Consider the following 288,358-nt stretch of genomic DNA (forward strand, 5'->3'; position numbering starts at 1 on the left):
TTTTCTCATACGTCCTAGAGGATGCTGGGGATGCTTCAAGAACCATGGGGTTTATACCAAAGCTCTAGAACGGGCGGGAGAGTGCGGATGACTCTGCAGCACCGATTGACCAAACAAGAGGTCCCCCTCAGCCAGGATATCAAATTTGTAAAACTTTGCAAAGGTGTTTGATCCCGGCCAAGTAGCAGCTCAGCAAAGTTGTAACGCTGAGACCTCTTGGGCAGCCGCCAAGGATGAGCCCACCTTTCTGGTAGAATGGGCTTTCACCGATTTCGGTAATGGCAATCCTGCCGTAGAATGAGCCTGCTGAATCGTATTACAAATTCAGTGTGCAATAGTCTGCTTAGAAGCAGGAGCCCCAATCTTGTTGGGAGCCCACAGGACAAATAGAGCCACTGCTATCCTAATCTGAGCCGTTCTGGCGACATAGATCTTCAAAGCTCTGACCACATCGAGAGACTTTCCGCCAAGGTGTCAGTAACCACTGGCACCACAATAGGCTAGTTTACGTGAAATGATGAAACCACTTTTGGCAGAAATTGCTGACGAGTTCTCAACTCCGCTCTATCAGCATGGAAAATTAAATAGGGGCTTTTGTGAGACAAAGCCGCCAACTCAGACACCCGCCTTGCGGACGCCAAGGCTAAAAACATCACTACTTTCCAAATAGGGAATTTTAACTCAACCTTGTGCAAAGGTTCAAACCAATGTGATTGCAGGAACTGCAACACCACATTAAGATCCCACGGTGCCACGGGAGGCACAAATGGAGGTTGGATGTGTAGCACGCCTTTCACGAAGGTCTGAACTTCCGGAAGGGAGGCCAATTCTTTCTGAAAAAAGATAGACCAGGCCGAAATCTGTACTTTAATGGAGTCTAACTTTAGGCCCGCATCCACAGCTGCTTGCAAAAAATGGAGCAAACGCCCTAGGTGAAATTCTTCCGTAGGAGCCTTCTTGGATTCACACCAAGACACATATTTTCTCCAAATACAGTGGTAATGCTTTGCCGTTACTTCTTTTCTAGCCTGCAGAAGTGTGGGAATGACTTCACTGAGAATACCCTTTCGGGCTAGGATTTGGCGTTCAACCGCCACGCCGTCAAATGCAGCCGCGGTAAGTCTTGATACACGCATGGCCCCTGTTGTAACAGGTCCTCCCGAAGAGGAAGAGGTCAGGGATCTTCTATGAGCAACTCCTGAATCTGGATACCAGGCCCTTCTTGGCCAATCCGGAACAATGAGTATCGCCTGAACCCTTGTTCTTCTTACAATTTTTATCACCTTTGGAATGAGTGGAAGTGGAGGGAACACATATACCGACGGAAACACCCACTGTGTCACTAGGGCGTCCACCGCTATCGCTTGAGGGTACCTTGACCTGGAACAATATCTCTGAAGTTTCTTGTTGAGGCGGGACGCCATCATGTCTACTTGAGGAATTCCCCAACGACTTGTCACTTCTGTAAAGACCTCTTGATGAAGATCGTGTCTGCTGAGGAAGTCTGCTTCCCAGTTGTCCACTCCTGGTATGAAGACTGCTGACAGAGCGCTGGCATGTCTTTCCGCCCAGCGAAGAATCTTCGTGGCCTCGGCCATCGCCGCTCTGCTCCTTGTTCCGCCCTGGCGGTTTATGTACGCCACTGCTGTCACGATGTCTGACTGAATCAAGACAGGCAGACCTCGAAGAAGATGTTCTGCTTGCAGAATGCCGTTGTAAATGGCCCTTAATTCCAGAATGTTTATGTGTAGACAAGCTTCCTGGCTTGACCACTTTCCCTGAAAATATCTTCCCTGTGTGACTGCTCCCCAGCCTCGGAGGCTTGCATCTGTGGTCACCAGGATCCAATCCTGAATCCCGAACCTGCGTCCCTCCAGAAGGTGAGAACTGTGCAGCCACAGGGAGATAGAATTATTTTCCGGTGCATGTCCAGGTGAGACCTGGACCACGTGTCCAACAGGTCCCACTGAAACACCCTGGCATGGAACCTGCCATACAGAATGGCCTCGTAGGCCGCCCCCATCTTCCCCAGCAACCGAGTGCATTGAAGAACTGACACCTTTGCTGGTTTCAGAATTTGTTTGACCATGTTCTGTATTGGAAGAAAAACTCTGCAATTCTGTATCCAGAATCATACCCAGGAGCGACAGCTGTGTCGTCGGATTCTACTGTAATTTTGGCAAATTTAGGAGCCAACCATGTTGTTGCAGAATCGTGAGTGAAAGGGCAACATTTTTCAGCAATTGCTCCTTGGATCTCACCTTTATGAGGAGATCGTCCAAGTTCGGGATAATTGTGATTCCCTGCTTGCGCAGGAGCACCATCATTTCCGCCATTACCTTGGTAAAAATCCTCGGAGCCATGAACAGACCAAACGGCAACGTCTGAAATTGGTAATGACAATTCTGAACAGCAAACCTCAGGTAAGCCTGATGTGGAGGATATATGGGGATGTGTAAGTAGGCATCCTTTATGTCGACCGACACCATGAAATCCCCCTCCTCCAGACTGGAGATCACTGCTCGGAGAGATTCCATCTTGAATTTGAATTTTTTTAGAAAGAAATTAAGGGATTTTAGGTTCAGAATCGGTCTGACTGAGCCATCCGGCTTCGGGACCACGAACAGGTTCGAATAAAAGCCTTTCCCCTGTTGTGACGGGGCGTACCGTGACAATTACTTGATTTTGACACAACTTTAGTATCGCAGCGCATACTTCCTCCCTTTCTATAAGAGAAGCTGGCAAGGCCGATTTGAAAAATCGGTGAGGGGGCACATCTTGAAACTCTAATCGGTATCCTTGGGTTACTATTTCTACTATCCAAGGATCCAGGTCCGAGTGCACCCAGACCTGACTGAAAAGTCTGAGACGTGCCCCCACCGGTGCGGACTCCCGCAGCGGAGCCCCAGCGTCATGCGGTGGATTTGGTAGAAGCCGGAGAGGACTTCTGCTCTTGGGAACTTGCCACAGCCTGTGACCTTTTTCCTCTTCCTCTCGCAGCAAGGAAGGAGGACCCTCGTCCTTTTTTGAATTTATTTGTCCGAAAGGACTGCATCTGATAGTGAGGCGATTTCTTCTGCTGTGCAGGAACATAAGGTAAAAATGACGACTTACCCGCGGTAGCCGTAGACACCAGGTCAGTGAGGCAGTCACCAAACAGGACACTACCGTTAAACGGTAACGCCTCCATCGCCTTCTTAGAGTCAGCGCCAGCATTCCATTGATGAATCCACAATGCTCTCCTTGCTGAGACTGCCATGGCATTGGCCCTTGATCCCAAAAGGCCAATATCCCTTACAGCTTCTTTTAAATATGCTGCAGCGTCCCTGATATGACCTAGAGTCAAAAGCACGCTATCCCTGTCTAGGGTATCTACCTCAGATGACAAGTTATCTGCCCACTTTTCAATAGCGCTACTCACCCATGCCGAAGCAACGGCAGGCCTGAGTAGCGACCCCGTAGTGACATAAATGTATTTTAGTGTATTTTCCTGCTTACGATCTGCAGGATCTTTCAGGGCTGCCGTGTCAGGAGACGGAAGCGCCACCTTTTTGGATAGACGTGACAAAGCTTTGTCTACCGTGGGGGTTGACTCCCACTTTTCCCTGTCCCCAAATGGAAACGGATATGCCACTGGAATTCTTTTGGGAACCTGTATCTTCTTGTCAGGATTTTCCCAAGCCTTTTCAAAAAGCGCATTCAGTTCATGAGAGGGTGGAAACGTTACCTCAGGTTTCTTTCCTTTATACATACAGACCCTTGTATCAGGAACAGCAGGGTCCTCTGTTATATGCAACACTTCTTTTATTGTCACAATCATGTACTGAATGCTCTTAACCAGTTTTGGATTTAATCTGGCATCACTATAGTCGACACTGGAATCAGAGTCCGTGTCAGTATCTGTATCAGCTATCTGGGTAAATGCACGTTTCTGTGACCCGAAGGGGTCTGAGCTTGTGACGAAGCATCCTCCATGTCTGGTTCTTAGACTCAGATCTATCAAATCTCTTAGTCAACCGAGTCACATTTGCATTTAAAACAACATATTTACCCAATCATCCGTCGGCGGTGCCGACACGGTCACTCTCACAGTATTTTATGTCCCCACTCCAGCCTCCTCCTGGGAAGAGCACTCAGACATGTCGACACACACGTACCGACACCCACAACCACACTGGGGCTATAGGAGACAGACCCACAACAAAGCCTGTAAGAGAGACACAGAGGGAGTTCTGCCAGCTCACAACCCAGCGCCTATCCCGGTACTGAAGCGAGTAAAAAGACTGCCCAGACCCCCCCCCGCGCTGCGCCCTGCAGTGCTGTACATTTGTGGGAGCATAGCGCGCAGCGCTACCGCCGCGCGATACCTCAAACGCCGTCTTCTGCAGTCACTGAAGTCTTCTGATCTTCCTATACTCACCCGGCTTCTGTCTTCTGGCTCTGTGAGGGGGGTGACGGCACGGCTCCGGGAACAAGCAGCTAGGCGCACCAAGTAATCGAACCCTCTGGAGCTAATGGTGTCCAGTAGCCTAAGAAGCAGAGCCTTTGAACTCGGAGAAGTAGGTCTGCTTCTCTCCCCTCAGTCCCACGATGCAGGGAGCCTGTTGCCAGCAGGTCTCCCTGAAAATAATAAACCTAACGAAGTCTTTTTTCTGAGAAACTCTGGAGAGCGCCTCAGATTCTGTGCCCAGTGAAACTGGATGCACACTAACTGGAGTCTGGAGGAGGGGCATAGAGGGAGTAGCCAGTTCACACCCATTCAAAGTCTTATAGTGTGCCCATGTCTCCTGTGGATCCCGTCTATACCCCATGGTTCTTGAAGTATCCCCAGCATCCTCTAGGACGTATGAGAAATGGCGCTGAACGCTGCTGGGTCCGCTCTGAGGAGAAGCTCCACCTCCTTTCATGGCGCTGTCTTCCCACTCTTCTGAAGATTACACTGGCCTGAGGAATTGTGCTGGCAGTGATCCTGGGACCCTGACAGGCTTACTGGACAGTGTAAGGTGTAGGCGCTGGCTCAGGGCCGCTCCATGTACCGCTGAGCCCTGGAGCGTATTTAATACTACGCTCCCTACCCTGTTGCCGCCATCTTTACACCGGCTCCCCGCTTGCCAGGGGGGCCGGTGACTAACTAGCCACTGATCTTCGGTCTCTGTAAGGGGGTGTGTCTCTGTAAGGGGGTAGCGGCATGCTGCTGGGGCGAGCGATCCCCTGTGGCGGCGAATATTCGATCCCCTCAGGAGTTCAGTGTCCTGTCAGCGGAGATAGTGGCTCAGACCCAGCAGGGCGGACACTACTATCTTCGGTCTCTGTAAGGGGGTGTGTCTCTGTAAGGGGGTAGCAGCATGCTGCTGGGGCGAGCGATCCCCTGTGGCGGCGAATATTCGATCCCCTCAGGAGTTCAGTGTCCTGTCAGCGGAGATAGTGGCTCAGACCCAGCAGGGCGGACACTACTTTCCCCCTTAGTCCCTCGAAGCAGGCTCCCTGTAAGATAGATAATAAACTCTCAAAAAAAAAAAAAAAAAAAAAAAACTTTTACTAGAGAAACGCTGGAGAGCTCCCCTAGCTGTGACCGGCTCCTCCGGGCACATTTTCTAAACTGAGTCTAGTAGGAGGGGCATAGAGGGAGGAGCCAGACCACACTCTCAAACTCTTAAAGTGCCAGTGGCTCCTAGTGGACCCGTCTATATCCCATGGTACTAATGTGGACCCCAGCATCCTCTAGGACGTAAGAGAAATTGGGAAAGGAGGTGACAGATAATTATTACTTAAGATATGAGATGAAGAATTGCAATATAGGCATTGTACAGTTGATATAAAGTCATCTGGGACACCAAACCGACTCATGGCATCAAACAAATAATCCCAGGAGACAAGATTGAAAGCCTTTTCAGCGTCTAGGGAGAGAATTGGTGGTCTGATGACCCAGACGACTCCAACCACTGCATAGTGGAGAGTACTTTACGGACATTGACAACCGAATGACGACTGGTTATAAATCCGGACTGGTCTTCGTGAACAATATGTGGTACAGGTTGAGTATCCCATATCCAAATATTCCGAAATACGGATTTTTTTTGAGTGAGATTGAGATAGTGAAACCTTTGTTTTCTGATGGCTCAATGTACACAAACTTTGTTTAATACACAAAGTTATTAAAAATATTGTATTAAATGACCTTCAGGCTGTGTGTATAAGGTGTAAATGAAACAAATGCATTCTGTGCTTGGATTTAGGTCCCATCACCATGATATCTCATTATGGTATGCAATTATTCCAAAATATGGAAAAATCCCATATCCAAAATACCTCTGGTCCCAAGCATTTTGGATAAGGGAGACTCAACCTGTAAAATAAATTTAAGTCTATCTGCTAATATTTTTGCAAATAACTTATAATCAGTATTTAGGAGGGATATTGGCCTATAAGAGCTGGGGAGTTCTGGGTCCCTACCTGGTTTGTGTAAAACTTTCAATAAAGCCGTATTAAAATAGAGGGGAGGGGTGGCACCAGAGAGTAATGAGTTAAAGACCAGCAGCAATAAGTCTTCTAGTTTTGGGACCTAATATTTTATAAAAATCATTGGAAAGACCATCAGGGCCAGGGGCCTTTACCCTCTTAAGCTGTTTGATGGCCTGTCGGAGGGCGCTGTCCTCGCAATAAACTGAATAATAATTTACTCGATCTATTACCGTAACGGTGATACTTAAAACCCACATCAAAGGAATATTTAGATTCACATTGTGAGAGCATAGCATCAAACGCTGTTTTACATGAGAGATATTTATCTTTAGTGGAGGGAGTAGGAGTTGTGAGAAATAGAAAAAATTCCTCCAACATAGAACCGCCGACAGGGCAGGTATAGGTATAAGACAGAAAAATATTCATGAAAAATAACACAATTATCTAGACCTGAGGCGGTCCTCAAAACATACATTGACGGATTGAAACGTTATCATAAGGAAGGGAGGATAGAGACATCGTTCTAAGCTGAAGTCTGACTTAGGAAAAACTTATCACCAATACTAATAGGTGGTGGAAACATTAGAGACCATGTACTGGGGAGAGCACAGCAGAGGAGGCGCAGGTATCATCTCCAGGGGACTCCGTTAGGTATCCTTCCGCGTCAGCCACAGTAGAAAAGTCCTTAAAGGAAGAACCTTCAAAAAGGCGTAGGCGTGCTGGGAATAGTAGTGCAAATTTCTTGTTTGCTTTGGCAAGCTGGAAACAGAGCGGGGAGAATTCTCTCCGAGCCCTGGACACTTCAGATGAATAGTCCTGAATTATGGAAGTACGGGAACCGTCCCATTGTAAGTCCCTATGACGGCGGGATGCAGTCCATATAAGTTCCATATGCACAAAGCTTAAACACTTGAAGATTACCACACGTGGGTGACTGTTAGGTGCGGGGAGGACCCAGTCTGTATGCCCGCTCAATTACAATTCCACTGCAGGAATCAGCGATTTGCAGCAGATCCAGCAATGATGTTTGCAAAAAGGTCAACAATGTAGGACCTTTTAATTCCTCTGAGAGACCCAGTATACGTAAATTACATCTCCTTGAATGGTTTTCAAGGTCATCAACCTTAGTAAGCAACTAAGCAGGGACGCATAATCAGACTTTAAAACAGATACATCGTGAAAAGCTTCTCCAAGGCGCTGTTCAGTAACCCCCACCGACCTAGAGAATTGCGTCATCTGGGATTTAACATCTAATAATGCCTGTTGCCATTTAGCAGTGTGCACGTCCATTATTTGCCCCATTGCTTCCTGTACTGTGCGGACAACATCCACATAGGTTACTGGGGACCCAAGTAACTGACCATGATCATTTGCAGGACCGGGTGACACCGAGGGTGCTGGTGCGATGCTGCTGGGAGAGGCTCCAGACGCTGGCTGGGGAGGTGCGATGGCCATCTTGGGATCAGGGACCGCTTTTCAGCCTTATTGCGCTGCACTTTAGGTGGCATAAAGGCAGACAAAGATTTGTCCATGCAGCCCCAGAGATGTTCCCCCGCTGTAAGGGGCCGAACGCGCCGCTGAGAACGCTGTGCTGGCGGCTTTAGGAGGTCCGGTAGCCGGGAGTGCAGGAGAGCCTTTGAAAGTAGCGTCTCCTCACATAGACGCCGGAACCGGAAGTCGTTCCATAATTATTTATAAAATGCCAACATATCATGCAGCACTGTACATGCTACATACAATTTACATATAATGATGTGAAATACAAAGAGTAAAGATGACCCTGGCCAAACAAGCGTAAAGTCAGAAAAGTGTTGGGACCATTGGGGACCTGGGGGGTAGCTGTACTATAGCGGCACATATCATATAGCTCTTCCGGCTCGTTTGCTGGAGAGATCTTGGCTAGAGAGCGCAGTGCATCAGCTTCGTGCTGATGTGTCGTCTCTCCCCCCAGCCGGCTCCCGGGGAGCATGCGCGGGATCTCGCCACTCTCGTGAGACCCACTGAGCAGCCCAGAGCTGTCAGCTGCCACAGCCAGGAACAGTGCGGTCTGCTGTGGAGATAGGACAAGACACCTGCAGGTGTCGGAACAGTCAGTACAACATTGCATTTCAGATTGGCGTGCTGCCTTTTAGATAGCAGCGCTGATATACTGTAGACAGGGGCACATAGCCCTGTAATACATGAAGCAGTATCAGTGCACATAACCCCTCAAGGCACTCCGCTCATCCGCCAGACATTCAGACACACGGGCGGAGACGCGTGAGACCACTTCCCTGTGCACTGCTTCTGTTCTTCCAGGACCCCTGTACAGCCCCAGTCCATCCCTGCCCACATCTATTCTCATGACATTTCACAGGCTCTAGGATTGCACAGTGCACTACAGCCCATGGGTAACAGAACCCATACTGCTAATCCATAGGCATAAGGGTTCCTTCTGATACTGACGCTATTCTGCAGAGGTTACTTTCAGTAAAGTGTTTACAACACTCAGCTATACTAAGTGTCATAGTCAATGCTGTCCCTATATGGACACTATCCATCGCTTCAACCAGACAGCAGAGTCATCAGAGACAGCATGCTGATGCACAAACAACAGCTGGAAAGTCACAGGCTGCCTAACTCTGAACTTGTTCATTTGAAGCATTTACACTGCTATGTGACAGGCAGAAAGGAAGGACTGAATGCTACCCGTCATATCCAAAGCAGAGGGATTCCCATGTGATTTTTTTTTTAAATAAACCATGAAGCTTGGTGCAGCCAATGCACCTCAGCTGCATTGTATAAGATGTTACAGAGAATTCCTTTACTGTACACTGGAAAATTAACCAGGCTCCAGAACTTACATGTAGACACGTAGGGAAAAAAAATAAAAATCAAAGCTTGGAGCGAAATAAAGTGCCAATCAGCTCCTAACTGCCATGTTACAGGCTGTTTGAAAAAATGACAGTTATGAGCTGATTGGTTAGTACTTTCTCTCTCCAAACTTTGGTAAATCTGTCCCATAGATTGCAATGCTAAATATTCTGTAAAACCATTGACCAATGGTTTGTCTAGATATGCGAATTTCACAAAAAAATTGGGTTGGTTACATTAATCTTGTTTCCTCCTGTATCTGGTGCTACTACAGCAGTGTACATGCAGGCCTGTTTCCAGACCATTTGTCTCCCAGTGCAAACAAATCCAAACATTTGCATACACATGCAACAACAAAAAACCAAAAAGTGTGGCCTCAATACAAGGGGTGTGGTCTTGCAGGAAAAGACCACCTTAAACCCCAGTATTGCACCCCCAGACACTGGCCACCACAGGGGGGGGGGACCTGATTCATGCACCTTACATTATTTGTCATTTGTCCTCCTTATCGGAATGCCCCTTACACATTATGCACCATCGTAATGCTCCTTGCACCATATTATGACCCTTACAGTAATGCCCCCCCACCACACATCATAAGCCATACACACTAATGCCCTAACACTGTATTGTACTGCCTAGGACACCTTATTATGCCCACAGTATGGGTACCTTTTAAACTTCTTGCTCGCTGTCCAGGGGTTTCATTCCACGTACGCGTTTGATGCCCACGGTCACTTGGGTCAATGCAGCATCTCCTCGGCGGCTCCCAGCACTTACAGGTACCGCTGTTCTCTACTTTTCCCTCACAGATGCAAGAGGTCCAGTAAGACCTGTCTCCTCTAAGGCGGAAGCCATTTTTAGTGGGACATTTTCAGCAGTATTCCATGCGCTCGGCTAGACTGCATGAAATATTGCTGCAGACACTGGTCGTGGCACTCCTCGCCCAGCCCTGTGCACGTGCTAGTAGATTACCTAAATATGTCAGTAAGCGTGGGCATAAAAAGTCTGCCACGTGGCTTTATTGCTCCAAACGAAAATAAATAAATAAATCTGTTCTTAAAACAAAAATAAAGCTCGTTAGACTTGTGGTACAGTACAGAATTGTGTGGACACACGTGTGTATTTATCATGGGTGCAGTGTGTGCTATGCACACGGGCCACTGAGTCCAGAGGGGGGCACCACCGCACCCGCTGCACCTATTTTTTATTTTAATACTCATTCTCCAGAGTCCCGCACCAATGGCAGTAGCGGTGTTAAATCACTGTGAAGATGGGTCACCTGCCATTTTCTTGGTGTTTTGCACATGAAAAAAAAAAGGAAGAAAAAAGAAAAAAAAAAGGAAGGAAAAAAAAAAAAGGAAGGAAAAAAAAAAAAGGAAGGAAAAAAAAAAGAAAGGAAAAAAAAAGGAAAAAAAAAAAGGAAGAAAAAAAGGGAGGGAAAAAAGAAATGCTATATATGTCTGTTTTGCACATGCGCAGTAAAGAATTCACTGGGAAAATGGCCACCGGAGATCTGAGCCCTCTAGTTTTTCACATGGGGTGATGGGGATACTTTACCTGTATAGTCCTAGCAGGAGTTTATATAGGTGCTATGAACAGTTAAAGTGCTTGAACAATGTGTCACAGTGTTGAGACTGAAACGTTACTTGACATCTCCCACCGACGTCTGATTTGGAACCAATGTAATATTTGCAATCGCAATTGAAAAGATTTCTCCCACTGCCTTTGCATTCTCCTGCTAGTTTACGGAGAGGAAAGTCTTTGCTCTGTAAACTGCAGTGGTTGCCATGTGGCTGAGAGCTGCAAGGAGATATTGTTAGGAGGGAATTGGCAGGCAAGGACTTAAATTGTAGCCTATTTTTACAATTTTAAAGGTGGTCTTTAAACATACAACCAACATACAGCAGAAGCATCAAAGGCTTTCACATTCCTCCTCCTCCCTTGATACCATTGGCCTCTCTAGCACTGCCCTTGCCTGGTTCCCGCACAAACTGCTCCTCCAGCTCCACCTCACCTCCTTCCACTCTCCCTGTTGGTGTTGCCCAACGTTAAGCCCTTAGCCCACTCTTCTTCTTGTACACCTCTTTCCTGGGTGTGCTCAAACACCTTCGGTCTACAATACGACCTCTATGCAGATGATACATAACTATAGTTCTCTTCTCATTAAGCAGGTTTTGAATGAACCCTATCTTTCTAAGCACACACAAGCTAGCAAACTGAAATCGATATATTCATAACAATATCAGCCTAATGGTGCGTACACACTGGCCAATATAGCGTGGGTCCGTCAGCCAGTGTGTGCGAATGAACGACTTTGATCACAGACATATCGCGTCGGGACTGCAGCACAGCCGATGGCCAATATATCTAATGATATATTAGCGCATCATGCTGTGTGTACGGGCGCATGTAACCGCCCGCCCAGTTCGTGATGTCAGTCCCGACGGATCGGGCAGTGTGTATGCACAACACACTGCCCGGTCTGTCCATAGATATATCAATTGATCTGCAGACATATCTACTAGTGTGTACCCAGCATAAGTGAACACAAAGCTACTAGTCCAGATAAACTTATTGGTGAATACAAAGAACATGTACAACACAATCTGACACCTATATTATTAGAAATATACCAGAAAACACTTTGATACAAACAGAATACACAAAAAAAAGTGTAATAAGGTAGGCAGAAAAAAAACTTTACACCTTTAAAGGTAGAATCAAAACAGAATGGGATACATACAAATAATATAGCAGCATCATGTCAGCTGGACAGAAAAGTCCTATGAATTTATGTTACATTAAGGAACAACTATCTATGCAAGGAATTACATTCTCTTGAAAATGATGAACTGCTGTCAAAATATTATCACAATAAGTGAAGAATGTTTAACAGGGCTGGAAGTATTCATTAGGTAAAATATGATCCTCCTCTCTCCAGGAATGATAACAGAGCCCCGACGGTCAGGTTACATGATGTTTACTTACTGTACCAGTGCTCTGTGTGCCCCCGATAGGAAATGCTTTATCTCTCGAATGTACAACTATTTTTCCCCATTTGTCTAATGTAAATATGAATAGGTATAATGCTCGTTAGCTTTTACCTAGTCACTATGAAGGCACCGGTAAGTCTGCTTTTGCAGAGCTCTACATTTAGTAAAACTTCATTATTTTTTGCGCTTTTGCTTTCTCCTCCTTTACCTTCTCCCAGTGCACTCCTGTTGGTTCCAGGTGTGCTCAGCCTCTCACAATACAGTAGGTTGTGGGTATATGCTACTGGCAAGCAGTAGGCTGACATCATTGGAGAAAGGACTGACACTATCAGGGTGAAGTCTGGTAACAGACTCCTGGGGTAACAGATTGTAAACTTGAGCTATCGCTAAGGGGCCCAATTTCCAGCCGCAACACACACAGATGCGGCACGTGAACTACTCACAAGTCACCCTGCTATGGGTATGAGCACACAAGCCATGAAATGGTAAAGAAATAATTGTTACATGCGTTGCCAAAGAAAAAAAAATCACAATGACCTAGCCATCCCTACAGTGGGGTGGACTCTGATGCATGTCATGGGTTTGATTCCCATCAAGGCCCTAACTGTAAGGAGTTTGTATATTCTCCCCATAATTGCATGGGTTTCCTCCCACAATCTAAAAATAAACTGGTAGGTTAATTGGCTGCATGAATGTGTACATGTGATAAGGATTATAGATTGTAAACTCCACTGGGGCAGGGACTGATGTGAATGGCCAAATATTCTCTATAAAGCTGTGGAATGTGTGTGCAATATAAATAACTGGTAATAAATAAATGTGTTCTACTTGTCTGTCTGTTGCCGGAATAATACAGTGCAGATGCAGGGTTCTGCATGTTATAGAATGTAGCAGGGTTTATGCTGTTAGACGCTTGAGGCACTGTTACAGTAAGTACTGCCATGTGACAATGCTAGTGTAAACACTGCTGAATATATCATTCATGGTGTACGTCTCTATCTCACAGGCTGCCAGTGTAAATAACTATGCTAGCTACAGACTTTCAGAGCCAGACTGGAGACATGCCCCATAATTAGCTGAGACATCATAATACAGGGCAGACAGTGGTATGGGCAGCATTTGACCTGCAGGACCTGTTGTCTATCCAGTGGCAATAATTAGCTGGCCTTAGCTCACCCAGAGATCTGGATTAAGCCTCTTATCACATAACCGGTATATGAGACAACAGATTGCTGGCTCTGCCACTAATCAATGCATTACTTATTCTAAATACTACTCAATCAGGATGGGGACACCCCCTAGTCAGAATGGCATCCTCCTGCACCCCTACACAAGCTAAAGTTGGCTTTGCAACAAACAAACATTTTACAGATAAAATCAGTGGAGCTATGTGATACACAAGTGACATTAGGGGGGAAATTTAGTTCTTCTGTTTCCCAGACTGTTGCAAGTGATACAGGCTTACAATCTGCTCATTCCCTGGCGGGGGTTCCGGTCTCTAGGTCGACATAACAAAAGGTCAACATGAGTTTTTTATTTTCTGAATTTTTCATACTTTACGATCCACATGGACTACAATTGGGAATGGTAACCTGCCCGAAGCACGGCGAGCGAATCGAGGGGACACAGCGCACTAATTGGGGTTTCCGGTCACTCTACGACGAAAACGACACCAAAAACATTTTTTTAAAAAAAAAAAAACCACGTCGACCTAGACACTGTTGACCCAAGTCTAGTGTGCCCAGTACGGGTTTAGCTACTCTACATATCTAAACCAGGTGCATTTGGCAGCAACATGCACCTGGGACACTCACACCCATTTCTTACAAGCACCCAAAACCAATTGAACCTATGAACACAAATCCTTAGCTTCTGAATAATCAAATAAAAAGTGAGTGGTTTCATTTACAGCCAGTGGTAAAGCACCTAAACCAAAGCTTCTAGATTTTAGGCAAATGCAAAATTTATAAGACACTCATGACCGGCACATGACATCCTGGCGCTCAAAATACCAACGCCGGTATCCCAATGTGTATGAAGCAGTCAGGAGTAAGGTGTGTTCTCCCCTCCCCGCAGCCTAACCCTACCCCACCCGGCTTAGCTGCCTTGCAGCGCAGTCTCTCCTCGTTCTAGATTCCGGCACCAGGATGGTGTACCCTTTCTGGATGCCGGTGTCTGCATTCAGAGTAGGGTCGGTATTCTGACTGCTTCCCCTGTTTGGGATCCTGTAAATTGCTGGATGTGAGATATTCCACAATTCTACTTTTAAATAGGGTTTCCATCAATTGTTAGAAGTGCTAAGAAAACAGCTTAAGACAGTGGTTCTCAAACTGTGTGCCGTGGCACCACGGGGTGCCTTGGATTTGTGGTCCAGGACCAATTCAAATCATTTATGGTCAGTATAATAGGCTAAACCAGTGCAATCAAACTATGTAGACAAACAGCTTCAATTGTGTGGTGAGGGACAGGATTCGCTTCTAAAGGGGGGTACACACGGAGCGATAATCTAAGCAATCTGACTAGATTGCTTAGATTTTCAGCAACATCGCTCCGTGTGTAGCCCCCTCAGCTATAGCGATGCGCGGCCCCGCACATCACTACCGCTGCTGCTAGATTGGCCTGCATGCAGGCCAATCTAGCGGGTCGCTCACTTCACCCGCTGGGTGAAGCGAGCGGCCCCCCCTTCCCCCGCACGCTCAGCACAGATCGCGCTGTGCTGAGCACCGGGAGAGATCTGTGCTGAGCGAACCGCTCAGCACACATCTCTCCCAAATCGGGCTGTGAGTACTGGCCTTAAGGGTGACAACTAAACACATTTTACTTCATTTAATATTGCTGTCTTAATGCCTCAATAAGAAACTTTTGTCCTGGGAGTGCTGTGAAAATAAATCAGATACTCTAGGGCGCTTGGATTCAGAACAGTTTGGGAACTACTGGCTTAAGACATAAATTCATATAAAAGAAAACCCTGAGAAAAAAAAATCAATAAAATGTGCTAATGCTCAAACAGACAAAAATATTACACAGCCAGTAATAACCAACAGGGTAGCAGTGTTATAAGAAAATTAAAATGGGTCACTTATACTATAGGCAAAATACACCAACTGTATAGTGTAAATAATTTAAAGATGAAAAGGAGATTTACAGCACTTTAGTAGCAGAGCAGCCATCTTTCTTCTGCAAATTGCTGCCACATACATCTGTGAGTAATCCCCCCCAAGCAAAGGAGAAAATAGAACTTTAACAATTCTTTTGTATATAAACTAAATCTGCATCAAACAAGGCTGTCTCAGGATATTTTCATTCATAGTTCTATTCCAATGTGTGCTTGATAAAAAGGTGGGAGACATTGTAAGCATTGGTTTCTGCAGCCAGGACAGTGCAAGAACAGAATTTGGCAGAAGGCGCGCTCTGCATTTACTGAATAGTGTAACCGTATAAAAGGCAGTGGCAGGCAGCAGAGGGTCAGTGTCTCCTGAACATGAATTTGGGCCGTCTGGGAAGAAGTGCTATATTTAGCAGCCACATAGTACTGCTGTGTTCAGTTCAAAATACTCTCCTTTGAACATAAACCATTTTAACTACTTCAGCCTATTCCTACCCGCTGCTAATCCGACCACCCATGTAGCAACAATTTGCCTTTCAAACCCGCTGGGAATATTTGTGTCATTGGTGACAACTTTGTCACTTCAGCTCCTGCCTGGTGCCACTGAGGCAAATTCCAGGATAGAATATCAGCACAGAATAGAACAGTGGTCACACGGAGCAAAGTAACGTGGGGAATGATGCTCAAACACCATTAACAAACTACATTTACTCACATCTATTGTGCTGTACACATCAACGGAAGAACAGAAATTAAGTCCAAAACACATGAAGGGCTTACAAAAAGACACCACTTTATTACCGTTCTATTACAGCAGTCTAGGCTACCATGATTTACAGATGTCGCTTGAGCTTTTTGCATTATAGAGTGTAAACAGGGCTCATAAGCATATAATTAACAATGATTTCATAATGATGGGAAACTGGGCATAGCACGTGAGCGTTCAACAAATATCTTACAAGATATGGTGAAGGTGTTCATTATGTGGCAAACATCCTGGTGTCCATTCTAAACACGGTCTTCAATTCCACAAATTGCAGCATCCCCGATAATATCCAGACTCATTTCACACCTTGAGAGTAAATCGTGTGTGCACAGTACTCAGCCACAGAAACTTGATGTTCTTCAGTTGAAATCCATACTGGAGGAAAAGTGGGTGTGGTATAATAGAGCTACATTGCCTAGGCAGGTAGTCAGTAGGTCGACACCCATTGTGGGGTTTTGGATTTTTTGGGCTTAATCTTGTATATTCCATGTTCTGTAACCACAATCCATACAAAAGGGTATCCTCATGGACTAGCCACACTTCCGGCAAGGTGGTTCGCTTTACCCAACACAGGTTACTATTGCCAACAGAAGTCCACGTGGTTAGTAAATCAAGCAAATGTCGGGAAAATATGAAAAACCCCAAAAGAGAGATGTTGACCTTTTGAACGTGTCAACCTAATGCATGCAGAACACTACACTGCCGACCCATCATCCGGATACCAGGAAAGTAGAGTGCAGCATGGAGTATTCACCTTAGCGTGTTATATCAGGTCATTATTACTCATTTCTCTAAACATGGGATCTCCAAGAAGTGCAAATCCCTATAGGGCTGTACAAGTCGTTTAAAAACATGTGGGATTGGGAACATCTCAAATCACATGCTGCTAGGTGACTATCGCCATCCAGCATGCTTATAAGAAAACAATTATACACGGTGTAAGTGAATATAAACAAAACATCAATGCGGAGCTATTTCAGAAGTTCCATAATCCCGGTGCTGGGAGTGTCTTCAAGTCTGTAGTGTAGCCTGCCGCCCATCCCACGGCAAGTACTGTGATAGGGCCAGTATAGTATAAAAACATTGGTCCAAATGACTTACTCATCCATGGAACATAACCTAGATCCAGTTACATGTGTCCCGATGGCTTCATTTTTCAGATGAAACACTGAATAGTTTTAGCACAATGAATGGAACACATACTGGGCTTTAATTTGTCTTTCCTCAGCAGGGAAACACAACAAAACCCTATGAAGGCCAGAATATATCTTGACAGCTTTTGAAAGTTTATTAAAGCCCTTAAAACCAGCCTGTACACTGCAAACTGGTGCTTGGCACTCACTGAGGTTAGTAAATGTCTATACAGTCACATCCTGTACAATAATTGGGGGAAGATTAAATAAAGTATTTCAGGATGAAAAGCTTTGGTAAAGTGCATTATCGCTACCTAATAGAATAGCAGCAGTTTTTTTTTCCTCTAGACAGTATAAACAAAGAACCAAAACAAAAACAAAAAACCCAACATAATAAAAAACCCTTTCATAGTCAATTTAGAAAGAAAGATACAGTCAATACACCAAAGCAACTGGTGCTAGGATAACTCATTGGACCATATGAAAGGATGCATAAAACACACACAAGACAGTGTAAAAGAATTTATAAAGCCTGCCAGATATAAAACGAATGGGTGGGCAGGCAGCGTAACAGATTGGAGTCCTTCACACAGATGGGCTGGCACGTTTAAACAGTGTTCTGTGTTTTATGTACATATATTAAACACAAGTCTTGGAGATAAACAGTGACCAGGATCAGAGTTTGAAGACTGTTTAAGGTTTTCTCCGCCTGAGGGGGGAAAAACAAAAATAAAGTATTACCACAGAGATTCTATGCGTGATGATGAAAACATAGGCTGCTGCCACAAGGATAACAAGTCAGTCATTTGCACTGTGGGGTAAAATAAGATTTTACTCACCGGTAAATCTATTTCTCGTAGTCCGTAGTGGATGCTGGGAACTCCGAAAGGACCATGGGGAATAGCGGCTCCGCAGGAGACTGGGCACAACTAAAGAAAGCTTTTAGGTCACCTGGTGTGCACTGGCTCCTCCCACTATAACCCTCCTCCAAGCCTCAGTTAGGACACTGTGCCCGGACGAGCTGACATAATAAGGAAGGATTTTGAATCCCGGGTAAGACTCCTACCAGCCACACCGTATAACTCGTGATACTATACCCAGTTTAACAGTATGAAAACAACTGAGCCTCTCAACAGATGGCTCAACAATAACCCTTTAGTTAACAATAACTATGTACAAGTATTGCAGACAATCCGCACTTGGGATGGGCGCCCAGCATCCACTACGGACTACGAGAAATAGATTTACCGGTGAGTAAAATCTTATTTTCTCTGACGTCCTAGTGGATGCTGGGAACTCCGAAAGGACCATGGGGACTATACCAAAGCTCCCAAACGGGCGGGAGAGTGCGGATGACTCTGCAGCACCGAATGAGAGAACTCAAGGTCCTCCTCAGCCAGGGTATCAAATTTGTAGAATTTTGCAAACGTGTTTGCCCCTGACCAAGTAGCAGCTCGGCAAAGTTGTAAAGCAGAGACCCCTCGGGCAGCCGCCCAAGATGAGCCCACCTTCCTTGTGGAATGGGCTTTTACTGATTTAGGATGCGGCAGTCCAGCCGCAGAATGCGCCAGCTGAATTGTGCTACAAATCCAGCGAGCAATAGTCTGCTTAGAAGCAGGAGCACCCAGTTTGTTGGGTGCATACAGGATAAATAGCGAGTCAGTTTTCCTGACTCCAGCCGTCCTGGAAACATACATTTTCAAGGCCCTGACTACGTCCAGTAACTTGGAATCCTCCAAGTCCCTAGTAGCCGCAGGCACCACAATAGGTTGGTTCAAGTGAAAGCTTCACCTTAGGGAGAAACTGGGGACGAGTCCTCAATTCCGCCCTATCCATATGGAAAATCAGATAAGGGCTTTTACATGACAAAGCTGCCAATTCTGACACACGCCTGGCTGAAGCCAAGGCCAATAACATGACCACTTTCCACGTGAGATATTTTAGATCCACGGTTTTAAGTGGCTCAAACCAATGTGATTTTAAGAAACTCAACACCACGTTGAGATCCCAAGGTGCCACTGGAGGCACAAATGGGGGCTGAATATGCAGAACTCCTTTCACAAACGTCTGAACTTCAGGTAGTGAAGCTAGTTCTTTCTGGAAGAAAAATCGACAGAGCCGAGATCTGTACCTTAATGGAGCCTAATTTCAGGCCCATAGTCACTCCTGCTTGTAGGAAATGCAGAAATCGACCTAGTTGAAATTCCTCTGTTGGGGCCTTTTTGGCCTCACACCAAGCAACATATTTCCGCCATATGCGGTGATAATGCTTTGCAGTTACATATTTCCTGGCTTTAATCAGCGTAGGAATGACTTCCTCCGGAAATCCCTTTTCTCGTCTTGGCCAATCCGGAACCACGAGTATTGTTCTTAATCCTCGTTTTCTTATTATTCTCAGTACCCTTGGTATGAGAGGCAGAGGAGGGAACACAAACTGACTGGTACACCTACGGCGTCACTAGAGCGTCCACAGCTATCGCCTGAGGGTCCCTTGACCTGGCGCAATATCTCTCTAGTTTTTTGTTTAGGCGGGACGCCATCATGTCCACCTGTGGCCGTTCCCATCGATTTACAATCAGCGTGAAGACTTCTGGATGAAGTCCCCACTCTCCCGGGTGGAGGTCGTGCCTGCTGAGAAAGTCTGCTTCCCAGTTGTCCACTCCCGGAATGAACACTGCTGACAGTTATAGTACGTGATTTTCCGCCCATCGGAGAATCCTTGTGGCTTCTGCCATTGCCATCCTGCTTCTTGTGCCGCCCTGTCGATTTCCATGGGCGACTGCCGTGATGTTGTCTGACTGGATCAGTACCGGCTGGTGTAGAAGCAGGGATTTTGCCTGACTTAGGGCATTGTAAATGGCCCTTAGTTCCAGAATATTTATGTGTAGGGAAGTCTCCTGACTCGACCATAGTCCTTGGAAGTTTCTTCCCTGTGCGACTGCCCCCCCAGCCTCGAAGGCTGGCATCCGTGGTCACCAGGACCCAGTCCTGTATGCCGAATCTGCGGCCCTCTAGAAGATGAGCACTCTGCAGCTACCACAGCAGAGACACCCTGGTTCTTGGAGACAGGGTTATTAGGCGATGCATCTGAAGATGCGATCCGGACCATTGGTCCAACAGGTCCCACTGAAAGATTCTGGCATGGAACCTGCCGAAAGGAATTGCTTCGTAAGAAGCCACCATCTTTCCCAGGACCCGCGTGCAGTGATGCACCGATACCTGTTTTGGTTTCAGGAGGTCTCTGACTAGAGATGACAGCTCCTTGGCTTTCTCCTCCGGGAGAAACACTTTTTTCTGGACTGTATCCAGAATCATACCCAGGAACAGTAGACGTGTCGTCGGAACCAGCTGTGATTTTGGAATATTCAGAATCCAACCGTGCTGGTGTAGCACCTCCTGAGATAGTGCTACTCCCACCAACAACTGCTCCTTGGACCTCGCCTTTATTAGGAGATCTTCCAAGTACGGGATAATTAAAACTCCCTTTCTTCGAAGGAGTATCATTTCCGCCATTACCTTGGTAAACACCCTCGGTGCCGTGGAGAGTCCAAACGGCAGCGTCTGGAATTGGTAATGGCAATCCTGTACCACAAATCTGAGGTACTCCTGGTGAGGAAGGTAAATGGGGACATGCAGGTAAGCATCCTTGATGTCCAGGGATACCATGTAATCCCCCTCGTCCAGGCTTGCAATAACCGCCCTGAGCGATTCCATCTTGAACTTGAATTTTTTTATGTATGTGTTCAAGGATTTCAAATTTAAAATTGGTCTCACCGAACCGTCCGGTTTCGGTACCACAAACAGTGTGGAATAGTAACCCCGTCCTTGTTGAAGTAGGGGCACCTTGACTATCACCTGCTGGGAATACAGCTTGTGAATTGCCGCTAGCACAGCCTCCCTGTCTGAAGGAGTAATCGGCAAGGCAGATTTTAGGAACCGGTGGGGTGGAGACGCCTCGAATTCCAGTTTGTACCCTTGAGATACTATTTGCAGGATCCAGGGATCCACCTGTAAGCGAGCCCACTGATCGCTGAAATTTTTGAGGCGGCCCCCCACCGTACCTGGCTCCGCCTGTGGAGCCCCACCGTCATGCGGCGGACTTGGAAGAAGCGGGAGAGGACTTTTGCTCCTGGGAACCTGCTGTTTGTTGCAGCCTTTTTCCCCTACCTCTGCCTCTGGACAGAAAGGACCCGCCTTTTCCACGCCTGTTTTTCCGAGTCCGAAAGGACTGTACCTGATAAAACGGCGCCTTTTTAGGCTGTGAGGGAACATGGGGTAAAAATGCTGACTTCCCAGCAGTTGCTGTGGAAACTAGGTCCGAGAGACCATCCCCAAATAACTCCTCACCCTTATAAGGCAAAACTTCCATGTGCCTTTTTGAATCTGCATCCCCTGTCCACTGGCGAGTCCATAAGCCTCTCCTAGCAGAAATGGACAATGCACTTATTTTAGATGCCAGCCGGCAGATCTCCCTCTGTGCATCTCTCATGTATAAGACTGAGTCTTTTATATGCTCTATGGTTAGCAGAATAGTGTCCCTGTCTAGGGTGTCAATATTTTCTGACAGGGAATCTGACCACGCAGCGGCAGCACTGCACATCCATGCTGACGCAATAGCTGGTCTAAGTATAATGCCTGAGTGTGTATATACAGACTTCAGGATCGCCTCCTGCTTTCTATCAGCAGGTTCCTTGAGGGCGGCCGTATCCGGAGACGGTAGTGCCACCTTTTTAGACAAACGTGTGAGCGCTTTATCCACCCTAGGGGGTGTCTCCCAACGTGACCTATCCTCTGGCGGGAAAGGGAACGCCATTAGTAACTTCTTAGAGATTACCAATCTTTTATCAGGGAAAGCCCACGCTTCTTCACACACTTCATTTAATTCTTCTGATGGGGGAAAAAATAAGAATTTACTTACCGATAATTCTATTTCTCGGAGTCCGTAGTGGATGCTGGGGTTCCTGAAAGGACCATGGGGAATAGCGGCTCCGCAGGAGACAGGGCACAAAAAGTAAAGCTTTAGGATCAGGTGGTGTGCACTGGCTCCTCCCCCTATGACCCTCCTCCAAGCCTCAGTTAGGATACTGTGCCCGGACGAGCGTACACAATAAGGAAGGATTTATGAATCCCGGGTAAGACTCATACCAGCCACACCAATCACACTGTACAACCTGTGATCTGAACCCAGTTAACAGTATGATAACAGCGGAGCCTCTGAAAGATGGCTCACAACAATAATAACCCGATTTTTGTAACTATGTACAAGTATTGCAGATAATCCGCACTTGGGATGGGCGCCCAGCATCCACTACGGACTCCGAGAAATAGAATTATCGGTAAGTAAATTCTTATTTTCTCTATCGTCCTAGTGGATGCTGGGGTTCCTGAAAGGACCATGGGGATTATACCAAAGCTCCCAAACGGGCGGGAGAGTGCGGATGACTCTGCAGCACTGAATGAGAGAACTCCAGGTCCTCCTTAGCCAGGTTATCAAATTTGTAGGATTTTACAAACGTGTTTGCCCCTGACTAAATAGCCGCTCGGCAAAGTTGTAAAGCAGAGACCCCTCGGGCAGCCGCCCAAGATGAGCCCACCTTCCTTGTGGAATGGGCATTTACATATTTTGGCTGTGGCAGGCCTGCCACAGAATGTGCAAGCTGAATTGTATTACACATCCAACTAGCAAAAGACTGCTTAGAAGCAAGAGCACCCAGTTTGTTGGGTGCATACAGGATAACAGCAAGTCAGTTTTCCTGACTCCAGCCGTCCTGGAACCTATATTTTCAGGGCCCTGACCACATCTAGCAACTTGGAGTCCTCCAAGTCCCTAGTAGGCGCAAGACACCACAATAAGCTGGTTCAGGTGAAACACTGACACCACCTTAGGGAGAGAACTGGGGACGAGTCCGCAGCTCTGCCCTGTCCGAATGGACAAACAGATATGGGCTTTTTTGAGAAAAAAACCACCAATTTGACACTCGCCTGGTCCAGGCCAGGTCCAAGAGCATGTTCACTTTTCATGTGAGATGCTTCAAATCCACAGATTTGACTGGTTTTAAACCAATGTGTTTTGAGGAATCCCAGAACTACGTTGAGATCCCACAGTGCCACTGGAGGCACAAAAGGGGGTTGTATATGCAATACTCCCTTGACAAACTTCTGGACTTCAGGAACTGAAGCCAATTCTTTCTGGAAGAAAAATCGACAGGGCCGAAATTTGAACCTTAATGGACCCCAATTTGAGGCCCATAGACACTCCTGTTTGCAGGAAATGCAGGAATCGACCGAGTTGAAATTTCTTCGTGGGGCCTTCCTGGCCTCACACCACGCAACATATTTTCGCCACATGTGGTGATAATGTTGTGCGGTCACCTCCTTTCTGGCTTTGACCAGGGTAGGAATGACCTCTTCCTGAATGCCTTTTCCCTTAGGATCCGGCGTTCCACCGCCATGCCGTCAAACGCAGTTGCGGTAAGTCTTGGAACAGACATGGTACTTGCTGAAACAAGTCCCTTCTTAGCGGCAGAGGCCATAAGTCCTCTGTGAGCATCTCTTGAAGTTCCGGGTACCAAGTCCTTCTTGGCCAATCCGGAGCCATGAGTATAGTTCTTACTCCTCTACGTCTTATAATTCTCAGTACCTTAGGTATGAAAAGCAGAGGATGGAACACATACACCGACTGGTACACCCACGGTGTTACCAGAACGTCCACAGCTATTGCCTGAGGGTCTCTTGACCTGGCGCAATACCTGTCCCGTTTTTTGTTCAGACGGGACGCCATCATGTCCACCTTTGGTAATTCCCAACGGTTTACAATCATGTGGAAAACTTCCCCATGAAGTTCCCACTCTGCCGGGTGGAGGTCGTGCCTACTGAGGAAGTCTGCTTCCCAGTTTCCATTCCCGGAATGAAACACTGCTGACAGTGCTATCACATGATTTTCCGCCCAGCGAAAAGTCCTTGCAGTTTTTGCCACTGCCCTCCTGCTTCTTGTGCCGCCCTGTCTATTTACGTGGGCGACTGCCGTGATGTTTTATCCCACTGGATCAATACCGGCTGACCTTGAAGCAGAGGTCTTGCTAAGCTTAGAGCATTATAAATTTACCCTTAGCTATATTTATGTGGAGAAAAGTCTCCAGACTTGATCACACTCCCTGGAAATTTTTTCCTTGTGTGACTGCTCCCCAGCCTCTCGGGCTGGCCTCCGTGGTCACCAACATCCAAAACTGAATGCCGAATCTGCGGCCCTCTAGAAGATGAGCACTCTGTAACCACCACAGGAGAGACACCCTTGTCCTTGGATATAGTGTTATCCGCTGATGCATCTGAAGATGCGATCCGGACCATTTGTCCAGCAGATCCCACTGAAAAGTTCTTGCATGAAATCTGCCGACTGGAATTGCTTCGAAGGAAGTCACCATTTTTTTACCATGGCCCTTGTGCAATGATGCACTGATTTTAGGAGGTTCCTGACTAGCTCGGATAACTCCCTGGCTTTCTCTTCCGGGAGAAACACCTTTTTCTGGACTGTGTCCAGAATCATCCCTAAGCACAGGAGACTTGTTGTCGGGATCAGCTGCGATTTTGGAATATTTAGAATCCACCCCTGCTGTTGTAACAGTATCCGAGATAGTGCTACTCCGACCTCCAACTGTTCCCTGGACTTTGCCCTTATCAGGAGATCGTCCAAGTAAGGGGTAATTAAGACGCCTTTTCTTCGAAGAAGAACCATCATTTCGGCCATTACCTTGGTAAAGACCCGGGGTGCCGTGGACAATCCAAACGGCAGCGTCTGAAACTGATAGTGACAGTTCTGTACCACGAACCTGAGGTACCCTTAGTGATAAGGGCAAATTTGGGACATGGAGGTAAGCATCCCTGATGTCTCGGGACACCATATAGTCCCCTTCTTCCCGGTTCGTTATCACTGCGCTGAGTGACTCCATCTTGATTTGAACCTTTGTAAGTGTTCAAATTTTTTTAGATTTAGAATAGGTCTCACCTAGCCTTCTGGCTTCAGTACCACAATATAGTGTGGAATAATACCCCTTTTCTTGTTGTAGGAGGGGTAATTTAATTATCACCTGCTGGGAATACAGCTCGTGAATTGTTTCCCATACTGCCTCCTTGTCGGAGGGAGACCTTGGTAAAGCAGACTTCAGGAGCCTGCGCAGGGGAAACGTCTCGACATTCCAATCTGTACCCCTGGGATACTACTTGTAGGATCCAGGGGTCCTGTACGGTCTCAGCGTCATGCTGAGAGCTTGTCAGAAGCGGTGGAACGCTTCTGTTCCTGGGAATGGGCTGCCTGCTGCAGTCTTCTTCCCTTTCCTCTATCCCTGGGCAGATAGGACTCTTATAGGGACGAAAGGACTGAAGCTGAAAAGACGGTGTCTTTTTCTGCAGAGATGTGACTTAGGGTAAAAAACGGTGGATTTTCCAGCAGTTGCCGTGGCCACCAGGTCCGATGGACCGACCCCAAATAACTCCTCTTCCTTTATACGGCAATACACCTTTGTGCCGTTTGGAATCTGCATCACCTGACCACTGTCGTGTCCATAAACATCTTCTGGCAGATATGGACATCGCACTTACTCTTGATGCCAGAGTGCAAATATCCCTCTGTGCATCTCGCATATATAGAAATGCATCCTTTAAATGCTCTATAGTCAATAAAATACTGTCCCTGTCAAGGGTATCAATATTTTTAGTCAGGGAATCCGACCAAGCCACCCCAGCTCTGCACATCCAGGCTGAGGCGATCGCTGGTCGCAGTATAACACCAGTATGTGTGTATATACTTTTTATGATATTTTCCAGCCTCCTGTCAGCTGGCTCCTTGAGGACGGCCCTATCTATAGACGGTACCGCCACTTGTTCTGATAAGCGTGTGAGCGCCTTATCCACCCTAAGGGGTGTTTCCCAACGCGCCCTAACTTCTGGCGGGAAAGGGTATACCGCCCATATTTTCTATCGGGGGGAACCCACGCATCATCACACACTTCATTTAATTTATCTGATTCAGGAAAAACTACGGTAGTTTTTTCACATCCCACATAATACCCTCTTTTGTGGTACTTGTAGTATCAGAAATGTGTAACACCTCCTTCATTGCCCTTAACGTGTGGCCCTAATAAGGAATACGTTTGTTTATTCACCGTCGACACTGGATTCAGTGTCCGTGTCTGTGTCGACCGACTAAAGTAAACGGGCGTTTTAAAACCCCTGACGGTGTTTTTGAGACGTCTGGACCGGTACTAATTGTTTGTCGGCCGTCTCATGTCGTCAACCGACCTTGCCGCGTGTTGACATTATCACGTAATTCCCTAAATAAGCCATCCATTCCGGTGTCGACTCCCTAGAGAGTGACATCACCATTACAGGCAATTGCTCCGCCTCCTCACCAACATCGTCCTCATACATGTCGACACACACGTACCGACACACAGCACACACACAGGGAATGCTCTGATAGAGGACAGGACCTACTAGCCCTTTGGAGAGACAGAGGGAGAGTTTGCCAGCACACACCAAAAACGCTATAATTATATAGGGACAACCTTATATAAGTGTTTTCCCTTATAGCATCTTTTTTATATATTTCTAACGCCAAATTAGTGCCCCCCCTCTCTGTTTTAATCCTGTTTCTGTAGTGCAGTGCAGGGGAGAGCCTGGGAGCCTTCCCTCCAGCCTTTCTGTGAGGGAAAATGGCGCTGTGTGCTGAGGAGATAGGCCCCGCCCCTTTTTCGGCGGCCTCGTCTCCCGCTCTTAACGGATTCTGGCAGGGGTTAAATATCTCCATATAGCCCCCGGAGGCTATATGTGAGGTATTTTTAGCCAAAAATAGGTTTTCATTGCCTCCCAGGGCGCCCCCCTTCCAGCGCCCTGCACCCTCAGTGACTGCCGTGTGAAGTGTGCTGAGAGGAAATGGCGCACAGCTGCAGTGCTGTGCGCTACCTTAAGAAGACTGAGGAGTCTTCATGCCGCCGATTCTGGACCTTCTTCTTGTTTCAGCATCTGCAAGGGGGCCGGCGGCGAGGCTCCGGTGACCATCCAGGCTGTACCTGTGATCGTCCCTCTGGAGCTAATGTCCAGTAGCCAAAGAAGCCAATCCATCCTGCATGCAGGTGAGTTCACTTCTTCTCCCCTAAGTCCCTCGTTGCAGTGATCCTGTTGCCAGCAGGACTCACTGTAAAATAAAAAACCTAAGCTAAACTTTTCTAAGCAGCTCTTTAGGAGAGCCACCTAGATTGCACCCTTCTCGGCCGGGCACAAAAATCTAACTGAGGCTTGGAGGAGGGTCATAGGGGGAGGAGCCAGTGCACACCACCTGATCCTAAAGCTTTACTTTTTGTGCCCTGTCTCCTGCGGAGCCGCTATTCCCCATGGTCCTTTCAGGAACCCCAGCATCCACTAGGACGATAGAGAAACTATGGGTAGTTTTTTCTCCCCAAACATAATACCCTTTTTAGTGGTACCTGGGTTTATATCAGAAATGTGTAACACCTCTTTCATTGCTTCAATCATGCAACGAATAGCCTTAGTGGACATTAGACTAGACTCATCGTCGTCGACACTGGTGTCAGTATCCGTGTCGACATCCGCGTCTGCCATCTGAGGTAGCGGGCGTTTTAGAGCCCCCGATGGCCTTTGAGACGCCTGGACAGGCACGAGCTGAGAAGCCGGCTGTCCCGCATTTGGCATGTCGTCAAATTTTTTGTGTAAGGAGTCGACACGTGCACGCAATTCCTTCCATAAGTCCATCCACTCAGGTGTCTGCCCCGCAGGGGGTGACATCCCTTCTATAGCCATCTGCTCCGCCTCCACATCATTATCCTCATCAAACATGTCGACACAGCCGTACCGACACACCGCACACACACAGGGAATGCTCTAACAGAGGACAGGACCCACAAAAGCCCTTTGGGGAGAGAGAGTGAGAGTATGCCAGCACACACCAGAGCGCTATATAATGCAGGGACTAACTGAATTATGTCCCCTATAGCTGCTGTTATATATACTGCGCCTAAATTTAGTGCCCCCCCTCTTTTTTACCCTTTTCTGTAGTGTAGACTGCAGGGGAGAGCCAGGGAGCTTCCTTCCAGCGGAGCTGTGAGGGAGAAATGGCGCCAGTGTGCTGAAGGAGATAGCTCCGCCCCTTTTTCGCTGACTTTTCTCCCGCTTTTTTATGGATTCTGGCAGGGGTAATTATCACATATATAGCCTCTGGGGCTATATATTGTGGTATTTTTGCCAGCCAAGGTGTTTTTATTGCTGCTCAGGGCGCCCCCCCCTAGCGCCCTGCACCCTCAGTGACTGGAGTGTGAAGTGTGTATGAGGAGCAATGGCGCACAGCTGCAGTGCTGTGCGCTACCTTGGTGAAGACTGATGTCTTCTGCCGCCGATTTTCCGGACCTCTTCTTGCTTCTGGCTCTGTAAGGGGGACGGCGGCGCGGCTCCGGGACCGAACACCAAGGCCAGTTCCATGCGGTCGATCCCTCTGGAGCTAATGGTGTCCAGTAGCCTAAGAAGCCCAAGCTAGCTGCAAGCAGGTAGGTTCGCTTCTTCTCCCCTTAGTCCCTCGCTGCAGTGAGCCTGTTGCCAGCAGGTCTCACTATAAAATAAAAAACCTAATTATATACTTTCTTTTTAGAAGCTCAGGAGAGCCCCTAGTGTGCATCCAACCTCGGCCGGGCACAAAATCTAACTGAGGCTTTGAGGAGGGTCATAGTGGGAGCAGCCAGTGCACACCAGGTAACCTAAAAGCTCTCTTTAGTTGTGCCCAGTCTCCTGCGGAGCCGCTATTCCCCATGGTCCTTTCGGAGTTCCCAGCATCCACTAGGACGTCAGAGAAATGTATTATACCCCCACAAATCATGCTGGTATAACACTTCCTGCTTCTGCTCTTTACCGAGGTGAAGCAATATGCACTAGGTGAGAAGATGTATTAATATCTTGTTTGCCAGAGTGTTTGCCCCCTATGGTGAACTCTGCTCAGCGTTGTATTAACATCTCGGCTGCTGGAAATGGGTAGTGAAAACAGTGGCTGTCAATGGGGCAATGACACCCGCAGCTGTCAAAATAGATAGCTGCAGGTCAGAAATGTCAGTGACAGATCCTACATTGCCCCACACATCAGGCTATTTTTAAGATGGCCGCACCAAAGAGGACTGGCATATAGTGTCTGTCACTTGCCACACACCGCCGCAATAATACATGGGAGAGTAGCAGTAAAAATGCACATAACATGCTCCGATACCACTTCTCCCATGTAAAGGAGGATCATAAATCTACCCCATTGTCCATTACCACCTCCAGAGTTCCAACTCCACCCAAACAGTACTCAATATGCCCATATCATGCTTCCATCACATCCAGAGCATAATTGTGCCCATATCAGGCTGGGTTTCATTTAGTTTTAAAGAGCGGTGGAGAGTCTGATAGGGAGCACCAAGGCCGAAGTCTTGGAGGCAGGAATGGGTGGAAGTTATTGGTTGGCAGGAGAGGCGGACTGTATTTGTAGAGTGAAGAGGACTAGTGGTAGTGAAAAGGGAGATAAGGTCAGAAATGTAAATGGGAGAGGAATGGGCGATAGCTTTGTAAGTTAGTGTGAGAAGCTTGAATTGGATACGGAAGGGGAGTCAGTGAAGGGCTTGTAAGACGAAAAGTGGACGAAGTACGTTTAGAGAGGAATATGAGCTGAGCAGCAGCATTGAGGATAGATTGGAGTGGAGAGAGGCGTTGAGGTACTGAATGTGTGGTCTGAAGGACCTTGTACTAGATTTTCATATTTTTATTAAAATCCAACACATACATAACAAAAACTTTACTTATAATACAATGTACAGTACAAAATGTTCCAGTTGTTGTAGAGATCAAATGTCACTTTTCTGTCAAGATGGAATCAATGTTTTCAGTATCTTTCTAGATAGAGCTTGTACCATTTAAGATGGTTTGAACAGACTTGTGAACACTACTCTCTCTATGGGGTATATTAAATTCGTCGGATCCTCTGCGACGGAAAGGATCCGACAGCTCATTATTCAATTTGCGAGCGTTTGACAACTTTTGTCCTGTTTTCGCCCATGCCAATCCGACTTTCTGTAAAGTCAAAATGGCATGGGTGAAAATGGGACAAATAAACGCAAATTTGCCGAAAAAGGTGTTTTGTAACCACAGCTGACTGGATAAAAGGTCTAAGCCAACCTAGGGTTGCCAGCACAGAACAGGCCACTGTTCAAGTCCTGGTGGGAGAAAGGCACTGTCTGCTTAATACTAATACTGCGTTGCCATCCCAGGCTGGTGGCACATTAGTAAGTCATGTGACTGCCTTCTGCACTCTTCCAATACTATGCAGCTGCTGGAGAAAGCAAGTACAGTGCTAGATGTGGACCTAAAAGGCTGGTATAGTAGCAGCAGGTAGTGGACCAACACCTCCGGTCTCCCCTGCCTGTTAACACAGACAACTCCTATATTGGATTCAAATCCAACAATGTCATGTCAGCGAAAGGACACCAGTAGTTAGTGGTAGTGCACCTTGTAAGGAAAGCATCAGACCTAATCTTTATTGCTCTTTTTTAGATTCATGGATTGAGGGCACTGGACAAACTCAAGTGCTAGCGTACAAATGTGTAAAATGACAAATATATACAAACGTCAAACTACTTAAATCCCTAAATTTAGAATATTTGTAGACAAAAGCACATTTCCACTTAGAGAGAGTACATAAATGTTCAATAAGAGTCCTAACTATCCTGAGCCTCCAGTCCCCAATGTTACCTTCTTAGCACCAGAGCCATAAAGGGGGAATTTATCAAGCCTTGGAGAGTGAAATCACCAACCAATCAGTTCCCGTGACACGGCAAACCCAGCCTGTGACATGGCAGTTAGGAGCTGGTTGGCTGGTACTTACCACTGTGCAATTTATCACTCTCCAAGGCTTGATAAATTTGGGCCCTAATCTAATATTGCCACCTCCAAACAATATATATGCCTTGTATGTGTACAATGTATGGAGAACTATGGGGGTAATTCAGATCTGATCGCTGCTGTGCATTTTCACACAGCGGGCGATAAGGTACTAAATATGCATGCAACGCAATGCACACATGCGTCGGACAACAAAGGGCATCGCCGGGATGGTGCGAAAAATCGGTTTGCATGGGCGTTCGCAAGGTGATTGGACAGGAGGAAGCCGTTTGTGGGTGGTAACTGACCATTTACTGGGAGTGCTTGGAAAAATGCAGGCGTACCCAAGCTTTTTCATGGAGGGTGTCTAACGTCAGCTCCAGCCTGATGTGATCGCACTGGATAAGTCAGTCCTGGGCTGCGAAGAGACTACACAGTTGATTTTAGCAGCTCAGCGTACACATAGCATTGCACACTTGCATGGTGAAAATACACTCCCCCTGTAGGCGGCGACTACCTGATCGTAGGACAGCAAAAAACGCAGCACAGTGATCAGATCTGAATTACCCCCTATGAGCGATCTCATCACCAGCATCACAAACCTTTCCCTCTGCAGTATAGCACTACTGGGAGATCACCTGCTTAATTCCCCACAAGCTTCCCCATCAGCAACTGCAGCCTAATCTCAATTCAAGCTCATGAACTAGCTAACTATGGGGGTCATTCCGAGTTAATCGCTCGCTAGCAGTTTTTAGCAGCCGTGCAAACGCATTGTCGCTTGCCACCGGGGAGTGTATTTTCGCTCTGCAGAATTGCGAATGCTTGTGCAGCAGAGCGCCTGCAAAAACATTTTGTGCAAAACAAGACCAGCCCTGTACTTACTCTTCGTGTGCGCTGATTCTAACATTGGAGGGTTGGCTTTTGACGTCACACGCCACGACTGCGTTCTACCCGCCACGCCTGCGTTTTTCCAAACACTCCCTGAAAACGGTCAGTTGACACCCAGAAACGCCCCCCTTCCTGTCAATCTTCTTGCGTTGTGCCGTGTGACTGAAAGCTTCGCTAGAACCTGTGTAAAACCACAAAGGACTTTGTACGCATGCGCATTGCGGTGCATGCACAGAAATGTCGATTTTTAGCCTGATCGCTGCGAACGGCAGCTAGCGATCAACTCGGAATGACCCCCTATGTGCTTTAGCACTTTGTGATTCAGTCTAGCTGTAATTAAACAAAATCAGTCAGGAAGAATAAGAGTAGTGACATACTTCGGAATAGCATGATGTTGGTAACTAGGCCCCAAGTTGGATCCAGGTCTCATTTCCACAGCAACAGAACACTGCAAGGCAAAAAGGGGAACAGTCAGCGCAGCAGCAACATCTAGAGGTAATCTGTATCCTTAATGTAACAGGTGTGACAGAATGCTTAACACAAAGCCTCCCTTGTGCTTATGGGTTTGAGACCATTGTTTTACACAAGTTTCCGCTTTGCCTGAACTTTTATGCTAAATTTATATTATGTTATGTTGTGGTGATAAAAAAATAAATGCCTACTATAATATTCTAGTCGAACAGTGATTTTGTGTCAATAATCATAGCTGTGTATACAATGACATGGAGATACCATGCTATAGAGGAAGTCTGCAAGCATCAATCTTACTCTGGTTTCAACGTCTGTCCAATCTGCTGTTGACTCGGCCTGTGGATGCTGATTAGACTCTGAGGATCTACGCTTGCGGCTAGAAGAAAAATTAGAACAATGGATTACTTCCTTTTTGTTTCATTGACATAGAAAGATGTTCCTGACTAAGGGCAGCCAAGACGTGGAATTGCACCTGAACTAGGTGTTGACGGCAAACACCATACCGTGTAATGTAAGAAATGCAGCCAACCCACGTGTATCCAGCTAGCAGAGGACATAGAATATGGGGAAAATAAAACAAATCCATGTGTGGGAAACACATTGCTCACAGTGGGATTCCCCATTACAGCCTTGCTTATAAGTGAGGGAGGCTGCAACTTACCTACTACCTGGTGGGGATCCTTGCCGCAGTGTTTCCATGTCCGTGAACTGAACAGACTGACCGCCACCTCGAGTCCGGAACACATCGCCCTAAAAATTAGATGATTTACGGGTATTTATCCTCATATTGGGAGACTACTGAAATACACCATACGTGCTCACCGACAATGTGACAACCAGGAAGAGAGGGTAGTAAAGGGTTACCTACATCTTTCTCTGTATAAAAGAAATGTTGTCCCATGCAGCAATTTCATGTAGTAATATTTATAGGAATGTACAGTAACATACATAGACCTGGCATAACGGTGCAGGTAATGAAGCCAATGGGAAGCTTTAGGACCCATTGGAATATCCTGCCTTGTGTCTGGCAGTAAAGTGTAAACGCCCACAGCCCCGCTCCCCCCAACCATGGGCTCTGTTACCTTAATAAGTTTAGTCTCAATCTCCCCATCCGAGGCCAGCTGCTGGTGTGTCAGCATGTACTTGTCACACTTTGCCAGCGCCTTTTCGCTGGCAACCACTACTTTGATGGCGTTGGGGACCTGAGGCTGCATGACTGTATCCGTCTCCACATTACCAGGCGGCTTATGGTCTACCCATCTCTCTGCCCCTGCCGAGCGGGAGCGCCGATGCCTGGCATGCACCGGGGGAACAGTCTAAGCGGGACCAGAAATCAAATCAAGAATCAGTGACCAAATTACTCAGTGTGTAGACAGCAGCAGTCAATAGGCCTGGTATATGCGTTAGGAGTCATGTAGTTAGTTAAACCACCAAGTACAGATGAGGAACCTTTAGCCAATAGGATATTTAATGAAGTGACAATTCCAGCTGTGTACAGCAAGTTTCGTAAGGTTACAACCAAAAGATAAAACAAGCACTCTATGGATAAATGGCTAAATCTTAGCAGGTTTCTGAATCCCACAGTCATCGCTCTCTCACTGAGCATGCAAAATCAGCAATCACCTAAGCATGGCAGGAGGAACAGACACTAATCAGAATGCACTAGAAATCAGCAGCACATGGTTACTGGCAATGTAGTGCCTCATTGCTTTCTAGTGAACATGTCACAATATCATGGATTACTGCTTCAGCCCATAAAATGTCTGCTTCCTCAGTGTTACATGACTGGTGAGAACCTTTCCCTCCTTTCTTTCATATTGATCCTTTAAGAGTCTATGGTTACCAGGCCTATTGAACAGCACTGTCATACTAGCATTCATATTAATCGTAATAGAATTGGCATGCAGCATTTCATTCACTGAAGCAAAGCAAAGATGGAGATTCTCATGCAGCTCAGCACAATTCCCGCATCTCAAAGCCACATAACACCCAAGGCAAAGCAACATGCATAAAGCAGCATAAATACAGGCTCCTCCCTGTACAGAGGTCTAGAAGACACAAGTCTGTTCTATGGGATTTTGATGGATAAGTAGAATTTTCCAGCCTAGTAATAATCTTTGAATTTAGAGATTTTGCTGTTCAAGGTACTGCTCACTATTCTGTAGGTCCCACAAATATATCAGTGAAAGTGTTGCAGTACCCTTTATATTTATACCACCACAATACTCCCACAGCAAACTGCGTTCAGACTAAGCGCAAGCCTATGGGATTCCTGTTAGGCACATGGCAGGATGCACAGTGAGATGGAAGGCACTAAAATCCCTGTGAGTTATACCTGTAGCACCAGTCATCCACATTGCAGTGTACTAGAGCACTCTGCAGGAGCGGAAACCATCTACAGCGCGTTACACTACATAGCAAACAGCCCTACAATAGAGCAGCACACCTGCCAACCACAGCACTCCCTCACACATATGGGGCTCACTGACAGCATGACGCAAAGTGGGCAAAACGTGCTGCTAGACGAGCAATTCGTATTAGCTGTGATTTCTGAAGGAAATCTACAATGTCACAACATGCTATCAAATGGTCACCATATGGCAAGTCTGCACGGAGGTGGCAGACAGAATAAACTACTATATTAAATGGATTAAGGATGGAATGGATTTATGAACAGCAAGTAAATATCTGAAGGATGCCTTGTACTTGGTAAGACGAAGGTGATTTTACAGCACAGAATGCACTGTCCATTAACAAATGGAGACTTACAGTTAGGTGAGAGCTGGTGGCATTTTATCCATTGCACCCTAATCATTCCTTTCCAGGACTGTGGTTCCCAATACACTGATTGCAATTCCAGAAATCCATTTCCTTTCAGCAACAAGGCAGACCTTGATGACTGCTGCTTCTGGTCATGTGGCCACAGGATAGTTACTGCTGTGTACTATATCAGCAGGAATAACCAGGCTGAGCACATGAAAGCAGCGCTGCAGCCATCACAGACGTCAGCAAACAAACACTCCTCCACTAACCAGAAAGCGTTTGCAACTTTCCGAGAGGAAAGGATGGGAATAACTCACTAACCCTGAGATGCTGAAACTCTTCTAGCTCTGTCTGTACGTTGGATTCATGATAACCTGGCTCTCCTGTATTAAACTTCCTAGCTGCCTCTGGCCCCCAGCGCTTGCGGTGGGGACCCATCCTGCTCTCTGGGTTGCGCTGTGGTGTTTTCTGCTCCCAGTGTGAAACGCAGGAGGCCACGGAAAGGCTGCTGCAGGAGTTTGAACGCCTGTGCAGTTGAAGCACAGCAGGGGTGTGAGTGCTGTGGGGTGTCTGGGAAACAGGGTTACCAGGGAACTAAAAAAACCAAAACACAGAATAAAACATCTAAATGGAAAATGACGACTTGCAAGACTAACTAAAGACATCCAGCATTAAAATGTATTGACCAGCTGAAGAAGTTTAAAGAACCTATATTGTTGTAACTACAGAGGCTCGCTGACTGAATAATGTCAGTGCTGAATACTAACCTCTGCAGATGCGGAATAGTTCTTGTACCTGGAGAAACACACTATTTTTGAAATGCCATGAACTGTATTCAACATGGTATACTGTGCGTACACTCTAACACTCAATGCACTGGCATGTGTGGGTGTTAATAAATGTTCTTACATGAGAGAGAAACATATGAAATCAGTACTAGATGTACAAAATATTGATTGGCAGAGACCCAGTGTCCCACACAAACAGCCAGACATAAGGTGACGTGACCTCCCCAACCCCCAGATAAGAGGCATGCTCATAATTCCTTCACCACCCAACACCTTGTAAACACCATGTGACACATACAGGTACAGGAGATGGAGAGATTGATCTGATGGGAACCTTCGGCTCACGTTCCCGGTCCTTTTCTCTAGATGGTCTCTGTGGCCTCTCGCCTTTGGTCTCTGTTACAATAGCTTTAAGCTGTTTTAGCTTCTCATCTTTCACCCACAGCTTGTTTTGCATCTCTATCTGTTTGGCAGCCACGCGCCTCTCCTGTAAAGATAGAAATACAGAAGCTTAGAACAATTCCAGGATAGTTTCATCTCGTCATAGTCATCTTTATATCTCAGGCACCAGTAACAAAAAGATGACTATAAATATCACTCTGTAATCTATGTTAGCAGCAAAATAGGGATTTTTGTTTACTTACCATAAAATCTCTCTCCCAATCCATCTGGGGGACGCTGCGCCGTTACTTGTGGGTTAGAGGTGTGTGGTAGTGGAGTTTGGCACAGAATCTATCAAAAAAAAAGAAAAACCTGCCTCCTCCCCCCTCTAACCCCTCCCATCTCCTTCCTGCTCAGCCATCAAGTCAGTTAACGTTTAGCCAAGCCAAAGGAGATAGACCAGAACAAAAAAAACAACCAAATAAACCAGACAAAACTACGGGAGGTATCGCAGCGTTCCCCAGATGGACTCAGAGAAAGATTTTACAGTAAGTAAACAAAAATCCCTATTTCTCTGTCATCCATCTGGGGGATGCTGCGCCGTTACTTGTGGGATTTCCCAAAGCACGCTAATGAGAGGAGGGAGACGTTGACGGCATAGCCGTCTGTAAAATACGACGCCCAACAGAGGCAGTCTCCAAACCAAAAGTATGAAAACGGTAAAACTTTGTGAAAGTATGGACTGACGACCAGGTCGCCGCCCAGCACAGCTGCTCAAGAGATGCACCACCGCGAACAGCCCAAGAGGCTCCAACAGCTCTAGTCGAATGAGCCCTAATTGAGTTAGGAACCGAAACATTTGAAAACACGTACGCCTGTCTGATGGCCGAAGTTACCCAACGGGCCACAGTGTTCTTGGAAGACGGCCAACCTTGCTTGGGAGCATCAATCAATACCAACAAGGTATCCGTACGACGGAAAGACTCCGTGCGAGACAAATAGTAAGGCCCGAACAACATCCAGGAGGGCCAAATGGGAGTTCTCCCCGGGAGAAAACGACGGAGTAAATGCCGGAAGGACAATGTCCTGATTTAAATGAAATGCTGAAACAACCTTTGGAAGGAAAGAAGGCTTAGTCTGCAGAACCACCCGGTTCTCATGAAACACTAACCAGGGTGGCCTGCAAGAAAGGGCCGCCAACTCAGACACTCGTCTAGCTGAGGCAATAGCCAAAAGAAAAACAACCTTTTAGTGTTCGATAACGTAGTTCTACAGATTCTAAAGGCTCAAATGGAGAGTTTTGAAGGGCTGTAAGGACCAAGTTTAAATCCCAGGGAGGAACAAAAAGGTGGTTGAATCCGAAGTACTCCCTGAAGGAATGTCTGAACCTCTGGAATGATTGCTAGTTTCTTTTGAAAGAGAACCGACAAGGCTGAAACCTGACCCTTTAGTGAAGAAAGCCTCAGACCCTTATCGAGACCCTCCTGAAGGAAAGATAGCAGGCGAGGAAGTCTAAACAAATGCGGAGTCAAGCCCCGCTTTTCGCACCAAGCAATGTAAATACGCCATACCCTATGGTAAATGCCAGAAGTCACCGGTTTCCTAGCCCGAATCGTCATCTGTACAACAGAACGAGAAAGACCTTTTGCTTTTAAAATGTTGGATTCACGAACCAAGCCGTTAAAGCCAGCCGACTTCTGGGTGGCAACAAGGCCCTTGAAGAAGATCTGGTCACAGGGGGAGATGAAAGAAGTCTCCGACGACCATGCTGCGCAGAAGAGTGTACCACTGTCGGCGCGGCCAATCTAGAGCCACCAGAATTATTGCGAGACCTTCTCGCCGAATACGTTGAAGCAGACGTGGAAGCAGTGGAATTGGCAGAAACACGTATCCCAGTTGAAACTGCTACGGAGCTGTTAGAGCATCGATTAGAAATGCTTGAGGATCCTGAGTTCGCGAGCCGTAGTGAGGAAGCTTCTTGTTGAGGCGAGACGCCATTAGGTCTATGTCGGGCATTCCCCAGCGGGCCACTAGAGAGAGAAACACCTCCTGGTGAAGTTCCCATTCTCCCGGATGAATCGTGTGACGACTCAAAAAATCCGCTTCCCAGTTCTCGACTCCTGGAATGTGAATTGCGGATATTACTGGAACCCAACATTCCGCCCACGTGAGAATCTGAGTGACTTCTCTCATGGCGGACCAGCTGCGAGTTCCTCCTTGTTTGTTGATGTAAGCCACTGCTGTGGCATTGTCGGACTGCACACGAACTGGATGACCCTGTACCATGGTTTGAATCTGAAGGAGTGCATACCGGATCACCCTCAATTCCAGAATGTTGATCTGTAATTTTGACTCCTGACTGTTCCAGTGCCCCTGGAAGTGATGAGTTTGCTGAGGCTTGCGTCCGTGGTGACCATCATCCAAGACCAAACCGTGAACGGCGCTCCTTTTCTCAAATTGTGACTGTGAAGCCACCAGTGAAGCGACTGACGAGTCTTTATCGACAAGCGGATCAACTGCAATTTGAGACGTGGATCCGTCCGAGTCCAACAGCTGAGAATCTGAGCCTGCAGAGGTCGGGCATGAAATCTGGCGTATGGGACTGCCTCGGAGGACACCATCTTGCCTAACACCTGCATGCATCTGAGGACCGACACTACCGGTAAGTGTAACAGGGTCCGGATTCTGGACTGCAGATCCAGAATCTTGTCCGTAGGAAGAAACACCTTCTGGCTGTTGGTGTCGAATAAAAGTTCCAGAAAAATAATTTTCTGGGAAGGGAGTAAAGACTACTTTGGAAAGTTGATTATCCACCCGAATGACTGCAGAGTCTCTATCGTTAGACGCAGGTTCCGAGTGATAATCTCCGCTGACGGGGCCTTGACCAACAGGTCGTCCAAGTATGGAGTGATGTTGACCCCCTGACAACGGAGAACCGCAACGACATGACCCATGACTTTTGTAAAAACCCGAGGAGCCGTGGATAGACCAAAAGGGAAGAGCCTGAAACTGAAAATGCCACGGACCGACTGCAAATCTCAGAAGAGATTTATGTCCTATCCAAATCGGGACATGTAAGTAGGCGTCTTTTATGTCTATTGAAGCCAAATATTCCCCTGGCTCCATGGCGGCGATAATTGAGCGAATGGATTCCATCTTGAATTTTTGGGTTGAGAGATACGGGTTGAGGGCTTTTAGATTCAGAATGGGTCGGAACGAACCATTCGGTTTGTCCACGAGAAAAAGACCCGAGTAAAAACCCCGACCCCTCTGAGGAGAGGGAACCGGAAGGATTACTCCATTTTGTAAGACGACGACACATATATAACAAACAGAACAATAATAGAGGGGACAACCCAACACCGTCAGTGACAGATTGTGGCTGTCCTGTACCTTATTCCTGCCGCATCCTGAAGTGAAGAAAAGGCCCCAGTGACCCAAGTGTGGTAGCCTCCAGCGGCAGCTCAGAGTGGGATACTAAACCCACTCCAGTAGTACCTGTCAGGGACTAGGTACTCTTGAGAATAAACTCAGAAAAAAACAAACAAACAGTCTGTACTCCACAGGCACAAAACTAAAACGGACTTGGTGGCTGAGCAGGAAGGAGATGGGAGGGGTTAGAGGGGGGAGGAGGCAGGTTTTTCTTTTTTGATTGATTCTGTGCCAAACTCCACTACCACACACCTCTAACCCACAAGTAACGGCGCAGCGTCCCCCAGATGGATGACAGAGAAATATTCTATTTTACACGAGTTAAACAAAGACAAGTTGACTGGTCACCTGTCCTGTGTATAGGCACTTACACATTCCTTCTCCCACTTCATGGCGTTCTCATTCACTGCGCCCTGCAACCGCGCCTCAAGACGCCTTTTGTCCGACAGCTGCCGCTGCAGCTTTTGATTCTGGTTCTCCAGGTCATGCTGCAACGTGCGCTTCTCCTCCTCATAAATATTTGTCGTCTTCTCCAGGATATCAATCTAGGACGGCAGAAAGATATTGTTAATGTCAGAATTCCTTTGAAAACAAAATGTATGAAAATGATATGTGGTAGGGGACGGAATATTCACCTTGTACTCAAGAGTTTTGATTTTCTTCTCCATTCGCTCCATTTCAGACTTCTGAGACATTATTGTCCTCTCCTTCTCAGACATCTTACCCTGGGCAATGGTCTCTTTGGCGCTTACTAATCCATTAAGGTCTTGCAGCATGGCTCTGAATGAGGTGACTAGAGAGACCGGGGCATGTTTTTATACAATTGCAACATGCCCTAGGAAAATGACAGACAACTAAGACATACAAACGAGGGGGAACAGAATTTCTTTTTAAAGTTGGAGATTTGTAATCATATCGATCAGGCGCCCATTACTGTAAACAAGTCCACAAACACCGGGTTTAGCTGTGCAAAGTAGCTAAACCAGACTAAAGAAATGGCCAAGCTGCAAAGGTTTGGGCTCCCAAGCAGGACATTTTTCTCACATTTAAGCCCGCCACCTGGGAAGGCTGCAAGCAGAAATATTGGTCCTGGCAGCATGCACCCCCAAATGGCAGAACAATCGAATTGCTGTCGGCCAGCGCATAAACACGGCACAGGGTTTAGCTAAATTAGTCTAGGATCTGGATTGAGTCATTCTAGAGCTCGTCTAGAAGACTGCAACAAAGCAGGAAAAGTTGAGGTTTAAAGTAAATTAAGCTATATAAAAAGCTATGAGTTACACTATACCATTATTATTGAACTCTTCAGCCATCATCTGGCGGATCCTGCGTCGTTTCTCCAGAGCATCAATAAGCCTTGGAAGAGTCTGATCATCATTGGCATCCAGCAGCTCGCAGGATGGAATGGGAGGGAAACTTTGAATAAGCATCTCCATCACTACCTGATCATCGGACTCTATGGAAAACATGAGAAGTAGAAATTCAGAGGGAGAAGAATATAAGTCCGAAAACAGCCAAAGGTATCCCTGCACTTGCCTCCATTTACAGGGCCACCACGATCCTCCAATCTACGAGTAAGTTCCTCTTTGAAAGCTTGGTTCCTGTAGCGGCGCCCAGGAGTGAGGCCGCAAATTGGTTTGTCCACAGGTCGTGCAACCTCAACTTCCTGAGTCATCTCTGCAAACCGCATAACTTGCTGTAATACATAATAGTTCAGGGAAACATAGTAATGGAAGCCCTTGGGATAATATTACGTGACTTTTGCCAGAACTCTACCTATGACTACTCACCAGACTCTCCTCATGATCATCAGCCTTGGGGTTAACGCATACAATCATTCGCACCTTCCCTTCTCCATCAAAGTAGTTCTTGAAAAGGTGAGTTAATTTGGAGTCTCTGTAAGGCACCATCTAGGGAAACATTCAACAAATTACAACAAGCAATTAAAGCATTTAGCTAAAGGGTCTTCCCACAGCGATAAACCAAGATAAGTGGCTAATGATTGAAAGGGTATAGCACTCATCCGTTTAAAGATTCCCCTCACTCGAAGGAGTGGGTGTACCTCGCGCTCAATAGAGCTGGTTTACCTGAGCAGCTATCTAAAATTGGATAGTCAATCCAAACTAAACAGAAAACAGTTGTACCAGTAGTACTGCTGACAGCACTATTAATAAATCTATGCAGACAGGTGTGAAGATCAATCAGTAATTTAATACATTAAAAGATAATGAAAATGCTAAATAATTGAAGCAATCAGAATAGTGTAATACACATTAAAAATATTAAAAACAATGCTGACTGTAAAGTATCCAAGTAGACACCTGGTAAGGACACAATATTTATATATCCAGTGGTTGGTGGATCTTAATATTCCTAAGCCAAATGCAAGTGACTGTCTTTCCACAAATAGTTACCAATCCTGGAGGTGGTATTGAAGGATTCCCTGGCGATGGTTCAGCAAGGCACAGTTTCAAGCGCACCAGTTATGGGAAATGTGAAAGTCCTCCGTAAAGCAATAGGATGGATATGCAGAAAGAGTCTCTGGCTGTAAAGAGTCCACCGTCCAAATGGTCTGGTATAGTGTCCACAAGTCCAACGGGTAGGTCCTCACGCATTTCGCTGTCTCCCAGGGGCAGCTTTATCAAAGGTGGATACTCTCTACCAGTCACCCCTTATATAGGGCTCATGATTGATTTGTCTTACATCACCTGTCTGCAATCTTACTTACATATAAATTAAATCAAAATCCAAATTTCAAAAACATCGCAAGTCAGAGACTGGAGATGCCGGTCGTGTGATCTCCAGTCACGTGATCGCGGGATAAACTGGGAATACTGATGATGGGACATGTGACTGTAGTAGTCTGAGTCAGCATTGTTTTTAATATTTTTAATGTGTATTACACTATTCTGATTGCTTCAATTATTTAGCATTTTCATTATCTTTTAATGTATTAAATTACTGATTGATCTTCACACCTGTCTGCATAGATTTATTAATAGCGCTGTCAGTGGTACTTCTGGTACAACGGTTTTCTGTTTAGTTTGGATTGACTATCCAATTTTAGACAGCTGCTCAGGTAAACCAGCTCTATCGAGCGCGAGGTACACCCACTCCTTCGAGTGAGGGGAATCTTTAAACCAATTGCTACAATACACATAGTCAATACCACGCTGCTGATATGAGCTGTTTTTCCAGTTTTGAGAATAGGACCACTAGGAGGCAAACCTATCTTTCCAAGTGGGGGGAAGGGGATAAAGAATGTTCAAATATGACTAAAGATGAAAATCCAGTATTAAAAGGAGATTTTTAGAAACTGGAAGATCTTAAAAAAATGGAAACAAAAAACTGGTTAGATGCTGTTAATTTACAGAAATATTTAGATGCTAAAATGATCCCTAGAGGGCTGCGTATTACTAAACCATCTATCTTTGGTGATAATAAAGATTACCAAGACAAATGGGAGAATATTCTAGACGAGTGCTCATATGCATTAATAGAACTGGTGATCAAATATAGGGATGAGAAAGTAAAAGCATTAGAAAAAGATATATGGTGCGCTGGAAACTGTGCCTTGCTGAACCATCGCCAGGGAATCATTCAATACCACCTCCAGAATTGGTAACTATTTGTGGAAAGACAGTCGCTTGCATTTGGCTTAGGAAAATTAAGATCCACCAACCACTGGATATATAAATATTGTGTCCCTACCAGATCTCTACTTGGATACTTTACACTCAGCATTGTTTTTAATGTGTATTACACTATTCTGATTGCTGCAATTTAGCATTTTCATTATCTTTTAATGTATTAAATTACTGATTGATCTTCACACCTGTCTGCATAGATTTATTAATAGTGCTGTCAGCAGTACTTCTGGTACAACGGTTTTCTATAGCAGTCATCCAGCCAGTAGTCTCATTATTATCCCTGTGTCGCAACATCCCTTCTCTTTCACAGCACTAACTACTACAGATGATGGCCAGCGGAGGGACACAAATTAAGGAACAGGACCCTGCCAAACCATAATAAGTTTTGAAGTTCACACAGGGTCTATTAAAACGAGGTCCTAGTAAGGAAAATGTTTTAATGTAGCGGTTCCCAAACTCTTCCTTAAGGACCCCCAACAGTTCACGGGTTCCAAGTCTCCTCACAGAATCACAAGTTATATAATTAGCTCCACCTGTGGATCTTAAAATGTGTGTCAGTAAGTAATGAACACCTGTGGACCTGAATTGGTATCACGTTAGCTACCACAACTAACACTGATGATTATATTGTTTTTAATAAGATTTTACTTACCGATAAATCTATTTCTCGTAGTCCGTAGTGGATGCTGGGACTCCGTCAGGACCATGGGGAATAGCGGCTCCGCAGGAGACAGGGCACAAAATTTAAAAGTTTGACCACTAGGTGGTGTGTACTGGCTCCTCCCCCTATGACCCTCCTCCAAGCCTCAGTTAGGATACTGTGCCCGGACGAGCGTACACAATAAGGAAGGATTTTGAATCCCGGGTAAGACTCATACCAGCCACACCAATCACACCGTACAACTTGTGATCTGAACCCAGTTAACAGTATGACAAACGTAGGAGCCTCTGAACAGACGGCTCACAACAATAACAACCCGATTTTCTTGTAACAATAACTATGTACAAGTATTGCAGACAATCCGCACTTGGGATGGGCGCCCAGCATCCACTACGGACTACGAGAAATAGATTTATCGGTAAGTAAAATCTTATTTTCTCTGACGTCCTAGTGGATGCTGGGACTCCGTCAGGACCATGGGGATTATACCAAAGCTCCCAAACGGGCGGGAGAGTGCGGATGACTCTGCAGCACCGAATGAGAGAACTCCAGGTCCTCCTTAGCCAGGGTATCAAATTTGTAGAATTTTACAAACGTGTTCTCCCCTGACCACGTAGCTGCTCGGCAGAGTTGTAATGCAGAGACCCCTCGGGCAGCCGCCCAAGATGAGCCCACCTTCCTTGTGGAATGGGCCTTGACAGATTTAGGCTGTGGCAGGCCTGCCACAGAATGTGCAAGTTGAATTGTGCTACAAATCCAACGAGCAATCGTCTGCTTAGAAGCAGGAGCACCCAGCTTGTTGGGTGCATACAGTATAAACAGCGAGTCAGATTTTCTGACTCCAGCCGTCCTTGAAATATATATTTTCAATGCTCTGACAACGTCCAGCAACTTGGAATCCTCCAAATCGCTAGTAGCCGCAGGCACCACAATAGGCTGGTTCAGGTGAAACGCTGAAACCACCTTAGGCAGAAAGAGAGGACGCGTCCGCAGTTCTGCCCTGTCCGAATGGAAAATCAGATATGGGCTTTTATACGATAAAGCCGCCAATTCTGACACTCTCCTGGCTGAAGCCAGGGCCAGTAGCATGGTTACTTTCCATGTAAGATATTTCAAATCCACCGATTTGAGTGGCTCAAACCAATGGAATTTGAGAAAATCCAAAACTACATTAAGATCCCACGGTGCCACTGGGGGCACAACCGGGGGCTGTATATGTAGTACTCCTTTTACAAAAGTCTGGACTTCAGGAACTGAAGCCAATTCTTTCTGGAAGAAAATCGACAGGGCCGAAATTTGAACCTTAATGGACCCTAATTTGAGGCCCATAGACAATCCTGTTTGCAGGAAATGTAGGAATCGACCCAGTTGAAATTCCTCCGTCGGGGCCTTCCTGGCCTCACACCACGCAACATATTTTCTCCAAATGCGGTGATAATGTTGTGCAGTCACCTCCTTCCTGGCTTTTACCAGGGTAGGGATGACCTCTTCCGGATTGCCTTTTTCCCTTAGGATTCGGCGTTCAACCGCCATGCCGTCAAACGCAGCCGCGGTAAGTCTTGGAATAGACACGGTCCCTGCTGAAGCAGGTCCCGTCTTAGAGGTAGAGGCCACGGATCTTCCGTGAGCATCTCCTGAAGTTCCGGGTACCAAGTTCTTCTTGGCCAATCCGGAGCCACGAGTATCGTTCTTACTCCCCTTTGCTGTATAATTCTCAGTACTTTTGGTATGAGAGGCAGAGGAGGAAACACATACACTGACTGGTACACCCATGGTGTTACCAGAGCGTCTACAGCTATTGCCTGAGGGTCTCTTGACCTGGCGCAATACCTGTCCAGTTTTTTGTTGAGGCGGGACGCCATCATGTGCCCTCCTGCTTCTTGTGCAGCCCTGTCTGTTTACGTGGGCGACTGCCGTGATGTTGTCCGACTGAATCAACACCGGCTGACCCTGAAGCAGAGGTTTTGCCAGGCTTAGAGCATTGTAGATTGCTCTTAGCTCCAGTATATTCATGTGAAGAGACGTCTCCAGGCTTGACCACACGCCCTGGAAGTTTCTTCCCTGTGTGACCGCTCCCCAGCCTCTCAGGCTGGCATCCGTGGTCACTAGGACCCAGTTCTGTATGCCGAATCTGCGGCCCTCTAACAGATGAGCACTCTGCAACCACCATAGCAGAGACACTCTTGTCCTTGTGGACAATTTTATCCGCTGATGCATCTGCAGATGCGATCCGGACCATTTTTCGTGCATGGAATCTGCCGAATGGAATCGCTTCGTAAGAAGCTACCATTTTTCCCAGGACTCTTGTGCATTGATGCACAGATACTTTTCCTGGTTTTAGGAGGTTCCTGACTAGATCGGATAACTCCCTGGCTTTCTCCTCCGGAAGAAATACCTTTTTCTGAACAGTGTCCAGAATCATCCCTAGGAACAACAGACGTGTCGTCGGGATCAGTTGGGATTTTGGAAAATTCAGAATCCACCCGTGTTGTTGGAGCACTACTTGGGTTAATGCTACTCCGACCTCCAGCTGTTCTCTGGATCTTGCCCTTATCAGGAGATCGTCCAAGTAAGGGATAATTAAGACGCCTTCTCTTCGAAGAAGGATCATTTCGGCCATTACCTTGGTAAAGACCCGGGGTGCCGTGGACAATCCAAACGGCAGCGTCTGAAACTGATGACAGTTTTGGACCACGAACCTGAGGTACCCTTGGTGTGAAGGACAAATTGGAACATGAAGGTAAGCATCCTTGATGTCCAAGGACACCATAAAATCCCCTTCTTCCAGATTCGCTATCACTGCTCTGAGTGACTCCATCTTGAACTTGAATTTTTGTATGTACAGGTTCAGAGATTTTAGATTTAGAATCGGTCTTACCGAGCCGTCCGGCTTCGGTACCACAAATAGCGTGGAGTAATACCCCTGTCCCTGTTGTAGGAGGGGTACCTTGACTATCACCTGCTGAGAATACAGCTTGTGAATGGCCTCCAATACCGTCGCCCTGTCGGAGGGAGACGTTGGCAAAGCAGACTTTAGGAAACGGCGAGGAGGGGACTTCTCGAATTCCAACCTGTAACCCCGAGATACTACCTGCAGGATCCAGGGGTCCACCTGCGAGTGAGCCCACTGTGCGCTGAAATGTTTGAGGCGACCCCCCACCGCCCCTGAGTCTGCTTGTAAGGTCCCAGCGTCATGCTGACGCCTTTGTAGAAGCCGGGGAGGGCTTCTGCTCCTGGGAAGGAGCTGCTTGTTGCAGTCTCTTACCCTTTCCTTTGCCTCGGGGCAAATAGGAATGTCCTTTTGCTCGTTTGTTCTTATAGGAACGAAAGGACTGCGGCTGAAAAGCCTGCGGCTTTTACTGCTGGGAGGTGACCTGGGGTAAAAAGGTGGATTTTCCGGCCGTTGCCGTGGCCACCAGATCCGATAGACCGACCCCAAATAATTCCTCCCCCTTATACGGCAATACTTCCATATGTCGTTTGGAATCCGCATCACCTGACCACTGGCGCGTCCATAAACTTCTTCTGGCAGATATGGACATCGCACTTACTCTTGATGCCAGAGTGCAAATATCTCTCTGTGCATCTCGCATATAAAGAAATGCATCCTTTAACTGCTCTATAGTCAGTAAAATACTGTCCCTATCCAGGGTATCAATATTTTCAGACAGTGACTCCGACCAAGCCACGCCAGCACTGCACATCCAGGCTGAGGCGATTGCTGGTCTCAGTATAACACCCGTATGTGTGTATATACTTTTTAATGTATTCTCCAGCCTCCTATCAGCTGGATCCTTGAGGGCGGCCGTATCAGGAGACGGTAACGCCACTTGCTTTGATAAGCGTGTGAGCGCCTTATCCACGCTAGGAGGTGTTTCCCAGCGCACCCTAACCTCTGGCGGGAAAGGGTATAATGCCAATAACTTCTTTGAAATTAGCAGTTTTCTATCTGGGGTAACCCACGCTTCATCACACACTTCATTCAGTTCCTCTGATTCAGGAAAAACTATCGGTAGTTTTTTCACACCCCACATAATACCCCTTTTTGTGGTACTTGCAGTATCAGAGATATGCAAAGCCTCCTTCATTGCCGTGATCATATAACGTGTGGCCCTACTGGAAAATACGTTTGTTTCTTCACCGTCGACACTGGATTCAGTGTCAGTGTCTGGGTCGACCGACTGAGGTAAAGGGCGTTTTACAGCCCCTGACGGTGTCTGAGACGCCTGGACAGGTACTAACTGGTTTGCCGGCTGTCTCATGTCGTCAACCGACTTTTGTAGCGTGCTGACACTATCCCGTAATTCCATAAACAAAGCCATCCATTCTGGTGTCGACTCCCTAGGGGGTGACATCACCATTACAGGCAATTGCTCCGCCTCCACGCCAACATCGTCCTCATACATGTCGACACACACGTACCGACACACAGCAGACACACAGGGAATGCTCTGATAGAAGACAGGACCCCACTAGCCCTTTGGGGAGACAGAGGGAGAGTTTGCCAGCACACACCCAAGCGCTATAAATATATATAGGGACAACCTTAATAAGTGTGTTCCCTTTATAGCAGCTCAAATATTATAAATATCGCCAATAAGTGCCCCCCCTCTCTGTTTTTACCCTGTTTCTGTAGTGCAGGGGAGAGTCCTGGGAGCCTTCCTCGCAGCGGAGCTGGGCAGGAAAATGGCGCTGTGTGCTGAGGAGAATAGGCCCCGCCCCCTTTTCGGCGGGCTTCTTCTCCCGTTTTTTTTGGAACCTGGCAGGGGTTAAATACATCCATATAGCCCCAGGGGCTATATGTGATATATTTTAGCCAGAATAGGTATATTACATTGCTGCCCAGGGCGCCCTCCCCAGCGCCCTGCACCCTCAGTGACCGCTGGTGTGAAGTGTGCGGAGAGCAATGGCGCACAGCTGCAGTGCTGTGCGCTACCTCATGAAGACTGAGACGTCTTCTGCCGCCGGTTTCTGGACCTCTTCTCTATTCGGCATCTGCAAGGGGGTCGGCGGCGCGGCTCCGGTGACCCATCCAGGCTGTACCTGTGATCGTCCCTCTGGAGCTAGTGTCCAGTAGCCTAAGAAGCAAATCCATCCTGCACGCAGGTGAGTTCACTTCTTCTCCCCTAAGTCCCTCGTTGCAGTGAGCCTGTTGCCAGCAGGACTCACTGAAAATAAAAAACCTAACAAACTTTTTCTAAGCAGCTCTTTAGGAGAGCCACCTAGATTGCACCCTGCTCGGACGGGCACAAAAACCTAACTGAGGCTTGGAGGAGGGTCATAGGGGGAGGAGCCAGTACACACCACCTAGTGGTCAAACTTTTAAATTTTGTGCCCCGTCTCCTGCGGAGCCGCTATTCCCCATGGTCCTGACGGAGTCCCAGCATCCACTAGGACGTCAGAGAAAATATAATACAGATATATATATATATATATATATATATATATATACATATACACACATACACACACACATACATATACAGGTTGAGTATCCCATATCCAAATATTCTGAAATACGGACTTTTTTTTTAGTGAGAGTGAGATAGCGATATCGTTTTTTGATGGCTCAATGTACACAAACGTTGTTTAATACACAAAGTTATTAAAAATATTGTATTAAATGACCTTCAGGCTGTGTGTGTATAAGGTGTATATGAAACAGAAATGCATTCAGTGCTTAGACTTGGGTCCCATCGCCATGATATCATTATGGTATGCAATTATTCAAAAATACGATATCCAAAATACTTCTGGTCCAAAGCATTTTGGATAATGTATGTATGTATGTATGTATGTATGTATGTATGTATGTATGTATGTATGTATGTATATATATACATACATACATACATACATACATACATATAATTTTACTCACTGGTAAATCTATTTCTCGTAGTCCGTAGTGGATGCTGGGACTCCGTCAGGACCATGGGGAATAGCGGCTCCGCAGGAGACTGGGCACAACTAAAGAAAGCTTTAGGACTACCTGGTGTGCACTGGCTCCTCCCACTATGAACCTCCTCCAGACCTCAGTTAGGATACTGTGCCCGGAAGAGCTGACACAATAAAGAAGGATTTTGAATCCCGGGTAAGACTCATACCAGCCACACCAATCACACCGTATAACTCGTGATACTATACCCAGTTAACAGTATGAAATATAACTGAGCCTCTCAACAGATGGCTCAACAATAACCCTTTAGTTAGGCAATAACTATATACAAGTATTGCAGACAATCCGCACTTGGGATGGGCGCCCAGCATCCACTACGGACTACGAGAAATAGATTTACCGGTGAGTAAAATCTTATTTTCTCTGACGTCCTAAGTGGATGCTGGGACTCCGTAAGGACCATGGGGATTATACCAAAGCTCCCAAACGGGCGGGAGAGTGCGGATGACTCTGCAGCACCGAATGAGCAAACTCTAGGTCCTCCTCAGCCAGGGTATCAAACTTGTAGACTCTTGTAAAAGTGTTTGAACCCGACCAAGTAACAGCTCGCCAATTTTGTAAAGCCGAGACCCCTCGGGCAGCCGCCCAAGAAGAGCCCACTTTCCTCGTGGAATGGGCTTTTACAGATTTAGGGTGCGGCAGTCCAGCCGCAGAACGCGCAAGTTGAATCGTGCTACAGATCCAGCGAGCAATAGTCTGCTTAGAAGCAGGAGCACCCAGCTTGTTGGGTGCATACAGGATAAATAGCGAGTCAGTTTTCCTGACTCCAGCCATCCTGGAAACATATTTTTCAGGGACCTGACCACGTCCAGTAACTTGGAATCCTCCAAGTCCCAAGTAGCCGCAGGCACCACAATAGGTTGGTTCACATGAAAAACTGATACCACCTTAAGAAGGAATTGGGAACGAGTCCTCAATTCCGCCCTATCCATATAAAAAAATTAGATAAGGGCTTTTGCATGATAAAGCCGCTAATTCTGATACACGCCTGGCCGACGCCAAGGCCAACAGCATGACCACTTCCCACGTGAGGTATTTTAGCTCCACAGATTTAAGTGGCTCAACCCAATGCGACTTCAGGAAATCCAACACCACGTTGAGATCCCACGGTGCCACTGGAGGCACAAACGTGGGCTGACTATGCAGCACTCCCTTAACAAAAGTCTGAACTTCAGGCAGTGAAGTCAGTTTTATTTTTGAAGAAAATCGATAGAGGCGAAATCTGGACCTTAATGGAACCCAATTGTAGGCCCATAGTCACTCCTGACTGTAGGAAGTGCAGAAATCGACCTAGCTGAAATTCCTCCGTTGGGGCCTTCCCGGCCTCACAGCACGCTACATATTTCCGCCATATGCGGTGATAATGGTTTGCGTTCACTTCTTTTCTAGCCTTAATTAGCGTAGGAATAACTTCCTCCGGAATGTCCTTTTCCTTCAGGATCCGGCGTTCAAACGCCATGCCGTCAAACGCAGCCGCGGTACGTCTTGGAACAGACAGGCCCCCTGCTGCAGCAGGTCCTGTCTGAGCGGCAGAGGCCATGGGTCCTCTGAGATCATTTCTTGGAGTTCTGGGTACCAAGCTCTTCTTGGCCAATCCGGAACAATGAGTATAGTTCTTACTCCTCTCCTTCTATTATTCTCATTACCCTGGGTATGAGAGGCAGAGGAGGGAACACATACACCGACTGGTCCCCCCACGGTGTTACCAGAGCGTCCACAGCTATCGCCTGAGGGTCCCTTGACCCCTTGACCTGGCGCAATATCTTTTTAGCTTTTTGTTGAGGCGGGACGCCATCATGTCCACCTGTGGCCTTTCCCAACGGTGTACAATCATTTGGAAGACTTCTGGATGAAGTCCCCACTCTCCCGGGTGGAGGTCGTGTTTGCTGAGAAAGTCTGCTTCCCAGTTATCCACTCTGGGAATGAACACTGCTGACAGTGCTAACACATGATTTTCCGCCCATCGGAGAATCCTTGTGGCTTCTGCCATCGCCATCCTGCTTCCTGTGCTGCCCTGTTGGTTTACATGAGCGACCGCCGTGATGTTGTCTGACTGGATCAGCACCTGCCGGTGTTGAAGCAAGGGTCTAGCCTGACCTAGGGCATTGTAAATGGCCCTTAGTTCCAAAATATTTTTTGTGTAGGGAAGTCTCCTGACTTGTCCATAGTCCTTGGAAGTTTCTTCCCTGTGTGACTGCCCCCCAGCCTCGAAGGTTGGCATCCGTGGTCACCAGGACCCAGTCCTGTATGCCGAATCTGCGGCCCTCTAGAAGATGAGCACTCTGCAGCCACTACAACAGCGACACCCTGGCCCTTGGAGACAGGGTTATCCGCCGATGCATCTGAGAATGCGACCCGGACCACTTGTCCACCAGATCCCACTGGAAGATCCTTGCATGGGACCTGGCGAATGGAATTTCTTCGTAAGAAGCTAACATCTTTCCCAGGGCTCGCGTGCATTGATGCACCGACACCTGTATTTGTACTAGGAGGTCTCTGTCTAGAGACGACAACTCCTTGGACTTCTCCTCCGGGAGAAACCCTTTTTTTCTTGTTCTGTGTCCAGAACCATACCCAGGAACAGTAGACGCGTCGTAGGAACCAGCTGCGACTTTGGAATATTCAGAATCCAGCCGTGCTGTTGTAGCACTTCCCGAGATAGTGCTACTCCGACGAACAACTGCTCCCTGGACCTCGCCTTTATAAGGAGATCGTCCAAGTACGGGATAATTATTGGTAAATACCCTTGGTGCAGGGGACAGACCAACGGCAACGTCTGGAATTGGTAATGACAATCCTGGTGAGGAGGGTAAATAGGGACATGCAGGTAAGCATCTTTGATGTCCAGTGATACCATGAAATTCTCCAGGCTTGCAATAATCGCCCTGAGCGATTCCATTTTGAACTTGAACCTTCGTATATAAAAGTGTTCAAGGATTTAAATTTTAGAATGGGTCTCACCAAACAGTCTGGTTTCGGTACCACAAACATTTTGGAATAGTAACCCCGGCCTTGTTGAAGGAGGGGTACCTTGATTTCACCTGCTGGAAGTACAGCTTGTGAATTGCCACCAGTACTACCTCCCTTTCTCCGAGGGCAGCAGGCAAGGCTGATGTGAGGTAACGGCGAGGGGGAGTCGCCTCGAACTCCAGCTTGTATCCCTGTGATACTACTTACAGAACCTAGGGATCCACCTGTGGGCAAGCCCACTGGTCCCTGAAGTTCCCGAGACGCGCCCCCACCGCACCTGTCTCCACCTGTGGAGCCCCAGCGTCATGCGGTGGACTCAGAGGAAGCGGGGGAAGATTTTTGATCCTGGGAACTGGCTGTCTGGTGCAGCTTTTTCCTTCTTCCCTTGTCTCTGTGCAGAAAGGAAGCGCCTTAGACCCGCTTGCTTTTCTGAAGCCGAAAGGACTGTACCTGAAAATACGGTGCTTTCTTAGGCTGTGAGGAAACCTGAGGTAAATTTTTTTCTTCCCAGCTGTTGCTGTGGATACGAGGACGCAGAGACCATCCCCAAACAATTCCTCACCCTTATAAGGCAGAATCTCCATGTGCCTTTTAAAGTCAGCATCACCTGTCCACTGCCGGGTCTCTAATACCCTCCTGGCAGAATGGACATTGCATTAATTCTGGATGCCAGCCGGCAAATATCCCTCTGTGCATCCCTCATATATAAGACGACGTCTTTAAAATGCTCTATGTTAGCAAAATATTATCCCTTTCTAGGGTATTTTATCTGACAGGGTATCAGACCACGCTGCAGCAGCACTATTCATGCTGAGGCAATTGCAGGTCTCAGTATAGTACCGGAGTGTGTATATACAGACTTCAGGATAGCCTCCTGCTTTTTATCAGCAGGCTCCTTCAAAGTGGCCGTATCCTAAGACGGCAGTGCCACCTTTTTTGACAAACGTGTGAGCGCCTTATCCACCCTAGGGGATATCTCCCAACGTGACCTATCCTCTGGCGGGAAAGGGTACGCCAGCAGTAACTTTTTAGAAATTACCAGTTTCTTATCGGGGGAACCCACGCTTCTTTACACACTTCATTCACTCATCTGATGGGGGAACAAAACACTGGCTGCTTTTTCTCCCCAAACATAAAACCCCTTTTATGTGGTACTTGGGTTCATGTCAGAAATGTGCAACACATTTTTCATTGCAGAGATCATGCAACGGATGTTCCTAGTGGATTGTGTATATGCCTCAACCTCGTCGACACCGGAGTCAGACTGTGTGTCGACATCTGTGTATGCCATCTGAGGTAACGGGCGTTTTTTGAGCCCCTGATGGCCTTTGAGACGCCTGGGCAGGCGCGGGCTGAGAAGCCGGCTGTCCCACAGCTGTTACGTCATCCAGCCTTTTATGTAAGGAGTTGACATTGTCGGTTAATACCTTCCACCTATCCATCCACTCTGGTGTCAGCCCCACAGGGGGCGACATCCCATTTATCGGCCTCTGCTCCACCTCCACGTAACCTTCCTCATCCAACATGTCGACACAGCCGTATCGACACACCGCACACACACAGGGAATGCTCTGACTGAGGACAGGACCCCACATGAGGACAGGACCCCACAAAGTCCTTTGGGGAGACAGAGAGAGTATGCCAGCACACACCAGAGCGCTATATAATGCAGGGATTAACACTATAACTGAGTGATTATTCCCCCAATAGCTGCTTGTATACACATACTGCGCCTAAATTTGGTGCCCCCCCTCTCTTTTTAACCCTTTGAGCCTGAAAACTACAGGGGAGAGCCTGGGGAGCTGTCTTCCAGCTGCACTGTGAAGAAAAAATGGCGCCAGTGTGCTGAGGGAGATAGCCCCGCCCCTTTTTCGGCTGACTTTCCCCCCGCTTTTTTCATGGATTCTGGCAGGGGTAATTTATCACATATATAGCCCTGGGGACTATATATTGTGATGATTTGCCAGCCAAGGTGTTTATATTGCCCTCAGGGCGCCCCCCCCCCCCAGCGCCCTGCACCCATCAGTGACCGGAGTGTGAGGTGTGCATGAGGAGCAATGGCGCACAGCTGCAGTGCTGTGCGCTACCTTGTTGAAGACAGAAGTCTTCTGCCGCCGATTTTCCGGAACACTTCTTGCTTCTGGCTCTGTAAGGGGGCCGGAGGCGCGGCTCCGGGACCGACCATCGAGGTGGGGTCCTGTGGTCGATCCCTCTGGAGCTAATGGTGTCCAGTAGCCTAAGAAGCCCAAGCTACCACCAGTTAGGTAGGTTCGCTTCTTCTCCCCTTAGTCCCTCGCTGCAGTGAGTCTGTTGCCAGCAGATCTCACTGTAAAATAAAAAACCTAAAATATACTTTCTTTCTAGGAGCTCAGGAGAGCCCCTAGTGTGCATCCAGCTCAGCCGGGCACAAGATTCTAACTGAGGTCTGGAGGAGGGTCATAGTGGGAGGAGCCAGTGCACACCAGGTAGTCCTAAAGCTTTCTTTAGTTGTGCCCAGTCTCCTGCGGAGCCGCTATTCCCCATGGTCCTTACGGAGTCCCAGCATCCACTTAGGACGTCAGAGAATTATATATATATATATATATATATATATATATATATATACATATATATACATACATATATATACATACATACATATATATATATATATATATATACACACATACATACACATATATATATACATATACATACATACATACATACATACATACATACATACACACTGCTGTGGTGCCCGGCACTCCTGGTCCTCAATGAATCAACAGCCTGGGTGCCCTCCGTAGCAGAATAGGTATAGTGAGGGGAAAAAAATGGCGTCACTCCAGGTCACAATTCCATTCCAACGTTTCGGGGCCCATAGCCCCTTTGTCAAGGTGTGAACAAGTGCCCGAGCCAAGGCACCCATAAGAATCCCTATTCTCTGCGATTTTTAACATGGTAGTAATAGAACGAGTCAAGTGTAGTGATCATCATTCACAGGAGCACAGACACTTATTACACGCTTGCACAGGATCACTTTATTGCACGCACCACTTTTTGGTATACAGTATACGAATTGGAGCAGACTGTGGACATGGAGTTATTTAACCCCTGTGACCATAGGGATATATCTGGGAACTATACTCCAATACAGTCCAAAGGAGACACATTCAGCTTTAATGAGGGGGATGCAGAGAGGCTATTATTTAAAGACCAACTCCCTGATGCAGATTTTCAACTGGATGCTCAGGATACATTCCACCAGCTACTAAAACTGAAAAAAATAAATAAATAATATATATATATATAAATATATATATATATATATATATATATATATATATATTTATTTATTTCCTAATGCATGGGATTTCTTGGTCACAATACCATCGTGAGCAGATGATCCCCAGGGGCTTTAGGATAAAGAATGTACCGACACTGGGTAGGTACAACCCAGAATTGTGCCGTAAATGGACAGCCATACTCAATAAATGTAGTCTGTATTTAGTCCTGCTTGTAGTGGAGGTGAGTCGCGAATTAAAATCCACCAGAAAAAAAAATAACAACGTCCTTTGAAAGTGAAAATCTAAAGACGCTCCAAGAAGACCCTACCAAGGATTGGATGAAAAAACTCCAAACCCAGTGTGACCTGTACAAAAAAAGAACTGATTAGGTTCAAAAGGAACAAACATCTCATAGTGAAGAGCAACTATGAAGATAATCAGGTCTACAAGTGGTTAATGGGGGGAGATACAGAAAAAACGGGATGTGGATACACCTTTAAGAGGGATTGGAGAAGGGATGGAGTAAGCAAACTCAGCTAGCTACTCCTCAAATAGTGACAGTGAGTTTGCTATACCCGACTTAGATGACATCACCACCCCAGGTGCTATCCCTTTAGGAGGGACGCAGGTCAAGACCAAAGAACCAAGAGGGCGCCCATCCGTAGAGGGGGCCAAAACAAGAGACTACAGAAGCCGTGCAGCCAAGAACAAAATGTGATCTTTAACCTTTTGTCTAGAACTTTCACACCTACTGAGGTCAAGGTCCTCAACAAGGGGCTTTCTTATATACCGACCAACAGACACGATGCTTTTACGTGGAAACAATCTACATAAATGCTCGCGTAAGCTGAGCCTACAAGAATATTTTCAAGACCATAAAGACACGCAAATCAGCACGACGGTGTTAGATAAGTTCTTAGCGCCCCGCTCGTCTTCAACGTTTGACCCGCAATCATCCAACCACTCATTAAAAACCTTTACACGTCTTTTAGATAATTCTGTGACACGGTATACTAACACCCCTACCCAACAGAGAACTAATTTGTCCAAGGAGGAAAGAGATGCCCTGAAGGACTTAAGCAATTATAGAGATGTGATCTTCCGACAGGCGGATAAGGGAGGAGGCTTAGTAATTCAGAATTTAAAGGATTACCGTGATGAAATCTACAGGCAGCTAGCAGAGCCAACACAAAAATTTAAATTAGAGCTTGATAAAATTCTGGAAGAAGCCAAAAAGAGAGGACCTGATCTCCACAAAAGTACATGAAGCACTGACACAGAAGTTTCCAGTAGTGCCAGTCCTCTTTACAACCCCCAAAATCCACAAGGATGGAAAAAAGCCTCCTGGCAGACCGATCATCTCGGCAAGAGATTCTTTATACCAGCCGATCTCACAATTTCTGGACTGTGTGTTGCAGCCACTTGTAGTACGGCAACCTATCTTCATAAAGGACACTACCGAATTTCTGTTAAGGCTTGAGAAAGTAGGCAAGGTTCCACCTAACACACAGATGTGTGTAATGGATGTCTGCAACCTTTACACTAGCATCCCTCACTCGGAGGGATTGCAGGCTACAAGAGAATTCCTAGAGGATGAGAATATGACGGCTGTGGATAAGGAGCTATACATGCATCTCCTGTACCTCACATTGCATAGGAACTACTCCTATTTGACGGGAAGTATTACCTTCAACAAAACGGGTGTGCGATGGGCAGTAGCATAGCGCCGGCGTACGCTAACGTATTTATGTTCAAGGAGGATAGAAGACTATTCTTTGAAAACAGAGACATAGCCCAACACATTACTATATTGCCGTTTTATAGATGTATTCATGCTGTGGACAGGAGGAGCTGAGCTGTTTAAAAGCACGATGGAAGATATTAATATGAAAGCGACCTGCATAAGATTTGCGTACCAGAACGACACTGAAACTATGAATTACCTTGGTGTCGGTGAGCATCAGTAACAGCTTAATTGCTACAACATTGTACACTAAGTCCACAGACAAGAATACACTGTTGAGGGCTGACAGCCATCACCCGCAACCCCTTATTAGGGGACTGCCGAGATCCCAACTGATGCGAACAGCGAGAATCCATAGTGATCGCAATACGTTAGAAACAGAGCTAAATAAAGCAGTAGAAAGGTTTGCAGAGCGGGGCTATGATCCAGTGAGATTACAAGAGCAAAAACGTGAAGTTCTTCTAGAGAGGAACACTCATCTGACAAAAGTAGAGAGAGACTCCAAGGAAGTGATTCCATGGAAAGTAAGTTTAGCACTTCAAGTCCAGTGGTTCAAAGAGCCACTAAAGCATTGTGGCCCATAGTGGCAGGTGATGACAAACTGAGATGCTTCAAATCTAAAAGACCTATGAGTTGCTTCACGAGAGGGAGAAACATCAAAAATACCCTAGTGCACTCAGATATCACGGGCTTCGGGAATACTCCACCCCCTAATTTTCTGTCCAAAGCACCGGGGTGTTATAAGTGCCTCGGGTGCACCACTTGCAAGTACATGGTGACAGGAACCATGTTTAAACATCCTAAAAAAGAACAGACCTTCAGTATCCGCCATGTGTTGACCTGCACCACGACCCATGTAATCTACCTCATCACGTGTCCATGCGGGTAGGGATACGTGGGAAAAACAACTATGGACTTGAGGCAGAGGATGGCACTACATAGGTTGGCGATATTAGCAGCAAATAAACATGGAAGATCAGACCAACCTGTGGCTCAACATTTTGTGGACAAACCACCAGTTAAGTGCATTAAAACACATGATCATAGACCATGTCCCGAAAAGCCTGAGAGGGGGGACAGGAACGGTAAACTACTGAAGATGGAAGCCCGGTGGATTTTCAAACTGGAGACGATACAACCAAAAGGCCTCAATGAGCAGATCCTATGGAACTCACTGGGGAGAAATTGAATATACAGAACTAATGATATGAGCGGACTACATATTACACTAGATATATAGTAGAGAATTATAGGGTGATGGGCTGTAGTTTCTATACTTCTTCCAACTAGGGATATTGGTGATGGGCATAAGATTAGATCCAAGCTGTAATTTACGGGTCTTATGTATAGTTTAGACGCCGTGAGGATCTGTAGGGGTATGGAGGCCATAGGATGTGTTTAATGGTTACAGGAGATTAATTGAGATATCATGCTAGGTGACCCCAAGTGGGTGATCACCAGTGTGGTTAAATATATGTTTAATATGCAATGATCAGTAGTATTAATTATATACCAATACTCCATTAGTATACATAGGATATTGTGTGTAGACATCCGTAGATAGTGCGCAACACCCGTACCTATGTCACGATCACTGTACTGTTTTGCAGAGCCCGGCATGCAAGCACAATGCAAAGTGGCTTAGGTTGCTACGGCGACCGAGCCAGGAACCAAGCGCAGAGTCATGGCAACGGGATGCCGGAAACTGGTAGGCAGCGCGGGTGACGTAGACCTCGCGAGACGCCAGAAACCCCTGGGCCCCAGAGCAGCAGACGGCGCGGGCAATGCTCCTCCTCACTGGTGGTAATCCTACACTTTATAAGGTATAGGGATACACTTTGCACTTGTTCACACGTTGAAAAAGGGGCTACGGGCCCCGAAACGTTGGAATGGAATTGTGATTTCTTGCACATTTAAACAAGACCTGGAGTGACGCCATTATATTTAGAGGTGTGTGTGTGTATGTATGTGTGTGTGTAATAAAAATATATATATATATATATATATATATATATATACACATATACACACACACATCTATATACACATACCATACTACTTAGAGATTCTGGTTCACAGGAGACTCCTACCTTATTAGTACCGCACATCTGGTTCTCTCGTAGAATTTCTATACACGTCCGTAAAGTCATCAATGACTGGTTGATGTTTCCTATAGAGAGAGTGACAATGTTCCACAACAGGAGTTAATATTGGCTTCATTTTTCTATATGTCCAATACATAATTCTGCAAAACCAAAGTATAAACTATTCAGATCTCACCTGCTTCCCGTAGCCTGTTGCCCTCGGCCTTTGTGCGGTTTGTTCTCTCACTTCCTGCCAAATCTACAAGGGAGAGCTGGCTCACTGTGACTTGCTCCTTTTCCTACACAAACCACAGACATTTAAAAAGGATTAATCCTTTTCATTGTTAGATTACATTAAGAGAAAACAGACATCATTAACATGGTTACAAATGTATACATTTTTTTCAATTTCATATGTCTACTTGAGACTTACCCATTTATTATGCATTGTTAACAGGTTAGACAGAAAAGATGAACATAATTCAAAAGTAGGACAACCCTTTTAAATATACTTCCATCTAGTTAAAGATGACAGTTAAATAGAATAATTATGCTGTTGTATACTGCAGTCCCCACAAAACTATATATCCCTGCCAAATCCGGTGGAAATTAAAAGCAGCAAGCAGGCTTTTAGAATCATTCAGGTAATTGCCTCTAGAATCTCCTTGACCCTCAAGATGACTGTTACAACAGCCCCGTCATCAAATGCACTCAACGTAATGTACGGCGCAAAATACGCCAACGAACATCCGCATGGCGTTAGTTTCTGCTTGATACATTTTAGTAGACACAGCACCAGCGAAAGATATTAAGTCAAATTCCATTGAGTCAGCCAAGAGTGCTACAGGATCCCGTTTCCTGGAGCAAAGAAATCAGAACCTTGAGATGCCATCAGGCAGATATCCAGCAAACCACACTGGACCACTGCAGCAGACCTTGGCAGATAGCCTGCAGTTTCAGCATACTTATGGCCAGGGACCACTCGCTAGGGGAGCAAAAAGCCTTATAACTGAAACTAAAGACCCACAGCCTCCCCAGCCCTTGAGACTGGTGTCAATCACCAGAATCTAGTCCCAAATGATGAACTGATGGTCCTCACGTAAATGTCTGGAATCCAGCCACCAGGGGAGGGACAGACGAGCTCGAGGGGAGACAGATGACCTAGGAAAGGTGGAGATGTGACCAAACCCACTTAAACAGATCATAGAAATGAAATAGTCTAAACCAGGGGTGGGCATTTATTTCAGCTGAGGGGCCACTTGACATTTCCTGTCAGTATCCGAGGGCCACATACAAAATAGCAGCTCGCCCCACTTGCCAAAAATATAGGGACGTGGCTTCATGTGGAAGGGGTGTGGGCAAAAAATAATACAGATTCCTATTAGGCTGCACAATAGTCTCCATTATTCAAATTGCGCCACTTACACACATTACACCAGGTAGAGCCCCTTTTACACACATTACGGCAGGTAGAGAGCCTTTTTACACAGTAACATTTTATTTAGGATAATTATTGTGCAGCAAGCAAATTATCCAGTGTCTTATGGCCCCTGGGGAAAGGGGTGACACGGTGACAGAACACGGTGGGGGTGACACGGTGACAGAACACGGTGGGGGTGACACGGTGACAGAACACGGTGGGGGTGACACGGTGACAGAACACGGTGGGGGTGACACGGTGACAGAACACGGTGGGGGTGACACGGTGACAGAACACGGTGGGGGTGACACGGTGACAGAACACGGTGGGGGTGACACGGTGACAGAACACGGTGGGGGTGACACGGTGACAGAACACGGTGGGGGTGACACGGTGACAGAACACGGTGGGGGTGACACGGTGACAGAACACGGTGGGGGTGACACGGTGACAGAACACGGTGGGGGTGACAGAACAGGGGGGGGTGACAGTGACAGAACACGGTGGGGGTGACACGGTGACAGAACATGGGGGTGTGACACAGTGACAGAACACGGGGAGGGGGGGTGACAGTGACAGAACACGGGTGTGTGACACGGTGACAGGACACGGTGGAGGTGACACTGACAGAACACGGGGAGGGGGGGTGACAGTGACAGAACACGGGTGTGTGACACAGTGACAGAACACGGGGAGGGGGAGTGACAGTGACAGAACACGGATGTGTGACACGGTGACAGAACACGGGGAGGGGGGGTGACACGGAGACAGAACACGGGGAGGGGGGGTGACAGTGACAGAACACGGGGAGGGGGGGGTGACAGTGACAGAACACGGGGAGGGGGGGTGACAGTGACAGAACACGGGGAGGGGGGGTGACAGTGACAGAACACGGGGAGGGGGGGTGACAGTGACAGAACACGGGGAGGGGGGGTGACAGTGACAGAACACGGGGAGGGGGGGTGACAGTGACAGAACACGGGGAGGGGGGGTGACAGTGACAGAACACGGGGAGGGGGGGTGACAGAACACGGGGAGGGGGGGTGACAGAACACGGGGAGGGGGGGTGACAGAACACGGGGAGGGGGGGTGACAGAACACGGGGAGGGGGGGTGACAGAACACGGGGAGGGGGGGTGACAGAACACGGGGAGGGGGGGTGACAGTAACAGAACACGGGGAGGGGGGTGACAGTAACAGAACACGGGGAGGGGGGTGACAGTGACAGAACACGGTGGGGGTGACAGTGACAGAACACAGATGTGTGACACGGTGACAGAACACGGGGGGTGTGACAGTGAAAGAACACGGGGAGGGGGGATGACAGAACACAGTGGGGGTGACAGTGACAGAACACGGGGGGTGTGACATGGTGACAGAACACGGGGGGTGTGACATGGTGACAGAACACGGGGAGGTGACAGTGACAGAACACGGGGGGGGGGGTGACAGTGACAGAACACGGGGAGGTGACACAGTGACAGAACACGGGGAGGTGACACAGTGACAGAACACGGGGAGGTGACACAGTGACAGAACACGGGGAGGTGACACAGTGACAGAACACGGGGAGGTGACACAGTGACAGAACACGGGGAGGTGACACAGTGACAGAACACTGGGAGGTGACACAGTGACAGAACACGGGGAGGTGACAGTGACAGAACACGGGGAGGTGACACAGTGACAGAACACGGGGAGGTGACACAGTGACAGAACACGGGGAGGTGACACAGTGACAGAACACGGGGAGGGGGGGTGACACGGAGACAGAACACGGGGAGGGGGGGTGACAGTGACAGAACACGGGGAGGGGGGGTGACAGTGACAGAACACGGGGAGGGGGGGGTGACAGTGACAGAACACGGGGAGGGGGGGTGACAGTGACAGAACACGGGGAGGGGGGGTGACAGTGACAGAACACGGGGAGGGGGGGTGACAGAACACGGGGAGGGGGGGTGACAGAACACGGGGAGGGGGGGTGACAGAACACGGGGAGGGGGGGTGACAGAACACGGGGAGGGGGGGTGACAGTAACAGAACACGGGGAGGGGGGTGACAGTAACAGAACACGGGGAGGGGGGTGACAGTGACAGAACACGGGGAGGGGGGTGACAGTGACAGAACACGGTGGGGGTGACAGTGACAGAACACAGATGTGTGACACGGTGACAGAACACGGGGGGTGTGACAGTGAAAGAACACGGGGAGGGGGGATGACAGAACACAGTGGGGGTGACAGTGACAGAACACGGGGGGTGTGACATGGTGACAGAACACGGGGGGTGTGACATGGTGACAGAACACGGGGAGGTGACAGTGACAGAACACGGGGGGGGGGTGACAGTGACAGAACACGGGGAGGTGACACAGTGACAGAACACGGGGAGGTGACACAGTGACAGAACACGGGGAGGTGACACAGTGACAGAACACGGGGAGGTGACACAGTGACAGAACACTGGGAGGTGACACAGTGACAGAACACGGGGAGGTGACACAGTGACAGAACACGGGGAGGTGACACAGTGACAGAACACGGGGAGGTGACACAGTGACAGAACACGGGGAGGTGACACAGTGACAGAACACGGGGAGGTGACACAGTGACAGAACACGGGGAGGTGACACAGTGACAGAACACGGGGAGGTGACACAGTGACAGAACACGGGGAGGTGACAGTGACAGAACACGGGGAGGTGACACAGTGACAGAACACGGGGGTGTGACAGTGACAGAACGCGGGGGGGTGACGGTGACAGAACGCGGGGGGTGTGACATAGTGACAGAACACGGGGAGGTGACACAGTGACAGAACACGGGGGGTGTGACATAGTGACAGAACACGGGGGGGGTGATAGTGACAAAACATGGGGGGGGTGACAGTGACCAGGGCCGGTTCTTGCCCTTGCGGCGCCCCGGGCAAAAGTCAGGGGCGTGGCTTAACATGGGGGCGTGGTCAGTCACGCCCCCCATTTGTAGCGCCGCTGGAAAAAAGAAAAAAAAATAAGATTTTACTTACCGATAAATCTATTTCTCGTAGTCCGTAGTGGATGCTGGGACTCCGTAAGGACCATGGGGAATAGCGGCTCCGCAGGAGACGGGGCACAAGAATAAAAGCTTTAGGATCAGGTGGTGTGCACTGGCTCCTCCCCCTATGACCCTCCTCCAAGCCTCAGTTAGGATACTGTGCCCGGACGAGCGTACATAATAAGGAAGGATATTGAATCCCGGGTAAGACTCATACCAGCCACACCAATCACACCGTACAACTTGTGATCTGAACCCAGTTAACAGTATGATAAAACGAAAAGGAGCCTCTGAAAAGATGGCTCACAACAATAATACCCCAAATTTTTGTAACAATAACTATATACAAGTATTGCAGACAATCCGCACTTGGGATGGGCGCCCAGCATCCACTACGGACTACGAGAAATAGATTTATCGGTAAGTAAAATCTTATTTTCTCTGACGTCCTAGTGGATGCTGGGACTCCGTAAGGACCATGGGGATTATACCAAAGCTCCCAAACGGGCGGGAGAGTGCGGATGACTCTGCAGCACCGAATGAGAGAACTCCAGGTCCTCCTCAGCCAGGGTATCAAATTTGTAGAATTTTGCAAACGTGTTTGCCCCTGACCAAGTAGCTGCTCGGCAAAGTTGTAAAGCCGAGACCCCTCGGGCAGCCGCCCAAGATGAGCCCACTTTCCTTGTGGAATGGGCTTTTACCGATTTTGGCTGTGGCAGGCCTGCCACAGAATGTGCAAGCTGAATTGTACTACAAATCCAACGAGCAATCGTCTGCTTAGAAGCAGGAGCACCCAGCTTGTTGGGTGCATACAGGATAAACAGCGAGTCAGATTTTCTGACTCCAGCCGTCCTGGAAACATATTTTCAGGGCCCTGACAACGTCAAGCAACTTGGAGTCCTCCAAGTCCCTAGTAGCCGCAGGTACCACAATAGGTTGGTTCATGTGAAATGCAGAAACCACCTTAGGTAGAAATTGAGGATGAGTCCTCAATTCTGCCCTGTCCGAATGAAAAATTAAGTAAGGACTTTTATATGATAAAGCCGCCAATTCTGACACACGCCTGGCTGAAGCCAGGGCTAACAGCATCGTCACCTTCCATGTGAGATATTTGAAGTCCACAGTGGTGAGTGGTTCAAACCAATGTGACTTTAGAAAACTCAACACAACATTGAGATCCCAAGGTGCCACTGGAGGCACAAAAGGAGGCTGTATATGCAGTACCCCTTTTACAAATGTCTGAACTTCAGGCATTGAAGCCAGTTCTTTCTGGAAGAAAATCGACAGGGCCGAAATTTGAACCTTAATGGACCCTAATTTTAGGCCCATAGATAGTCCTGTTTGCAGGAAATGGAGGAAACGACCCAGTTGGAATTCCTCTGTAGGGGCCTTCTTGGCTCACACCACGCAATATATTTTCGCCAAATGCGGTGATAATGTTTTGCGGTTACGTCCTTCCTGGCCTTGACCAGGGTAGGGATGACTTCATCAAGAATGCCTTTTTCCCTCAGGATCCGGCGTTCAACCGCCATGCCGTCAAACGCAGCCGCGGTAAGTCTTGGAACAGACAAGGCCCCTGCTGGAGCAGGTCCTTTCTCAGAGGTAGAGGCCACGGTTCGTCCGTGAGCATCTCTTGAAGTTCCGGGTACCAAGTCCTTCTTGGCCAATCCGGAACCACGAGTATAGTTCTTACTCCTCTCCTTCTTATGATTCTCAGTACCTTTGGTATGAGAGGCAGAGGAGGGAACACATACACTGACTGGTACACCCACGGCGTTACCAGGGCGTCCACCGCTATTGCCTGAGGGTCCCTTGACCTGGCGTAATATCTGTCTAGTTTTTTGTTTAGACGGGACGCCATCATGTCCACCTTTGGTTCTTCCCAACGGTTTACTATCAGGTGGAAGACTTCTGGGTGAAGTCCCCACTCTCCCGGGTGGAGGTCGTGTCTGCTGAGGAAGTCTGCTTCCCAGTTGTCCACTCCCGGAATGAACACTGCTGACAGTGCTATCACATGATTTTCCGCCCAGCGAAGACTCCTTGCAGCTTCTGCCATTGCCCTCCTGCTTCTCGTGCCGCCCTGTCTGTTTACGTGGGCGACTGACGTGATGTTGTCCGATTGGATCAATACCGCCTGACCCTGAAGCAGGGGTTTCGCTTGACTTAGGGCATTGTAAATGGCCATTAGTTCCAGAATGTTTATATGAAGAGATGCTTCCATGCTTGACCACAAGCCCTGGAAATTTCTTCCCTGTGTGACTGCTCCCCAGCCTCTCAGGCTTGCATCCGTGGTCACCAGGATCCAATCCTGAATGCCAAATCTGCGGCCCTCTAGTAGATGAGCACTCTGCAGCCACCACAGAAGAGACACCCTTGTCCTTGGCGACAGGGTTATCCGCTGATGCATCTTAAGATGCGATCCGGACCATTTGTCCAGTAGATCCCACTGAAAAGTTCTTGCATGGAATCTTCCGAATGGAATCGCTTCGTAAGAAGCCACCATTTTTCCCAGGACCCTCGTGCACTGATGCACTGACACCTGGCCTGGTTTTAGGAGAGTCCTGACTAGCTCGGATAACTCCCTGGCCTTCTCCTCCGGGAGAAACACCTTTTTCTGGACTGTGTCCAGAATCATTCCTAGGAACAGTAGACGTGTCGTTGGAATCAGCTGCGATTTTGGAATATTTAGGATCCACCCGTGCTGACGTAAAACTACCTGAGATAGTGCTACTCCGACTTCTAACTGTTCCCTGGACCTTGCCCTTATCAGGAGATCGTCCAAGTAAGGGATAATTAAGATGCCTTTTCTTCGAAGAAGAATCATCATTTCGGCCATTACCTTGGTAAAGACCCGAGGTGCCGTGGACAACCCAAACGGCAGCGTCTGAAACTGATAATGACAGTCTTGTACTACAAACCTGAGGTACCCTTGGTGAGACGGGTAGATTGGGACGTGGAGATAAGCATCCTTGATGTCCAGAGACACCATATAGTCCCCTTCTTCCAGGTTTGCTATCACCGCTCTGAGTGATTCCATCTTGAATTTGAACCTCTTTATGTAAGTGTTCAAGGATTTCAGATTTAAAATTGGTCTCACCGAGCCGTCCGGCTAAGGTACCACAAACAGCGTGGAATAATACCCCTTTCCCTGTTGTAGGAGGGGTACCTTGATTATCACCTGCTGGGAATACAGCTTGTGAATGGCTTCCAAAACTGCCTCCCTGTCGGAGGGAGACTTTGGTAGAGCAGACTTCAGGAACCGGCGAGGGGGAAACGCCTCGAATTCCAGTTTGTACCCCTGCGATACTACCTGTAGAATCCAGGGGTCCACTTGCGAGTGAGCCCACTGCGCGTTGAAATTCTTGAGACGGGCCCCCACCATGTCTGAGTCTGCTTGTAAAGCCCCAGCGTCATGCTGAAGACTTGGCAGAAGCAGGGGAGGGCTTCTGCTCCTGGGAAGCGGCTGCATGGTGCAGTCTTTTTCCCCTTCCTCTGCCCCGGGGCAGGAAGGAATGGCCTTTAGCTCGCTTGTACTTATGGGAACGAAAGGACTGAGTTTGAAAAGACGGTGTGACCTGGGGTAAAAAGGTGGATTTTCCAGCCGTTGCCGTGGCCACCAGGTCCGATAGACCAGCCCCAAATAACTCCTCCCCTTTATACGGCAATACTTCCATATGTCGTTTGGAATCCGCATCGCCTGACCACTGTCGCGTCCATAACGCTCTTCTGGCAGAAATGGACATAGCACTTACTCTTGATGCCAGGGTGCAAATATCCCTCTGTGCATCACGCATATATAGTAATGCATCCTTCAAATGCTCTATAGTTAACAGTATATTGTCCCTATCCAGGGTATCAATATTTTCAGTCAGGGAATCCGACCACGCGACTCCAGCACTGCACATCCAGGCTGAAGCGATTGCTGGTCGCAGTATAACACCAGTATGTGTGTATATACTTTTAAGAATATTTTCCAGCCTTCTATCTCCTGGTTCTTTGAGGGTGGCCGTATCAGGAGACGGTAACGCTACTTGTTTAGATAAACGTGTGAGCGCCTTATCTACCCTAGGGGGTGTTTCCCAACGCGTCCTAACCTCTGACGGGAAAGGATATAGTGCCAATAATTTTTTAGAAATTAGCAGTTTTTTGTCGGGGGAAACCCACGCTTTATCACACACCTCATTTAACTCATCTGACTCAGGGAAAACTATTGGTAGTTTTTTCACACCCCACATAATACCCTTCTTTGTGGTACTTGTAGTGTCAGAAATGTTCAATGCCTCCTTCATTGCCGTGATCATGTAACGTGTGGCCCTACTGGACATTACGTTTGTCTCCTCACCATCGACACTAGACTCAGTATCTGTGTCTTGGTCTGTGTCGACCCACTGAGGTAACGGGCGTTTTAGGGCCCCTGACGGTGTCTGAGACGCCTGGACAGGCACTAATTGATTTGCCGGCTGTCTCATGTCATCAACCGTTCTTTGCAAAGTGCTGACATTATCACTTAATTCTTTAAATACGATCATCCAGTCAGGTGTCGACTCCCTAGGGGGTGACATCACTAACCCAGGCAATTGCTCCGCCTCCACATCATTTTCCTCCTCATACATGTCGACACACACGTACCGACACACAGCACACACACCGGGAATGCTCTGATAGAGGACAGGACCCCACAAGCCCTTTGGAGAGACAGAGGGAGAGTCTGCCAGCACACACCAAGCGCGCTATATATATATATATATATATATATATATATATATATATATATATATATATATATATACACACACACACACACACAGGAATAACCTTATATAAGTGTTATTCCCTTATAGCTGCTGTTTATATAATTTTTAGCTGCCAATAGTGCCCCCCCCTCTCTTTTTTACCCTGATTCTGTAGCAAGTCTGCAAGGGAGAGTCAGGGAGCCGTCCTTCCAGCGGAGCTGTGAGGGAAAATGGCGCTTGTGTGCTGAGGAGATAGGCTCCGCCCCTTCACGACGTCCTGATCTCCCGCTCTTTTCTGTAAAAATGGCAGGGGTTAAACTACATCCATATAGCCCAAGAGCTATATGTGATGTATTCTTTTGCCAACCTAAGGTATTATCTGTTATATTGCGTCTCAGGGCGCTCCCCCCCAGCGCCCTGCACCCTCAGTGACCGGAGTGTGAAGTGTGCTGAGAGCAATGGCGCACAGCTGCGGTGCTGTGCGCTACCTTAGTCTGAAGACAGGATCGTCTTCTGCCGCCGATTTCACCGGACCTCTTCGCTCTTCTGGCTCTGTAAGGGGGCCGGCGGCGCGGCTCCGGGACCCATCCAGGCTGAACCTGTGATCGTCCCTCTGGAGCTAATGTCCAGTAGCCTAAGAAACCCAATCCACTCTGCACGCAGGTGAGTCCGTTTCTTCTCCCCTTAGTCCCACGATGCAGTGAGCCTGTTGCCAGCAGGACTCACTGAAAATAAAAAACCTAAAATACACTTTTATTCTAAGCAGCTCAGGAGAGCCACCTAGCCTGCACCCTTCTCGTTCAGGCACAAAAATCTAACTGAGGCTTGGAGGAGGGTCATAGGGGGAGGAGCCAGTGCACACCACCTGATCCTAAAGCTTTTATTCTTGTGCCCTGTCTCCTGCGGAGCCGCTATTCCCCATGGTCCTTACGGAGTCCCAGCATCCACTAGGAGGTCAGAGAAAAAAAGTATACTTACTGTACCCCGCTCCTGTTTCCAGACCCTGCAGACCGGCGCCGCTCTTCTCCTCGGATCTATGGGAGAGACGTCAGTCATGACGTCTCTCCCATAGCACAGCATAAGCGCTAGAGGTCAATTATGACCCCTAGCGTCTATGCCACAATGCTGTGCGGTGTGCGATGACGTCATCGCGCACCGCACACCAAAGGTCCTCTCCATGAAGGGAAACTAGACGCTTAGCGTCTGATTCCCTTCAGAGCGGGGGAGGACCAGCGCTACGAAGGGAAACCAGACGCATAGCATCTGGTTCCCTTCTCACAGCGGGAGGGGGGGCACAGCGGGGGGACACTGCTGGGGCGCACACTGACAGTGGAGGATCTTGCCATGGTGCGGCGCCCTCCGGCAAAAGTCCTGCTTGCCCGTGGCAAGATCCGCCACTGATAGTGACAGAACACGGGGGGGGGGTGACAGTGACAGAAAACGGGGGGGGGGTGACAGTGACAGAACACGGGGGGGGTGACAGCGACAGAACACGGGGGGGGGGGTGACAGCGACAGAACACGGGGGGGGGGGTGACAGCGACAGAACACGGGGGGGGGGTGACAGCGACAGAACACGGGGGGGGGTGACAGCGACAGAACACGGGGGGGTGACAGCGACAGAACACGGGGGGGGGGTGACAGCGACAGAACACGGGGGGGGTGACAGCGACAGAACACGGGGGGGGGGGTGACAGCGACAGAACACGGGGGGGGGGTGACAGCGACAGAACACGGGGGGGGGTGACAGCGACAGAACACGGGGGGGGGGTGACAGCGACAGAACACGGGGGGGGGTGACAGCGACAGAACACGGGGGGGGTGACAGCGACAGAACACGGGGGGGGTGACAGCGACAGAACACGGGGGGGTGACAGCGACAGAACACGGGGGGTGACAGCGACAGAACACGGGGGGTGACAGCGACAGAACACGGGGGGTGACAGCGACAGAACACGGGGGGTGACAGCGACAGAACACGGGGGGTGACAGCGACAGAACACGGGGGGTGACAGCGACAGAACACGGGGGGTGACAGCGACAGAACACGGGGGGTGACAGCGACAGAACACGGGGGGTGACAGCGACAGAACACGGGGGGTGACAGCGACAGAACACGGGGGGTGACAGCGACAGAACACGGGGGGTGACAGCGACAGAACACGGGGGGTGACAGCGACAGAACACGGGGGGTGACAGCGACAGAACACGGGGGGTGACAGCGACAGAACACGGGGGGTGACAGCGACAGAACACGGGGGGTGACAGCGACAGAACACGGGGGGTGACAGCGACAGAACACGGGGGGTGACAGCGACAGAACACGGGGGGTGACAGCGACAGAACACGGGGGGTGACAGCGACAGAACACGGGGGGTGACAGCGACAGAACACGGGGGGTGACAGCGACAGAACACGGGGGGTGACAGCGACAGAACACGGGGGGTGACAGCGACAGAACACGGGGGGTGACAGCGACAGAACACGGGGGGTGACAGCGACAGAACACGGGGGGTGACAGCGACAGAACACGGGGGGTGACAGCGACAGAACACGGGGGGTGACAGCGACAGAACACGGGGGGTGACAGCGACAGAACACGGGGGGTGACAGCGACAGAACACGGGGGGTGACAGCGACAGAACACGGGGGGTGACAGCGACAGAACACGGGGGGTGACAGCGACAGAACACGGGGGGTGACAGCGACAGAACACGGGGGGTGACAGCGACAGAACACGGGGGGTGACAGCGACAGAACACGGGGGGTGACAGCGACAGAACACGGGGGGTGACAGCGACAGAACACGGGGGGTGACAGCGACAGAACACGGGGGGTGACAGCGACAGAACACGGGGGGTGACAGCGACAGAACACGGGGGTGACAGCGACAGAACACGGGGGTGACAGCGACAGAACACGGGGGTGACAGTGACGGAACACGGGGAGGGGGGGTTGGGTGACAGTGACGGAACACGGGGAGGGGGGGGGGGGGGGGGGAGACACAGTGACCGAACACAGGGGGGGGGGGGGTGACAGTGGCAGAACATGGGGGTGACATGGTGATAGAACACGGGAGGGGTTGGTACAGCTAAAGATCTCTCCCCCAAACCTAAAAACAGTCTGACGTCACTGCCCGCACACACAAATATATGCACACTATCACACACACACACACACACACACTTTCTTTTACTTTTCCCATTAACTTACTGATCTGGCTGGCAGTGGCAGGAAGGATGTATCTGCAGCAGTCTGGCTCTTGTCCCGTGTAGCTCCGCCCCGAGGTCCCGTGTAGCCCCACCCCCTCATCGGCACCTAGCCCCGCCCCCTTCTCGGCTGAACACAGCCGTTGTCACTGGGGACTCTGGAGGAGGCTGCTACAACGCAGCAGCAGGAGCAGCAGGGGAGAGAGGCGCCGCTGGCAGCTTGGAGGTACTGCAGTGCAGAGCAATGACAAGCAGCTCAGCTGGTCGGGCCGCTTGTCATTGCTCGCTGGTGGGAGGCAGTGGGCCGGGCAGGATCGGTTTGCGGGCCGCATCCGGCCCGCGGGCCGTATTTTGCCCACCCCTAGTCTAAACTGACCCACCTTGAAGGAAAAAATAAGATTTTACTTACCGGTAAATCTATTTCTCGTAGTCCGTAGTGGATGCTGGGGACTCCGTAAGGACCATGGGGAATAGACGGGCTCCGCAGGAGACAGGGCACTTTAAGAAAGAATTAGGAATACTGGTGTGCACTGGCTCCTCCCTCTTTGTCCCTCCTCCAGACCTCAGTTAAGGAAACTGTGCCCGGAAGAGCTGACAGTACAAGGAAAGGATTTTGGAATCCAGGGTAAGACTCATACCAGCCACACCGTATAACTCGTGATAAACTTACCCAGTTAACAGTATGAACAACAGAGCATCAGATAACCCTGATGCAACCATAACATAACCCTTATTTAAGCAATAACTATATACAAGTATTGCAGAAGAAGTCCGCACTTGGGACGGGCGCTCAGCATCCACTACGGACTACGAGAAATAGATTTACCGGTAAGTAAAATCTTATTTTCTCTAACGTCCTAGTGGATGCTGGGGACTCCGTAAGGACCATGGGGATTATACCAAAGCTCCCAAACGGGCGAGAGAGTGCAGATGACTCTGCAGCACCGAATGAGCAAACACAAGGTCCTCCTCAGCCAGGGTATCAAACTTGTAGAACTTTGCAAAAGTGTTTGAACCTGACCAAGTAGCCGCTCGGCAAAGCTGTAATGCAGAGACCCCTCGGGCAGCCACCCAAGAAGAGCCCACCTTCCTTGTGGAGTGGGCTTTTACTGATTTTGGAAGCGGCAATCCAGCCGCAGAATGAGCCCGCTGAATCGTGTTACAGATCCAGCGAGCAATAGTTTGCTTTGAAGCAGGAGCACCCAGCTTGTTGGATGCATACAGGATAAACAGCGACTCAGTTTTCCTGACTCTAGCTGTTCTGGCTACATAAACCTTCAAAGCCCTGACTACATCTAGTAACTCGGAATCCTCCAAGTCACGAGTAGCCACAGGCACCACAATAGGTTGGTTCATATGAAAGCCCTGTCCATATGGAAAACCAGATAGGGGCTTTTATGTGACAAAGCCGCCAATTCGAAGCCAAGGCTAATAGCATGACCACCTTCCACGTGAGATATTTTAACTCCACGGTTTTAAGTGGCTCAAACCAGTGTGATTTCAGGAAACTCAACACCACGTTAAGATCCCAAGGTGCCACTGGAGGCACAAACGGGGGTTGAATATGCAGCACTCCATTTACAAACGTCTGAACTTCAGGAAGAGAAGCCAGTTCTTTTTGAAAGAAAATGGATAGGGTTGAAATCTGGACCTTAATGGACCCCAATTTTAGGCCCAAAGTCACTCCCGACTGTAGGAAGTGAAGGAAACGGCCCAGCTGGAATTCCTCTGTAGGGGCATTCCTGGCCTCACACCAAGCAACATATTTTCGCCATATACGGTGATAATGTTTAGCCGTAACGTCCTTCCTAGCCTTTATCAGCGTAGGAATAACCTCATCCGGAATGCCTTTTTCTGCTAGGAGCCGGCGTTCAACCAACATGCCGTCAAACGCAGCCGCAGTAAGTCTTGGAACAGACAGGGCCCCTGTTGCAAAAGATCCTGTCTTAGAGGCAGAGGCCATGGGTCCTCTGTGAGCATTTCTTGCAGCTCTGGATACCAAGTCCTTCTTGGGCAATCCGGAACAATGAGTATTGTTCTCACTCCTCTTTTTCTTATGATTCTCAGCACCTTGGGTATGAGAGGAAGAGGAGGAAACACATAAACAGACTGGAACACCCACGGTGTCACTAGTGCGTCTACAGCTATCGCCTGAGGGTCTCTTGACCTGGCGCAATACCGCTGTAGCTTTTTGTTGAGGCGGGATGCCATCATGTCCACCTGTGGCAGTTCCCATCGCCTAGCAATCTGCGTGAAGACTTCTTGATGAAGTCCCCACTCTCCCGGGTGGAGGTCGTGCCTGCTGAGGAAGTCTGCTTCCCAGTTGTCCACTCCCGGAATGAACACTGCTGACAGTGCTCGTACGTGATTCTCCGCCCATCGAAGAATTCTGGTGGCTTCCGCCATCGCCACCCTGCTCCTTGTGCCACCTTGGTGGTTTACATGAGCCACTGCGGTGATGTTGTCTGATTGAATCAGCACCGTTTGGTTGCGAAGCAGGGTCTCCGCTTGACTTAGGGCGTTGTATATGGCCCTTAGTTCCAGGATATTGATGTGAAGGCAAGTCTCCTGACTTGACCATAGACCCTGGAAATTTCTTCCCTGTGTGACTGCCCCCCACCCTCGGAGGCTTGCATCCGCGGTCATCAGGACCCAGTCCTGAATGCCGAATCTGCGGCCCTCGAGAAGGTGAGCACTCTGCAGCCACCACAGAAGAGACACCCTGACCCTGGGGGGATAGGGTGATCAGCTGATGCATCTATAGATGCGATCCGGACCACTTGTCCAACAGATCCCATTGAAAGGTCCTCGCATGGAACCTGCCGAAGGGAATGGCCTCGTATGATGCCACCACCTTTCCCAGGACTCGCGTGCAGTGATGCACCGACACCTGTTTTGGTTTTAAGAGGTCTCTGACCAGTGTCATGAGTTCCTGAGCCTTCTCCGTCGGGAGAAAAACCTTCTTCTGGTCTGTGTCCAGAATCATGCCCAGGAAGGGCAGACGCGTCGTAAGAATCAGCTGCGACTTTGGAATATTCAGAATCCAGCCATGCTGTTGTAACACTTCCCGAGAGCGTGCTACGCTGATCAGCAACTGCTCTCTGGACCTCGCCTTTATGAGGAGATCGTCCAAGTATGGGATAATTGTGACTCCTTGCTTTCGCAGGAGCACCATCATTTCTGCCATTACCTTGGTAAATATTCTCTGTGCCGTGGACAGACCAAACGGCAACGTCTGGAATTGGTAACGACAATCCTGTACCACAAATCTGAGGTACTCTTGATGAGGTGGATAAATGGGGACATGAAGGTAAGCATCCTTTATGTCCAGAGACACCATAAAATCCCCCTCCTCCAGGCTTGCGATCACCGCTCTGAGCGATTCCATCTTGAACTTGAACCTTTTCAGGTATATGTTCAGGGATTTTAAATTCAATATGGGTCTGACCGAACCGTCCGGTTTCGGTACCACAAACATTGTGGAATAGTAACCCCTTCCCTGTTGGAGGGGAACCTTTACCACCACCTGCTGGAGATACAATTTGTGAATTGCAGCTAACACTATTTCCCTCTCTATGGGGGAAGCTGGCAGGGCCGATTTGAGGTAACGGTGAGGGGGCATCACTTCGAATTCTAGCTTGTATCCCTGAGACACAATCTCTATAGCCCAGGGATCCACCTGTGAGTGAACCCACTTGTGGCTGAAATTTCGGAGACGCGCCCCCACCGGGCCTGGCTCCGCCTGTGGAGCCCCAGCGTCATGCGGTGGATTTAGTGGAAGCCAGGGAGGACTTCTGTTCCTGGGAACTAGCTGTATTGTGTAGCTTCTTTCCTCTACCCCTGCCTCTGGCAAGAAAGGACGCACCTCGGACTTTCTTGCCTTTTTGTGATCGAAAGGACTGCATTTGGTAATACGGTGCTTTCTTAGGTTGTGAGGGAATATATGTCAAAAAATTTAACTTTCCAGCCGTAGCTGTGGAGACCAGGTCCGAGAGACCGTCCTCAAACAATTCCTCACCCTTGTAAGGTAAACCTCCATGTGCCTTTTTGAGTCGGCATCGCCTGTCCATTGCAGAGTCCACAGGACCCTTCTGGCAGAAATCGACATTGCATTTATTCTAGAGCCCAGTAGGCTAATGTCTCTTTGGGCATCTGTCATATATAGGACAGCGTCTTTTATATGCCCCAGGGTCAGTACTATAGCATCCTTGTCCAAGGTATCAAGTTCCTCAGATAAGGTATCTGTCCATGCTGCTACAGCACTACACATCCAGGCCGACGCAATTGCCGGCCTTAGTAGGGTACCTGAATGTGTATAAATGGACTTCAGGATACCCTCCTGGTTACTATCCGCAGCATCTTTTAGGGTGGCCGTATCCTGTGACGGCAGGGCTACCCTCTTGGATAAGCGTGTTAAAGCTTTGTCTACCCTAGGGGAGGATTCCCAGCGTAACCTGTCCGTTGGCGGGAAAGGATACGCCATAAGCATCCATTTGGAAATCTGCAGTTTTCTATCTGGAGATTCCCAAGCCTTTTCACATAACTCATTTAACTCATGTGAAGGGGGAAAGGTCACCTCTTGCCTTTTTTCCCCATACATATAAACCCTCTTGTCAGGGACTGGGGTTTCCTCTGATGTGCAACACATCCTTCATTGCTATAATCATGTAACGGATGGCTTTAGCCATTTTAGGCTGTAACTTTGCATCATCGCCATCGACACTGGAGTCAGAATCCGTGTCGACATCTGTGTCAACAATTTGGGATAGTGGGCGCTTCTGAGACCCTGACGGCCTCTGCGACATAGGATCAGGCATGGGCTGAGACCCCGGCTGTGCCAAGGCTTCAGCTTTATCCAACCTTTTATGCAAGGAAGTAACATTATCATTTAAAACCTTCCACATATCCATCCAATCGGGTGTCGGCGGCGACCCCACATTCATTTGCTCCCGCTCTGTTTCCACATAGCCTTCCTCGTCAAACATGCCGACACAAGCGTACCGACACACCACACACACAGGGGAAGCTCTTTTTGAAGACAGTTCCCCTACAAGGCCCTTTGGAGAGACAGAGAGAGAGTATGCCAGCACACACCCCAGCGCTATATGTCCCAGGAGTCATACAGTAACTTAGTGTTAACCCAGTAGCTGCTGTATATATTGTTTTTGCGCCAAATTTATGTGCCCCCCCCCCCCTCTCTTTTTACCCTCTTCTACAGTGATTCTGCAGGGGAGAGCCTGGGGAGCTTCCTCTCAGCGGAGCTGTGGAGAGAAAATGGCGCTGGTGAGTGCTGAGGAAGAAGCCCCGCCCCCCATACATATAAACCCTCTTGTCAGGGACTGGGGTTTCCTCTGTGATGTGCAACTCATCCTTCATTGCTATAATCATGTAGCGGATGGCTTTAGCCATTTCAGGCTGCAACTTTGCATCATCGCCATCGACACTGGAGTCAGAATCCGTGTCGATATCTGTGTCAACAATTTGGGATAGTGGGCGCTTCTGAGACCCTGACGGCCTCTGCGCTGTAGGATCAGGCATGGGTTGAGACCCTGACTGTCCCAAGGCTTCAGCTTTATCCAACCTTTTATGCAAGGAATTAACATTATCATTTAAAACCTTCCACATATCCATCCAATCGGGTGTCGGCGGCGACCCCACATTCATTTGTACCCGCTGTTTCCACATAGCCTTCCTCGTCAAACATGCCGACACAAGCGTACCGACACCACACACACAGGGGATGCTCTATTTGAAGACCGTTCCCCCACAAGGCCTTTTGGAGAGAGAGAGAGTATGCCAGCACACACCCCAGCGCTATATGACCCAGGAATCACACAGTAACAGTGTTAACCCAGTAGCTGCTGTATATACTGTTTTTGCGCCAAATTTATGTGCCCCCCCCTCTCTTTTTACCCTCTTTCTACAGTGATTCTGCAGGGGAGAGCCTGGGGAGCTTCCTCTCAGCGGAGCTGTGGAGAGAAAATGGCACTGGTGCGTGCTGAGGAAGAAGCCCCGCCCACTCAGCGGCGGGCTTCTGTCCCGCGTTGTGTGTAAAATAATGGCGGGGCTCATGCATATATACAGTGCCCAACTGTATATATGCTGCTTTTTGCCAAGAGGTTCCCAATTGCTGCCCAGGGCGCGCCCCCCCCCCCCAGGGTCTGGCATGTAGTCTGCCGTATTGGATCGCTTCGAAGGATGCTACCATCTTTCCTAGAAGCCACACACAAAGATGCAGAGAGACCGTCTGGTTCTGTAGAACCTGATGTACCATTTCCTTGATGTCTCGAATCTGGTCTTCTGGGAGAAACACCATCCGTTCAATTTTATCTAAAATGAGGCCCAGAAATTGAATCCGCTGTCTCTGTTGCAGATTGGATTTTTTGAAATTCACGATCCAGCCGTGTCAAATCAGAAATTGATGAGTGATTCGAGCATCCCGGATCAATTGGTCCTGAGGAAGAGCCTTGATAAGGTCGTTTAGATACAGTATTATCGTTACCACTAATGATCTCAATTTCGCTACCATGACTGCCATGATCTTTGTGAAGACTCCACCACTGCCTGAACAATCTGACCAACCCATGCTACAATAGCCTTATTAACCCAAGCACTGACAATCGTAGGTCCTTGTGATGCTCCTGCGGCCACAAAGATAGATTTTAGTGCTGTATCAAACTAAGGATCAGACATCCTTTAGTGTAGTTACATTTGGCATCGGCAAGATAGTCTTCGTTGATAGTCTAGCTAGGGAGGTGTGCACAATCAGAGGAACCTCCCTTTTGGACATGACTACTCTGCGCAGTGGGTAATTAGCCGTGAACTTTTTGGGAATCTGGAAGCGTCTATCTGGCTGCTTCCATTTGATCCTGGAGAGTCTTAGGAATCGGGAAAAACTGCTGCTTGCGGTTTCTGAGACTCAAATAGATCAAAGACCTCAGGTTCCTTAACTACTACTTCCTTGAAGTTAAGGACCTGTTTTACAGCTTCTATTAGGGATTCTAACCCCTTGACCTCAACATCCTCCTCATGAGGACTGACATCAATTATCGCTTTTACTGACTCCCCCTCATAGCTTTACTAATTTTTTTTTACCTGTGCGGGCGGAGTAATTCTAATGAGAAATTCTTCCATCTTCTTGAAAAAACCCGCAGCCCACTCTAAATGCTGCTTGCGGGATTCCGCCTTTTCTTTAGAAATATCTGCCAGGGTACTTTCCCATGACCCAGACGGACCACTGCTCCTGGGTTGAGCGTCCATTCCCAAACATGTGTCGCACACCACAGAGCTGCTTAGTGCTCTTTTCCACATTTCAAACATACATAAGTCTGTGGTCTTGGTTGATGCTTTAGACGCCATGTTAAAAACACACACAAATTAGCAGTACAGATGGGTCCACGTTTATCTTGACCTTTAATAGGATTAACTGAAACTGGCCAGTCGGACTTAATCCCCTGCTGTATTGTTCTCTGTATTGTATTGCAGCTGAGAATAGATGAAGGGTTTATGCTAATAAGTCATGTGCCTAGGCGCAGAAAACTAGTCAAGATAACTGTAGACCCATCTGTACTTTCACCCTATTAGAATAGGAGAAAGAAAGACTGTAGGGATATAGGGAGTAATGAAGAGTAGGAGTCACACAGCTGGAATTTAAAAAATAAAATAAACAAAATTTCTTTAACCACAGCCTGACGTTTATAATCCCCACACCACCAACTGTTGATGCAGCTTGAGTTGACCAGGTTGAGAAATTAGTCCATCCCCCACCCCCCTCAGAGGGGAATGCCCGCTGTATCTGCGTGCCAGACGGGATTTTCACAGTGCAGAGTTTAACAACCAGCGCGCCCGCTGGGAGATGTAATAGATTACCTCAGCAGCTCTGCCCCGCTATCAGCGCGCCCTCCCCTGTCAGCAAAGCCTCTATCCAGCTCATAGTCGTGTTACCGCCGTGGCTCGTCTGCGGGTCCCCCCTGCTAGTCCAGAGCCTTACGCCCGGTGCCGCCGGGTCTCTGACCTCCACTCATCTCAGCGGTGAGACTTTAACGAACGCTGCCCGCGGGGAGAATAACCACATTGCGCCTGCTAGGGGGATTAAGCTGCCTTGCTGCCCACTATGCCTGCACCCTGCCCATATTACTCACTGCTCTGACTCCTTCAGATCTTTTGAGTGAGATGCTGTTAAGTACAGTTGTGGGAGCCTTCACCCTCCTTTCAGCTAGGTTGGATCTGCCCAACAATATTTTAAGAAGAAAAAAAATTCTCTTATGGAGCAAGAGCTCCTTTCCTGTGCTGCTACCTCCGAGAATTTTTTTTCAAAATGGAGGGATGGGGGAGGAGGCAGCTGTGCATATTTCTTTATCATTACATTGTGCCACCTCCAGTCTGCATCCCAGCTGTCTAGTTTTCCAGTGTCCCCTAGTGGATGATAGAAAAACCCCGTAACCGGCAAGGTTGTCTTCTTGAACAGTCTGGCAATGGAAGGCAGGGGATTTCCACTCTGTTCTATTCCCAGTCAGAAAGGGATAGAAAAAGGAGGAGATGCACAGATATTTGGCACTTACAATCCAGATGTTACCAAGCCGTGGTTAGGGTATCTTCCAGCTGTGAACAAGCAGAAAAGGTGACCCGCTGCTTACGATTCCTCTTGGAGAGAAAACTCAGTTACCCGAATATACGCGTCAGAAAAACCTTACAGCCTTGATCAACGATTCGAACCCTGGACATACGAAGACTCATGCTCCTTCACAGAGAAAAGAACCACAGAGTTCTCCAAAGTATCGTCTTCTGCCTGAGGGGAAGCCTCTGAATCGTAACACTCGAAGGATGCCCAGGAGACTTCTGCAAGTGGGGTTCAGCCCACGAACCCATGGATGCAAAATCCATATTGACGACGTGGAGTGAACAAAGCCTTGTACCAAGTGAGCAAGCACCTGGGCCCAATAAGGGGGGTCATTCCGACCCAATCGCACGCTGCAGTTTTTTCTTGCAGCTGTGCGATCAGGTATGCCCTGCAGTCGCTGGGCAGCAAAGAATTGAAGAAAGCGTTCCCAGCGGCGAAGGTTAGAAGACTGACAGGTAGTGGCCGGCCGGGGGTGTCAACTCAACGTTTTGAAGGAGTGTCTGGGCGAACCCAGGCGTGTACAGCCGTTTCCAAGGAGGGATCTTGACGTCTGCTCCGGACAAGATCATCGCAGTGGGCGAGTAAGTCCTGAGCTGTGCAGCAACTGCACGAACTTGTTTGTGCAGCTCTCTACACAAGCGAGCGCAGCCCTGCACAGCGAATACCCCCACCCCCTGTAGGTGGCAATTACCTGTTCGCAGCAGTGCTAGAAGTAGCCTGCTAGCGATCAGGTGGGAATGAGGGCCATGAAGAGGGAAGCCACAGGGACAGGCAGATCACAATCCTTTAAAACCAACACTGAGATAAAGCCCCCTCCCCCTGCAAAAACCAAACTACAGGAGACGGAAGTGCCAAGTTCTATTGTCTGCTGGTGATGAGCTGCTGAGAATTCATACATTACCCCTGCCAATATATTCACAAAAGGTAGCATATCCACCAGTAGAGATTCACTCACAGGTGCTCTGAGCTCCACTTAAAAAGGAGCCCCCCCCCCCCCCCACTTCCCCTCTCCCAGTCAGACAGTGCATACTGTATAGCTATACAATCCAATATACAACGAAATTAAGCACTGAATGCAATGAAAAGCAAAAAGTAATAAAAACCAGTGCAGAGATTGGCAGTTGGTTGACCATGAGACGTTCCCTGACCTATAAAGATCAGTTACTGGGGCAGAGATATATCTCGCGATGACTAACAAAAATAGCAGCTACCTGTAGAACATTATCACCATCTGCATCAAGTGGGGCCTGGGCCAGTTTGATCATGAATACACTGTGGGATCGGCTGGACTCGCGGTTCAGCTGCGTGTTGGCAATTCTCCTCCTCTTCTGACCTGGAATAAAAGATTTTTAGTCAACTTTCACTGGCACCTTTCCACTGGTCTGGAGTAAAAAAAATAAGAATTTACTTACCGATAATTCTATTTCTCATAGTCCGTAGTGGATGCTGGGGACTCCGTCAGGACCATGGGGAATAGCGGCTCCGCAGGAGACAGGGCACAAAAAGTAAGCTTTTAGGATCACATGGTGTGTACTGGCTCCTCCCCCTATGACCCTCCTCCAAGCCTCAGTTAGGTACTGTGCCCGGACGAGCGTACACAATAAGGAAGGATCTTGAATCCCGGGTAAGACTCATACCAGCCACACCAATCACACCGTACAACTTGTGATTTGAACCCAGTTAACAGTATGATAACAACGAAGAAGCCTCTGAAAAGATGGCTCACAACAATAATAACCCGATTTTTGTAACAATAACTATGTACAAGTATTGCAGACAATCCGCACTTGGGATGGGCGCCCAGCATCCACTACGGACTATGAGAAATAGAATTATCGGTAAGTAAATTCTTATTTTCTCTAACGTCCTAGTGGATGCTGGGGACTCCGTCAGGACCATGGGGATTATACCAAAGCTCCCAAACGGGCGGGAGAGTGCGGATGACTCTGCAGCACCGAATGAGAGAACTCCAGGTCCTCCTTAGCCAGAGTATCAAATTTGTAAAATTTTACAAACGTGTTCTCCCCTGACCACGTAGCTGCTCGGCAAAGTTGTAATGCCGAGACCCCTCGGGCAGCCGCCCAAGATGAGCCCACCTTCCTTGTGGAGTGGGCATTTACAGATTTAGGCTGTGGCAGGCCTGCCACAGAATGTGCAAGTTGGATTGTGCTACAGATCCAACGAGCAATCTGCTTAGACGCAGGAGCACCCATCTTGTTGGGTGCATACAGGATAAACAGCGAGTCAGATTTTCTGACTCCAGCCGTCCTTGAAATATATATTTTCAATGCTCTGACAACGTCCAGCAACTTGGAGTCCTCCACGTCGCTAGTAGCCGCAGGCACCACAATAGGCTGGTTCAAGTGAAAAGCCGAAACCACCTTAGGCAGAAACTGAGGACGCGTCCGCAGTTCTGCCCTGTCCGAATGGAAAATCAGATATGGGCTTTTGTACGATAAAGCCGCCAACTCTGATACTCTCCTGGCTGAAGCCAGGGCCAGTAGCATGGTTACTTTCCATGTAAGATACTTCAAATCTACCGATTTGAGCGGCTCAAACCAATGGGATTTGAGAAAATCCAAAACTACGTTGAGATCCCACGGTGCCACTGGAGGCACAATCGGGGGCTGTATATGTAGTACACCTTTGACAAAGGTTTGTACTTCAGGCACTGAAGCCAATTCTTTCTGGAAGAAAATCGATAAGGCCGAAATTTGAACCTTAATAGACCCCAATTTGAGGCCCATAGACAATCCTGCCTGCAGGAAATGTAGGAATCGACCCAATTGAAATTCCTCCGTTGGGGCCTTCTTGGCCTCACACCACGCAACATATTTTCTCCAAATGCGGTGATAATGTTGTGCGGTCACTTCCTTCCTGGCTTTAATCAAGGTAGGAATAACTTCCTCTGGAATGCCCTTTTCTTTTAGAATCCGGCGTTCAACCGCCATGCCGTCAAACGCAGTCGCGGTAAGTCTTGGAACATACAAGGTCCCTGCTGAAGCAGATCCCTTCTTAACGGTAGAGGCCACGGCTCTTCCGTGAGCATCTCTTGAAGTTCCGGGTACCAAGTCCTTCTCGGCCAATCCGGAGCCACGAGTATTGTTCTTACTCCCCGTAGCCGTATAATTCTCAGTACCTTTGGTATGAGAGGCAGAGGAGGAAACACATACACGGACTGGTACACCCACGGTGTTACCAGAGCGTCCACAGCTATTGCCTGAGGGTCTCTTGACCTGGCACAATATCTGTCCAGTTTCTTGTTGAGGCGGGACGCCATCATGTCCACCTTTGGTTTTTCCCAACGGTTCACAATCATGTGGAAGACTTCTGGATGAAGTCCCCACTCTCCCGGGTGGAGGTCGTGTCTGCTGAGGAAGTCTGCTTCCCAGTTGTCCACTCCCGGAATGAACACTGCTGACAGTGCTATGACATGATTTTCCGCCCAGCGAAGAATCCTTGCAGCTTCTGTCATTGCTCTTCTGCTTCTCGTGCCGCCCTGTCTGTTTACGTGGGCGACTGCCGTGATGTTGTCCGACTGGATCAACACCGGCTGACCCTGAAGCAGCGGTTTTGCCAGGCTTAGAGCATTGTAAATCGCTCTTAGCTCCAGTATATTTATGTGAAGAGACGTCTCCAGGTTCGACCACACGCCCTGGAAGTTTCTTCCCTGTGTGACTGCTCCCCAGCCTCGTAGGCTGGCATCCGTAGTCACCAGGACCCAGTCCTGTATGCCGAATCTGCGGCCCTCTAACAGATGGGCACTCTGCAACCACCACAGAAGAGACACCCTTGTTCTTGGTGACAGTGTTATCCGCTGATGCATGTGCAGATGCGATCCGGACCATTTGTCCAGCAGATCCCACTGAAATATTCGTGCGTGGAATCTGCCGAATGGAATTGCTTCGTAAGAAGCCACCATCTTTCCCAGGACTCTTGTGCATTGATGTACTGACACATTTCCTGGTTTTAGGAGGTTCCTGACAAGTTCGGATAACTCCCTTGCTTTCTCCTCCGGGAGAAACACCTTTTTCTGAACAGTGTCCAGAATCATTCCCAGGAACAGCAGACGTGTCGTCGGGGTCAATTGAGATTTTGGAAGATTCAGAATCCACCCGTGTTGTTGAAGCACTACTTGGGTTAGTGCTACTCCGACTTCCAGCTGTTCTTTGGACCTTGCCCTTATCAGGAGATCGTCCAAGTAAGGGATAATTAATACGCCTTTTCTTCGTAGAAGAACCATCATTTCGGCCATTACCTTGGTAAAGACCCGAGGTGCCGTGGACAAACCAAACGGCAGCGTTTGAAACTGATAATGACAGTTTTGTATCACGAACCTGAGATACCCTTGGTGTGAAGGGTAAATTGGGACATGCAGATAAGCATCTTTTATGTCCAGGGACACCATGAAGTCCCCTTCTTCCAGATTCGCTATCACTGCTCTGAGTGACTCCATCTTGAACTTGAATTTCTGTATGTACAGGTTCAAGGATTTCAGATTTAGAATAGGTCTTACCGAACCGTCCGGCTTCGGTACCACAAATAGTGTGGAATAATACCCCTTTCCCTGTTGTAGGAGGGGTACCTTGACTATCACCTGCTGAGAATACAGCTTGTGAATGGCTTCCAATACCGTCGCCCTTTCTGAGGGAGACGTTGGTAAAGCAGACTTTAGGAACCGGCGAGGGGGAGACTTTTCGAATTCCAACTTGTAACCCTGAGATACTACCTGCAGGATCCAAGGGTCCACCTGTGAGCGCGCCCACTGTGTGCTGAAAATCTTTAGTCGACCCCCCACCGCCCCTGAGTCCGCTTGCACAGCCCCAGCGTCATGCTGAGGGCTTTGTAGAAGCCGGGGAGGGCTTCTGTTCGTGGGAAGTAGTTGCTTGCTGCACCCTCTTACCCCTTCCTTTGCCTCTGGGCAAATATGACTGTCCTTTTGCCCGCTTGTTCTTATAGGAACGAAAGGACTGCGGCTGAAAAGACTGTCTTTTTCTGTTGGGAGGTGACCCGAGGTAAAAAAGTGGATTTTCCGGCTGTTGCCGTGGCCACCAGATCCGATAGACCGACCCCAAATAATTCCTCTCCTTTATACGGCAATACTTCCATATGCCGTTTGGAATCCGCATCACCTGACCACTGTCGCGTCCATAAACTTCTTCTGGCAGATATGGACATCGCACTTACTCTCGATGCCAGAGTGCAAATATCCCTCTGAGCATCTCGCATATAAAGAAAAGCATCCTTTAATTGCTCTATAGTCAATAAAATACTGTCCCTATCCAGGGTATCAATATTTTCAGTCAGGGAATCCGACCACACCACCCCAGCACTGCACATCCAGGCTGAGGCTATTGCTGGTCGCAGTATAACACCAGTATGTGTGTATATACTCTTCAGGGTAGTTTCCAGCCTCCTATCAGCTGGATCCTTGAGGGCGGCCGTATCAGGAGACGGTAACGCCACTTGTTTTGATAAGCGTGTGAGCGCCTTATCCACCCTAGGGGGTGTTTCCCAGCGCGCCCTAACCTCTGGTGGGAAAGGGTATAATGCCAATAACTTCTTTGAAATTAGCAGTTTTCTATCGGGGTTAACCCACGCTTCATCACACACGTCATTCAATTCCTCTGATTCTGGAAAAGCTACAGGTAGTTTTTTCACACCCCACATAATACCCCCCTTTGAGGTACCTGCAGTATCAGAGATATGCAAAGCCTCTTTCATTGCCGTGATCATATAACGTGTGGCCCTATTGGAAAATACGTTTCTTTCTTCACCGTCGACACTAGATTCATCTGTGTCGGTACCTGTGTCGACTGACTGAGGTAAGGGACGTTTTACAGCCCCTGACGGTGCCCGAGACGCCTGGACAGGTACTAACTGGTTTTCCGGCCGTCTCATGTCGTCAACTGACTTTTGCAGCGTGCTAACATTATCACGTAATTCCATAATTAAAGCCATCCATTCCGGTGTCGACTCCCTAGGGGGTGACATCACCATTACCGGCAATTGCTCCGCCTCCACACCAACATCGTCCTCATACATGTCGACACACACGTACCGACACACAGCAGACCCACAGGGAATCCTCTTATCGAAGACAGGACCCCACTAGCCCTTTGGGGAGACAGAGGGAGAGTTTGCCAGCACACACCAAAGCGCTATAAAAATGTATATAAACAACCCTAAAAGGTGTTGTTTCTGTTATATGCGCTTAATATATATATATAAATATCGCCAAAATATGCCCCCCTTCTCTGTTTTACCCTGTTTCTGTAGTGCAGTGCAGGGGAGAGTCCTGGGAGCCTTCCTCACAGCGGAGCTGAGCAGGAAAATGGCGCTGTGCGCTGAGGAGAATAGGCCCCGCCCCCTAAAACGGCGGGCTCTTCTCCCGGAGTTTGCGATATATGGCAGGGGTTAAATACATCCATATAGCTTCAAGGGCTATATGTGATGTATTTTAGCCATAGAAAAAGGTATTATACATTGCTGCCCAGGGCGCCCCCCCCAGCGCCCTGCACCCTCAGTGACCGCTGGTGTGAAGTGTGCCGACAACAATGGCGCACAGCTGCAGTGCTGTGCGCTACCTTATGAAGACTGAAAAGTCTTCTGCCGCCTGTTTCCGGACCTCTGGACCTCTTCAACTTCGGCATCTGCAAGGGGGGTCGGCGGCACGGCTCCGGGACCGGACTCCATGGCTGGGCCTGTGTTCGATCCCTCTGGAGCTAATGGTGTCCAGTAGCCTAAGAAGCAAATCCATCCTGCACGCAGGTGAGTTCACTTCTCTCCCCTAAGTCCCTCGTAGCAGTGAGCCTGTTGCCAGCAGGACTCACTGAAAATAAGAAACCTAAAAAACTTTTTCTAAGCAGCTCTTTATGAGAGCCACCTAGATTGCACCCTGCTCGGACGGGCACAAAAACCTAACTGAGGCTTGGAGGAGGGTCATAGAGGGAGGAGCCAGTACACACCATGTGATCCTAAAAGCTTACTTTTTGTGCCCTGTCTCCTGCGGAGCCGCTATTCCCCATGGTCCTGACGGAGTCCCCAGCATCCACTAGGACGTTAGAGAAATAAGATTTTAAACCTACCGGTAAATCTATTTCTCCTAGTCCGTAGAGGATGCTGGGTACTCCGTAAGGACCATGGGGTATAGACGGGCTCCGCAGGAGATAGGGCACCTAAAAAGAACTTTAACTATGGGTGTGCACTGGCTCCTCCCTCTATGCCCCTCCTCCAGACCTCAGTTAGAGAACTGTGCCCAGAGGAGATGGACAATACAAGGCAGGATTTAGCAATCCAAGGGCAAGATTCATACCAGCCCACACCAATCATACCATGTAACCTGGAACATACATAACCAGTTAACAGTATGAACAAACGACAGTAACGGTCCAAGACCGATGTCAACTGTAACATAACCCTTATGTAAGCAACAACTATATACAAGTCTTGCAGAGTTTCCGCACTGGGACGGGCGCCCAGCATCCTCTACGGACTAGGAGAAATAGATTTACCGGTAGGTTTAAAATCTTACTTTCTCTTACGTCCTAGAGGATGCTGGGGACTCCGTAAGGACCATGGGGTTTATACCAAAGCATACAATCGGGCGGGAGAGTGCGCATGACTCTGCAACACCGACTGAGCAAACGCTAGGTCCTCATCAGCCAGGGTATCAAACTTGTAGAATTTAGCAAAAGTGTTTGACCCCGACCAAGTCGCCGCTCGGCAAAGTTGTAATGCAGAGACGCCTCGGGCAGCCGCCCAAGAAGAGCCCACCTTCCTAGTGGAATGGGCCTTAACCGAATTTGGTACCGGCAATCCAGTTGTAGAGTGAGCCTGCTGAATCGTATTACAGATCCAGCGAGCAATAGTCTGCTTCGAAGCAGGAGCGCCAATCTTATTGGCCGCATACAGGACAAACAGAGCCTCTGTTTTCTTAATTCTAGCCGTCCTGGCTACATAAATTTTTAAGGCCCTGACTAAATCCAGGGATCTGGAATCCTCCAGGTCACTTGTAGCCACAGGCACCACAATAGGTTGATTCATATGGAACGAAGAAACCACTTTAGGCAAAAATTGCAGACGTGTCCTCAATTTAGCTCGATCCACATGAAAAATCAAGTAGGGGCTCTTGTGTGACAAAGCCGCCAATTCTGACACTCGCCTTGCTGATGCTAAGGCCAACAACATGACCGCCTTCCAGGTAAGAAATTTCAACTCAACCTTGTTAAGCGGTTCAAACCAGTGTGATTTTAGGAACTGCAACACCACGTTCAGGTCCCATGGTGCCACTGGAGGCACAAAAGGGGGCTGGATGTGCAGCACTCCCTTTACAAACGTCTGGACTTCTGGAAGAGAAGCCAATTCCTTCTGAAAGAAAATCGAGAGGGCCGAAATCTGTACCTTAACAGAGCCTAATTTCAGGCCCATATCCACTCCTGTCTGTAGGAAGTGGAGAAAACGACCCAGATCAAAATCTTCCGTAGGTGCATTCTTGGTTTCACACCAAGACACATACTTTCGCCAGATACGGTGATAATGCTTAACCGTCACCTCCTTCCTAGCCTTTATTAAAGTAGGGATGACCTCATCCGGAATCCCCTTTTTCGCTAGGATTCGGCGTTCAACCGCCATGCCGTCAAATGTAACCGCGGTAAGTCTTGAAATACACAGGGCCCCTGCTGCAACAGGTCTTCCCTCAGAGGAAGAGGCCAGGGATCTCCTGTAAGCATCTCTTGTAGATCCGAGTACCAGGCCCTTTGAGGCCAGTCTGGGACAACAAGTATCGTTCGTACTCTTCTTCGTCTTATGATCCTCAACACTTTTGTGATGAGAGGAAGAGGAAACACGTAGACCGATTTGAACACCCATGGTGTTACCAGAGCGTCTACTGCTATTGCCTGAGGGTCCCGAGACCTGGCACAATACCTCCGAAGTTTTTTGTTGAGGCGTGACGCCATCATGTCTATTTGAGAAGTTCCCCAAAGACATGTTACGTCTGCAAAGACTTCTTGATGAAGTCCCCACTCTCCTGATGGAGATAGTGTCTGCTGAGGAAGTCTGCTTCCCAGTTGTCCACTCCCGGAATGAAGACAGCTGACAGAGCGCTTACATGATTTTCCGCCCAGCGAAGGATCCTTGTGGCTTCCGCCATCGCGACTCTGCTTTTTGTCCCGCCTTCGTGGTTCACATGAGCCACTGCTGTGACATTGTCTGATTGAATCAGAACCGGTAGGTTTCGAAGAAAACTCTCCGCTTGTCGAAGGCCGTTGTAAATGTCCCTGAGTTCCAACACATTGATGTGTAGACAGGACTCCTGGTCTGACCAAAGACCCTGAAAACTTTTTCCCTGCGTGACCGCTCCCCATCCTCGGAGGCTCGCGTCCGTGGTAACCAGGATCCAATCCTGAATTCCGAACCTGCGACCCTCCAGGAGGTGAGCACTTTGCAACCACCACAGGAGGGACACTCTGGTCCCTGGGGACAGAGTTATTATCCGATGAGAGTGCAGATGGGACCCGGACCACTTGTCCTGAAGGTCCCATTGAACCTTGCATGGAACCTTCCGAAGGGAATGGCCTCGTAGGCCGCCACCATTTCCCCCATAACTCGAGTGCATTGGTGAACTGACACCCTTTTCGGTTTTAGCAGGTCTCTGACCATGTTCTGTATGTCTTGGGCTCTCTCTATTGGGAGGAAGATCTTCATTTGTTCCGTATCCAGTATCATACCTAGGAACGGTAGTCGAGTTGTCGGAATCAACTGTGACTTTGGTAGATTTAAAAACCAACCGTGTTGCTGGAGCACTCTCAGAGAGCGCCACACTGCTCAGCAATTTCTCCCTTGATCTCGCTTTTATCAGGAGATCGTCCAAGTATGGGATAATTGTGACTCCATGCTTGCGCAGTACCACCATCATTTCCGCCATTATCTTGGTGAAAATCCTCGGGGCCGTGGAGAGTCCAAACGGCAACGTCTGAAATTGGTAATGACAATCCTGTACAGCGAATCTCAGGTATTCCTGATGGGGGGCATATATGGGGACATGAAGGTACGCATCCTTTATGTCCAGAGACACCATAAACTCCCCCTCCTCCATCTTGGCTATTATCGCTATGAGAGATTCCATTTTGAATTTGAATCTTTTTATGTACAGGTTTAGGGATTTCAGATTCAAAATAGGTCTGACCGAACCGTCCGGTTTCGGGACCACAAATAGGGTTGAGTAGTAACCTCTTCCCTGCTGGTGCAGGGGAACCTTGATTATCACTTGCTGTATACACAGCGTTTGAATTGCAGCTAACACTATATCCCTTTCCGATGTGGAAGCTGGTAGGGGCGATTTGAAAAATCGGCGCGGGGGCACCTCCTCGAATTCCAATTTGTAACCCTGGGAAACTATTTCCAACACCCAGGGATTCAGGTCCGAACTGACCCAGGCCTGACTGAAAAGTCGAAGACGTGCCCCCTCCGGTGCGGACTCCCTCAGGGGAGCCCCAGCGTCATGCTGTGGGTTTTGGAGCAGCCGGGGAGGACTTTTGTTCCTGGGCACCTGCCGAAGCAGGTGCTCTCTTGCCTCTGCCCTTACCTCTGGCGAGGAAAGAGGATCCCCGACCTCTTTTTGACTTGTGCGACCGAAAGGACTGCATCTGATAGGGTGTTACTTTCTTTTGCTGTTGGGGAATATATGGTAAAAAATTTGATTTACCTGCTGTAGCTGTGGAAACCAGGTCCGTCAGCCCATCCCCTTATAGGGTAGTACTTCCATATGTTTTTTGGAATCCGCATCACCCGTCCATTAGCGAGTCCATAAGGATCTTCTCGCTGAGACAGACATGGCATTGGCCCTAGAAGCTAGCAATCCAATGTCCCTTTGAGCATCCCTCATAAATAAGACTGCGTCTTTAATATGGGCTAGAGTTAGGAATATAGTATCCTTATCCATATTATCAAATTGATCTGTCAGCTCATCTGTCCAAGCTGCAATAGCGCTACACACCCATGCCGACGCAATTGTCGGCCTTAGCAGAGCACCTGTATGAGAATAAATACACTTTAAGGTAGTTTCTTGCCTGCGATCTGCAGGGTCCTTAAGGGCTGCTGTGTCAGGAGACGGTAGCGCCACTTTCTTGGACAAGCGCGTCAGGGCCTTGTCCACAGTGGGGGGTGATTCCTAAATCTCCCTGTCATGCTTAGGGAAAGGGTATGCCATATAAATTCTTTTGGGGATCTGCGGTCTCTTATCCGGAGTCTCCCAAACTTTTCCAAAGAATTCATTTAATTCATGAGATGTGGGAAAGTTAATAATCTGTTTCTTTTCCTTAAACATGTGTACCCTTGTGTCAGGGACCGAGGGTTCATCCACAATATGCAACACATCCCTTATTGCCACAATCATACACTGAATGGTTTTAGTCACCCTAGGGTGCAATTTTACTTCGTCCTAGTCGACACTGGAATCAGAATCCGTGTCGGTAGTAGTGTCTTGTGTTAAGGGACGCTTTTGAGACCCCGACGGGCCCTGTGAGTCGATCCAATCCGAGGATTGACCCCCTGATGTCCCCCCTAATTCAGCCTCATCAAGCCTTTTATGTAAAGATGCCACACTTGCATTCAACATATGCCACATGTCCATCCAATCTGGAGTCGGCACAACCGACGTGGACACCACTCATTTGCTCCACCTCCTCCTTGGAGAAGCCTTCCGCCTCAGACATGTCGACACACACGTACCGACACCCCACACACACAGGGATTAACCTATAAGGGGACAAAACCCCAACCAGGTCCTAAGAGAGAGAGAGAGAGAGAGAGAGAGAGAGAGAGAGAGAGAGAGAGAGAGAGAGAGAGAGAGAGAGAGAGAGAGAGAGAGAGAGAGAGAGAGAGTATGCCAGCACACACCAGCGCTTAAAAACACTGGAAAAAATATGTCCAGATAGCGGGTTTTTATATATAATATGTCAATTCCCACTCACTGCGTCGCTAATGTGCCCCCCTCCTCTTTTTTCCAGCCTGTGAAGTTCAGCAGGAGAGAGACCAGGGAGCCAGCGTTTTCCTCATGCAGCTTCTGTGGAGAAAATGGCGCTGGTTAGTGCTGAGGATCAAGCCCCGCCCACCCGACGGCGGGCTTCGGTCCCAGTGATTTTTCAATAAAATGGCGGGGGATCATAGATTTACTGCCTCCGCAGCCTAATCAAACTGTATTTGGCCAAAATGTGAGGTTTATTGCTGCCCAGGGCGCCCCCCCCTGCGCCCCCCCCTGCGCCCTTCAGTGCTGCTCTGTGTGTGTGTGACTGGGAGCAATGGCGCGCAGCTTACCGCTGCGCGCCTTACCTCATGAAGATCTGATGTCTTCTGCCTTCTCTATCCGGCTTCTATCTTCGGCATCTGTGAGGACGACGGCGGCGCGGCTCCGGGACGAAACCCAGGTGAGACCTGTGTTCCGACTCCCTCTGGAGCTAACGGTGTCCAGTAGCCTTAGAAGCAGTGCCCAACTTGACAAGCCAGCTCTGCTTCTCTCTCCTCGGTCCCACGATGCAGGGAGCCTGTTGCCAACAGGACTCCCTGAAAATAAAAAACCTAACAAAATTCTTCTTCCACAGAAAACTCTGGAGAGCTCTCTGCAGTGCACCCATTCTCCTCTGGGCACAAGATCTAACTGAGGTCTGGAGTAGGGGCATAGAGGGAGGAGCCAGTGCACACCCATAGTCAAAGTTCTTTTTAGGTGCCCTATCTCCTGCGGAGCACGTCTATACCCCATGGTCCTTACGGAGTCCCCAGCATCCTCTAGGACGTAAGAGAAATAAAGCAGCTGTACATTGAGGACCTGATTCAGATGTGGACCCTGCTGTATTGCCCGAGTCGCGGCAGCGATAATATGCTCCCTCAGGTATACCAGAATGTGCAAGCACTGTGATACCCACTTTCTGCGCCTCTAACACCACCATCGCCACTTGCAGCAGTGTCTGAGTGTAGCCACTGTGGAAGCAGCTGTGTGTCTGATAAAGCAGATGCTTTTAGACAGGCCCATAACTTTTAGTTCAGGCAACCTGCCAGAACACCCATTACTTTGCCGTTCCATTTCAGATACCATCCGACCCAATGGCAACAGCACCCTTGTCTGTACACTCAGGGTAATGCATGCACTGTAGACTTCATACTGTCTCTGTGAACATCAGCATTGCATGCGCCACTTAATCAGACCCTAAATGATAACTAACATAAAATAGGCTGTACAAGCTAGTCAGTCATGTGTCATTGCAGTAGCTGGCTTATTAGGTCCATGACTTTCCATGGACTTATGTCGTCATTGTAAGGACTTATCTAATGAAACAGTAGGCTCTAGCCCTTCAGGGCTAGGGTCAAGTAAGCAGGTCAGAGTACACTATTCTATCTATCCGACACCCCACCCTGCAACCCCCCATGTTTACGCTAAAGCCTTAAAACACAAAATATAAGACCCCTTTAGGACAAGCAGCAACTCATGGAAAGAGAAAGCCTGGTTTTCCAGTGCAGATACATTGGTCATTCGCATGGCCAAAAAGGTTAGCATTTCCACTTAAACTAAGGCTCTCACCTCGCCAAAATACATCAAAGGCCTCTTCTGTGGTTTTGACTTCAACTTCTGTGCAACCCGCAATATACATGTTGTGGTTCTGGTCCTCACGCAAGATCTTCGATTGCGGCGGTCTAAAAACATTAAAGGATGGTGGAGTCAGAGGGATTGGGATACTATAATATTATGGCACATGAAGCTAGATGAGCAAAGCCACATGCAGGATTATGCCACATAATAAATGGATGGAAGGGGAGAGCGATGATGAGGATGATGAGGATGATGATGATCCAAACTAGGAACAGGCAGAAATCGGGGCAACAAGGCACAAGCTATGTAATGTAAAAACATACATAAACTCAGCATTCTTTCCCGGCGTGTTCCACCTGATGAAGGAATAGCAACAGGTTACAATCTATGTTGCATCACTTCAAATAACGGTAGGTGTATGGGTCAAAACGTAACAAAGAGAATAGAGAACCCCTGCGCGGCAGCAGTCGAGATAGACTCTGGATGTCACTCAACACCCCTTTTACAAGATACACAACAAAAAACTGAGTGTTTCCTCAACTGCCGTGCACAGTTGAGGAAACTCAGTTTTTTGTTGTATGGGTCAAAACAACTAGAACATAAAATACTCCAGAAAGCAGTAGAGGAGTTTTTGCCTTCACCACACAGCAAACATATACAGCAAACAATGAAATATAAGACCGCCCCCTTAAATTACAGCTTAATACAACAGAAAGGCGCATTAGGTAATAAAATAACTTGGAATAAGCACCTGTAAATTATATATTAGTTATTACAGTACTTTAGGCTTTGCATTCAACCTTTTTACTCACTTTGGTTTAATAGGATCTATAGACACCTCCTCCAGAAGATCATAGATGTAATTATTGTAGATCTCTATGTAGGACACAAAGACACTGTACACGCTGTCTTCATCCACATCATCCACTTTGCAGTGATCTTCAATGTTGATCATATCTGCAAATTCAGGTTCCACCCTCTGCCTGCAGTACACACACGTGTATGAGTGACATTAATGGGGACATGAGAAAAAATAAGATTTTACTCACCGGTAAATCTATTTCTCGTAGTCCGTAGTGGATGCTGGGGACTCCGTAAGGACCATGGGGAATAGACGGGCTCCGCAGGAGACTGGGCACTCTAAAGAAAGATTTAGTACTATCTGGTGTGCACTGGCTCCCCCTCTATGCCCCTCCTCCAGACCTCAGTTAAGGAAACTGTGCCCGGAAGAGCTGACATTATAAGGAAAGGATTTTGGAATCTCGGGTAAGACTCATACCAGCCACACCAATCACACCGTATAACTTGTGATACACTTATCCAGTCAACAGTATGAACAGGGCATCAACAATGGATGCCAACATAACATAACCCATTATTAAGCAACTATGTACACGTATTGCAGAAAGTCCGCACTTGGGACGGGCGCCCAGCATCCACTACGGACTACGAGAAATAGATTTACTGGTGAGTAAAATCTTATTTTCTCTAACATCCTAGTGGATGCTGGGGACTCCGTAAGGACCATGGGGATTATACCAAAGCTCCCAAACGGGCGGGAGAGTGCGGATGACTCTGCAGCACCGAATGGGCAAACACAAGGTCCTCCTCAGCCAGGGTATCAAACTTGTAGAACTTAGCAAATGTGTTTGAACCCGACCAAGTAGCTGCTCGGCAAAGCTGTAATGCAGAGACCCCTCGGGCAGCCGCCCAAGAAGAGCTCACTTTCCTTGTGGAATTGGCTTTCACTGATTTTGGATGCGGCAATCCAGCCGCAGAATGAGCCTGCTGAATCGTGCTACAGATCCAGCGAGCAATGGTTTGCTTTGAAGCAGGAGCACCCAGCTTGTTGGATGCATACAGGATAAACAGCGAGTCAGTCTTCCTGACTCCAGCCGTTCTGGCTACATAGATCTTCAAAGCCCTGACTACATCAAGCAACATGGAATCCTCCAAGTCACGAGTAGCCGCAGGCACCACAATAGGTTGGTTCAAATGAAAGGATGACACCGCCTTCGGCAGAAATTGCGGACGAGTCCGTAATTCTGCCCTGTCCATATGGAAAACCAGATAGGGGCTTTTACATGACAAAGCCGCCAATTCTGACACACGCCTAGCCGAAGCTAAGGCCAATAGCATGACCACTTTCCACGTGAGATATTTTAACTCCACGGTCTTAAGTGGCTCAAACCAGTGAGATTTCAGGAAACACCACGTTAAGATCCCAAGGTGCCACTGGTGGCACAAAAGGGGGCTGAATATGCAGCACTTCCTTAACAAACGTCTGAACTTCAGGAAGAGAAGCCAGTTTCTTTTGAAAGAAAATGGATAGGGCCGAAATCTGGACCTTTATGGACCCCAACTTCAAGCCCAGTCACTCCAGACTGTAGGAAGTGCAGGAATCGGCCCAGCTGGAATTCCTCTGTAGGGGCCTTCCTGGCCTCACACCAGGCCACATATTTTCGCCATATATGGTGATAGTGTTTTGCTGTCACGTCCTTCCTAGCCTTTATCAGCGTAGGAATAACTTCATCCGGAATGCCTTTTTCCGCTAGGATCCTGCGTTCAACCGCCATGCCGTCAAACGCAGCCGCGTTAAGTCTTGGAACAGACAGGGCTCCTGTTGCAACAGGTCCTGTCTGAGAGGCAGAGGCCAAGGGTCCTCTGTGAGCAATTCTTGCAGTACCGGGTACCAAGTCCTTCTTGGCCAATCCGGAACAATGAGTATTGTTCTCACTCCTCTTTTTCTTATGATTCTCAGCACCTTGGGTATGAGAGGAAGAGGAGGAAACACATAGACCGACTGGAACACCCACGGTGTTACTAGTGCGTCCACAGCTATCGCCTGAGGGTCTCTTGACCTGGCGCAATACCTTTGTAGCTTTTTGTTGAGACGGGACGCCATCATGTCCACCTGTGGCAGTTCCCATCGATTTGTAATCTGAGTGAAGACTCCGTGATGAAGTCCCCACTCTCCCGGGTGGAGGTCGTGCCTGCTGAGGAAGTCTGCTTCCCAATTGTCCACTCCCGGAATGAACACTGCTGACAGTGCTTGCACGTGATTCTCCGCCCAACGAAAAATCCTGGTGGCTTCCGCCATTGCCACTCTGCTTCTTGTGCCGCCCTGGCGGTTTACATGAGCCACTGCGGTGATGTTGTCCGACTGAATCAGCACCGGTTGGTTGCGAAGCAGAGGCTCCGCTTGACTCAGGGTGTTGTATATGGCCCTTAGTTCCAGGATATTTATGTGCAGACAAGCCTCCTGACTTGACCACAACCCTTGGAAGTTTCTTCCCTGAGTGACTGCCCCCCATCCTCGGAGGCTCGCATCCGTGGTCACAAGGACCTAGTCCTGTATGCCGAACCTGCGGCCCTCGAGAAGGTGAGCACTCTGCAGCCACCACAGAAGAAACACCCTGGCTCTTGGGGACAGGGTGATCAGCCGATGCATCTGAAGATGCGATCCGGACCACTTGTCCAACAGATCCCACTGAAAGATCCTCACATGGAACCTGCCGAAGGGAATGGCTTCGTACGCTGCCACCATCTTTCCCAGGATTCGCGTGCAGTGATGCACCGACACCCGTTTCGGTTTTAAGAGGTCTCTGACTAGAGTCACGAGCTCCTGAGCCTTCTCCGCCGGGAGAAACACCTTCTTCTGGTCCGTGTCCAGAATCATGCCCAGAAAGGGCAGACGCGTCGTAGAAATCAGCTGCGACTTTGGGATATTCAGAATCCAGCCATGCTGCTGCAACACTTCCTGAGAGTGTGCTACGCTGATCAGCAACTGCTCTCTGGACCTCGCCTTTATGAGGAGATCGTCCAAGTATGGGACAACTGTGACTGCTTGCTTTCTCAGGATCACCATCATTTCCGCCATTACCTTGGTAAATATTCTCGGTGCCGTGGAGAGCCCAAACGGCAACGTCTGGAATTGGTAATGACAGTCCTGTACCACAAATCTGAGGTACTCCTGATGAGGTGGATAAATGGGGACATGCAAGTAAGCATCCTTGATGTCCAGAGACACCATAAAAAGGTGATTTTTGTTCCTTACCGTAAAATCTCTCTCTCTGATTCCATCTGGGGGACGCTGCGCCATTACTTGTGGGTTAGAGGTGTGTGGTTGTGGAGTTTGGCACAGAACTATTAAAACCTGACTCCTCCCCCCTCTAACCCCTCCCATCTCCTTCCTGCCTAGCCAGTACCTCAGTTAACGTTTAGCCAAGCCAAACGAGATAGATCAAAGAAAATTAACTGGTTAAAACCAGACAAACATCTGGGAGGGATCGCAGCGTCCCCCAGATGGAATCAGAGAAAGATTTTACGGTAAGTAACAAAAATCACCTTTTCTCTTTCATCCATCTGGGGGACGCTGCGCCATTACTTGTGGGATTTCCCAAAGCAAGCTAATAAGAGGAGGGAGACGGGGACGGCATAGCCGTCCGCAAAAAGTGACGCCCAACAAAGGCAGTCTACAAACCGAAAGTCTGAAAACTGTAAAAACTGTAAACGTATGCACAGACGAGCAGGTCGCCGCCCGACACAGCTGCTCTATAGATGTAACCCCGCGAACAGCCCAAGAAAACTCCAACAGCTCGAGGCGAAGGAGCTCGGATCGATTTAGGAATTGAAACATCAGAAGACTGTTTGCTGACCGAAGTTACCCAACGAGCCATAGTGTACTTGGAAGTTGTCCAATCTCGTTTTGGACGCATCAATCAAAAACCAACAAAGCATCCGTTTGATGGATAGAATCCGCACGAGATAAAGAAATCCGTAAGGCCCTAAGGACAAGTCAACTGGGAATCCTCCCTGGAAGGAAAAGGAGTAAACGCTAGAGGGACGATGAAGAAGTAAACGCTGGAGGGACGATGTCCTGATTAGATGAAACGCTGACAACCTTCGGAAGAAAGGTTTTGTTCGCAGAACCACCCGATTTTCCTGAAAAACCAACAAGGGTGGTCTGTAAGACCATAGCTTCCAATACAGATACTCATCTTGCGGAGGCAATTTTTAATAGAAAGACAACAGCGGAACGTTCGCCAAAGGCTCAATGTAGATCTGTAAGGACTAAGTGAAAGTCCCAGGGAATAACAAAAAGTGGTTAAATCCACAGAAATCCCTGATGGAACGTGAGAACGTCTGGAATGATAGCCATTCTCTTTTGAAAAAGAACCGACAAGGCAGAAGGCCGACCCATTTATGAAGAAAGTCTCAGACCCTTATTGAGACCCTCCTAAAGGAAGAATAACAGACAAGGAACTCTAAACAAATCCGGTAGTAAACCACGCTTTTTACACCAAGCAATGTAAATATGCCACAGTCTGGTAATTCCAGAAGCCACCGGCATGAATCATAATTTACACAACAGGACTGGAATAAAAAAAAAAAAAAAAAAGTTTTAAGAAAACCAGCCGATCCAACCTGGGTGGTGAGATGTTCCTTGAATCATAAGATTTGGATGCAGAGGGAGTCGGAATGGTTCCCTGATGACCACAGTGCGCAGAAGAGCGTACCACTGTCAGTTTGGCCAATCTGGGGCCACCAGAATGATTGGAAGACCGTCTCTCTGAATGTGTTGAAGCAGACTTGGGATCAGTGGAAGTGGTGGCACATATCTCAGTTGAAAGTGCCACAGCGCCATCAGTGCGCCGATTAAAATTGCTTGAGGGTCCTGAGTACACGACCCGTAGAGATGAAATTTATTGTTGAGACGAGACGCCATAAGATCTACATCGGGCATCCCCGACCGGGCTACTAGAGTCAGAAACCCCACCCGGTGAAGTTCCCACTCTCCCGGATGCACCGTGTGACGGCTTAAGAAATCCACTTTTTAGGTCTCGAGTCCTGGCATGTGAATCGCGGGTCTGGCCGGAACCCAATGTTCCGACCATAGGAGAATCTGATCGTGTCAAGGCAGATCAGCTTCGAGTGTCTCCTTGCTTGTTTATGTAAGTAACTGCCGTGGTGGTGTCGGACTGAATCCGCACTGGATGACCCTGTACTCTGGTTTGAATCTGCAGTAGTGTCTACCGGATTGTCCTCAACTCCAAGATGTTGATCTGCAACTTCTACTCTTTGACTGACCCAGAACCCCTGAAATTGAAGAGTCTGAAAAGCCGTATTCCAACCTATGAGGTTGACATCAGTAGTGACCATCACCCAAGGCCAAAATGTGAACTGAACTTTTGTTAAATTGGAGCTGTAAAGCCACCAGCGAAGCAACTGACAAGTCTGTACCGACAAGCGGAACAGCTGTAAGTGGAGATGAGTTCCTGTACAAGTCCAACGGATGAGAATCTGCGCCTGAAGGAGTCGAGCATGAACCTGGTATATGGAACTGCCTCGAAGGTTGCCACCATCTCGTCTAACACCTGCATGTATCGGAGAACCGAAACCACCTGTAAATGCCGCAGTGTTCAAATTCGGGACTGTATGTCCTGACTGAGGAAGAAATACTTTCTGGTTGTTGGTATCGAATAAGAGTCCCAGAAAATTATTCTCTGAGAAGGAAGCCAAGACGACTTTTGGACAATTTATTATTGATCCGAATGGCTGTAGAGTCTCTATTGTGAAACGCAAGTTCTGTTGAAGAATCAAATCTGACTGTATCCTGAGTAACAGATCATCCAAATACAGAGTAATGTTGACTTCCTGACACTGCCACCGCATGGTCCATGATCTTTGTGAATACCGGAGAAGCCGTGGGTAAGCCAAAGGGAAGAGTATCAATAGGAACAAGCAGATAGGCGTCTTATGTCTAATGAAGCCAAATATCCCCCTGGTTCCATGGCGATGATAATCGAGTGGATGGAGTCCATTCTGAGCTTTTGTTGAAACGAACAGTCTAGTTTGTCCACGAGTACAATCCCCGACCTCTCTGTGGAGTGGGAACTAGAAAAAATTTACTTCATTTCGTAGAAGAGTGGCTGTTGCATGATGAAAAGCTCGACATCTGGAGGGACCGTTTGGAAGAGAACACCACACGATATGGGACTGGTTCCTCGAGATCTAACGTATATCCTTTGGATATGACCTCCGTCACCCACCTATCTGGTTTCGACAGGAGCCACCCTTCGTTGAACTGTAGTAACCGAGTCCCAACCGTCACTGCTCCCTCCGGCGTCATGCAGTAGGTCTGTCGGAAGGTTTACTTCCACCTCTGAAACTCTTTTCATGGATATGTGGAGACAGCACGAAAGGAATGGAACTACCGCTGTCCTGTACATGAAAGGAACGATCCCCTTGTAGTATTCGGTTTCGGAGGAACCGCCAGAAGAAAGGGGCTCCTGCCCTGCTGTAGTAGCTGAAATAATCTTCTTTGATTCCGACCCAAAGAGAACTCACCTTCAAAGGGTACCGCCGCCAAGGTCTGTTTGGAGTCACAATCGGCATTCCAAACCCGAAGCCAAAGAGACCGTCTTGCTGACACTGTCAAGGCAGAAATACGGGAGCGCCGCGTAGTAGAATCAATCAAGGTCTCACCCACATAAGAAAGCCGAAATTTGTTCTGCTAATTGAATGTCTGATGGATCGTCAGACTGCATTCCAGATATGACCTGTGTTAGTCAGTCATCCGCGGCCCTGAGGATCCAAGCGCCAGCTAGAATCGTGATGAAGAAAACAGATTTAGGCATTGCTGCCATCGTCCTATCTGTAGGATCTTTCAATGTCACCGACTGTACCGAAGGAATAGCCGTAGCTCCTGCTAAATAGGAAATGGAAGCGTCTACCTTTGGGGCTGTTTTCTGTAGAAGAATATAGAAATTTTAACTTCTGAGGGACTTGGGAACGAGAAACCGGCTTAAGTTAGGGCTCCTTTAAAATATCCCTGTTAGTAATAGTCTGACGGATGGTGTCTATCAGCACTCTAACACCTGAGCTATTAGACCAATCACTTTCCCAGACCGAAACTTCGTCCCACTCTGGGTCTACGTCCCCATTTTCCCATGGAAATGACTCCAACTCCTCCCCCATAAAGTTATAGCGGGCAACGGTTGTGGCCGTGTTGTATCAGAAAAACTGCCGGCAGAGTTTATAAACTTGTTTAGGGATTGAGTTAAATTAGTAATACATGTGCCCATATTTTTTGAGTCCACAGAGACAGGTCCGCAGAACTTCCCTGTTGGACCACCCCAGATGCACCAGAACATGTCTGTTCACATTGTACGCAGGCAATTTAAACCCCCAAGGGTGTCTTCCCCCTTGTAGATCTGTCTTTTTTTTTTTTTTTTTTTAAACAAATGCACTACCAAAGAACTATAAACACAGTAGAGTAGTGGACAGTATTGTGAAGCATACTGTGTAATTTATATTGAAACAAATACTGTTAACTTTAATAGAAATCCTCTAGGTGACACTAGGATTGAACCCAGGTCCCTCTATACCACAGATCTCTGTATAGAATAACACAATGCCCCCAAAGTATACTTGCTGTTAGGTGATCCCCCCTGAATAAACAGGGTGAGTAGTACTGAAACATTTTCCAAGTTGTGTGCTGTGTGCTGCACCGCGTCCCCCGTACTGCCTCTGGAGAAAATGGCGCCCGGCTCTGTAGACGCTGGATCAGAGTGTGTGAGGTAGTGCAGGGCGGGAATCCCTTCTTTGAAGCAAGTAAGCGCCGGGTAGCTCAGCATAGGCGCGCTATAACCGGAAGTCTGCAGATTCTGTGTTCAGGTAGCGGCTCCCGCGCACCGCTACATACAGCGTGTCTCTTCGGGAAGCGGCTCCCGGGTGCCGTTACCTACAGCATCTGTTGTTCTAGCAGTGGCTCCCGCACGCCGCTATGTACAGCGGCTCGATCGGTAGTGGCTCCCGCGCGCCGCTACTTACAGCGGCTCTGTTCGGCAGCATCTAGTAAACCCCCACGGAGGGACTCGCCACTCTCCCGGGCTACTCAGAGGTGACCCCCCCCTGTAGCAGAAATAAATAAATAAATGCTTGTGCGGGAGGTTGGGGGGGGGGGGGGGGAGGAGGGGGGGACACGCAAGGTAATAAAAATAAAATTAAATATATATATATATCTATATGAAAAATATAGAAAGATATAGGAAAGGATAGACCAATACTGTCAGATTGTGTCTATCCTGTACCTTCTCACTGCCGACTTCTTAGAAATAGGAATCCAGCCCCAGTGACCGAAGTATGGTGACCTCCAGCGGCAGATTATAGAGTGGGACTTCTATCTAACCCCACTCTAGTAGTACCTGTCACCTGTATACAGCGACTAGGCACTCAAATCATAAAATAAGAAAAAAACCTAACTAAAATCTTCAGAGAAAAAAAATCTGTGTCTGTACTCCACAGGCACAAAACAAAAACTGAGGTACTGGCTAGGCAGGAAGGAGATGGGAGGGGTTAGAGGGGGGAGGAGTCAGGTTTTAATAGTTCTGTGCCAAACTCCACAACCACACACCTCTAACCCACAAGTAATGGCGCAGCGTCCCCCAGATGGATGAAAGAGAAATCCCCCTCTTCCAGGCTTGCAATGACCGCTCTGAGCGATTCCATTTTGAACTTGAATCTTTTCAGATAAATGTTCAGGGACTTTAAATTCAATATGGGTCTGACCGAACACCTGTGGAGCCCCAGCGTCATGCGGTGGATTTAGTGGAAGCCGGGGAGGACTTCTGTTCCTGGGAACTAGCTGTATGGTGCAGCTTCTTTCCTCTACCCCTGCCTCTGGCAAGAAAGGACGCACCTCTGACCTTCTTGCTTCTTTGTGATCGAAAGGACTGCATTTGGTAATACGGTGCTTTCTTAGGCTGTGAGGGAATATATGGCAAAAAATTTGACTTCCCAGCCGTAGCTGTGGAAACTAGGTCCGAGAGACCGTCCCCAAACAATTCCTCACCCGTGTAAGGTAAAACCTCCATGTGCTTTTTGGAGTCGGCATCACCTGTCCATTGCCGAGTCCACAGGACCCTTCTGGCAGAAATTGACATTGCATTTATTCTAGAGCCCAGTAGGCCAATGTCCCTCTGGGCATCCCTCATATATAGGACAGCGTCTTTTATATGCCCCAGGGTCAGTAAAATGGTATCCTTGTCTAAGGATATCCTTGTCTATCCAGTTCATCAGACAGATTATCTGTCCATGCTGCTACAGCACTACACATCCAGGCCGACGCAATTGCCGGCCTCAGTAGAGTACCTGAATGTGTATAAACAGACTTAAGGATACTTTCCTGCTTCCTATCGGCAGGATCCTTTAGGGCGGCCGTATCCTGTGACGGCAGGGCCACCTTCTTAGATAAGCGTGTCAGAGCTTTGTCTACCCTAGGGGAGGATTCCCAGCGTAACCTGTCCGTTGGCGGGAAAGGGTATGCCATAAGTAACCTTTTGGAAATCAGCACTTTCCTATCGGGGGAATCCTACGCTTTTTCACATAACTCATTTAACTCATGTGAAGGGGGAAAGGTCACCTCTTGCTTTTTCTCCCCATACATATAAACCCTCTTGTCAGGGACAGGGTTTACCTCTGATATGTGCAATACATCCTTCATTGCTATAATCATGTAGCGGATGGCTTTTAGCCATTTTAGGCTGCAATTTTGCATCTGCGTCATCGACACTGGAGTCAGAATCCGTGTCGACATCTGTGTCAACAATTTTGGATAGTGGGCGCTTCTGAGACCCTGACGGCCTCTGCACTGTAGGATCAGGCATGGGCTGAGACCCCGACTGTCCCAATGCATCATCTTTATCCAACCTTTCATGCAAGGAGTTTACATTATCATTTAACACCTTCCACATATCCATCCAATCAGGTGTCGGCGCAGTCCCTCCCCCCCCCCCCTGCGCCCTACAGTGACCGGAGTGTGTGGGTTAGTGCTGTGCGCTACCTCATATGAAGACAGGAGTCTCCTGCCGCCTTCTTGCTGCAACCCGCCGGCTTCTGTCTTCTGGCTCTGCGAGGGGGACGGCGGCGCGGCTCCGGGAACGGACGACCAAGGTTAGGTTCCTGTGTTCGATCCCTCTGGAGCTAACGGTGTCCAGTAGCCCAAGAAGCGCAACCTAGCCGCAGTTAGTAGGTTTGCTTCTCTCCCCTCAGTCCCACGTAGCAGAGCGTTGCCAGCAGAAGCTCTCTGAAAATAAAAAACCTAACAAATACTTTATTAGCAAGCTCAGGAGAGCTCACTAAAATGCACCCAGCTCTGTCCGGGCACAGATTCTAACTGAGGTCTGGAGGAGGGGCATAGAGGGAGGAGCCAGTGCACACCAGTAGTACTAAATCTTTCTTTAGAGTGCCCAGTCTCCTGCGGAGCCCGTCTATTCCCCATGGTCCTTACGGAGTCCCCAGCATCCACTAGGACGTTAGAGAAAGGCTTATTTACAGATAGTCTAACATACCTGCTGAGAGGAGTCCTGGAGATGACCTGTGGCTGCGCTTCTCTCTTCTGCCGCTCTAATAAAGCATCTACCTCATTCTGTACCTCTATACCATTCCTATCATCAGTCTTAAAAACCTGCAGATAACAGGTAATACAAGTTCAAACAGAATGTACTAGCAGGTCACATGACTGCAAGGCGCTAATCCTGGCATCATCTATGCAGTATTCAAATATTAAACAAAAACCACCGCCAACTAAAAACATCTAACATCCCACGTTATGAAGCAAATTAACGTCTGAGAGCCTAGCTATCGATAAATGCATAGGGGAATTGCAATAAAGATACAACAGAGAAGGAGAAAAGGTTACTTATGCTGTAACGGCTACTTATTGGGTACAGAACACTTACATATCTCTTGGCCTGGAAGGGGCTGATGCTGTTAAAGATCATGTTGAGACATCGAGGTAGAAGTCCTCCTTGCCCAGGAGATCCAGTCATTGTGTAAGTCTTGCCACTGCCAGTCACACCGTAAGTAAAGAGCAAGCCTAAAGACAAAATCGAAGCTCAGGAACATAACACAACTGTACTATATATTGAAGGGAACAAGGCCCCCCCCCAACATAACGTACCATTTTTACCACGAATGAGATCTTCCACCAATGGCTTAGCAACATCATCAAATAGATCTTTCTGTGTTACTAGCACACCAAATACTTGTTTAAAGGAATACTGTGTCTACAGCAGGAAAAAAAAACACAAAAGGTCAGTATAACTTAGCAAATGTGCATATCAGCAAATATTTTTCTGCAGTATGGATGGTGTAATGGTTAGCATTACTGCCTCAGGTCATGGGTTCGATTCCCACCATGGCCCCAACTGTGTAGAGTTTGTATATTCTCCCCGTACTTGCATGGGTTTCCTCCGGGTACTCCTGTTTCCCCCCCACAATCCAAAAATGTACTGGTAGGTTAATTGGCTCCCAAAAAAATTAACCCTAGGGTGAAGGAGTCTGTGTGTACATATGATAGGGAATACAGATTGTAAGCTCCACTGGGGCAGGGACTGATGTGAATGGCCAATTCTCTGTAAAGCGCTGCAGAATATGCGTGCACTATATATTTTATATATATATATATATATATATATATATATATATATATATATATATATATATATATATATATATATATATATATATATATATATATATATATAAATAAATAAACTGGTAATAAATAAATAAAATTAAATAAAGACAGAGGTTTGCTTTTTGAAGGCAATTATAATTAAAAGCCTCCGAAACAATTCTGGTGTCATGGGGCTTTTCATTCCAGTGTAGCATTTTGTCACTAGTTAGTAGCTTAAATAAAACCTCAATAACCATTTATATTGGCCAATTTAGATAGTCTGTAACCAACTATTGCATGAAACAAAAATACATTAAAAAAAATAGACAGTTTGGAATTATAAATACACAGAAAAAAAAAACCCTTTATATCTGGGAATGGGAAGCGGTTAGAATACCGCAGATCGGGATCCTGGCAATCACTACACAGACACCAGAAATCCGACAACCGGTGAAACGCAGACATCGGAATACCGGCTATTCTCCCTGAGGGAGAATATAACCTGTTCCTGTGGCTTTCTAGCACTCGCACCGATGCGGGCATACTGGTGGCCAGGATGCCACTGTCGGTATACTGTCGACAGACATCCCAGTCGCCGGTATATCATACTGAATCCCTGGGAACAAAGCATTCAGGTTAAGATTATGCAAAATAAATAAAAGGATAATGAACTGATGAAGATTAAGTGTCCCTGCAATCTACATCATGTATAGGCTGTATGCATGGCCTCAGTTATACAAGGACCGTTTCACATCCAGCACTTATAACCTTCTCACCTCTTTATATTCTCCATTCCTGGTGACTTTACAGCCATCTGGAGGGTGCAGCTGTACAGTGGTCTCATTGATCACCTCAATGCAGCATTCCTGGTCTGGGGGGCTAAGAGGTCGCACCCTACAGTAAACCTGGGGAAACAGTCACATCAGGACCTATAACAGCGTAGGAACCTGGGTCTTCAAACATATTTTAGTGATCAATGTAACACTTTCATTAATTTACTGCATAAGGTAATAATGTCAAGCATAATCATGTCAAAGACCAAGCTGACCCGGGAAAAGAATCTATCATCTTCTAAATCTGGCAGGGACAAAGCCTCTGTCGGTATACAGACGGATATAAACAGAAGACTTCTAACAATTAGGGCGGAATTCAATTGTTTGAGCACGAGTGCCGTGGGTGTCCATTACTTATTGTGAATGTTGCATCCAAACGCAGTGTTTAATCGCGTAAAGCAGCTAAACGGGTGCACAAACTATTAGGCACACTGAGGGAAGGTGTGAAGTAATAATGGGCACCCGTGGCACTCATAGCCTTTGGCTCATACAATTGTTTTACTCTTGGTCACTTTAGACAATTAAATCTCTCCTTGATATACAATTCTTCCCCTTTCCTGTGTTTTTCAGTAGCCAAAGACACAGGTGATTGATACACGCAGCCATTTTTCTCGGCGGCTGCTCCATTTTTCTTGCGATTGGTTTTCCCACGCAACACTTTTCACTCCACTTAATAATTAATATAGCTAGCAGAGCCACAGAAAGAAATTAAAAAAAAAATAAAACATTTCTACACGATCGGGCAGAAGAGTATATATTTATATTCATCCATCTCTGAGAATAATAAAGGAATCTTACTCCAACTGGCTCCTTCTGACCGGTGTTTGGTTTTTTGGGAGGCGGTCTCCATGGAGGTCTGTTTCTGCTACAAAGACAAAAAGCCATAATAGGTAAAAGTTATATATTTAAAAGAAAGTAAAAAAGTAGCGCCACAAAATGGGAAGCACAATTTGTATAACACAATGAACAAATGTGTAAGATTTTTAGTATAAAGTGGAACAAAGTTAATACAAAATGCATAAACAGATTTCTATCATACCCCATGAAATGAGTTTGGATTCAATTGTTTTCAGCGCCTGCAGCAGTATTGAGCGCCTGGCAGATGTTATTTAACCGTTTCTGCAAACAGACATTATAGCATAATTTCTGCTTGCCATCTCCTTAGGTGGTCAGCAGAGATCGACCAAAAGTCCTAGTTTTGGGTGCAAAAGAACTGTATGTGTGCACTAACCAGGACATGGAAAGGTTTAGCTACTTTACGTGGCTAAAACTGGTCTATGCGACTGCAAAATGGGGGAGCCTAAATCACAACAATGTAATATCCGCCCCATCTAAACGGGAGGTAAGGCGGATCGGACATGCAGAAACAACTGAAATTCCCCCTATGACATCAAGCTTACTGATGAAATTTCAGCATAGAAAATAACTGAGCCTGGGTACACACTAGGTGATATTATCATCCTTTATTTATATGGCGCCACAAGGGATCCGCAGCGCCCAATTACAGATAATAATCAAGCAGGAAAACAGCAACTTACAGTTGACGAAAATATAGGACAAGTACAGGATAAATAAACATAGCTACATCAGCAGATGACACTGGAATAAGTATCAGGTGGCAGAAGACTGCTGGATGTGGTACAGTTGAATATTATTAAAGTAAGAAAGGATAAGCACATGAGGGAAGAGAGCCATGATCGTGAGAGCTTACATTCTAAAAGGGAAGGGGTAGACAGACAGGGGTGAGACAGATGGGGTACATAGAGCGTGGAACAGAGGTTTAGGATGAGTCATCCGAACTGGCAGATTAGACAGACATATCGTGTAGTGCAGCGATTTTCAACCTTTTGCAACTCGCAAACTGAACAAGTTTTTCAAATTGCAGAGGGACACCAGTGCCCCCCCCCCCACCAAGAAAAAAAACACACAATTATCCTCCACAGAAAAAAAAACAATAATCACACTGACACACAGAATTAAATAACTATCAAATTGGCAACAAAAAGAAAAAATAAATAACTCTGGCCCTTAATGGCCGTGGTTGCTCAGTCACACTCACAGTGCAGAGCAGTGAATAGCGTGAGGGCATGTGTGCCATCAGGCTTGCGGAACAGCAACGCGGCATGTGTAACCTATGATGTCACGCCACCATGTCTCCATAGGTCACAGCCCAGAAGAGCCCAGCACTACCCGGTTCATGCAGTGAACTGAAGGCACCCACTATCACTTGCTCCTGCTGCACAGCAGATGGGACAAACCGGTGGCAGACATCATGCAACCAAGGACTAGATTGCGCACGATCGTGTGCTATATCATTCAGTGTGTACGGCCGACATCTCGTCCCATTGGTCGTGCAGTCGGTCATGATCCCAGATCGCAGTAGTGTGTATCCAGCCTAAGTGCTGCTGCTGGAGTTCTCTACCATCTTCCTGCCCCTTCTAATAACGCCTCACAAATCGGTTTTCACCGTCTCCTTTGCTTATCCTACCCTTACATAACACCCGAGATCTCTTCCCTACCATCATTATTCAAGCATGCAGTAATAACACTTCTGAAAAAACTCCAGCAAAACTGAACCTCACCCATATTCTCAATTACTGTCCCACCTCTGATCTCTGGGGCAGGATGCAATCAGTATTTGGCCACTTTCTCCATATGTGCGCTATATCGTTCAGTGTGTATGGGTGACTGATATCTTGTCCTGTTTGATGTAGCGTGAATGGCCGATATATCGTAGGTGTGCCGGCGGGTGTGTACTTCCTATATGTAGGAATGACATTCACAGAAATCGCGTCAGCCCAGCAGATATTTGCACTACAATTTGGCAATCATCCTAGCTGGAGGTGCGCTCATGGGCAGTTTTTTTTTTAGCTGTGAGGCCCGAGCTCTGTTTTGTGAACAACTTGGTCTCATACAGTGCAGCCTCCAGCTACAAGAATGTAAAATCACAAAAGGCAGTAGTATAAAGGGATTCGACCCTAACCCACGCGCTATACTTACGGTCAGATGCCGGCTGTCGGTCTCCCGACCTCCGAAGCAGTTAATCTTTCGGGCTGTGACATGCAATTTTAGAATGCAAGTTTTCCAAACCGGAAATCCCAGCATTCTGATGTAACAAGACCATGCAATGACACTAACAAGAGTTGAATACTTTTATCATTGCATAACGTGAAAGCTCAGAACAAACTCCCTTGTCCATGTTATGTTTGCTGAAATCGACAGATCGATCATTACGTCAGGAAACCATGTGTGGCCAATATGACAAGAATAGAGAAACTCAGACACGAATGAAGTTCCCGATAACATCCATCTCTCCTCTCCAGCATAACTGTGGCTTAGTACACCATTGTAAGAGCAAGGTGCAGATGAGAGCCATGCTGGAAAACGGCTAGCGGCATGCCGTGCCAGACTGACTATTAGCAGTCAGCGATCGCTCCATTAATTCCATGCCGTGCAGCAGTGTTTCAGCATCTGTACAGATGTAGCCATGCTGATCCTAGTGCATCGCAGCATGCTGCATGGTGTGCCAGACTGACTATTCACAGATGACAATTGCTCCATTAATTTCATTAGGAATTAATGGAGTGATCGCCAGCTGCAAATAGTCACAGCCTGGCATGTCATGCAGCAAGCCATATCGCAGCAAAGAGGAGCATGGCTACATCCATCTGTCAGGCTCTTTTCCAAGAGGAGCCTTGAGTCCTATTGGAGAATTAACACCATATAAAAATCATAATTTTATTTTCTCTGACGTCCTAGTGGATGCTGGGAACTCCGTAAGGACCATGGGGAATAGCGGCTCCACAGGAGACTGGGCACAACTAAAGAAAGCTTTAGAACTACCTGGTGTGCACTGGCTCCTCCCTCTATGCCCCTCCTCCAGACCTCAGTTAGAATTTTGTGCCCGGCCGAGCTGGATGCACACTAGGGGCTCTCCTGAGCTCCTAGAAAAGAAAGTATATTTTAGGTTTTTTATTTTCAGTGAGATCTGCTGGCAACAGACTCACTGCTACGAGGGACTTAGGGGAGAGTAGCGGACCTACCTGCTTGCAGCTAGCTTGGGCTTCTTAGGCTACTGGACACCATTAGCTCCAGAGGAATCGAACACAGGCCCAGCCTCGGTCGTCCGGTCCCGGAGCCGTCCCCCTTGCAGAGCCAGAAGCAAGAAGAACGTCCAGGAAATCGGCGGCAGAAGACTCCGGTCTTCATTAAGGTAGCACATAGCACTGCAGCTGTGCGCCATTGCTCCCTGTGCACACCACATACTCCAGTCACTGATGGGTGCAGGGCGCTGGGGGGGCGCCCTGGGCAGCAATTAAAGTACCTTAAGAGTGGCAAATCACACATAATATAGCCTACTAAGCTATATGTGTGTAAAATACCCCTGCCACATTATGATTATAAGAGCGGGAGAAGTCCGCCGAAAAAGGGGCGGGGCTATCTCCCTCAGCACACTGGCGCCATTTTCTCTTCACAGTGCAGCTGGAAGACAGCTCCCCAGGCTCTCCCCTGTAGTTTTCAGGCTCAAAGGGTTAAAAAGAGAGGGGGGGGCACTAAATTTAGGCGCAAATCTGTGTATTATAGCAGCTATAAGGGAAAAATCACTGTGGGTAGTGTGAATCCCTGCATTATATAGCGCTCTAGTGTGTGCTGGCATACTCTCTCTCTGTCTCCCCAAAGGACTTTGTGGGGTCCTGTCCTCAGTCAGAGCATTCCCTGTGTGCGCGCGCGGTGTGTCGGTACGGCTGTGTCGACATGTTTGATGAGGAGGCTTATGTGGAGGCAGAGCAGATGCCGATAAATGTGATGTCACCCCCTGCGGGGTCGACACCTGAGTGGATGGACATGTGGAAGGAATTACGTGACAGTGTCAACTCCTTACATAAAAGGTTTGACGACATAGCAGATGTGGGACAGCCGGCTTCTCAGCCCGTGCCTGCCCAAGCGTCTCAAAAGCCATCAGGGGCCCTAAAAACGCCCACTACCTCAGATGGCAGACACAGATGTCGACACGGATACTGACTCCAGTGTCGACGACGATGAGACTACTGTACATTCCAATAGAGCCACCCGTTACATGATTACGGCAATAAAAAATGTGTTGCACATTTCTGATATTACCCCAGGTACCACAAAAAAGGGTATTATGTTTGGGGAGAAAAAAAGCTTCCAGTGGTTTTTCCCCCATCTGATGAACTAAATGTGTGAAGAAGCGTGAGTTTCCCCGATAAGAAACTGGTAATTTCTAAAAGGTTACTAATGGCGTACCCTTTCCCGCCAGAGGATAGGTCACGTTGGGAGACATCCCCTAGGGTGGATAAAGCGCTCACACGTCTGTCAAAGAAGGTGGCACTACCGTCTCAGGACACGGCCGCCCTAGAGGAGCCTGCAGATAGAATGCAGGAGGCTATCCTGAAGTCTGTATATACACACTCAGGCATTATACTGAGACCAGCTATTGCTTCAGCATGAATGTGCAGTGCTGCAGCTGCGTGGTCAGATTCTCTGTACCTGAAGACAGGGACACTATATTGCTAACCATAGAGCATATTAAAGACGCAGTCTTATACATGAGAGATGCACAGAGGGATAATTGCCGACTGGCATCTAAAATAAACGCAATGTCCATTTCTGCCAGGAACTCGGCAGTGGACAGGTGATGCTGATTCTAAAAGGCACATGGAAGTTCTGCCTTACAAGGGTGAGGAGTTGTTTGGGGATGGTCTCTCGGACCTCGTTTCCACAGCTACAGCTGGGAAATCAACATTTTGCCCCATGTTCCCTCACAGCCAAAGAAAGCACCGTATTATTAGGTACAGTCCTTTCGGCCCCAGAAAGGCAAGTGGGTTAAAGGCGCATCCTTTCTGCCCAGAGGCAGAGGTAAAAAGCTGCAGCATACAGCCAGTTCCCAGGAACAAAAGTCCTCCCCCGCTTCCTCTAAGTCCACCGCATGACGCTGGGGCTCCACAGGCGGAGCCAGGTACGGTGGGGACCCGTCTCAAGAATTTCAGCGACCAGTGGGCTCGCTCACGGGTAGATCCCTGGATTCTACAGGTAGTATCTCTGGGGTACAAGCTGGAATTCGAGACGTCTCCCCCTCGCCGTTTCCTCAAATCTGCCTTGCCGACAGCTCCCTCAGACAGGGAGGCAGTGCTGGAGGCAATTCACGAGCTGTATTCGCAGCAGGTGATAATCAAGGTACCCCTTCTTCAACAGGGACGGGGTTACTATTCCACAATGTTTGTGGTACCGAAACCGGACGGTTCGGTGAGACCCATTTTAAATTTGAAATCCTTGAACACATATACGAAGTTTCAAGTTCAAAATGGAATCGCTCAGGGCGGATATTGCAAGCCTGGACGAAGGGGATTACATGGTATCACTGGACATCAAGGATGCTTACCTGCATGTCTCCATTTACCCCCCTCACCAGGAGTACCTCAGATTTGTGGTACAGGACTGTCATTACCAATTCCAGACGTTGCCGTTTGGTCTGTCCACGGCACCGAGGGTATTTACCAAGGTAATGGCAGAGATGATGATACTCCTTCGAAGGAAGGGAGTTTTAATTATCCCGTACTTGGACGATCTCCTTATAAAGGCGAGGTCCAGGGAACAGTTGTTGATCGGAGTAGCTACTACAGCACGGCTGGATCCTGAACATTCCGAAGTCGCAGCTGGTTCCTACAACGAGTCTACTGTTCCTGGGGATTGTTCTCGACACAGAACAGAAAAAAGTGTGTCAAAGTCAGAAAAATATCTCTATGCACACTGCCATATTTGCACCTCACACAGGTCTGCGCTGCGCATGCGTGCGCTCTCCCGTGCGTGCGCATACTCGCTGTTGCGGGCACCCGCGGGTGCGCGGTATGTGCATTTACGGTAGAGTTCATGTGTTCGTAGCGTGCGACCCAATCGTTACATATTTCCACTATATAATGTATTTTGTAGATCATGGTCCCTTTGATAGAGTCTGAAAGTTTGGTTAATGTAGAATGTTCATGAACAGAGAAATCCCTCTTTGTTTGATACGAAGGGTCAGACAGGAGTAATACAGTGGTGTTTAGTACCCATCGGAAGAGTATTTAATTAGCAATATTCCGGTGTTGGTTTGAAGCGGATTAATCGCTCGTGCGAATAGTTATGGACATAAGAAGTTTATGAACATTTACTGTATTTGCACTTATTTATCCATGCGGCGGGAAACCCAGTTTCCCTCCCACCTGAGCTGTTGGAAATAGTCACAGCCCACCTGTATGAATCAACCTATGACCTTTTGTTATAATGCGAGGAGGAATTCCTGTGTCCAATGAACAATGAGATTGTAGGGACCATTGAATCGCATTGTGTGTGGGGCATAAATAGACAAGCCGATCACATCCAGCTCTTACTCTTCAACGGTTATCATTGCTGAAAATCGGGAGCTGGATGTCCAGAGGCGCATGCGATCGTTTCCTTTGTGCGTAAGTTTTCTCCGCAATCATATTGTCTTTCTTGATGTTATGGGCCATATTTCTCTCTCTCTCTCTCTTCTTCTCTTTCTCTCGTACTCTCTTAAACGTAATAGTATTGTATTGTATTTCCTGTGTAGTTATCTGGTTAGGTAGTCTATGTTATATTGTAGTGTATGACTTGTATTGTATTAATTCTTTTGCAAGTATAACATCCATAATATATATATTAGGCGTTGGACCCTAAGCACGGTATCTGTGTATTTCTTATAGTGTTAAGTATTCACAGAGCGTCGGTGACGCTCAAACAGCTTTTAAGTTAATAAGGTTACACTGTGTTGCACCTACACCCTATCTCCACACTAAGGTTTTACAGCATATTACATTGTTTATGGTTTAGATTTAAAAGTTTAACATTGTGAGCGTCAGCGCCGCTGGTGATCTCCTCGTGGTCCCGAGCGTCCGCTACGCTATAGCGAATCATTACGTTAGTCGGCAGCCAATAGCGTGCCTGCCTGTGATCCCTCGGCCGTGAGCGAACGTGACGCTTGAGCTTCTCGACCACGGCTAAGCGATCGTTACGCAACGAGCATACCCTTACGGTACTCCATACGTAAATAGCGTACAGTGTTCTTAGACCTCATAAAGGGTTTTATATAAGATAAATATTTAGCTTTATCAATTGGCGGCTCGTCCTGTCCTTCACATATCTCTGCTAGGTAATTTCAGCAGACATTATCCAGCAGCAAAAGGCGGGAGGTCATATTCCTCGTAGTGCTGTTTGGATAAGCGTCTGCTTCGCTTAGTAAAGGGTGCTGAAGGAATCCGGAACCGGAGGTAAGAACAACACGCTAGTGTCTTTTAAAACTGTTTATTTCTGTCTTGCGTACACACGCACATATCTGCATTTCTTTTTCATTCGTGTATTTTCATATATCACTCTCCTGTTTGCCATTTTATAATTGATAAAACGTGCTAGGAGAGATTTGTCGCTATTTCATAGTTAAAGTGTAAAACCCACATGCAACTCTACCCAAGGTAAAAGGAGAGATTGGTGTGTTGCGCGGTAGACGATCGAGGATCATCTACATTGATAAAAAGTGTTCGTTGTGTTGCGGTGGACATTGGTTTTGTGTACACGTGTCTCTAACAAAGGGCTGAGACTCGCGTACGCCAAGGCCGACGCACGCAGCGTAAATTACGCAACGGAGCGTCTGGGTACGCCCACGTAACTCAAGTCACACGACAGTGTTGATTTTTAAGTAGCGCATCAGGCGATAAATAGCGCAAATCTATTTTAAATCCGAAATTTAGATTAACAGATCCTTCTCCAAATTCACAACACATCTGGTCTAAAGAAAATTTCTGCGCAGAAATAGAAATAGAAGCAAAAGTGTACGTGTGGTGAGTGAGTGTTTTGTATATACAGGTTGAGTATCCCATATCCAAATATCCGAAATACGGAATATTCCGAAATACGGATTTTTTTGAGCGAGAGTGAGATAGTGAAACTTTTGTTTTTTGATGGCTCAATGTACACAAACTTTGTTTAATACACAAAGTTATTAAAAATATTGTATTACATGACCTTCAGGCTGTGTGTATAAGGTGTATATGAAACATAAATGAATTGTGTGAATGTAGACACACTTTGTTTAATGCACAAAGTTATAAAAAATATTGGCTAAAATTACCTTCAGGCTGTGTGTATAAGGTGCATATAAAATATAAATGCATTCTGTGCTTAGATTTAGGTCCCATTGCCATGATATCTCATTATGGTATGCAATTATTCCAAAATACGGAAAAATCCCATATCCAAAATACCTCCGGTCCCAAGCATTTTGGATAAGGGATACTCAACCTGTATAAGTTTATACAATTTTACAGGTTGAACCACAAGAAGTCGAGTTCTCGCAGAGGTACATACATGTAAGTGACGTGCATGGTGGCTAGGGAGGCATCTCTGGTTAAACATAAAATTTGAGCAGTAGAGAATAGTAGACCAGGAGGTCATACTACAGACCGGGAGGTCCAGGTACAGCAGACTAAGAAGTCTGCCATAAAAGAGAAAAGGGCACAACCCAGGGGGTTGGTGCAAAACCCATATAGGCCAATAAAGCTCTGGCTGAAGGAATTCGCAGCCGAAATTTTCGATTCCACTGGTCGCTCAGCACATAAGATTAGTTGCTTATGTGCTGAACGATTGTACCGCACGTAATTGTGTACATTAGTTAATCTGACCAGTACCATTTGTGTACGATCCCGGTCATAAAACTATTTGTACACTCTGATGTGATTTGTGTAATTTTTTATTTTCTGAAGGGAAGTTCGCTGGTCACTCAGGAATTGTCCAACAACCAATAGTTACTGGAAAGAGTAAGTGTTCTGCGGATATCCCTCGCATGTTCCAGTAAATAGAGGTTCATAGGGGCCCTGGGTCGAGTACGCCAGCACTAAGGCAGTGTGTGGGTCGTATTGGTCGGCGTGGGCGAGTGAGTGGGGTACTCGGTAAACCGCCACCGTCAGCCTATCGTGAACATTTTGTTTTTTGTAAGGGTTCGCTGAAGACCCTGAAATAAGGTCAGAGGTGGTGAAAGCAACGCCTGCAAGTTATGGGGGCCAATTGTTCAGGAAGGAGGCGATCAACCTCGGTTCGGGTTGATTCAGTAAACCGACCAGTCGGGTCGGCAAGGTACGTAATGTGTGAAAAATATGGCTCACATACAGAGGTTTTATGTGATGAATGGGAGAGAATGACAGTGCATGACGGGGAGAAATTCCCAAGAGTAGGTAGCTTTAGATCAGAAGTGTTGCAAAATTTAAGGAGGAGGATATGTCTCATTAAATCAACAAAGACGAATCCAACATTATGATTATTTGCAGTTATGGCAACAGGAGGGTGAAATACAGAGAGGATTGGCTCTGGCGGCAGGATCTAATCCTATCAAGAAATTGATAGCGACAGCCCCGCCGCCACCATACATATCAGGAGAGAAATTGGTTGCGGAGAATGACGCATTAGGGTGTAACAAACAAACACTTAGCAACTGTGTAAATGTTAATAAGTTAACTAATGCAAGTATTAACCCGTGCAAGTTGTACCCTGTTTTGAACTTTCCCCAGGAGTGTGATCAAGAGGACGAATCAGCAACAATATCGGCGCTCTCTCTAGCAGCCACCATAGCAGAGACAACAGTAGGCACGGCTCCACCCACGAGATTAGTAACAAAAGCCCCTAGCGGAGGGATAGGTGAGGTCGTATCTACAGGTAAGTACGGCACCATACACTACGCTGAAACCATTTCACCACAGGCTGTAGAACCTACACAGAGTGATGTTAGTAAACTTAATCCTGTTAGGGTAATAGCAGTGCCAAATGGGAAAACTGACACAACAGGAATCACTCCTGTTAGGAACATTGCCATGTACAGCCCATTTTCCCGAATGGAATTAAGAACCATAGTGTCTGAGTTCCCTGACCCTAGGAAAGACTTAGTTGCCAGCCAGAAATACATCAGAGACCTAGGGAACACTTTAGAGCCCAATAACAAAGACTGGCAGGTATTGCTGAGGGCATGTTTACCCTCAAATGTCGACGCAGCTCAATTTTTGGCTGACTGTGGATTAGATCAGGATGTACCTCTTACAGATGTGTACAACAAAGATAACGTAAAAAGAATAAGTTTACAGTTAAAGGAGTATTTCCCAGCAGTAGTTAAGTGGAACAAGATTTTCTCCATTAGACAGAAAGTCAGAAACTGCTGCAGAATATTTTCACAGGGCATTACTAGAAATGGCAAAGTACACAGGTATAGAGGACATTAAAACAAACAAACCATCGAGAAGTAGCAGTATCTGTACTAATGGATGGGTTAAAAGAGACATTAAAGACAAGAGTACAGACCACGCAACCATGTTGGCGAGGTCTGTCGGTGGCTACTTTGAGAGAGGCTGCTATTGATCACGACCGGAATATCACCCGACACAGGGAGTCCCAAGGTGATAAGTTAATGGCCGTAAGTATATAGGCCCTGACCACAAGGCAGCCTTTGTATAAATCACCAAACCCTGTGGGTAAGTCAAATGTGGTAACTTGTTTTTCATGTCATAGACAGGGACACATGGCACGAGACTGTAGAGTGAAAAATTCACAAAACTCATATCAACCCCCTAGACAACGACACGACATTGGGAGCAAGGTCCGCAGAGACGGAGTTATGAGCCACATACAGGGGAAACAAAAAGATACCCCCCGAACAGAGACTGGCAAGCCACTGGTAGTTCCCATTTAACCCCTTCACAAGCAGTTGCTGCCAGCGGGATTCAGGGAGGTCACCATACCCAATAGGGGTGTGGCCATACCTGTAATCTGCAGCCAGTAAAATTGATTGCAAGTCTTGGGAGTGAACCAGAAATTGCAATCAATGTAGCTGGTAAATCATTAAACTTTCTTGTAGATACAGGGGCGGCCAAATCAGTGATAAATTCGACAGTGGGCATGAGAACCACTGGTAAGACAATTCCAGCCATAGGGGTAACGGGAGTAGTCCAGCACTACCCTGTTAGCAAACCAGCCGAGATTACAGTAGGGCCGTTACATACCAAGCATTCCTTTTTGCTAGCTGCATCGGCACCGACTAATCTCCTGGGAAGAGACTTATTGTGCAAAATGGGGTGCGTCATTTATTGTACTCCTGAAGGTGTATTCTTGGACATACTTGAGAATCACGCTCAGGAAGTGCGAGACATGTTAGACTCCCCGTCAAAATTAATGTCACATACCATTATGACAAATAGGACTCCATCCCAAGTAGAAGAAATGACATCCCAGATACCAGAGTCACTTTGGACTAAAGATGGACAGGACACTGGATTAATGGCAAACGTAGCTCCGGTAGTTGTACAAGTAAAAGATGGTAGGATAGCTCCAAAAATCCCACAGTACCCTCTGAAGCCAGAGGTGGAGTTAGGAGTTTATCCCGTAATAGAGCGCTTGCTACAACAGGGCATTCTGGTAAGAACGTCCAGCACAGCCAATAGTCCCATCTTCCCTGTTAAAACGAGTGGGGGGAGGGGTTACAGGCTAGTGCAGGATCTAAGGGGGATTAACAAAATAGTTGAGAGTCAGTTCCCCGTAGTGCCAAATCCAGCTGTCATCCTTATGCAAATCCCTCCCACTGCGAAATTTTTCACTGTTATTGACCTCTGCTCCGCTTTCTTTTCGGTACCTCTGCACCCTGACAGCCAATATTTGTTTGCATTCACATACAGAGGAGTCCAATACACATGGACTCGATTACCACAAGGTTTCATAGACAGTCCAAATATCTTTTCCCAGGCTTTGCATGATTGTTTACAGTCTTTCCAACCAGAGAGTGGATCAGTATTAATACAGTACGTGGATGATCTACTACTGTGTTCTGATTCATTGGAAGCATCCCTGAAGGATACGAAACAGCTCCTGTTTCATCTTTCAGACACAGGACACAAGGTTTCCAAAGACAAGTTGCAATTATGCCAAGCTAAGGTAAAATATTTGGGACACTGTCTAACACAAGGACTGAGACACCTGACCGCTGATAGAATTCAAGCAATTAGAGACATGACTGCCACAAACCCAGCAACAGATCAGAATATTTTTAGGAATGTGTGGGTATTGCCGTAACTGGATCCCAGGGTTTTCCATTCTAGCGTTACCTTTGCAGGAGATGGTCTCCTCAAACAAACCTGATCGGATTTCGCATACAGACGAGTCCGAGATGGCATTTGAGAGACTTAAACAGTGCCTAACGCAAGCACCAGCATTAGGTATGCCAGACTATGGGAAACCCTTTGAGCTGTACGGAACAGAAAGTGCTGGTTGCGCGGCAGGCGTCTTAACCCAAAAGCACGGTGATGCCAGCAGGCCGGTAGCATACTACAGCGCTCAGCTAGACACGGTAGCGCGATCCCTTCCCACATGCTTGCGAAGCGTTGCTGCGATAGCATTGCTAGTAACGAAAAGCGAAGATGTAGTGCTAGGTCACAACCTCACAATTCATACACCTCATGCAGTGTCAGCCTTGCTAAATTCTGCCCAAACCAGGCACGTCTCATCAGCGCGGTTTACAAGATGGGAATTGGCACTAATGGCCCCCGTAAACATCACCATAAGGAGATGCAGTGCATTAAATCCTGCAACATATCTCCCGGGTGTGCCTGGACAGGCACAAAGGGTGGAGGATGAGAGTGGTGGGGAAGGAGAATTTAACACAAAGGAAGACACATGATTGTATGGAATATTTGACCCAAAATTTTACCGCAAGGCCTGACATCAGTGACAATCCACTGGAAGATGTAGATCTAACTTTCTACACGGATGGTAGTTGTCACAGACAGTCAGACTCGGGAGACTTGTGTACTGGATACGCAGTCGTAGATGACCAAGGCACCATAGAAGCGGAACCACTAGGCCCACCTCACTCAGCCCAGGTTGCTGAACTGGTCGCCCTAACCAGAGCATGTGAATTGGCTAAGGGCAAATCAGCCAATATCTACACCGACTCTAGATACGCATTCGGGGTAGTCCATGATTTCGGAGCCCTATGGCGCCGCAGAAATTTCATGACGGCAGCTGGTACACCGGTAGCGCATGCAGCCCACATCAAAAGGCTCCTAACAGCGATACAGGAACCCGACAGAGTGGCTGTTATCAAGTGTAAAGCACACACATATAGCCAGGACCCAGTATCACTTGGTAACAGCCGAGCAGATGAAGCAGCTAAGTTAGCAGCTGGTACCCCCAGACAGACAGACACCACACAACTGATGGTATTTAATACCATCAACACACAGAAGTTGTGTGAGATGCAAAATTTGTGTTCCACACAGGAAAAGGCAGTCTGGAAGGCAAAGGGATATGGCCAGGAGTCCTCAGGACTCTGGACGGATGGACAAGGTAAACCGGTGGCCCCCAGAGCATATCTCCCATGTTTAGCTGAGGCAGCTCACGGGCTGACTCATCTGGGCAAGGAGGGAATGTGCAAGTTGGTAAGAGCATATTGGTGCGCCCCAGGATTTTCATCTTATGCAGGTAAGAGAGCAATGTCATGCCTTACCTGTTTGAGAAAGAACATCGGAAAAGCAATACCAACAGAACCATCTCATATCCCACCTGCAGGCGGCCCTTTCCAGGTAATACAGATTGACTTCATTCAATTACCCCCTTGTCGAAATTTGAAATATGTACTTGTTTGTATAGATGTTTTCCCAAATTGGGTCGAAGCATTTCCTGCGGCCACAAATACCGCCATGTTTACTGCTAAGAAAATTGTGCAGGAATTTGTATGTAGGTATGGTATCCCTAGAATAATTGAAAGTGATAGGGGTACCCATTTTACAGGTGATGTCTTTCAAGGAATGTGTAAGTTGATGGGAATTGATAGCAAGCTGCACACTCCATACCGTCCACAGGCGAGTGCGAAGGTAGAAAGAGTGAACAGCACTATTAAAAATAAACTGAGCAAAGTTATGGCAGAGACAGGATTGACATGGCCAGAAGCTCTACCCATTGTACTGTACAGCATCAGAACCACTCCCAGGTCCCCTCTTAATCTGTCTCCTTTTGAAATCTTGTTTGGTCGACAACCGCATGTTATGATTAACCCTCAGGATGATTTGAAGTGTAACAATGAAGTGACTGTAAAGTACCTGGTTAATATGAGTAAACAGCTAAGGAATCAAAATGATAATTTGAAGTTAGCGATTCCTGATTTACCAGATAGTAATTGTCATGACATTGAACCCGGGGATTATGTAATGATACGGAATTTTCTACGCTCAGGTTGCCTTATTGACAGATGGGAAGGACCATACCAAGTCTTATTGACTAGCACTACAGCATTGAAAGTTGCCGAGAGAGAGACATGGGTTCATTCGTCCCATTGTAAGAAGGTTGCTGATCCAGAGAGGTCCCGTGATAAGGAACAGACGATAGAAGAAGTTGTATCACTGGAGTGTCTGTTCCAGGAGGACTGAGGCGGCACCTGAGCATTGAGAATCACAAGATCAAAAGCAGTTGTCGATTCCCTGTTCCCTTTTATTGTTTTTCTCCACTTCCCATCCCCCCTCCCTCAAATTATTTTTCCCCCTTCTCATTCTTCTTCGTTTCCTCCTATAAGATGGACTTGCCCCAAGAGACTGTGATCCGGATTTTCCTGTTGACCATGATGTTGACCAGAGCAGTCTGTTCCGGCGAGAGTACCATGGAGGTCGAGAGAGGTTCTGGAATGGGTTCTGATGACAGAGATGGAGGCGTAGTTTTCAGAGAACAACATAATCAACAAGCAAAGGCGAGTATCAGAAAACGATCCGATAGCATTGACCACAGAAGGAATTGTGAAGGATTGTTAGCTGAAGAAAACTGTATCTGTAGGCTCTGTGACAACGTAGTTGAGGATGGGTGCATCAAGAAATGCCAATCCAGTTTTAATATCCACATGGACCGGCATCCATTGAGTGACTATCACTCCTTAGTGGGTAGTGTGTTAAATCAAACAGATTGTTGGGTATGCTCTCAAGTACCTCAAGGTCATAGCAAATCAGGACTAGTACCATTTCCTTTAACGATAGGGGAGGTACTTGAGCTAAGTGGTGGGAGGCCGGTGGACAGGAGGTTTAATATCTCCAGTCCTCCTAGTTTGAAGCTCCACCAATATCATGTGGATAGATCCCTCATATGTTTTAACATTTCCAATCCCCGAAAGCCGGGAAATTGGGAAGTGTCATGGAGTAACCAAACCATGACCTTTTCATATAGAGCAGATAGAATGCCGACAGATACAGAGCTTGTACGCCACATAGCCAGTAGAGGAAAATCTTTCCGATATAGGTATACCCTAGGAAATAGGATTACGAGAGTTGGAGAGGTATCACCAGGATACTGTGCACATATCGTACAAACTGATACGTGTACTAGACAGATGGGAGAATTAGGGTTAGGAGATTTCACATGGAAGATGTGTAATATGGTTATGTCCTACTCCGTCCCATATGTTCTCCCCGATGATGCATATTTCATATGCGGGAGGAAGGCGTATAAGTGGCTTGCCCCAAACTCTGAAGGATTGTGTTATATTGGAAAAGTACTGCCTGAAGTAATGACTATCACATGCCAAAATGAAGGATATACACCGTGTTGCCCAAGCTCCTTATACTCACACGTAGTTAAACGGCACCTGATAGAAAGAACAGAGCATCCGGCCTCTGACATGATCCATGAATCCACCGGGATTCAGGTTCTAATCGCGTTAGATTTCACTCGCACCGCCAGAGGAGTGTTGAATTATAAATACATATCTGCGCTCGCAAATTTGTTAGACAATATCACAGAAATGTATGATGACACGTTTAGGTATACTGGAAGAGAACTTCAAGCTTATAAAACAGAACTAGTTCAGCATAGAATGATTCTCAATTATCTCACGGCAGTAACAGGTGGATATTGTGTCACACTGGCAACGCAGTACGGCGTGAAATGTTGCACATATTACAAATAGTACCGAGGACCCGGTCGAGGTCATAGACCGAAAGATGGACGATATTCTCCAACTGAGTGGGAATTTCGCAGGAGACACAATCTCACCCTTGCTGCTGTGAGTAATGAGCTGACTGGTTGGGTGTCATGGTTGAACCCGCGAAATTGGTTCTCTGGTTTAGGAGAATGGGCTAAAGGAGTCATAATGGATGTAGGGAAGTTTCTCCTATGTATCTTAGGTGTTATCATAACGATTGGCTTGATATTTAGATGCGGTCAGGCTTTAATGAAGTGCAAACGAAGTACCAGGGTGATGAGTTTAAGGAGTGAGGAAATTGTAATTCCAATGGATTTGATTTATGACCCAAATGTAGAAACAATGATGTGATGAAAATGCGATTTCTACGGTCCGTTTCTATCACCTGTTTTTCCGTTTTCTCCAAGGTAAAAAGACCCACTTGGACGAGGAATTTGATGAGCCGATATACAGACAACAGATGGATTAAAGAAGAAGTTTTGACAACCTGATACACAGATTTTTGATGAACTTTGCCATAGATCCCCAGTTTCCCTAGAAATCTTAAAATTACGCTAGCCCAACACTTTTGTAAATCTATGGACATTGACAAAGCTTTTGCTCGCACCTTATGGGCAAAAGCACAAAGAAGACTGCATTCAACAGACACCGAACAAGACTTCAACCGACAAATGTTCATTTACCTGACATAGAATACCACTGCATTTACCGTAATTATGTCTTTTCTTCATCTCTACAACCTTCAGGTAATTACACACATAGTATAGGGAATACAGGTACAGATACCAGCAATCACATATTCCCCCATTCATGTATCAACTAAAATGTGCTCCCCATTTTGTTCAAAATCCGAAAAGAGCTCGGTAAAGTTTGACAGCCCATCCACAGACCCGTACCACGGGATAAGAAGGAATTCAAATGTATACTTCGCAATACCTCGAAGCTTGATTTAAAACACGTACGGCACGATGATACATGACCCCCAAGCACGGATTCATACACACATGCTTCTGCTATCACACTAGGTCATACCCTTTTCCTACCTTCTCCTCTCCTCCCCTACCCAACCATGTAAATGTATTAACCCCTGACATATATTTTTCTCTTTTTAAAATGTTTTAGGAAGTGGCAGTTATTGTTGACTGCCAAAGGGTGGACTGTCAAAGTCAGAAAAATATCTCTATGCACACTGCCATATTTGCACCTCACACAGGTCTGCGCTGCGCATGCGTGCGCTCTCCCGTGCGTGCGCATACTCGCTGTTGCGGGCACCCGCGGGTGCGCGGTATGTGCATTTACGGTAGAGTTCATGTGTTCGTAGCGTGCGACCCAATCGTTACATATTTCCACTATATAATGTATTTTGTAGATCATGGTCCCTTTGATAGAGTCTGAAAGTTTGGTTAATGTAGAATGTTCATGAACAGAGAAATCCCTCTTTGTTTGATACGAAGGGTCAGACAGGAGTAATACAGTGGTGTTTAGTACCCATCGGAAGAGTATTTAATTAGCAATATTCCGGTGTTGGTTTGAAGCGGATTAATCGCTCGTGCGAATAGTTATGGACATAAGAAGTTTATGAACATTTACTGTATTTGCACTTATTTATCCATGCGGCGGGAAACCCAGTTTCCCTCCCACCTGAGCTGTTGGAAATAGTCACAGCCCACCTGTATGAATCAACCTATGACCTTTTGTTATAATGCGAGGAGGAATTCCTGTGTCCAATGAACAATGAGATTGTAGGGACCATTGAATCGCATTGTGTGTGGGGCATAAATAGACAAGCCGATCACATCCAGCTCTTACTCTTCAACGGTTATCATTGCTGAAAATCGGGAGCTGGATGTCCAGAGGCGCATGCGATCGTTTCCTTTGTGCGTAAGTTTTCTCCGCAATCATATTGTCTTTCTTGATGTTATGGGCCATATTTCTCTCTCTCTCTCTCTTCTCTTTCTCTCGTACTCTCTTAAACGTAATAGTATTGTATTGTATTTCCTGTGTAGTTATCTGGTTAGGTAGTCTATGTTATATTGTAGTGTATGACTTGTATTGTATTAATTCTTTTGCAAGTATAACATCCATAATATATATTAGGCGTTGGACCCTAAGCACGGTATCTGTGTATTTCTTATAGTGTTAAGTATTCACAGAGCGTCGGTGACGCTCAAACAGCTTTTAAGTTAATAAGGTTACACTGTGTTGCACCTACACCCTATCTCCACACTAAGGTTTTACAGCATATTACATTGTTTATGGTTTAGATTTAAAAGTTTAACATTGTGAGCGTCAGCGCCGCTGGTGATCTCCTCGTGGTCCCGAGCGTCCGCTACGCTATAGCGAATCATTACGTTAGTCGGCAGCCAATAGCGTGCCTGCCTGTGATCCCTCGGCCGTGAGCGAACGTGACGCTTGAGCGTCTCGACCACGGCTAAGCGATCGTTACGCAACGAGCATACCCTTACGGTACTCAATACGTAAATAGCGTACAGTGTTCTTAGACCTCATAAAGGGTTTTATACAAGATAAATATTTAGCTTTATCAGTGTTTCTCCCGGAGGAGAAGGCCAAGGAGTTGTCATCTCTAGTCAGACACCACCTAAAACCAAAACAGGTGTCGGTGCACCACTGCACGCGGGTCCTGGGAAAGATGGTGGCTTCTTACGAAGCAATTCCATTCGGAGGGTTCCATGCAAGGATCTTTCAGTGGGATCTGTTGGACAGGTGGTCCGAATCGCATCTTCAGATGCATCGGCTGATAACCCTGTCTCCAAGGGCCAGGGTGTCGCTGTTGTGATGGCTGCAGAGTGCTCATCTTCCAGAGGGCCGCAGATTCGGCATACAGGACTGGGTCCTGGTGACCTCGGATGCCAGCCTTCGAGGTTGGGGGGCAGTCACACAGGGAAGAAACTTCCAAGGACAATGGTCAAGTCAGGAGACTTCTCTACACATAAATATTCTGGAACTAAGGGCCATTTGCAATGCCCTAAGTCAGGCAAGACCCCGGCTTCAAAACCAGCCGGTGCTGATCTAGTCAGACAACATCACGGCGGTCACCCATGTAAACCGACAGGGCGGCACAAGAAGCAGGTTGGCGATGGCAGAAGCCACAAGGATTCTCCGATGGGCGGAAAATCACGTGATAGCACTGTCAGCAGTGTTCATTCCGGGAGTGGACAACTGGGAAGCAGACTTCCTAAGCAGACACGACCTCCACCCGGGAGAGTGGGGACTTCATCCAGAAGTCTTCAAAATGATTGTAAACCGTTGGGAAAGGCCACAGGTGGACATGATGGCGTCCCGCCTCAACAAAAAGCTAAAAAGATATTGCGCCAGGTCAAGGGACCCTCAGGCGATAGCTGTGGACACTCTAGTGACACCGTGGGTGTACCAGTCGGTTTATGTGTTCCCTCCTCTGCCTCTCATACCCAAGATACTGAGAATAAGAAGGAGAGGAGTAAGAACTATACTCGTGGTTCCGGATTGGCCAAGAAGAGCTTGGTACCCAGAACTTCAAGAAATGATCTCAGAGGACCCATGGCCTCTGCCGCTCAGACAGGACCTGCTGCAGCAGGGGCCCTGTCTGTTCCAAGACTTACCGCGGCTGCATTTGACGGCATGGCGGTTGAACACCAGATCCTAAAAGAAAAGGGCATTCCGGAGGAAGTCATTCCTACACTGATTAAAGCTAGGAAAGATGTGACCGCAAAATATTATCACCGCATATGGCGGTAGTGCCACCTTCTTTGACAAGCGTGTGAGCGCTTTATCCACCCTAGGGGATGTCTCCCAACGTATCCTGTCCTCTGGCGGGAAAGGGTACGCCATTAGCAACTTTTTAGAAATCACTAATTTCTTATCGGGGGAAGCCCACTCTTCTTCACACACTTCATTCAACTCATCAGATGGGGGAAAAACCACTGGTTGCTTTTTCTCCCCAAACATAATACCCTTTTTTGTGGTACCTGGGTTAATATCAGAAATGAGCAACACATTTTTCATTGCCGTAATCATGTAACGGGTGACTCTGTTGGAATGTACACTAGTCTCATCGTCGTCGACACTGGAGTCAGTATCCGTGTCGACATCTGTGTCAGCCATCTGAGGCAGTGGGCGTTTTTGAGCCCCTGATGGCTTTTGAGACGCCTGGGCAGGCACGGGCTGAGAAGCCGGCTGTCCCACATCTGCTATGTCGTCAAACCTTTTATGTAAGGAGTTGACACTGTTGCGTAATTCCTTCCACATATCCATCCACTCAGGTGTCGACCCCGCAGGGGGTGACATCAAATTTATCGGCACTTGCTCCGCCTCAACATAAGCCTCCTCATCAAACATGTCGACACAGCCGTACCGACACAGGGAATGCTCTGACTGGGGATAGGACCCCACAAAGTCCTTTGGGGAGACAGAGAGAGAGTATGCCAGCACACACCACAGCGCTATATAATGCAGGGAGTTACACTACACAAGTGATTTACCCTATAGCATGTATGTATGTATGTATGTATGTATGTATGTATGTATGTATGTATGTATGTATGTATGTATGTATGTATGTATGTATGTATGTATGTATGTATGTATGTATGTATGTATGTATATATATATATATATATATATATATATATATATATATATATATATATATATATATATATATATATATATATATAATTTGCGCCTAAATTTAGTGCCCCCCCACCCCCCTCTTTTTTACCCTATTGAGCCTGGAAACCGCAGGGGAGAGCCTGGGGAGCGTCCTTCCAGCGGAGCTGTGAGGAAATGGCGCCAGTGTGCTGAGGGAGATAGCCCCACCCCTTTTTCGGCAGACTTCTCCCGCTTTTATAATAATAATGTGGCAGGGGTATTTTACACATATATAGCTTCTTAGGCTATATTATGTGTGATTAGCCACTTTAAGGTACTCTAATTGCTGCCCAGGGCGCCCCCCCCGCATCAGTGACCGGAGTATGTGGTGTGCACAGGGAGCAATGGCGCACAGCTGCAGTGCTGTGCGCTACCTTAATGAAGACTGGAGTCTTCAGCCGCCGATTTCCGTGAAGATCTTCATGCTTCTGGCTCTGCAAGGGGGATGGCGGCGCGGCTCCGGGACCGGACGACAGAGGCTGGGCCTGTGTTCGATCCCTCTGGAGCTAATGGTGTCCAGTAGCCTAGAAGCCCAAGCTAGCTGCAAGCAGGTAGGTTCGCTTCTCTCCCCTAAGTCCCTCGTTGCAGTGAGTCTGTTGCCAGCAGATCTCACTGAAAATAAAAAACCTAATAAATACTTTCTTTACTAGAAGCTCAGGAGAGCCCCTAGTGTGCAACCAGCTCGAGCCGGGCACAGATTCTAACTGAGGTCTGGAGGAGGGGCATAGAGGGAGGAGCCAGTGCACACCAGGTAGTCCTAATTCTTTCTTAGAGTGCCCAGTCTCCTTCGGAGCCCGCTATTCCCCATGGTCCTTACGGAGTTCCCAGCATCCACTAGGACGTCAGAGAAATGGGGACATGCAAGTAAGCATCCTTGATGTCCAGAGACACCATAAAATCCCCCTCTTCCAGGCTTGCAATGACCGCTCTGAGCAATTCCATTTTGAACTTCAATCTTTTCAGATAAATGTTCAGGGACTTTAAATTCAATATGGGTCTGACCGAACCGTCCGGTTTTGGTACCACAAACATTGTGGAATAGTAACCCCTTCCCTGTTGAAGGAGGGGAACCTTTACCACCACCTGCTGGAGATATAACTTGTGAATTGCCGCTAACACTACCTCCCTTTCCATGGGGGAAGCTGGCAGGGCCGATTTGAGGTAACGGTAAGGGGGCATCACTTTGAATTCCAGCTTGTATCCCTGAGACACAATCTGTATAGCCCAGGGATCCACCTTTGAGCGAACCCACTGGTGGCTGAAATTTCGGAGACGCGCCCCCCACCGCACCCGGCTCCACCTGTGGAGCCCCAGCGTCATGCGGTGGATTTAGTGGAAGCCGGGGAGGACTTCTGTTCCTGGGAACTAGCTGTATGGTGCAGCTTCTTTCCTCTACCCCTGCCTCTGGCAAGAAAGGATGCACCTCTGACTTTCTTGCTTTTTTGTGATCGAAAGGACTGCATTTGGTAATATTGTGCTCTCTTAGGCTGTGAGGGAATATATGGCAAAAAATTTGACTTCCCAGCAGTAGCTGTGGAAACTAGGTCCGAGAGACCGTCCCCAAACAATTCCTCACCCATATAAGGTAAAACCTCCATGTGCTTTTTAGAGTCGGCATCACCTGTCCATTGCCGAGTCCACAGGACCCTTCTGGCAGAAATAGACATTGCATTTATTCTAGAGCCCAGTAGGCAAATGTCCCTCTGGGCATCCCTCATATATAGGACAGCGTCTTTTATATGCCCCAGGGTCAGTAAAATAGTATCCTTGCCCAAGGTATCCAGTTCCTCAGACAGAGTCTCTGTCCATGCTGCTACAGCACTACACATCCAGGCCGACGCAATTGCCGGCCTCAGTAGAGTTCCTGAATGTATATAAACAGACTTCAGGATACCTTCCTGCTTCCTATCCGCAGGATCCTTTAGGGAGGCCGTATCCTGTGACGGCAGGGCCACCTTCTTAGATAAGCGTGTCAGAGCTTTGTCTACCCTGGGGGAGGATTCCCAGCGCATCCTGTCCGTTGGCGGGAAAGGGTACGCCATCAGTAACCTTTTGGAAATCAGCACTTTCCTATCAGGAGAATCCCACGCTTTTTCACATAACTCATGTGAAGGGGGAAAAGTCACCTCTTGCTTTTTCTCCCCAAACATATAAACCCTCTTGTCAGGGACAGGGTTTACCTCTGATATGTGCAATACATCCTTCATTGCTATAATCATGTAGCGGATGGCTTTAGCCATTTTAGGCTGCAATTTTGCATCATCGCCATCGACACTGGAGTCAGAATCCGTGTCAACAATTTGGGATAGTGGGCGCTTCTGAGACCCTGACGGCCTCCGCGCTGTAGGATCAGGCATGGGCTGAGACCCCGACTGTCCCAAGGCTTCAGCTTTATCCAACCTTTTATGCAAGGAGTTTACATTATCATTTAACACCTTCCACATATCCATCCAATCAGGTGTCGGCGCCGTCGGCGGAGACACCTCATTCATCTGCACTTGCTCTGCCTCCACATAGCCCTCCTCGTCAAACATGTCGACACAAGCGTACCGACACACCACACACACAGGGGATGCTCTATATGAGGACAGGACCCCCCACAAGGCCTTTTGGAGACACAGGGAGAGAGTATGCCAGCACACACCCCAGCGCTATATAACCCAGGAATGACACAGTAACTTAGTGTTTACCCAGTAGCTGCTGTATATATGATTAATGCGCTAAATTTATGTGCCCCCCCTCTCTTTTTACCCTCTTTCTACCGTGAGTCTGCAGGGGAGAGCCTGGGGAGCTTCCTCTCAGCGGAGCTGTGGAGAGAAAATAGCGCTGGTGAGTGCTGAGGAAGAAGCCCCGCCCCCTCAGCGGCAGGCTTCGGTCCCGCGATTTGGTGTAAAAAATGGCAGGGGCTCATGCATATATACAGTGCCCAGCTGTATATATGCTGCTTTTTGCCAGGAGGTACTCAATTGCTGCCCAGGGTGCCCCGCCCTGCACCCTACAGTGACCGGAGTGTGTGGGTTAGTGTGGAAGCAATGGCGCTGCAGTGCTGTGCGCTACCTCATATGAAGACAGGAGTCTTCTGCCGCCGATTTTGACGTCTTCTTACTTCAACTGCCGGCTTCTGTCTTCTGGCTCTGCGAAGGGGACAGCGGCGCAGATCCAGGAACGGACGACCAAGGTTAAGTTCCTGTGTTCGATCCCTCTGGAGCTAATGTTGTCCAGTAGCCTAAGAAGCGCAACCTAGCCGCAGTTAGTAGGTTTGCTTCTCTCCCCTCAGTCCCACGTAGCAGAGAGTCTGTTGCCAGCAGAAGCTCTCTGAAAATAAAAAACCTAACTAAAATACTTTAATAGCAAGCTCAGGAGTGCTCACTAAAATGCACCCAGGTCCTTCCGGGTACAGATTCTAACTGAGGTCTGGAGGCGGGGCATAGAGGGAGGAGCCAGTGCACACCAGTAGTACTAATTCTTTCTTAGAGTGCCCAGTCTCCTGTGGAGCCCGTCTATTCCCCATTGTCCTTACGGAGTCCCAGCATCCACTAGGACGTTAGAGAAATAAGATTTTAAACCTACCGGTAAATCTTTTTCTCGTAGTCCGTAGAGGATGCTGGGACTCCGTAAGGACCATGGGGATAGACGGGCTCCGCAGGAGAAATGGGCACTTTTAGAAAGACTTTGGATCTGGGTGTGCACTGGCTTCTCCCTCTACGCCCCTCCTCCAGACCTCAGTTAGAGAAACTGTGCCCAGAGTAGACGGACAGTACGAGGAAAGGATTTGTTAATCCAAGGGCAAGATTCATACCAGCCACACCAATCACACCGTATAACTTGTGATATACTAACCAGTTAACAGTATGAAAACAACATAGTATCAGTCCAAGACCGATGAAAACTATAACATAACCCTTATGTAAGCAAAACTATATACAAGTCTTGCAGAAGTAGTCCGCATTTGGGACGGGCGCCCAGCATCCTCTACGGACTGCGAGAAAAAGATTTACCGGCAGGTTTAAAATCTTATTTTCTCTTACGTCCTAGAGGATGCTGGGGACTGCGTAAGGACCATGGGGATTATACCAAAGCTCCCAAACGGGCGGGAGAGTGCGGATGACTCTGCAGCACCGATTGAGCAAATAGGAGGTCCTCCTCAGCCAGGGTATCAAACTTATAGAACTTTGCAAAGGTGTTTGACCCCGACCAAGTAGCAGCTCGGCACAGCTGTAGTGCCGAGACCCCTCGGGCAGCCGCCCAAGACGAGCCCACCTTCCTAGTGGAATGGGCCTTAACCGATTTTGGTAACGGCAATCCTGCCGTAGAATGCGCCTGCTGAATCGTGTTACAGATCCAGCGAGCAATAGTCTGCTTTGAAGCAGGTCTGCCAACCTTGTTGGCTGCATACAGGACAAACAGTGCTTCTGTTTTTCTGATCCTAGCCGTTCTGGCCACATAAATTTTCAAAGCCCTGACCACATCAAGGTACTCGGAATCCTCCAAGTCACGCGTAGCCACAGGCACGACAATAGGTTGGTTCATATGAAAGGATGACACCACCTTAGGTAGGAATTGAGGACGGGTCCGCAATTCCGCTCTATCCATATGGAAAACCAGATAGGGGCTTTTATGTGATAAAGCCGCCAATTCCAAAACTCGCCTAGCCGAAGCCAAGGCTAACATGACCACCTTCCAAGTGAGAGATTTCAACTCCACTGTTCTAAGTGGTTCAAACCAATGTGACTTAAGGAAACTTAACACCACGTTAAGGTCCCAAGGCGCCACCGGAGGTACAAAAGGAGGCTGAATATGCAGTACTCCCTTCACAAAAGTCTGTACTTCAGGTAGAGAGGCCACTTTCTTTTGAAAGAAAATGGATAAGGCCGAAATCTGAACTTTAATGGAGCCTAATTTTAGGCCCAAATTCACTCCAGTTTGTAGGAAGTGTAGATAACGGCCTAGATGGAATTCTTCCGTAGGAGCATTCCTGGTCTCACACCAAGAAACATATTTTCGCCATATTCGGTGATAATGTTTAGATGTCACGTCCTTCCTAGCCTTTATTAGCTTAGGAATGACCTCATCCGGAATACCTTTTTTCAGCTAGGATCTGGCGTTCAACCGCCATGCCGTCAAACGCAGCCACGGTAAGTCTTGGAACAGACAGGGACCCTGTTGCAACAGGTCCTGTCTTAGAGGAAGAGGCCACGGATCTTCTGTGAGCATTTCCTGCAGATCCGGATACCAGGTCCTTCGTGGCCAATCCAGAACAATGAGTATTGTTCTCACTCCTATTTTTCTTATTATTCGCAACACCTTGGGTATGAGAGGAAGAGGAGGAAATACATAGACCGACTGGAACACCCACGGTGTCACTAGGGCGTCCACAGCTACCGCCTGAGGATCTCTTGACCTGGCGCAATACCTTTGTAGCTTTTTGTTGAGACGGGACGCCATCATGTTTATTTGGGGCAGTCCCCACCGACTTGCAATCTGTGCGAAGACTTCCTGATGAAGTCCCCACTCTCCCGGATTCAGGTCGTGTCTGCTGAGGAAGTCTGCTTCCCAGTTGTCCACTCCCGGAATGAACACTGCTGACCGTGCGCTTCCATGATTCTCCGCAGAACAAAGAATTCTGGTGGCTTCCGCCATCACCACTCTGCTCCTTGTGCCGCCCTGGCGGTTTACATGAGCTACTGCGGTGACGTTGTCTGACTGGATCAGAACTGGTCGGTCGCGAAGTAAAGTCTCCGCTTGACGTAGGGCGTTGTATATGGCCCTTAGTTCCAGGATGTTGATGTGAAGACAAGTCTCTTGACTTGACCAAAGGCCTTGGAAATTTCTTCCCTGTGTGACTGCTCCCCAACCTCGGACGCTCGCGTCCGTGGCCACCAGGATCCAATCCTGAATGCCGAACCTGCGGCCCTCTAGAAGGTGAGCACTCTGCAGCCACCACAGGAGAGATACCCTGGCCCTGGGGGACAGGGTGATCCGCTGATGCATTTGCAGATGTGACCCGGACCATTTGTCCAATAGGTCCCATTGGAAAGTCCTTGCATGGAACCTGCCGAAGGGAATGGCTTCATACGTCGCCACCATTCTTCCCAGGACTTGAGTGCAATGATGTACTGACTCTTGTTTTGGCTTCAACAGGTTCTTGACTAAAGTCATGAGTTCCTGCGCTTTTTCTATTGGAAGAAAAACCCTTTTCTGGTCTGTGTCCAGAATCATGCCCAAGAAGGGCAGACGAGTCGTAGGATTCAGCTGCGACTTTAGAATATTGAGAATCCAGCCGTGTCACTGTAACACCTTCAGTGAAAGTGATACGCTGTTCAGCAACTTCTCCCGTGATCTCGCTTTTATGAGGAGATCGTCCAAGTACGGGATAATTGTGACACCCTGCTTGCGCAGGAGCACCATCATTTCCGCCATTACCTTGGTGAAAATTCTCGGGGCCGTAGAAAGCCCAAAAGGCAACGTCTGAAATTCGTAATGACAATCCTGTACCGCAAATCTCAGGTACGCCTGATGAGGAGGATATATGGGAACATGCAGGTATGCATCCTTTATGTCCAGAGATACCATAAAATCCCCCCCTTCCAGGCTGGTGATGACCACTCAGTGATTCCATTTTGAATTTGAACCGTTTTAAGTAAAGGTTCAGGGATTTTAAATTCAAAATGGGTCTGACCGAACAGTCCGGTTTCGGGACCACAAACAGAGTTGAGTAGTACCCCTTCCCTCTTTGAAGCAGGGGTACCTCGACCACCACTTGTTGAAGACAATTTGTGAATCGCATGTAACACTGTCTCCCTTTCCAGGGGAAAAGTTGGTAGCGCAGATTTGAAAAACCGGCGAGGAGGCACCTCTTCGAATTCCAGCTTGTATCCCTGGGAAACAATTTCTATTGCCCAGGGATCCACCTGCGAGTGAACCCAGATGTGGCTGAAAAGTCGAAGACGTGCCCCCACTGGAGCGGACTCCCTCAGGGGAGCCCCAGCGTCATGCGGTGGATTTTGCAGAGGCCGGGGAGGACTTCTTTTCCTGGGAACTAGCTGTGTTGTGCAGCTTTTTCCCTCTGCCCTTACCTCTGGCAAGAAAGGACGATCCACGTACTCTTTTGCTTTTATTTTAATTAAAGGACTGCATTTGATGAGGCGCTTTCTTAGATTGTGAAGAAATATAAGGCAAAAAATTCGATTTACCTGCCGTAGCTGTGGAGACGAGGTCCGAGAGGCCCTCTCCAAACAATTCCTCACCCTTGTAAGGCAAAAACTCCATATGCCTCTGAGTCGGCATCACCTGACCACTGTCGTGTCTATAAGACTCGTCTAGCAGAAATAGACATAGCGTTTATTCTGGAACCCAGTAAACTAATGTCTCTTTGAGCATCCCTCATATATAGGACAGCATCTTTTATATGCCCTAGGGTCATTAAAATGGTATCCTTATCAAGGGTCTCAATATCTGCTGATAAGGAATCTGTCAATGCTGCTACAGGACTACAAACCCAGGCCGACGCAATTGCCGGTCTGAGTAATGTACCAGAATGTGTGTAAATGGACTTCAAGGTAACCTCCTGCTCGCGGTCAGCAGGATCCTTGAGGGTAGCCGTATCTAGGGATGGGAGCGCTATCTTTTTTGATAAGCGTGTCAAAGCCTCGTCTACCCTAGGGGAGGATTTCCACCGTATTCTGTCCTTTGGCGGGAAAGGATACGCCATAAGAATCCTTTTGGGAATCTGCAGTTTTTTGTCTGGAGTTTCCCACGCTTTTTCGCATAATTCGTTCAGCTCATGTGAGGAGGGAAAGGTTACCTCAGGTTTCTTTCCCTTATACATGTGTACCCTCGTGCCAGAAACAGGGGGTTCCTCTGTGATATGCAAAACATCTTTTATTGCAATAATCATATATCGAATACATTTAGCCACTTTTGGCTGTAATTTTGCATCATCGTAGTCGACACTGGAGTCTGAATCCGTGTCTACTATAGTGTTCACTCTAGGAGTGAAAAGGGGCAGGGCGCCGGACTCCGAGGAAACGGGGGCGTGGCCACACCTACACCATTTTAGGGGCGGCCGACAGACGCTACTAGAGAGAGTGTCTGTGGCCGGCGACGTCACTGTTGGGGGCGTGCCCAGCACCTCCGTCGGTGCTGGGCTTCCCCCAGCCCTCTCCCAATGCGTGAATTGATGCTGCGCGCATGCGCACGGCATCTATACACGCCAGAAGGGCAGGAAGCGGGCGGCTGTTCTAGCAGGGCGCCGCAAAAGGGGCAGGGCGGGTTTTGCATGCCAAAAAACGGGCAGGGCGCGGCGCCCTGCTAAAATAGCCTAGAGTGAACACTATACTATTTGGGATAGTGGGCGCTTCTGAGACCCCGAAGGTCCCAGCGACATAGGGACAGACATGGGTTGACTCCCTGACTGTACCCTAGCTTCAGCTTTGTCTAATCTTTTGTGCAATAAAATAAGATTTTACTTACCGGTAAATCTATTTCTCGTAGTCCGTAGTGGATGCTGGGGACTCCGTAAGGACCATGGGGAATAGACGGGCTCCGCAGGAGACATGGGCACTTTAAGAAAGAATTTAGATTCTGGTGTGCTCTGGCTCCTCCCTCTATGTCCCTCCTCCAGACCTCAGAGAAACTGTGCCCGGAAGAGCTGACAGTACAAGGAAAGGATTTTGGAAATCCAGGGCAAGACTCATACCAGCCACACCGCATAACTGGTGATAAACTTACCCAGTCAACAGTATGAACAACAGAGCATCAGTTCAACCCTAATGCAACAACAACATAGCCCTTATTGCAGCAATAACTATATACACGTATTGCAGAAAGTCCGCACTTGGGATGGGCGCCCAGCATCCACTACGGACTACGAGAAATAGAATTACCGGTGAGTAAATTCTTATTTTCTCTAACGTCCTAGTGGATGCTGGGGACTCCGTAAGGACCATGGGGATTATACCAAAGCTCCCAAACGGGCGGGAGAGTGCGGATGACTCTGCAGCACCGAATGGGCAAACACAAGGTCCTCCTCAGCCAGGGTATCAAACCTGTAGAATTTTGCAAAAGTGTTTGAACCCGACCAAGTAGCAGCTCGGCAAAGCTGTAATGCCGAGACCCCTCGGGCAGCCGCCCAAGAAGAGCCCACTTTCCTTGTGGAATGGGCTTTCACTGATTTCGGCTGCGGCAATCCCTCCGCAGAATGAGCCTGCTGAATCGTGTTACAGATCCAGCGAGCAATAGTTTGCTTTGAAGCAGGAGCACCCAGCTTGTTGGATGCATAAAGGATAAACAGCGAGTCAGTCTTCCTGACTCCAGCCGTTCTGGTTACATAAATCTTCAAAGCCCGGACTACGTCCAGCAACTTAGAGTCCTCCAAGTCACGAGTAGCCGCAGGCACCACAATAGGTTGGTTCAAATGAAAGGATGACACCACCTTCGGCAGAAATAGCGGACGAGTCCGCAATTCTGCCCTTTCCATATGGAAAACCAGATAGGGGCTTTTACATGACAAAGCCGCCAATTCTGACACACGCCTAGCTGAAGCTAAAGCCAACAGCATGACCACTTTCCACGTGAGATACTTTAGTTCCACGGTCTTAAGTGGCTCAAACCAGTGGGATTTCAGGAAATCCAACACCACGTTAAGATCCCAAGGTGCCACAAAAGGGGGCTGAATATGCAGCACTCCCTTAACAAACGTCTGAACCTCAGGCAGTGAAGCCAGTTCTTTTTGAAAGAAGATGGATAGGGCAGAAATCTGGACCTTTATGGACCCTAATGTTAGGCCCATAGTCACACCTGACTGTAGGAAGTGCAGGAATCGACCCAGCTGGAATTCCTCTGTAGGGGCCTTCCTGGCCTCACACCAAGCAACATATTTTCGCCATATACGGTGATAATGCTTTGCTGTCACGTCCTTCCTAGCCTTTATCAGCGTAGCAATAACTTCATCCAGAATGCCCTTTTCTGCTAGGATTCGGCGTTCAACCGCCATGCCGTCAAACGCAGCAAGTCTTGGAACAGACAGGGCACCTGTTGCAACAGGTCCTGTCTGAGAGGCAGAGGCCAAGGGTCCTCTGATATCATTTCTTGTCGTTCCGGGTACCAAGTCCTTCTTGGCCAATCCAGAACGATGAGTATAGTTCTTACTCCTCTTTTTCTTATTATCCTCAGCATCTTTGGTATGAGAGGAAGAGGAGGGAACACATAAACCGACTGGTACACCCACGGTGTCACTAGAGCGTCCACAGCTATCGCCTGAGGGTCCCTTGACCTGGCGCAATATCTTTTTAGCTTTTTGTTGAGGCGGGACGCCATCATGTCCACCTGTGGCCTTTCCCACCGGTGTACAACCATTTGGAAGACTTCTGGATGAAGTCCCCACTCTCCCGGGTGGAGGTCGTTTCTGCTGAGAAAGTCTGCTTCCCAGTTGTCCACTCCGGGAATGAACACTGCTGACAGTGCTAACACATGATTTTCCTTGTGGCTTCTGCCATCACCATCCTGCTTCTTGTGCAGCCCTGTCGGTTTACATGGGCGACCGCCGTGATGTTGTCTGACTGGATCAGCACCGGCTGGTTTTGAAGCAGGGGTCTTGCCTGACTTAGGGCATTGTAAATGGCCCTTAGTTCCAGAATATTTATGTGTAGGGAAGTCTCCTGACTTGTCCATTGCCCTTGGAAGTTTCTTCCCTGTGTGACTGCCCCCCAACCTCGAAGGCTGGCATCCGTGGTCACCAGGACCCAGTCCTGTATGCCGAATCTGCGGCACTCTAGAAGATGAGCACTCTGCAGCCACCACAACAGCGACACCCTGGTCCTTGGAGACAGGGTTATCAGCCGATGCATCTGAAGATGCGATCCGGACCACTTGTCCAACAGATCCCACTGAAAGATCCTTGCATGGAACCTTCCGAATGGAATTGCTTCGTAAGAAGCCACCATCTTTCCCAGGACTCGCGTGCAGTGGTGCACCGACACCCGTTTTGGTTTTAGGAGGTCTCTGACTAGAGATGACAACTCCTTGGCCTTCTCCCCCGGGAGAAACACTTTTTTCTGTTCTGTGTCCAGAACCATCCCCAGGAACAGTAGACGCGTTGTAGGAACCAGCTGCGACTTTGGAATATTCAGGATCCAGCCGTGCTGTTGTAGCACTTCCCGAGCTAGTGCTACTCCGATCACCAACTGTTCCCTGGACCTCGCCTTTATAAGGAGATCGTCCAAGTACGGGATAATTAAAACTCCCTTTTTCCGAAGGAGTATCATCATTTCGGCCATTACCTTGGTAAATACCCTCGGTGCCGTGGACAGACCAAACGGCAACGTCTGGAATTGGTAATGACAGTCCTGTACCACAAATCTGAGGTACTCCTGGTGAGGAGGGTAAATGGGGACATGCAGGTAAGCATCCTTGATGTCCAGTGATACCATGTAATCCCCCTCATCCAGGCTTGCAATAACCGCTTTGAGCGATTCCATCTTGAACTTGAACCTTCTTATATAAGTGTTCAAGGATTTTAAATTTAAAATGGGTCTCACCAAACCGTCCGGTTTCGGTACCACAAACATTGTGGAATAGTAACCCCGTCCTTGTTGGAGGGGTACCTTGATTATCACCTGCTGAGAATACAGCTTGTGAATCGCCTCCGGCACTGCCTCCCTGTCCAGGGGAGCTGTCGGCAAGGCAGATTTGAGGAAACGGCGAGGGGGAGACGTCTCGAATTCCAGCTTGTACCCCAGAGATACTACCTGTAGAATCCAGGGATCCACCCGTGAACGAGCCCACTGGTCGCTGAAGTTCTTGAGACGGGCCCCCACCGTACCTGGCTCCGCCTGTGGAGCCCCAGCGTCATGCGGTGGACTTAGAGGAAGCGGGGGAGGACTTTTGTTCCTGGGAACTGGCTGTATGCTGCAGCTTTTTCCCTCTACCTCTGGGCAGAAAGGACGCGCCTCTAACCCGCTTGCCTTTCTGGGGCCGAAAGGACTGTACCTGATAATACGGTGCTTTTTTTGGCTGTGAGGGAACATGGGGTAAAAATGCTGACTTCCCAGCAGTCGCTGTGGAAACAAGGTAAGATAGACCATCCCTAAACAACTCCTCACCCTTGTAAGGCAAAACTTCCATGTGCCTTTTAGAATCTGCATCTCCTGTCCACTGCCGAGTCCACAATCCTCTCCTGGCAGAAATGGACATTGCGTTTATTTTAGATGCCTTCCGGCAAATATCCCTCTGTGCATCTCTCATGTATAAGACAGCGTCTTTAATATGCTCTACGGTTAGTAATATAGTGTCCCTGTCTAGGGTATCAATGTTTTCCGACAGGGAATCTGACCACGCAGCTGCAGCACTGCACATCCATGCTGAAGCAATAGCCGGTCTCAGTATAATTGCTGAGTGTGTATATACAGACTTCAGGATAGCCTCCTACTTTCTATCTGCAGGCTCCTTTAGGGCGGCCGTGTCCGGAGACGGTAGTGCCACTTTTTTGACAGACGCGTGAGCGCTTTATCCACCCTAGGGGATGTCTCCCAACGTGACCCGTCCTCTGGCGGGAAAGGGTACGCCATTAGTAACTTTTTAGAAATTACCAGTTTCTTATCGGGGGAAGCCCACGCTTCTTCACACACTTCATTTAATTCATCAGATGGGGGAAAAACTACTGGTAGCTTTTTCTCCCCAAACATAATACCCTTTTTTGTGGTACCTGGGGTAATATCAGAAATGTGAAACACATTTTTCATTGCCGTAATCATATAACGAGTGGCTCTATTGGAATGTACACTAGTCTTATCGTCGTCGACACTGGAGTCAGTATCCGTGTCGACATCTGTGTCTGCCATCTAAGGTAATGGGCGTTTTAGAGCCCCTGATGGCTTTTGAGACGCCTGGGCAGGCACGGGCTGAGCAGCCGACTGTCCCACATCTGCTATGTCGTCAAACCTTTTATGTAAGGAGTTGACACTGTCGAGTAATTCCTTCCACATGTCCATCCATTCAGGTGTCGACCCCGCAGGGGGTGACATCTAAGTTTATCGGCACCTGCTCCGCCTCCACATAAGCCTCCTCATCAAACATGTCGACACAGCCGTACCGACACACCGCACACACACAGGGAATGCTCTGACTGAGGACAGGACCCCACAAAGTCCTTTGGGGAGACGGAGAGAGAGTATGCCAGCACACACCAGAGTGCTATATAATGCAGGGATACACACTACACACAGTGATTTTTCCCCTATAGCTGCTATAAAACACCGTTTTGCGCCTCAATTTAGTGCCCCCCCTCTTTTTTACCCTATTGAGCCTGGAAACTGCAGGGGAGAGCCTGGGGAGCGTCCTTCCAGCGGAGCTGTGAGAGGAAATGGCGCCAGTGTGCTGAGGGAGATAGCCCCGCCCCCTTCACGGCGGACTTCTCCTGCTTTTTTCAGGATATTTTTGGCAGGGGATTTTACACATATATAGTCTTACTGACTATATTATGTGTTTATTTGCCAAGCTAAGGTATTTTTATTGCAGCCCAGGGCGCCCCCCCAGCGCCCTGCACCCATCAGTGACCGGAGTGTGTGGTGTGCATGGGGAGCAATGGCGCACAGCTGCAGTGCTGTGCGCTACCTTAATGAAGACCGGAGTCTTCAGCCGCCTATTTCCTGGACGTTCTTCTTGCTTCTGGCTCTGCAAGGGGGACGGCGGCGCGGCTCCGGGACCGGACGACCAAGGCTGGGCCTGTGTTCGATCCCTCTGGAGCTAATGGTGTCCAGTAGCCTAAGAAGCCCAAGCTAGCTGCAAGCAGGTAGGTTCGCTTCATCTCCCCTCAGTCCCTCGTAGCAGTGAGTCTGTTGCCAGCAGATCTCACTGAAAATAAAAAACCTAAATATACTTTCTTTCTAAGAGCTCAGGAGAGCCCCTAGTGTGCAACCAGCTCGGCCGGGCACAAAATTCTAACTGAGGTCTGGAGGAGGGGCATAGAGGGAGGAGCCAGTGCACACCAGGTAGTCCTAAATCTTTCTTAGTTGTGCCCAGTCTCCTGCGGAGCCGCTATTCCCCATGGTCCTTACGGAGTCCCCAGCATCCACTAGGACGTCAGAGAAAATGGCGCTGGCGAGTGCTGAGGGAGAAGCCCCGCCCCCTCGGCGGCGGGCTTCTGTCCCGCTCAAAATTCTTAAAAACATGGCGGGGGCTCTTTATATACATGTACAGTGCCCAGCTGTACATGTATATATGTACATTTGCCACAGGAGAGGTTTATATTGCTGCCCAGGGCGCCCCCCCTGCGCCCTTACAGTGACCGATGTGTGTGAGGTGAATGGGAGCAATGGCGCACAGCTTCACTGCTGTGCGTTACCTCTATGAAGATCAAGCTGTCTTCTGCCGCCTCTGAAGTCTTTTCCTCTCATACTCAGCCGGCTTTTATCTTCCGGCTCTGCGAGGAGGACTGCGGCGCGGCTCTGGGACGGACGGCGAGGCCTGCGTACCCATCCCTCTGGAGCTAATGGTGTCCAGTAGCCTAAGAAACAGAGCCCTGAAACTCAGAGAAGTGGGTCTGTTTCTCTCTCCTCAGTCCCTCGATGCAGGGAGTCTGTTGCCAGCAGGCTCCCTGAACATAAAAAAACCTAACTAAAATACTTTCTTTACAGGAAAGTCAGGAGAGCTCCCTGAAATGCACCCAGTGTCCACTGGGCACAGTATCAAACTGAGGTCTGGAGTAGGGGCATAGAGGGAGGAGCCAGTGCACACCCAGATCCAAAGTCTTTCTTAAAGTGCCCATGTCTTCTGCGGAGCCCGTCTATCCCCATGGTCCTTACGGAGTCCCAGCATCCTCTAGGACTTTAGAGAAAATTGAATAAAATTATATTAAAAAAAAAAAACACGTCTACCATGTGTGTGTCAACAATTGTTATGTCAACCTAATGCATGTCTACCAATAGTGGTAGACCAATTGACTGTAGACCTTTTTATAGTGTAGTCCGGATACCATACCAAGAATAAGAAAAAACATGTTACCTACAACGTATGCCCCAAGAACTGGCAAAACCTACTCAGATTATCCAGGGCACACCTTTTTCTATTATAAAGTCTGACTTACAACATGTTTTAAATCATAAGCGCTACATAGAGAGGGCTTTGTCTCTGTATACACCCATAGCCGGCACATTCCTGTGCTATGACACAACTGGCTAAAAAACAAATACCTACACTGCCTCTAACAGCAAGGGTATAGGAGTGTTCTCTGTACAGTATACCACTTCATACACAAGATAGGTTTACTTTACACTGCAGAGACAAAAGCTTTGTGTATGCATCAGAGAACGGGCAGCTTGCCCAAATTCTTCTACTGGAAATAGATGCAAAGAATTTGCCAGACCGTTAAATAAATAAACCATCCACGATTATCAAAGTGGTGAGGAGCAATGCTTTGTTTTGTTTTTTTTAAACACACTAGGACCTTTGATCCGGGCACATTACAATATTTTGATTAGGAAATCAAAATATCGGCTCTGCGAGGGGGACGGCGGCGCGGCTCCGGGATCGGACGACCAAGGGTGCGTTCCTGTGTTCGATCCCTCTGGAGCTAATGGTGTCCAGTAGCCTAAGAAGCATGACCTGTAAGAAAGAAATATCACCAAAAAATCTTCAGGCGCTGATGTAGATCATGGGGGGTACTTCTCAATGATCTAACTGAACATCAGTATATTGACCCTCAAACAGAAAGAATAAACATACAATAATGTATTACTGATATACAATGTAAATTGTCCTTCTCTATGTAGGTAGAATCCGTACCGTAGGATAATGTCTAACTAATAGACAATATGCGTGTGTGGGAAAGAGGATACGATCCTATTGCGATTCCAAGTGTGTCATCAGTCCGTCACTCCATTTTCAGTGTATCTCACAAATACAAGCAAACATAGTGTAATACTGATAACAATATTGTGAAATTTCTATATAGGTAGAATCCGTACCGTAGGGTAGTGTCTAACCAATAGACAATATGCATGTGAGGGAGAGGGGATACGACCCTATTAGAATTCCAAATATATCATCTGTCCATCACTCCATTTTCAATGTATCTCACAAAAAGATAAAAGCGAATATAGTGCAAATATGCTTTTAATGTTAAAAACAAAAAGTTTAAAAAGCCAATCAGATTGACTGGACTCTCACCATATGGAAGAAAATACAAGGCAGATGTAATTATAACCAGGCATCCCCAGCTCCTCGCACTTCCTCCTACGGGTCGATTCCAGACTCCAAAAGACCACTGGCCAACGCGTTTCAATACTCTTCAGTATCTTTTTCAAGGCATATGTCTTCTGTTCCTCCGGATGTTATATTTATACCCCTCTTACTGATGACCTCATATCCTATGTGTGAAACCTATTTCCAGACATGGATCTACTGACTTCTATTTTCTATATGTAACATTAACCCTAAATCCCTAAGTTCACATATAGAAAATAGAAGTCAGTAGATCCATGTCTGGAAATAGGTTTCACACATAGGATATGAGGTCATCAGTAAGAGGGGTATAAATATAACATCCGGAGGAACAGAAGACATATGCCTTGAAAAAGATACTGAAGAGTATTGAAACGCGTTGGCCAGTGGTCTTTTGGAGTCTGGAATCGACCCGTAGGAGGAAGTGCGAGGAGCTGGGGACGCCTGGTTATAATTACATCTGCCTTGTATTTTCTTCCATATGGTGAGAGTCCAGTCAATCTGATTGGCTTTTTAAACTTTTTGTTTTTAACATTAAGAGCATATTTGCACTATATTCGCTTTTATCTTTTTGTGAGATACATTGAAAATGGAGTGATGGACAGATGATATATTTGGAATTCTAATAGGGTCGTATCCCCTCTCCCTCACATGCATATTGTCTATTGGTTAGACACTACCCTACGGTACGGATTCTACCTATATAGAAATTTCACAATATTGTTATCAGTATTACACTATGTTTGCTTGTATTTGTGAGATACACTGAAAATGGAGTGACGGACTGATGACACACTTGGAATCGCAATAGGATCGTATCCTCTTTCCCACACACGCATATTGTCTATTAGTTAGACATTATCCTACGGTACGGATTCTACCTACATACAGAAGGACAATTTACATTGTATATCAGTAATACACTATTGTATGTTTATTCTTTCTGTTTGAGGGTCAATATACTGATGTTCAGTTAGATCATTGAGAAGTACCCCCCATGATCTACATCAGCGCCTGAAGATTTTTTGGTGATATTTCTTTCTTACATTTTATGTTGGGGTGTGCAGTGACACCTGGTTTCACTGAAAAGTCAATAGGCAGCTTTAGCGCACCATAAGATCTTCACAATTTTTTAAGTAGTTTGTCTGTTTTCACTGTTTGGAGATTTATTGGCTGCAGCAGAGAGGAATATGTTTAAATCAAGGGAAGATAGGATAAAAAAACTGGATTCCCTCTTTAATAAATCTTGTGAAGATACACACACAAGACATTAATCTGGAAGAATCCATGACCAAATTAGAAAAGAACTTGTTAAAAGAGAACCGCATATGGTGGGAGGTGGCCACCTTAGAAAGGTATTTGGCCTCCAAACTCATCCCAAAGGGCTTGCAAATTAACAAAAAAGTGAGTTTTTTAACCACTACTGAGTCTTTTGATAAAAGATGGGAAGCCATATTAGCAAATTGCTCATTCGAACTGATGACTCTTATCGTTGAAGAAAGACGGAAAGAGCTATCCGTTCTAGATATGGAGATTAATGAATCTAAAGCCTCATTACTACCATTTAGCGAGTTATCAGATTATAAGGAGCGTGAAGAAATTATTGTCAATAGGATTGACAGAGCAGAAAGAATAATAGTGGAAAGAAAAGTTAAAAAATTCCAAAGAGACAAACTTATGATAGAAAATGAGGGAGGATCAAGACAAACACAGTTGAAACGACCTGAACCCATGAGTGAGAAGGATACAAAAAATAGGGGAAACATAAGATCAGAAACTTGGAATACTGTTAAAAGACGAACTTATAGGAATGATTTTGAATCCAGAATGAATCACAAAAAAAGATTCATGGAATCAAGGTTATTCCAGAGATGATAGGTACTACACTAAGGACTGGAATCAATATAATCAAAGGTCTTATGGAGGAAGGATTGACCATATGAGAGATAGACAAAAAACACCAATTAGAACTACAAATAGGTATGCACAATTAGAAAGGGAATCACTATATACTCCTTTTTTAGAAAAGGGAGGGAGGAACCAAAAGTGGAGATAAAATATTCCAAGAGAGGGAAAAGGGGTGGTCATAAACACAAACATAAACAAATCAGAAAAAGGAAAATTAGAAAGAGTAAAAAACAACCCATTTTGGAATCTGAAAAAGAAAAAAGAGGAACCAAAATTTTCAATCTGAGCACACATGTGCTATTAGAGGAAGAACGGTCCTTATTAGAAAAAGGATTGAAGTTCTGTCCCTCCACAAAGATAGACCAATTTGGAATCTTCGTGGATGTTCAGAAATTCCTGAGGAAACTTACCCTGAAAAAGTTTCAGTTTGAAGGCGAATGAGGAAACAATCCAAGGACAGATGGATATAACCCCGTTCAGACCCAAGTCTACATTTTTTCCATCACATTTGAAAGGATGTTTCTTAGAATCCTTTGTAGCTCTGGTTCTAGAGGATTTACAAAAATTAGAAAAAGGGAATATTAAGAGTAACCTTACCTATAAAGAGCAAAAAGCATTAAAAAATTTAAAGACGAAAAATGATTTAATAATAAAGCCAGCGGATAAGGGGGGGGGGGGATTGTATTATTTGATAAAACAGACTATGAATTGATAGTTCAAAAACTTCTGGAAGATAAAGATACTTATAGGAAGGCAAGAGGAGATCCTACTAAAAAGATGACTTTATGTTTAAAAGGAATAGTAGAGTCCTATAAGAAAAAGGGCATTCTAACGGATAAGGAAGATACCTACGGTTTACATCCTCCCCAAAGTACACAAAGATCCCGTCAAACCCCCAGGGAGACCAATTGTCTCCGGGATAGAATCATTATCTGCGAATTTATCCCAATATATAGATTATTTACAGCCTTTGGTATCAAAGAACAAATCTCATTTAAAAGATACCTTAGAGGTCCTCCAATTTCTGGAAAACATAGAATGGAAGGAGGGTTATTATATAGTTACAGCGGACGTCAGCTCGCTGTATACTATAATAGACCATAGTCAAGGTTTGGAGGCAGCGAAAAGAGCACTGTCACTTTCATCTTTAGATCCCGGATTACAGGAATTTCTATTACAAGGTATTGAATTTATTTTATATAACAACTATTTTACTTTTAAAGGCAAATTTTATATTCAGAAAAGGGGGACCGCCATGGGTACCAGGTTCGCCCCGAGTTACGCAAACATTTTTATGGGCGCATGGGAAGACGAAAAAGTATGGAATAATAACCCATTCGGGGCGAACCTGGTCTCATGGCGAAGATATATAGACGATATTGTTTTTATATGGGAAGGGAACATGGAAGATTTGGAACATTTTTGTACTTATTTAAATGAAAATGAATCCAATATTTTATTGACCTTTGAGAAGAGCCAATCTTCAGTTAATTTTTTAGATTTGACCATTTATATCGAACAGGGCAAGATTAAAACAAAAAATTTCATCAAGCCCACGGATTCTAGTACTTATATTGATGTTGAAAGTTGCCATCATAGCAGGTGGTTGGAGACTATACCCATCAGTCAGTTCAAAAGACTGAAGAGGAATTGTACTGATGGGGAAGTATTCCTAACTCAGGCAAAAGAAATGTCCTCCAGCTTCAGGGGAAGTGGATACAAAGACCAGATTGTATCGAATTCCCTTGAGAGGGTGAACGCCATAGATAGGGAGGAACTGTTGAAAAAGCCCGACAACAAGAAAAAAGATACTAACAATGATACATTCAAATGGTCATTCATTACCAATTACACCTCCCAACACCATCATGTGAAAAGAATATTAAAAAAACACTGGAAAATATTACAAAAGGATCCAGTGATAGGAAAGGACCTACCAAGTAATCCGAATTGCATTTTTAGAAGAGCCCCAAATCTAAAAACCAAATTAGTTAAGAGTCTTTGTCCACCTTCTCCAAAGAAGGGAAATGTTTTAACTAATGGATTTTTCCGCTGTGGTAGCTGTGTGGGATGTAAAAATATTCCCAACACTTTTGGCAGTAAATTAACAAATTTAGAGATAAATAAGAAGAATTTTAAAATTAATGAATTTTTAACATGTCACTCTTTTAATGTTATTTATGCCATAGAATGCTCATGCGGAAAATTTTATATAGGTAGGACAAGTAGGGCTTTTAAGGTTAGAATGGGGGAACACATTAGGAATATCCGGAAGGGTCTAGAAACACATGCACTTTCTAAACATTTCAAAGAAACCCATAATTCTGATATTAAATATTTGAAAATTTTTTATGTTCTTAAAAAGATTTGTTCTGATGCCAGAGGGGGCGATATTGCAGCCAAATTAGCTAAATGTGAAATGAGCACTATATATAATTATAACACATTAGCCCCAAACGGCATTAATAAAGATTTTGAACTGAAATGGTTTTTATAAAGTTTTATATAGGTGTTTTTACTGTTTTAGTGAATATGTTTTTTAACTAGTGTGTAATTATATATATTTATTTTTCATGTCATGGACACTACAAAAATATCTGTTTGCGGATTTTATGGATATTAAACTCCAAATGGACGATTATGGAGAGAATAGAGAACTGCCACGACCGGAAGTGACGTCTATGTTTCGTATTACGGGTCCTGTTGAAACATCTCTTTAAGTATCTCCTTGAATAACAAACTTATATATATAAAAAAGGAGGATCTTATGGAGAAAACAAAGAACTGCTACAGGACCAAGTTATGTTACGCCTTAGGATAAACATGTGGAACGCAAAACACCGCCGCGACCGGAAGTGATGTAGATAGAGCGATGTCACTTCCGGCAAGCACTAGTGGAACGCATGTGCGTTCCGCAACTACCGGAAGTGATGCGGATGAAGGGACGGCACTTCCGGCAAATAGAGAAGACTGTGATTGCGGAAGTGATAACTTCAGGTGGCTCAAGGAGAGAATACGGGGCACCTGTGAGGTTTCACAGAAGAACAGAATTGGAAGAACGGATGGGATTTAGGGTTAATGTTACATATAGAAAATAGAAGTCAGTAGATCCATGTCTGGAAATAGGTTTCACACATAGGATATGAGGTCATCAGTAAGAGTGGTATAAATATAACATCCGGAGGAACAGAAGACATATGCCTTGAAAAAGATACTGAAGAGTATTGAAACGCGTTGGCCAGTGGTCTTTTGGAGTCTGGAATCGACCCGTAGGAGGAAGTGCGAGGAGCTGGGGACGCCTGGTTATAATTACATCTGCCTTGTATTTTCTTCCATATGGTGAGAGTCCAGTCAATCTGATTGGCTTTTTAAACTTTTTGTTTTTAACATTAAGAGCATATTTGCACTATATTCGCTTTTATCTTTTTGTGAGATACATTGAAAATGGAGTGATGGACAGATGATATATTTGGAATTCTAATAGGGTCGTATCCCCTCTCCCTCACATGCATATTGTCTATTGGTTAGACACTACCCTACGGTACGGATTCTACCTATATAGAAATTTCACAATATTGTTATCAGTATTACATGTTTGCTTGTATTTGTGAGATACACTGAAAATGGAGTGACGGACTGATGACACACTTGGAATCGCAATAGGATCGTATCCTCTTTCCCACACACGCATATTGTCTATTAGTTAGACATTATCCTACGGTACGGATTCTACCTACATAGAGAAGGACAATTTACATTGTATATCAGTAATACACTATTGTATGTTTATTCTTTCTGTTTGAGGGTCAATATACTGATGTTCAGTTAGATCATTGAGAAGTACCCCCCATGATCTACATCAGCGCCTGAAGATTTTTTGGTGATATTTCTTTCTTACATTTTATGTTGGGGTGTGCAGTGACACCTGGTTTCACTGAAAAGTCAATAGGCAGCTTTAGCGCACCATAAGATCTTCACAATTTTTGAAGTAAGAAGCATGACCTATCCGCAGTTAGTAGGTCTGCTTCTCTCCCCTCAGTCCCACGTAGCAGAGTCTTTTGCCAGCAGAGCTCTCTGAAAATAAAAAAAACCTAACAAAATACTTTTATTAGCAAGCTCAGGAGAGCTCACTAAAGTGCACCCAGCTCTGACCAGGCACAGATTCTAACTGAGGTCTGGAGGAGGGACATAGAGGGAGGAGCCAGTGCACACCAGTAGTCCTAATTCTTTCTTAGAGTGCCCTGTCTCCTGCGGAGCCCGTCTATTCCCCATGGTCCTTACGGAGTCCCCAGCATCCACTAGGACGTTAGAGAAACAAAACTTATTACAGACTAGACAAAATTCCTGCATGCATTAGTTTCCTTTACATTAGGAAACAACCAAATACACTGTTTAGAGTGCAAGTACTCCATGATTAGAAAAACACAATAGCAGCTACTAAAATGAGAACACAACATCCAGATCTGTCATTACTTTGGAGGGGAGACTGCAAGGTCAAATTTACTGATCTACTACAGTTAAGAGTCCCACACACTGGTCGATACCAGTAAAAGATATGAACGATCTCGTTCATCAATGAACAAGATATCGTTCATATCTTTCAGTGTGTAGGCACCAGTGATGAATGAGTGCGGGGCCACGCATAGTTTATCGCTGGTACCGGCTCGTTTAAACATGCAGGCCAATATCGTCCATATTAGCATGCATTGCTATGGAGCTGGCTGACGGGGGAAGCGAAGAAACTTCACTCCCCCCCCCCATCACCTCCCCCTCCGCCGTTTTGGCAGTCGGGCAGCGGGTCACCCAGTCTGTAGGGCTCTTTATGTTAAAGTGTAATATCACTTCCACCTATTGAGACCAAATTTATAAAAAGGATATGATGTAAGATGTGATGAACACTAGTTCCCTTTTGGCAGAGATACATTCCCCATCTGAAAATCAAGCCTAAGGGGAGCATCTAATAACCTGTGTTAGAGCTGTGGCCGCAAAAAACTAGTGTTTTTTTTAATCACTCCTATCCAATTAGGTCTCGCGAAAAACACTATTGTTTTTGGGGGCGAAAATACATAGGTACCGCGAAAAGCTGCAGATGTATGTATTTTCACGGCACTTATGCGTCTATGGGGCACTTATTGCAGATCACGCTTCCCATGCCTCAAGCACACGATAAGTGCCGGCATCGGAAATAAGTTACGGGTTATCTGGGCCAATTGGATACCCCCCTTAACCCGACCTTTCATGGACAGACCCAGTTGCTGCAAATCAAAATGACTGGATGTGTGAATGGCAACACACACTCATAGGGATAGAGTAAGACAGTGGAGTGCAGTACGGTGAGGCAGAGCCTTTCCTGTCATACTAATATTAAAACCAGATACACCAGGTAGTCCTAAAGCTTTCTTTAGTTGTGCCCAGTCTCCTGCGGAGCCGCTACTCCCCATGGTCCTTACGGAGTCCCAGCATCCACTTAGGATGTCAGAGAAATATAAAGAATATATTATAAATATCTTCTTCATATTATTCTAATTATTTTTATAGTCAAAACTCTGGAATAAAAAGTCTATAGCCCTGTCTTTTCTGCAGATCTGTGATCAAACCTCACCACATTACCAGCAGTATATACTATTGCACCTGCGTATAATGCCCACATGAACCCTTTGGCTCATAAATTGTGTGTAAATTTGGCGCTGGTACTAGCCAGTGCCTCCTCAGCCATTTACCTCACCGCACGTCCCTGGAGTAAGAGACTAGCAAAACAAAATCACACAGTCAAATACAACCCAAGATCAATATGGTAAAGAAACACTCAAATATGACCAATCTGCAACATTCCCGCTAATACACATGAATGCAATAGTAACATATTAGGATAAAAACCTAAAGACCAATTAAATTCACCACCTGCTGGCCATCTAAAAAGGAATGGGATTCTATCGGAGTAATTCAATTATTTCTCCGATAGATGCTCATTAGCCACAGCAGTCACATTTTTGCTTGCAGCCTTGGAAGGTGTGAGAAAAAAAAAATATATGGGATTTTAATTACCTGCTGGTAAATCCTTTTCTTGTAGTCCATAAGGGATATTTGGGAGACTTAGTACGATGAGGTATAGACGGGGTCCAAAGGAGCCATTGCACTTTAAATTTCTTCAGCTGGGTATGCTGGCTCCTAGCGGGGCCCCCGGTTTGTACTCACCACTGTCGTCACCTTCAGGCTACTGTTAGGGGTGTGCAGCGTGCTGCGATTGTGACCGCAAAGGCACAGTGCTCTGCGGTGCAACAACCTCTCAGGACAGTGGTCCCACAGTGGGGAAGCGGTTGACACCTCGCAAGGCCGGTGACCATCCCCCCTCCCTCCCAACAACTCCCACGGGGCAGGTATGCTGTTGCCCAAACAGCATACCAAAAATAATGAGAGTTTTAAAAGAAACTGAAGAAAACTCTGGAGCTTGCATCCTCTCCTGAGGGCACCTTTTTCTAAACTGCCTGTGGGAGGGGGCATAGAGGGGAGGAGCCAGCACACCCAGTTGATTTTTTTTTTTTTTTTTTTTAAAGTGCACTAGCTTCTTTGGACCCCATCTATACCCCATCGTACTAAGTCTCCCTAATATCCCTTATGGATGCTAGAGAAAATGTGTTTTAAAGTCTGTACTTTGGGTGCCCAAACCTGGACTTTAGACGGGTTTAGCTACTTTGCATGGTTAAACCCGGAGCAGTCAGGTGTCTTAACTGGTAATGGGCATCTGATCAGAGCAACAATTGAATAGCTACGATAGACGCCCAGCAGGGGGCGCAGAAAACTGAGTCTGCCCTCTAGAATTTGACTGCAGATAAGAACCATGTGGACCATCTCGTCTACCCATGTACATACACACCAAGGTTCATTTTAAATTAACCTACCAGTATATATTTTGATTATGGGAGGAAACCAGAGTACTCAGTGAAACCCATGCAAGCACGGGGAGAACATACAAACGCCACAGTTAGGGCCATTAACAATCCAAAGCTATTAGACTTTCATATGATTTTACAACCTTCATTAAAAGGAATTCATGGGGTCGATTCAATTCACCGACAGTTGAATAGCACCGGGAATTAGCTCCTGTCACTATTCAATTCAGCTCAAGTTAAGTCGCCGAATGCCTGTCCTTGCGGACTTAACAGGTTGATTTGTCGGGAGAACGGTCATTCTCAGACTTAACTCCCCGCAGCGATGTTGATTCCCGACAGAATCAGCCTCACGCCGGCCGCACTTTTGTCGGATTTCTTCTCTTATTCCCCGGGGGTGAGAGAAGAATTCCCGACAACTGAGTGTCACTTGGCGCTGTATTGAATAGCGCCGGGATCTAATTCCCAGCGCTATTCAACTGCCGGTGAATTGAATCGACCCCTTTAACTGCTTATTATTCCTAGGTTGGTTATGGGATACCGGCAGTGAGGATGCCGGTGGTCAGAAAACAGACACCAGTATCCCAACTGCTTGAAATCCTGACAGGGTAAGTAAGGATTATGGCAGCTGTCTGTATTCAGGCGCACGTATTCTGACTGCCAGGATCCCAAATACATCTTTTTCCTATTACATCTGAATATGTGTAGATAAACTTTTAAACATACAAAGTACACTCAGATAAATTAAACTGAAAAGAATTAAGCTGGGTACACACTAGACGACATGCAAACGATACGATGTTGCTCACAATTTCTCTTGAACTCCTGGACAAATGATATTGTGTGTACACGGAGCGATTTTACAAATGACCAAACGATATACGCGAGTCTAATACCCCTTTCAGACTGACAATTACCGGGTCGCACCCGGAAATGTGTACACGGGTGCTTCTCAGGTGCGACCCCGGCTTGAGACCCCTTCAGACTTGCGGCCCGACCCGGCATATTGCCAGGTTGGTGACGTCACCGCTGACGCTACCGGAGGCGGTGCTTGGAGATAATAATCTCCAAGCACCACCTCCTCCTATGCAGAGAACGGGTGCCAGGTCGCCTTGACCCGGCATACCCGTTCACACTGCGCGCATCCCGGGTCGATTCCGGCTTCAACCCAGGTCGAGACCTCGGATGAAATGCCAGGATGCTCAACCCGGGATATTCTTACAGGACACTTTCACACTAAGCAAATTCCCTGGGTTGATGAGTGTTCATGTGCAATAACCCGGGAAATATTTGTCAGTGTGAAAGGGGTATCCGTTAAATACAGCTGCTCAGAGGGGACGGTGGTCTGGCTCCTAGGTTTACAAAAATGTGTCAAGCCCTGCCTTAAACATGCAAAGTCTGTTTCTGCTTGCTTCACCCAGAATAAAGATTCATACAGATAGATCTAAACTATAATGGGACATCTCCTGCTTATTAATCAACAGCCAGCCCAACAGCTTGGCATGGGGAGAGCAATTTATTAAACTCCAGAAATATTCACTTTTCAGAACTTGCATGAGGTGGCCAATGCCTGTTTTCCAGGTGATATTAGCACACTTTCCCAATGAGGCAAGTCAGGCTCGAGTGGGATGGATCCTGTGGTCCTTGCCAGTTGGCTGGAATGACTGCTACAGCCAGTGTAGTTATCTGCTCTGCACATGCATGCTTTTGTCTGAACCCGGAAGTTATAGTTTAATGCCGCCTACACACTCGGCGATACGCCACCGAGCTGCCCGACGCGGGGGGAGTGAAGTTTCTTCACTCGCCCCGTCACCATAGCAGTGCATGCTAATATGGATGAGATTGTCCATATTGGCTCGCATGCATAACCGACCCGGCACCAACAATGAACGAGTGCGGGGCCGTGCATCGTTCGTGCCTACAAACTGAACGAGAACGTTCATATCGTTAAATGAAATCTTTAAGTGTGTAGGGCCCTTCAGTTAACAGTTTACTTCTTAATGGTCGCCAGAACAGGCTTACAGGAGCCCATGAGGTAAATTTACTAAAGCTTTTAAAACAGAATTAGTGATATTGCCCATAGCAACCAATTAGATGCTGTCTATTATTTTCTAAAAGGCAATAGAGAAATGATCGGTTGCTATGGGCAACATCACCAATTCTCTGTTTTATAAGCTTCAGTAAATTTACCCCATGTCTCAGTGACTTCACAATGGTAAATACACCCAAAATGATTTGTTATGATGCCATTTGCAGTGATATGTAAAGTTTCAGTGAATATTGGATTTTTAAATAAGGCCCAATAAGATTCAGACAGACGTTACACAAAGGGGTTGATTCAAGTCGGCAACAGATGAATAGCGCTGGGAATCAGCTCCCGACGCTATTCAATTCAACTAAAGTTAAGTCGGCGAATGCCCGTTCTCGCAGACTTAACAGGTAGTTTTGTCGGGAGAACGGGCATTCTCCGACAACTACCCGCGGCGATGATGATTCCCGACAGAAACAGCCTCGCGCCGGCCGCGCAGCAGCCCTTTTGTCGGTTTTCTTCTCTCACCCCCGGGGGTTAGCAGCAGCTCTTTGGACATTCGTCCCCTGCGTCACAGCCTACCACAGAATAACACTAGTGGCTACATTGCCTTAAGAGATACACAGTAGCAGTAATAGACTTATATCACTACAAAGTCTTCCTTCTGGCTAAGATGCAAGTTGTTGCAACAATAGCCCACAATAGGCAGGACTGCTGGGAAGTAACCCCAGGTACAGCAATGTGGGCACATCTGCCCCCACCAGATGACATCTAGATCCCTTACACAATGCTGGCACTAAGGTGGCATTAACAAGCTCCAGCCTGAGACACTAGTTAGACAGATGGGACATCTGCATGACTGACAGTTTGAATTTTAAATAATTTACATCACAATTGACAGCAACAACGTTATTTTGCTCAAACAGGAGTGTATGCAGGCATTGCAGGGGCTTCAGCAAAACACGTCACCCCCTTCCCCATGCCCTGGCACCAGCAGCCTCCCAGACAGATGTCCCCCGTCCCATATCCTCCTCCCTGCACCCCATGGCGAGTCATAGCCCCAACCAAGCCGATCATACATAGAGCCCCCTCTCCAGACAGGCTCCTTCAGCGAGCCACGCACCTATAACTGAGCCCCCCAGACCTGGGAGAAGAGCTCCGGGTAACTCTATACACTTACGTCGGCTTCATCATATCCGGGCCGCTTCTGCCTCGACCACTCTCCGCTCCGGGCCCGAAACTCCCGGCTCAGTGTCCCCGGTATCAGTCAATCAAGCGCAGCTGTTGGACTTCCCCTTCCCGCGCATTGTATTTTTTAAATTCAGCCAATCACGCCGCGGAATGACGTCATTCCGTGAATGACTATAGAGCGTGGCCGGCGCGTATAGACAAGCCGAGGCATCGGTTAGGCTAACAGCGCCACCTGGTGCCAAAGCTGGGCATCATAATACTGATTCAGTAGCAAATGATGATGATGATGATGATGATGATGATGATGATGATGATTGATGATTGATGATTGATGATAATAATAATGATGATGATGATTAGTAATCATATCTTTTTTTTACTGGTGGTGATTAGTCTTTACAGTACTGGCAACTTCTTTTTGTTATCATTTTTAATTCTTATAAAAAGTGCTACAAACAGGAAGATCAGTGAAATCATTTCAGAAGTGAACAAATCTACTGTCTGAAACTTTTCCAGAGTATGATAAGTTTAGGAGACTACCAGTAACTTTTTTCTCTGAGAACTGGAATATTTTTTCCATACAAAAAGCACTGAGCAAAGAAATGACTGTCATAAATATTTTATCACATTTATAGGGTTTAATAAATATGCCCTTAATTCTATTACTAAGAAAAATCTATCAAACTTTAATTTTGGACTTCTAATAAATTTAAAAAAATAGGATTTTAATTCCCTACCGGTAAATCCTTTTCTCGTAGTCCATAAGGGATATTGGGGAGACTTAGTACGATGTGGTATAGACATGGTCCAAAGGAGCCGGTGTACTTTAAATTTCTTCACTGGGTGTGCTGGCTCCTCCCCTCTATGTCCCCTAATACAGGCAGTTATAAGTAAAACAGTGCCCGATGGAGAAAGGACATACTTGAGAGAAGGAACATAACAACAATAAGTGGTGAGATTTACACACCAGCACACCACGAACATAAAACTACCAGCAACGGCTGGACACAACAAACAGCAACAGATGAACAGGTAACCAGACAAGAGAACCTGCAGAAAAGTCAATGCACTGAGGTGGGCGCCCAATATCCCTTATGGACTATGAGATAAGGATTTACCAGTAGGTAATTAAAATCATATTTTCTCTAGCATCCATAAGGGATATTGGGGAGACTTAGTACGATGGGGACGTCCCAAAGCTTCCAGAACGGACGGGAATGTGCGTGACTTCTGCAGCACCGCCTGCCCAAACTGGGTATCCTCTTTGGCACAGGGTATCAAACTTGTAGAACTTCACAAAGGTGCTCTTCCCCGACCAGGTAGCAGCTCGGCAAAGTTGCAAGGCCGAGACTCCCTGGGCAGCCGCCCAGGAAGAGCCCACCGATCTTGTAGAGAGGGCATTCAGAGACTTGGGAACAGGTAAGGCTGCCGACACATAAAGTACCAGTCAAATGTTTAGACACACTTTCTCATTCATTTGAATGAGAAAGTGTGTCCAAACTTTTGACTGGTACTTTAGGCCTGTTGGATAGTAAGTCTAAGCCAACGAACAATGGACTGCTTCGAAGCAAGACAACCCTTTTTCTGCGCATCATAGAGCACAAACAAGGAATCCGTCTTTCTGATCTGAGCCGTTCGATTGACATAGATCTTCAAGGCTCGCACAGCATCCAATGCTTCCGGAGGAGCAGAAGCGCCAGAACTTGACGAAACCACAATAGGGTGATTCAAGTGGAATGCAGAGTGATAATGTCGAATTATCCTTAGGAAAGAAAGCTATACCGTAAACACACCCTAAATACACTTTACCATGGAGCCGCTGCGGCCGCTGTACTTAACTCACACTCTGCGCACTTTGTACGCTTTTAGCGTACAAAGTCCCGTACTGCGTACGGACTTCGCGTACAAACGCCGCGCTGATGGTACAAAGTACTCACAGCGCGTACACACCCAGAGATACACCACAAACCCTGAACAGTTATGCAATGCACTGAAAATACGCTTTAAACCTTAGCAGGGCAATGAAGACACAACACCAAATTGTGATTTTACCGCTGGGTTCCGACACCACAGTGGATTATTGCTGAAAGGGGTTTACAATACAAATAATACAATATAATATAACAGAGTAAATGGCTACATTCAATACGTGAGTGGATAAGCATGCGCAACCTGGTTCCGGTCCTCGGTCATCTGATAGATAACCTTGTGAGTCTTGTGTCTGACCAGGCCTGCAACAGGCTCTCTTTATACAATTCTTCCAAAAGCAATACAATGGATACTGTAATCTCTTTGTCCATTGGACACAGGAATGCACATTTACAGTACAGGAGAGGTCATAGGTCGGTTTGAATAGGTAGGCGATGTCTTTCCCAACTGCTCTTGTGGGTGGTCTCCTCTGGATTCCCGCTGCATACATAATGTACAGTAAATACAGTTTATATCTATATTCTGCTCCTGCACATAACTATCCGCAGGAACGTGCGATCTTTCTCAAACCAACACCGGAATGTTACCCTTAAAATACTCTTCAGCTGGATACCAAACACCACCTTATGACCTTGTTCTGTCCCCTCCTATTCTGTAAAGGTGAATCCCTTTGTTCTGAAACCATTCAAACTGTTGTTACTTTCTGATGTGGTGCAGGGATACTATGTGTACATTGTGCACTATTTGGATTAAATATGTAATGTGTTTTGATAGCTTTCCATGCGTTCACAAACTCTACCGTAAATACCCATACCACGTGCTAATGCGCATGACCGCGGGAGCGACCATACGCAAATTGCAGATATGTGCACGCATAGCAGAGCAAGTACGCGCACGGAGGCCATCTGTGTGTGGTTTGTACTTGGTGTGTGTGTTGTAATATTTTTCGACTTTGACTGTCCACCCTTTGGCAGTCACCAATAACTGCCACTATCTAATCACTAAACAGAAAAATATCTATACAATATCTACAGAAGCTTTGATGATCGGAGAGAGTTGTAGGTGGGAAATGTATGACCTAGTGGGATAGTAAAAAGCATGTATGTATGTATGAATCCATGTCTGCGGGGCATGTATCATCGTGCCGTATATGTTCTAAATAAGCTTCGAGGTATTGCGAAGTATACATTAAATCCTTCTCATCCTGTACTAAGGGTCTGTAAATGGGCCAACAAACACTACCGAGCTCTTTTCGGCTTCTTGTTCCAACAAATGGGGTGCACATTTATTTGATGATACATGGAGGAGGAACATATGTGAGTGCTAGTATGTGGATATCACCTGTTGACTATGTGTGCCATTAACTGGAGGTTGCAGAGATGAAGATAAGACACATATCTAAAATACATTCACAACAACATTTTGGGTAGGGCAGATGTCTTTTCCGGATGGACGTATCTGGGCAGAGGGGGAACCAAAAGAAAAACGGGTGAAAGAAACAGGCCATGAAATTCATTTGCAATCCTTATCATAACACTGTCTCTATGGATGGGTCATAAATTAAATCTGCTGCTATAACAGCGCCCTCGCTCCTTAGACTCATCAAATTTGTGCCGTGCTTGCGCCGCGTCAGAATTCGAACACATCTAAATATCAGACCAATAATTATGACGACTCCCAGGATACAAAGGAGAAACTTCCCTACACTCATAATAACATTTTGAGCCCACTCTCCTAAACCTGAGAACCAATTTCGTGGGTTCAACCATGAGACCCAGCCGGTCAGTTCATTACTCACAGCCGCCAAGGTAAGGTTGTGTTTCCTCCTGAACTCCCCCTTCAACTGCAAGATATCGTCCATCTTTTGATTGATAATCTCCGTTGGGTCATCAGTACTGTTCGTGATATACGTACAGCACTTCACCCCATATTGAGTTGCCAGAGTAACACAGTACCCACCTGTCACGGCTGTGATATAATTTAGGACCATCCTGTGCTGAATCAGTTCCTTCTTGTAACCTTGTAACTCCCTTCCCGTATACCTGAAGGTGTCGTCATACATCTCAGTGATATTATCTATCAAGTTCGCTAGTGCATGGATATACCTATAATTTATAATTCCTCTGGCAGTACGGGTGATGTCTAATGCGAGAAGGAATTGAATCCCGGTGGATTCGTGGATCAAATCAGAGGCTGCGTGCTCTGTTCTATCTATGAGGTGCCTCTTGATGATGTGTTCATAGTGAGTATGAGTATAAGGAGCCTGAGCACTGCGGTGAACGTCTTTCATCTTATCATGGGTTATGGTCATGACCTCTGGCAGTACTCTCCCAATATAACACAATCCCTCTGAGCTCGGGGCAAGCCACTTGTACGCCTTCCTCCCACATATGAAATAGGCATCATCTGGGAGAACATAGGGGACATCACCATATTATAAATTTCCAAGTAAAGAAACCAATCCCTAGTTCTCCCATCTGCTCAGTACAAGTATCGGGCTTGATGATATGAGCACAGTACCCTGGCGATACTTTTCCAACCCACATGGTCTTGCTTCCACGAGTATACCTATACCGGAAATACCTCCCACTGTTGGCTATTTGGCGTACAAGTTCAGAGTCTATGGGTATCCTTTCAGCTCTGTGTGAAAAGGTCATTGTCTGGTTATTCCACGTCACTTCCCAATTTCCCGGTTTTCGGTAATTGGAAATATTAAAACATAATAAGGATCTGTCTACATGATACTGGTGGAGCTTCAAACTAGGTGGCCTAGAAATATTGAATTTCTTGTCCACCAGTCTCCCACCCCGTAATTCGAGTACCTCATCTATTGCTAAAGGGTACGGTACTAATCCTGACTTTCTCTGACCTTGAGGTACCTGTCAGCACACCCAGCATTCTGTCTGGTTTAAGACCTTACCCACTAGTGAGTGGTAATCACTCAACGGATGACGGTCCATGTCGATATTAAGGTTGGACTGACATCTCTGGATGCACCCATCCTCAACTATATTCTCACAATTCCTACAAATACAATATTCATCAGACAATAACCTCTCACAGTGCCTCCGAGCTCCCTGACTACCAGAGCGCTTACTGATGCCAGCCTTTACTGAAGTGATGTTCTGCTCCTGTGATCCTACAAATTCGTACTTGCCATCAGAACCCATTCCAGGTCCCTGCTCGACCTCTCTAGGACCCTCACAAAAACAAACTGTCCTTATCAAAACCAGAATTACTAATAGAACCCGAAACGCAGTCTCTTGTGATCGATCCATTTCGTTAGGGGAAAGGAGGGAAATAAGAAGGAGAAAAGAAAGGAAAAATGCAGTGGGAGGTGAAAAAAGAAAGTGGTACGACAACCGTTCTATCTCTTGTTACTCTCTGTGCTCAGATGCCCTTCAACAGTCCTGCCTCTCAACTTTCCCGGAACAGACACTCCAGTGATACGAGATTCTCTACACTCTGTTCTTTGTCACGAGTTCTCTTCGGGTCAGCGACCTTCTTGCAGTGGGACGAGTGGACCCAAGTCTCTCTTTCGGCGACCTTCAATGCTGTTGTGCTGGTTAACAAGACTTGATACGGTTCTTCCCACCTGTCTATGAGGCAACCTGAGCGTAAGAAATTTCGAATCATCACATAATCCCCAGGTTCAATGTCATGACAATTACTGTTTGGTAGGTCAGGAATCACCAGCTTTACATTTTTTTGTTGATTTCTCAGCTGCTGGCTCATCCCAACCAAATATTTCACAGCCACTTCATTATTACATTTCAAATCATCCTGGGGGTCTATCATTACATAAGGTTGTCGACCAAAAAGGATTTAAAAGGGTGATAGGTTAAGGGGAGACCTGGGAGTGGTTCTGATGCTGTACAACACTAGTGGCAAAGCTTCTGGCCACGACAATCCAGTCTCAGCCATCAGCTTGCTCAGCTTGTTCTTAATAGTGCTGTTCATTCTCTCCACCTTTGCACTCGCCTGTGGACGGTACGGAGTATACAGCTTGCTATTAATTCCCATCAGTTTGCACATGACCTGAAAGACTTCACCTGTAAAATGGGTACCCCTATCACTTTCAATTATTCTAGGGATACCATATCTACACACAAATTCCTGCACAATTTTCTTTGCAGTGAACGTAGCAGTATTTGTGGCAGCAGGGAACGCTTCTTTGAAAATACGTCAATACAAACTAACACATATTTTAAATTCCTACAGGGTGGTAACTGTATGAAATCGATTTGTATTACCTGAAAAGGGCCGTCTGTCGGAGGGATATGGGATGGCTCTGTTGGTATTGACTTTCCAATATTCTTCCTCAAGCAAGTAAAACATCTCATTGCTCTCTTACCTGCATGAGAAGAGAATCCTGGCACACACCAGTAGGCTCTCACCAGCTTACACATACCCTCTTTACCCAGATGAGTCAGACCATGTGCCACCTCAGCTAAGCTTGGAAGATATGCTCTGGCGGCTATTGGCTAACCTTGTCCACCTGTCCACAGTCCCAAGGATTCCTGGCCATATCCCTTTGACCTCCAGACTGCCTTTTCCTGTAATGAACACAAATCTTGCATTTCAATTAATTGTTGTGTGTTGATTGTGTTAAATGTCATCAGTGGTGTGATGTTCGTTTGTATGGGGGTGCTGGCTGCTGATTTAGCAGCTTCATCTGCCCGGCTGTTACCAAGTGAAATTGGGTCTTGGTTGTAAGTATGTGCTTTGCACTTGATAACAGCCACTCTGTCTGGTTCTTGTATCGCTGTTAAAAGTCTTTTTATGTGGGACGCATGCTACAGGTGTGCCAGCTGCCGTCATGAAATTTCTGAGGCGCCATAGGGCCCCGAAATCATGCACCACTCCAAAGGCATACCTAGAATCTGTGTATATGTTAGCTGACTTACCCTTGGCCAATTCACACGCTCTGGTTAGGGCGACCAGCTCAGCAACTTGTGCTGAGTGCGGTGGGCCCAGGGGTTCAGCTTCTATGATACCTTTGTCATCTACAACTGCATATCCAGTACACAAGTCTCCCGATTCTGTCTGTCTGTGGCAACTACCGTCAGTGTAGAATGTAAAGTCTACTCCTTCCAGTGGGTTGTCACTGATGTCAGGTCTCGCTGTGAAAGTCTGATTCAGGTACTCCATACAATCATGCGTATCAGTATCTATACTAACTCCTCCTTCACCATCATTCTCATCCTCCACCCTTTGTGCCTGTCCAGGCACACTTGGCAAGTAAGTTGCAGGATTTAGTGAGTTGCATCTCTTAATGGTGATGTTTACAGGGGCCATCAGTGATAATTCCCACTTTGTAAACCTTGCAGATGAGACATGTCTGGTTTGGGCGGAGTTCAGTAAGGCTGATACTGCATGAGGTGTATGGATGGTCAGGTCATGTCCTAACACTACGTCCTCGCTTTTATTTACCAGCAAAGCTATCGCTGCAACACTTCCCAAGCAAGTGGGGAGAGACCTTGCTACAGTGTCCAATTGTGCACTGTAGTATGCTACCGGCCTGCTGGCATCACCATGTCTCTGTGTTAAAACTCCTGCTGCGCACCCTGCACTTTCTGTACCGTATAATTCAAAGGGCTTCCCATAATCTGACATACCTAATGCAGGTGCCTGTGATAGGCACTGTTTGAGTCTCTCAAATGCCAGTTGAGACTCATCTGTGTGCGAGACCTGTTCTGGTTTGTTTGAAGAGACCATTTCTTGCAAAGGTAAAGCCAGTAAGGAAAGTGCGGATCTCTTGCTGAGTTTGTGGCAGAGTCATGTCGCGAATCGCCTGTATTCTATCAGCGGTGAGGTGTCTAAGTCCTTGAGTCAAACAATGTCCCAAATATTTTACCCTGGGTATGGCATAACTGCAACTTATCCTTTGAAACCTTGTGTCCCGTTTGGGAAAGATGAAACAGAAGCTGTTTCGTGTCTTTCAAGGATGATTCGAGTGAGTCAGAACACAACAATAAGTCATCGACATACTGTATTAGCACTGATCCACTCTCAGGTTGAAAGGATTGTAAACAGTCATGCAAGGCCTGGGAGAAAATACTCGGGCTGTCAATGAAGCCTTGGGGAAGACGAGTCCAGGTGTACTGTACTCCTCTGTATGTAAATGAAAAAGATATTGGCTGTCAGGGTGCAGAGGGACAGAAAAGAAGGCAGAACAGAGGTCGATGACAGTGAAGAATTTTGCAGTAGAGGGAATTTGCATGAGGATGACAGCTGGATTGGGCACTACGGGGAATTGGCTCTCAACTATCTTGTTTATCCCCCTTAGATCCTGCACTAGCCTATAACCCCTCCCCCCACTCTTTTTCACAGGGAAGATGGGACTATTGGCAGTGCTGGACACCCCTGACTATGATGCCCTGTTGTAGCAACCGCTCTATGACGGGGTACACTCCTAATTCTACCTCTGGCTTCAGAGGATATTGAGGGATTTTTGGAGCTATCCTACCATCTTTTACTTGCACTACTACTGGAGCTACATTCGCCATCAATCCAGTGTCTTGTCCATCTTTGGTCCAAAGGGAACCCGGTATTTGTGAGATCATTTCCTCTACCTTTGATGGACACTTGTCTATAACAGCAGAGTGCGACATTAGCCTTTGAGGGGTGTCTAATATATCTTGTACTTCTTGAACGTGATTCTCGGGTATATCCAAGAAGACACCCTCAGGAGTACAATATATGACACACCGCATGTTACACAATAAATCTCTGCCGAGCAGATTAGTCGGAGCAGATGCAGCCAGCAGAAAAGCGTGTTTGGTCTGCAGGGGCCCTATCGTAATCTCTGCTGGTCTACTCAAAGGGTAGTGTTGCACCGTTCCTGTTACTCCCATTGCCGAAATTGTTTTACCCGTGGTTTTTATACCTACTGTCGAATTTAACACTGACCTGGCCGCCCCTGTATCTACAAGAAAAGGTAATGGTACACCAGCTACATCAACCGTGACCTCAGGTTCACTACCAAGGCTAGCAATCAACTTCACTGGTTGCAGACTACAGGTGTGGCCCAACCCCTATTGTGTGGTGAGACCCTCCTGCAGCGCATTGGCAGCTACAATATGTGAGGGGGTAGCTGTGAGTTTTCGGAGGCCTGCCAGTCTCTCCTTGGTGGGTACCTCCTTGTTTCCCCTGTATGTGGCTCATAATTTCTCCTAGGTGGTCCCTGATCCCAATTATGTGCATTGTAGTGTGGTTCATATCCTGGTCTAGGGGGTCGGTATACATTATGTGTACCTTTATTCCTACAGTCCCTTGCAAAATGTCCTACCTTGTGACAAGTATAGCATGTTACTACACGTGACTTACCATCAGGGGTCTGGGGTTTTGGCTGATATGGCCATTTTGTAAGTGCTTCTATACTCACTGTCATCAGCCTTTCCCCCTGTAACTCCCTGTGCTTAATGATGTTCCTATCATGCTCAACAGCGGACTCTCTCAATGCAGCCACCGAGATACCTCTCCAGATTGGTAGAGAGGTCTGTACTCTTGTTCTTAATGCCTCTTTTAACCCACCTATTAATACAGTAACAGCTACCTCCCTATGGTGCACATTATCTTTTATGTCCTCGATCCCAGTGTATCTAGACATTTCTTGCAGTGCTCGATGGAAATATTCGGATGCCGTTTCACCTTCCTTTTGTCTTATGGAAAAGATTTTGTTCCATTTGACAACAGTAGGGAAATATACTCCTAATTGCAGATTGATTTGCCAAACATTCTCCTGATTGTATTCATCAGTGAGGGGTACTTCTGCGTCTAACTTACAATCGGTTATGAATTTTGCGGGGTCAATATTTGAGGGTAAACATACCCGTAGCACTATTCGCCAATCTTTGTTCATGGGTTCGTTGGCATTACCTAACTCTTTAATGAACCTCTGGCATGCGACTAGATCTTTTCTGGGATCGGGAAATTCTGACATAATTGACCTTAACTCTGCCCGGGACCAAGGACAATGCATGGCAATGTTCCTGATGGGAGTGACTCCCTGAGCGTCAGTCTTCCCATTGGGGACTGCAATCACCCCGACAGGATTTAATTCAATTACATCATTCTGGTTTGATTCTACAATGTGAGGTGCTATTGTTTCTGCATAATGTACGGTACCGTACTTACCTGTGGACACGACCTCACTTGTCCCTCCGCTAGGGGGCCTGACTACTGCTCTTATTGGTTGGGCCGTGCCCACCTGAGTGTCTTGTATGGTGGCTGCTAGAGAGAGTGCCGATATCGTGCTGGGCTCATCTTCCTGCTCGCATTCCTGGGGAAAATTCAAAATGAGATACAACTGGCAAGGGTTAGCGTTAGTACATTTATCAATTACTCTCCTATCCTGTACCAATGTACCATTGTTGTAGCCACTTTCTCCCCCACAATATATGGTGGTGGTGGTGCGGTCACCATTGTTTTCCCGCTAGGTTTGGAACCTGCTGCACGAGCTAATTCTCTTTGCACATCTCCCTCCTGATGCCATAAATGTAAACAATCTGTATGTCTAATCCTTTGTTTCTTGGATTTTATCAGACATATCCTTATCCTTAAGTTCTGTAATACCTCTGGTTCAAAGCTGCCCACCCGAGGGAATGGTACTCTAACTTTATCAGTCATACATACCCATTCATTGCACAAAGCCTCCGTGTGTGATCCATATTTTCCAATAATGAACACTGCGTACCCAGTGAGGCCCTATCTGGTTTCTATTTACTGGAAATGTTTAGGAATGACTTACCTATTCCAGTAAATATCTGCCGCTGGAGATTTTCCTGAGAGAGACCAGCGAAAACTCCCTATAACCTTATTCACAAATCACACTTGCGTATGCTCTATACAGCGCTAATGGTACTGCGATTTTACGCAAAAGCTCGTAAAGGGGTATCCAGTTGCGATATATATCTCGCACCCACAAATGCGCGGTCCAATCGCACAGCGTATAGGTACTTGTTACCTATCTGCCGTACAACCACGGGTCAATGTACAAACTGTGACCCTCAGCCCGGAGCGTAACAAAAACCTTTTTACTTCAATACTTCGCAATACAATGCACTATCACGCTCCACTACAAATCACCTCACGATTTGCGTATTTCAATCTATATTAACGTGAGTCAGCCACCTCACGCCACCAAGCCTCCTCTTACTTGATGTACCACGGGACCCGACTTCCGGAGTTCAAATCCACTCACTCCTGCGTTCGCTCACTCACTCGAATAAACATTGTTTTTTTTCTGTACAGAAAATGTCAATTCAGTCAGATAGTCAGCTTTACTCCAGAGGCAATAAAAATAAATAAATTATTATTACTAAATTTTGCTTTTATACTAAATTTCTTTAGAAACCGGGTAGTTTGGTGCTATTGTAGCGTAGCTACTGTCCCACCTTTAAACTAAACAAACTATCGTGTGGTTTTATTATGCGCAAACAACCCTACACAAGCTTGCGTAATTACGCAACCGTGCGTACCTCTATGCCACGTGTGCGGCCTTGCGCCACGTGCACGGTTTTTTTGTTTTTTGTACGCTGTTTTCACGTTCCGTACCACGTGTACCAATGTGCGTACGCAATAAAACAAATCACACAATGTCTATAAATGTGAGCAATACTATATTCGCTCACTTAACACAACACAGTTTCTTTCTGTATAAACCTTTACAACTAGGCCAGAGTGTGTTTGTGCTTTACACTTACTTCCTTAAACATTAATTTTAGTTTTAACTATATAGCAACAAATATATCCGGTTTCACACAGGTCTAAATGAATCTAGCAATCTGAATGTTATGGCAACACTGTGAGAGAGTATGCAAAGTATAGGTGCCCTTTTGTGTACGCTTTTGGCGCCCAAATTTTTTTTCACAGATTTTAAATAGCTTTTTTTTCCTGTTGTACCAGCACCTCTACAAACCATACAGAGCAGACGCCGTCTAATCAGCATACAAGTAGGGTTTTCAGTGTCTCCAACGACCACGAAAGGGTTACGTAGGATACTGTCCTGTCCACCCTTTGCTGATAGATAAAGTCTGCTTTGACCTGTTAGGTAGTAAGAATGTGGAAAACCGGAGGAGCCCCCAATTGATAATGTTGAATTATCCTTAGGAAAGAAAGCTATACCTTAAACACACCCTAAACACACTTTACCATGGAGCCGCTGCGGCCGCTGTACTTAACACACACTCTGCGCACTTTGTACGCTTTTAGCGTACAAAGTCCCGTACTGCGTACGGACTTCACGTACAAACGCCGCGCTGATGGTACAAAGTACTCACAGTGCGTACACACCCAGAGATACACCACAAACCCTGAACAGTTATGCAATGCACTGAAAATACACTTTAAACCTTAGCAGGGCAATGAAGACACAACACCAAATTGTGATTTTACCGCTGGGTTCCGACACCACAGTGGATTATTGCTGAAAGGGGTTTACAATACAAATAATACAATATAATATAACAGAGTAAATGGCTACATTCAATGGTACATACGTGAGTGGATAAGCGTGCGCAACCCGGTCCGGTCCTCGGTCATCTGATAGATAACCTTCTGAGTCTTGTGTCTGACCAGGCCTGCAACAGGCTCTCTTTATACAATTCTTCCAAAAGCAATACAATGGATACTGTAATCTCTTTGTCCACTGGACACAGGAATGCACATTTACAGTACAGGAGAGGTCATAGGTCGGTTTGAATAGGTAGGCGAAGTCTTTCCCAACTACTCTTGTGGGTGGTCTCCTCTGGATTCCCGCCGCATAATGTACAGTAAATACAGTTTATATCTATATTCTGCTCCTGCACATAACTGTCCGCAGGAACGTGCGATCTTTCTCAAACCAACACCGGAATGTTACCCTTAAAATACCCTTCAGCTGGATACCAAACACCACCTTATGACCTTGTTCTGTCCCCTCCCATTCTGTAAAGGTGAATCCCTTTGTTCTGAAACCATTCAAACTGTTGTTACTTTCTGATGTGGTGCAGGGATACTATGTGTACATTGTGCACTATTTGGATTAAATATGTAATGTGTTTTGATAGCTTTCCATGCGTTCACAAACTCTACCATAAATACCCATACAACGCGCTAATGCGCATGACCGATGGAGCGACCATACGCAAATTGCGGATATGTGCACGCACAGCAGAGCAAGTACGCGCACGGAGGCCATCTGTGTGTGGTTTGTACTTGGTGTGTGTGTTGTAATATTTTTCGACTTTGACAAGAGAAACCTTCGACAGGAACTGCTGCCTAGTCCTGTGCTCTGCTCTGTCCTCATAAAAGATCAAGTATGGACTTTTACAGGATAAGGCCCCCAATTTTGAGACATGCCTAGCAGAAGCCAGGGCCAGTAACATCACCATCTTCCACGTGAGGTACTTGTCTTCTATCGTCATCAGAGGTTCAAACCAGGAGGACAGTAGAAATTCTAACACTACATTCAATTCCCAGAGTGCCGGGGGTGAACGTGAAGTAGTCCTTGCAAGAATGTCTGCACTTCTGGCAATAATGTCAATTTCTTCTGGAAGAAAATTGAGAGGGCCAAAATCTGGACCTCAATGGAACCCAGTTGTAAGCCCTTATCCACACCAGCTTGCAGGAAACGTCCCAAGTGGAACTCCGCAGGTGAATATGAATGTTCCTCGCAAGAGACATATCTCCTCCAGATATGATGATAGTGTTTTGACGTCACAGGTTTCCTGGCCTGAACCACGGTACCAGTGACTCTTTGGGAAAGGCCCTTGTGAGCTAGGATGTTCCGCTCAACCTCCATGTGGTCAAACAAAGTCACTGTAAGTCCGGGTAGACAAAGGGACCTTGTTAAAGAAAATCTCTTCTTAGTGGTAGAGGCCAAGTGTCTTCGACGGACATGTCCAGAAGATCCGCATACCACACCCCCCGAGGCAGGGACGTGCAGTCAGGGGAGGCAGGGGAGGCAGTGCCTCCCCTGTGATTAATTATTAAAATAATATAAAGAAGATATTTATGACACATATTCTGTGTCATAAGTATATTCTTTATGTAATTCTAATAATTTTTCTGGTTGAAATGTGTTTGGGAGGCACTGATAGCAGTGCCTCCCAAACATAATGGAAACGGGACTGAGCTGGGGGGCGGGACCAAGCACTGGGCTGTAAAAGCCCATTCAAATAGATAGGTAAAGCGGCACATATACAAGTGCCTCGCTGACAGGGACACCACCCCCATGTCAGCGAGGCACCTGTGATTGGACAGCGGATCCAGTGCTGGATCTGCTGTCCAATCCCACACATGCGGCGCTGGAGGCGGCGGGTCCCGGCGGCGAGTGGCGCTGGAGGTAGGCGGGAGTGCGGCTCTTCCCCGACCTCCTACGTCTTCCTGCTGATCAAAGCGCCGTGGTGTGCAGCTCTCCCCCTCCTTCACCCTCCCGCTGACCGGAGCGGCTCTCTCTCCTCCGGTGCGGTTCTCCCCAGCAGGTAATGTTTGTGTGTGTTGTGTGTCCAGCCAGCAGCAGCAGGTGTGTGTGTGTGTGTGTGTGTGTGGGGGGGGGTGTCCAACAGCATCAGAGGTAGTGTTTGTGCGTGTTGTGTGTGTGTGTCCAGCCAGCAGCAGCAGGTGTGTGTGTGTGTGTGTGTGTGTGTGTGTGTGTGGGGGGGGGTCCAGCAGCATCAGAGGTAGTGTTTGTGTGTGTTGTGTGTGTGTGTCCAGCCAGCAGCAGCAGGTGTGTGTGTGTGTGTGTGTGTGGGGGGGGGGGTCCAGCAGCATCAGAGGTAGTGTTTGTGTGTGTTGTGTGCGTGTCCAGCAGCAGCAGGTGGGGGGGGGGGTCGTCCAGCAGCAGAGATAGTGTGTGTTTGTGTGTGTGTCCGTCCAGCAGCAGCAGGTGTGTGTGGGGGCGGGGGCGGGGGGGGTCGTCCAGCAGCAGAGATAGTGTGTGTTTGTGTGTGTGTCCGTCCAGCAGCAGAGATAGTGTGTGTTTGTGTGTGTGTCCGTCCAGCAGCAGCAGGTGTGTGTGGGGGCAGGGGGGGGGGGTGGTACAGCAGCATCAGAGGTAGTGTTTGTGTGTGTTGTGTGTGTGTCCAGCAGCAGCAGGTGGTGGTGGGGGGGGGGTCGTCCAGCAGCAGCAGCAGCAGCAGAGGTAGTGTGTGTGTGTGTGTGTGTGTGTCCAGCAGCAGCAGCAGCAGCAGCAGGTGTGTGTGGGGGGGGTGTCCAGCAGCAGCAGGTAGGGGGGAGGGGGGGTGTGTGCAGCAGCAGGTAGGGGTGTGTGTGTGTGTGTGTGTGTGTGTGTGTGTGCAGCAGCAGGTAGGTGTGTGTGTGTGTGTGTGTGTGGGTCTCGTGCGACTCTCCCCAGCAGCAGGTAGGGGGGGTGTGTGTGTCCTACCAGCTCAATATCTTTTCCCCGTATTGAATTAACCCCCAGCCTGCCACGCTGTCACTTGCACCTGTTACACGTGACTTCTGCACGATACCTGCTCTTATAGGTAGCCTATTGGTCCACCGCGGGCACCGTATATACGAACGTACGGGACCCATCACCTCCGATCATTAAACGATGGCACATATGCCTGGAGGTGACAGGTCCTGTACGCTCGTACATACGGTGCCCGTGGTGGAACAATAGGCTACCTATGACAGCAGGTACCGTGCCGAAGAAGTCACGTGTAACAGGAGATGCAGAAGCAACTGACAGCGCAGTAGGCTGAGGATTAATAGAACATACGGGGAAAAGACATCGGGCCGGTAACAGGTTTTACCGCTATATTACTGCTTAGTACATCCCGCCCTCACACTCTCTCACTCTCTCTCTCTCCCCTCTCTCTCTCTCAGTTTGTAAGTATAATGTTCATTTTTGCAGGAACCCCTACCCTATTGGATTCTACTGGACAAGTGGACGTGATCGGCGTGGGATGTAGGTAAGTAATCTGTCTCTCATTTTTACAGGTACCCCTATTGGATTCTACTGGACAAATGGACGTGACCGGCGTGGGATGTAGGTAAGTATGTGTGAGTGTGTAAGTGTGTTTTAATAAATCTTTACTTTCACGGTGTGTGAGTTGTGTTTTTATTTGGGTATTTTTTTTGTTGTAGAATTACAGGTACCAGCGGGCCCGTTATTTCCCCGCATGCTGGTACTTGAGGTTCTCCAAGTACCAGCAAGCGGGGGAGGCTTGATGGGCCTTGTAGTTCCACAACAAAAAACAATATTCTTTTTTTTACACACATGACCAGGGGTGCTGGGGACAGCCTCGGGCTTCACCCCTGGCCCTTGGGTGCCTGGAGGGGAGGTGACCCCTTGATTTAAGGGGTCCCCACTCCTCCAGGGAACCCCGGCCAGGGGTGACTAGTTGGGGGGGTAATGCCACGGCCGCAGGGACCTACATAAATGTGTTCCCCGGCTGTGGCATTATGTCCCTGGCTAGTGGAGCCCGGTGCTGGTTTTAAAAATACGGGGGACCCCTACATCTTTTGTTCCCCGTATTTTTGGAACCAGGACCGGACTAAGAGCCCGGTGCTGGTTGTCTAAATACGGGGAACCCCTGTCCAATTTTTCCCCAGTATTTAAACAACCAGGACCGGCTCAAAGAGCCCGAGGCTGGTTATACTTAGGAGGGGGGACCTCACGCATTTTTTTTTTTTTTTAACCCATTCAGACCCTTCTCCATTAAGTTAATGGAAGCCCTGGACAAAAAAATTGCATTCATGCCCTCCTCCCACTTCCTTCCCAGTCCCAAACACTATTTTTATTTATTTTTTCTATAAAAATGTACAATATACAACAAGTATGATGAGCAGGCAGGCAATGGGCATTGGCGGCATCGGACTGAGATGCAAATTAGTGGCGGAGGGCTGGGTCAGTTGATGATGGGCGAGTTTGTAAGCCATTGGCGGTGGCAGCGGGCATTGGCTCGGAGGCGGTAGGGGTCATCGGCAGGATGCAGCGTACATTATGGCTGTAGTGCCTCACCAGCCACTGACCTCACCGCACGCCACTGCCCCGAGGCCAATCTGGGGCAATCAGAATTGCCTGGACTCCTTGATTTCTGATTCGCTTGAGCACCCTTGGGAGCAATGGAATCGGGGGAAACAGGTAGACCAGCCGGTAAGGCCAAGGCAACGTCAGTGCATCCACTGCCCTCGCCTGAGGGTCCCTGGTTCGTGAGCAATACCAGTGAAGCTTCTTGTTGAGTCGAGAAGCCATCATGTCTATTTGTGGGCAGCCCCACCGGTCGATTATCTGCTGAAACACCTGATGGTGGAGTCCCCACTCCCCCGGGTGGAGATCATGATGACTCAGGAAGTCCGCTTCCCAGTTGTCCACTCCCGGAATGAAGATTGCTGACATTGCTCTTGCATTTCTTTCCGCCCAGAGGAGTATCCTTGACACCTCTCGCATGCAGGCTCTGTTTTTTGTCCCTCCTTGACGATTGATGTATACCACTGTTGTGTCGTTGTTCGACTGTACTTGGATGGTGTGATCCTTGAGTAGAGGAGAGGCCTGAAGAAGAGCATTGTATATCGCCCAAAGTTCCAGAATGTTGATCGGAAGGAAGGCTTCATGGGCTGACCACCTGCCCTGGAACTGAGCCCCTTGGGTGACAGCTCCCCATCCTCTCAGACTCACATCCATCGTGAGGCGGATCCAATCCTGAATCCCGAAACTTTGGCCTTCCAGGAGATTGGAGAACTGCACCCACCACTGAGGTGACAGCCGTATCATCCGATGCATCTGTAGATGTGATCCGGACTACTTGCTCAGGAGATCCAATTGAAATGTTCTGGCATGGAACCCCCCATACTGGATTGCCTCGTATGAGGCAACCATCTTCACCAACAATTTTATGCAAAAATGGATAGATACTCAAGCAGGTCGGAGTATCATGCGGACCATCTCCTGAAGTGTTCTAGCCTTGTCCTCTGGGAGGAACACCTTCTGGGCCACAGTATCCAGTAACATCCCCAGGAACAGGAGCCGCTGAGTTGGCTCTAGGTGTGACTTCTGTAAATTGAGGATCCATCCATAGTGTGACAGAAGTTGGACAGTGCGGTCGATATGAAGCAATAAAAGCTCCCTGGATCTTGCCTTTATCAGGAGATCGTCCAGGTAAGGGACAACATTGACCCCCTGGACCCGGAGCTGGAACAACATCTCTGCTATTACCTTAGTGAATACCCTTGGAGCTGTGGACAGGCCGAAGGGTAGTGCCTGGAACTGATAGTGATCGTCCAGTAGGTCAAACCTCAGATAAGCCTGATGAGGTGGCCAAATTGGAATATGAAGGTAGGCGTTCCTGATATCCAAGGAAACCATGAATTCCTATTCTTCCAGGCCCGCAATCACTGCTCTTAAGGATTCCATCTTGAACTTGAAAACCCTGAGATAAGAGTTCAAGGACTTTAGATTCAAAATGGGCCTTACCGACCCGTCCGGCTTCGGTACCACAAATAGGATGGAGTAATAACCCTTTCCCCATTGTTATATTGGTACTGGAACAATGACGTGGGACTTGACCAACTTTTGGACGGCCTGTTGCAACGTAACTTGCTTAACCTCCAAAGCTGGCAAGCTTTATTTGAAAAATCATTGGGGAGGAGCACCGTCGAACTCCAGCTTGTAGCCCTGAGAAATTAGGTCCCTTACCCAGGTATCCTGGCAGGAGCTTTCCCAGATGCAGCTGAAGTGACTCAGTCGAGCTCCCACCTTGAGATCCCCTCGGGGTTGGTGGGCACCGTCATGCTGAAGACTTAGTGGAAGCAGAACTGGTGCTCTGTTCCTGAGAACCGGTGTTCGCAGGTCATCTTGTCTTACCTCTGGCCACATTGGAGGCACCTCTTGCCCTAGATCAAAATCTGTTAGACTGAAGGACTGAACAGGCGGCCCCCAGGTAGGAACGCCTAGCCGGCGGGGCCCCAGAGGGAAGAAACGTGGATTTCCCCGCAGTAACTTTAGAAATCCACATATCTAAATCAACCCCAAAGCCATTCCCTAGAAAATGGGAGGGATTCCACAGTGCACTTGGACTCTGCGTCCGCTATCCATTGATGCAACCACAAGGCCCTGCACGCTGACACTGCCATGGCAGAGGTCCTAGCATTAATATTGCCCATCTCCTTCAGTAAGTCACACAGGGCGCATGCAGTGTCCTGAATGTGCTTCAGGAGAGTCATCGTAGTGACCGGAGGCATATCCCCGGAGAGGCCCTCCTGAATTTGAGAAGCCCGCGTGTGAATGGCATGGGTCATCCAGCAACCCACTATGACGACCTTTGCGATATACCTGCTGCTGTGTAGATAGAGGTTAGTGTAATCTCTATTTTTCTGTCCCCAGGGTTCTTTATGGTAATGGAGCCCGGGTCAGGCAGCACTGCCTTTTTTGACAGTCGAGAGACTGATACGTCAACACCTTGGGGTTCTTCCCAGAATTTCCTACCTTCAGTAGCAAATGGGAAAGTGTGGAAAAATCTTTTTGACATTTGGGGGTAAATTTACTAAGATGGGAGTTCTATTTCAGATGGGATGTTGCCCATAGCAACCCACCCAAATCTAACTCTCTTTGCACATGTTATATCTGCCCAACCTGCAGCTCACATGGTTTTGCCCATTTGTTAATAAATTTGCTGCTGCAATCAGGTCTGAATTAGGCCCTAAGGTGGGTCATTCCGAGTTGGTCACAGCAGCAAATTTGTTAGCAGTTGGGCAAAACCATGTGCACTGAGGGGAGGGGAGGGGGGGGGGGCAGGTATAACATTTGCAGAGAGAGAGTTAGATTTGGGTGTATTATATTGTTTCTGTGCAGGGTAAATACTGGCTGCTTTATTTTTAAACTGCAATTTAGATTTCAGTTTGAACACACCCCACCCAAATCTAACTCTCTCTGCACATGTTATATCTGCCCCCCCTGCAGTGCACATGGTTTTGCCCAACTGCTAAGAAATCTGCTGCTGCGATCAACTCTGAATTAGGCCCACAATGCCCTAACACACACACACACACACACACACACACACACACACACACACACACACACACACACAGGGTCAGTATCACCAGAAGTCAATCAACAGATCAATATGTTTTTCAACTGAATGAAAAAAAAACAGAGCACCCAAAAGAAACCCATGTTATCACAGGGAGAACATGTAAACTCCATACAGACCAAGCTCTGGTCAGAATAGAATCCACGCCACCAACAGAGAAAAAAATAGAATAGAAAATTCACGAAATAATCCCATTTTGTGCTGATAGTTCACATATAACCTATGGTTTAAAAAAAAAAAAAACAGACATAATTCCCCCTAATCTGGAGCACCACAGCCTTTTCCCTGGCAAACTCCCTAGTGGATCCTCTTGTAGGATCAATCAGGTCTTGGTTTCTCTTAGATTATCTGAATTTATATAAATTCATCGCTTTATACCTTTGCTTCCCCACACCAAATGCTAGTAAACTCTAACTGGATTACGTTGCCATAGTCCTTTACGCAGGGCCATGATTTCTGAATAAAGTGCCCTATACCTGGAATCATTTGACCCTACTCTGAACTGACATGAACTGAGATGAGACATAGGTCCTGTCGTAGCAGAGGAGACACAGAAGGAAATTGTAGAAAAAACAACAACTATATGATTGAAGATACGTTTTCTGAAAGGTTATTGGACATTTATGTTGAAACGGGACTGAGCGCCATATCACACTCCATTTTCTATATATATTGTCTTTCTTTACAGGGATTTGGTGGTCCCTTGGTTTGTGTTCAGCTGCATAAGTTCATTGTTTGCGCCTTGGGACGGTTCAATCTGTTTGTATTTGAGTAAATAGAATGCTTTCTAATCCTGATCCCAGATGTAGCCGAATTGTGGCCACAGGAGAAGTGTTTCATATCCGGTGGCTTTGTCTGATAATGAGCGCCCCCCCCCCCCCCCCGTCTCCCCCCGCACGCTCAGCACACATCGCGCTGTGCTACCACTGCTCAGCACAGCGCGATGTGTGCTAAGCATGCGGGGGTAGACGGGGGGGGGGCGCTCATTTCACCCAGCGGTGAAATGAGCGACCTGCTAGATTGGCCAATCTAGCACCAGCGATAGCGATGCGCGGGGCTGCGCATCGCTATCGCTGTAGGGGGTAAACACGGAGCGATCATGCTTAAAATCGAAGCAATCTAGTCAGATTGCTTAGATTTTAAGAAGCGATCGCTCCGTGAGTACCCCCCTTTAGTCCCAGGGTCAGTTTTCACTACTTCAGTCTCGGGTAAACGCCCAATGCCACTTGAGTTGACTTTTAGTTAAATAAAAAATAAAAAAATACTCAGGGGGTATATCAATTAACTGCAGTAATTTATCTTGCGCCAATTGAAGCAGCTGGGCTATACAATTAGTCTAAAGGCAGCCCGCAAGCTGTGGCCAACAGGATTTTTTTTTTTTTCAAACCTGAGCAGGCTCCAAAAGAAATCCCTGATAAATAGCCTGTTTTCAGGTGCTGCCACCATGTTAACACATAGTTCTGGTAATTTATCCCAGATTTTTTGGGTTAAAGCCCATTAACAGTTAATTTACCTGCCGAGAAAAAGTGGCTCTGATTGCATAGCCCGGTTGTTAAAGCCCGAAGCTACCACCCTTTTTCACACCCGGTAAATTACTGGGGGGGTAATTGAATTCCCCTCTTAGGCAGCCATTATGTTGTTTGTAGGAACAGCTTTGTGATGTGGTAAACCTATTTGATGGTCAGGTCCACAATGGCACTAATGAATTGGGAATAGCTGATGGCAAGGGTATGTGCTGTAACTAGGCATTTTAGCGCTGTGTGCAAGAAACTGCATTGGCGCCCCTCCTATGCAAGACAGGGGCAGTGCGCGCCGCAGGCGTGCAAAAAATGTATAGGGGCGTGGCTTCATGGGGAAGGGGCGTGGCCACAAAATAATACCAATTCATACTACGGTGCAAAGTAGTCTCCATTATTCAAATTACGCTGCACAGTAGTGCCACTACACCGGGTAGAGACCCTTTTTACACATTACAGCAGACAGCGTCCCCCTTTTTACACATTACGGCAGACAGCGTCCCCTTTTTACACTTTACGGCAGACAGTCCCCCTTTTTACACATTACGGCAGACAGTCCTCCTTTTTACACATTACGGCAGACAGCGTCCCCTTTTTTACACATTACAGCAGACAGCGTCCCCTTTTTACACATTACGGCAGACAGCGTCCCCCTTTTTACACATTACGGCAGACAGTCCCCCTTTTTACACATTACGGCAGACAGTCCCCCTTTTTACACATTACGGCAGACAGCGTCCCCTTTATTACACATTATGGCAGACAGCGTCCCCCTTCTTACACATTACGGAAGACAGCGTCCCCCTTTTTACACATTACGGCAGACAGCATCCCCCTTTTTACACATTACGGCAGACAGCGTTCCCCTTTTTACACATTATGGAAGACAGCATCCCCCTTTTTACACATTACGGCAGACAGCGTCCCCTTTTTTACACATTACAGCAGACAGCGTCCCCCTTTTTACACATTACGGCAGATAGCATCCCCCTTTTTACACATTACGGCAGACAGCGTCCCCTTTTTACACATTACGGCAGACAGCGTCCCCCTTTTTACACATTACGGCAGACAGCGTCCTCTTATTATTACACATTACAGCAGACAGCGTCCCCTTTATTACACATTACGGCAGGCAGCGTCCCCCTTTTTACACATTGCAGAAGACAGCGTCCAACTTTTAACACATTACGGCAGACAGCGTCCCCCTTTTTACACATTACGGCAGACAGCATCCTCTTTTTACACATTACGGCAGACAGCGTCCCCCTTTTTACACATTACGGCAGACAGCGTCCTCTTATTATTACACATTACAGCAGACAGCGTCCCCTTTATTACACATTACGGCAGACAGCGTCCCCCTTTTTACACATTACAGAAGACAGCGTCCCCCTTTTTACACATTACGGCAGACAGCGTTCCCCTTTTTACACATTACGGCAGACAGCATCCTCTTTTTACACATTACGGCAGACAGCGTCCCCCTTTTTACACATTACGGAAGACAGCGTCCCCCTTTTTACACATTACGGTAGACAGCGTCCCCTTTTTACACATTACGGTAGACAGCGTCCCCTTTTTACACATTACGGCAGACAGCGTCCCCTTTTTACACATTACGGCAGACAGCGTCCCCCTTTTTACGCATTCCGGCAGACAGCGTCCCCCTTTTTACACATTACGACAGCCAGTCCCCCTTTTTACACATTGTGACAGAAGAGAGAGAGAGAGAAAGAGAGAGAAAGAGAGAAAAAAAAAAAAAAAGAGAGAGATATACTTCTCATCTCTCCCCGCTGGCAGTCAGACTCCTCGTGCTGGCAGAGATCGCGGGCAGCCGCAGTGGAGAAGTAGGAGGAGGGAGTGGGACTGGAGCCACAGCAGCGCTGTGTCATTGGTGGAGGCGTCGCTGCAGCACTCCCCTCTCCTTCCGCATTTGCTGGGATGAGGGAACCGCATCCCAGCATTCACAGCAGCGCCGGGCAGCCAATACGGAAGGAGAGGGGAGTGCTGCAGCGGCGCTACTACCAATGACATAGCGCTGCTGCGGCTCCAGTCCCCCTCCCTCCACCTCCTTCTCTGCCTCCGGCGCTGCTGCTCTCCTCCAGCGCGGCGCACGCCAAAAACTGGCGGCTTGTAATGAGTCAATTTGACTCATTACAAGCCGCTGGCCGAGTGCCCTCAGGGTAACTGCGCTGTGTGCCAGGCACACCTGGCACACACGTAGTTACGGCGCTGGCAAGGGTGCTTGCAAAGGTGATTTGGAATGCAGGGCCAATACCATTACTTGCTCACCAGAGTGACTAGGGGTCCATTTCGTATGAGCAAGTAGTGGTTTTGGCACTGCATTCAAAATCACCTTTATATGGGCACTGTTGAACTGGGGAATAAAGGGTCCACCATGGGGAATTGCAGTGGTAGGGGTCCATTCTTAAAGTGTGTAGTCAGCCACCATAGTCACTTGGCTAACTACAGTATAGGGCACATCTTGGTGTAGTGCTATACAAGTGAACCAAGCACCCATGTTTATCAGTGGTCATGTTCCACCAGTTAAAAGATTCTGTAATAGAGTAACAATGTGTAATTTGAGTCTAGAGTCTGGTACCTGACCACTAGAGGAGGGGTTGGGCTCTCAGGCAGTGAGGCAAACTGGAAATTTCCCCTACACCCCTGTGGGCCAACCCGACTCTTAGAATGGGCACTCTGACTGGTCTGTGGCTACACAGCAAGCTGCGATGCAATGTGTGTTCTGATACCTTCCTAGGATAGCCAGCAATAACTTTTTTGTGCTACAGTAGCTCCCTTGTGGGACAGGACGAGACTGGCTAGTCTTTGCTCCCCACATACATCAATGGACGACCATGACCCAGTCACCGGTTGTCCTTCCTTGTACCACTTTTGGTAGGTACTAACCACCTCATACCGGAAACACCCCACAAGACCTTCTGTTTTGGAGATGCTCTGATCCAGTTTGGCCCTTGTCTCAGATCCTTAGACTTGCCCATTTTTTGTGCTTCCAACACATCAACTTCAAGAATGGACTGTTTACTTGCTGCCTAATATATCCCAACAAGTGGTTCCTTGCTGGTTGTAATTTCAACAGTGTTACACTATGGGGATGCGGTCAGCATACCAGCATTCGGGATACCGGCAGTCGGAATACAAACACCAGAATCCCTACACTGATCAGAATGGATCAACACTCCGGCACCAGAATACCGACTGCCAGCATCCCGAACGCAAGTATGCCGGGGCTCCTTAGGGTTTGGCTACGGGGAAAGGGGGGAAGGTTTAAGCTGTGGGGGGGCGGTTAGGGTTAGGCTGCGAGGATGGCGGGAGGGTTAGGCACCACTGTGGAGGATTAAGGGGCATACACACTTTGAGATTTGTGCTTAACTGTTGTGCTAAGCGATTTAGATTAGGCGATTTCCATTGAACTTTCCGGTGTCTAGATCGCCCATACACACATAGCGATTTGTGCTGAGCCAAAAAAAAAAAGTTATTTTAAATAGTGGTTTGGGTGACGTAGATCGCGATCGCTCATTCTATACACATGGAGCAATTTGACCTCACTTGCTATGCGATCTGACTGCATGTACACAAGATCATAACCCGCAATGGCGATGCGCGGGACTGCGCATCGCCATATCTGTGGGGTGTACACACAGACCGATTTGTGCTTAATTACTAAGCGATGTAGACAGATCGCGTAGAAAAGAGGAAAGAATTGCCCCGTGTTTATGCCCCATTAGTCTTCTGCAGGAGTGGGAGGGTTAGGTTTAGGCTGCGGTGAGGGGGGGAAGGGGGGGGGGTTAGGTTTAGGCACCACCGGAGAAGGATAGGCTGCAGGGGGGGTTAGGGTCAGACTGCAGGAAGGGAGGGTTGGGGTTAGCCTCCCTACATTCCAGATATTGGGAACCTGCATGCCGGAATGCCACTGTAATTATTCTGACCGCCGGCATCCCAATACTATCCCGCTCTATGAACAGACTTTTTCTACCACCTTTAAAACTTCAGCCTTAATTTAGCCATACTGTCTCATTGATGAAGTCGACAGAATGATTTGGAAAAAAATCCCATTATATTTTATATAATTTATTCAACAACATATAATATACAATAACTGCAACAAATCATTTTGTTGTAATAGACCATATTCCACCTATAAATAACATAAAGGCACTTACATTTTTATGAATGTTTTTCAGAAAATGAAAATAAATAAATAAGTAAATATATCAAGATGATCATATATATTAAAGTATACTCTCTCAAAGCAAAATAATTGTACATTTCCTTCATATAGAGATTGTGCTGTAGCAACAAACAGCAGACATTCAGTGTGATCCAGCCTACGGGGCCACTAGTAGCCAGATGTGGAAGAGTACCTCTGGAGGGTACTATGAATATGTAGCATGACTGGGTATTGATAGGTCTAATGTAAATTCCTATTAACTATGTACAATAAGAGGTATGTATTAATGGGGTAAGAACGAGGAACTAGTGAGATCAGTGAGGTACTATATGAGGCACAAAGTCAAGCATCATTAAAACTCGTTCAGACAGAAAACGGTTACGGACATGGTGTACAGTACAGCCACCCTAATTTTTTCAATGGAAACCAGTTGGCGTAGTAATATTTTGCTTTGACTGTTCATTCGGATGAAACTATGTACATTTCCACCTCTATCGTGGCACTATGCCAGGAGATGGGTAAGAACACATTCCACCTTAACTTTTATTCAACTCAAAACCAAACTTCAAGTCCAAGGAGTGTTCTTCTGTAGTAAGGAACAGTTTGTAAAGAGAAGTAGTTTCCAGGAGAGGTCAGTGTGGTCATTGGTATGGCAAACTGATGGCTAATGATGTAGGCTGTAACGCAGTAATGCTTTGGTCAATGGTAGTGATGGCTTGCATACAATCCACTGTATCTTGGTGCAGCAGGAGCTTACTGGTCATGTGTCTTTGCTCTGTAATCTAGTACCAATTGAAAGGAGACAAAAACAAAAATTCCTCTCGGTCTCAATTGGCCAGGAGCAACTACAAGAAGCCTTAGTCCAAACAGTCCCATAATGTGCATCTTATACCAGATGCTCTATAACCATCAGCTCACAATTTCCTCTTTTTCTCTCGTGATTCTGGCTTCCAGTACAGAGCCCATGAGAAGGCAGCAATGAGCACTAAAGAAATGAGAATTGCCAAGCACCAGGCGCCCACAGTGTTGGAGAAAGTTGGCATAGAACTGTTGTTGAAAAGCCACGTCCGCCGTAAATTCATATCCATAATCAGTACTTCCATCTGAAAGTATGTGCCGAGGATAGCACAGACATGAAACAGCTGGTGGCTGTGACCTGAGGTGACAAAACAGTGCTGGGTCAGTGAAGGTATTTGTGAGGGCTTTATGTCAAAACACATCCATATTGCCAGTATATATTTGTTATTGTTGTTATTTTGGTGCATTTTCTTAATTATACTATAGAAATAAACTTAGCAAAACTAAACCTAAAAAAGAAAAGAAAAAAAAAAAAGGAAATTCTGTTTTGCACATAACAGGTCTGATTTTGTAGCAGTTAGCAAAAAGGAGCAATTTACTGTTGGAACGAACCACATTGCAATGAATGGGGTGCAAATGCTTTATTTTTTTTACATGCAGGGAAGATACGGGCTGCTTCTGCAAGTAGGCACAGATTTATAATTAAGCTAGGACATGCCCCTCCCAACTTTGGGGGATATACAATTAGCAGCGATAACGGACTTTTTGCGTGAAAAACCGGACTTTTCCCGCAAAATGCAATTACAGTCTATTCAATTTTCCGGGAAAATTTATCTGTGATAATTTTTTCACTAATTTCACTTCACCTACTCTGAGCAGGTGAAAAGTTGGAAAAAGTCACTATTTTAAGGTAAAAATGTTTGGATATAGGCCCTCATTCCGAGTTGTTCGCTCGCTAGCTGCTTTTAGCAGCATTGCACACGCTAAGCCGCCACCCTCTGGGAGTGTATATTAGCTTAGCAGAATTGCTAACGAAAGATTCGCAAAATTGCGAATAGAAATTTCATAGCAGTTTCTGAGTAGCTTGACACTTACTCTGCCACTGCGATCAGTTCAGTCAGTTTCGTTCCTGGTTTTGACGTCACAAACACACCCAGCGTTCGCCCAGGCACTCCCCCGTTTCTCCAGCCACTCCCGCGTTTTTCCCAGAAACTGCAGTGTTTTTTCACACACACCCATAAAACGGCCAGTTTCTGACCAGAAACACCCACTTCCTGTCAATCACACTCCGATCATCAGAACGAAGAAAAATCCTCGTAATGCCGGGAGTAAAATACCTAACTGTTGAGTAAAATAACTAAGCGCATGCGCTCTGCGAACATTGCGCATGCGCAGTAGGCGACTAATCGCAATATAGAGAAAATTGGCAACGAGCGAACAACTCGGAATGAGGGCCATGGTGCAGAACTCCTGGGACACCCCCCTTAATGACTAATTAGGCACATTGAAGTTTTTAAATATTTTTAATTGGCCAATAATGACATGTCATTTTTGGGGTGAAAAAGTACAAAGTGATGGAAATTGGGGTTCAAGGTATGGGACAGGTATATTGGGGTGCTTTATGAGTGGGACAGGTGTTTTTAGGCTTGCAGGTGGGAGTAATCGGTCTGTTTCCACTTTTTTTTTAAAGCACCCTAAAATGACCCAAATATATACTTATAACCATTTTCATGTTCCCCAAATTTAATGAGAGCATTTATTTTGCACAAAAAAACTTGCTTCCTATCATTTTTAAAAAAAATGCATATAACAGCCATTTCACACAATTTAAGTCCCCAAAAACTCTCTAATGCGATCTCTAATACACTTCTCTTCTGTTTTCCTATGTTAGTTTACCATTTTTTGGGGGTACAGGCTGATTTTCCCATTTTCACCTACACTTTTCACTGCAACAACTTTCACGTGAAACCCGTTTGGAATTAAATAGGTTGAAAAACGGGAGCGAGCATACCCGCGAAAAGACGTTTTCGCGGCAATTTTCGGCCGATTGGCGCGAAAATTTTTTGCCCAAATAAAATTGCCGCGAATTTGCGGATAATTGAAAACCCTAGTTTAAATGTCTCTTCCCCTTGCATCATGGTGAAAATGGCTCCTTTTCATCATTTACTCCTAACACTGAACCAGGCCCAACATATATATTTACTCCAGTTAAAAGGTGCGACTCCCACACAGTACCCATGCGTCCATTTAGCAAATCCCAACCCGCTGGCCATACACCAGACCAATGGCGGATTTTACCTATGTGTTGCAGGACCGCAACTCCCAGTAAAATCTGCCACTTCAGTGAGTTCAGCTGAGCCAGTTGCAGTCTGCGTGACTGCACTGTCTAATTGGCTTCACTGTGACTGGCAGTGACTCCCTAATGGAAAGCCTACCTGCCAGTCAGTCGCAGGACAGGCAATCCCATTGGGAGGTGTTCCCTCCCTGAGGGACTGCCAGACCGAGCTGCGATTAGCCGAGATATGGCTTCCTGTAGGAAGCCACTCCCTGACTGATCGTCAACCCAATTCGGCTTCTATAGACTGCAGCCCAAGCAGTCCTTAGAAGCCAGGGGCTTGCGCATGCGCACTAAAGTAGCCACTTGTGTACATGCGCAGGTCCCGAGGCCTGCCAGATCCATTGCACAAGTGCAGGGACCTGGCTGTCTGGGGGCCGTCTCTCTCCTCTCCCGTTTGGGCTGCGGAAGCCTTCTTGCCTGATAAAGGTAGGAGCCACCGCTGCACCAGACCAACTTCTCCCCAACTGTTCAACTAGTTGGCTGGTTGTAATGAAAATCTGGTAATGTACTGTATGGGAGCAAATGACATTTAGCAATTTACTCCCAAATGCCAGATAAAAACAGTTTATCAGACAAATTGTTTAAAACAGACTTAATCAACCTGATTGAACAACAGTTTTTGTCAGCTTTTCAGTGTTTGGGAGCAAATTGCTCATTGTCATTTGCTCCCATACATTACCAGATTTTCACTCCAACCAGTCAACTAGTTGGACGGTTGGAGGAAATGTGGTCTGGTGTATGGTCAGCTTCCTCGCATAGTGTCAGTATTCCATGTGTAGAGAAGAAAAAGTTCCAGTACATTCCATTGGGCAGTACAGATGGTGTAATGGTTAGCAGTACTGCATCAGAGCAATGAGGTCATTGGTTCGATTCCCACCATGGCCCTAACTGTGTGGAGTTTGTATATTCTCCCTGTACTTGTGTGGGTTTCCCCCCGGTTTCCTTCCACAATCCAAAAACATACAGGTATGTTAATTGGCTCTCAACAAAATTAACCCTAGCATCAATGTGTCTGTGTGTACATGTGATAGGGAATATAGATTGTAAGCTTCTCTGGGGCAGGGACTGATGTGAATGGCTAAATATGCTCTGTAAAAGCGCTGCGGAATATGTGTGTGCTATACAAATAACTGGTAATAAATAATAAATTACACAACAGAAGATCAGAGAAGTAGAGCTTGTGTACACAGCGGCAGAGCACTGCAAAGTCACTCACCAACGTAATCAAAGCATCCAGGGGCGAGCCTCTCTGGAAGATGTGTGGCAAAGAGAAAGCCTGTGAGGAAGGCGAGGATGGTATGCCAGATGTGCATGGTGAGTGCAGCATTGTGTGTACAATCATCACCGGAGCATAGGAATAACTGCGTACAGACAGAGTATTACAGGACTGCAAAACCCTGAGCATTCACAGAACATACATGAATAACAGAAGATACAATGCAGTCCGAAATATTGTCCTGGGAATTACTTATTATTTAATTACAGGTTATTCGTTTACTTTCACAGAAAGAAAAAAAAAAAAAAAAAAAGGTCAGTGGTTCCAAAACTGTGTGCCAGGACCAATTCCAACTGTGTCTAAACAGTAAACATAGTATGAAAGTATACACTATGATTATATTATATATAGATGGAGCCACGCACGACTCTACTGCCGAGAGTGTCTCCGTCCGTCCACACCCACCCGCAATGGAGACGCGCCCTATTCACTTGAACGGAGAGCGTCTCCGTCCGCGCGCCCAGACAGAGACGCTCCCATTGTGACTTGGTGGACAGATCGTCTAGTCATGCTGGGAGTGCACGCAATGGGAGCGTCTCTGTGCACTCCCACAGTGATTAGGCGGACGGATCATCTAGTCACGCCGGGAGTGCACGCCTGCGATGGAGCCGCCTCAGATGAGCGTGGCTACATCTGTATACAGGGTGATTCAAAAATTGCAGTACACCCTTTTGTTTCAAAAACTGCAGGAAATTGGAAAACTGACTTAGATTCAAGATGGCGCCATGTTCGGTACATACCGTAAAAGAGAGCCCACCTCACCCATACCTTACTGGAGTATTGAGGTTTCCAATTTTCTGCACAGTTTTTTAAAACAAAAGGGTGTACTGCAACTTTTAAATCAGTATGTATGTATGTATGTATGTATGTATGTATGTATATATATATATATATATATATATATATATATATATATATATATATATATGTACACATACATACATACATACATACACACACACACACACACACACACACACACATACATGACGCCTGGCATTCACTGCAAAGTTCAATCTTTGTCTCATCAGACCAGATAATTTTTTTTCTCATGGTCTGAGAATCCTTCAGATGCATTTTGGCATGGCAAACTCCAGGCGGGCTGCCATGTGCTTTTTACTAAGGAGTGGCTTCCGTCTGGCCACTCTACCATACAGGCCTGATTGGTCAATTGCTGCAGAGATCGTTGTTCTTCTGGAAGGATCTCCTCTCTCTACAGAGGAACACTATAGCTCTGACAGAGTGACCATCGGGTTCTTGGTCACCTCCCTGACTAGGGCCTGGCCCTGCCAAATCCCCCCCCACCCCCCACTGATCGCTCAGTTTAGATGGCAAGCCAGCTCTAGGAAGAGTGCTGGTGGTTCCGAACTTCTTCCATTTACGGATGATGGAGGCTACTGTGCTCATTTGGACCTTCATAGCAACAGATGTGTTTCTGTACCCTTCCCCAGATTTGTGCCTCGAGAGTCGAGACAATCCTGTCTCGGAGGTCTGAAGACAATTCCTTTCACTTCATGCTTGGTTTGTGCTCAGACATACACTGTCAAGTGTGGGACCTTATATAGACAGGTGTGTGCCTTTCCAAATCATGTCCAATCAACTGAATTTACCACAGGTGGACTCCAATTAAGCTGTAGGAACATCTGAAGGATGATCAGTGGAAACAGGATGCACTTGAGCTCAATTTTGAGCTTTGTGGCAAAGGCTGTGAATACTTATGTACATGTTATTCCTTAGTATATTATTTTTAATAAATTTGCAAAAATCTAAAAAAAAAAAAACTGTTTTAAAGTTGTCATTATGGGGTATTGTGTGTAAAATATGGAGTGAAAAAATAAATTTATAACATTTTGGAATAAGGCTGTAACATAACAAAATGTGGAAAAAGTGAAGCGCTGTGAGTACTTAACGGATGCACTGTAGGTGTTGGATAACTTTTTCCTTCAATAAATTAAATAATTTAAAAATGGTATTTTGTGTTTTGTTTTTGGGTTGAATATTTGGTTTGGGTATAACTGGTCTATAAACAACACTTATTGTCTGTGTTTCAACTCCCTTCCCATTATATGGTAAGCACTTATAAGCAGTACATTTGTTCCTAGTAAATTATGGCTTTGTATTAGTTACATACCTGTGTTTGTGCTAGTTACTTCTTACAATGCCACACACAATTGTATATGTTCATGGAAATACTCCAGACTTCTTAATATCCTCTTCTATGTGTTAGTTGTGCATTATCTCATAATTTATCCATAATGTGGGGAATTAGATTTCTTATAACACATAATGGTTATATGATAATGGTATAATCCTAATAAATGCTGACATGACAGTACCATTTCTTAAGCTATAATAGAAAGGTTCTTTCATTATACATTGTAATACTTGCATGAACCACATACTGTACAATGCTCACTGTTACTTTGTCACTTTTCAGTACCTCCCTCCCAGTGTGCTGCCCAGCTCCAAGTCTTACCCGATAAAACAGTGGAATGCTATCAAACAGGTAGGGGTGTGCGAAGGCCGTCGTCCGCAATACCTTGCTGAGTCGCGGGCGAGTTTCCTCCGGAAACCTGGAGACACACTGAAATTAAATCTGAAGCTTGACTTTCCCTGGTTCAGCACACAGGAATTACAATCTGTGCAAACACACAGCAGTCCCTTACTGCGGAGATACAGTCGAGTCAATTTATTAAGGTTGGAGTATTTTTTTTAGAACTGGAGATGTTGCCCACAGCAAAAAAAAACAGATTCCGCTTAACATTTATCTAGCTGCTTCTAGAAGATAATAGATGGAATAAAAAACCTCCCACCTTAGTAAATTTACCCCAGTGTGTCAGCACATTCATCTATTCAGACAGGCACATTAGTTGGAATTAAAATTAATTGAATGCTGTTTAGCAAATTCAACCCAATTACAAGACATGCATCATATTGAAAGGTTTGCAGCTTTAAAATATTGTTAAAGTGAACCTGTCATTGCATTATAAAACCATAAAGTGTCTTCACAAAATTGTTGGAGGCGAGGACTATTATCTCACGGTGTACTGCCTTTCAGTTTTTTTCTGATGAGAAACCCTTTAAACAAAGGATTATTTTTGCCTAGATGACTATGGGGGTAATTCAGACCTGACCGCTAGACAGCAAATTTTGCTGTCCTGCGATCGGATAGTCGCCACCTACAGGGGGAGTGTATTTTTGCTGTGCAGGTGTGTGAACGCATGTCGCATAGCCCAGGACTTACTCAGCCGCTGCGATCACATCAGCCTGTTCGGGACCGGATTTGACTTCAGACACCCTTCCTTCAAACGCTTGGTCCCGCCTGCGTTTTTCCAGACACTCCCTGAAAATGGTCAGTTGCCACCCACAAACGTCCTCTTCCTGTCAATCTCCTTGCTAACGCCTGTGCAAACGATCTATTTGCACAAACCCATCGCTGACCGACGATCCACTTTGCAGCCATCCGTCGCGCCTGCGCTTTGCGGTGCATATGCATGCGCAGTTCGGATCTGATCGCCCGCTGCACGAAAACGCACAGCAGCGATCAGATCCGAGTTACCCCCTATGTGTTACAATACAAAGGAGCTGTTCTAATTATTCACAGACAATATTTGTCTAGTATAGTGTACTCTAGACATATGCAAATGCTATGCTAGCAGTGTGACAGTTATTAGGTGAAACCTTGCAGAGCAGAATGGTTAGACAAGTCTGTCAGTGGCTTCAGGGATCTTTATGAAACAGTAAGAAATGATATATTTTCTCTGGTAGACACTGCATGGCAGTGGGTTCTTTAACTGTATTATGGGGGTAATTCCAAGTTGATCGCAGCAGGAATTTTGTTAGCAATTGGGCAAAACCATGTGCACTGCAGGGGAGGCAGATATAACATGTGCAGAGAGAGTTAAGGCCAGTACTCACGGCCCGATGCTGTAGAGATGTGTGCTGAGCGTGCGGGGGGAGACGGGGGGGGCCGCTCACTTCACCCAGCGGGTGAAGTGAGCGACCCGCTAGATTGGCCTGCATGCAGGCCAATCTAGCAGCAGCGATAGCGATGTGCGGGGCTGCGCATCGCTATCGCTGTTAGGGCTACACACGGAGCGATCTTGCTGAAAATCTAAGCAATCTAGTCAGATTGCTTAGATTATCGCTCCGTGTGTACCCCCCTTAAGATTTGGGTGGGGTGTGTTCAATCTGCAATCTAATTTGCAGTGTAAAAATAAAGCAGCCAGTATTTACCCTGCACAGAAACATATAACCCACCCAAATCTAACTCTCTCTGCAAATGTTATATCTGCCCCCCCTGCAGTGCACATGGTTTTGCCCAATTGCTATAAAAAATCCTGCTGCGATCAACTTGGAATTACCCCCTATATCAGGAAATATAGCTGTATAATGACAGGTGCACTTTAATTCTTGCTTATGTAATTAATTTCAAATTAAAATTCATGTTTGCAAAACAAGTGACTTTAGAGAAGTATTAACTGCAATAGAATAAACTAGTTAGAAGTGTTCTTGTACATGTACAGTATTAGTAGGACTGCACCCCTCCAGATTTGGCCCAATTTGTAATCCTCACAGATCCAATAGAATGCAGGACACATAGGGATAGGCAGAACGTGAAGGTGCCCAGACCTTGCCTGCTATTTACCTTTCTATCAGGAGTTCGTTATAATGCAGAACAGGAGCACCCAGCCTGTCGGTGACAGTTATAGAAGCGTGAATACAGTGTTAAAGCAGTGACAGCATGTAAAACAAAGCTGGTGTCTGACCAACTAACACTACAGGCATAGCCAGGTTAAGGGGGGCCGCAGGGGATACTGTACCCCGGGCCCCCCTTTGTCAGGGGGCCCCCCTGCTGGAGCACACTAGCTCTGTCTCATTTGTGGCAGCAGAACCAAGTAGCCCTCCTGAGTCCTGTCTCAGTGTGTGAGTAATACAGAGGCTGCTGCTATTCTTGCATGTGACAAGTTAAATTATAGATTTAAAATTTTCTATGTGTATTTTAAGATTGTTTAAGTTGTCTTTGTTCCACTCCAAGAAAATTTAGTTGTTTCTCAATTAGGTGGAACTATAAACAGTACCCAGGCATTATTAAACTATTAGTTTAAATCTAATATACGCCATGGGTTTAAATTTAATATACACAAACCATTCCTCCCAACAGGAACCATTCCAGGAGGGACAAAATGATCTCTACCAGGACTTTCCTCTTCATTTAGGATTGCAATCACCTCCATTGAAATGCCTTACTTTTCAGTTAAACAGTTCAATACAGGTGACACAAATAATATTAAGAGGGAAGTCCAGTGGCAGAGAATTTAGTCCCTCCTGGAATGGGTCATGATGGGAGTTATGCACAAATACACCCCCACCCCCACACACACACTTACCCCAGGCCCCCCAGTCTTAAGTGCCGCGGGACCTCCTAAGGTTTAATCTGGCCCTGACTATCAGACAATTCACAATTACCTAGCTGTACAATTTATGGAACAATGCCGCTAAGGGCCCGACTCTGTATGTAAATGCGATATTTATGTACATTGCCGAAGTTTTCTGTCCTGCCCATGAGCAGCAGTGCACACATGCATCAGTTAATGAGACAACAGGCGCAGCAGGTGAATCCTGATTGACAGGCTGCGGTCGTTTGGGAACAGAGACGGACTGTGTTTGAAAACATGGGTGTGTTGGTACCTTTTCCAAGGTGTGCCGATTCCACTGTCTGAGTGTCCTGACTCAGATTTACTGGCCTTTCTTCTGAGTAGCCTTAGGCTCACTCATACCCTTTTCAGGCAGAAATGTCTGAAAATCCCAGCTGTTACCCAGAATTTCAGTGCCAGATCGTTTTGCCGGGCCCTGCCTGACCCCCTTTCACAATGGGAAGCAAATTACTGGGTCAAGAATTTCTATCCGGTAATTTGCAGATCAACACGGGTTATTGGTCTGTGTCAACCCAGGTCAAAATTCCCGGATCTCCGTCCCTGGTAAATTTCTTTGTCGAAGTCTTGGGAATTTCAACCCAGGTTGACCCTTTCACACAGAAAGAAGACCCGTGTTTATCGGCAAATTAGCAGGTAGAACTTCTTAACCCGGTAATTTTCTGTCTGTCTGAAAAGGGTATTAGAAGGCTGATGCTGCGACTGATGGGTGTGATGATGATCCGACGCTGCGTCTTCGGATGAAGCACTCTGGCATCTTTTTACTTCAGACTCCTTCTGCGGCATTAGCATATTTTCACACAGCAGCTGGATCCTATGATGCAGCTGCTGTGCCTTTTGTGTCCACCTCTGAATCAGACCCTAAATACAGTTTCTTAGCAAACTGTGAATGCAACAGTGGCCAGGGTAGATTGTGCAGGTGTGTTGAGTGAGCAGTCACACATGGATCATGGGTAAGAGGCTACGCTCGCCACAGGTTCTTTTCTCCCTATATGGGTGTTGTGGACACCCATAGAGGGGGAATCACCTACCTCGACAGTATACCGGCGGCGGTTTGGTGGCCCTGTCTGGATCCCAGCGTCAGTATTGCGACAGTCGGGATCCCGACTATCGCTAAGCTGACCGCATACCGAGAGAAAGCACCTCTGCCTGTTCAGCTTACGATTAACAGAAAGCAACAGCTAGCCAGTAACTGAGGGTGGAGGATTATATATATATATCATTATTATTATTATTATTATTATATTGGGGGGGGGGGGGGGGGGGCAGCAGCCCTAGGTATAATCCACCGCTGATAGAGACTGCAGGGCTTATGTAATAGTCTGTGCGCCTCAGACTGTGCAGGAATTTCGGTGAGTCTGGCGAGAAGGGAAAACACAAGCTCAAGTCAGAGACCACCACTGTGAGGAGAATAGTCCATCAAATGAAGAGATCGAGGATGTTCGAGAATGTAATTCAGGGGCAGAAAGAGAAGGCGTATACTCCGCTGGGATGTTGAAATCATACACAATAATGGTGAGGATGTCAGAGTTTCAATTGAATTGCTAAGCAGTCGTCTCACGAATATTCAGTGCACAAAACGGATGCCTCCAGACAAGTACACATTGAGTATAAGTGTACAACTGTCCCTTAAGGGCAGCTCTGAAGTCTGACATGCAATGCAAGTACTAAGAGTGCACCGATATCTTCACCAAGTCCAGAAAAGAGGGTGTTGACTCCGCACAGCTATATATACACAATAATAGCTTATGGTTAGATGATATTGTGCATTAACAACATAAATAACAAAAGAATAATAATTGAAATATACATAAATAGCCAGTATTACGTAATAAAGAACAAAGCTCATTTTGAAGCTGCAATCATACAACAAAATCTTAAACGTATTCAAGCTCACTCAAAGCTGACAAGGCAAAAATATAGAAATTAATGAAACGCCTTTGTCTCAAGAGATGTAGGCCCTCATTCCGAGTTGATCGGTCGCAAGGCGAATTTAGCAGAGTTACACACGCTAAGCCGCCGCCTACTGGGAGTGAATCTTAGCTTCTTAAAATTGCGACCGATGTATTCGCAATATTGCGATTACTAACTACTTAGCAGTTTCAGAGTAGCTCCAGACTTACTCTGCCTGTGCGATCAGTTCAGTGCTTGTCGTTCCTGGTTGACGTCACAAACACACCCAGCGTTCGCCCAGGCACTCCCACCGTTTCTCCGGCCACTCCTGCGTTTTTTCCGGAAACGGTAGCGTTTTCAGCCACACGCCCCTGAAACGCCGTGTTTCCGCCCAGTAACACCCATTTCCTGTCAATCACATTACGATCGCCGGAGCGAAGAAAAAGCCGTGAGTAAAAATACTTTCTTCATAGTAAAGTTACTTGGCGCAGTCGCAGTGCGAACTTTGCGCATGCGTACTAAGCGGATTTTCACTGCGATGCGATGAAAAAGAACGAGTGAACAACTCGGAATGAGGGCCGTAACTCACATGGCCATATAGAAGTCTCTCTTGTGTGCATGGAGGGCCTAATTCAGACCTGATCGCTCCTTTGTGTATTTGCAAAGGTTTGCGATCAGATAGTTGCCGCCCAGACAGAGTGAAAATCCGTCCCGTGCAAGTCTGCATACCCTTGCGGAAATCTCTGCGTACACCGGTCAGCTGCAAATCCATACGCAACTCACTCAACATCAAATGATTTTTGCAGTCTGTGCGTAGCCCAGGACCTACTCCAACAGTGCGATAGATACAGGCTGATTGGGGCCGGAGCCGACGTCACACATCCTCCCTGAAAACGTTGTAGCATGCCTGAGTTTTTACTGACACTCTCCCTTCCGGCATTGCCCGTCTGAGCACACAGCGCGTTAGCTTAGTGCTGATGCTCGGTGTCTCCCTGCCTGGCCGGCTCCAGTGCACATGTGCGGGATCTCCCACGCAGCCCAGAGCCGGCACCCGCCACAGCCAGGAACAGCGCTGTTCCCGCCATGGAGATAGGGCATCGACACCTGCAGCTGTCATAATCGATAGCTGCTGGCATTGGAATGGTCTTTAGATAGCAGAGCCAATAATGAAAGGGGCGCCCCTGTCACTGGGCACAGACAACCGTTGTCATACATGAGGGGGAAGCTCCCCCCTCCACCCATAACGACCTTTCATTTATTTACCCCATAAAGTAAGGTAAAGGGAGTATGTTTATATATCTTATCCTTCCTAAGTAAGTAATACCAGAGCTCATGCTCCATTGTATTGCAAAGAATGCTGTTCAACAGTCACGCTATTAGGTCACATGTGGTACCAATCAAGATCTGCAGCCACATGAAATGAGTCTCATCATAATAAACACTGTTGATATATGAACATATATAATTCTCAGTCATAAAACATCTGATATCATATATTAGACATGCAGGGGCAGATGAACTAAGATTTGGAAAGTGATAAATTGGAGAAAGATAAAGTACCAACCAATCAGCTCCTACCGGACATTTTTCATACACAGCCTGTGAAATGGCAGTTAGGAGCTGATTGGCTCTACACTTAATCTCTCTCCAAGGCTTAGTACATCTCCCCCTGCAGGCAGTGTGGAGAAGAAAAAGAATCCTAATGCCATGTGGTGGGGACACTTCTGCGGTTTCATTTTAAAACATGATATGAAGAACGCACCAAAAAGGAGTTCTGAGTTCGGTCCACCACTGTGGATCACACCCTTTGAGAGTTTTTCACCAAGTGCCAGCTCAGTGGCTGAAGGAACAGATCAGGAACACAAGGGCACAGTGACACCAAATGTTACATAGCACAAACTCCAGCTGGCACAGAAAGTGTTCTGCTGTGCCCAGACCATTTACATTAGTCTGCATACCTGAGCTTGGTTAGTTTCTCAGCATGCCTGGGAAAAGAACATTTTATTGTTCTTTTTTTCCCCCTTTTTTTTTTTTTTTTTTTAACCCTTGCACTAACTGAAAGTCTACAGAAGCTATAAACAAATCATTCACAAATACCTAAAGAACTGAATGCATTTTTTTGATACAAACCAGCACCAGGCTTTTCCCCAAAACACCTCATGAGGTTTTACATTTTTGAACAAACATATTAATAAGACTCTTTACAAGAAGCATCTTTATACAGGGATAATAATGCCTCTCATCTATGCTATAAACACTTTTTTCAAAATAAGCATAACGTTGTGTCGTGCACAACAGTATACTCATACTTGCCTACCTGACCCTCTCCATGAGGGAGAAAATGCTCTGTTTCTGGACTTTCCTGGTAATGTATGATTGCCATCACCTGTGGTGAAACACCTTTCTTATCAATTAACAAGCACAGCACAGGTGATGGCAATCATACATTACCAGGAAAGTCCAGGAACAGAGCATTTTCTCCCTCATGGAGAGGGTCAGGTAGGCAAGTATGAGTATACCTGAGACCCAAGAGTGGTGTGCCGCTATCTTTTAAACCGCACAGCTGCCTTATTTTTGAACACAGGTGAGCACAGCATAAGACACCGATGCCACAGCACATGCAGAAACCGATAAGCTCTGTACAGTGTTTTTTTTATTTTTAAGAAAAACACGTAACAGTTGAATAATGCCATAAAAAGGTGCTATAATTAAACAATTACCATCTGTGTAAATGGAGTGGACCATGGCCCTCATTCCGAGTTGTTCACTCGCTAGCTGCTTTTAGCAGCAATGCAAACTCTAAGCCGCCGCCCTCTGGGAGTGTATCTTAGCTTAGCAGAAGTGCGACCAAAAGGTTCGCAGAACTGCTCCAAAATATTTTCATGCAGTTTCTGAGTAGCTGCAGACCTACTCCTACCTTGCGATCACTTCAGACTATTTAGTTCCTGTTTTGACGTCACATACACGCCCTGCGTTCGGCCAGCCACTCCCCCATTTCCCCAGGCACGCCTGCGTTTTCATCTGACACGCCTGCGTTTTTTAGCACACTCCCGGAAAACGGTCAGTTACCTCCCAGAAACGCCCCATTCATATCAATCACTCACCGATCAGCAGAGCGACTGAAAAGAGTCGCTTGGCCTTGTGTGAAACTGCATAGTTTTTTGTGAAAGCACGTCGCGCGTGTGAACTGCGGGCCATATGCATGTGCAGAAATGCTGATTTTTACCTTATCGCTGCGCTGCGAACGGCAGCTAGCGATCAACTCGGAATGACCCCCCATGTGCCTAATTCAGATCTGATCACAGCAGCAAATTTGTTAGCTAATGGGCAAAACCATGTGCACTACAGGGTATGCAAATATAACATGTGCAGAGAAAGTTAGATTTGGGTGGGGTGTGTTCAAACTGAAATCTAAATTGTAGTGTAAAAATAAAGCAGACAGTATTTACCCTGCACAGAAACAATATAACCCACCCAAATCTAACTCTCTCTGCACATGTTATATCTGGCCCCCCACCCCTGCAGTGCACATGGTTTTGCCCATCAGCTAACAAATTTACTGCTGCGGTCAGATCTGAATTAGGCCCCATGATTTTCTATATACAGGGCCGGTTCAAGGGCGCTCTGCGCCCCGGGCAGGAAAAGGGGCGTGACCTAATACAGGGGGCGTGGTCAGCTACGCCCCCTGTACATTGCTAGCGCCGCTTGAATGCTGAGCGGTGCGCGATGACGTCATCGCGCACCGCACAGCAAAAGGTCCTCTCCACGAAGGGAAACTAGACGCTATGCGTCTAGTTCCCTTCGTGGAGAGGACCTTTGCTGTGCGGTGCGCGATGACGTCATCGCGCACCGCTTAGCAAAGTTACTCTCCACGAAGGGAAACTAGACGCATAGCGTCTAGTTCCCTTCACAGGAGGGGGACGGCAGCGGGCAGCGGAGGCGGACGGGGGACACAGCGGGCAGCAGTGGCGGATCTTGCCACGGTGCGGCGCCCTCCGGATGGCGCCAGCGCCCTCCGGAAGGCGGCGCCCCGGGCAAAAGTCCTGCTTGCCCGTGGCAAGATCCGCTACTGTCTATATAGTTATCATTTATGCCTCTACTGTGTTCAGTGAGCACACAGTTCAGACAAAGGATGGGTATTCAATTAAGTGCCGTTTTTTCGACTGGTTGAAAAAACAGCACTAATTCAACACAGGGTATTCAATTGTGGCATTTTCGCCCGGTATTTTTAATCGATTTTCGCTCATGCCGTTCCACTTTTTTTATTGTCAAATCGGCATGGGCGAAAATTGCGCCAAAAATGGGCGACAACGCCCGCGTATTTGCCAAAACACGTGTATTGGCGGCGAATTCGCCGATACATGTGATTTTTGACAGTACTGGATTTTTTTACCAATAGATAAAAAACGGCACGGGCATTGAACGTTCGAAAAAAAAAACTGCACTAATTGAATAACCCGCAAAAGTGGTAAATTTACTAAAGCTTCTAAAAAGAAATGTACTAAGGTGGTCATTCCGAGTTGATCGCTAGCTGCCGTTGTTCGCAGCGCGGCGATCTGGAAAAAAAAATCGGCACTTCAACGCATGCGTATGGTGCGCACTGTGCACGCGCGAAGTACTTTCACAAAAGCCGATGCAGTTTCACAGAAGGTCTAGCAACGCTTTTCAGTCACACTGCTGATTGGTGAGTGATTGACAGGAATGGGGCGTTTCTGGGAGGTAATTGACCGTTTTCCGGGAGTGTACTGAAAAACACAGGCGTGCCTGGGGTAACGGGGGAGTGGCTGGCCGAACGCAGGGCGTGTTTGTACGTCAAAACAGGAACTAAACAGACTGAAGTGATCGCAAGGTAGAAGTAGGTCTGCAGCCACTCTGAAACTGCTTGAAAAAATTTTAACCCCATTCTGCGATCCTTTCGTTCGCACTTTTGCTAAGCTAAGATACACTCCCAGAGGGTGGCGGCTTAGCGTTTGCACTGCTACTAAAAGCAGCTAGCGAGCGATCAACTCGGAATGAGGGCCTGAGTCTTCTAAAAATGAAAAGAGGTGATGCTGCCCATAGCAAACAATCAAATTCTGTCTATCATTTTCTAGGATGAGAAGTGATGGACAGAATCCGATTGGTTGCTATGGCAAAATCCCCTCTTTTCATTTTTAGAAGACTTAGTAAATTTGCCCGAAGGACTTGAAAGATCGCTAAATAGTGCTCACATACAATTGGCCTGAGGGAGCAAAGCGATGAACGAACAGGGGAGAAATAAAAACAAAAAAATATTCATGAACTGCTTCTTTAATCATTTTGTGTACGCTTCACAATTGGAGAAGAAAAAAACAAAACAAGTTTTAAGACGGCAGCATAGACGGCTAAGTAGTGATATTACCTTATCCACATTTATTTATTTAACAAGTACAGACACTTGCAGGCAGGTCTGTGCCTATGGGCTGCAAGTGGTGAGTGTGCCAGTCTTTCCCTGCACAGCGAGGACAGAAAATGTTACAATACCCCAGCCAGGCTAGGACATACTAAGGACTATGGGTTAAATGAAGAGGCGCAGATCTCTGCATTATAATAAGGCTATATTCTGCTCTGTGAAAGGACTGTCCAACCATACGTGTGTCACAGTGACATACCTCCCAACATGACCCTCTCCAGGAGGGACAGAATGCTCTGCTCCTGGAATTTTATCTTAATGTATGATTGCCGGCACCTGTGTTGAACAGGTTAATGGAAAAGAAAGGCGTTTCAGCACAGGTGCCGGCAATCATACATTTAGAGGGAAGTCTAGAAGCAGAGCATTCTGTCCCTCCTGGAGAGGGTCATGTTGGGAGGTATGGTGTGACCTGCACTGGGCCTGGGCATTTTAATAAACAGCAAAAACAGATATGCCAGTTGTTGCTGATTCAGGTCTAATATTTAATTTTTTGTTTTGATTTCTTGTATTTGTAAATCAGATGTTGCATAGGGGGTGTAATAATAATGGAAGATATTGGTCTAGCTTAGTGGTTCCCAAATTCGGTCCCCCAAGGACCCACAACAGTTCATGTTCTCCAGGTCCCCCAACAGGTGTAGTCATTACTCACTGACATTTTAAAAGATCCACAGATGGAACTAATTATTTCCCTTGTGATTCTGTGAGGAGACCTGGAAAAGGTGAACTGCTGGGGTTCCTTGAGAACAGAGTTTGGGAACCACTGGTCTAGTTTAATATGCAGAATGGGCATGGGTGTAGAGCAAGCATTCCCAACCATGGTCCTCAAGGCACATCAACAGTGCAGGTTTTAGTGATATCCAGGCTGCAGCACAGATGGTTAAATCAAAATAACTGAGCTACTAATTAAGTCACCTGTGCTGAAGCCTGGATATCACTAAAACCTGCACTGTTATAGGTCCTACACACTGGGCGATAATATTCAAAGATATTAACGATCATACCGTTCATATCTTTGAGTGTGGAGGCACCAGAGATGAACGATGCGCGTCATCGCGCTCGTTCATCGCTGGTGACCCGTCGCCTGTGCATGTAGGCCAATATGGACGATCTCGTCCATATTTGCCTGCACTTCTATGGAGCCGGGTGATGGGGAGGAGTGAAGAAACTTCACTCCCCCCCCCCGCCGCCGGATCGCCCGTCGGCCGTATCCGCCATCGGGCAGCTCGGCGGCGGATCGATCAATGTGTAGGGCCCTTTAGTGTGCCTTGAGGACCGTGGTTGGGAATGCCTGGTGTAGAGAGTGTCACAGGCAAGCTTTAGGGCACCTACAGAACTGTATTACAGCCTGTGCTTCCCGAATCCTTTACCCCCTATTCTTTATTTTGTATCCCGAATATAAACATATTCTTAATACCCTTATTATGCTTCCAAAGAGGGTAATTGAGGAATAGATCAGCTACATCTGGCGTGCTGAGCCTCCCTTTCTGACCTACCAGCATTACATATATATTACTTTACATCCCTGTTGCTCTGGGGCACACATACCTGGAATAACAGGCCATTCCAGTACTGATGATGGAATTGAAAACAGCACATGACACAAACCACTGGTGGAAGATGCTGTTCACCCACCGATCTGGGAATACATATGCAGAGTAAGCAATTGCCGATCCTGAAAATTAGAAACCAAAACTGAGTGATGAAATGTCAGAAGAGACAAACAGGATCAGGTGCATATTACATGTGTCGTATACAGTGATCTGCACTCATGAACATCACAAGGCAATTCCCTAACATGACATCTAAAAATGCATGCGGGGCGGACTTGTCCTGTGCTAGGCTTCCCCCCGCATGTTAAATAAATTGATGGTAGATGTGCGTTTTCTCTAACATCTACGATCAGGTCGGAATACCCAGCAACTAGTAGAATCCAGAGGGCCACAACATCAAGAACGGCACATCTACCAACATAGCTGTGCCAATGTAAATAGCTCACACATCAATATCTCCCCCTGGGGTTCCCTTTAAAGCTTTTTGAATTTACCATATAGACCTGCTCATGTTGCTGATGGGGCCTCATGCTAGAGTGCCCTACATTGGGTAATCATTTCTTCTATACAATGTGAAATGCATCTGTAGTCTATTTCCCTACCCAGACTGTACAGGCTCAGAGCCCCATAGTCCAGGAAAAAGCAGATGTGTCGGGCTTGGGTAGACATGACGCTGAAGGTATGTGCACAGGTGGACATCAGTGGGTAGATGCAGCATGACAAGAGGTAAACAAGCAGCGGCCACAAATATGGGTCATGCAGGGCCCCTGGAGATGAGAGGAGAGACAGCATTCGCCATAGGAAGTACCTGCAAAGAGATGGGATGTTGTTATACAGAAAGCAATGACTAATACTAAAGATAGAAGTGAAGGAGAGCGATATCCGTGTACTAAACACAATTCATTACAATAATTAGATGACTATTGCTATAAAGAACAGGCGTAGCCTTTTACATACACGTGTAATACCCCTTTCAGACTGCCGCATTAACCTGGGTTATTGGTGGATAAACCCGGGTTGCGGGTCAGTCTGAAAGGGGCCAGGAAAACTAACCCGGTTAGTGACCAGGTTTGGACATGGGACCGACACGGGTCATGGTGCAGTGTGGATGGCCCAACCCTGGTCACGATGACCTGGGTTATGCCACATACCACCAGATTGGCTGCCTGCAGTAACTCTTGCAGATGATATAATCTCCAAGCGTCCACTATAAAGCCGTACAGAGCTAGGTTACTAATGATCCGTTTCTGGTGTGAACGGCTTAACCCGGCAATAAACCGGGTCCAGTCTCCGGTGTGAAAGGGATCTGAGCCTGGTCCGTCCCCTGGTTTTGTCCATGTTCAAAATCCTAGGTAGGACCCAGCATTTTGACCTGAAAGGGGTATAGGTGGTAGGAAAGCAGCTTCTGTTCTTATTATATTTTAATCTATAAAATATGACATTACAGAGACAAATAAAACAGATAACTGCAACCTGTAAGGTGGAGTGTGTGGACAAAGCCATGCTGCTTAAGAGATCTAGAATTAGCTGCAACCAGAAACAAGAGCTGAGGTGAGGGAATCCCAAGTTTGGAGGGTTCCGGTATGAATGGTCGACCATGTTATGGTCGACAGTCATTAGGTCGACAACTATTGGTCGACACCGACATGGTCGACATGGACACATGGTCGACACATGAAAATGTCGACATGAGTTTAACTTTTTTTGGTGTCGTTTTTTGCGTAAAGTGACTGGGAACCCCAATTAGTGCACCGCGTCCCCTCGCATGGCTCGCTTCGCTCGCCATGCTTCGGGCATGGTGCCTTCGCTCCGCTACCGCTTCGCTCGGCACAGATTACCGTTCCAATCGTAGTCCACGTGGATCGTAAAGTATGGAAAAGTTCCCCAAAAGAAAAAAAAGTTATAAAATGCATGTCGACCTTTTCATGTGTCGACCTTTCATGTGTCGACCATGTGTCCATGTCGACCAATAGTGGTCGACCTAATGACTGTCGACCATAACATGGTCGACCATGTGAACGGATACCAGTTTGGATCAGGTGGGATGATGGTGGTGTGGAGTACGCCCCTATGATGAAGCCAGAAAGGCTTTGCTGGGTCGGTTCCCATTGCCAGCAATGGGGACAGAAATTAGAGATGTGCACTTGAAATTTTTCGGGTTTTGTGTTTTGGTTTTGGGTTCGGTTCCGCGGCCGTGTTTTGGGTTCGACCGCGTTTTGGCAAAACCTCACCGAATTTTTTTTGTCGGATTCGGGTGTGTTTTGGATTCGGGTGTTTTTTTTCAAAAAACACTAAAAAACAGCTTAAATCATAGAATTTGGGGGTCATTTTGATCCCAAAGTATTATTAACCTCAAAAACCATAATTTCCACTCATTTTCAGTCTATTCTGAATAACTCACACCTCACAATATTATTTTTAGTCCTAAAATTTGCACCGAGGTCGCTGGATGACTAAGCTAAGCGACCCTAGTGGCCGACACAAACACCGGGCCCATCTAGGAGTGGCACTGCAGTGTCACGCAGGATGGCCCTTCCAAAAAACACTCCCCAAACAGCACATGACGCAAAGAAAAAAAGAGGCGCAATGAGGTAGCTGTGTGAGTAAGATAAGCGACCCTAGTGGCCGACACAAACACCGGGCCCATCTAGGAGTGGCACTGCAGTGTCACGCAGGATGGCCCTTCCAAAAAACACTCCCCAAACAGCACATGACGCAAAGAAAAAAAGAGGCGCAATGAGGTAGCTGTGTGAGTAAGATAAGTGACCCTAGTGGCCGACACAAACACCGGGCCCATCTAGGAGTGGCACTGCAGTGTCACGCAGGATGGCCCTTCCAAAAAACACTCCCCAAACAGCACATGACGCAAAGAAAAAAAGAGGCGCAATGAGGTAGCTGTGTGAGTAAGATAAGCGACCCTAGTGGCCGACACAAACACCGGGCCCATCTAGGAGTGGCACTGCAGTGTCACGCAGGATGGCCCTTCCAAAAAACACTCCCCAAACAGCACATGACGCAAAGAAAAAAAGAGGCGCAATGAGGTAGCTGTGTGAGTAAGAAAAGCGACCCTAGTGGCCGACACAAACACCGGGCCCATCTAGGAGTGGCACTGCAGTGTCACGCAGGATGGCCCTTCCAAAAAACACTCCCCAAACAGCACATGACGCAAAGAAAAAAAGAGGCGCAATGAGGTAGCTGTGTGAGTAAGATAAGCGACCCTAGTGGCCGACACAAACACCGGGCCCATCTAGGAGTGGCACTGCAGTGTCACGCAGGATGGCCCTTCCAAAAAACACTCCCCAAACAGCACATGACGCAAAGAAAAAAAGAGGCGCAATGAGGTAGCTGTGTGAGTAAGATAAGCGACCCTAGTGGCCGACACAAACACCGGGCCCATCTAGGAGTGGCACTGCAGTGTCACGCAGGATGGCCCTTCCAAAAAACACTCCCCAAACAGCACATGACGCAAAGAAAAAAAGAGGCGCAATGAGGTAGCTGTGTGAGTAAGAAAAGCGACCCTAGTGGCCGACACAAACACCGGGCCCATCTAGGAGTGGCACTGCAGTGTCACGCAGGATGGCCCTTCCAAAAAACACTCCCCAAACAGCACATGACGCAAAGAAAAAAAGAGGCGCAATGAGGTAGCTGTGTGAGTAAGATAAGCGACCCTAGTGGCCGACACAAACACCGGGCCCATCTAGGAGTGGCACTGCAGTGTCACGCAGGATGGCCCTTCCAAAAAACACTCCCCAAACAGCACATGACGCAAAGAAAAAAAGAGGCGCAATGAGGTAGCTGTGTGAGTAAGATAAGCGACCCTAGTGGCCGACACAAACACCGGGCCCATCTAGGAGTGGCACTGCAGTGTCACGCAGGATGGCCCTTCCAAAAAACACTCCCCAAACAGCACATGACGCAAAGAAAAATTAAAGAAAAAAGAGGTGCAAGATGGAATTGTCCTTGGGCCCTCCCACCCACCCTTATGTTGTATAAACAGGACATGCACACTTTAACCAACCCATCATTTCAGTGACAGGGTCTGCCACACGACTGTGACTGAAATGACGGGTTGGTTTGGACCCCCACCAAAAAAGAAGCAATTAATCTCTCCTTGCACAAACTGGCTCTACAGAGGCAAGATGTCCACCTCATCATCATCCTCCGATATATCACCGTGTACATCCCCCTCCTCACAGATTATCAATTCGTCCCCACTGGAATCCACCATCTCAGCTCCCTGTGTACTTTGTGGAGGCAATTGCTGCTTGTCAATGTCTCCACGGAGGAATTGATTATAATTCATTTTAATGAACATCATCTTCTCCACATTTTCTGGAAGTAACCTCGTACGCCGATTGCTGACAAGGTGAGCGGCGGCACTAAACACTCTTTCGGAGTACACACTTGTGGGAGGGCAACTTAGGTAGAATAAAGCCAGTTTGTGCAAGGGCCTCCAAATTGCCTCTTTTTCCTGCCAGTATAAGTACGGACTGTGTGACGTGCCTACTTGGATGCGGTCACTCATATAATCCTCCACCATTCTTTCAATGGGGAGAGAATCATATGTAGTGACAGTAGACGACATGTCCGTAATCGTTGACAGGTCCTTCAGTCCGGACCAGATGTCAGCATCAGCAGTCGCTCCAGACTGCCCTGCATCACCGCCAGTGGGTGGGCTCGGAATTCTGAGCCTTTTCCTCGCACCCCCAGTTGCGGGAGAATGTGAAGGAGGAGATGTTGACAGGTCGCGTTCCGCTTGACTTGACAATTTTCTCACCAGCAGGTCTTTGAACCCCAGCAGACTTGTGTCTGCCGGAAAGAGAGATCCAAGGTAGGCTTTAAATCTAGGATCGAGCACGGTGGCCAAAATGTAGTGCTCTGATTTCAACAGATTGACCACCCGTGAATCCTTGTTAAGCGAATTAAGGGCTCCATCCACAAGTCCCACATGCCTAGCGGAATCGCTCCGTGTTAGCTCCTCCTTCAATGTCTCCAGCTTCTTCTGCAAAAGCCTGATGAGGGGAATGACCTGACTCAGGCTGGCAGTGTCTGAACTGACTTCACGTGTGGCAAGTTCAAAGGGCAGCAGAACCTTGCACAACGTTGAAATCATTCTCCACTGCGCTTGAGACAGGTGCATTCCACCTCCTATATCGTGCTGAATTGTATAGGCTTGAATGGCCTTTTGCTGCTCCTCCAACCTCTGAAGCATATATAGGGTTGAATTCCACCTCGTTACCACTTCTTGCTTCAGATGATGGCAGGGCAGGTTCAGGCGTTTTTGGTGTTGCTCCAGTCTTCTGTACGTGGTGCCTGTACGCCGAAAGTGTCCCGCAATTCTTCTGGCCACCGACAGCATCTCTTGCACGCCCCTGTCGTTTTTTAAATAATTCTGCACCACCAAATTCAAGGTATGTGCAAAACATGGGACGTGCTGGAATTTGCCCAGATTTAATGCGCACACAATATTGCTGGCGTTGTCCGATGCCACAAATCCACAGGAGAGTCCAATTGGGGTAAGCCATTCCGCGATGATCTTCCTCAGTTGCCGTAAGAGGTTTTCAGCTGTGTGCGTATTCTGGAAACCGGTGATACAAAGCGTAGCCTGCCTAGGAAAGAGTTGGCGTTTGCGAGATGCTGCTACTGGTGCCGCCGCTGCTGTTCTTGCGGCGGGAGTCCATACATCTACCCAGTGGGCTGTCACAGTCATATAGTCCTGACCCTGCCCTGCTCCACTTGTCCACATGTCCGTGGTTAAGTGGACATTGGATACAGCTGCATTTTTTAGGACACTGGTGACTCTTTTTCTGAGGTCTGTGTACATTTTCGGTATCGCCTGCCTAGAGAAATGGAACCTAGATGGTATTTGGTACCAGGCACACAGTACCTCCAACAAGTCTCTAGTTGGCTCTGCAGTAATGATGGATACCGGAACCACGTTTCTCACCACCCAGGATGCCAAGGCCTCAGTTATCCGCTTTGCAGCAGGATGACTGCTGTGATATTTCATCTTCCTCGCAAAGGACTGTTGGACAGTCAATTGCTTGGTGGAAGTAGTAAAAGTGGTTTTACGATTTCCCCTCTGGGATGACCATCGACTCCCAGCAGCAACAACAGCAGCGCCAGCAGCAGTAGGCGTTACACGCAAGGATGCATCGGAGGAATCCCAGGCAGGAGAGGACTCGTCAGAATTGCCAGTGACATGGCCTGCAGGACTATTGGCATTCCTGGGGAAGGAGGAAATTGACACTGAGGGAGTTGGTGGGGTGGTTTGCGTGAGCTTGGTTACAAGAGGAAGGGATTTACTGGTCAGTGGACTGCTTCCGCTGTCGCCCAAATTTTTTGAACTTGTCACTGACTTATTATGAATGCGCTGCAGGTGACGTATAAGGGAGGATGTTCCGAGGTGGTTAACGTCCTTACCCCTACTTATTACAGCTTGACAAAGGCAACACACGGCTTGACAAATGTTGTCCGCATTTCTGTTGAAATACTTCCACACCGAAGAGCTGATTTTTTTGTTATTTTCACCAGGCATGTCAACGGCCATATTCCTCCCACGGACAACAGGTGTCTCCCCGGGTGCCTGACTTAAACAAACCACCTCACCATCAGAATCCTCCTTGTCAATTTCCTCCCCAGCGCCAGCAACACCCATATCCTCCTCATCCTGGTGTACTTCAACACTGACATCTTCAATCTGACTATCAGGAACTGGACTGCGGGTGCTCCTTCCAGCACTTGCAGGGGGCGTGCAAATGGTGGAAGGCGCATGCTCTTCACGTCCAGTGTTGGGAAGGTCAGGCATCGCAACCGACACAATTGGACTCTCCTTGTGGATTTGGGATTTCGAAGAACGCACAGTTCTTTGCGGTGCTTTTGCCAGCTTGAGTCTTTTCATTTTTCTAGCAAGAGGCTGAGTGCTTCCATCCTCATGTGAAGCTGAACCACTAGCCATGAACATAGGCCAGGGCCTCAGCCGTTCCTTGCCACTCCGTGTGGTAAATGGCATATTGGCAAGTTTACGCTTCTCCTCCGACAATTTTATTTTAGATTTTGGAGTCCTTTTTTTACTGATATTTGGTGTTTTGGATTTTACATGCTCTGTACTATGACATTGGGCATCGGCCTTGGCAGACGACGTTGCTGGCATTTCATCGTCTCGGCCATGACTAGTGGCAGCAGCTTCAGCACGAGGTGGAAGTGGATCTTGATCTTTCCCTAATTTTGGAACCTCAACATTTTTGTTCTCCATATTTTAATAGGCACAACTAAAAGGCACCTCAGGTAAACAATGGAGATGGATGGATACTAGTATACTTATGGATGGACGAGCGACTGCCGACACAGAGGTAGCTACAGCCGTGGACTACCGTACTGTGTCTGCTGCTAATATAGACTGGATGATAATGAGATGAAATCAATATATATATAATATCACTAGTACTGCAGCCGGACAGGTATATAATATATATTTATTATGTAATGACTGATGACGGACCTGCTGGACACTGTCAGCTCAGCAGCACCGCAGACTGCTACAGTAAGCTACTATAGTAGTATGTATAAAGAAGAAAGAAAAAAGAAAAACCACGGGTAGGTGGTATACAATTATGGATGGACCAGCGACTGCCGACACAGAGGTAGCTACAGCCGTGGACTACCGTACTGTGTCTGCTGCTAATATAGACTGGATGATAATGAGATGAAATCAATATATATATATATATATATATATATATATATAATATCACAAGTACTGCAGCCGGACAGGTATATAATATATATTTATTATGTAATGACTGATGACGGACCTGCTGGACACTGTCAGCTCAGCAGCACCGCAGACTGCTACAGTAAGCTACTATAGTAGTATGTATAAAGAAGAAAGAAAAAAGAAAAACCACGGGTAGGTGGTATACAATTATGGATGGACCAGCGACTGCCGACACAGAGGTAGCTACAGCCGTGGACTACCGTACTGTGTCTGCTGCTAATATAGACTGGATGATAATGAGATGAAATCAATATATATATATATATATATATATATATATATATAATATCACACTAGTACTGCAGCCGGACAGGTAGATATATTTATTATGTAATGACTGATGACGGACCTGCTGGACACTGTCAGCTCAGCAGCACCGCAGACTGCTACAGTAAGCTACTATAGTAGTATGTATAAAGAAGAAAGAAAAAAAAAAACCACGGGTAGGTGGTATACAATTATGGATGGACCAGCGACTGCCGACACAGAGGTAGCTACAGCCGTGGACTACCGTACTGTGTCTGCTGCTAATATAGACTGGATGATAATGAGATGAAATCAATATATATATATATATATATATATATATATATATATATATATATAATATCACTAGTACTGCAGCCGGACAGGTATATAATATATATTTATTATGTAATGACTGATGACGGACCTGCTGGACACTGTCAGCTCAGCAGCACCGCAGACTGCTACAGTAAGCTACTATAGTAGTATGTATAAAGAAAAAGAAAAAAAAAAAAAAAAAAAAACGGGTAGGTGGTATACAATATTATATATGTATATTATATACAATTATATATATATATATATATATATTATATATATTAACTGGTGCTGATTATTAAACTGGTGGTCAGGTCACTGGTCACACTATCAGCAACTTGCAAGTAGTACTCCTAAGCAGACAATCACAATATATATTATACTGGTGGTCAGTGTGGTCACAATTGCAGTGTGGCACTCTGGCAGCAAGTCCTGCTCTCAGACTCTAACTGCTCCCCACTGTCAGTGTCTCCCCCACAAGTCAGATATACATTATACAGTCACACTATCTATCACTTCAGCAAGTAGTAGTACTCCTCCTAAAGTACTCCTCCTAATGCTCCCCAAAATTACTACTGTGTCTCTCTCTACTCTAGTCTCACTCTCTTCTCTATAAACGGAGAGGACACCAGCCACGTCCTCTCCCTATGAATCTCAATGCACGTGTGAAAATGGCGGCGACGCGCGGCTCCTTATATAGAATCCGAGTCTCGCGATAGAATCCGAGCCTCGCGAGAATCCGACAGCGGGATGATGACGTTCGGGCGCGCTCGGGTTAACCGAGCAAGGCGGGAAGATCCGAGTCGCTCGGCCCCGTGTAAAAAAAACTGAAGTTCGGGCGGGTTCGGATTCCGAGGAACCGAACCCGCTCATCTCTAACAGAAATGCCAATGCCACCTATTGATGGCGTAAGCATAATAACAGTCAAAAGTAGTGGTAAGCAAAGCTTAGCGCTGCTTGCTTAATACAGAAGAGATGTTATTAAATGGAGCTCACACAGTGTCTCATAGCTGCAAAGTATGACGTATGCAAACTGCCACACATTGGATACGGTTTTCCAATGTGTGCAGTTTCTAACAAACCATGTGCAGTCTAGAACACGCCTACTGGTTTTCACAATAAACCTCATACAGTGCCACACATCAAAATCAGCATGTTCTTTGCATAACCTCCTCTGTATTCTGTAGTTCTGCATTGTGTAACTTGTGCTGAACGGCATAAAGAGTCCAAAAATTTCTTGTACAGCATAACTCAGATAGCAAACTATTAATATACACACTAACAAATGTCTACATCACATACACTATTTCTGTATTGCTCCTGGCATTTTTCCCCCAGAATATTTTATTAGAGATCTGCACATGCATATACAAACAGTTGGGCAAGTAGTACAGCACAATACAATTAAAAGTCAAACAGCAAGACAAGAGAAAAAAAATAATAATAAAGCAATGTAGCAGCGACAGTGATATGAACAAAATTCACAAACCAACAGTGATCAGTAAAAAACACACAGTAAATCAAAATGTAAACCCAGAAGAGTAGTTATGGGAGGAACACACATCACGGTATATTGAGCATATTTTAAGAAGGAGGGCTGCCGATACGGCGAGATTATACCATGATGTTTCCTTGCTTCTTAAGCAGCTGTGTTGCATTTAAAATCAAACAGGAGTATTCAGTGTGTTTTCTTCATAGCACAAGATCTAACTGCAAACAAAAGCTCCCTCTGTTTACAACAATTTATTGACATTGACATTTTTTATGCTTACTATATTAGCAGCAATATACAGAATAACCACATAAACTACAAATCCTTAGTAGCAGAAACCTATGTTTTAGAGACTATTGTGAGCCTATGTCATGTGTACTATGTACTTATGCTAGTTATACTCGGTTACCCTGTTCTATAGGAATGTACTGTATATGGATTGGGTATAGTAACAGCAGGTCTTACGACATTAGGATACTACTCTCCAAAAGATGTGGGAGGGGTTTTAGCAGTCTCTATTGGGGTGTGGCAGTAATACTTAATCTTTGTTTACAGCAGCTCTGTTAATAAATTATCTCAGAACAATGTATATGAACTTGAGGCCTGACTATTGCACAGCAGCAAGGAAGCGGCTGCGTAATACCGTACAGCTCATATTATGCAAATGCTGCTGGAGGCATCCAATTCCTCCCGACTGCTTCCATGGTCCGCCCTGTGACCATCAATCATCTGAGTAACCTAAAGGTTACTCAGATTTCTGTCTCAGGTCCACAGCCAAGGTTAGTAAATCTGCATTGCCTGACGCAGACGCTGACCTCTGCATTTCTCCAAAATGGAGGCGTCCAGACTCCATTTTGAAGACCGGACACTGTCACCACCCCCTCCCCACCCCAAACGCCAGGCTGGGGCTTAAGGGACACTGCATGCGAGGACACAGGACCCGCTCTGCGCATGTGCAGTGTCCACACCATCGGACTTGTACGCTAATCATCGGGTTAGCATATAAGTCTGAAATAGGCCGATGGATGTTCATATATTTAAAAGGATAATTTCCCCAGATAGATAACAGATAAGCAAGAGTGCAACACAGGATGGCTCTATGTGTATGTATGTGTGTTGAAACAAAAGACAAAAAGGCCTTTAAAAAAAAAAAAAAAAAAACAATCTCTGTAATTTACGCATAAATTATTTTGGTTTCCGAAAATAAAAGTTCATAAGGAAAGCTAAAGAAAGTGCTGGAACTTTATAATTAACAGTAGAATATTCCTCTGTAGGATGTTGTATTGGTCATGTCGGGTGCTTAGGGTGAAAGCTTCTACCCCCGGTTTGGATGGTGCATATTTGTAACTGTATATGGTATACGGTGGAAATGATCATTGGTATGGAGATCATGTAGAACATAGAACATGAACTAAACAAAGGAACATCTGCGTCAATCACTGAAGTACACTTACACAGAGGAGGATAGAAGCTTCCCGAGTTTTGATTGGATAGATAATAAATATCCAGAAAAGAGTAGAGTTTCACAAACAGAGAGTGGAGGCTCTGAAACAGAACCAGGCAGAGTCATTGGCAGTGACAGGAGGGAAATAAGCAGCTTAGAGACAGATTATGTATTCGTAGCTAATGGTAACGATACACATTATCTGCTAGAAATCTAAAAGCTTACCAGGTAGGTATGAAATGTGTCCAGATGTTAAGGGTCTCATTGGTCATTTGGAAGAGGCTGAGGACACAAGCAGTGGCTGAACTCCGAGGGGAACGGTATCCACATATAATGCTATCTTCATGAAAGACCTGGAACACATACACACAGAGCTTCTACAATGTACATGAAAGGATGAATGTTCCCTGTCTGTCAGTATTGGTGGCACTTACCTTGGGCACTTGCTGAACGGTCAGCAGCCTTGGTAGCTTCCAGCTGAGCATGTTGCAGGCTCAGGGTGTATTCTGCACACCTCTGTGTCCTCTTCCTGCAGTTGTTTCTTATAATGGGTTGATCCTATTGCTCTAAGGACACGAAAATCACATACATTTATCACCAAGCATTTTACAGTTTTGAACCTCACTGTACTTTAACACTCTGCGCTGCTGCTCTCAGTATCACAACAGCCATTACAACCTTGTCTGTTTGCACATTTCTCAAACTCATTTGCTTAATTATTGTTAGTCTTGTAAAATACCCCCATCAATAAAACATCCTGATTGGGGTTCTCTATTCCAGTGGTTCTCAAACTCGGTCCTCAGGACCCCACACAGTTCATGTTTTCCAAATCACCTAGCACAGGCATTCCCAACCACGGTCCTCAAGGCACACTAACAGTGCAGGTTTTAGTAATATCCAGGCTTCAGCACAGGTCAGTTAATTAGCAGCTCAGTTATTTTGATTTAATCATCTGTGCTGCAGCCTGGATATCACTAAAACCTGCACTGTTGGTGTGCCTTGAGGACCGTGGTTGGGAATGCCTGACCTAGCAGATGCACAGGTGTACTCATTACACACTGATACTTTTTAAAAGACCCACAGGTGGAGCGGATTATTTCACTTGCAACTCTGTGAGGAGACCTGGAAAACGTGTACTGCTTGGGTTCCTGAGGACCGAGATTGAGAACCTGTGCTCTATTGTAATCCTCTAGTACCACTAACAGCCCATGTTTTGATGATTTCGATAATCATGCACATGTGAATTAACCTATGTTACTGGTTCAGTAATTATCCTAAATGCTTCCACTGGCAGAAATCATGACCTGGTGGTACTTGAAGATACTAGCTGAGATCCCCGAACCCTGCCAATTAGGACACATATCACCTTACAATATAGACAACTGTATTAAGGCATCAATCGTAGGTGCAGCAGATTATACAGGTAAATCGGCAAAGAAAGGTATTTACTATGCTATCTTTTTTTTTTACTATACTTAGAAAAAGTATTTATCCTTTTATAAATCTGTGTGTTGCCGCACAACACAGTTAATAAGGGACACACCACAATACATTCTCCACATAAGGTGATACATAAACACTGCCCCTAAATGCATCATCATCTATCTGTCCACCAAGGTGCTTAAGTTCCCCAGTAAATATAGTACATTTTCACTGAGGAAAATGGATGTCCGTATACAATAGCTTACCTTGTACGCCAGCCTAATCTTTTTATAATCTCTCACCGGTACTCTGTGCCAGGCTCCTGCTGATTTTATGAATGGAGATAAGAGTCTAAAGCACTCATGTACATTTATTGCAATAGCTTGAGCTGCTCCGACAGCCCTGTCATGTTAATGTCTGTCTAAGAGAGATTGTAATTCAATGTCAAGCCGTAGGAGAATTTAAATCAGAAGGGAACATTTCAGGAGTTAATAAGTAACTAAGAGGGAATGGGTTTAGTTAACGTGTAATCTGGAAAGCAGGACCCAAACTAGATCACACGTACCAGCACAAACCCAGGTGCATTGTGTGTCTAGTCTACGTGCCGAGACAAAGAGGGAAAGCTGGGAATCTGGCGTATAACAAGCTACAATTGTACTATCATTGTATTATACTTAAAACTAGGATGCAATTAAACTAAGCAAAAAATAATAATAATTGTACCTCATACCTGCCTTCACACACCCAGTACTTTGTAACATACAGGCTAACACTTGTATACTTACACTGTCATAACCATAAGATAGTTGTAGCTTGCAGCATTAATACACCTGACATGCCATTTACAAAGAAGTGAGAGAGGAAATGTTTGTGGAGTCAGACATGCAAACTTTAAGGACACCACCATACACTCACCTGAGATACACAATGAGGACATTTCCTCAGATGTTTTGCTCTTTTGTGTAGTTATTCTTTGGCCTCCCTCCTTTACAGCAGCATTTTACCACTGTCTTCACCTTTTCCCTGCTCACTCCTCCTCTAATGCTTCTTATTGTGTTTGTTGCCCCAAACACCCTAGACTTGTCTGACTGGTTTGTGGGGAGACAGCAACCAAACTGCCTGAACAGCCAAGGGTGACAGGACTGTGCGACACAGCGACATACTTCCAGCACAGACTGAAGCAAGTCCTTTTACACCATGAGACAAGCAGAGTTACTGTAATGAGCAAAATTAACAGCATATTCTCTGTAGAAAGGAGAAAGTAGTCACGTTATGATGAGTTGGAAACAGGTGTGTCCTGATTAGGGAAGCCAATCCCGTGCCATTTTTTCAATCCTGGTTATCGGGATTGAAAAATGGCCAATCCCGGGATTGGCTTTTACCTAGGTGGCCGCCCCCTCACCCCACCCCGCCCCGCACATATAACTCACCATATATCGGGGGCGGGTTGAAGGGGAAAACCATGTGAACGCTGCTGGCGTCTCCCAGCAGCAGCTAATAGCGCAGCGTGACCTTTCACGCTGCGCTGGGGACCCTGAAGCAGGAAGCCGGGCAGCGTTTGAGCGTCCAGTGGAAGCTCAACGCTGATCCCTCAATCCCCGGGATTGGAGCTTCCAATCCCGGGATTGAATCCTGGCCATTTTTGGGCCTAAATCCCGGGATCCCGCCGATCCCGGGATTGGCCACCATAGTCCTGATGCATATGTATTAAGAAGAGGCAAGTGTCCTAGTGTCCGGTTCATTAAAGCACATAGGGAGAGATTCAAATGTTTGAAAAGTCGGTTGGGTGTCTGTTTTTTCCTGTCTATTAGATAGGAAAAAACAGACTCCCAACTGACTTTTCAAACATTTGAATTTCCCCCATAGGGTCTTATTCAGCTTCAGCTGTAAAATTGCAACTTGGGTGATTATTTGCAGACTGCCCAAGCGCTGTGAATGCATTGTGCATGCACGAAGGCTAAATTGCAATTTAGTGAAATGAGATCACAATTTGATGGACAGGAAGTGACCGTTCGTGGTTGTTAACATGACGCTTGTGGGGAGTGGTTGGAAAAACGCAGGTGTGTCATGGCAGTTTTTGGGGCATGTATCTGACGTCAGATGCAATGGATTGCGACTAAAAACATGGTGCGACTGCATTTTCATTATTATGAGTAGCACTAGGTCAACTGTAATTGTCGATGGTACTCGATTTCTGTGTATGCATCGCAATTTTGCGATTACAACGGTGGGCGGCTTTTACTTTGTGGGGCGGCTCTTCACATGCGATTTTTAGCATAAGCAGTATTGAGAAAGTCGCAATTTCTGTCTCAATAGTGATCCAAGCTGAATGTGGTCCATAGTGCGCACATTGTAGGAAATGGTGAGAGGAAAAAACATACTTGTTTTTGCTTGCAATTGTAGACAAGCAAAGATGAGCAAAGTAATCCTGCTCAGGTAACCCATGTAATATCCGCAAACAATTGGAACTGTTCTCTAATGTCTGTGGGGGAGGAGAAATTTCTGTGTCTAAAAGGTATATGACTGGTGTCAGGGCCGTAACTGGGGGGGCTAAGGGGGCATGCGCCCTGGGTGCAGGGTGGGCGCTGAGGAGATACAGAGGAGCAGGGTTTTTTTTTTTTTACCGGCAGTGCTCTGCTGCTCCAGTGAGCTAGCAGACGGCTCCTGGGGCAGTGTCTCTGACCCACCTGTCTGCCCGGAGCTGGCTCCGATGCTGTGCGGGTGAGCTCCAGTACCTGGGATCGCTCCTATGCCGGCTACTGTCTTAAACTCTCTTCTTTGCCATGCAGCGCTGCGAGTAGCGCACAGTGTACCGCACAAGCTATAGAAGCAAGCTGTTGGTGCTGTGTTTTTCAGCAGGATATGATCCCAGCTGCCTGCCCAGCACCAACAGATAACAAGCTGCCGGCTACACACCACTGAGAGGACATGCTGCCCCGGGCTTATGCTTGTTAACAGGTGCAGTCACCGATGTTACAGAAATCAAAGGTTCACTTTGCTAGCTATCCACTTCACAGTGGAAACTTAGAGCCTGGGCAACCTCCAACTCTCACGGAGTATCACTACAGCAGCTTTGTGGTGAGATTAAACACAGACTTCATTATCGGCACTGTGCTTCCAGGTAGCAGTGTCAACCTCCACTTTGCATCCCAGATGGGGGGGAAGGGGCGCACCAAATTACTGCCTTGCCCCGGGTGATGAAAATCCTAGTTTCGACCCTGCTGGTGTGGTATATTTCATTGATATTGATTACAGTATGTGAAAATTATTGTATTGTCATGACAGCTGTCGACACTGATGTAATGTCGACATACTGTTTTTTGCTATAATTCTGTCCATAACGTCAACCCAAACTTTAATGATAACCCTAATGAGAAAGTCGACATGAAAATGTTGAGTTTCTATATCAATATTCTGTCAGTGTCAACATTAATGATGTTGACCTACTGCTGTCAATATTGTGAATGTCAACATTCTTAATGTGACTTTCTGACTCCAGTCTCTATATTGGAAGAGGGGTCATGTCATAAGTCAGTGTATCTGAGCATTAGGATGAGAGCTGTGGGTCTTAATATCTGTGTATAGAAGATGAGTTCTTAGTCCTAATGTCTGTGCGGAGAGATGTGTCTGTGCATTATGAGAAGAGGCATGTGTCCTAATGTCTCTGTATTAGGATGAGGAGCAGAGCCGGCCTGACGCATATGCGGAGTACGCGGCTGAGTAAGGCGCCACACTGAGGAGGGCACAAGGTAGCAGGAGTCGCATATCGCGTCTGCTCCTGATTGGAGCCAGCACCTTCCCTGATGACAGACACTCAACTCTCTCGGTGGCGGCAGAGGTAAGCAACACTGCTGGGGCTGGGTGCATATGTGTACCTGGCACTGGGGGCAAATGTGTATCTGGCACTGCTGGGGGCAAATGTGTATCTGGCACTGCTGGGGGCATATGTGTATCTGGCACTGCAGATTATCTGTCCACGCCCATGTATATCTGGCACTGCAGATTGGGGTAAAATTGTCTGGCTTGCCCCTTTCTTGTTAGATCACACCCCTTTTTGTAGCCCTTTAAGAAGTTTATCCCATCAAAGGTCACCAAAAATGTAATTGCTTACTAAAAAAAATAGGCTCGGGCCGGCCCTGGTGAGGAGAAGTCTGTCTATTAGAAGGACATGAGAGGTCTATGTGTAAGGAGTAGGGGAGACATGCGTGTCCTTATGACACTGTATTAGGGTGAGATGAGGTCTGTGGATTAGAAAGAGGTGTGAGTTCTATGTGTAAGGAGTAGGAGAGACGTGTGCATACGTCCTCTGGGAGGAAGCGGCCATGTCTGCTCAACAGGGGGCGGTGGTCCTGAAAAGGAGGCGGTCTGGGGGCGTGGAGGCGCAATTGCGTCATAACGGCTCCGCCTCCTCCTATATACCACCAGCAGTACCGGCACTGCACAGCAGGGGGCGGGGCAGTGATGATGAAATTTAGCGCATATCGCATAATCGCCCCTTCCACTGTTCCAGTAATAGCGGGTGGCTGCGGGGTGCAGGGGGCACAAACTGGATACGGGAGGATTGCTTACCTTTCCGGGTGGCCGGGAGTGTCGCACGATTTTCGGGAATCTCCCGGCTATTCCCGGAGAGTAGGCAAATATGTACGTGTGTCCTAATGTCTATGTATTAGAGTGAGGAGTGAGGTCTGTGGATTAGAAGGAGGCGAGAGGTCTATGTGTAAGGAGTAGGAGAGACGTGTGTCCTAATGTCTGTGGATTAGAAAAAGGTGAGAGGTCTGTGTGTAAGGAGTAGGAGAGACGTGTGTCCTAATGTCTGTGGATTAGAAAAAGGTGAGAGGTCTCTGTGTAAGGAGTAGGAGAGACGTGTGTTCCTAGGGGTAAATTTACTAAGGTGGGAGTTTGTTAGAACTGGTGATGTTGCCTATAGCAACCAATCAGGTTCTATCTATTATCTTCTAGAAGCAGTTAGATAAATGTCAAGTAGAATCTAATTGGTTGCTATGGGCAACATCACCTGTTCTAAAAATCTCCCACCTTAGTGAATTTACCCCTAATGTCTGTGTATTAGCATACTTGCCAACATCATTAGAAGGAAGCCCGGGACACCCTGGCACAGCGAAGAGCTCTATGAGCTGCTGGCATGCCCACAGACCCTCTGTCTCCCATGAATAGATGCTGTGTGCTTGTGCACAGCATCTATTCACCGCTGCCCTGCTAAGCAGGAGCCTCCTAACTGCCCACCACCACCGCGGGACACTGCGGCCCATGGGTGGGACAGCGGGACAGTCCCCAAAAAAAGGGACTGTCCCATGAAAATTGGGACAGTTATGAGGTATGTATTAGTGAGGAGTAAGGTCTGTAGATTAGAAGGAGGTGAGAGGTCTCTGTGTAAAGCGTAGGAGAGACGTGTGTCCTGTTGACTGTATTAAGGGGGGTACACACGGAGCGATAATCTAAGCAATCTGACTAGATTGCTTAGATTTTCAGCAAGATCGCTCCGTGTGTAGCCCTAACAGCGATATCGATGCGCGGCCCTGCGCATCGCTATCGCTGGTGCTAGATTGGCCTGCATGCAGGCCAATCTAGCGGGTCGCTCACTTCACCCGCTGGGTGAAATGAGCGGCTCCCCCGCACGCTCATCACAGATCGCGCTCTGCTGAGCGCCGGGAGAGATGTGTGCTGAGCGGTTAGCTCGGCACACATCTCTCCTGCATCGGGCCGTGAGTACTGGCCTTTAGAGTGAGGTCTGTGGATTAGAAGGAGGTGCAAATTCTATGTGTAAGGAGTAGGAGGGACCTGGGTGTACTAATGGTATAAATGGGCATCTAGTATTAACTTATAGCGGTAGACAATTAGACATTCCAAAAGAATAAGAATTTAGAGAAGCAAAGGATTATGGGTTAATTCTAGACAAACAAAGGGTCTTTAGAAAACGGAGGGTGTATCTCAGACATACTGTGTCTTGGGGGCCCATTTATCAAATAATATTTGCTGCTATGTCCCCGAAAACACCCGTTCTGGGGGGTTAGCAGCAAATATCAGGGATCTCCTGAATGTATAAAGGAGGGATCACAGCAGGTTTCTCAGATACCTGCTGCGATCCTCCTATTTCCGCCTGCAGCTGCATTCCCCAAAGGTTTCTAGGGGGGATACGATGCTGCCCATTGTATCAATATCGGGAATACAAAGCTTTGCTTGGTCATGCTAGAGTGCTCAACCCAGCTACCACACACACAAGCTGCAGGCACCCACCTGTCAGGATACAGACGCCGGAATCCCGACACCCAGTGAAATCCCGGTGATTGGAGTCCCGACCGCCGGCTGGAACATAACCTGAGGGGGAACATAACCCTGTGGCACTCAAAGCGTAGAGAGCGTAGCAAGCCTGCAAGGGGGTTACGCTGCGCTTGCCGCCTGTATTCCGGTATTCAGGATCCCAGCGTCACTCTCCTGACTGCTGGGATATCATACTAAATCCATCTAAACCACAGAGCTTGTCTAAACACTGATCTAGTCTCTGCCAGGACCGCACACACTGTTCTGCTATACATCCCTTATACATTCGGACTCTCAAGCGTTCAAATCCTACGGATCACACCCACTGAACACATTTTGGACATTCACTCTCCATTACATACCTGATAAATAATAAACTCGTACCATCATCTTCTAACCCAGTGTTATTAAAAACACCTTTGTTTCACATACAGTTATCTTAATTCATCATTTTGAGATTTTAAGAAGAATGTATTGAGACTGAGAATTGGTTGTAACTTTTACGGTAAAAAAAGTGACTACGTGTACCTATAGCACCCTGTCATCAGCATATCCGATTTGCTGTCCGGCGTCGTCATTTCTAGGTCCAAGCCCCACCCATTAGACTATTCACAGCTACCAGGGAGTTCACCAAGCTTATGACAGTGATAGCGGCCCATCTTCGGCTACAGGGAATTTGAATACTCCCTTACCTAGATGACCTCCCCCTTCTGGCACAATCCTAGGAGGTACTGTACCATCACTTACAAGTGACAATGTCATACCTGCAGAATCACAGTTGTTGATCAATAGGGCCAAATCCTCACTCATCCCGTCTCAAAGGATGATCCACCTCTGTGCACTACTGGACACCCATGTACAACGCATCTTCAGGACAAGGTGGCTGCAGTGCAGTTGCATAGCCAGCATCTACTTTACCAGCAATGGGTCTCAATCCATTTGACAAAGCAGACCCTAGGTTTATAGGACTTTGTCTCCTATATTTTGTTGTCCATATTCTGGAGATAATGGCTTGTGCATATTATGTTGGTTTACCTTTATTTCTTTGCTATTTATTTAATATGTGTCTGTCCTATTTGGAGCGAGTTGGTAATGGGGTGGCTCGATCTGGTGTTGGGTCCTGTGGTCTGGCTATGGTGCACTGATTCTTTTCTAGAGCTAAATTCACCTTTTTTACATTGATACCTGCTAGTTTTCTGGTGCTTTGGTGGGTGAGTCTGAATGGCACCTTCAGATCCCCGCTTCGCTATTAATATGCTGAAAGGGTTTTATATGTCAGCTCTTTATATTCTATGTGATAGTGTTGCGTAGCATTCCAAAAGAAAAAGAATTTAAAGAAGCAACGGATTATGGGTTACTTCTAGACAAAGGGTCTTTAGAAAACTGATGGTTTATCTCGGACATACTGTGTCTTGGTCTTATGTCAGTTCTAACTCAGCATATGCAAGAGATAAGAATGGTCCATGCTATATTGCAGGGGTGGCCAAACAGTCGATCGCCGCCGCCCATCCACACGACGCGAGGAGAGCGCAGCGCGCACCTCTCCTGCCTGCCGCCCTGCCCCTCAGTCTGGTCTCCGGCAGTGACGGCGGAGTGTATAGCTCAAATCGCGTGCCGGTTCGTTAGCCAATTAGAGCTCGTGGACTGGCGCCTAATTTGAGATATACACGCTGCCGTCACCGCCGGAGACCAGACTAAGGGGCAGTGCGGCAGGGAGGAGAGGCGCGCGCTGTGCTCTGAACACAGCAGCAAAACGGTGAGCAGCACTATTAGGGCATATATAGCACTGTGGGGGCATATCTGTATCTGGCACTGTGGGGGCATATCTGTATCTGGCACTGTGGGGGCATATCTAGCACTGTGGGGGCATATCTAGCACTGTGGGCATATATCTATCTGGCACTGTGGGGTCATATGTGGCACTATGGGGGCATATCTAGCACTGTGGGCACATGGCACTGTGGGGGCATATCTGTATCTGGCACTGTGGGGGCATATCTAGCACTGTGGGCACATGGCACTGTGGGGGCATATCTGTATCTGGCACTGTGGGGTCATATGTGGCACTGTGAGGGCATATCTAGCACTGTGGGGGCATATCTGTATCTGGCACTGTGGGGTCATATGTGGCACTGTGGGGGCATATCTGTATCTGGCACTGTGGGGCATATCTAGCACTGTGGGCACATGGCACTGTGGAGGCATATCTAGCACTGTGGGCACATGGCACTGTGGGGGCATATCTGTATCTGGCACTGTGGGGTCATATGTGGCACTGTGAGGGCATATCTAGCACTGTGGGGGCATATCTATCTGGCACTGTGGGGTCATATGTGGCACTGTGGGGGCATATCTGTATCTGGCACTGTGGGGGCATATCTAGCACTGTGGACACATGGCACTGTGGAGGCATATCTGTATCTGCCACTGTGGGGTCATTTGTGGCACTGTGGGGGCATATCTAGCACTGTGGGCACATGGCACTGTGGGGGCATATCTGTATCTGGCACTGTGGGGGCATAGCTAGCACTGTGGGAACATGGCACTGTGGGGGCATAGCTGTATCTGGCACTGTGGGGGCATATCTAGCACTGTGGGGGCATATCTAGCACTGTGGGAACATGGCACTGTGGGGGCATATCTGTATCTAGCACTGTGGGGGCATATCTAGCACTGTGGGCACATGGCACTGTGGGGGCATATCTAGCACTGTGGGGGCATATCTGTATCTGCCACTGTGGGGTCATTTGTGGCACTGTGGGGGCATATCTAGCACTGTGGGCACATGGCACTGTGGGGGCATATCTAGCACTGTGGGCACATGGCACTGTGGGGGCATATCTGTATCTGGCACTGTGGGGGCATATCTAGCACTGTGGGGGTATATCTGTATCTGGCACTGTAGGGGCATATCTGTATCTGGCACTCTGGGGGCATAACTAGCACTGTTGGCACACGGCACTGTGGGGGCATATCTGTATCTGGCACTGTGGGGCATATCTAGCACTGTGGGCACATGGCATATCTGTATCTGGCACTGTGGGGGCATATCTGTATCTGGCACTGTGGGGCCATATGTGGCACTGTGGGGGCATATCTTGCACTGTGGGCACATGGCACTGTGGGGGCATAACTGTATCTGGCACTGTGGGGGCATAACTGTATCTGGCACTGTGGGGCCATATGTGGCACTGTGGGGGCATATCTAGCACTGTGGGCACATGGCACTGTGGGAGCATAACTGTATCTGGCAATGTGGGGTCGTATGTGGCACCGTGGGGGCATATCTAGCACTGTGGGCACATGGCACTGTGGGGGCATAACTGGCACTGTGGGGCATATGTGTATCTGGCACTGTGGGGGGCATATGTGTTTGAGGTTTTTACCTGTGGAGGCCAATATGTTTCGTGTAAGACAGTCATTACACCCTGTGCAGCAAGGCTATGCCCCTTTTTTGTTATGCCACGCCCACTTGTTATGCCATGCCCACTTTTTTATGTCCTACCCTAGGTAGATCACAAAAGCTTTTCAGCTTTCAAAGTAGATCACCAACTCCAAAAGTCTGGCCACCCCTGCTATATTGTACTCGGCAGTGACTGGTACATATTTAATTGGTTAACATCTGGAAGACCACACACAAAGAGCTTCAGTCTCTCCCAGGGCCAAGACCACTACAGTCAAAATGGCACCTGTTGTAAATAGACGATATGGTAAGAACTTACCGTTGATAACGTGATTTCTCTTATGTCCACAGGTATCCACAGGATGACATTGGGATATGCCGGAGCGGCAGCGGAAATGGCACAGAACGGTCACGAGCTTTCTGGCCTCCCAGGATGCATCGGGGCTCCACCATATAATCCCGCCCACTGACTCAGTCAAATCAGTTCTTTCCACAGCGATTAGGCAGGAGCATCAGGTAGAAACCTATTTAGGCGATAAGAACACACATGCACACCCTTCCATACAAGAGGGAAGAGGTTTAGTGATTGTCAAGATCCTCAAATCAGGTGCGTCAGGGTGGGACCCCTGTGGACATAAGAGAATCACGTTATCAACGATAAGTTCTTACCATAACGTCTATTTCTCTGGCTGGGTCCACAGGTTATCCACAGGATAACATTGGGATTCCCAAAGCCAGTTTTAGTGGTGGGGACGCTCCTGATTACACAGGAGGACCTTTCGCCCGAATTCTGCGTCATGAGAGGCAAAAGTATCCAAGGCATAATGTCTGATGAATGTGTTTATGGAAGACCATGTGGCTTACTTACAAATCTGTTCTGCTGAAGCACCCTGTTGTGCTGGCCATGAAGGACCTACTTTACGTGTAGAGTGAGCAGAGACATTAGCCGGAGTAGGGAGATCTGCATGAGAATAAGCTTCTGATATTACCATTCGGAGCCATCTTGCCAGCGTCTGTTTACTAGCAGGCCATCCTCTTCTATGAAATCCGTAGAGGATGAAGAGAGAGTCTGTTTTTTTTATGGCACTAGTACGATCTGTGTAGATTCTTAATGCTCGGACTACGTCCAGCGACGCTTCTCCTGCAGAAAGTCCCGATACCTGAAAAGCTGGGACTACAATCTCTTCATTAAGGTGAAACTTTGAAACCACCTTCGGAAGATAACCAGATCTAGTTCTGAAAACTGCTTTATCTGGAAAAAAAAACTTAGGAAAGGAGACTTACACGACAGCGCTCCTAAATCTGATACTCTTCTAGCTGAGGCCATTGCCAGTAGAAAGAATACTTTAGCCGTTAACCATTTAAGATCTGCTCTCTTAAGTGGTTCAAACGGAGGTCCCTGAAGGAATTTAAGAACTAGATTTAAATCCCAGGGAGCTGCAGGAGGAACAAATGGAGGTTGAATGTGTACAACTCCCTGAAAAAAAGTCTGCACATCCTGTAAATCAGCAATCTTTCGCTGAAACCATACAGTTAACGCTGATACTTGAACTCTCAAGGAAGCAACTTTCAAACCTTTATCCAATCCTGCTTGAAGGAAATCCAAAATCCTGGATACTTTAAAAGATCTTGAATTCAAACTTTTTTCACTACACCAATGAATATAGGCTTGCCATATTCGATGATAAATACGAGCTGAAGAAGGCTTTCTTGCTCTAAGCATAGTTTGAATTACTTGTTTTGAAAATCATCTAGCTTCTAAGATAGAGGTTTCAACAGCCCCACCGTCAAAGCCAGACGATCCAGATGGCTGTGACAACAAGGACCCTGCATTAGCAGATCTGGACGTTGAGGGAGCAGAATCGGTGCTTCCACGGACATTCTCAGTAGATCTGTGTACCAATGCCTTCTTGGCCAAGCTGGAGCTATTAGAGTTATGGCTCCCTTTGCTTGCTTTATTTTTCTCACTACTCTGGGTAACGGAGAGATTGGAGGGAACAGATACGCCAGATGAAATTTCCAATTCACTGTGCGTCTACAAGGACTGCTCCGGGATCCTTTGTTCATGATCCGTACCACGGAACTTTGTTTAGATGAGACGCCATGAGGTCTATTTCTGGTAGACCCCATCTGTTCACTATCATCTGAAACACTTCTGGGTGTAATGCCCATTCTGTTTCCTGAATGGTGTCGACTGAGAAAATCCGCTTCCCAGTTCAGTACGCCTGGAACAAACACTGCTGACAATGCTGGAAGATGGGGTTCTGCCCACCTTAGTATGGGAGTTACTTCCTCCATCAATCTTTTGCTGTGAGTTCCTCCCTGATGATTGAGGTACGCTACTGCTGTAGCATTGTCTGAGCGAATCTGGACCGGTCTTCCTTGCAGACTGTCCTTTGTCTGAACTAAAGCCATATAAATGGCCCTTATTTCCAACAGATTTATTGGCAAGGCAACTTTTCCTTATGGACCATTTTCCCTGGAACCAAAGGCTTTCGAGTACCGCTCCCCAGCCTTGAAGACTGGCATCTGTTGTCAGGACTTGCCATTCTTTTATCCAAAAGGGTCTCCCCTTGTTTAAATGATCTGTCTGTAGCCACCATGCTAGAGACCTTTTTACGTTTACTGGAAACTTTATCATCTGCTTTTTTTATTGTCTGATGATTTCCGTTCCATTTGGTCAGAATTAGGTGCTGTAATGGCCTGGAGTGGAATTGCGCATATTCCACCATGTCGAAGGTTAATACCATCAGACACAACAATCTCATTGCTGCATGGACTGACATTGTCTGAGTGTGCAACACTTCCTGAGTCATGACCTGCACCTTGACTATCTTTTTCTCTGGTAAGAAAACTCTCTGTAGACCTGATCCAATATGGCCCCCAAATGAACCATCCGCTGTGACTGATTCAGAGACGACTTTTCCCACTTTATGAGCCACCCGTGTCTCTGTAAACAAACTACTGTTTGTTGAAGATGGCTCATAAGTAACTCCTGCGAATGTGCTAGGATTAACAGGTCGTCGAGTTATGGAAATATTCTTATCCCCTGCTTGCGGAGATAAGCTGCCATAACCACCATAATTTTGGTAAACACCCTGGATGCTGTTGCTAGCCCGAAGGGCAAGGCTTGAAACTGAAAATGTTCCTGGAGGATGGCAAACCTAAGGTAACACTGATGCGACCGTGCTATAGGCACATGTAGGTAAGCATCCTGTATATCCAGAGATACCATGTAATCTCCCGGTTCCATAGCCAACATTATGGAGCATAATGTCTCCATGTGGAACCTTGGAATCCAAATGTATTTGTTTAACATTTTGAGATTGAGATTTGGTCGGAATGAACCATTTGGCTTCTGAATCAAAAATAGATTGGAGCAAAACCCCTGTCCCCTTTGTGATGGAGGTACTGGGACAATCACACCTGACTGCAGTAATTTTTGGACTGCTTCCTGCAGGACATTGGCCTTCGACTCTATACGAGACGGGCTAGTGCAAAAAAATCTTTGAGGATGTTGCCTCCTGAATGGGAACCCATACCCATGAGATACCACCTTCTGCACCCAAGCATCTGTTGTCGACTGTTGCCATATGTGTTGAAAATGAAGGAGTCGGCCCCCAACCCTGGAGTCCTCCAGGCGGAAGCTCGTCTCTTCAGGCTGATGGTTTCTGTTCAGGCTTGGAAGCTGGCTTTCTACTAGCCCATTGCTTCTTACCCCTGGCTGATCGATTGAACTGGGGTTGCTTAGACTCCTCTTTAGCTTTAGCTTTTCCTTGCCATCGAAATGCCCGAAACTTTGAACCCTTAGTCTTAGGGTTATAACTAGCCGGAAATCTGACCTTCTTCGATTCAGCTTCCGATTCTAGAATATCAGACAATTGTTTTCCAAACAATATATTACCAATGAAAGTTAATGCTTCCAATTCTTTCTTGGATTCAGCATCTGCTTTTCAAGTACGTAGCCAAACTGCTCTACGAGCAGCTACTGTCAAGGCTGATGCTTTAGAAGCAATCCTACCCATATCAATTGCTGCTTCTTCCAAATATTGGGCAGCTTGTTTCAGCGCCGTAATTAGGTGTGTGCAGAAGGGGCATTGCCCACAGCGCACACCTAGTTAGAGCGCATATTCCCCCTGCGCTCCCACTGCCCGGGCCGTCCCTGTCTAATGCGCTCCAGCGGTCCGCCCCCTCTCCTGCGGCACCGCCGTCCATTTACTCCCCGGCACACGAGCGGTGGCTATCTCACACAGGGCGGGATGTACTAAGCTTGTCCGCTGTGCTAAATGCTCTCTTACCTCTATGGGTACTTCTCCATGCTTACCCCTCCCCTGCCGCCCGGCGCTGCCTTTCTCTTCTGATGTTTCCATATCATGTGTGTCCTTTCTGACACATTACCTGCCCCCATTGTCCGCTAATTGGTCCTCCTCTGGCTCCGTATGCGCCGAGCCCGGAGTGGCTGCAATGGAGGAGTGGCGGGGCTACTGTTCATACCGGCGGTGATTCGCAGAGAAAACATCGTCAGAGAAAGGAAGCGCCTGGAGAGGGAGGTAAGCATGAAGAAGAGTGCGGAGCGGTAATAGGCCATTTAGCACTGTGGACAAGCTTAGTACATCCCGCCCATAATGTGTAAGAAGGGGGACGCTGTCTGCCGTAATGTGTAAAAAAAAAAAAAAAAAAAAAAAGTGATGCTGTCTGCCGTAATGTGTTAAAAGGGGGACGCTGTCTGCCATAATGTGTAAAAAGGGGGACGCTGTCTGCCATAATGTGTAAAAAGGGGGACACTGTCTGCCGTAATGTGTTAAAAGGGGGACGCTGTCTGCCATAATGTGTAAAAAGGGGGACGCTGTCTGCCATAATGTGTAAAAAGGGGGACGCTGTCTGCCATAATGTGTAAAAAGGGGGACGCTGTCTGCCATAATGTGTAAAAAGGGGGACACTGTCTGCCATAATGTGTAAAAAAAGGGGGACGCTGTCTGCCATAATGTGTAAAAAGGGGACGCTGTCTGCCGTAATGTCTAAAAAGGGGGACTGGCTACCGTAATGTGTAAAAAAGGGGATGCTGTCTGCCGTAATGTGTAAAAGGGGCTCTACCTGGTGTAGTGGCGCAACTGTGCGGCGTAATTTGAATAATGGAGACTACTATGCACCGTAATATGAATTGGTATTATTTTGTGGCCACAACCCTTCTCCATGAAGCCACGCCTGTATATTTTTCACGTGCGCCTGCGGCGCACACTGCCCCTATTTTACATAAAGGGGGGTGGCGCCGATGCCGTTTCTTGCACACAGCGCCAAAATGTCTAATTACGGCACTGGCTTGTCTTAAACGGCTTAAATGATACTCTTGCTCCCTATTAGGAGGAGAGAGGCCATTTTCTAGTTCCTCTATCCATTCGCCCATTGCCTTTGCTATCCAGGCCGAAGCCATAGCAGGTCTTACCACTGCTCCTGAGAGAGAAAATATATTCTTCAAGAAGCTATCTACCCTTCTGTCTGTGACATCATTTAGTGAGGTAGATGACAGTGGTAAAGCAGATTTATGCACAAGTCGCAGTACATGTGCATCTACTTTCGGAGGAACTTCTCTTTTCGAACAATCCGCAGCTGGAAATGGATAAGAATCCCACTTTTTCGGAATCTTATACTTTTTACTGGGCGTCGCCCAAGATTCTTCCATCATTTCCGTCCGATCATCTGACGCTGGGAATTCAGTTTTAACTGTTTTTGTTCGTTTTAAACACCGGTGCTTTAGATTTTGCTACTGTTTAGGCTGATTCCTCCAAAGAGAGAACAGCCTTCATAGCATCAATAAGTTCAGTTACATCCTCTGAACTAAAACTCTGCGACTGATCATCATACGGAGTATTTGAATATACTGTATCATCATCCGTTGTATCATCTTGTGTAGTCTGCCACATAGACGCATCTGTCTTAGTCTTACCTGCTCTTGGTTACTTGTAGAGGCTACTGGAACCAAACCGTAGGAAGGGAGCTGCATGCATGGGTTAATAGTGTAACCTATCCCCTGGGGTGGTGCTGCCGGAGTAAACCTGTCCGCTATTGAAGACAAAGTCTGTGCGAACATGCTCCATGGCTGGTTGTTGAACCAATTCCTGTTTTTTACTTTGCTGAAAAGCAAAACAGTTCGCACATAACCCCTCATAAGTGACCAACTGGCCTATACCAATTAACCCTGTTTTACAAGATAAACATGTTAGGGATGTAGGAGTGTCTGATAAATTCTCCTCGTCACTTTTGCCGCTCACAGACATGGTAATATTCTGTTTATGACTACACAATTTGTGACTGAAAATCACCTATATATAGATATATAGAAGTGAGATCAAATCTGACCACAACCGTGCACCTGAATTGAGGTTCAGAACAGGACTGATAACATAAGAAAGTCAGCACACATACTAGCAGTCAGTCACATGTTAAAGCATTAAACATTGTCATATGAGAATACAATCACCATCATACTAACTTACGAGTAAGTAGGAAAATTGTATTTCTGTTTTTGACTGGGTTTTTTTCAAACGTAACATGCAGAAACAACAGTAATATACAGATCTCATATATGCAATATGTACCAAAATTAATAATTCATACTAACAAGTAAAGAGAATTTTTAGTACTGTATAGCCCTTCCTCCATAGAGCGGGATACAGGGGGGACTCACCACACTTCCATATCCATCAAATACGCTCGCAAGACGCTGAGTGGATTCAGACGCTACTGGTGTACACTGCCGTTCTGATAACTGATGAAAGACACGATTGCTCAGTGAATGCCATGTGTATGCAGACTCTAAGGCCTGCGACTCAGACCGGCACTCTCTAGTGTACACAACCGCGGCGTCTAAGCTGCGACCGAGTACCCTCGACGGAAGTGAGGTCATTCAGTTCATGGATGGGAGACGCGCGGAAACTGGTCATGAACTTGGGGGAGGGGCGGCCAGGAGAGCGTCTAATTCCCCCCCCATTGACTTAAACTCTCTAAGGATCGCGGCCTCTACCTAGTCCTGGCGCCTATGATCCCTAGAGCGTAGCGCTGTCGCACCTAAGAGTGTTCGGCGCATCAACACACTGTTTGTAGTCTCCACCAATACAGTGTAGCTGTGTCCGGAACCCCTAGTAAGAGGAAATTCATAGACTTACCTTCTCGCCATGCTCCGGCCACAGCCTGGTTACGTCTGCTGGACCTGCTAGAACATCCGACACAGACGACCGTCAAGACAGCACTGTACCGCGAAGGTAAGCGTTGTTGCGACCCGGTGGGGAGTTGTTGGAGCGACTCTTTCTAGTATGCGTTTAAGACGCTATTAAGAAAAGTCTTAAAAAAAACATAGTAAGACTATAAAAATAAGATAGTAAAGCAGCCTGAAGCTTTTATTAACAGCAGCCCTGTGACCATGGTCCGGCTCCTGCCGCACCAAACAAAAAAATGATTTGACTGAGTCAGTGGGCGGGATTATATGGTGAAGCCCCGATGCATCCTGGGAGGCCAGAAAGCTTGTGACTGTTTGGTGCAATTTCCGCTGTCGCTCTGGCATATCCCAATGTTATCCTGTGGACCCAGCCAGAGAAATATGGACTTGAGCAGAGCATCTGATGACAAAATCTGATGTTAATAAGATGATGATGCATGGTGATCACATAGACAACAGTTGAGTATTACTTTTGTTTGTTACTTTGTATACTAAAGTGTTTTTTTCATTTATAATCGGTCAGTTGGTTGCCCAGTCGAACTATTTCCTTCAGTCAGAGGTACAAAAAAAACCTCACACAAACAGCTTCCCGAGGACAAGACTTATGCTGGCCATACACCTATACGACTTGGGTGTGGTATGGAAGGTAGATAGTAACTAGGTCGACAGTGTCTATGTCAATCACTATTGGTCGACAGTAACAAGGTCGACAGGGTCTTTAGGTCGACATGAGTTTTTTGTGGAGTTTTTTGTGTCGTTTTCTTCGTAGCGTGACCGGGAACCCCAATTAGTGCACCATGACCCTTCGCATGGCTCGCTTCGCTCGGCACAGGTTACCGTTCCAATCGTAGTCCACGTGGATCGTTAAGTATGAAAAGGTTCAAAAAAAGAAAGAAAAAAAAATCTTTTGACCTGTCGACCTAGAACATGTCGACCTAGAAACCCTGTCGACCAGTAGTGGTCGACCTAGATAGTGTCGACCTAGAGTCCGGATTCCATACAACTTGCATTAGATGTGAGCCGTACCACACCTCGTCATACAATAGATTGTACGGTGCTTTGAGAGATAAGAGAGACACAGAAGAAGGACTTGGGGAAAGCAAGGAAGACCACATAATTTGACAGAGGTGACTGTTCAATATTAATCCTTCTGGACCTCTCAGCAGCATTTAATACCATGGACCATGGGCTTCTGATTGAGCAACTGATACATTTTTGTGGAACTGGTTCAAATCCTTTCTCACAGGCAGGTCACAGAGAATATCATCTGGATTATATTCATCACCATCAGTGCCATTGCCATGTGGTGTCCCACAAGGTTCTATACTATCCCCCGTTCTTTTTGCAGTATACATGCTCCCGCTGGGTGAAATAATCAGGCGCCATGGGCTAGTCTACCACTGCTATGCAGATGATACACAACTGTACTTGTCCTTTGCTCCGGGCACTGATAATCCAATAGCAACCCTAAATGGCTGTCTAGCTGATCTCCAGGAGTGGATGAGTGCCAGTTGGCTGCGACTGAACCCGGATAAAACAGAGGTCCTTATGATAGGACCGCAACATCAAAGGACAAGACTGCAGCATAGCCAACCAACTGGACTTACACTCGAGGATTCAGAATTACAAACCACTGATCATGTGCGGAATCTTGGCGTTGTCCTGGATGATGGCTTGACACTTAAACATCAGATATCAGCCACAATCAAATCCTCATTCTTTCACCTGAGGAACATAGCCAGAATCAAGCACTTCATTCCCTCAGATGATCTGCCAAAAGTCATTCATGCATTTGTATCATCTCAATTAGACAACTGTAATGCCCTCTAACTTGGTCTCCAAGCAAAAGAATTACACCGCTTACAGCTGGTGCAAAACACAGCTGTCAGGCTGTTAACCGACCAGTCACGTTCTAGCCACATAACACCCATCCTCTACTCACTCCACTGGCTGCCTGTACGATGGCGAATCATCTCCAAGATTGGCTTACTGAGTTTCAAAGCATTACATGACCAGGGCCCAAAGTACCTGAAGCAGCTTCTGACCCCATACTGCCCCACTCGATTACTGCGATCTGTAGATGAAGGACTTTTAGCAGTACCTAGAATCTCCTGTAATTCATCTGGGGGTCAAGCTTTTAGTCATGCTGCTCCGACTCTATGGAACTCGCTTCCCCACACACTGCGAGAGGCCCCAACTATAGAATCCTTCAAAAGTAGACTCAAGACTTTCCTGTTTACTCAAGCATTCCCATAATTGTCCCTGTAGTATCTCCATGCTTCTGTATTTTATGAAAAGCTGTTCTGTACTACATTATTTTCTGTACTATATTATGCTATGTATCTGTTAAGCGCCTTGAGTCCTATTGGAGAAAGAGAGCGCTATATAAATAAAATTATTATTATTATTTATACTCCTGCAAATGTGATCAATGCAACCACAATTTGCATACAGGCAACCCTACACTACACCTGAGCCTCTTCAACTATTAGTAGAGAATGAACTCGCATTACTCCCTGCAAAGCAGGACTTTCAGGTTCTGGAGTACAATATTTATGAAGTATGTGGTAGCTAGCTTATACAGTATCTGAAAATAAAGAGGGCATTTCACACCATTTATCCCAGTGTCACTCTGCTAGCTAAGGAATTAAGAGAAATACAAAAAATGTCGGATCCTCTCAATATTAGAGGTTTGTGTATTAGGAACAACCACATAGGGAAATATCTGAATATATTTCTTTCCAGGAAATCCATATGTTTTAACCAAAATATTTAATGTAATATTGAAGAAAGCCTGGATGCTCAAAATATTTGTTATCTACTGACAAGTGCACCATCTTGGAGTTATCCTCTACTTCTCATTCTCCTTTAAACAACACATTCAGTATGTTTCGCAGTCCTACAGTTTCCATCTCAAAAATATTTCCAGGATTAGACCCTTTCTCACTGTGGAGGTAACTAAGATCCTCATCTACTCGGGGTCATCTACAGATTAGACTACTGTAACCTCCTCTTATCTGGCCTCCCTATCTCCCACACATCTCTACTACATGTCCTCAATGCTGCTGCCTGGCTCATCTTCCTCTCCAAACCTACTAGATCTGACTCCCCTCTCCTACAAGCCCTACACTGGCACCCCTTCCCCTTCAGGCCCAAACTTCTCACACTCATTTACAAAGCCCTCGCCCAATCCTCTCTGAACTTATCTTTCTTCATACTCCTACCCGCCCACTTTGCTCAACAAATAAGTACTGCTTCTCCTCACACTCCTGCCTCCAAGATTTTGCATGTGCTGCTCCTTTCCACTCTCTCCTCTCGGACTGTCCACCTCTCTACAACACTGGTCTCGGAAGAGGGAATACGTACCGATTACCGACGGGCGGGATCCTGGCTGCCATGATCCCGACAGCAGGATCCCATCTACCTGTACACCGGCAGCGTGGCGAGTGCTAGAAAGCCCCTTTCGGGCTTGCTGCGCTCGCCACGCCGCTGGCACAGCGGCTTGCTGTGCTTACTACAGGTTATAGTCTCCCCCTATGGGTGTTGTGGACCACCACAGAGGGAGAGTAGTCTCTGTTGCCAGTATTCCGGTGGCGGCATTTCACTGCATGTCGGGATTCCAGCATTGGCTTTGTGACCACCGGGATCCCGACTGGCAGTGTCAGGATTGCCTCCCCTGAAGAAGCACTTGTGTCAAAGCCTTCCAGCTCTCATCCTAACATACTACTCCTTGTGCTCTGTCTCCCCCCCCATCTGTGTCACCCCGCCTGTCCCTCTCTTTTAGACTGTAAGCTCTCACAAGCAGCATACTTTTTTCCTTGTGCTTTTCCTCCCCTTACAGTACTTCTACCATAATCTACTCCCTACTGCAGTGGCAGAACTTGTGAGTGGTGGACCCAGGTGCAAAGATATTATTTGGGCCCCCCTCCTACACCCCAACCCAAGTTCAGAATATACCACACGGCAGAGGGTAACAACGGGAGGCAGAGGGCGAAAGCAGAAGGCAGGGGGAGGCAGTGGGCGAGGGTTGTGGGATTGAGCCATCCTTAGCTCACGGTATGACAATGCCTTTGCAGCCCCTACTGTTCTGATTGATTTTCCCTCTGCTAAGTGTTCCTCTTCTACCCACCTTTTTGCTACCTACCCAGTTTTGCCCCTTTTATCTGTCCCTTGTTCTACCCCCTTCTCTTCTCTGGCTCACCATTGCATTATACATGTGGACATTGTTGTACCCAGAACTTACAGTGAGACTGCTTTTACCACTACTAGCTGTTACGTTCTTTGTGCTCCGAACGAAAGATATTGAGTGGTAAGTCCCGAGCACAAGAACGTGACGCTGAAATAATGACAAGGTATAATAATTACCCCTAGCAACCTACGTGGTCAGTCTACGCCTGCGAGACTGTGTGTTCTTGGGCCCACGGCAGCCGCGTTTCAAGGGTGGATTAGGTCTGCCCAACTCCGATGCCCCCCGGTCTTAGTATGAGACAAGGCGTAAACGGAGACGGGATGATAACAAGGGGAACTCTAACTAAACACAAAACTGAGCTAGGGGCTACTTCTGAACTACAAACTAAATGTATGTGCGGCACAGCCGCCAAAGGAAAAGGAAACCAAGGTACACTATCCAAACCCTACACGGCACCGCCGTATACCAGGTAGGACAGCTATGGCGGAGCACCTCCGCAAAAACAAGAATAAAAGGAATTCCACGGCCAAGGCTCACAGGAAGCTATCACCGGCGTCTGTGTAATGCACTGAGACAGAATATAACAGACAGCCCTCCAATAGCTGCAGAGAACCTAATTAATGATGTTGTGCAGCTGCATTGCTGCACGACTCAGAGTTAGACAGGTGTAATTGATTTACATGGCAACGGGGAACGCGGTCCCCCTGTGGCGTCCCAGTTGCCATGGACCCGGCAGCTCGGCGCGCATGGCATACTGGCGTTGCCAGGGACCCGGCGGCTCAGCGCGCACGGCGTCCTGGCGTTGCCAGGGACCCTGCGGCTCAGTGCGCACGGCACCCTGGCGTTGTTAGGCGCCGTGCGGGGGAACAGGGAGGTGCGGCGGCCGTGACCATTGCTCAGCAATGGTCGGGCGCCGGCCAGAGCCACCGCGCCTAACACTAGCTTGGCCTGCTCTATCTGGACTCTCCCTCATCCTGTCTTTCTTCTCCCATACTAGTACCCCTGTACCCTTCGCCCCACTTATTTGCCAATCCATACTCTTGCCTTCAATGCTTCCACGCTCTACTCTCTAACAGGTCTCTTTATCTATAATCTCATACGTAATGCGATTTGGGCACGATATTAGCACCCAAAATCACATTGCAGTGATTATGGTGGGATGTAACAATCTACACTTGCAGGGCCAGGGGCTCCGACAGGGGCTTAATAAATCTGGCAGCTTCACATCCCCCATAGAAACCTAAGAGGGTTGCAACTTGTGCTGGAAGGTAAACAAAAAAGACAAAAATGGGAGCACTGCTGGTATCACTTAAAGACAGACCTTAATCATTAATGTAATTGATACTCATTAGCAGTGTAGATAAAATAGTAATCTTTAATTTACAACATGAAACAAACCAAAAAACACAACAATAATGATGAAATGAATAATAAAATATTACTGAGGTGGAATATCAGAAAGGGAATATTCTATCAGATTTCCCTAACACAAAAAGTCCTTTGAAGCTCTAATAATATTGCGCAATGCTCCTGCTCAGTATCATAGTCTCCTGAGGTAATCCAGATTATCAATTATGTGCTAACCAGAAGAAACATTGTTTCATTTTTGTACATGAAAGTATGGTTATAGATATGTAGCACTTTTTGATAAAGTTCATCCACACATGCCTCAGTGTAGCAATGTGAAACCAGCTGGAAACAATGTCCTTTTGTTAAATGTTTAGAAAAAAAGGGGGGGAATTCCTTAATCACACAGTCTTTCTATAGAGAGTTACCTGGGCCCCACGGTACTGCTGTTAAACCTCTTAAATGACTCCTACTGGACCTGCCAGCGTTTTACAACATGGGAGGAGGATGAAAAGTCTGTGAGTTTTCCGTGGTCCCGTTCTCTTCACTGACATCAGTACTGTGTGTGATTGGTGTGCACAGCGGCACTCCGTTGACCTCTCGTTACGCGTTTCCCCGCCTATTTCTTCGGCGGCTTCCTCAGACATCTTTAGAGCTGCAAGTGATGTTCTTTTATAGCGGCCGCAGCCCGGTATTTCCAGCGCTGCCTTTACATAACTACTTCCACTCTTTGCGGTTCAAGCCTCATTTGTCTTCATTAACTTTTTTACCCTTACAGGGATTACGGTGGCCATCTTTCTGGTTTCTTAACGAAGCCTCTTTGTAATTAGGATGGCTAGATTGGCAGCCGTCCTCTTCAGTCATAAATTCCATACCTCATATTCATAATTGCCTAGTCCGATTCACAGTCAATTAAAAAATAATAGAAATAAAAAAATGAAGTAAAATAAAATAAACACCGGTGTTTATTTTATTTTACTTCATTTTTTTATTTCTATTATTTTTTAATTGACTGTGAATCGGACTAGGCAATTTCTGATATTCCACCTCAGTAATATTTTATTATTCATTTTATCATTATTGTTGTGTTTTTTTTGGTTTGTTTCATGTTGTAAATTAAAGATTACTATTTTATCTGCACTGCTAATGAGTATCAATTACATTAATGATTAAGGTCTGTCTTTAAGTGATACGAGCAGCGCTCCTATTTTTGTCTTTTTTGTTTATATTCCAATTCAGGGGGGCGCAAATACCCCCATTTTGGGTAGCAGCAGCGGTATTACATTTGAGACATCCCTAAGAAGGGAAATTAATAGGAGGTATTTCTCCACCAGGAAGTCAGCGCAAAACCTTTTTTTCTTTTATTGTTCTGCTGGAAGGAATGGAGTGATCACAGCAGATATCTTCCCCCCCCCCCCCCCAAACAAAAACCTTTTTTACACATTAGACAGGCAGAGTCCCTCTTTTTACACATTATGCAGGCAGTCCCCTCTTTTTATACATAAGGGAGAGAGAGAGAGAGAGAGAGAGAGAGAGAGAGAAAGGGAGGGAGAGACTTGCCGTTGGGGGAGCCGCCACTCTTCCTGGGAGCCCACAGCACAGGGAAAGTCACCTCTCTGCTCCTAGATGCCGCCGCCGCGAGATAACAGCGGCAGTGGGGGGATGGGGAGGAGCGGGGGAACAGCTGCTCCGTCCTGTAACAGTGCCAGCGGGGGAGACCACAGCATGGAGACAACAAGCTACAGTGTCCGGTGTTAGGCGCGGCGGTCTTCGGCCGTGCCCTGACTGAGCAGCGGTCACGGGCGCCGCGCCCCTCTCCTTCCCTGTCCCCCGCACAGCGCCTAGCAACGCCAGGACGCCGTGCGCACGATAGCCGCCGGGTCCCTGGCAACGCAGGACGCCGTGCGTGCAGGGCCGCCGGGTGCATAGCAACGGGGACGCCACAGGTGGACTGCGTTCCCCGTTGCTAAGAATAGTTAATTAGGTTGCTCGTGCAGCAGGGCAGCTGCACGGCAACTAGTAATTAGGGTCTGGGGGCTGGTCCTGCTGGCCCTCTTGTTATTGGCCAGCAGGGCCTTTTTATGTGAGCCAGCACACTGCAGCCTCGCCGGTGATAGCTTCTTGTATGCCGTTCCTGCCTTGCAGAACTCTGTTCCTGTCAGCCGTGTTTGGTGGATCTTGCTCCCTGCCCTTTGGTACTTTGGAGGTCCGAAGCCGGTCCTGGGAATCCTTCTAGTCCTTGCGAACCTGTTTGTCATCTGGGGTTCTCGCCCAGTTTCGTGAGTAGCGGCTGCTGCCGCGTGTTGCGGCCTATGCCGCTTAGTGTTTACTTTACTGTGAATTGGTGCATTTGCAGAGGTTTCCGCTTTCACTGTCCTCCCCGGAACTCGGCGGTGCCGTGTAGGGGAGTGGACAGTGGTTTCTTTGTAGTTCTTTTCCTTTGGCGGCGTGCCGCACATACGTTTAGTTTTTAGGTAGTTTATAGCCCCTAGCGTGGTTGTTTCATTTAGAGGTCCCCTTGTTATTACCCTGTCTCAGTTCACGCCTTGTCTCTCTTTAAGACCTGAGGGGGCATCGGAGTTGGGCAGACCTAATCCGCCCTTCAAACGCGGCTACCATGGGCCCAAGAAACCATAGTCGTTCAGGCGTGAATTGATAACATGGGTAAGACAACGGAGGTAGGGTGCTAGGGGCTATTTCCTTCCCATTTCCCAATCCCAGCATTCCGTCTTGGTGCTCAGGACTCACTACATAAGATCTCCCCTGTCCTGAGCATCAGGATCGTAACACCCGGCAGCATATCTATATCACACGCTGACAAGGTTGCCGGGCGCTGCAACTTGTCAGCTGCGTGCTAGTTTCTCTTGTGCGGCGCGGCCCTGTGCGACGTGTGTGGGTCAGCAGATGAGCTGTGGGCAACGCACCGTTGGCCCACACGTAGTTACGGCTATGATTTAAGCCCTAACCAGCCTAACCCTAAACCTAACATGAGTTGTCAACATTGTGCCAGTCAGCATAATGGCCAGTTATAGGCTAGGAAATCCCAAGTGCAGCATGCTAAACGTTACAAGGAACAAGAAATACCTGGCCGGTACTCCTCTGAAGTGCTTGTGTACAGGTGGAGAACATTCAAAAATAAAAATCCTCCTAATATAATACATAGGATACGGAATTCTGTCCATCTCTTAATATTTAAATGTCCAAGCACAGACCCCTCCACACCTTCTAACACATAGGGCTAGATTTACTAAGCTGCTGCTTGTTGGGCTTGACCTTGAAAGTTCGCATTTAATATTAGTGCGGCTTTAAATGTCAAGGTCAAAGCCGTTGTTTGGAAAAAAAAAATCTAGCTTATAGTCAGTCATCAGGATAAAGACCCTCACGTTTTTCTAATACACAGGCCTTACATTGGCGCTAGGGGCGTATCTAGAGAGGAGGAGGCCCATGTGCAGGCTCTGTCTGGGTCCCCTCTTCTCTAGCCGGTAGCGCTGTAGTTCTGAGCACTAGGATCTCTAGGGGACTCTAGCGCTGTCCCAGAGCCTAGAGCACATGTGCAGGTCTCTGGGAAAATGTTGCGTTAGCCATTTTCCCAGTGATTTTCCTATTGCGCATGCGCAAAACACCGGGAAAATGGTGCCGCTCCATTTTCTCAATTATTCCTGCAGCGCTGCTGCTGCGTCGCGGGACTCCAGAAGGTGAGTATAAGAATTAATGGGTGCAGGGGGTGCCGTGTGGGCCCATGTACACCACACACATTGCACCCATTATAAATACGTCAGTGATTGCCGCCTAATGTAGACTTATCCCTGCTTCTTAATACAGAGACAAGACACAGATGTTGTACTTCTTCATAATAGACAACTCAAAATAGCCACCAAGCTCTCATTGCCACCTAATATACAGACTTAAAAGTACTGTCTACTAAACAGACAACAATGGAAATTTTGAAAGTGGCAATATAATATAGTTTTATACTCCAAGCAATAGGAGTGGTAGCAGTATGGCATACTACCGTACACCAGTTCACTTAAACTACTGGGAACAACACAGTTCCAACTCCCCTTACTAATACAGAGGCATAAAGATACAAACCTGGGGGCAATTCAGATCTGATCGGAGATGTGCTAAATTTAGCACATCTACGATCACTTAATCTGACATGCAGGGGAACAACCAGCACGGGGCTTGTCCGCCTCGCATGTCAAGCCCTACCCAGCCCCTCCCCCCGCACAAGTTGCCCCCTACCTGCGCAACTCCTGCACGCTGGCAGGGAGCTACTGGTCATATCCTGGGTCGCAGTGGCTGCGTGTGACGTCACGCAGCCGCCGCGGCCCGCCCCCCGCACGGTCCAGGCACGCCTGCATTGCCCAGACTGCCCAGCGAACGCCTCTGCCTGTCAATCAGGCAGAGGCGATCGCTGGGCTGAGATGCCGATAGCATCTCTTGCATGCACATGCGCACTGTGGCGCATGCGCAATTCAGACCTGATCTTCACAGCAGCAATCAGGTCTGAATTAGCCCCCTTGTTCAGAACACATACCTCTCGCTTCTTCCTTATACACAGACATGAGGACACAAACCTCTAGCCTTCTCCGTATTCACAAGACACATACCTTGCACCTCCTCCTTATACATCAGGATACATACCTCTCACCTCCTCTGTATACACAGGATGTCAGAACACATACCTCTCACCAATTCCATATACTTACACAGGACGTCAGGACACATACCTCTCACCTCCTACTTATACACAGGACATTGGGACACATTCCTCTCACCTGCTCCTTATACACAAAATACATACTTCGCACCTCGTTATACCTAGGACATCAGGACACATACCTTTTACCTCCTCCATATAGCAGGACATCAGGATACATACCCCTCACATCCTCCTTATACATAAAACATCTGGACACACACTGTACCTTTCACCTATTCCTTATAAACAGGACATCGGGACACATACCTCTCACCTCCTCATTATACACAGGACACATACCTCTCTCCTCCTCCTTATACACAAACATCGGAACACATACCTCTCACCTCCTCATTATACACTGGACATTGGGACACATATCTAATTTCCTCCTTATACACAGGCCACGTACCACTCACCTCCTTATACACAGCATACATACTTCTCACTACCTCCTTATACACAGGACATCGGGACACAATTCTCTTATCTCTTCCTTATACACAGACATGAGGACACATACCTCTCACCTCCTCCTTATACACAGTACACATGTCTATCATCTCCTCTTTATACACAGTCATGAGCACACTGACATCTAACCTTGGGGGTCATTCCGAGTTGTTAGCTCGTTATTTTTTTCTCGCAACGGAGCGATTAGTCGCTAATGCGCATGCGCAATGTCCACTGTGCGACTGCGCCAAGTAAATTTGCTATGCAGTTAGGTATTTTACTCACGGCATTACGAGGTTTTTTCTTCGTTCTGGTGATCGTAATGTGATTGACAGGAAGTGGGTGTTTCTGGGCGGAAACTGGCCGTTTTATGGGAGTGTGTGAAAAAACGCTACCGTTTCTGGGAAAAACGCAGGAGTGGCTGGAGAAACGGAGGAGTGTCTGAGCGAACGCTGGGTGTGTTTGTGATGTCAAACCAGGAACGACAAGCACTGAACTGATCGCACTGGCAGAGTAAGTCTCGAGCTACTCAGAAACTGCACAGAGATGTCTTTTCGCAATATTGCGAATCTTTCGTTCGCAATTTTGATAAGCTAAGATTCACTCCCAGTAGGCGGCGGCTTAGCGTGTGCAAAGCTGCTAAAAGCAGCTTGCGAGCGAACAACTCGGAATGACCCCCCTTGTTCTTTAAAACAAATGTTCTAGAAGAGGAATTCTCCAATCACTACATTCCATTACATTATAAAATAACGGGTTTGGTTCTAGGTAAATGTATGGGAGGTTTGGCAACAATATCCTTTTGAGAGAGGTAAAAAAAGAAAAAGAAAAGGGAACAAACATTCAGTGACTCTCCATATGATTACAGATACTCAGGGCAAGTTCAGGCAGAGTCTGTAATAGAAAATACTGTGTATCCGACTCGTAACCTGGTAACACTAACTCCACCAAAAGCATTACCATATTTCTATGTTCTGTACAGTACTATTACTATAAATGGCAAAGAGAAGGTGGATTGGGTAACACCTGCTAATTCTTCACACCTGTATAGGGTAGTGCTCATGGCTATTATGTATAGCTTTTCTGGAACATACAGCACTTTCACACACCTCCCAGCCTGTAGTGAGTGCCTAAAATGCTATGTGTGACTGTGTCTGCTGGAGTTACATAACAATGGGATTGCTTCTGACTGTATTTATACTGTAGCATGCACTTCAGACACTTGTCCAAAATGCTGCTGTGTTTTAAAAACCCCTCTAGTGATACATGGGACACCACCCATAATACTACACCCACGATTTTACTAAGGTCATATAATCGCACACAACTGTTCTGATACAACAGATACCACTGCCAGAAGTCATCACAGTTTTCTTTTTATTATTTTTAATGGATCATTACCACACATTCTTTGCATTCCAATGAGCTCTGCCTTTTCCTCCCACTAGTGAAATTCTGCCTAATCACCAAGCATGTGTGTCAGGGGGCACTGCTGTTCTAGCTAATAGAATGACAGCACTTACTATATACTGTGTTTGGAACAAAAGTTCAGGACACTGTTTGAGGAGCCTCCTGCACATGCAGATATGAAGCTCTCGTGAGATCTGAATTTACAAACAAGATAGCCACCCAGCATTAATGTTGCAAATTCTTGTCAAAAAGGGATTAAAATGAAATTACTGTAATGTAGTGAATTTTAGAGAGGACTTGTCAAGCATGAATAAGTACATTTTAACCTAATGCCTTGTGCACTATAGGCTATGTGTAGGTATCGATAATGTGAAAAGCCCCAGATATATTTCTCCGGCCTTACCTTGCCTTCCGCACTTATATACTATGTATACATGCCACTTATATAACATAATAAACACACACACATAATATATATATATATACACACACACAGGTTGAGTATCCCGTATCCAAATATTCCGAAATACAGAATTTTTTGAGTAAGAGTGAGATAGTGACAACTTTGTTTTCTGATGGCTCAATGTACACAAACTTTTTTTAATACACAAAGTAATTAAAAATATTGTATTAAATGACCTTCAGGCTGTGTGTATAAGGTGTATATGAAACATAAATGAATTGTGTGAATGTACACACACTTTGTTTAATGCACAAAGTTATTAAAAATATTGGCTGAAATGACCTTCAGGCTGTGTATATAGGGTGTATATGAAACATAAATGCATTCTGTGCTTAGACTTGGGTCCCATCGCCAGGATATCTCATTATGGTATGCAATTATTATTATTATCATTAGACGATGTGTACCCAGCACGATATTGGCGGCAAAGGGACCCGGCAGACTTGCATATGTCGGCAGCGATGGAGCGATTGTGGTGTAGCCAGATTGAATTGCATGCAGATCCAATGGGCAATGCCGACGCTGACCTGCGGGAGTGCATCGTCAGCAACATAGTGGCTACACACTGGATGATTTTTAACAATTTGACGTTCCAATCCGTCACAATCTGGCAAATCGTTCAAAAAATCATCTAATGTGTACCCAGTTTTAGTGGAACGTGGATGGCAACCTCTGCTCTATCGGTACAGAGACTTAAATCAATTTATCAAGAGATATTTAGATAGCTGGGTGTATTACTGTACTGCTTCGCCAGCTGCAATAGTCTTACAAGCAGGGAATTTGATGAGTTTCCAAAGGCCCCGGATTGATAAATTGCAGAGGAACTGCATTTTGAATTGCGTAATACACAACAATACAGAATGCAGACACTGCCCACCAATTATAAAGTTCTTAAGTCTAAATACCCCTTTTAGACCGCCAGCTTTTAACACGGGTTATTGCACATGAGCACAGATAACTCGTGTTGCTGTACATTTGAAAGGGGTGGTCTTCAGGTTGCTGACTGTCTGGATCCCGGCGCACAGTATACCGGCGCCGGAATCCCGACAGCCGGCATACCAACAGTTTTTCTCCCTCGTAGGGGTCCACGACCCCCCTGGAGGGAGAATAGATACTGTCGCAAGCGCAGTGAGCCCGCAAGGGGCTCATTTGCACTCGCCACGCTGTCGGTAAGCTAGTAGTCTGGCTTCCGGCGCCGGTATGCTGGTCGCCGGGAGCCCGGCCTCTGGCATACCATACCACACCCTTTGAAAGGGCCCAGTTGGAATAATCTGGGTCAAGGGACTCTGTATTCCAACTCTGGTAGCAAGCAGGGTTGAAAACGGGTTCAACCCGGATCGCTGTGCTGTTTGAACGGGAAGCCGGGGTTGATGCGACCCGTTTACCGTTCACTAAGTGTGGATGGGCGGCGCTTGGAGATCATGTGATCTCTAAGCGCCGCCCCCGCCGCGTCACCGGTGACGCCACCAACCCGGCAATACGGGACAGCGGAAGCGAGGGACCTGACACGGGTCGCACGTAGGAAGCACCCGTGTCAGGCTCCTGGGTGCGACCCGCCTCAGGCAGTGTGAAAAGGATATGATTAACAAATACAAGGCTCTATGCAAAACACACTTTTCAAAACCGCTTTATCCACAGAAATAATCTGAAATAATATATATCTGACAGAAATAATCTAGTAAAAAAAAGTCAATATGAAAATCTAATCGAAACAAACAAAAGATAAAATTTGTTTCCAACTGTACTGTGCTTTAGACAAAACTGCCATATTTTAGCTTTTTTCATGCATCAGCACACTGTACTGTATCTTAAACACATTTTTTCTTTGGGCGTGATAGCATTGTTCTTTCATCCTTTGTGCATACAGCAGTTTAAGGATAATGTTTAATCTCTAGGCACTCCTTTGTGACCTAGTGTATGGGTAACGCTAACAAATACCATAAAGACAACAAAAAGATTCTACACAATTTTACTCTCCATGAAAGAAAATTATATTAATGGCGTATTGACATAGGACATTGACATTCCACTGCAAGCTATTGTAACCAACAACTATTATTACTTGTTAGTAAATCAATATTTCTCTGACGTCCTAGTGGATGCTGGGAACTCCGTAAAGACCATGGGGGGGGGGGGGGGGGGGGGGGGGGGAATAGCGGCTCCGCAGGAGACTGGGCACAAAAGTAAAAGCTTTAGGACTACCTGGTGTGCACTGGCTCCTCCCCCTATGACCCTCCTCCAAGCCTCAGTTAGATTTTTGTGCCCGGCCGAGAAGGGTGCACACTAGGGGCTCTCCTGAGCTTCTTAGTGAAAGTTTAGGTTTTTTATTTTCAGTGAGACCTGCTGGCAACAGGCTCACTGCATCGAGGGACTAAGGGGAGAAGAAGCGAACTCACCTGAGTGCAGAGTGGATTGGGCTTCTTAGGCTACTGGACACCATTAGCTCCAGAGGGACCGAACACAGGCCCAGCCTCGGAGCTCGGTCCCAGAGCCGCGCCGCCGGCCCCCTTACAGAGCCAGAAGCAAGAAGAGGTCCGGAAAAATCGGCGGCAGAAGACATCAGTCTTCAACAAGGTAGCGCACAGCACTGCAGCTGTGCGCCATTGTTACTCAGGCACACTTCACACTCCGGTCACTGAGGGTGCAGGGCGCTAGGGGGGGGCGCCCTGAGCAGCAATGTAAAACACCTTGGCTGGCATAAATACACCACATATAACCCCCATGGCTATATGGATGTATTTTAACCCCTGCCAGAACTCACCAAAAAAGCGGGAGAAAAGGCCGCCGAGAAGGGGGCGGAGCCTATCTCCTCAGCACACGGGCGCCATTTTCCATCACAGCTCCGCTGGAAGGACGTCTCCCTGACTCTCCCCTGCAGTCCTGCACTACAGAAAAGGGTAAAAAAAGAGAGGGGGGCACTAATTTGGCGCAGTTTTGATACTAACAGCAGCTATAAAGGGAAAAGCACATTTTATAGTGGTATTCCTGTCTATATATAGCGCTCTGGTGTGTGCTGGCATACTCTCCCTCTGTCTCCCCAAAGGGCTAGTGGGGTCCTGTCCTCTATCAGAGCATTCCCTGTGTGTGTGCGGTGTGTCGGTACGATTGTGTCGACATGTTTGAGGAGGAAAATGAGATGGAGGCGGAGCAATTGCCTATTATACAGTTGTCACCCCCTAGGGAGTCGACACCTGAGTGGATGAGCTTATGGAAGGAATTGCGTGACAGTGTCAGCTCTTTACGACAGACAGTTGACGACATGAGACAGCCGGCTACTCAGCTTGTGCCTGTCCAGGGGTCTCAAACGCCATCAGGGGCTTTAAAACGCCCGTTACCTCAAATGGCAGACACAGACACGGATACTGACTCCAGTGTCGATGATGAGGAGACATACGTGACTTCCACTAGGGCCACACGTTACATGATTGAAGCAATGAAAAATGTATTGCATATCTCTGATAATACAAGTACCACTAAAAAGGGTATTATGTTTGGTGAGAAAAAACTGCCTGTAGTTTTTCCTGTATCCGAGGAATTAAATGAAGTGTGTGATGAGGCGTGGGTTTCCCCCGATAAAAAACTGATAATTCCTAAAAGGTTATTGGCATCGTACCCTTTCCCGCCAGAGGATAGGGCACGTTGGGAAACACCCCCTAGGGTGGATAAAGCGCTCACACGCTTGTCTAAACAGGTAGCACTACCCTCTCCTGATACGGCCGCCCTAAAGGAACCTGCCGATAGAAAGCTGGAGAATATCCTAAAATGTATATACTCTCACACGGGTGTTATACTGCGACCAGCAATCGCCTCAGCCTGAATGTGCAGTGCGGGCCTGGCGTGGTCGGATTCCCTGACTGAAAATATTGATACCCTAGATAGGGACAGTATATTACTGACTATAGAGCATTTGAAGGATGCATTTCTATATATGCGTGATGCACAGAGGGATATTTGCCGACTGGCATCAAGAGTTAGCGCGCTGTCCATTTCTGCAAGAAGAGGTTTATGGACGCGGCAGTGGTCAGGCGATGCGGATTCTAAAAGGCACATGGAAGTATTGCCTTATAAGGGGGAGGAGTTATTTGGGGTAGGTCTATCAGACCTGGTAGCCACGGCAACTGCTGGAAAATCCACATTTTTTACCCCAGGTAGCTTCTCAACCTAAGAAGACGCCGTATTATCAGGCGCAGTCCTTTCGGCCCCATAAGGGCAAGCGGGCAAAAGGCGCCTCATTTCTGCCCCGTGGCAGAGGGAGAGGGAAAAGGCTGCAACAAACAGCCAGTTCCGAGGAACAAAAGCCCTCTCCCGCCTCCGCAAAGTCCTCAGCATGACGCTGGGGCTTTACAAGCGGACTCAGGCACGGTGGGGGCCCGTCTCAAGAAGTTCAGTGCGCAGTGGGCCCTCTCGCAAGTGGACCCCTGGATCCTTCAAGTGGTATCTCAGGGGTACAAATTGGAATTCGAGACGTCTCCCCCTCGCCGTTTTCTAAAGTCTGCTTTACCGACGTCTCCCTCAGACAGGGAGGCAGTATTGGAAGCCATTCACAAGCTGTATTCCCAGCAGGTGATAATCAAGGTACCCCTCCTACAACAGGGAAAGGGGTACTATTCCACACTATTTGTGGTACCGAAGCCGGACGGCTCGGTGAGACCAATTTTAAACCTAAAATCCTTGAACACTTACATACAAAGGTTCAAATTCAAGATGGAGTCACTCAGAGCAGTGATTGCAAACCTGGAAGAAGGGGACTATATGGTGTCTCTGGACATCAAAGATGCTTACCTACATGTCCCAATTTACCCTTCTCACCAAGGGTACCTCAGGTTTGTGGTACAGAACTGTCACTATCAGTTTCAGACGCTGCCGTTTGGATTGTCCACGGCACCCAGGGTCTTTACCAAGGTAATGGCCGAAATGATGATACTCCTTCGAAGGAAGGGAGTTTTAGTTATCCCTTACTTGGACGATCTCCTGATAAGGGCAAGATCCAGGGAACAGTTGGAAGTCGGGGTAGCACTATCTCAGATAGTGCTGCGCCAGCACGGTTGGATTCTCAATATTCCAAAATCACAGCTGATCCCGACGACACGACTTCTATTCCTAGGGATGATAGATGTGTGACTGCTGGGGAGCAGTCACACAGGGAAGAAATTTCCAGGGCTTGTGGTCAAGCCTGGAGACATTACTTCACATAAATATCCTGGAGCTAAGGGCCATCTACAATGCTCTAAGCCTAGCAAGACCTCTGCTTCAAGGTCAGCCGGTGCTGATCCAGTCAGACAACATCACGGCAGTCGCCCACGTAAACAGACAGGGCGGCACGAGAAGCAGGAGGGCAATGACAGAAGTTGCAAGAATTCTCCGCTGGGCGGAAAATCATGTGATAGCACTGTCAGCAGTGTTCATTCCGGGAGTGGACAACTGGGAAGCAGACTTCCTCAGCAGACACGACCTCCACCCGGGGGAGTGGGGACTTCACCCAGAAGTCTTCCACATGATTGTGAACCGTTGGGAAAAACCAAAGGTGGACATGATGGCGTCCCGCCTCAACAAAAAACTAGACCGGTATTGCGCCAGGTCAAGGGACCCTCAGGCAATAGCTGTGGACGCTCTGGTAACACCGTGGGTGTACCAGTCAGTGTATGTGTTCCCTCCTCTGCCTCTCATACCCAAGGTACTGAGAATCATAAGAAGGAGAGGAGTAAGGACTATACTCGTGGCTCCGGATTGGCCAAGAAGGACTTGGTACCCGGAACTTCAAGAGATGCTCACAGAGGACCCGTGGCCTCTACTTCTAAGAAAGGACCTGCTCCAGCAGGGACCCTGTCTGTTCCAAGACTTACCGCGGCTGCGTTTGACGGCATGGCGGTTGAACGCCGGATCCTGAAGGAAAAAGGCATTCCGGAGGAAGTCATCCCTACCCTGATCAAAGCCAGGAAGGATGTAACCGTACAGCATTATCACCGTATTTGGCGTAAATATGTTGCGTGGTGCGAGGCCAGGAAGGCCCCTACAGAGGAATTTCAACTGGGTCGTTTCCTGCATTTCCTGCAAACAGGACTGTCTATGGGCCTAAAATTAGGGTCCATTAAGGTTCAAATTTCGGCCCTGTCGATTTTCTTCCAGAAAGAACTGGCTTCAGTTCCTGAAGTTCAGACGTTTGTCAAGGGGGTACTGCATATACAGCCTCCTTTTGTGCCTCCAGTGGCACCTTGGGATCTCAATGTAGTTTTGGGGTTCCTAAAATCACATTGGTTTGAACCACTCTCCACTGTAGACTTAAAATATCTCACTTGGAAAGTGGTAATGCTGTTAGCCCTGGCTTCAGCCAGGCGTGTCTCAGAATTGGCGGCTTTATCCTATAAAAGCCCTTACCTAATTTTTCATACGGACAGGGCAGAATTGAGGACTCGTCCTCAATTTCTCCCTAAGGTGGTTTCAGCGTTTCACTTGAACCAGCCTATTGTGGTACCTGCGGCTACTAGGGACTTGGAGGACTCCAAGTTGCTGGACGTAGTCAGGGCCCTGAAAATATGTTTCCAGGACGGCTGGAGTCAGGAAATCTGACTCGCTGTTTATCCTGTATGCACCCAACAAGCTGGGTGCTCCTGCTTCTAAGCAAACTATTGCTCGTTGGATTTGTAGTACAATTCAGCTTGCACATTCTGTGGCAGGCCTGCCACAGCCAAAATCTGTAAAAGTCCATTCCACAAGGAAGGTGGGCTCATCTTGGGCGGCTGCCCGAGGGGTCTCGGCTTTACAACTTTGCCGAGCAGCCACTTGGTCAGGGGCAAACACGTTTGCTAAATTCTACAAATTTGATACCCTGGCTGAGGAGGACCTTGAGTTCTCTCATTCGGTGCTGCAGAGTCATCCGCACTCTCCCGCCCGTTTGGGAGCTTTGGTATAATCCCCATGGTCCTTACGGAGTTCCCAGCATCCACTAGGACGTCAGAGAAAATAAGAATTTACTTACCGATAATTCTATTTCTCGTAGTCCGTAGTGGATGCTGGGCGCCCATCCCAAGTGCGGATTGTCTGCAATACTTGTACATAGTTATTGTTACAAAAATCGGGTTATTATTGTTGTGAGCCATCTTTTCAGAGGCTCCTCTGTTATCATGCTGTTAACTGGGTTCAGATCACAGGTTGTACGGTGTGATTGGTGTGGCTGGTATGAGTCTTACCCGGGATTCAAAATCCTTCCTTATTGTGTACGCTCGTCCGGGCACAGTATCCTAACTGAGGCTTGGAGGAGGGTCATAGGGGGAGGAGCCAGTGCACACCAATAGTCCTAAAGCTTTTACTTTTGTGCCCAGTCTCCTGCGGAGCCGCTATTCCCCCCCCCCCCCCCCCCCCATATGGTCCTTACGGAGTTCCCAGCATCCACTACGGACTACGAGAAATAGAATTATCGGTAAGTAAATTCTTATTTTTTATTTCACAATTACTTACACCTCGGCCCCATGTCCGAATTGATATATGTGGACACCATAAAGATTAATACATAGTTGCATACCCTCCTAAATTCTGGAGGAGACTCCTTGAAATAATAGTTGTCTCCCTGAATAGACCATCAATCTCCCTAATTGCACCTTACTCCCAATTATGCCGCTGTTAAATTCTTCTTGAGGGGGAGGAGAGAGAGCAGTCAGAGATATATACATTTAAACGGGCTCATCAGTGCTCTTTCCCTGCATTGGTTATTATAAGGCACAATGATTCATATGTCCCTATGGCTAGATGCATTTTAAATAAGGTTTTTCGTGGCCACTTACAGTATATGAAACCTCTTGTAAAACACAATACACTAACAAATCCTGCAAAATATTAGTGTTTTTTCTTCAACAAGTAGCTTTTACTAACTTTGGGGCTCATTTACATTTGGATATAAGTCAGTTTCATGACACGCCTCTCAGATGTAGTAGTCCACGTCCGCGCTGATGGGTGTTACGTTAGCAATCGCCCTGAAATGCTTTTTCAAAAGTAGGCAAGTATGGATTCACTCATTTTAATTATTTGACATACCTGTATGTTTTAATCCATGTAATTCTGCACTCCACAGAGAATTATATTATTAAGGGTTCTTCTTCGAGGTTGGGGTAACGGCTGTCCCACAGGAAGTGTCCTCATGATGGAAAGTTATCGGGCTAGGGGGTGAAAATATAACCTTGAAATATATGTACAGTACATTAAAAATTAGAGCTGTGTTCCGGCCCATTTTTGCTGGTTTAGGTTCTGATTCGTCTTTGGTTTTGGTTCTGTAGCTTATTTTTTAAATCAATATAAATACATACATACATACATACATACATACATACATAGTCAGAATGTGGGCCTTTCTTTTTCTGTTCCTACAGTATTTTAACCTCAGTAACAATTTGCAGTCAATTTTGACCACCTCATAATATTGTTTTCATCCAGTTTAGGCCAAAGGCTACGTCAAGCTAGCTGGTTACTAGGCAACCGAACAGCAGCACAAACACACGGCAGTTTCTAACACTTCTATGAAACAATGCCACACCGCTGTGGCATGAAAAGTGGTCAAGATTGAATTTGTCCTTGGACCCTCCCACTCTCCACCCACCCTTATGTTACATATTAAAAAGGGCATGCAGAGTTTAACAAACCAACTACTTCAGCGACACGGACTGCCACCTTGTGGCTGAAATGCTTGGTTTGTTTTGGACTCCACAAAACAAGTTAACAATGGGGTTAAGGCAGCTAAGCTAACAAATCTACATGCATTTTGCTATGACATCCCTTTGTTTTTCGAAGAGGTTGTCAGCGGTATGCTTCTTAGTGAAGCCAGTGATACACACAGTAGCCTGCTTCCATACCTCCCAACTTTGTCCGCCTTCAAAGAGGGACACACGTGCGCTCCCGGAAAAGGGGTGTGGCCTGTGGAAAAGGGGGCGTGGCTTCACGGGAGGACCCACAATCGCGAGCCACGCCCTGATTTAGTCACTGAGGGGGCATGCCCAGCGCAGCGTGAGCCGCTGGCATGCCCCTCTCCCTCTGTCTGCACTGAATAGACGCTGTGCGCACAGAACAGTACAAACAATATACATATTTAAAAAAAATTGCTTACACTGAAGGGATTCAAAGGGCTTTTCTATATATGTGAAAAAGTTGCATTGGGGTACAGCACACAGAACAGTACAAACAATAGAACAAATTTTCTTTTTTCAATGTGCAGCTCAACTCACACTGCAGGGATTCAAAGGGCTTTTAAATGTACATGAATAAATGCACTGGGGTACAGCATACATAGATTGTACAAACTTATACACATTTTTTTTATTTCTATAACTTTTCATTCACTTTTTTTATTTTCTTACTTTTTTCACAAATGACACTGGGGCGTCACACTGTTTATATGTAAACGCATCACTATGCGACAATAATTACAGTAAGGGGACTAGACACAGCACAGCTTTTGGATGGACACAGCAGAGCACCGCACACAGCAGCATGACTGGAGCGAAATGGCGCAGAGTTACTGCTGCGGAGTCCCTATACTGAAGACAAAATCTGTGAGAATCCGACACCACGATGATGACGTTTTGCCTTGATTTGGAATCCGAGCCTGGCGGGAAAACCTGAGCTAGGGTTCGTATTTACTTGGTTACTGGAAATTAGGGTGGGCTCGGATTTCCTAAAATCCAAACCACTCATCTCTATTAAAAATAAACATTTTATAGTTCACTTTTAAGCCTATTTCCCTAAATCTGTAGATGGACAGACACAATTGTTTCAGTTCCACCCACTAGGGTGCAGGATAATTTATAAATATTGGACTCTCCTCCTCCTTGTAAACATGCTGCTCCTCCAAAGGCTATGTATACATCAGTGCGATGTCCACACAATGCAACATAGCTTGCAACAGGACCCGGGATGTCGGCTGCGAAGAGCATCAGTGGGGGGAGGAGCAGTTACATTCTGCATTCAGCAGCATGGCCCTTCTAAGCAACATTGCACAGGTCCAACGTGCGATACAGCATACGACCCGCAGGAGCATGTATCAAACCCAATAGTGAGTGTACACACTATACAATATCGTATGGATCCGTCCGATATCAGCCAGATCGTATGTGATATTGCATATTGTCTATGCACCCAGGGCTAATTCTAGCCCTTTTGGCGGCCCGGGCGGAAAAGAGGGGCGTGGCTTCATACAGGGGGCGTGGCCAGTTACGCCCCCTTTAGAGATGTGCCCCCATTTGTGCCCCCTGTAGGAGTAGCGCCGCTTACAAAAAAAAAAATGTAATACTTACTATCCCCGCTCCTGATTCCCGACCGCTGCAGACCTCCGCCGGCGCCGCTCCTCTCCTCTCCTCGGATCTATGGGACAGACAGACACTAGAGGTCAATTATGACCCCTAGCGTCTGTGTCAGTCCCGCAATGCTATGCGGTGCGCGATGACATCATCGCGCACCACACAGCAAAGGTCCTCTCCACGAAGGGAAACTAGACGGGTAGCGTCTAGTTCCCTTCACAGCGGGGGACACAGCGGACACAGCGGGGGGGCACAGTAGTGGATCTTGCCATGGTGCGGCGACCTCCGGAAGGCGGCGCCCCGGGCAAAAGTCCTGCTTGCCCGTGGCAAGATCCGCTACTGTATGCATCCTTAGTTTACCATTAGCTATGCAAGGGCACAGGACCTGAAAGAGGAGCAGAGTAGAACAGACGCATAGCATAGTCTCTACATCAGGGGTATTTAACATGCCTACAATCTATCAACCACCTGTATTACCTTCATACAGAAGACAGCTACCCCACATAGCATATCCACATTCTAGAACTAAGGAAATATAACCAGACACAACCGAGTGGCCACACTGTAGACCTACTGAAGTCCCATAAAGCACAATACAAAAGGAATTATGTGCTCTAGGTGAGAGCCAGGGGTGTGGATTATTAGATCTATGCGAAAAAGGTCTACAGTGAATAGGGCTACCACTAATGGTAGACATGCATTAGGTCGACAAGGTCAAAAGGTTGACATAGAATAGGTAGACAGTAGGACAGGTAAACAGGGTCATGGTTGACTAAAAAAAAGGGGTTCTCAACTCACACTGCAGGGATTCAAAGGGCTTTTAAATGTACATGAATAAATGCACATTTTAAAGTGACAAAACAATTTTTTTGTGTGTTTTGTCACTTTTCTTCCACAAACAAGTCCCATTAGTGTACCGATTCGCTCTCCATGCTTCGGGCAAGGTGCCATGCTCCGCTACCGCTGCAATCGGCACAATTTACTATTCCCAATCGTAGTCCACATGGATGGTAAAGTATGAAAAAGTAAAAAAAACAAAAAACTTGTGTCTACCAATGTCATGTGGACCTTTAGACCCTGTCGACCTGCCTACCTTTTACATGTTGACATTTTGACCCTGTCGACCTAATGTAAGTTTACCATTAGTGGTAGACCTATTGACTGTAGATCTATAGTCCGGAAACCAAGAGCCAGAGAGTTTCTTCTGCCACAGGATAGGCCAAAACCAGCTGGAGATGGCCTACATACCTTATTATGCCCATCAGTTTGATCAACAAGTCTCCTTGCTCAACTGAATCTGTAAGTAATACAGGGCCTAATTCAGACCTGATCGTAGCAGCAACTTTGTTAGGGGATGGACAAAACCATGTGTACTGCAGGTGGGGCAGATGTAACGTGCTGAGAGAGTTAGATTTGGGTGGGTTATATTGTTTCTGTGCAGGGTAAATACTGGCTGCTTTATTTTTACACTGTAATTTAGATTTCAGTCTTAACACACCCCACCCAAATCTAACCCTTACACTTCCCCAACCTATCCCTGACCCAGTGGCGGAAGTAGAGAGTGGTGGGCTAAGCTTAGTGCATATGCATTCCCGTCCCACCCTACGCCCCAACCTTTGCACCCCCCAGCACTAACACCCTTATTTTGAGTGGGCCACTCTATAAAGTACGGGAAATTTAGGGGGCCGAACATTTGGGTTTTAATACAACACAAGTAAAGTTTAATATATACACGTGCCATCAGAGCCACACTTGCCTCTTTCCATGCCATCAGACCCCTCCTTTGCAGGACACCAGCATTTGTCACACATGTCCTCATGCTCACCAGTTACTCCTTATTCACATTACGCCAAATAGTATGAGCGGAAATTCACATTACACCACACGGTATGAGCGGAAATTCATATTATGCCACACGGTATGAGCGGGAAATTCATATTACGCCACACAGTATGCCCCTAGCAGTGCCAGATACCCTTAAAACCCCACTCAGGAAACTACTGAGTACTTGGCTCAGCTAATATATATAATTTATATTATAATACACACACACACACACACACACACACACACACACACACACACACACACACACACACACACACACACACACACGTAAAATAGAAATGTAAATATACAATAGAAATATGAACTGTTCAAAGGAAAACTGTGCTTACCTGCTATCATATGAATTATGTCACCTTGGACATCGTCTTTGCCACAGATGGCAGCCACCAGCCACAGGGGGTGGAGGTGGCAGAAGCACAGATGAGGAGGTAGCATAGGTACAGATGGGGAAAGGGGCAGAAGCACATGGGGGGGGGATGGGCAAATGGAGATAGCAGCTGGAGAAGTACAGAAGGAAAAGGAAGGGGACAGAGGCACATAAGGGGGAGGAGCAAACAAAAAGGATAGTGGTGCAGTGCTGCAAGTATGGCGGTATGTGACGGTATGGCGTACCTGTAAGAAAAACCCAGCAGGTACGCCATACCGCCGGGCCGCCACCAGGTGTTGGAGAGAGGAGAGCGCAGAATGCGCCTCTCCTCTCCTGCCTGTCCGAGTCCCCAGAGTGCGGCTGCGGCGTGCACTTAGCCGGTTCGTGAGCCAATCAGGAGCCGCTGCTGCCAGTTTTAATATACAGGAGACCGGACTGAGGGCAGGAGAGGGGCAGGAGGAGCGCGTGCTACCCTCTCCTCTCCCCAGCAGCAGAAGATAGTGCCAGCCCCAGCAGCAGCAACAACGGTGAGTTGCACTGCTTGGGCATATCTGGCACTCTGGGGGCATATCTGGCACTGTGGGGGCATATGTGTATCTGGCACGGTGGGGCATATCTGGCACTGAAGGGGCATTTGTGCATCTGGCACCGTGGGGGCATTTGTGCATCTGGCACCGTGCGAGCATATCTGGCATGGTGGGGGCGTATCTGGCACTACTGGTGTCATAAGTGTACCACGCCCCCATTTTCATTGACCACGCCCCATGTGGCATTTGGCCACACCCCCTTTTCAGCGTGCGCGTCCACACAGTACCTACAAGCCATTTTTTCTACTTGCACCACTGGTGGTGGGTAGGAGCAGACACGCAGATGGGGAATAAGTACCTCTGTCCAGCCCAGCCAGGGGAAGCAGGGGGGAAAGGGATAAGGAGAGAGCTGTCAGTGACTTTGGGGCATGGCAACATATGGAGTCAGGTAAGGGAGCAGAACTACTCCAAGTCCGGACTGAAGTTCCCTGGAAGAGGGGGGAGCACACAACCCCCATGCCACCTTCTTAAGCACTCTTACACACTAGCCGAGCCCACACTAGGCGATATTGTAAAGCCCTTTCTGAGCACTATTGTTCACAATATTGCCTAGTGTGTAAGGGGCTTTACACCTGGATTTAATGATCAACTGACAGAGGAAGACACTGGTGCTGATGATCACCAGCTGCTTCTTGCTCACACTTGAACAGACAGACATTTGCCTGTGAGTAGGAAGCAGGCTGCAGCCAGGATCATCAGCACCAGCAGATCACTCTGTCAGTGGTACTTCCCACTGTGTCCCCCTGTGTCTACACTGCAGGATAATCCTCCTGCCTCTTAGGATCGGGTCCTCCTCGGTCAACCCAGCCTCTCAGCACTGCAGCACAGCCGGCTGTGGGCGGAATGTACTAAGCCTTGAAAAGTGATCATTTCACTGTGATAAAGTACCAGCCAATCGGCTTTGAACTGACATGTCACAGGCTGTGTTTGAAAAAATAGGATTTTAATTACCTACCGGTAAATTCTTTTCTCGTAGTCCGTAGAGGATGCTGGGGTCCACATTAGTACCATGGGGTATAGACGGGTCCACTAGGAGCTATTGGCACTTTAAGAGTTTGAGAGTGTGGGCTGGCTGGCTTCTCCCTCTATGCCCCTCCTACCAGACTCAGTCTAGAAACTGTGCCCGAGGAGACGGACAACTTCGAGAGAAGAATATTACACAGATAGTGGCGAGATTCACACCAGCTCACACACACAAGGCAAACCAAGCTAACCAGCTTGAGAAATCAGCAACGGCTGAACAATATTACTTAACCAAGCAACAAAACAGTACTTAACCAAGAACTAAGCAGTACTGAACTAAGTAACTACTGCAGGATCACGAAGCGCTGGGCGGGCGCCCAGCATCCTCTACAGACTACGAGAAAAGGATTTACCGGTAGGTAATTAAAATCCTATTTTCTCTTACGTCCTAGAGGATGCTGGGGTCCACATTAGTACCATGGGGATGTACCAAAGCTCCCAGTACGGGAGGGAGAGCGCGGAGGCTCCTGCAGGACTGATTGACTAAACTTCAGGTCCTCAGAGGCCAAAGTATTGAACTTGTAAAACTTTGCAAACGTGTTCGACCCAGAACATGTAGCCGCTCGGCAAAGCTGTAAAGCCGAGACACCCCGGGCAGCTGCCCAGGAAGAACCCACCTTACAAGTAGAGTGGGCCTTAACAGATGTAGGACACGGCAATCCTGCCATAGAATACACATGCTGGATAGTGAACCTAATCCAGAGACAGATCGTCTGCTTAGAAGCAGGACACCCAAGGACAAACAGAGAGTCTGATTTTCTGTGACGAACAGTCCTCTTCACATAGATTTTCAGAGCCCTTACAACATCCAAGGACTTTGATGAAATTGAGGAGTTAGTAGCAACTGGCACCACAATAGGTAGGTTGATATGAAATGCCGACACAGCCTTCGGAAGGAATTGCTGACGTGTCCGGAGCTCAGCCCTATCTTCATGGAAGATCAAGTAGGGGCTCTTACAAGACAAAGCCCCCAACTCCGACACACGTCTAGCAGAAGCTAAGGCCAACAAAGTGACAGCCTTCCACGTGAGAAACTTGACCTCAACCTCCGGTAGAGGTTCGAACCAATCCGATTGGAGGAACTGTAACACCACTACCACGTTAAGATCCCAGGGCGCCATAGGCGGCACAAAAGGAGGCTGGATGTGCAGAACCCCTTTCAGGAAAGTCTGAACCTCAGGGAGGGAAGCCAATTGTTTCTGGAAGAAAATGGATAGGGCCGAAATCTGGACCTTTATAGATCCCAACCTCAGGCCCATATCCACACCTGCTAGCAGGAAGAGGAGAAACCGTCCCAGTTGGAACTCCACCGTAGGAAACTTCTTGAACTCACACCAAGATACATATTTTTTCCAAATACGATGGTAATGTTTAGACATTACTCCTTTCCTAGCCTGTATCAACCTTGTTCGGAATGCCCTTCTGAGCTAATATCTGGCGTTCAAGCTCCATGCCGTCAAACGTAGCCATGGTAAGTCTTGATAAGCGAACGTCCCCTGCTGCAGCAGGTCCTCCCGAAGAAGAAGAGGCCTCGGCTCTTCCAGCAGTAGATCCAGAAGATCCGCGTACCAAGCCCTTCTTGGCCAGTCTGGATCCATGAGGATTGCCTGAACTCTTGTTCTCCCTATGAGTTTTAGAACTCTTGGAATGAGTGGAAGTGGAGGAAACACGTACACAGATTGGAACACCCACGGAGTCACTAGGTCGTCCACCTTCACGGCTTGCGGGTCCCTGGACCTGGAACAATACCTCCGGAGCTTCTTGAGACGAGAGGCCATCATGTCTATTTGAGGCACACCCCAAAGATCTGTTACCTCCTTGAACACCTCCGGATGGAGTTCCCACTCTCCTGGATGGAGATCGTGTCTGCTGAGGAAGTCTGCTTCCCAGTTGTCTACTCCCGGAATGAAGATTGCTGACAGCGCCACCGCGTGCTTTTCTGCCCAGAGGATGATTCTTGTTACCTCTGACATTGCAGCTCTGCTCTTCGTTCCGCCCTGTCGGTTTATGTAGGCCACCGTCGTTACATTGTCCAACTGCACTTGAATAGCTCGATCTCTTAGTTCCGGAATGTTTATTGGAAGGCTGGATTCCAGGCTTGACCACCTTCCTTGGAAGGTTTCCCCCTGAGTGACTGCGCCCCAGCCCCGGAGACTTGCATCCGTGGTTAGAAGGAGCCAGTCCTGAATTCCAAACCTAAGGCCCTCCAGAAGGTGAGGTAGATGCAGCCACTGGAGGAGTGAAATCCTTGCTTTCGGCGACAGACGTATTCTCTGGTGCACGTGTAGATGAGATCCCGACCACTTGTCCAGGAGATCCAGTTGGAAGGACCAAGCATGAAACCTTCCGTACTGTAGAGCCTTGTTAGAGGCCACCATCTTCCCCAGGAGGCGAATGCACTGACTAACTCATACCCGGGTTGGCTTCAGGACGTCCCGTACCATTGTTTGAATCACCAATGCTTTCTCCTCTGGCAGAAACACCCTCTGCACTGCCGTGTCGAGAATCAATCCCAGAAAAGACAACCTCCTTGCGGCTCCAAATGTGACTTTGGAAGGTTCAGGATCCAACTGTGTTCCCTGAGCAAATGAGTCGTGAGAACAATGGACTGCAACAACGTCTCCCTGGACGATGCCTTTATCAGCAGATCGCCCAGATATGGGATTATGTTCACCCCCTGTCTGCGGAGGAGAACCATCATCTCCGCCATCACCTTGGTGAACACTCTCGGTGCTGTGGAGAGGCCGAATGGCAGTGCCTGAAATTGTTAGTGACTGTCTAACAGTGCAAATCTGAGATAAGCCTGGTGCGGCAGCCAAACCAGAATGTGGAGGTATGCATCCTTGATATCCAGGGATACCATAAACTCTTTCTCCTTCAGACTGGAAATCACTGCTCTGAGAGACTCCATTTTGAATTTGAATACCTTCAGGTACGGGTTCAACGATTTCAGGTTCAAAATTGGTCTGACTGAACCATCCGGTTTCGGTACCATGAAAAGGTTTGAGTAATAAATCTTGTTTTGCATTCGAGGTGGAACTGGGACAATGACCAGTGACTTTTCCAATTTTAGGATGGCTTCCTGTAGAATAGCCCTGTCTGTCGCCAAAGCTGGCAAGCCTGATTTGAAGAATCGGTGAGGCGGGAGGATGGCAGGATGGCATCAAACAGGATGGCACTTCAAAAAAATTGTCCCCAAACAGCACATGATGCAAAGAAAAAAAGAGGTGCACCAAGGTCGCTGTGTGACTAAGCTAAGCGACACAAGTGGCCGACACAAACACCTGGCCCATCTAGGAGTGGCACTGCAGTGTCAGACAGGATGGCACTTCAAAAAAATTGTCCCCAAACAGCACATGATGCAAAGAAAAATGAAAGAAAAAAGAGGTGCAAGATGGAATGGTCCTTGGGTCCTCCCACCCACCCTTATGTTGTATAAACAGGACATGCACACTTTAACGAACCCATCATTTCAGCGACAGGGTCTGCCACACGACTGTGACTGAAATGACTGGTTGGTTTGGGCCCCCACCAAAAAAGAAGCAATCAATCTCTCCTTGCACAAACTGGCTCTACAGAGGCAAGATGTCCTCCTCCTCATCATCCTCCGATTCCTCACCCCTTTCACTGTGTACATCCCCCTCCTCACAGATTATTAATTCGTCCTCACTGGAATCCACCATCTCAGATCCCTGTGTACTTTCTGGAGGCAATTGCTGGTGAATGTCTCCACGGAGGAATTGATTATAATTCATTTTGATGAACATCATCTTCTCCACATTTTCTGGAAGTAACCTCGTACGCCGATTGCTGACAAGGTGAGCGGCTGCACTAAACACTCTTTCGGAGTACACACTGGAGGGAGGGCAACTTAGGTAGAATAAAGCCAGTTTGTGCAAGGGCATCCAAATTGCCTCTTTTTCCTGCCAGTATACGTACGGTATACAGTGACGTGCCTACTTGAATGCGGTCACTCATATAATCCTCCACCATTCTTTCAATGGTGAGAGAATCATATGCAGTGACAGTAGACGACATGTCAGTAATCGTTGGCAGGTCCTTCAGTCCGGACCAGATGTCCGCACTCGCTCCAGACTGCCCTGCATCACCGCCAGCGGGTGGGCTCGGAATTCTTAGCCTTTTCCTTGCACCCCCAGTTGCGGGAGAATGTGAAGGAGGAGATGTTGACGGGTCACGTTCCGCTTGACTTGACAATTTTCTCACCAGCAGGTCTTTGAACCTCTGCAGACTTGTGTCTGCCGGAAAGAGAGATACAACGTAGGTTTTAAATCTAGAATCGAGCACGGTGGCCAAAATGTAATGCTCTGATTTCAACAGATTGACCACCCGTGAATCCTGGTTAAGCGAATTAAGGGCTCCATCCACAAGTCCCACATGCCTAGCGGAATCGGTCTGTTTTAGCTCCTCCTTCAATGTCTCCAGCTTCTTCTGCAAAAGCCTGATGAGGGGAATGACCTGACTCAGGCTGGCAGTGTCTGAACTGACTTCACGTGTGGCAAGTTCAAAGGGTTGCAGAACCTTGCACAACGTTGAAATCATTCTCCACTGCGCTTGAGTCGGGTGCATTCCCCCTCCTTTGCCTATATCGTGGGCAGATGTATAGGGCTTGAATGGCCTTTTGCTGCTCCTCCATCCTCTGAAGCATATAGAGGGTTGAATTCCACTTCGTTACCACCTCTTGCTTCAGATGATGGCAGGGCAGGTTCAGGATTGTTTGGTGGTGCTCAAGTCTTCTGTACGCGGTGGCTGAATGCCGAAAGTGGCCCGCAATTCTTCGGGCCACCGACAGCATCTCTTGCACGCCCCTGTAGTTTTTTAAATAATTCTGCACCACCAAATTCAATGTATGTGCAAAACATGGGACGTGCTGGAATTTGCCCAGATGTAATGCACGCACAATATTGCTGGCGTTGTCCGATGTCACAAATCCCCAGGAGAGTCCAATTGGGGTAAGCCATTCTGCGATGATCTTCCTCAGTTTCCGTAAGAGGTTGTCAGCTGTGTGCCTCTTCTTGAAAGCGGTGATACAAAGCGTAGCCTGCCTAGGAACGAGTTGGCGTTTGCGAGATGCTGCTACTGGTGCCGCCGCTGCTGTTCTTGCTGCGGGAGGCAATACATCTACCCAGTGGGCTGTCAGTCATATAGTCCTGAGTCTGCCTACTCCACTTGTCCACATGTCCGTGGTTAAGTGGACATTGGGTACAACTGCATTTTTTAGGACACTGGTGACTCTTTTTCTGAGGTCTGTGTACATTTTCGGTATCGCCTGCCTAGAGAAATGGAACCTAGATGGTATTTGGTACCGGGGACACAGTACCTCAATCAAGTCTCTAGTTGCCTCTGAATTAACGGTGGATACCGGAACCACGTTTCTCACCGCCCAGGCTGCCAAGGCCTGAGTTATCTGCTTTGCAGCAAAATGACTGCTGTGATATTTCATCTTCCTCGCAAAGGACTGTTGGACAGTCAATTGCTTACTGGAAGTAGTACAAGTGGTCTTCCGACTTCCCCCTCTGGGATGACGATTGACTCCCAGCAGCAACAACAGCAGCGCCAGCAGCAGTAGGCGTTACACTCAAGGATGCATCGGAGGAATCCCAGGCAGGAGAGGACTCGTCAGACTTGCCAGTGACATGGCTTTCCTGGGTAAGGAGGAAATTGACACTGAGGGAGTTGGTGGTGTGGTTTGCAGGAGCTTGGTTACAAGAGGAAGGGATTTAGTGGTCAGTGGACTGCTTCCGCTGTCATCCAAAGTTTTTGAACTTGTCACTGACTTATGATGAATGCGCTGCAGGTGACGTATAAGGGAGGATGTTCCGAGGTGGTTAACGTCCTTACCCCTACTTATTACAGCTTGACAAAGGCAACACACGGCTTGACACCTGGGGGTAAATTTACTAAGATTCGTGTTTTCCCGTTTGAGGTCAAAGTTCAATCACGAATGACATCGAAAGTGTAAATATGCAACTTTTTGAATTGATTACGACTAATTTTCTAAGCTGCCGTATTCTGCATTTTCGGGTTTTCCGATGTCGATGTCATTCGTTTTTTTAAGCAGTGTTTTACGTGAGTGACTTGTAAAACACTGCCGACTTTAATACAATGAATCTCGGCCGGATCTGAGAGATCCGTGCTGGGCTTCATTGTGCACTTTGTTAAAAAAATAAATAAAGTTTAAATGTTAAAAAAAAATTGCGTGGGGTCCCCCCTCCTAAGGCAAACCAGCCTCGGGCTCTTTGAGCCGATCCTGGTTGCAGAAATATGGGAAAAAAATGGACAGGGGTTCCCCCATATTTGAGCAACCAGCATCGGGCTCTGCGCCTGGTCCTGGTTCCAAAAATACAGGGGACAAAAAGAGTAGGGGTCCCCCGTATTTTTGAAACCAGCACCGGGCTCCACTAGCTGGACAGATAATGCCACAGCCGGGGGTCACTTTTATACAGTGCCTTGCGGCCGTGGCATCAAATATCCAACTAGTCACCCCTGGCCGGGGTACCCTGGGGGAGTAGGGACCCCTTCAATCAAGGGGTCCCCCCCCAGCCACCCAAGGGCCAGGGGTGAAGCCCGAGGCTGTCCCCCCCATCCAATGGGCTGCGGTGAGGTCACTTTCGGTCAACCGCTGACCTGAAAGTTCCCACCATTGGTTACAATGGAGCGCATAGGCGCTACATTGTAACACTGCCGTGTGCCGCCTGTCAGACAGTACAGGAGCACACAGCCGATCAGGAGGGTGCCACAACGTGGCGCTCCCTGATTGGCTGAAGAAACCCACTTAGACATCAGTCAGAGTGGGTTTCTGGCATTCGGGGAAAGGGGGCCCATGTGAAAACATGGGTCCCCTTTCAGTTCGTGGTCGGGTGTCCGTTTTTTTATTTTTTCAAGTACGTGGATTACAAAAGGAGTTACCGAGGAGCCTTCAACCATGGATTATGCGAGTATAATTTTTTCAACAGGTACACCATGGATTCTACTGGAGAAGAGGACCGACCTGCGTGGGAACATAAGGTAAGTATGTGTATATGGAGGTGTGGATGGATGTATTAAAGTTATACTGTCAAGGTGTGTGTGTAATGTCTTTATTGTGGTATTTTTTTAGTAGTAGTACTACAGGTACCAGCGGGCCCATTTTTCCGCCGCATGCTGGTACTTGTGGTTCTCCAAGTAGCTTGCGGGGGAGGCTTGCTGGGCCTTGTAGTACTGCTACTAAAAACAATATCAAACACTTATCACAAAGGCTATCAGCCCCCCATCCGCAGCCCATTGGATGGGGAGGACAGCCTCGGGCTTCACCCCTGGCCCTTGGGTGACTGGGGGGGGGGGGGCCCTTGATTGAAGGGGTCCCCACTCCCCCAGGGTACCCCGGCCAGGGGTGACTAGTTGGATATTTGATGCCACGGCCGCAAGGCACTGTATAAAAGTGACCCCCGGCTGTGGCATTATCTGTCCAGCTAGTGGAGCCTGGTGCTGGTTTAAAAAATACGGGGGACCCCTACTCTTTTTGTCCCCCGTATTTTTGGAACCAGGACCAGGCGCAGAGCCCGATGCTGGTTGCTTAAATATGGGGGAACCCCTGTCCATTTTTCCCCCATATTTCTGCAACCAGGATCGGCTCAAAGAGCCCGAGGCTGGTTTGCCTTAGGAGAGGGGACCCCACGCAATTTTTTTTCAGAAAATTTAGAACATTTCCCCCCCCTTCCCACTGAAAAACATGCACGGATCTCATGGATCCCTGCATGCCCATACAAACACGGGATAAAAAAGCAGGTCTGTTTTTTTTTTAGCACTTTTTCACGATTTGTATTTTATCACGGCAGTGTTTGGCTATTGTCGGCAGTGTTTGTGTTTTGCACTTTTTAGTAAATTCCCGATTTCTAGCAAATTGCAGGCGTATTTGACCGATGGTGTATTGATTCGTGATTTTTTCCTAGGACTTCCAAAATATTACGAATGCCCTCATCACTGCCGTGATTTTTGCTTAGTAAATTACCGAGATGACACTTTGATGAAAAAACGGCATCTCGGTCAAAATCGGGACCTTAGTAAATATACCCCATGTTGTCCGCATTTGTGTTGAAATAATTCCACACCGAAGAACTGATTTTTTTTGTATTTTGACCAGGCATGTCAATGGCCATATTCGTCCCACGGACAACAGGTGTCTCCCTGGGTGCCTGACTTAAACAAACCACCTCACCATCAGAATCCTCCTTGTCAATTTCCTCCCCAGCACCAGCAACACCCATATCCTCATCCTGGTGTACTTCAACAGTGACGTCTTCAATTTGACTATCAGGAACTGGACTGCGGGTGCTCCTTCCAGCACTTGCAGGGGGCGTGCAAATGGTGGAAGGCGCAAGCTCTTCCCGTCCAGTGTTGGGAAGGTCAGGCATCGCAACCGACACAATTGGACTCTCCTTGGGGATTTGTGATTTAGAAGAACGCACAGTTCTTTGCTGTGCTTTTGCCAGCTTAAGTCTTTTCATTTTTCTAGCGAGAGGATGAGTGCTTCCATCCTCATGTGAATCTGAACCACTAGCCATGAACATAGGCCAGGGCCTCAGCCGTTCCTTGCCACTCCGTGTCGTAAATGGCATAATGGCAAGTTTACGCTTCTCATCAGACGCTTTCAATTTTGATTTTTGGGTCATTTTACTGAACTTTTGTTTTTTGGATTTTGCATGCTCTCTACTATGACATTGGGCATCGGCCTTGGCAGACGACGTTGATGGCATTTCATCGTCTCGGCCATGACTAGTGGCACCAGCTTCAGCACGAGGTGGAAGTGGATCTTGATCTTTCCCTATTTTAACCTCCACATTTTTGTTCTCCATTTTTTAATGTGTGGAATTATATGCCAGTATCAATAACAATGGCCTACTACTATATATACTGCGCACAACTAAAATGCACCACAGGTATAGAATGTAGATGGATAGTATACTTAATGACGACACAGAGGTAGGTACAGCAGTGGCCTTCCGTACCGTACTGCTATATATACTGGTGGTCACTGTCAGCAAACTGCAAACCTAAAATGCACCACAGGTATAGAATGTAGATGGATAGTATACTTAATGACGACACAGAGGTAGGTACAGCAGTGGCCTTCCGTACCGTACTGCTATATATAATATACTGGTGGTCACTGTGTCAGCAAACTGCGAAACTAAAATGCACCACAGGTATAGAATGTAGATGGATAGTATACTTAATGACGACACAGAGGTAGGTACAGCAGTGGCCTTCCGTACCGTACTGCTATATATACTGGTGGTCACTGTGTCAGCAAACTGCAAAACTAAAATGCACCACAGGTATAGAATGTAGATGGATAGTATACTTAATGACGACAGAGGTAGGTACAGCAGTGGCCTTCCGTACCGTACTGCTATATATATATATATACTGGTGGTCACTGTGTCATCAAACTGCAAAACTAAAATGCACCACTGGTATAGAATGTAGATGGATAGTATACTTAATGACGACACAGAGGTAGGTACAGCAGTGGCCTTCCGTACCGTACTGCTATAAATACCGGTGGTCACTGTGTCAGCAAACTGCAAAACTAAAATGCACCACAGGTATAGAATGTAGATGGATAGTATACTTAATGACGACACAGAGGTAGGTACAGCAGTGGCCTTCCGTACCGTACTGCTATATATACTGGTGGTCACTGTGTCAGCAAACTGCAAAACTAAAATGCACCACAGGTATAGAATGTAGACGGATAGTATACTTAATGACGACACAGAGGTAGGTACAGCAGTGGCCTTCCGTACCGTACTGCTATATATACTGGTGGTCACTGTGTCAGCAAACTGCACAACTGAAATGCACCACAGGTATAGAATCTAGACGGATAGTATACTTGACGACACAGAGGTAGGTACAGCAGTGGCCTACTGTACCGTAATGCTATATATTATATACTGGTGGTCACTGGTCAGCAAAACTTTGCACTGTACTCCTCCTATATAATATTATACTGGTGGTCCCCAGTCCCCACAATAAAGCAGCACACTGAGCACAGATATGGAGTGCTTTTCAGGCAGACAACGTATACTGGTGGTCACTGTCAGCAAAACTCTGCACTGTTCTCCTGCTATATAATACAGCTGCTCCCCAGTCCCCACAATTAAGCAGTGTGAGCACAGATATATGCAGCACACTGAGCACAGATAAGGAGCGTTTTTTTTCAGGCAGAGAACGGATAAAACTGGTGGTCACTGTCAGCAAAACTCTGCACTGTACTCCTCCTATATTATACAGCTGCTCCCCAGTCCTCCCCACAATTAAGCAATAAAGCACAATCAAGTTAAACAATAACGGAGAGGACGACAGCCACGTCCTCTCCCTAACATTTCCAATGCACGAGTGAAAATGGCGGCGACGCGCGGTTGCTTATATAGAATCCGAATCTCGCGAGAATCCGACAGCGGGATGATGACGTTCGGGCGCGCTCGGGTTAACCGAGCCATACGGGAGAATCAGAGTATGGCTCGGACCCGTGTAAAAAGGGTGAAGTTCGGGGGGGTTCGGTTTCCGAGAAACCGAACCCGCTCATCACTACTTATAACCAATACAGGGAAATGGCACTGATGTTCCCATTTGAATGTATGTATCTGTGATTTATTTTTTTCCCCCAAGAATGTAACAGCTGCACAATGGGGTTAACATAGTAACATAGTTGTGGAGGTTGAAAAGAGGTGAAATGCCTATCGGGTTCAACCTGTATTCTGTGTTTAGCTGTGCACATTATAATGCACCAGTTGAAATAATGGTTTCGTACCAATTGTCAACTATATTTCGTACAACTCCCAGATACTAATGCCAATATATTAAATGCTGTAGCCTTGGATACTTTTTTCAGCCAGAAAGCTGTCCAATCTGATTTTGAATGCATTTACAGAGTCCGCCATTATTACCTTCTCCGGCAGGGAGTTCCAAATCTTTATTGCCCTTACCGTGAAGAACCCCTTCCTACGTTTTGTACGGAATTTTCTCTCCTCTAACCTCAGTGAGTGTCCACGTGTCCTATACAGAGTTCTATTAATAAACAAATCCCCTGCTAACTCCTTGTAATGACCCTTTACATATTTGAAGATATTAATAATATCTCCTCGTAGACGCCTCTTTTCTAGAGTATACATATTTAACATAGTTAGCCTTTCCTCGTACTCCAGTGTCTCTAACCCTTTAATCAGTTTAGTAGCACGCCTTTGAACTTTTTCGAGTTCCGCAATATCTTTTTTATAATATGGGCCCTCATTCCGAGTTGTTCGCTCGCAAGCTGCTTTTAGCAGATTTACTCACGCTAAGCCGCCGCCTACTGGGAGTGAATCTTAGCTTCTTAAAATTGCGAACGACGTATTCGCAATATTGCGATTACACCTCTCTTAGCAGTTTCTGAGTAGCTCCAGACTTACTCGGCATCTGCGATCAGTTCAGTGCTTGTCGTTCCTGGTTTGACGTCACAAACACACCCAGCGTTCGCCCAGACACTCCTCCGTTTCTCCAGCCACTCCCGCGTTTTTCCCAGAAACGGTAGCGTTTTTCCGCACACACCCATAAAACGTCCAGTTTCCGCCCAGTAACACCCACTTCCTGTCAATCACACTACGATCACCAGAACGATGAAAAAGCCGTGAGTAAAATTCCTAACTGCATAGCAAATTTACTTGGCGCAGTCGCACTGCGGACATTGCGCATGCGCACTAAGCGGAAAATCGCTGCGATGCGAAAAAAAATACCGAGCGAACAACTCGGAATGACCCCCATGGTGCCAAAAATTGAACACAATATTCCAGGTGCGGACGTACCAATGATTTGTACAGCGGCATGATTACATCCTCATCCCTGGTCTCAATACCCCATTTTATGCAAGCAAGGACTTTACTTGTCTTCTTCACTGTATTTTGACACTGTGTACTGTTATTGAGTGTATTATATATGAGGACCCCCAAATCTTTTTCCACTACTGATACCCCTATATTTTCCCCATTAAGTGAATAGGATGCAAGTTTGTTTTTAATCCCAAAATGCATAGCTTTGCATTTTTCAATATTGAACCTCATTCCCCATATAGACACCCAGAATTCAGGTTTAAATAAGTCATTCTGTAGCGACTCCACATCTATTTCCTAATTAATTACCTTACACAGTTTAGTATCATCTGCAAAGATTGATACTATGCTTCCCAGGCCTATTCCTAGGTCATTAATACATATATTGAACCACTGGCGTGCGCAGCACATTTTATTAGGGGGTGCACCGTCGGAGGGGTGTGTCTAGCACCGCCTTTTGGGCGTGTCTAGCACTATCTATTGATGGTCAACACATATAAAATATCCACCTTTGTACCAATCCTAATAAAGCAGATACATTGTCAGATGTTGTGGTGTGCACCAAACAAACACCCCCGATGGCACTCACTGCAATTACACTGCTCCTCCTCAGCCTAGTCTGGCTCCCCCTCTCTTTCCCCTGCAAGCTCCAGCAGCTTACTTACAAGTCAGTAACTAAACTGACACTGATAGTCACAGACTAGTTACTGCTGCTGCTGAAAAACCGAGTGACGTGTCAATGCTGCTGCCGGCCGTCTGCCAGTATTGAATTTGTCTTCCTAAGAGGAACGCTGGCTGCATGCTGCTCCTCATCAGTGGCTGGCGTTGGCATGCATAGAAGTAGAGAGATGTGTATGTGGCGGGTGTGATGGGTGGACATGTGAGCAGCATGACATAATCACATCACATCACGCTGTTTTTGTACATGGAGGTGGAGCCGGGAGTTTGAAAGTCGGTGGCAGTGGAACCTTTGATTAACCCAGGCATCCAGTCAGTAATGCAGTCCTGCAGGGTGCAACGCAGAGGAGACCGTAATCAGCCTGCTCGGCGATCCCTGCATCAGGCATGTGAGATTGGGGTTCCAGACATAAGGGGGTGCCTGTGCGCACCAGGCACCCCCCCTGCGCACACCTAAGTATTGAACAGTAGCGGACCAAATATGGACCCTTGTGGTATACCGCTGACTACTAGTGCCCAGCAGGAGAACATCTCATTGACCACTACTCGTTGTACCCTGTTATCCAGCCAATTACCTATCCATGTACAAACAGTGTATCCTAGGCCAAGTTCCCTTAATTTGATGATCAGTCTCTTGTGAGGCACTGTATTGAAGGCTTTTGCAAAATCTAAATAGACCACATCCACTGCTTTTCCCTGGTTAAGATTATCGCTCACTTCGTCGTAGAAGCTAATTAAGTTAGTTTGACATGATCCGTCCCTCACAAACCCATGCTAACTCCTGCTAAAAAAATTAGTATTCCGCAGATAATCCTCTATGCTATCCCTCAAAATTCCTTCCAATATTTTACCCACTATAGAGGTTAAACTAGCTGGTCTATAGTTCCCAGGATGATTTTTAGAACCCTTTTTAAATAATGGCACTACCTCAGCTATACGCCAATCCCTCGGTACCATACCCGATTTAATGGAAGTATAGAAAATCAAGTATAAGGGTCTTGCAAGCTGTGCCTTAAGCTCCATAATAACCTTCGGATGAAAACCATTTGGTCCCGGTGATTTATTAATCTTTATGTTTGCTTAGTCTCTCCAGGACTATTTCCTCACTTAAACAAGCATCTAGCCAAGAATCATTACCTTCACGGTCGTTATGCACTACTAACACCGTCTGATCCTCCCTGGTGAAAAAAGCTGTTCAGTATATCTGAATATATTTTGTCATCGTTTCCAAGGCTCACAGTTCATCTTTTAATGGGTCTATGTTCTAATTTTTTAACCCTTTAATGTTTATGTATTTATAAAACTCTTTGGGATTGGCTTTACTCTCTAGAGCAATTTGTTTTTCGTTTACAATTGTAGCTGCCCTTATTACTTTTTTGCATCTTTTATTGCATTCTTTGTAATACTGGAATGACCCCTCCCCACCATTAGTTTTAAATGCTTTAAAAGAACACCTCTTTTTAGCCATTGCTTCTTTGACATCCTTATTAAGCCACATTGATTTGAGTCTAGTACTCCTGCGTTTACTGCCCAAGGGTATGAATTTGTGAATATTGCTATCAAGCAACCCTTTTAAAGCATCCCACATTTCCGATGTGTCTTTACCATGAAACAAAACTTCCCAGTCAATGTCGTTTAGCATATTGAAGTTAGCTTTTCTAAAGTTGAATGTTTTTGTTGATTCCTTATAGCTATGTTTCTTGAAACTGATGCTGAATGTGATCATATAGTGATCACTGTTTCCCAAGGTCTCCCCAACTGTAATGTTTGATATAATGTCCACATTATTGGTAATAACATGGTCCAGAACATTATTACCTCTGCTTGGGTCCTCGACTAATTGAGACAAGTATTGATCCTTTAATGTGTTTAGAATCCTGCTGCTCCTAATTTTTACACATGAATTGTTACTCCAGTTTATACCCGGATAGTTAAAAATCCCCTAACACTAGGATGTCCCCCCATTCCCGCAGCTTTCTCAATTTGCTGTGAGAGTAGTTCCTCGTCACGTATGCTAATATCTGGTTGCTTGTAGCACGTACCAATGACTAGTTTCTTTATTTCAGTGCCCCCACTAGTGATCTCAACCCATAGTGATTCCACATTATCACCAGTCCCCTCGTAAATAACATATATTAAGTTTGGTTTTAGAGATGGTTTTACATAGAGACATACCCCTCCTCCCCTTTTGGTAGCCCTGTCCCTCCTGAAAAGTGAATATCCCTCCAAATTAGTAACCCAGTCGTGAGAGTCGTCCCACCATGTTTCCGTAATACCTATAGTATCATACTGATTTTTTGATACATGCCATTCCAATTCCCCCATTTTACCTGATAGGCTTCTTGCTTCCGCAAGCATACATTTTATGTTAATATTTCCTTTACCCTTTTGCTTTAATGTTAACTTACCATTATTTACAAGTGCCTTTCTAGAATTACTCTTACCGACTGTTATTCTATTCTCTACCTTACCCCCCATCAGGGGTTAAGGTGCAATCAGTGAGATTGCTGGACTATTCAGGGAGTTAAGGAGATTGCTTCTTTTTCAGGGAGTCTCCTGCAGAATGAGGGAGCGTAGGCAAGTATGTTTATACCAACAGAATAATGTACAAACAGACAGCAAACTGCATGTAGTAGTTTAATTTGGACCACATGGCCTGCCTGGTAGTGGTATCACATCCTATAGCAACAATATCAACACAAGGTCCCAAAGGTTAAAGCGCAACAAAAAAACATTACACTGTTCAACACTTAAGTCACGTAATCGGTCAGGCAGAGATGCACCTCTCTGCCGGTAACCTCAGGGTACCATGTGTAAAATGTGGCACTGGTGCTCCCGAACTGTGCCATGTGGAACGCAAAACTGGATATAAGCAGCTAGCTCCTCCTGTGGAATGCAACAACTTCTAATGCAGCTACCAGTTAGCAAGCAACATCAGTGCACATGTGCAGACCAGTAGAGAACATATGGTAGCACTGATCCCAAGTTTTGAATGACCAGCTAAACTACAGGAACAGTTTATTAAACTCAATAAAACAGGAGTTAAAGGGAATGTCTCATATCAGCACATCCCTAGGCATACAATGCTAGCAAACTCAATGTGATATTAGAATATTGCTAGAGATGTGCACAGGACCAATTTTGCTGGATTTGGAATTGGCCCTGATTCATCATCCGGCTTTGTATTTGGTTTTTGCCAAACTGCCGTGACTGGTTTTGGTTTTTTGTTTTCAACAATTGACAAACAAAACTAAAATCACACAATTTGGGCCTTTTTTTTGTTCCATGGGGTGATTCAGACCTGATCCTAGAGGTGCTAAATTTAGCACATTTATGATCAGATTCTCTGACATGCGGGGGGACGCCCAGCACAGGGCTAGTATGCCCCACATGTTAGGCGCCCACATGAGACCGCAGCCATTTTTGTGATAGCATCGGCTGCGTGTGATGTCATGCAGCTGCCCCGACTACACCCCTGTTTCTCCGTTGCCGCCCCTGTTTTGAAGTCTCGTCCCCGCAATGCTCCGTCCCCGTCTTTGAATTGGAGCGTTGTCTCCCTCCCACCCCCCCAACCCCGTGACCGTCTCTACCTCATAGTCAGGCAGAAGCAATCGCAATTTCTGTGGGGCGCCGTAGAAAATGCAGGCGCATGCGCAGGATGAGCCCTGCGCAGGATCCCGCATCCTCTTAGCAATTTTTACCGTTGGATCACTTATTGCGATTGCGATCCAACCTGAATCAGGCCCTATTTGTAAAATATAAAACATACATCACAATATCAGATGTCACTAAGTGAGCAAAACTGCCGGCAAATGGCAGTAATAAAATTTATCTCATGTAATAATTTTAAATGATAAGTGAAATCACATTTCCCTTAGGTCAGTCATGTAAAAGACAAGGGCCTCAAACCAGAAATAACCAGTCTTAGCCGGTCTGGTGGGGTGTGTGAGGTCATGCTGTGATGTCATAATGGAAACTGCCTATGTCAGGGCTATGCTGTTGCTGTCTCTTGCATATGCTTTCAGAGGCCTGGCACGGCATAGCACGCTGGTAGAAGGTTAGTGACTGGACAAAGATAAGAGCAGCTTATTTTGAATCGTCGGCAGACGTTTAGCATGACTATTATAATATATGACTTACGACCTTGGGGATAGCATAGTATTGGATAAAAACAAAATCTCACACCTACTGGGACAGTGCCATTGCTTAACATCCACAAGCGGCTGCAAATGGGCCATTGGAGATATATGAAGGGTGCTTTACTCTATCTCTCTCTCTGCCTGCCTAAATCCCAGTGTGCCAGTGTTGCACGCTGATCCATTTTTATTAATATGTAGAGATGTAAGAGAATTAAATTGTACTTTAATCAATACTTTTGTTTTTATCCAATACTATATACAGATGTAGCCATGGTGTGTAGTATGGCTGACCGGCGGTCTCCTGACCGCCGGTCAGCTTACCGACGCAGGGATCCCGGCAGCATACCGAAGCCGGGATCCCGGCGGGGAGGGGCGAGTGCAGCAAGCCCCTTGCGGGCTCGGTGGCGACCTGCGGTCGCCACGGGTTCTATTCCCACTCTATGGGTGTCGTGGACACCCACGAGTGGAAATAGTCCCTTTTGGTCGGCATGCCGACCATCGGGATACTGAGCCGGCGGGATGGTGGAGGAGGTCATGTGACTGTCGGTCAGCAGACGGCCGGTCACATGAATACCACCCGTTGCCATGCTGATCATGGCTACATCTGAGTGTAACGTGCACCCTCGACGCAGCTATGCGCACCTGTGCCTAGCCATGTCGAGTTGCGGCATTTGCCGCCCCCATCCATGTGAATGGGGCACACACATGTCTTAGATGTCCAGACATACGCGGAGCGGTCGCCTTAAGATGTAGCCACAACGAGAATGGCTACATTTGTACAGTTGCAATTCCTGTTAGCGTCAGAAATGAATGCTATGGTGGTTATGACTGTCCCCCTCCCCCCCTCACTCCCACTCAGGGTTGGACTGGCCCATAGGGGTACAGGGGAAACCACCGGTGGGCCCTACTGCCTGGGGGCCCACCTCCTCGTCTATGGATCAGGTCCCGTCTGTGCACTTGAATTGTACATTATACATATTATCTACAGTGCATTGCAGGTATTAATCTGGTACATTATCATGCATGCACTAGCAGTATTTACTATATATATTTATCATGGGCCCTATACCATGTTAGCCAAGCCTCTGTGGCAGCAGGCCACACCCCTAAGCATGGGCCTTTACCTCTGCATTCCCCCGGTGGGCTTTCCATGCCCCACTCATTTCTTGCTCTCTTTTTTCACTCTCTCACCATTGACGTATAGGTGCGTTTTTCTCCTGCCGGGTAAATAGGTCAAAATATCAGATTTGAGGTGACAGATGGGAAGACTGGGTTAGGCAAGGATAGTTGGTGGGCGGGTGGTCTGGGCAAACCAGGGACGTGCAGTCAGGGAAGGCAGGGGAGGCAGTGCCTCCCCTGTCATTAATGATTAAAATAATATAAAGAAGATACTTATGACACATACTGTATTCTGTGTCATAAGTATCTCCTTTATATTAATCTAATCATTATCCCTGTTTAAATGTGTTTGGGAGGCACCGATCATGGTGCCTCCCATTGCGAATGGGGAAGGGTGTGGGAGCGGGGGGCAGGGGTGGGCGAGGCCTAGCCATGGGCATTAAAAGTCCATTGGACATGCATGGGAAAGCGGCACCATTAGAGGTGCTGCTTTCATACAGGGACGTGCTTTCAACCCATGAAAGCACGCCCCTGTCAGTGAGGCCACAGTGATTGGCCAGAGGATCCGTCACTGGATCCGCTGCCATCACTGTATGGGTGCGTGGAGGTGCGGGCAACGGTGGCAGTGAGAGTATTAGTGGCACTGCCATTCTGCAGAATTTCGCAGCGGAGCGGTACCAATTTCAAAAATGGCACCTCAGCGTAATTTTTTAAATTCAAGATGGCAACCACGAGCCGATCACAGCTCGCTGCGTCATCACCCCCCCGGTCCCTCCGGCTGACTTATATAAGTCAGCGCGAGGCATCGGCGTCAGTCCGACGGCAGAAGAGCTCCTGAAGAAAGAAGACGCTGGAAGTCCTGGAGGGGCGGCAGCCATGCAAACGAGCGTAAAGGCCGCCGCCCCCCAGGCGAAGACCCTGGATAATAAACTTTTTTTTAAAGACGGTGTGGTGTTTTTATTTTAATATTTTCTTTACAGGTGGACTATAGGTGCCAGCGGGCCCTTTATGTCCGGACATGCTGGCACTTGTGGTTCTCCAAGTTCTATGCAAAAGAGCTTAACGGACGCCGCCCACCAGGTGAAGACGCTGGAAGCCCAGGGACGGCGGCAGCCATGCAAAAGAGCTTAAAGGCCGCTGCCTCCCCGGTGAAGACGCCGGAAGCCCTGGGGAGGCGGCAGCCATGCAAAAGAGCTTAAAGGCCGCTGCCTCTCAGGTGAAGACGCCGGAAGCCCTGGGGAGGCAGCGGCCCCCCAGGTGAAGGCGTCGGAAGCCCTGGAGAGGCGGCGGCCATGCAAAAAAGCTTAAAGGCCGCCGCCCCCAGGTGAAGACCCTGACTAATAAACTTTTTTTTAAAGACGGAGTGGTGTTTTTATTTTAATATTTTCTTTACAGGTGGACTACAGGTGCCAGTGGGCCCTTTATGTCCGGACATGCTGGCACTTGTGGTTCTCCAAGTGCTATGCAAAAAAGCTTTACAGCCACCGTCCACCAGGTGAAGACGCTGGAAGCCCTGGGAAGGCGGCAGCCATGCAAAAGAGCTTAAAGGCCGCTGCCTCCCAGGTGAAGACGCTGGAGAAAGGCGACGGAAGCCCTGGGGAGGCGGCGGCCCCCCAGGTGAAGACGTCGGAAGCCCTGGAGAGGCGGTGGCCATGCAAAAGTGCTTAAATGCTGCCGTGCCCAAGTGAAGACCCTGACTAATAAACTTTTTTTTAAAGACGGTGTGGTGTTTTTATTTTAATATTTTCTTTACAGGTGCCAGCGGGCCCTTCATGTCCGGACATGCTGGCAATTGTGGTTCTCCAAGTGCTATGCAAAAGAGCTTAACAGCCGCCGCCCACCAGGTGAAGAAGCTGGAAGCCCTGGGAAGGCGGCAGCCATGCAAAAGAGCTTAAAGGCCGCCGCCCCCAGGTGAAGACCCTGACTAATAAACTTTTGCTTAAAATAAAAATAGACATTTATTTTTTAAATATATTTTGATTGAAGTTGTCTTAATAAATAGATTCTCTCAAAAGATGAAGAAATTACACATATTTAGGGAGACAAATATATTAGGAAAGTTTAGAACCATGCATTGTTTATTCTACACAAGAGAGTACTATGTGAGGCAGCCATTTTGGGTCCACTACATAGATTACACTGTGCAATAAGTAAAACATGGCAGTAAGGCATACAAAGGTAAAATGAAAAGCAACTAACAGGACACCTAGTTTGCAGCTTACACAGTAAGGAAAATGGTCTTACTCTATAATTGCTTTTAGATATCTTTCTCCTTTATAACTATTTTAAAGTGAGCTGAGGGGAAAATAACAATACAGGGTCCAGTTACATTATAAAATAATAAAAAAAAAATTCTCTGACCAAAAAATAAAAAATAAAAATGTATAATAATTCTCCAACACTCTGAAGATGGTAAGCTCATACTGTGAATTGCATAAAATATTTCTATGAACCCCACTTAATCACTGTTACACACTGGTTCTCACTGAGCGGAGGTTGAGATGAGAGGGGTGTTATTCGGCAGGATCACTGGAAGTGTTGTGGATCTCTGATAATCTCAGGTCTCCGAGGAGTTAAGTGAAAAACAACTGTCTCCCACTGTGATGCTCTAAGACATTGACAAGATGCCGCCGCATTTATGTGCAGGATTTAGGTCAGCAGCCATCTTGGTACAGGGAGTGAAGCCTACCTGAAGGAACAGTATGGAATCTGCGCAGTAGCGCTCTCCCTTTCAACACTTTTTACATACAAATAGGATAATAAAGATAAAACTCCCACATAGTCATCTAAATGAGATGTAGTCACCATCCCGGCGGTCAGCATACCACCACCGGGATCCCGGCCACCGAATGCCGTCAGTGGGGCCGAGGACTATTCCCACTAGTTGGTGTCCATGACACCCATAGAGTGGGAATACAACCTGTGGCGAGCGCAGCAAGCCACCAAGCCCGCAGCGTGAAGCCCGCAGCAAGGGGCTTCGTTTCGCTTGCCCCTCTCCCGGCATGCTGGCAGTCAGTATATCCCGTCGTCGGTATGCTGACCGCCAGGATCCCGGCCGCCGGTCAACAACGCATCTGAATTATTACTTGTGCCTGGTGTAGGATTTTCAAATATGTGTAGTTTACTGTATACAAAGGATATAAAACCTTAAAGGAACTGAGATCTTTGGTGTATTACATGTAGTTATAAAAATAAGTTTATTTTATGGCAGTAGTTTCCAAACAGGGGGCCGTGAGACCCTGGGGTTCCTCAGGAAAGGTGGAAAGGGGGGGATAGGGGAGGCCTTGCAGTGGTGCCGTAGTTTGGTGGTCCATGAACAATTCAAATTGCTTATACTGAATTTAATTGGCAAAACCAGTCCTTCACCACATAACTGAACCTAAGGATGACATATTATAAACACAATTTACTTCATTTATATTTTTTTCGAAATTTCTCACTAAGAAAGTAACTATGGTCTTGAAATTCTGAAAGTCTAGGGCAGGGGTGTCAAACTCGCAGCTCCTACCGCATCCTTTTGTGGCCCGCGTGCAGGGGACCTTTGCGGCCCAACCACCTTGCTTGCAGCGAGGGCAGGAGAGCACAGCGCACACCTCTCTTGCTCCCCAGTCCGGTCTCCGGCGATGGCACGGGTATCTTAAATCAGGTGCCGGTCCGTGTTCACGGACCAGCAGCCAATCAGGAGCAGTGCCAGAGTCTTTGCTTTCTATGTGCAGTGCCATCTTCCCGAAGAGATCACCATGAAGACGGCGCCACTGCGACTGGCTACAGCACAGGCATACTGGGGAGGGGTAGCAAACTGGGTCTTCTGCCAGGCCCCTCCAGCAGCCCCTCTACCAATGCTCGTCTTTTGTCGTTTTTATAACAACATGGTGACGACACTGTAGCACAGAGATTTTCAACCCTTTACAACTCGCGGCACACTGAACAAGATTTAAGTATTGCCAAGGCACATTCAAATATAATGGTGATGCATGGTGCAGTTGCATGTCCTATGATGTCATGTTGCAGCTTCTCCATAGGTAATGCCTGAGCCACATCTGAGAAAGCCAGAAGAGCCCAACACTGCCCGGGTCCAAAATAAGAACTGGCTCTGCAACCACTAAAACCACCAGTATTGATCGTTCCAGGGCCTCAGTAGCGGCAAAACACTGACGGGCCTGGCTGTGCTTCTATGGCGGCACACCTGGAGACTGCTCAGGGCACACTAGTGTGCCACGGCACAGTGCTTGAAAAACACTGCTGTAGCATATGCAGAATCAGACCAATCGGATAATGTTTGTGCTTTTCACACATTTACTCCGATTTTTTCATAATTTTGTCCTTAAATGAGGTTCTCATTGAAACACTGGAACAGTAATAAACAACATAACAACAGTGGAAATTGGGTTCACACAAAGCCTTACATAGCCAAAGATAAATAGGGACACCTACAATAAAAATGTATACATATAATAAAACTGTAAGGGTTGTGTCTGTACATAGACATTTTTTTATTGAGAATTATACTTCTAGGGACTGTTTATGGACCATGGAGACAAAAAACAGTGACATTTAGACTGTGTTTGTACGTTCTGGCATCACACAAAAACTACTGTATGAATTTATATCACATTTTCACTGTTGTATAGCTTAGTGACCTAGAAAAGGACTGAGGTATGTATGGTCTCGATCTAACATCAGGGAGAGGAACAATAAATGAACAACCAGACGCTTGCAGTGTGCAGGCTCCTCAAGTCCAAAAAGGATGCGGTTACAATACCAGCGCTGGCATCATGAACACTGACTAGCCCGCCAGTTGGCATGCCGAGCAATAGGGACTATTCCCATAGAGTGGGATAGAACCTGTGGCAAGCGCAACGAGCCCGCAAGGGTCTTTGTTGTGCTGGCCGAAACCCCCCCTGCTGGCCATCTGACAGACGGAATCCCGGCGTCAGTATGGTGACCACCAGTCTCCCAACCACCGGTCATCCAATACCAACCTGTCCAAAATGACTATACAGTATGAGTGGAATTATTACACTAACTTAGTGCAGTTGGACTTCCAGCGTATAGCACTGCACTGACAGTTGGTGTTCCGGTCATGCTTCTGCAGACCTTGACTCTGCCCAGGTTATACAACAGAACCCGACTTAAAGCATACTTGCCTACTTTTGAAAAGCATTTCAGGGAGATGTGAAAGTAACAACTATCATTGCGGACGTGTACTGCTCCATCTGAGGGGCGTGTCATAAAAATTACTTACAGTACATCCAAATGTAAATGAGCCCCAAAGTTAGTAAGATCTACTTGTTGAAGAAAAAACTCTTATATTTTGCAGAATTTGTTTTTGTATTGTACTTTACAAGAGGTTCCATATACTGTAAGTGGCCACAAGAAACTTTATTTAAAATGCATGTAGCCATAGGGAGCACTGTGTCTTAGAGATGAGCGGGTTCGGTTCGTCGAGATCCAAACCCCCCCGAACTTCACGTGGTTTACACGGGTCGGAGGCAGCCTCGATTCTTCCCGCCTAACACGCAAAACCCGAACGGAGGAAAACTTCATCATCCCGCTGTCGGATTCTCGCGAGATTCGGATTCCATATAAAGAGCCGCGTGTCACCGCCATTTTCACTCGTGCATTGTATATTGAGCAGAGAGGACGTGGCTACGTTCTCTGCCTGAAAAGCTCAATATCTGTGCTCAGTGTGCTGCATTGTGGGGACCAGTATATAGTAGTACAGTGCTGCATTGTGGTGACTACCAGTATATAGTAGTGATGAACGGGTTCGGATCGTCGGAATCAGAACCCCCCCGAACTTCACCCATTTTACACGGTTCCGAGGCAGATTCGAATCTTCCCGCCTTGCTCGGTTAACCCGGGCGCGCCCGAACGTCATCATCCCGCTGTCGGATTCTCGCGAGATTCGGATTCTATATAAGGAGCCGCGCATCGCCGCCATTTTTCACTCGTGCATTGGAAATGATAGTGAGAGGACGTGGCTGGCGTTCTCTCAGTTTTATTCAGGTGGCTGCAAATATCTGTGCTCACTGCTTTATTGTGGGGACTGGGGACCAGCAGTATTATATAGGAGGAGTACAGTGCAGAGTTTTGCTGACCAGTGACCACCAGTATACGTTGTCTGCCTGAAAAACGCTCCATATCTGTGCTCAGTGTGCTGCATATATCTGTGCTCACACTGCTTTATTGTGGGGACTGGGGACCAGCAGTATTATATAGGAGGAGTACAGTGCAGAGTTTTGCTGACCAGTGACCACCAGTATTATACATTCTCTGTCTGAAAAACGCTCCATATCTGTGCTCAGTGTGCTGCATATATCTGTGCTCACACTGCTTTATTGTGGGGACTGGGGACCACCAGTATTATATAGGAGGAGTACAGTGCAGAGTTTTGCTGACCAGTGACCACCAGTATTATACGTTCTCTGCCTGAAAAAAACTCCATATCTGTACTCAGTGTGCTGCATATATCTGTGCTCACACTGTTTTATTGTGGGGACTGGCCACCAGTATATAATATATAGCAGTACGGTACAGTAGGCCACTTCTCTACCTACCTCTGTGTCGTCAAGTATACTATCCATCCATACCTGTGGTGCATTTCAGTTTTGCACAGTTTGCTGATCACCAGTATATAATATATAGCAGTACGGTACAGTAGGCCACTGCTCTACCTACCTCTGTGTCGTCAAGTATACTATCCATCCATACCTGTGGTGCATTTCAGTTTTGCACAGTTTGCTGACCACCAGTATATAATATATAGCAGTACGGTACAGAAGGCCATTGCTCTACCTACCTCTGTGTCGTCAAGTATACTATCCATCCATACCTGTGGTGCATTTCAGTTTTGAACAGTTTGCTGACCACCAGTATATAATATATAGCAGTACGGTACAGTAGGCCACTGCTCTACCTACCTCTGTGTCGTAAAGTATACTATCCATCCATACCTGTGGTGCATTTCATTTTTGCACAGTTTGCTGACCACCAGTATATAATATATAGCAGTACGGTACAGTAGGACACTGCTCTACCTACCTCTGTGTCGTCAAGTATACTATCCATCCATACCTGTGGTGCATTTCAGTTTTGCACAGTTTGCTGACCACCAGTATATAATATATAGCAGTACGGTACAGTAGGCCACTGCTCTACCTACCTCTGTGTCGTCAAGTATACTATCCATCCATACCTGTGGTGCATTTCAGTTTTGCACAGTTTGCTGACCACCAGTATATAATATATAGCAGTACGGTACAGTAGGCCACTGCTCTACCTACCTCTGTGTCGTCAAGTATACTATCCATCCATACCTGTGGTGCATTTCAGTTTTGCACAGTTTGCTGACCACCAGTATATAATATATAGCAGTACGGTACAGTAGGCCACTGCTCTACCTACCTCTGTGTCGTCAAGTATACTATCCATCCATACCTGTGGTGCATTTCAGTTTTGCACAGTTTGCTGACCACCAGTATATAATATATAGGAGTACGGTACAGTAGGCCACTGCTCTACCTACCTCTGTGTCGTCAAGTATACTATCCATCCATACCTGTGGTGCATTTCAGTTTTGCACAGTCTGCTGACCACCAGTATATAATATATAGCAGTACGGTACAGTAGGCTACTGCTCTACCTACCTCTGTGTCGTCAAGTATACTATCCATCCATACCGGTGGTGCATTTCAGTTGTGCGCAGTATATATAGTAGTAGGCCATTGCTATTGATACTGGCATATAATTCTACACAATAAAAAATGGAGAACAAAAATGTGGAGGGTAAAATAGGGAAAGATCAAGATCCACTTCCACCTCATGCTGAAGCTGCTGCCACTAGTCATGGCCGAGACGATGAAATGCCATCAACGTCGTCTGCCAAGGCCGATGCCCAATGTCATAGTAGAGAGCATATAAAATCCAAAAAACAAAAGTTCAGTAAAATGACCCAAAAATCAAAATTAAAAGCGTCTAAGGAGAAGCGTAAACCTGCCAATATGCCATTTATGACACGGAGTGGCAAGGAACGGTTGAGGCCCTGGTCTATGTTCATGGCTAGTGGTTCAGCTTCACATGAGGATGGAAGCACTCATCTTCTCGCTAGAAAACTGCAGTGCCACTCCTAGATGGGCCAGGTGTTTGTGTCGGCCACTTGGGTCGCTTAGCTTAGTCACACAGCTACCTCATTGCGCCTCTTTTTTTCTTTGCTTCATGTACTGTTTGGGGACTAGTTTTTTGAAGTGCCATCCTGTCTGACACTGCAGTGCCACTCCTAGATGGGCCAGGTGTTTGTGTCGGCCACTTGGGTCGCTTAGCTTAGTCACACAGCTACCTCATTGCGCCTCTTTTTTTCTTTGCATCATGTGCTGTTTGGGGACTATTTTTTTGAAGTGCCATCCTGTCTGACACTGCAGTGCCACTCCTAGATGGGCCAGGTGTTTGTGTCGGCCACTTGGGTCGCTTAGCTTAGTCACACAGCTACCTCATTGCGCCTCTTTTTTTCTTTGCTTCATGTGCTGTTTGGGGACTATTTTTTTGAAGTGCCATCCTGTCTGACACTGCAGTGCCACTCCTAGATGGGCCAGGTGTTTGTGTCGGCCACTTGGGTCGCTTAGCTTAGTCACAGAGCTACCTCATTGCGCCTCTTTTTTTCTTTGCTTCATGTGCTGTTTGGGGACTATTTTTGTGAAGTGCCATCCTGTCTGACACTGCAGTGCCACTCCTAGATGGGCCAGGTGTTTGTGTCGGCCACTTGGGTCGCTTAGCTTAGTCACAGAGCTACCTCATTGCGCCTCTTTTTTTCTTTGCATCATGTGCTGTTTGGGGACTATTTTTGTGAAGTGCCATCCTGTCTGACACTGCAGTGCCACTCCTAGATGGGCCAGGTGTTTGTGTCGGCCACTTGGGTCGCTTAGCTTAGTCATCCAGCGACCTCGGTGCAAATTTTAGGACTAAAAATAATATTGTGAGGTGTTCAGAATAGACTGGAAATGAGTGGAAATTATGGTTATTGAGGTTAATAACACTATGGGATCAAAATGACCCCCAAATTCTATGATTTAAGCTGTTTTTGAGGGGATTTTGTAAAAAAACACCCGAATCCAAAACACACCCGAATCCGACAAAAAATTTTCAGGGAGGTTTTGCCAAAACGCGTCCGAATCCAAAACACGGCTGCGGAGCCGAATCCAAAAACAAAACACAAAACCCGAAAAATGTCTTGTGCACATCACTAGTATATAGTAGTACAGTACAGTAGGCTATTGCTTTATCTTGCAGCTCCGTGTCAGACTCAGATCTATTCTCCAGATTAGTGCTCAATATCTTTGCTGCATTTTGGGGACCAGTATATAGTAGTACAGTGCTGCATTGTGGTGACCACCAGTATATAGTAGTACAGTACAGTTGTCCATTTCTGTATCTTGCAGCTCCGTGTCAGACTCAGTTCTATTCTCCAGATCAGTGCTCAATATCTGTGCTGCATTGTGGGGACCAGTATATAGTAGTACAGTGCTGCATTGTGGTGACCACCAGTATATAGTAGTACAGTACAGTAGGCCATAGCGTTATCTTGCTGCACCATGTCACTTCTAGTATCCTGATCAGTGCTTAATATCTGTGATCAGTGTCAGTGCTGCATTGTGGTGACCTATATACTACAGTACAATAGTCCAGTGCTGTTCTCGCTGCTCAGTGTCAGTTCTCCGTAGTATCATCAGTGATCAGTATAATCAGTTCTCAGTATAATCAGTGTACTGTTAGACGTGCGCCCGCTTTCCGCTATTAGTGCATTTGGATTTAGACAATTGATGAAGTTATTGTGTCCCTGGTACAAAATCCCATCTAGATTCCACTTCACTAGGCAGGCGATAGCGAGATTTTACCAATTAACATCAGTGATTTATAATTATTAATTACAGTGATCTTGCCAAATAATTCCAGTAATTTTGTCATTTTCTTCCAGTGATTTGGACCAATAATACCATTGATTAGAATGAATAATTCCTGTGATTTTGTCATTTTCTTCCAGTGATTTGGACCAGTAATACCATTGATTAGAACAAATAATACCTGTGATTTTGTCATTTTCTTCCAGTGATTTGGACCAATAATACCATTGATTAGAATGAATAATTCCTGTGATTTTGTCATTTTCTTCCAGTGATTTGGACCAATAATACCATTGATTAGAACGAATAATTCCTGTGATATTGAGGTGTTTGTGTTGCTTAGCTTAGCCATCCAGCGACCACAGTGCACCTCTTTCTCTCTTTTCTTTGCATCATGTGCTGTTTGGGGACTATTTTTTTAAGTGCCATCCTGTCTGACACTTCCGTATATGTCCAGTGGAACTGCCATTTGAAATAATTCCCGACATTACTGCCATTTAATTCCAGTAATTTTGTCATTTTATTCCAGTGATTTGGACCAATAATACCATTGATTAGAACAAATAATTCCAGTGATTTTGTCATTTTCTTCCAGTGATTTGGACCAATAATAGCATTGATTAGAACAAAAATAATTCCTGTGATATTGAGGTGTTTGTGTCGCTTATCTTAGCCGTCCAGCATCCACAGTGCACCTCTTTTTCTCTTTTCTTTGCATCATGTGCTGTTTGGGGCCAATTTTTTTAAGTGCCATCCTGTCTGACACTGCAGTGCCACTCCTAAATGGGCCAGGTATTTGTGCCGGCCACTTGGGTCGCTTAGCTTAGTTATCCAGCGACCTCTGTGCAAATTTTAGGACTAAAAATAATATTGTGAAGTGTGAGGTGTTCAGAATAGACTGGAAATGAGTGGAAATTATGGTTATTGAGGTTAATAATACTATAGGATCAAAATTACCCCCAAATTCTATGATTTAAGCTGCTTTTGAGGGTTTTAAAAAAAAAAAAAACACCCGAATCCGACAAATTTTTTAAAGGGAGGTTTTGCCAAAACGCGTCCGAATCCAAAACACGGCCGCGGAACCGAATCGAAAACCAAAACACAAAACCCAAAAAATTTCCGGTGCATATCACGACTTATAACCAATACAGGGAAATGGCACTGATGTTCCCATTTGAATGTATGTATCTGTGATTTATTTCCCCCCCCCCCCCCCAATAATGTAACAGCTGCACAATGGGGTTAACATAGTAACATAGTTGTTGAGGTTGAAAAGAGGTGAAATGCCTATTGGGTTCAACCTGTATTCTGTGTTTAGCTGTGCACATTATAATGCACCAGTTGAAATAATGGTTTCGTACCAATTGTCAACTATATTTCGTACAACTCCCAGATACTAATGCCAATATATTAAATGCTGTAGCCTTGGATACTTTTTTTTCAGCTAGAAAGCTGTCCAATCTGATTTTGAATGCATTTATAGAGTCCGCCATTATTACCTTCTCCGGCAGGGAGTTCCAAATCTTTATTGCCCTTACCGTGAAGAACACCTTCCTACGTTTTGTACGGAATTTTCTCTCCTCTAACCTCAGTGAGTGTCCACGTGTCCTATACAGAGTTCTATTAATAAACAAATCCCCTGCTAACTCCTTGTAATGACCCTTTACATATTTGAAGATATTAATAATATCTCCTCTTAGACGCCTCTTTTCTAGAGTATACATATTTGACATAGTTAGCCTTTCGTCGGACTCCAGTGTCTCTAACCCTTTAATCAGTTTAGTAGCACGCCTTTGAACTCTTTCGAGTTCCGCAATATCTTTTTTATAATATGGTGCCAAAAATTGAACACAATATTCTAGGTGCGGACGTACCAATGATTTGTACAGCGGCATGATTACATCCTCGTCCCTGGTCTCAATACCCCGTTTTATGCAAGCAAGGACTTTA

The 288,358-nt window shown here is 46.9% G+C and overlaps 2 protein-coding genes across 16 annotated transcripts; both read right to left on the reverse strand.

Annotated features, from left to right (window-relative positions):
* Window positions 1-17,448: 17,448 nt before the first annotated feature.
* On the reverse strand, window positions 17,449-158,195 carry KIF23 (kinesin family member 23). Of its 8 annotated transcripts, XM_063925513.1 has the most exons (24): window positions 158,051-158,195; window positions 108,975-109,041; window positions 108,120-108,248; window positions 106,846-106,951; window positions 106,625-106,761; window positions 106,235-106,350; window positions 95,693-95,863; window positions 95,204-95,236; window positions 94,872-94,984; window positions 82,507-82,628; window positions 60,481-60,583; window positions 60,291-60,370; window positions 41,738-41,857; window positions 41,484-41,643; window positions 41,236-41,403; window positions 40,583-40,740; window positions 40,319-40,492; window positions 36,433-36,621; window positions 35,668-35,940; window positions 33,666-33,899; window positions 33,245-33,333; window positions 32,881-32,959; window positions 32,490-32,560; window positions 17,449-18,025 (listed from the first exon to the last, which is right to left on the reverse strand). In XM_063925513.1, the coding sequence occupies exons 1-24, from the start codon at window positions 158,062-158,064 to the stop codon at window positions 18,010-18,012; spliced, it is 2,922 nt and encodes a 973-aa protein (XP_063781583.1). In that variant the 5' UTR covers window positions 158,065-158,195; the 3' UTR covers window positions 17,449-18,009. The 8 variants fall into 8 exon arrangements, with proteins under 8 accessions (XP_063781583.1, XP_063781577.1, XP_063781576.1 ...); XM_063925507.1 differs by lacking the exon at window positions 95,204-95,236 and having other exon boundaries at window positions 36,469-36,621; window positions 158,051-158,194; XM_063925506.1 differs by lacking the exon at window positions 95,204-95,236 and having other exon boundaries at window positions 158,051-158,194.
* Window positions 158,196-183,657: 25,462 nt separating this feature from the next.
* On the reverse strand, window positions 183,658-252,725 carry PAQR5 (progestin and adipoQ receptor family member 5). Of its 8 annotated transcripts, none has more exons than XM_063925520.1 (9): window positions 252,630-252,725; window positions 214,158-214,289; window positions 213,949-214,076; window positions 203,049-203,254; window positions 202,442-202,568; window positions 192,786-192,830; window positions 190,614-190,710; window positions 188,078-188,222; window positions 183,658-184,881 (listed from the first exon to the last, which is right to left on the reverse strand). In XM_063925520.1, exons 2-9 carry the CDS (start codon window positions 214,206-214,208, stop codon window positions 184,640-184,642), a joined length of 1,041 nt encoding a protein of 346 aa, XP_063781590.1. In that variant the 5' UTR covers window positions 214,209-214,289; window positions 252,630-252,725; the 3' UTR covers window positions 183,658-184,639. The 8 variants fall into 8 exon arrangements, with proteins under 8 accessions (XP_063781590.1, XP_063781584.1, XP_063781589.1 ...); XM_063925514.1 differs by lacking the exon at window positions 252,630-252,725 and adding an exon at window positions 216,061-216,461; XM_063925519.1 differs by lacking the exon at window positions 252,630-252,725 and adding an exon at window positions 215,931-216,018.
* Between the last annotated feature and the right edge of the window lie 35,633 nt (window positions 252,726-288,358).

The sequence above is a fragment of the Pseudophryne corroboree genome, chromosome 6 (assembly GCF_028390025.1).
Source record: "Pseudophryne corroboree isolate aPseCor3 chromosome 6, aPseCor3.hap2, whole genome shotgun sequence".
Classification (NCBI taxonomy): Eukaryota; Metazoa; Chordata; class Amphibia; order Anura; family Myobatrachidae; genus Pseudophryne; species Pseudophryne corroboree.

Coding starts and splice junctions, on each gene's coding strand:
- KIF23 (XM_063925513.1), bottom strand. Junction 95,864..106,234: donor TCCAGGACTCCTCTCAGCAG/GTATGTTAGACT, acceptor TGTGTACTGCAG/GCAGAGGGTGGAACCTGAAT. Junction 41,644..41,737: donor ATGATCATGAGGAGAGTCTG/GTGAGTAGTCAT, acceptor TATGTATTACAG/CAAGTTATGCGGTTTGCAGA.
- PAQR5 (XM_063925520.1), bottom strand. CDS start 214,208: ATGCTCAGCTGGAAGCTACCAAGGCTGCTGACCGTTCAGCAAGTGCCC. Junction 192,831..202,441: donor GGAATGGCCTGTTATTCCAG/GTATGTGTGCCC, acceptor TGTCACCGACAG/GCTGGGTGCTCCTGTTCTGC. Junction 184,882..188,077: donor TGGATGCTTTGATTACGTTG/GTGAGTGACTTT, acceptor TTGTCACCTCAG/GTCACAGCCACCAGCTGTTT.